Source organism: Strix aluco, chromosome 17, assembly GCF_031877795.1.
Source record: "Strix aluco isolate bStrAlu1 chromosome 17, bStrAlu1.hap1, whole genome shotgun sequence".
Taxonomy (NCBI): domain Eukaryota; kingdom Metazoa; phylum Chordata; class Aves; order Strigiformes; family Strigidae; genus Strix; species Strix aluco.
The window spans coordinates 11,737,933-12,022,779 of NC_133947.1; the positions used below are offsets into that span (position 1 = coordinate 11,737,933).

The following is a 284,847-nucleotide window of genomic DNA, read 5'->3' on the forward strand; positions in this document are numbered from 1 at the left end:
CGGTGCCTGCAGAGCCCCTCTCTCCCATGATGTCTGCAGTCAGCCCTGAGCCCGCAGGCTTCAGTCACAGCCTGGACTCACACACAGACAGTTTATCCCGCTCTGAGGCCATGGGCAGAGCTCGGTGAGTGAGCAGAGGCAGAAATAGGATTCTTGGCATTTCAGGTTGAATTACTGGAGCTGTCTATGACCGGCCCCACTGGTCAAATAGGAAAAAATAACTTGAGGGAGCTGGCTTTGCTCTCAATATGGCTGGAGGAGACTGAAGGGCGTCTGCTCCTGCGTGCTGGCCTGGGAACGTCCTTCAGATGCTTTGGTTTTGCAGAGGCAGGACTGGCTGCTCTGCAGTTTGTTCAGGACATCCCACCTGGGGTGCTGCTGCACCCCATTCCGCACCCTGCTGAGCATGGCAGGGTGGCAGCTCCTCTGGCTATGGATGCAAGAGCGGGCTGAGGCAGGCTGCTGGGAAGGACATGGGGAAAAGGTCTGGCCTCCGTGCCCATCTCTTGTGCACACCTTCCTGCCACTTGAGAAAAGCCTTCTGAGCATCGTTATTGCTAAAATCTGCTCATGATCCAGGGGAGCGGGGCACTATGGGGATGTGGGTCAGGCCAGCACTGAGACAGCAGATGCTAGAAATGCAACAGCAGCCCTTGGGCTACCATGGGAGGCCTCCAACCATATAGAAACCATTTTGCGATGGTGATACACAAGCTCCTCCAAGAAACAGGAACAATGGCAGCTGAGCTGCACCCTCCCAGCTCCCGTGCACAGCCCTGGGTTTGACTCTCCTGGGACCCTGGGGACTGTCACAGGGTGCAGCGGCTCCGGGACTGAAAATGCTCAGCAAGTCAAAGCAGTGGCTACTGCCTATGCTGTGAGACACTGCCTACCCCATGCAGTTAAACCCCAGCTTGTTCCCAACGGGGCAGCCAGAAAAATCCTGGCAAGAGTCTCTGATGGGAAAAGGACCCACCCCTCAGCTGGTCCTGTGTCTGGGAGGTATAAATCATCCCAGAAGACAGCATTTCTGTTTCAGGGAGAAGTTAACTTTCCACTGAATGCACTGAGCTGACAAGCAGTGAAGCCTTAGCTGTTTACCCCAGAGCCCAGGCGTCATGGTCTGCATGGCTGGAAAGCTCAGTGGGGCTCTATTCACTTTGATTTTACACCAGGGTTAACTAGACCCCGGTAATTATTCCCTTTTAACAAGGCAGTGTTTACACCTATGAGAAAGGGTCAGCTCCTGACTTGCTCACTGTGGCTGGAAGGAGAGTATTGCTCATGGCAGCTGGAGAGGTGAAGTGACCATAGGGGGGAAGGAAAAGATGGGAAGGAAGAAAGAAAGAAATGGAAATAAGAAAGGTGATCTTAAAGCTCAGATGAAAAACATCCCCCATGATCCTTGACTACACAGCTTGCTCCCTCCCCATCACTTCTTCCACCCAACATGCTGTGATGCAGCCTCAGGGTGCACACAGAGATAGTTGGAAGCTGGGATAGGTTGATGGATGTCTTAGCTCCTGGGCTATTAAATGTCTGGACCAGCTAATTTTAAAGCAAACAAGCAAAGGCCAAGTGACAAATTGTTTGGGAGGCCCTTCAGCAAGAGGATGGAGTTTTACGACCGCCAAGGGCACTGTTGCTGACATTAAAGCTGTGGACATGGGGGAAAAATAAGATCTGATTTATTTGGTGATGGTGAAAAATATTATCCAAGCTATAATTTATTGATCATTGCATCCTCCCGGTCTTCAAGGCCTCCTTCTTGTGCATATGGAACATATACATATTTTTCCTTGTATATGAGGCTGAACACATCATTGCTCCTGCCTGTGAGGAATTTTTGCATGCTCTGATGGCCACGGCAATGCCCGCAGCGCCCACGGGGCAGCACTGGGGAACAGCTGTCTGCAGCGAGGGACAGGCCACCACAGGGCCGGGGCTGCTCTTCCGCAGTGGGGATGGCAAGGAGCTGTGTGCTTATGGGGAATAATTTGACACTGGCAGGAGCTGCCGGTCCTGTGGGGCTCATCCAGGTCCAACGTCTATTAGGATGTCCACCTCCTCCTTCCCACTGGACACCAATCACCAGATTACTGCCAGAGGCTCCTTCCTCTCCCATCCTGCTCCACTCATCCTTGTGCCTGCCCTTCCTCCTGGACCCCAAGGCATCATGGAGACACTTGGAGCAATGCTGTCCCTGGGGAAGGAGAAATTGGCCCAAACTTCCTTCCACAGGCATGGCGAGGAGAAAGAAGACCTTGGGGAAGTTTATTATTTGTAAATGAGAGCAGGAACACGCTGCTCTCCCGGTACATCAGTGCCACGGCCATGTTGTACCCCTAAGCCATCGCCTCGCAGCAGCCCCAGCGCTCACCCCAAACTGCCTGCAGCAACATTTCCCAACTGCTTTCAGCCACAGGCTGAACATGGTTTTCATTTCCCAAAGCAAACAAGGGCTTGTTGCCTCCCCAAGCAGGGGCCCGTGGAGCCCAGCTGCCTCCGTTACCTGGCTCAGGGAGCGAGATTGCTTCCTGCTGCAAGCCCGGGTGATGGGAGCAAAATTCAAGATGGCAAATGAAAAGAGGGCAGCCTCGGACCCCCAGGAGCCTCGCTGGAGCTGCAGGCTCTCTAAGCCAGTCCATCTGGTGAGGAGAGAGCTGGGCTCTGCAGGGATAGCCGGAAATAACAGCAATTTATGCAGTTATGTTTCCAGATTTTTTTTCTCTAACCATCAAATAATACCACGAGAAAAAAAAAAAAAGGAGAAAGGAAATAGAAAAAGCAATATAGGGACCAGAGTTTTTAATCCTCCTTGCGTTCCCAGAGAAATCCAGGGCCTCTTTCCACCCTTTAACTCACTCCTGCTCTCTGTTAGAGCCTCCTCCAGCCGACCCGGCAAGAGGAGCCCAACTGCTCTGCAAGCAGTCTGGGGCATCTTTTGCCTGTGCAAAGCTATCAAAGGCAAAACCTGATCCCTGCAGCTTTTGGAGGTGACTTTGGTGGCCTTTCTGTGGCAAATGCCCTTTGCAGAGCATCACAACCCTTCCAGCCCGGCAGCCCAGGGAAAGTGGGAGCCGGTGCTGAGTAATCCCAGCGAGCTGAGGGCTGCTCCTGGAGCAGCACGGAGATCTTGGCCTCCCGCTCCGCCAGGATGATGCTCGCTCCCAGTCAGATGCTGCATTCCCCAGGGTGTCTCCAGGACTGACTCACTAGCAGTTATCACCGTGGCCCTGGTGTGCTGTTGATCCGACGGTAGCTGCAGCTCCACATCACTGGGGAATTATGAGAAGAACAATTTCTGGGGGGAGGAAAAGCCTCCCAGCCTCCATGCTGGAGCTGCTCTCCTCTGAGCCCTGCACAGCCTGTGAATATTACAGTCCCTCCCACAGCTCAGCCCTGCTCTCTCTGCAATCACCCATCACCCGCCAGCTGTGAGCACCCAAGGTGCTGGACCAATGGGTGCAGTCCAAGTGCCAGGTGTGATGGCACGGAGACTCTCCGAGCTCCCAGGCCAGCCTCCTGCTTTGAAGGAGAGCGCAGAAGAAAAGCAACCAGGAGGTCAGCAAGGCAGAGAGCCCGGGGAGCACAGTGTGGTTTGCAATGTGGCTGCTGCTCATTTGTTTTCCTTGATTTGGGGAGCAAAGGCCAGGGGCAAAGGTGGGTCACTCAGACCACCCACAGCCCTTGGTGGTGACAGGGAGTGACGGGGCCAAGAGGGACCTGCCATCCCCTTCACACCAGAGCTGCAGCCAGGCAGGGAGATGCAAAGCTGATGAGCACAAGCTGTGGCGTGGATGCCCGCGGCGGTGCCCGGCTGCGCAGCTGCTGCTCCCAACAGCCCAAGGATGGGCGAGGGCCAGGATTATCCCAGACAGCAGGACTAAATCTGGCTGTGTGACATTACACTGCACAGCCTATTTTTCCTCTAGCATCTGGAAACAAGGTGAATAAAACATTTTTGGGTGGACTGAAGGTTCCGATCACACCTATCCAGTTGGGAAATCAGGGAGAAGATTGACAGCTGCACCCTCCCACTTATCAGGTAGAAAATGAACAATGCCCAGAGAGCTGCTGGGTCTCCTACCTGAGACACAGATGAACCACAGTACAGGTGCCCATGCCCAAGTCTCCTCTTAGGAGACCCGTGTGGGAATTTGACTGAACGAACATCCCAATGAATGTCTCTTCCTAAGGCTCCTTTCTTGCTGGGGGAAGAGGATGTGGTACCCAACCAGGCTGTCATGCATCAGCGGGGAGAGGGGGCCCTGGAAACAATGATTTCCTCCCTCAGCCCTGAATTAAAACAGCAAATATTTTCTCCTTTTTTTTGGAACAAAGTGGGAAGAGGGTCATGCTGCTTCTAGGAGAGAGCAGTGCCTTTCAGCATGATCATGCATCAGTTGGACTTGATGCCCAAAGTGCAGTGTGGAGTTTCTTGCATCGCCCAGGCCCGCTGGATGGGGGTCCCGGGGGACAGACCAGGCTCAGGGTGAGCCAGCCCCTGTCAGCGCAGATCCCCCTTGGTGGGAGCAGACAGAGGACATGCAGCCCTCACACTGTGCAAACAGAAGAGGATCTCTCTTGGCACTGGAGCTGTTTTCCCTTCCCAGAGTAAAATGCCCAAGTACTTGCTATATTTAGACACTAGAGTTTTTCAGGAAACAGAAAGAGGCTTGTACGAAACTCTGTGCTCACCTCCAGAGATGGCTTCTAGCATCCTGACCAGGGCTGGCCCCAAAGCCCATCACTGCATCGGTGTCAACCCTACGCATCCTCCCTGCCCTGCCAGCCCTTCCCGCAGGCATCAGGGGACCCCAAAATGCCCTTGGCCTATGGCAGGCTCTGTGGGCCCCATCCAGCCCCCCTTTCATGTGGGGAAAGGCTTAGAAAAGCTGGCAGAGGGCCAGTGCTGCAATGGGAAAGAGCAGTGGTGCTTGACTCCAGCTGCCATCGAGCCCTGGGAGAGAGGGCTGCTGGCACTGGACGGCAGAGGGCACTGAAGATGGTGAAGCCATCCCATAATAAGACCTTCTCCAGCTTTCCTGATATTTTTTCCCTGACAGCGAGAAAAAGAAAAAGGTTGCCTTTTTTACTGATCTATTGTTAAAGGCTTGCACTGCTCCTTGTGATGCCCAGGCTGAGGTCCCTGTCCTGCCACCCGCCTGCGGCTGTGGGGCAGCCCTGCCTCCAGCGCTCCCCTTTTCCAACTGGATGGCTTCCCAGCAAGGAGCAGCAGGAGAAATCTTGGCTTCTGGTGGTGAAACGCAGCCAGCTCTGGGGAAGGGTGGGGAGGGAAAGCGATGCATTTCCAACGCTCGAGCACACCATCCTCGCAAGCATCCCCATAATTGCAGCCACATGCTGGCTCTCACAGCCCTCGCCTCGCTCGAGCCCCACATCCCCTTCTCCACTCCTGGGGCTGCTGAACAGCCCCCCCCCCCAACCCAGACATGCCTTTCATCTCCTGCTTTAGGCCAAGAGAGAGCTGCACCCGTTCTGCATCATGGACTTGCAAACCCAGTGGGGCTGGCGGGGAATTTCCAACACACCCTTAAGCTGCAGAGAAAAATGATGGACCCTGGACTATACTGGTCCCCAGACCCTTCTCTCTCTTTCTTTCCTCCCTCTCTCCTCCAGCATGAATATTTATCCCCTTGCCTGGGCTGAATATTTATCCCCTCGCCTGGGCTGCCTTCACGCTGGCCGTCGCCATCAGCATTCCTGCAGGAATTCCTCCTTCTCCCGCTGCTGAGTGCAGCCCGGGGCCGGGGCGAGGGGGAGGCAGCCCTTTTCATTTCCAATCCCCCCATCCTCGATGGAGAGTAAACATTGTTCCTCTCACAAAGGCGAGTATTGTAGCAGGACTGGGGAAAGGCAGGCGGGAGGAGGCGCGGGGGAGATGAAGTGCGAGCGGGAGGGAGGGAGGGCACGGGAGAGCCCCCTGAGAAGAGGGTGAACGGGATGTGAATATAAATTCTGTAAATATTTTCTTTAAGGTGCTGCATGTAATCCCAGGAAATAGATCCAGTTTCATGGGAGAGCGGAGGGAGTGGGACTGACTTTGCCACGGGTTTCTCTACGTTGATTAAAACCCTGATGGAGAGGTGGGGGAAGCATCCCAGGCAGCTCAGGAGAGCACCAGAACTTCCCCCTGCCACCTTCCTGCCTCCCCCCAGGTCCAGACACCAGCCAGGCAGCACCTGGTCCCCTGTGCTGTCCCCACTTGCTTTCTCCAGGCCCTTCTCCTCCTGGATAATGCATGGCCAGGCTGGTAAAGCAAAGAAAAATGGAGTTTGAGTCCTGCAGTGAAGGGTTTACTGCCCATCAGCCACATCACCCTGAGCAGGAAAAAGATCCTGTGTTGAGATGGGAGCACGTGGCACCCAAGGGAGGGTGCAGGGACACCTCAGGCTGGCCATCACCTGATAAAAGTCAAGCAAAAGGCTTGAGATTTGTCTAAAAGGGACATCCCTGGTGATAAATATGGGCACTGCTGGTACAGCCAGCAGCAGCAGTGGCTGTGGGACAGCCCCAGTGGCTCCACTCCTGCCCAGGAGCTGCTGCGTCCATCCTTCGCCCAGCCCTGGACCAGCTCCCCTTTGCCCAGGGAGAAGACAGGAGGTGGGATGCCCTGGACCGGCACTGCTGGCCGTGCCGTTGGGGAGAGCAGCTGCCTGTCTCCTGCTCGATGGGGCAGGGGCTCTCCCCACCCTCCCACAGAGCAGCCCGGAGCAGATGAGCTATTACCCCATTTCAGTCGGAGGAGCCGTTGTGTCTCCTTCAGGAAAGGATTACCAAAACATCCAATTATGCTTTCCTTTCTGCCTCTCTTGCCTCCTTTTTGATGCTTTTTGGCACTGTATGAAATGACTGTGTCCAGAAGCCAGGATTTCCATGGACACTTGCCTTAATGGTGATTCTTCACCTGCCCAGCTCCATCCCAGGAGTCCCATTTACCCTCCTGCAAGCACAGCTGCTCTCCCCGCCCCACAGCCTGCTTGCCTTTGGGCATCGAGCAAAGCACCAGCCACCAGGCAGTAGCTGGGGTCCCGGCATGGCTGGGGACCATGGCTGCATCCCATTGCTCGTGTGGGAGCTCAGCCCGCATCCCTGATTGAGGCCTCTGGAGCAGGGGACCTCCCGATACCTTTGACACCCATGGCTATCCCGCAGCATCCCCAGATGAAGGGAAGAGGCTGGCAGGCCACCATGCCCCTACCTGGTCCCCAAGCCACATGCAAGCCCAGAAATGCCTAATTCTAAGTCACTTCTAGGAATTCAACAGTTACTCTCTCTATTTATTATTTTTTAGCCCACATATATTTTCTATTATTATTATTTTTTAGCTCACAGGGGATCCCTGCCACCACCAGTCAGCCCCCCTACAGTCCTAGGGGAACAGATGCCATGGTCATGGTCCCCTTTCACCCAGGGCACCATGAAATGTGACATTCACTGCTCGGGGTGATGGGGAGGTCAGAAGTATAACCACATTGCAAAAGAGATTAGAGCCATTCAGGGAGGTCCCAGGGGGCTGCGCAGCAGGCTGACCCGGAGGTGTGCCTCACCCTTTCACTGCCAGGAGGATCACTGCACACTTGCTTCATCCCTCCTTCCCCAGTGCCCGTCACTGGCTAATATCTGAGAGGGGACGTGGGGCTCCACAGACCTTTGATCTGCTCCAGCACAGCTGTTCCCAGACCTTTATGTCAGGGACAAGAAATGTGACTGAAATAACTGACAGAGTGAACAGAAGCAAGTGTGAAAGCCTATAAATAAATATGACCAATAACTGTGATCACTGCTAAATAAGTTTAAAATTGAATTGATGGTATAAATAGAGTTGAAAGCAAAGATGCCACCAGCAGGTGACATGGATTTGAGGTGAGAAATGACCAGTGTGATGCAGGTGCAAACACGGCGAGTCCCCGTGCATGTTCTAATTGTTCTGCTCCATCCCTGCTGTCTGTCAGCCATGGAAGTGATTATTTTGCCTGCTCCCGCTTTGGAGGGGGAGATGAACTACAGCCGGTATTTGGGAGTGGGTCCTCCCAAGGGTGACAGTGCTCATGAAAGGGGAGCTGGGTGCAGTGGGATGGGGAAAAGCCCGCGGGACCCAGAGGCTCCCCCATCCTTCCAGCTCCCAAGTGCTCTCCCATCCTTACCTCCCCTCTGCCCCGCCGGACCCAGAGGAACCAGACAGGGTGGGATGTGCAAGCCCATCCCTCGAGGGGCATGAAGAAGGTCGAGTCCCAGCGGTGGCCTGGGCCCCTCTTGCCACCCTCCCAGAGCCCACCTGGGCAGCTGGCAGCCTCACGTGTGGCCTCCAAGCAGCCATAAAATGGGCTTCAAATTTCTCTTTCAATGTTTAAAATATTTTCCCCCTTTCCTTTCTCTCCCCAGCAGATGTGTTAACCCTGGCTCCAGCAGATCTTGGCCCTTCGCAGTGCTGTTTACGACCCTGTTTGCAGCAGGAACTGGGCACACATTGACTCCCTTGCTGGCTGATGCAGAAGCTGTGTGAGCTCCTTAAGCCAGTTACTTTGCACCTATCCCTCATGTTGCAGATACCCAAATGCTCTAGACACCTCAATCCTGAACCCACACAAGCATTAAAGAGCTGCATCTAGTATAAGCCCTGCAGCTCCCATGTAACTAGGACACCACCCCATGTCCTTGGCCCCGGAACACAGATCAAGGAGCAGAGCCCAGGAACCTGTCCCTCCCGGCATCCCAAACTGCAGCTGCAGCATCACCTTGGCCGATTTGCTATTCTGGGCTCAGCCATTCAGCAACACTTCAGAGATGCTCAGCAAACATGGAGTACTGAGATCAGCCACAGGAGAACCCCGTGGGGATGGTGACGGTGCTGCTGTCTGAGCTGTGCCACGGCGGGGCTCACACCGTCAGAGCCCCTCGGTGCCAGCGCAGGATGCTGCCAGCACCATAATGCTCAGCAGCACGTGGGAGAGGACATCCCACCCACCGCTGGTGGGGTAGAGACCTCTTCTGATTTTATCCACAGAGGATTTGCCCAGCTTGGATTCACAGCAATCCTGCCAGGGTGGAGAACTTCCCACCCTCTTCTCCCTCTTTTCCACCTTCCTCACTCTAGGTCCAAACCCAACCTACCTGCAGCAGTCTCCCTCACGATTAATATTTGGGAAAACACCCCCTTGGTATGAGAGAATCCAAGCTGGGTTCAGCTTGACGCAGAGGGCTGGAGCCAGGGGGAGAAGGGGGGAGCGTGTGGGAAGGGGCGAGGGGCTGCAGATCAGGGCTGATATGGCCTGGCATTTTGGCAGAATTTTCTAGGACAGTTTGTACAGTGTCTTCCCTATACAATGGTTATGTCTAGCCGCCGCGCTGCAGCTCTCATTTCCATGAGCAAGGAATTCAACCGAAAAGTAAACAGGAAAAAACGTTACATCTCACAGTTTATAAATATATACGGAATTATTTAGGCAGTCAGGCCAATTTGCACAGATGCCGCATATATGCTGTGACAGATCTCGATGTTGTTTTGGAGCCACCCCTTGTGAATGGGAAACAGGGCTGGTTTCTCGCCATGTCTGCATGAAATATCGGTATCATCCTGCAAGCTGGCTGCCAGCAGTGAGTGCTACAGCTCTTGGGAACAGTGCTATGAGCTGATGTGAGCTATTTGCACGTAGTGCTGAGAGACTCGAGACCCCACGTTTCCAGCTTGGGCTGCATGAGGTCTTTGAAAGAGGCAGGGGAGCTTTTCCTGGGGACTGCATGGGGATTTCAGCCTGGGATCTGCTGGGGTGATGGTGGGGTGGGGGCAGGACCTGCCCTGGCGCACACACCTCCATGAGGGCAAGGTGGCATTTTGGAGCCCCTGTTCCCTGTGTCCAATGGGCTGAAACTGCTGCTTCCCAGTGCTTGGGGGCAGAGAGAGGTGCAGGCAGGGCAGACCTGCCTCCAACTCCACACAGGGCACGGAAAAATTGCTGCCTGTGCGAATGAGGGACCCGAGCCCCCATCCCATCAACCTCCTCTACAGTGAGCATCCCAAGGCACCCCAAGCCCAGAGCCACAATTCAGATCAAAATGATGGGACTGGGCTTTTCCCAACAACGCCCCTTCCTCCCCCTCTCACACCCGGCCTGAGCCCAGAGGTTTATTCAATCCGACAGCCGAGTGACTTGATCATTCGAAGTGACGTCTTAATTACAGGACGTCCTCCATGGTGTTTTCTGGCTGTGGCTGGTAAAAGAAACTTCTCTTCCCCGTCTCCCTCTGCCCCCCCAGCTCCGCCGAGCTCCGCCGAGCTGCGAGAGCTGCTCAGACAGTGGGGATATTGTTTTGGCCATTGCCTGAATGGTCCGGCCTCCTCAGCTGTAAAATTACCTAGAGGATAACTAAACAAACCCCAGACAAACACTTCTTTAAAGGCACTGCTTACTTTGCAGCAGCCATTTCCCCCTGCCCACCACATGTGCTCATGCTGGGTTTTCTTTTCCTCCCTCTCAAGGGCGACACAGTTGCAATGCCCTTGCAAAGCATTGCATGGGGAAGGGGGGACGGCGAAGCGTGAGGGGATATGGGGGATGTCGTGGGCTCTTCTGGACCAGGCTCTGCTCAGCTCCAGCCCCGGCTCAGGGCTGGAGACTTCACGAGGCAGAGACATCAGGAGAAAACTGGGAGGCAGAGACAGCAACTCTTTGGGCTGGTCCATGTCAGAGCTGGGAGGGGGAATAGTGTTTCAAAGGGTTCAGCCCTGACCCATTGCCTGAGTGGACTGAGGATTTCCCCAAAAGAGCACTGCTCGTCCACAGGGAAACTCATCCCACCAGCCTGGTCCAAAATCCACTGAAACCAATGGAAAAACTGTCCCGGTTTCCAGCATCGTGCACAACCCAATGGGACTGCTGAGCTCCAGGGGATGAAATCAAGTGTTAAGGGACAATAAAGCCCCTCTGGACTGGGCTGGATGAGCGGGGAGGTCAGGACAAGTCCCCTCCAGGAGGTTTTGCTCTTTCCAACTATCCCTCATAAATAGGAGAAAAGTTCTGGCCAAATCCTCATTCAGAGTCAATCTAAGCATTTCCTGACTCGGTGTTGATTTCACAGATTAAAGCTGGTCAAAAACAACCTGGTCGAAATCCAGCCAGCATTAATTTTTGGAAAAAGACCTTGAGGAATTTCATTCGAGTTTGTTCTGAGGGGAGGGGCTGTGCTTTTCCCACCCAGAAGCTTGTTTTCTTTTGAAATACGTGCAATAAACACATGAATGCCGAGCCCCAGCTACAAGCAAAGAGGCTGCCTTCTGCTGGAAAGGCATTATTTTTTGTAAGAATATGGGATATTAGTCAATCTGGGGTTATGTCTTTAATTCCAGGTCTGCCAGTGAGCCACTAACCTGAAGTATTACAACTGCACCCAAGTTTCCATGTTCACACGAGGGCTGCAGTAATAACCTGGGGTTTGGCCCAGGGAAGCAAGACAGGACTTTAGGATCAAAAATCTCATTGATCCCCCAAAAAAGGGGGGGAGGATATTAAATAGAACCCTGTGTATTCCTGCCCCTCCTGTCAGAGGGAGGCTTTCCCTTCTGGTCTTGTTGACCCATTCAGATAGAGTGTGCTCTCGCAAAGACAGGGGTGGAAGCCCAAAACACAACACCACAGTGTATGCTCTGAAAATATGTGCAGTCCAACTGAGGCAGATCCCAAATTTTGGCAGATTCCTAAGATCAGGAAATTCCTTGAGAGTTCGGGAAATTCTCCAAGACTGAACCCAAGCTATTTCACTTGCAGAAGATATCAAGTTCTCCTCCTCTTCTTTTTTTTTTTTTTTTTTGGTGATGGGTCAGTGGGACCTTGGCGAGCACACGTTGCTGTACAGTGAGAAAGAGGATTAGCAAAACACTGCAGAAGGCCAAACACAGATGCAGGGCCCGCAGGAACAGCTGCTTGCAAAGGGAAGCCGGCGAAGCCAAATATCAGCCATGAGGTCCCAGCTCCAAGCAGGTCTGGAAGGAGCCCAAGCTGGTATCAGTTACACTTTCTTCCCTGCTCCTTTGCCTGTGCATAAATAACCATCCGTTATTTATGGCTGGTCACATCACACATCCTACATGTGTGCCTGCAGGGTCACCTCGGAGGACAGGGAAGAGCTGGCTGCAGCGGGAAGGGCATGAAGGGCCCTTTTTAGGACCCAAAAATAACTCCCCCTCATCCCCTTGCCTCAAGCGACATGGATAATGGCAGGGTTTCAGCCCAGCTGTTCCCACATTTAGTATATTGAGAAGTCACCCGGTGCTTGGGGACATGTGGGAGCCACGCTGCCCATGGCTTGGAGCAAGCAGCTCTTGACTACAGCCAAGGAAAAGCAGCCCTGAGGTGTGGGAAACCCTCCTACTGCCCCAGGACCCCATCTCTGGGCAAAATGTCCACAACTAGGCAAAAATAGGCACAAAATAGAGAATCAAGTGTGTAGGATAAGCTTATCCCAGGTGGGCTCATAGGGTTGCTCTCCATCATCCACCCCAGAAACACACATTTGCTACTGAGACAACCCTCATCCAAGCAGGCTGTTGGACCAGCCAGGAAAGCTCCTTGTGGCTCCTGCCTCCAGAATGCAGGAGATGGGGGAAGACAGAGGACAACCCTCAGGCCGTTTCTTTGCAGAGCCCTGTAGCATCCTCCACGCTTGGCCATCGCCTCCTCGGGCCCACCACGTGCAGGGAAACCTGTATCTGCAGCTGCCTCTCAGGTCCATCTCTTCTGCTGAAGTCACCCCAGCAGACCTGACTCCCTGCCTTCACCTTGCCTGCAGGAACCGGGCACCCGGCTGCAATCAGCCCTCCCGAGCTTCTACAGCTCCAGCACTTCAATGCTGGGCAAACTCTTTGCCTTAAAGGAGTGCTGAAGACGGGGCGCAGAGATCTCAAAGGTTACAATTAGCTCAACTGTGCCGTGGTGCTGGGTGACTTTTAAAAAAAATATCAGCAAAGAGGTCAGTTTGTACTAACGTCCTTCAATATTCCCCAGGTCCCAAAAGAAAAGTATTTTCTTTCCGCTCTTGTGGTATTTTTCTTCCACTGTGTGCAGCAATGAGGTCACCGTGCAGAGGTTTTGTGGCTAAATCACTGGGTTGCTGCCATCATCCTGTTCCCAGGAAAGGCAGAAGTTGACCCAGCTGGACGTGCAGCCAAGGAAGAACATGGATCTTCCTGAAAGCTGGAGGCACAGCTCTGCAAGGACCTGGCCAAGCCCTGGAGAGGCAGTCAAACATACCCACTTTAGGGGCATTTCTTTAAACCAAAATGCCAGGCTGCTGTTCTTTCCACTTCCAGTAAAACTGTTTCTTGCACCAAGGACAGTCCCTAGAGAAAGCATTCATGCAGGAGAGATGGGAAGGACCATCTGAAGTGTAAGTGCTGAACTACTGCAACAGTGTGGAAATGATTGAGTCATTTCAGTAGCACATGACGTCATCTTCTCCTGCTGAAGACAACCTCCCCGTGGCCCTGGGGCATGCACCGGCTGGGGTGCAGCACAGAGCTGCTTTGGGAGAGCCTTCCCCAAGCACGTCTGGCTGCAGGTCAGGCTGGCAGGTAGCCCTGAAAGCCACTCAATTCCCCCAAAGCCAGGGCTCCTCAGGCACTGCAGACAGCAGGGTCTGTAGGAGAACATGGTGGCATTGGGGGATGAGCTGGCACCAAACCCCTCTCCTGGAGCTGTGGGATGGGCAGCTCAGACACCTGACTTTGTAGCTGACCCCACTTCGAACAGGTTGAACCAGGGACCCCCTGTGCTCTCAGCCAGGCTGAACAAGCCCATGATCTGCTGCCAGAACCCTCTCCAGCAAAGCCAGGAGGGACATGTACCTCCTTGCAAGGGGTCACGCTGGAAGGACCCCTCCTGCAAAAACTTCCCAGCTGCACTAGTATCTTCCCTCACAGCTCCTGCCAGCACAGCTCTGTGCCTGACCCAGCCTCAAGCCACCACCTGAAGGCATTTTCCCCCTCTACCACCTTCCCTTGGCTTCAGAGATATCCTTGCAGGTAGGCAGGAGCTGACAAACTCTTTTTCTTGCAACAGATCCTTCTGTTCACCCCAGATCTTCACCCACCTGCAGAGCAGCCCTTTCTCCCGTGCCCTGGTTAGGGAAACACACATCCCCTGCCCTAGACACCACCTGCTCCTCACCCCCAGCCTCTCCAGCCCCAGCCACCCAGCCTTTTATAGCCTTCCCAGGCTCCTGCTCAGATGAGCCTGAGCTGACAGGGACCAACTGAGATCAGGGCTGCTCCTCCCTGGGTTTTACAGGGCCAGCCCAGCCCAGTGCAAAGCCTGGGTCCAGCAAGATTCCCAGTGCCCCACCGTCAACATGCTGGGGTTTACTGGGCTGGTCACCTCCTCCCTTGCTCGGTCTTCATCCTCTTCACCCTGCATCCATGTGCTGCTGAATCCAGCTGGGACTCCCCTGGAGACTGCTCCTGCTCCATCTCCACGCCTGTTGCCTGTTAATGCTCTCTCATTCCTGGGGTCCTGACATGTCTGGGAAAGGTTTTTTTTAAGCACATCACGTCCTGCCTGCTCCTTGCCCTTGCTAAATCTCCTCTGCCAGCCTCCCTGCACATTTTCCTGGAGGAAGGACACTAACGGATATATAAATAAAGCAACCTGTGTATTCTTCTCCCCCCTCAGAGCTTGTGTAACCTGCGGTTGACCCCTCCTAGTCCTTCCCAAACCACAGCCCCAGTATGTGCTGCCTGCCGCCACCGTCGCTGCTGCTCTGGCATTTTTATGAATGGCCTTGAGCCCAGGGAAGAGATGTGAGTGTGGATTTGGAACAGCTCCATCCCTTCTACCGCACGCGCTAATCTTGACAAATGATCAGCGTGTGGCTTTCGAAACCAGAGATAAGGCTGTCTGACCACTTCAAGTCACTACACTTTCCCACGAAGAAAGGGATTTTGTTCTCAGCCCCTGGCCACAGCTTCCTTCGGAGCCTGGGCAAACCCAGGTGCCCCCCACTCACAGTTTGAGGGGGACACACACTGCAATCACACCCCTTGGGAGTGGGGCCAGAGTCTGATTCAGGACAACACCTTGGCAACCTCCAAACAAGGCAGATGTCGCGACATTGCCTGAGTTTCTGACGCCACTGGCTGGACCAGGGCTGCCTTCTGCCTGCACACCTGCATCTCCTTCCCATTGAGGCCAACGGCAGAAGTGGTCCATGCCCAGCGTGGAGCTGGGATGGGGCAGAAGCATGTGCTGGGAGCCAGCAAGAGCTTCCAGTCCTGCAGCTGAGCCGTGACCATGGTGGGCTTCCCTGAGCTCAGTTTTAGCTGAGAACTGGAGCATCTGGAGGACTCCTGGCCCTACCAGGGTCACTGATCTTGGACTGGTTTCCCACTGCACTGTTACAGCATTTGGGACATGCATCTTGCCCGTCAGTTTGGGCAACACAGCGTCCCTGTTCCTCCCTGGAGCTGGGGAAGCAGCCGTGAGGTAGCTGCAGTGTCTTCACAGGGACTCTGAAACGGCAGAGTGAGCCCTGGGTGGATCCTGTTGGATGTGCACCTGGGAAAGCTGGGCTTTCCAGAAGGCTCCCTCTCTCACAGACACAGACCCGCTGCCAAGGGAAAAGGCCTCTGCGAGTGCCAATTCAAGGAATGCCTTTGATCCAGTGGGAATCGTTAGGGAGAAACTCTGCCTCTAAATTGAGCTGCTCTCTTGCCTTGCCACTTTGGGAAATGAATTTGTACTCGGAAAAACTCAGGCTGGGAGAGATCTTGGGAAGACATCCAATCCATTTCCCTACCCCAAATTGGTCCTGACAGATTTTTTTTTATCTAACCTTTCCTTTAAAATCTCCAGATGGCTCAATACAGTCTCCTCCAGGGCTATATTCATTTCACTACCAGGTATTTTTTTATTATTAATATCCAACTTAAATTTCCCTTGGTGCAATCTGCTCCTATCCCATGGCAACACAGAGAGCAACTGTCCTCTTACCACTGTACGCGGTGCACCCCACCCTGCCCAGCATGGTGGGTGCCTTTCCAGCAGTGGTACCTATTTAAAGCTCAGGATTAGGGTGGACAAGGCTGGTCCTGGCCAAGAGCAGGCAGAGCTGAATAGCCCCTGGACTATTCTGTCCTATCACTTTTCCTATTGCTATGCTGGCCCGCGGGAGGGTTTGGTGGTGCGAGAGCGCACACCCACTGTGCCCTGTGCAGGCACCAAACATCGCACCCAGGTGGGAATGGGAGGTCAGAGGCTGTTGGCTTGTTGACCCATGAAGGGAGGCAATTATTCGGCTGATGAGGCCATGCAGATGTTAATTAAAAAGCATGCGAAGCAGAACAGGTCACTGTTTGGTGTCATCCGCTCGTGAAATTAGCCTCGTGGTGGTTCACCGAGCCCTCCCCGGGAGACAGAGTAGGGGAAGAGCTGCCTGTAGTACCTCTGCTCTTACTCTCATCTCCTCCAGCATGAGCTCCTATTTCTGGGTGCATCCTGGGTCCTGCACAATGCCCCTGCTTTTCAACCAACTCTCTGCTGGATCCTTAGTAGAGAAAAACTTCTACTTGTTCATTCCCGGACTGGCCTGGAGCATAGCTGTGCAGAGGTGAGAGGTGTAACCTAAATAATCAACTCCTGGCAGTCCAGGTGGAGAAACATGCTGAGCTGCTGCAGGAGGTGCTCACACGGAGACACTGATGGACACAGTCTCCTAGGCCAGGCACCCCTGTGATGTCCCTTAGTAGGGTCCCAGGTTTCCCCAGCATCCGGATTTGATCAGCAGCAGCAGCCAAGGCCAGGAGGGAAGGCAGAGCTTTCCTCTGGGAAGCACCAAGGGCCGGTGCTCCCTCACCCAAAGGTTACCAGGGAGCAGGTCTGCAGAGCCCTTCGGCAGCAGTTCAGGGTGGTGAAGCCCTTCCATTCTACTGGAGAGCTTGGCACTCACCATGCACTTCACATCTCTGAGGGATGGGGCTTGGCATCTTCTGTTAACCCCTGGGACGTGCCCATGTCAGGAGAATGCTCTGGTAGGAAGGAGTCTCCTGTTTCTTCTCCACATGAGCACTTCTCCAAAGCCAGGATGCCGTGCCAGGCTCCGCATGGGCACTCTCCTGTGCCCGGCTAGAGCTCGCGCTGCTGTGGGGACCAGCAGCAGCACAGCTGAGCATCAAAGAGTCAAACCCGAGCTGCTCCCTGAGAAGTGCAACTTAACAAATCCCAGTTTCCTGCCTCTCTGTCTCATGGTTGGATTAGCTCATGGCTAATAAGGCACATGAGAGTTTTTCCCATGGTTTGGGGCACTCATAATGGCTCTCTCCCGTGTGGATTCTTTGATGTCTTATAATAGAGTTGATGATGAATCCATTTCCTCAGTGGGGACCCAAGTTTGGCGCTCTCTTGTCTACCCAGATGCCTTTTTTCATAAAACAGTTAGACAATAGAACAACAAAATGGAATTCGGCCTCTCTGAGGATCCTGCCTTGCTATGAAATCTGGCAGAAAGTGACCCGGAGCCTCAAAAGTGGGGTTGGACAGCAGGGATGGGCAGGCACATAGACACACGCACCCACACAAGCGCGATGGCTCCCACCTCCTTCCCTTCCACAGCCAGGCTAGCGAGAATGAATGAGCGCGCTCTTAACTCTGCCCTGCCGTGCCCGTTCATCACAGCGCAGGCTTGAAGGCCAGGACCAAGAGCTTTTTCTGAAACCATGCAACACCAGATGTTTTTTTCCTGAGGCCTCAGACACACACGTGCAGCACGCTGTTATTAAAACTGGCTCATACTCCCTGCGCACAGGGAAAAAGAAATTAAGGCTGTGCACAAGGTTAGTTCTCAACTTTGGCATCCAGCATTAAACCATGCAGGCTCGGTTGACTTTTGTTTGTTTTTATAGAGTTGCTTATAGACCATCCCTCCTGCAGCATCCCAGCAGAGTGGAACAATTCGATGCACCAGCTGGACAAGAAGTGCTTCATGTGCTGCCAAATATACCATGTAAAAACCATAATGCAGCCACCTCTGGGGTGCAGCCTGACAAGCGCATGGCAATCGCAGCAACACCCTGCAGCAGCTTGAACCGAGAGGAGGGAGCCGCTTGAGAGGATGCACTGGTTCATTACACAGACTTCCTCCTCTTGGTTTTCCGCCTGGTCTTTCCAGCCTGCCTCCCCCAGCACGGCTCTCCTGTGGATTTTTCTTCTCCTGCTAATGTTTCTGTATTCACCTCAGACCGAGCCAAAGGCTCATTTTAGCTGAAAAAGGCTGTTTGTCTCGGTATCTTACCATCTCTGTCTCAGTGTCAGCCCAAGCCTTGATGCCTCCTTCCCCCAGCAGCAGGTTTCACTCCCGCATTTGGGATTCCACCCAGCCACCCTTTCTCAGCCGCTTCTTGTTTTCCTTCAAGAGTTTTGGAAAAGGTTTGCACACCTCGCTGTGGTGTTTCCCTGCCTGGGCTGGTTGGGGCTGGCCTCTGTCAGCCAAGAGGGGAGCCTCATCAAACCCCTGGTGTGTTCTCGGTGGGATGCCCAAGGGTGCAAGTGTCCTGCGGACAGAGGGCTGCTCAGCCCAGGCTCTGCTTATATGATAAAATCTCCTGCTCCCTGGCATGGCCTCGCCTCTGCAGGGCTGCGAGCTGACTTCCACTGGGTAGCACCAGGGATGTCACCTCCCCTCCCAAATTGCCCAGTGCCCTGGTGGGGGTCCACTCCCCCTCACCCAACAGCAAAGGCTCTTGTGGCTCACACAAAGCTTCTTACACCGCTGTGGTGAATGGTGCGGTGCCTGGAGCTGCTGTCGGGGCAGAGTAGGGTGCTCAGCGCCCAGCTGTGGGTGGGGACATTGGGGTGCAGGTTAGCAGGGATCTCTGCAGTGCAAGAGGTGTAGAAGACCCGGACCTGCCTTCCAAAACCACCTGGGAGGAAATGTCCCTGGCTGTGGGAGATCCACGGGTCTGCGGGGAAAGGCAAGGGGTTCCCCCTCTGCCCTGGAGCCTGGAGCCGAAGCCCAGATCTACAATGGAGGGCTGAAATCAGCTCCAAAATGGCCCTTCTTGCAAAGCCCCGGCCCTGGGTTCACCGGGCGCTTGCTGGTGCTGGATGCATCAGGCTGGTGCCAGCCAAATGACTGACAGCTGCCAATCTCCAGCAGCAAAGACCGCCTCGAGCCGATGCCCAAGGGAGGGAGCGAAGGTCCCTCCAGCCTTTCCCTTCGCCTGCGCTCGGGGTGGGGCCGAGGCGGGCTGGGGGGGCCCCAGGAGCCGTGCGGGTACCCCGCGGCTCCAGACCCCGCTGCACCTGCTACCCCCGCCCGGTGCCCGGGGAGGGGACAGAGGGAGACGGGGCGGCTTTGGGCCCGAGGCCGAGGAGGGTGTCCCTGCCCCTGCCACCCCCCCCTCCCCGCCCGGCCCGGCAGCGCTCCCCGCCCGGGCTCCGCCGGGGGCTGCGCGGGACGAGCTGCAGCACCGCGGGGGCTACGCGGGGTAGGGGGGGGATGTTGGAAGGGGGGGGTGGGAGGGGGAGGTCGGGTGGAGGGGGGGGTGCGCTTTGTCTCCCCGCCCGCGGGGCCGGGGTCGACGGCTGTGGGAGGGCGGGAGGAGGAGCGCGGCCCGCCCCCGCCGCCGCCGTACAAAAGGGGTCGGGCGGGCGGCGGAGCAGCGTGTGCCGCCGGGCAGGGCAGGGCAGGGCAGGGCAGGGCAGGGCAGGGCAGGGCAGGGCAGGGCAGGGCAGGGCAGGGCAGGGCGCGGCGCAGCGGGCGGCGCTCCGGTCCCCTCCGCAGCGCTGTCCCGGCGGGGCCCGCGGCCGCCCCGTCCCGCCCCGTCCCGTCCCGCTCCGCCGCCGCCGCCGCCGGGCCCGGGACCATGCGGCGGGCGCGGGCGCTGCGCCGCCGCGGAGCTCTGCTCGCCTGCCTCTCCCTGGGGACGCTGCTGGCCCTCGCCGACGCCAAGGGTGCCTTCTACCCCGCGGCCGCCCCCCTGCCCTACGGCGGCAGGTACAGCCTCTACACGGCCGGCTCCAGCCCGCAGCTCGGCCCCGGCAAGCCCGTGGGCAAGCACAAGTAAGCGACCCTCTGCGCGCCCCCGTCCGCGCCCGCGCAACCCATCCGGCGGGCACCGGGAGCCGGCGCCGCCCCCGGGCGTCGACCCCCGGGTACCGGCAGCGCGCCGGGGCTTTCCGGGCACCGCCTCCCGTCGGACATCCCTTACCGGGCACAGACCGCGGGCACCGGGCACCGGCCGCGCGTCTGGGCTCAGCAGACAGCAGCCCCGGGGGACCGGCTGCGGTGGGCACCCCTTGGGGTGTACCCAACCCCCGGTACCGATCATGGGTGCCATCCCCCAGGGCTCGGCCGCGGGCATCCCTTGGTGGAGAGTGGTCCCTGGCTGGTGGCCAGCGGTCCCTGGGTACCGGCCGTGGGCATCCCTTAGTGGCCAGCAGTCCCTGGGTACCAGCTGTGGGCATCCCTAAGTGGCCAGCGGTCCCTGGGCACTGGCCACGGGCTGGCGTGCAGGGCTGGGGGGGCCCTGTGCAGGGCAGGGGTGTCCCTCTGTCTCAGTGCACCCCGTCCGTGTGGAGCGAGGCTGGGGGGCTGCTCCGCGCAGCGGGGCGCAGGGGTTGTGTTTCCAGGAGGGAGCGGGCTGGGTGAGGGGGGACACGTGTGTGCTGCAGTCCCGTGTGGGACAGGGCTGGGTGGTGGGGACGGGGTGCCCGTGTGTGTTTGTGGGGTGGGTGCATGTACCTGTTCTGCAGGACACGGGTGCGGGGCCGTGATGTGCAGGAGAGGAGGATGGCAGTGCGCAGACCTACGTATGGAAGCATAGATTGGTTTGGAGGGAATTTGCTCGTGTGCTTGTAAAGCACAGACTTACTAGAGTTTAAATATGTTTTCAAGTAACCTGGAAAGCTCAAGCAGAGGAGGAATGTGGGCTTTACACATACTATAGACTTTTTCCGTTCAACTGCAAGAAGGCTGTTACATTGGTGGGGGGGCTCCCTTCCCTCCCTTGTTTGCTAAGAACCGTTTCAGTCGGGCTTCTTTGAAAAGAGGAGGATGTGGTGTTATGAACAAGCTGAAATGAATAAAGTAACATTCGAGACGAACAATACTGGCAGTGCCAGTGAGCGCTTTCCAAAACCCGTAACATTTTCCAGCTGCTCACTCTTAAAACATCAGGCTGGAGCTATAAAACTGCTAGCCACAGGTGGGTGCGAGGGAAAGGGGTTTCTGAGAAGGAGAGCGAGCCAAAACCACCCTAACCCAAGTAGTCACAGGTAGGTAGTGTTTATTAGTAGTGGCTAGTAGATCTGCCCGTGTTGGCTACTAGCTTACTTACAGAGGGGGTTTGCAGTGTGTTTGTAAGCGAATCCTGGATTTATGGATAGACAGTGATTCTAAATTTCCACATGCACACACACACATGATCTCCCTTCCCTCCAGCTAAGCAAAGTGGCTGGCCTTCGCTCTCGCGTGGCCCTGTGCACGGATAAATGACTCACTTTTGGAGGAGCACAGACTCCTGCACACTGTGCCTGGCAGCCTCTCGCCAGGGCAGAGCTGCTTGCGTCTGGGCAGGCTGGAAATGCTGGTCACTGCCGGCAGTTGTGGTGCCCATCCCAGGGGAGCAAAGAGAGCCCTCGGGGGGGGCTGGGGTAGAGGTGCTGGTGTTGCTCCTGGGGGGAGCGAGGGGGATGCACTGGGGTCAGGGGCTCCCTGCTGGGAGGGAGCAGGGAGAGCCGGGGTGTCGGGGGAGGATGAGCCTGCTCGCACCTTGCTGCTTCACCGAGGGAGCTCCTGCCCCACATGGGCTGTTGGAGGTGGAGAAGCCTGCTCGGGGCCTCTGACCAGGGGCACTGGGGGTTTATGGTGGTCCTTGGCATGGGTAGGGGATGTATTTTGTCTTCATGTGTTTGCCATCAGTGCTTGTTCCTTCTTCACCTATCTTTCCCCACTCAGGGAGAGCCAGAGCCCTGCTGCTCTGTTCCCAGAGGGTGACAGTGGCGGGGCTGGGGAGGACTGCGCACACCCACCCCCATGTGCATGCACGCTCACACTTGTGCATGCTCACTCCCTCAAACAGGAGACACCACAGTCCTCCCCAAACCCTTCTGCTCCATTGTGACTGTCCCAATCCCTTCCCTTGCCTCCACCTGCCAGAGATGTCTCAATGCCATCCAGACCATCATCATGCCGAGCCCGTGGAGCTGGGCTGAGGCTCTGCAGCTCGTTTCTCTGGTCAGCCCCGAGGCTGCTCTCTGCAGGCCATGCAATGGTGACCACGGGGCTGTGGCTGCTTCCCAGCCTGCGACCAGGCAGCTGAGCCGCAGCGACCACAGCTCACCGGGAGAGCCGTGTCCTCCCGCCTCACTGAACACCTCCCTGCACCTGCAGCTTGCGCCGGCCCATCTGCTCCGTCCTGCTGACCCTCCGTCTCCGGCTCAGCTCTGCACTGTCTGCCTGTGCCCTCCTCTCCTCCCGCTCTGCCGTCTGCTGCATCCCTGTGCCCTTAATCCCTGTCTCGCCGCACATCCCTGCTGTCTCTGCCCCTGTGGACCTAGTCCATCTGCTCCTGCCAGCAGTCCTGCCTTCAGCTGGAACAGCCTTGGCCTCCATCTGTCCCACCAGTGCTCCCACATCCGTCCCATGCAGCCTTCCTCCCGGCCACCTCATCCTCAGTGCCTGGGTTTGCTGCTCAGCTCAGGAGAGGTCCTGTGCCTGGAGCTGGCTGGTATCCTGTGGCACCAAGCTGCAGGCACGATGGCAGAAGGGAAGAGGCTCTGCTCCTTGCACCACCCATCCAAGGGATCTGAAGAGGTTTCTGGCCTCCGTCTGGCTTGGGAGCTGGATCGTGTCCCTGCCTCCATGGTAGAGAGAGCTGTGATGCTGCAGCCCCGCAGAGTGGCCAGCCTGCATCTCTGTAGCATCACACTTGGTCCGAGTGTGACAGTAGCCACAGCAAGGTCTGAAGGCTTTTGGGCTGGCCCTGGCACTGGCAGCACTCCAGGAACTGCAGGAGGACAGACCACCCCTGCCAGACACTGCTGAGGCTATTTCTGGGATGCTATTCCCATAACTGCTGTTGCTGCTGGGGTTCTGCTTGTCCTCCCAGCCTGTCTCGCCACCCAGACCATGCTGTGCCAAGCACAGCCCAGCTCTGGGGCTGAGGCTCCAAGTGACCACAGCACTGATGACGATGTGGCCACGACAGCATCAACTGTGCTCAGCACCCAGCCTCCTGCAGCATGAGGGGGCTTTGGGTTTCTTGCAGACAGTGAAATTGCCAGTGAAAAATCAGAAGGCGAAGGTGCTCAGCCTGTTCCCAGCACCAAGACTGATTTCTCAGGCAGGGCTCAACTGTGGAGTGACCACAGCTGGGGGAGGACGGGGCAGCCACCAGCTCGGAGGGACATTGTGGGCCAGGCACTGCCCGAGGCTGAGTGGACAGCCCAGCACAGCCGAGGTGAGCAGAGCTGTGTTGAGGGTGCAGGGGTTTAGCTGCACCCCCTTAACGCAGAGGAGAGATGCCAGCACCCACCCGGACCAAGGAAAAGCCTCCTCGTTGCTGGGGGGTGGCACCCTGGCACCCAGAGGGCAGGTAGCCGGGCTGGGCAGCGCTGGCTCCCGTGGAGGCTCTCGGAGCCGGTTGGGCGAAGGCAGGTGAAAGCCAAGGTGCCCACCAGGAGCAGGAGCCAACTCGCCCAGCCCGGCTGGACCGGGAGCCCCTGCCTGCCCCTTGCCTGTGCACCCAGCAGCAGGCTGGGCACTGGGAGACTTTGCTCCCTCCCCACTCCCTGCACTCCCCCGGGCCCCACGGCTGTCCCTGTCCCCAGTGGGTGGGGTGGGCTATGCCCCCTCCCCAGCAGCTGCACAAGCTGGGGGGTCCCCCCAGCTCCTGCCTCTCCCCGAGACCTTGCCAGCAGTGTCAGGCAGGGCAGGCAGACCTGCATGGGGACTGGTTGTATAGCTGGGTGCTGCTGTCTGCCGGAGCAGGGGGTGACGGTGTCTCGCTGTGCTTCCCCCTAGGAGCTACTGTGCCTACGTGGTGCAGCGCAATGTGACGTGCACGCTGCAGGACGGGGCTGAGAGCTACGTCAAGGCCGAGTACCACAAGTGCAGCTGGGGACCCAAGTGCCCAGGGAAAGTGCTGTGAGTACGGGGGACGCCGGGGCATGGCTCCCTTCCCCTCCCAGCTTCAGGTTGCAGCTCTCCTCGGGCTCCTGAGCCCCCGTGCTACCCTTCTGACCATGAACCCCTGCTTTCCAGAGGGCAGTGAAGGGGGCTGAAGGGCTTTTGCTGGACAAGGCAGTCAATGGCAAGGGAGTCAATGGCAAGGGATCTGTCAGGAGGGAGAGGGAGCTCTATCCCCCATCAGAAATAAATCAGGAAGACATGAGAAGCTGGGGGGGTGCATGTGTGCAGGGAAGCGTTTTGTCACAGACCTGCAGTTTGGCAGAAAGATGTCCGTTAGGTGAGAGCCTGCCTGAGAGGAGGAGAAAACTGAGTTCGTGGCCGGGGATGGCTTAGGGTTTCCTGCCCCAGGAAAATATTTGCAAAACTCTCTGCCACCTTGTCAGTGGTGGAGGGAAAGCCCCCACCATGCTGCAGCCCGAGATGCAGCCGGGGCAGGGCGGCCAGCTGGGGCTTTGTGCTTCACCACCCTCCACAGCCTGCAGCCGGGGATGCTGCTCTGTGCAGAAACGCTGCTCTCCTACATCCTCCCCGGGCCCACTGAGAGCGACAGAGCTGAGCACCGAGGAGAACCGGGCTGAGAGGGGCTTTTGTCAGAGCCTGGCAGCGGCACACGGCGCTGCAGCCGGCTGGGACTCACCAGGTGCTGGCAGTGCTACGGGCTCCACACGCAGCCTCTCCCAGCAGAGACAGGCCATTGGACCCACTCGCTGACTTGTTCTTTCCTTTCTCCCATCACAAGTGCTTTAGCAGCATTTGGGGACTTCAGGATATCCTGCAGCTGCTGGTACCCGTGGAGGAGATCCCCAAAGCCTCTCCCATCTCCGTGGTGTCCTCTGCTTGGCCCCTCCAGCCCTTCAAACAAAACCAGGGCAAAACCAGGGTGTTTTCTGAAAGCAGCTGGAGCTGCACAGCCTCAGATGCTGCATCCACACATGAGAGGGAAACATGGTTTTTCCACATGCTGGGGCTATCATCTAATGTTTGTGCAACTGCAAAAAGTACTTCCCCTCGTCACCATTTGGAGCAGGGGGAGAAGGGTTCGGAGGTGCTGAAGGGCTGCAGGCTCCTGTGCAGAGGCTGGCATGACACAGAGAAGGTGCCCTGCCTTCTGGATGCTATCCTCATCCTCACTTCACCCCTGACAGTGGCTGCGTGCAGCATTCTCCTGCTGCAGTATGTCCAGGCAGGTTTCTACACACTTAAGACAGAAGGAAAGACCATAGAAACTCAGCAGCATCTGTGAAGAGGAATAACAAAAAGAAGATCTTGTTTTGAAGCTGTTCCATGCCTTTGGGAAATTGTTGATGTTGAGAAATTTTGAAGTGATTCAAAGAACAGAGGATGTGGGTTTGCTTTCTCCTCCTGCCCTGCGGTACATACGGAGGTGGCTGTATTGCACTGGGAGTCGTGTGGAAGTGGCATTGCCTGGGGGCTGCAGCCTGGGCCGGGGGCACTGAGGACCGAGGCAGGGACACAGACAATGGGGGCTCAGCCCCATGTGCTGCCCTGAGTGATGGGATACGTGTGAGTGCCTTATGCAGCCCCTCCGTGCGGCACGGACGGTTGTGCTGCCTCCTCCGAGACCTGCTAAATATGCTGGAGAAGAACAAGGGCCCGATTGTGCGTGTTGTTGCAGAACAGCAAACTTCAGGATTTTCATGCCGCGGTAAATTCAGATTGGAAATTTCCAAAAGGCAGATTCAAAGCATTGGTGTTTCGGAGGTGGTGACTGTCTTCAGCCCTGCGCAGCTCGGCTGGTGGGGGGAGCACGGGTGGTGGCAGGGTCCTGCCCCCCCCACCCCCGCCACCTCACGGGAAGGTGCCACAGAAGAGCTGGGAGCAGCTGAGTCCTCCCCGCTGGGCTGGTGGGGACCCCAGGTAGAGCGAGAACAGAGAGGGAGGGTGTTAGTGTCCCCCTGGGCAAGGCAGTGGGCTCGCACCCTTATTTGCTGTGTATGGGGGGAATCAATGTTGTTGTGCCCGAATTGGTGATGGAGAAACTCCCAAGGCATCCCAGCTAGAGGCAGGAGGATGTGTAAGGAGCCATTGCTCTGTGCACACCGCACAGCATCGCCCTGGTAAACCTCTCCAGGGCTCTGCTGCCCCACTGCCAAAGCTCTCCCTTGCAAGGCCAGCCCAAGCCACTTAGGCTTCCCATCAAACTGATGCCTTCCACACATAGAGAAAATACCTTTCCAAAGGTATTTCAACCCTCCTGGAGGCCTCAGAACAGGATTACAGTTGAGAAGAGGTTTTTTTTACCCCACTAGGTCAATTCAAAGTGCAAAAACACCCACAAGCAGCCCAGACCCCTCTTGGAAATGATCCGAGTTTGCAGGGGTTTTGGAATCACTTCCGTAAGTTCATCTTGTGCTCTCATGGGCCAAAAGTTGCCAGACTGTGTGGCATCTGTCACAGTGGTTATCTATCGGGCCAGAGACCAAAGCAATACACTTATAGCTGCTCTTCTAAACTAACAATAGGAGTCTCAGGTTAAAAAAATATCCAGCAAAAAAACCTCTCCAGAAACCACAAATACATAAATAATGGCTCTGCTCAGATAGTCCGTCCTCACCCCTGGGCTGTTTCTCAGGGTTGTCTAGTTGTGTTACCACCTTGTTGGGTTGAACTGTTCTGTCACCATGTGCTGTCCCACCTGCACCTCGTGGTCCAGTCCTGGTCAGGATGGACACGTATTTTTGGAGTGCTGGTTAATGAGCTGTGCCCCTGGACAGGCACTGTAATGCTACATTGAGCTCTGGTGTAGCAAGAGCTCTTGGAGGAGGTGGGTCATGGTCTGTAGGTGCAGCATATGGGTCTCAGCCAGGCTTTCCCATGAGCCCGAATTTCCCACACCCAGCAGGACCCATGATCCCACTCTTCTCTATTGCTTGACGTTGAGGTTGCTTCTCTAAACTGTCTTCTCTCTTCCTCCTCTCTCCTGGAAAGGTACCGCACCTTCTTCAGACCCAGATACAAGATTGGATACAAGACAGTGACCGAGCTGGCCTGGAGGTGCTGCCCAGGCTTCATGGGAGAAGGGTGCCACGACAGCCCGACCGACCAACCCGGCCTTCTGCCCCAACATCCCAGCCCTAAAATGCCTCCTGGACAAAAGATGTTTCCAATCCCCAGACTTCCTCCCTATCCAAAAAGCCACCCTGACCTGTTTCCAGGACCAAAGAAGAATCAGTATGGTGAGATCTCGCTCCTGCTTCACATCCCCAGGTTACCACACTACCAGCATGCTCTCAAACTTTCTGGTTCTTTTTGCTCCAGCACAAGGCATGAATTTGACAAACCAATATGGGTTTTTGAATTTGGGTGATGTGCTTTCTGATTGGAGACCTGATATTTGACTGCTTTGAGGATCACTTGGTTTTTCAATTTAGTTTCTTTCAAAACATGCTGCTTCAGAATTGCCTTTCCTCATTGCTTTAAAGAATTTTTCCATTAATTTTGGGGTTGATAGATTGTGTCTCAAGACAAAGCTCCCCTGGGCTGTGCTCATCACCTGCTGTTGAACTTGGGAGCAGAGGGCTTCATCCCAAGAAGAAAGAGGGTTTCCTGATCAGCTTAAGAAGAGATGTAGAGGAAAGGAGGAAGGTGGGCTGATATTTCGCTGAAATGGCAATAAGAAGGCGTCAGGAGCTAATGTTAGTTAGTATGGAAAAGGACTCAAATCTAGAAGATAGCCAAGGAGGGAAATTAAAGGAGCACCAGCCCTGACTGTGCCCTCTCTATTTCTTTCCCTACAGGCAGGAAGCTACCTGGCCTCTTTGGGGACCGCCTGGATCGGCTGGAGGAGGAGGTGAGGCGCCTTTCCCAGTCCTATGACAGCCTGCACACCATGGTGAGTGGCCTGGGGGACCGCCTGCGGCTGGCCATCCAGGAGGACACCACCAAGATGATCGGCTCCCTGATGAACAGCCCAGGCACGCCTGACTCGACGGTGGGCTTCGGCATCATTCCTGATGGCCTGGTGGATGTGGCAGACAAAGCTGACATCGCCACGTACCCTCCTGTGGGGGAGATCCTGACCAAAGTGACAGAGGTGAGCGACGTGCTGAAAACCAAGGCAGATTTGCTGCACGAGGTTCGTGGCATGGTCCTGGACCACGACGGGCAGATTAAGCACCTGCTGGAGTCAACCCGGCCCTCTCCCCTCACCTCCATTGACCTCCTGGAGGAGTATGTGGACACGCGGCTGAGCAACCTGCGTGGAGAGCTGCTTGATGGCTTCGAGAAGAAGCTGGGGAAGATCCAGACCACATGTGATTTCCGGATCCAAGAGGTGCGGCAGCAGTGCGAGGAGGAGAAAGCTGCCAACCTGCGGCTGCAGCAGACGCTGGATGGGAAGGAGCTAGAGATCAAGAAAGAGATCTCCCAGCTGGAGACCCAGATCCAAGGGCTGACGGTGGTGGAAAGCTGCTGCAGCAACCTGGACTACCTCACCGATCGCATGAATATCCTTGAGAAAGGCCTTCACAGCATCTCTGAGTCCCAGAAGAACTTGCATTCACGGCTGGATGGAGAAATCTCCACTGTCACCCTAGGGAACCTTTTTGAAGGGCGCTTTGAGGACCTAGAAGCCAGACTCAATGCTACAGAGAGAGAAACGGGGAGCTGCTGCTCTGGTATAGAGGACAGCATGAGAGGCACAGTGGTAGCAGAGGTGGACGGCATGAGGACTGCCTTTGAAGATAAAATGCAGACCCTGGAGGACAGGTTCATGACCATCGTGGGAGAGCTGAACAATGTCAGTTCTCCTGTGGGCATGGATGGAGCAGTGGTGCCTGTGCTGGAGGGGGAGCTCGCCAGCATGAGGAAACGGACGGACGAGACACTGGAGGTGTTGCAGAATCGCCTCATTACGCTGGAGAGCACTTGTTCCCTGGGCTGCACCTCTGCCTCCAAAGATGTGGAGACCTTCCGGACAGAGATCGAAGACTGCCAGAACAAGAACCAGGACCTGCTCCTCCGGATGGACAGCAACTATGACCTCCTGCGCAAGCTGAATGCCACCATCCTGGAGATCCAGCGGCGAATCGAGGAGGAAGCATCGGGGGCTTTGCAAGGGGAGATCACCTTGCTAAAGATCAACCTGAACACCGTGAGCAAGTCTCTGACAGGGCTGAAGGACTCCGTCTCCCAGTACTCGGACACCATGACACACATCAACTCCTCGCTGGATGAGCACGAGCGGAAGATCGAGGATGAGGTCCACTCCATCCAGGAGAAAGTCAACGACCAAGGCTCCCAGCTCTTCTTCAGCAACCGGCGTGTCCTGAACCTCAAGGGAGACTTGGAGCGACTCAAAGCCAGGATCGTCAGTGACCTGAGCTCCTGCAAGAGCGTGGCCCATGATCTGCAGCAGGAGATTGCTCACTTTGATGACCGGGTGGCCCGGGTGGAGAGCGTCTGTGGCAGGTTGGGTGTAGTCACGGGGAGCCTGGACGGCATCAGGGACGAACTGGAGAAACACACGGGCAGTCTCTGGGACTACATGGACCACATGAACGGGACCCTGGCTGCCCACTCTCAGGAAATAACGGGACTGAAGGACAACCTGCTTGACTGCCAAGCCAAGGTCTCTGAGCTGGCGGAGCAGGTCGGCCACTTGGAAGAGCAGGCGGAGGGGAAGCAGCATTAGCCACGGCGCCACGCGCTTCTTCCTTCTCCTCCCCATGAAGGACAGGATTAATTTATATCACACAGACTTGCTCCAATGTGACAACAGTTCTTGGGATAATTTTTTTAATGAAAAGATAAATTAAAAGCTGCTACAAACCCTTCTTTTTTAAAAAAAAAAATCTTTTTGGCCCCACTTTTCCATAACTCTGCCATTACAGTACTTGCTTCCTGATGCTCAGCAGCTGTCCCAACCCTGGTGAAGCAGGGTTGCTGCCTCCTGACTGGGGGCGTTGCTCTGGCTCCTGGGCTGATGACCCCAGAAGGACAATTCAGAAGGAAGCTGGAGGCGGGAACATTTTTTTTTTTAATTTTATTTTTGTGGATTTATCACTTCTTGAAGAATAAAACCCTGTAGTTGTCAGTTGAGGAATAGAGTTTCCCTGACCTAAAGACCACTTGTGTCTTAATCCAGGGACTGAGCAGAGCCAGGGCTCCTTACAGGGAAAAAAACTCCCCACAGGAATTGCAGATTTCGAAGAACACATGTATTCACACATCCCCCTGGGAACTGCCTTCCCCTCTCCGAGATGGCAGCCCTCCTCATGTATGGTAAATCCATTTATACTGCACACTCCTTCATGCAAACGCACATGCCTTACAGAGCGTATGAGGATATGCATTAGGAAAACACACATATGCATATATATATATGGTATGTGTATGTATGTTTTTGAACAATCCACTGTCACGGTGCTCATCTGATTGCAGAGTTTTCTCTTGTGCCCCCCACGTCCCTTGCTATATTTTGGAGAACCACACTGAGCAGCTACAAACCGCCACGGCAGCATTAGGAGGGGGGGCCCTGTGGCCTCTCAGGGCTGTTGTGCTTTGCAATCCCACTTCGCTGTGCTCTCTGGTTACACCTGGGACTGACATGAAGGGTTATGGAAAACTTGTGTCTTCCCCAAAGAGATGTGTGTCCATAGGTCTCTGCAGAGACCAAGCGCGGCATGGAGCAGTCCTGTCTTCCAGCTCTGGTTCTCTCCTGTTTTATTGCTTAAACTGTGAACGTGGTTTCCCTCATCTCATTCTGGGGCAGGAAAGCTGCAGCTGCTCCAGGGTATGAGCATGAGACTTTCCCTGTCCGTCAGCATGGGAGCAGGAGTCTGCGTCCTCCTCACGTTCCTCTGAGCCCGCTGAGATGCCAACAGTCCTGGGGACCCGCACCAACATGGAGCACCAGGAAGGGGGAAGAAGGGCACCTTTGAGAAGACCTCTTGAGATCTCTCCTCAGCTCAGCCTGGGAATGAAAAAACAATTTACCGAACTTGACTCTAGTTTCTCACAAACAGGCAGGCTGGAAAAGGTTGTACATGTTCCTCAGCATCTCCAGCCTTGCCCTACGGAGCAGGTGCCTGGACCGTGTGGCTGTTGCACAAAAAACCTGCCTCTCCCCAGGGAGCCCGGCATGGGTGTCCTCCACTGCTCAGCCAACAGGGACTTCATTACCAGAAAGGATGAAGAGCACATTAAAGAGCCTCCGTCTGACCAGCTCTGGCACTTTATAGCAGAGGAACATATTTTTCTATCAGCTCAGCGTTGCAGCTCATGCACCCTTCCACACCGGCTAGCCTTCAGCTCCCACCCAGTGCCCATCACCCTCACCAGGGCACCCCTGCTCTTCTGCACCACAGTTCCCCTCCCTGCTCCCCTCCACCCCACAAAGGAGCAGCTCTGTGCTCTGACCAGCACAAAGCAGCAGCAACTCCCAGCAGAGATGCATCTGTGTACCTTTTCTCCTCTATTCCCTTCCACAAAAACTGGACAAGCTCCCTGGAACAGATGCTTCCATGCTGGGGAGGACCACAGGGATCACCAAGTCCAGTTGACTGCATCATGTTACCCTGATGCAGTAGAAGCTCTTTTCCCTGACAGAGGAGCACGGGCCATTAGCTGTACACGCAGGGAGAGGGGACCTGGCCTCCCCACCTTGCTTAGCCCCTGCTGCTGCTGCTGCCAAGACACTTCTCCAGCAGAGGAGCAACCTCCAGCTGCCTTTGGCCATCCTGCAAAACCTGCTCTTAGACAGCAAAACCTATTTTTTTTCTCCCAGCCCCTGGAAAGAGTCTCAAGCTAGTCCTTGGCACTTTGTGAGGGGCCGGGGGAGCCCTCGCCCCAGCCCACTCCCCATCCTCCCACATCAGGGAGAAAAAGGGCTGCAGCAACCAAAGAGAAAATTAAGCCAAGGGCCAGGCTCACCCCTTCCCAGGCCAGGGCTGTGTTAGAGAGCAGCTGAACAGCAACAGCTTCTTGCAGCACAGAGGGAGCTGGGACTGGCCATAACAAACCTAGGACAAGGAAGAAGTCTGACCTTCCAGAAAATGGTGCTATGTTTGGACTATTCCTGGCTCGTCACTTGAAGCTACAGAGATGTTGTATTTCAGTTCTCAGCTATTCATGTTTAAAAAGTGAAAGGAACTTTGTACAAAAGAGGGCATTTTAATTTTTTTTTTTTTTTTTTTTTTTTTTTGCTTGCAGAGAGGGAAGGAGATGGTGCCCGTGTGGTCGTCCTTGCACAGGCAGCTTTCCAAGGCAGTTGATAACTGATCCTGTTAAAAGGCTGTGTTTTATTGTTTTTAAAACCTTGTACATTTGTTCAGATTTTAAAAGCTGAAACAGTGTTTGTACTGGAAAGGAAAAAAAATAAAGTATTTCTTGCTGAGGTTTCCAGGATCAGAATGACGTGTGTGACTTTCAGACAAGCAGAGCTAGAGTTAAAGCATGGAGGCAGGCAGACGAGGAAGAGATGATTTACACTTGCACACAGCAGTCAGGGCAGAAGGCGGCGGATGCCAGACTGGAGGAAGGAGCATGCAGTGCTCCTGCCTGTTTTATTTTGTGTAGTTACAGCTGAGAGCTCCCAGCACAGGGCACAAGGCTGGCTGAGCACACAGCAGTGTTAGGAGAGCTGAGCTTTACTTGAATGCTCCAGCACAGGGGCACAGGAATAAGCTCCTGCCCTGACACAGGATTGTGGCAGGCTACTGGTACAGGAGTGATTCACCCCCATACACACACACACAAAACCAGGCTTTGCTTCCTGTGTTAAATCAATTTTGCAACATTACCTGAAGTTAGTGGGGAAAAAAAAAAAAATCAGAATTAAAAAAAAAGTCCTTTTTTAGTGCAACTGCTCCACAGGCTGAGGAAGCTGTAGGTCCTGCCTCCATCTCCACCAAAACCAGAGCCCCTTGGCAGGGCACTTCAGCAGGATAAACCCAACCATGTTTGTAAATGGATATGGAACCTGGCTCCCACTTCCATGCGCAGGGCTACAGCAGACAAGAGGCAGCCTTTTATCAATTATTAAGGCACTATTTATTAATTATTCCTATTACTGAAGAACACTCAAAACCCCAACAGCTTCCATCCACTTTAACAAGTTGTTAAGCCATAGGACAGCTTCACTCCATCAGCTACCAAACTGCAGGTAGCTGGACTGTCTGGGAACACTGGTCATACTGGAGGTAGCAATAGCTATGCCAGAGGCTCATCATAAATACAGTGACCCACTGCCACCTTTAAAAAAGAGCCAGGCTTTCAAGGTGTTAAGAACATTAAGAAGAGACCCAGCTTACAGGAATTTTAGTTTAGTAAACGGAGTTTTTGTAGACCCACTTTGGCCCTCGGAGAAGGGGTGTTTCTAGTGCAGAACATGACCCGTATTAGAAGTGCAAAATGCCCGAGCAGCAAACAGGGAGGAGGAGATGCATCTAGAGCATCCAGTCCTGGCAGAGAATGCACAGGAGAGCTCTGGGTCAGGTCTTTACAAGTAATGGGGTCAGGAGAAGGCATCCAAGTCAACAGCAGGCAGTGGAGGTCTCCAGTAGGCAAAGTGGCTGTACTCTGGACACACCAGAGCGATGCTCCCACTCTGTCCCAGAGGAGGGAAGATCAACTCCACCAGCTCTGACAGCCGCTCATACCTATGTGGGTAAGAAAGAAGTTGCATTGGGGTCACTGGGGTTTTGTTTGCTTTTCTACCCCATGAGACGCTTCTTGGTTAATGCTAGGTTAACCCAAAGGTGCTGAGGAACAAGCACATCACTTACGTTGACTTGTGGTTCTTCGTGAGCTCCTGGATCAGCTCTCCCTTGGGGTTGACCGTGAATATGCGGCTCTCTGGCAGGCCCACTTGCTTGTAAGCATAGACATCCTGCCCAAGGAAGACCAGCAAGGCATGAGCTGCAGGAAGGCACCACCACCACTCCAGCCTGAGCCCTTCCTCCCTCCTCCCCAGGACACCCACTCACACTGGCTCTGTTCCCGAAGGCTGCATAGAAGGGCAGCTTCATGGCAAACAGGTTTTGGATGTCCATCAAGCAGGCTATCTTGAACACCTCTGGCTTCTTCTCAATCACCTCCCTGCAGCACAAGACACAGGCACAGAGCAGAGGTCAGAGTGGCATCAGCTGGCCAGGACTGTGGGCAGCCAGGCTGTGTGGGGCTCAGAGAAGTGATTTGAAGGGCACTTGTGCATCCGGAGCTTCATCATGAAGCTCCAGGGAGGGCAGGCAGGCAGTTCCTCTGCTGCCTCCCACAAAAGCCATCCTGCACCAAGGAGGCCAGAAGCAGTTTCAGGTTGTGGCGTCCCTCAGCATTGAGCTGGGGAAGGGGGGTGCTGTCCCCAGGGACAAAGGAGGCGCAGGGCTGGGGAGGAGGAGAGGACACAGTACCTGTGGAAGGCAGAGAAGAGACTGCTGGGGGCGAGCAGGATGGGGCCCTTGGGGAGGGCACAGCCTTGCTCGTTGACCCATTTGAGGTAGCCTTTGGTGATGTGTGCCATGCCGATTGCCCTGGCTGAGCAGTAGAGGAACCTGTAGCCATTCCTAGAGAGAGCACAGGGAAGCCCTCTGAGCTGTGCCCTGGACAAGGCATCCTCCCACTCCTGCTCTGAGGTGGAGGAGGAAGAAGAGGGAGGGTGAGGCTGAATACCTGGCTTAAGCCCAAACCCTGTTCACCCCTTCAGCAAGCAAGGTGGCTTCACAAACAGCGTGACTCTCTCACCCTGAGACTCAGGCTAAAATGTATCCCCATCTGCCCCACTGCTGGGAAGCAGCACTGGAGGGGGACACTCTCTCACCCTCCAGGCCTGCCCAGCAGCTGCACGCCCATCCCAGTTGCAAAGCACCCTTCGCTGCTTGGTACCCGCGCACCCAGACGGGACCCCCAGGCCAGCACCTTTATGACACTGGGCTGGCTGCCTGCGGCTTGCAGGGAGCTGGACACAGCCTCTGCAGACCCCCAGGCAGCCAGCACGGCTGGACGGGCAGCTCGGGCATCGAAGGTGGCAGGAGGCAGCCGAGGTGTCAGCGAGGGCAGCCCCAGCCCTGCACCCGCAGCCCCCCGGGGAGTGGGAGCCCCCTGGGGCTGGGACAAGCCATCCGCGGGCCCACAGTGCCTCTTAGTGGCCACAGGTGCCAGGGACGGAGCTGAAGGCCGGGCTCCAGGGGGACCCACTGCCAGCTGCCGCCGGGTGCGGGGACAGCATCGCACCCCGAGGGTATGGGAAGCTGTAGTTGGGTGCCCAGAGAGGCACCCGGCACCCAAATTCTGGGTGGTCCCCTGCGCCACTGCTGCACAGCAACCCAAAGGCGTTCGGCTGTGCCTGTGGCCTCTCAGGTGTGACCCTGTGTGATCTCATCCCGTTAGGTGCTCAGCTACATCTCCCCAGCAAAGCCTCCACTGACACACACTCCTCCCAGGGAAGGCAATGCCAGCATCTTCTCCCAGTGCCCAGGGGAAGCCCCCTGCTTTCACCCCCCCAGTGTCATCCAGACAGCACAGCAAGCATCAACCATCACTGACAGCAGAAAGTCAGGCTGTTTTGGCCAGCACCAGCGAGTAAGGAGCCCTGACTGACTTCCACTCAGTCTCTCCATCATCTTCCCACTTCCCCTTGGCCTCAGTTGATCCGGTACCTACAGGTGGATTTTGTGGAAGAGTTTAGCAATCCCATGATGAGTCCAGTCTTTTCCCAGATGTGGCAAGATATGCCCAAGTGCATCGGACCTAGAAGGAAAGGAGACCAGGTGAGACTGATCCAACATGGTGGGTATCCACCCCTGCCATGATGGGGTTTGTGGTCCCTCCTGGCTGCTTACACGAGCCTTGAAAGGACACTTTCCCCTAAGGTGGGGGTGCAGGGATGTGGGGTGGGAGAAAGGCCCTTTACTTGGTGATGGTGCCGTCAATGTCCGAGATCACCACCTTGTCGTCCCAGTTCCACAGGTAGATGGTGGCCTCACAGCGGCACGTGCCCTGGTACTGAGTTGTCACACTGAACGCCACCTCGTTGGGGCCATCCTGCAGATTCAGCCTTCCCTGTGGCAGAGGGGAACAAAAGTGTTACACTAGCACTAATTCAGACCAGTCCAAGGCTTGCCAGAGGCCAGACTGCTACCTGGCCAGACCAGAGACTCCACCACAGGGTGGCCACTCAGAGCAAAATACTTGGATGCCCTATAAAAACATGAGGTCAGGAGTAGAAAAATCCCTGTTTCAGGGTTGTCTCAGCCCTACACACACAAGGAGGCAGTGAAGGAGGAGGAGTAAAGTACATACAATTTGTTCGGAGGAGAGCCGCAGGGATTTCTTGTAGGTTGGCAGGGATTTCTGTGCAGGGGCACCCATTGCCAACGTGTCCCCGGGGTGCAGGGCGTCATCATCACTGGATGACCCCTCTTCCTCCTGCCTATACAGAGAAGGGCAGAGCATGTTGGCTTTACTCTGCAGACCACAGATTTCCACATGAGCACCAGGGCAGATCTGAAGGGGACCCAGGACAACCCACCCACCAGGAAGCAGCCATGGAGAAGCTTGGCTGGGTCAGCCAGAGCCTCAACAGAGCTTTCTGCCCTCATACATTAGGTAGACTTGGGAATAACTGGTCATTTAGAAGGAGAAGAGATCAGGAGCATGTACAGATTCCTAAAGGCAACCTGGGGGGGAGGTACTCACCTCTGCTGAGCAGAGTCAGGCTGCAGCATCCCCACATTGGCTTTCCCTGGCCTTTGCTGCTGCAGGCAGAGAGTGGTGTTATTAGCATCTCAGTGACAAGGGCAGGAGCAGAGGCTGCTTTGCTTTACTGCCACTTGTAGCAGCAATACCGGAAAAGAGGTGGCAACGCATCCCCCGCCTTCATGAGGACACTGCCCCATGGAAGGGGAACCACAAGCTGGTGCTGTGGCAGGGTAGGGAGACCAGCAAGCACACGTGGTGCCTGGGCTGTGGCATGAGGGGCACGTGGCAAGAGGTCTCACCATTACAATGTCCATGTTACCAAGCACTGTTCTGCTGCTCAGGCATTAACAGACCCAAGGGGACAGCAGCAACCTTCAGAAGTCACCTTGCCAACAGGTCCCTCTGGCTGTCCTCATCCTCAGGCCACCCCCAGAACCCTGCTGCTCTTCTACCCCCACCCTGCCAGCCACCAGAATGGCACCTGTCCCCTGGGGACACGGTTGTCACAGCCACTGCTGCAAACACACCTCCTCTGCCGGGAATTCTCTCCTCCTCCAGGAGAACCACCACCTTCTGCCTTTCTTGGGCATCTTCTCCTTCACCAGTTGGTCGATGGTGCTCTGTGAACATGGTAGAATGCGGGATGAAGTCAGTCCTCAGCCCAGGGAGGCTCAGCTGCCAACAGGCTAAGGAGACCCTTGTCCAAGTTGCCTTTGCAAAATTATTCACAGGATAAGATGTGGGACCCCTGCCACATTGTGAGCTGAGATGGTTTTGCGGTGAAGGGTACAATGACTTGTTCCCTTCACTCAGCTTAGAGGCGGTGGGGGGGTGGGAATCTGAATGCCTCATGCAGACCAAATCCTCCAGACTGCCAGGGTCCCTGGCTCTGGCCAGCCTTGCACAGATACAACCATCAGAACAGGAGATTTTTTGACAAGGAAATCTCTACTCTCCAGGTATCAGTGGTACCCAGGTATCAAAAAGCCACCCTGAGGTCCTTTCTGGGGAAAGAACAGACCTCAGGGTTTTTGGGCTGGAGTGATGTTCAGCTCTGCACCAGGCAGCCTGCAAGGCCCCAGATGGGCAGCTTGGCCTCTTGCAGCCCCACTGCCCTCTTCAAGCCCTGCTGAGAAGCATGGCCAGTAAGTGTGTTGTGCCACTGACCTCAGGAATGTTCCTCTGGAAAGCCTGCAGGGACAGGATCATGGGAGCAGCCACTGCCCAGTTGTAATACCTGAAAGAAGCAAGAGGGATGGGAACATCACCATCCTGCAGCATGGCCAGAAGGTCCCCTCCCACAACTACTGTGGTATAATCATTGTCTGGGATGGAGTCACACTCCTACAGGAGTGTTTCTGTGGGGACAAAGGGGCCACAGTGGTCATCTTGGGATGAAGCAGCAGGAAGAGCAGGCCACTCACTTCTTGTTGATCAGTATCACCAGGTTTGGGTCATCAATAAGTCCTGGATTCTCAGCAAACTGCTGGTAGGAGACCATGTGCTCCATGAACTTTTCTGGTGGGATAGAGGTTGTGTCATGTCACTGGTATATATAATGGATTTTGGAAGAGCAGAATCCACCCCCCCTCCCCTCCCACCTACCACGAGAGATCTGCCTGCTGCCCCCCAGGCCTCCACACAGCGACAGGGCAATTGTGGGCATCAAATCAGAGTCTGAGGGACTGTCAGCGGGCAAGTCAGATGGCAGCTGGACACACAGAGGGTTGCTGGGGTCTGCAACAGGCTTTGAACTCTGCTCTGTGTCACTACCAGCAAGAGAAGAAACAATGGCAACATCAGGCAATAGCTTTATACATACCTCCATTCTTTGCTGCAAGAGAATTGCTCAAGAAGGTCTGAGCTTGGCCGGCTGGGGCAACCCATACCTCCTGGGGAAATAGAGAGCCACCTGCTCCTCATCCAGGTTGGAGAGGTCTTCCAGGTAAACGTCACTGGGACCCAAGTGAGAACTTCTTTTGATGGATCCTCAATGTACAGACAGAAAGGAGAGAGCTTAGCTGAATCACCTTTCCAACCATCTCAGCATCTATCAAGAAAGCTAACAGCATTTTCCTCTATCATATTTGCATATCATATAAAGAGGGCATCTATTTTCCTACTTAAAAAGATGCCTTAAATCAACAGAAGTACCTCAAGATACCTGAGCTGGCATGAGACCACTTGCCAAGAGGACACAAAGGACAGGCCAAAGTCTTGCCTATGTTCTGCTATGACAATCTGAAGGTGCCATTTGAAGTTAGAACCATGCAGGACAATGCTTTGTGATCTCCCTCTTTGTACAGTGGGGAATCCTAAGCATCTCTTCTTCAGGGAGACAATTTTGTTCTGAATTTATGCTGACGGGAGGAGTAAGGTTGGTTAGGACAGGTAACAACATAAAAGTCCATAAATACACTGTCAGGGGAGACATATGCATGCTTTGCTCTGTGTGATTTTTTTCCACCTGACTTGTCATGCTTGGGATGAAGACACAAGTCAGGCCAGGTGTTGCCAAGCACTTCAAGTTAAGGTATGGTCTACACTGCTGAGAAGTCTTCTAAGCATGCAAAAGCAGGGACATCCAAGGATGGACTTCAGGAAACATAAGGCAAGAAAGCCTTCCTGGGGACCTGGGTGGTCACTGAAAGGAGGGAAACCTGAGAAATGTCTCTTCAAAACAACGGAGCTGTCCAAGTCAGACACATCTGCAGGCTCAAAGGCCGCTTCCAGCAGCACCAGTCACCCACTCACCTTGTCTCCTCTGGCTTTCCAGCTGGGGCTTGGGGCCCTCCAAGCCCACATGCCTTGGAGCAGCATCTCCCTCAAAGGGCTCCACATCTGGCTGAACCTCTGGTACAACACTCCAGCCTCTCTCCTGTTTCTCTTGCAAGGCTAAGGAGACCTCCAACAAGCTCTCTGCCCCCAGAGCACTAGGGACGTCCTTCAGCCTCGGTAGGCTGTTCTCACCCTGGGGTGTGGGTGTTGGCTCAACAACAGACACAGCGGAGGAACAAGATACACTCTGAGGTCCTGCTGGGCTTGGACCTTCTCCCAGACCTTTAGAGGTGGTAACAAGATGAGTTGCCTCATCCACTGGGACTGGTGTCACAGAGACAGTGGTTGCTGCAGTAGTAATGGTCTTTGTGGACTTGGCTAGTTCAACTCGTTCCAATTTATTCACCTCAAGAAAGCAGAACAACAGGTTTGAGGATGGGAAGTTGCCCATAGCATCAGGCAGAAGAGAACAACTCCTCTGAGGCTGCCTGGCCACAGCTGCCCCTACTTTCTGCAGACCTTTCAGACATCCCTCTCCCACCAGCTGCTAGAGGAGAACAAGAGCAGGGACTCACCTGAGGGAGCCTTCCCCAGCTCCACTGCATGTGGGATTCGGCCCCTAGAGCAAAACTCTCCTGCGGTCTGATCTCCAGCTCAGAGTCACTTTTGGGAGAAGATGGATGGCCCAGGGTGGGGCTACAAGAAGAGAAAGGAATGCAGACCTCATCTACCCTATATCCCTATGCTTTCCTATTACTGCAAGAACATTTAAGGCTAAGAACCCTGTAAGGTTGGTTTCCCATAGAGTCAGTTCTGGCCCATAAGACTATCACTTACAAATGAGCAAGTCCTATGGGAAGCTGAGGCCCAAGGAAGCAAAGTGCTATGCCACCACCTATCCAGAGGCAGCTCAGCAGCTGAGGCAGGAGAGCCCTGCACACTCAGGCTTCTTGCATCTGTGACCACAGCCAGAAATGTCCCTCACAGGCTCCGAGATTTCCTCCAGCAACACTACATCAGGCCAGGACAATCCTCCTCTCCCGACACCCCCAAATCCCTTTTCCTTACCACCTTCCCAGCCACAAGGCACATCCCCTGCTCTCAGCAAAGCTGAGCAGATCACCTTGGCTCTGCCTGTTACCTGTCCACAGAGGCCAGCTCCCCATCAGAGTAAGGGTGCATCTCTGGGGACTGCAACAACTCAGTTTCTTCTTCAGGGAGATCAGTGAAGGAGAAATACACTGAATCACTGCAAAGGAGGAAAGAGGTCAGTTATGCCACTCTCAAGCACCAGCCTCCTCACCTAGAAAGCTGCCGATACTCAACTTCACCATTTCCACTGGCTTTCTACTCTACAGGAGGCTGGGGCCCAACTCAAAACACTATCTCCATTTTTCAGTGCTGCTGGGCATCACCAAGCAGACCTACAGCCTTGACTCACTGCATCACCCTGCCCAGACCAAACAGCTCACCTGGGGGCTGGAAGCTTGCACGGCTCCTCCACAGACATCTCACTTTTGGTCTCCTCGCAGCCTTCTAACTCGGAGTCCGACACCTCCTTACGCTTGGGCTTCCTCCTGCGTCTCCTTCTCTTGCGTGGGGTTGCTTCAGCACTGGAGGCCTCCTGCCCGTGAGAGGGCTGAGCAACATTCTGCAGGCTCTCCTCCCTGGGGATGGGGGATGTGCAGAGGCAAGAGGGGATGCTGCCCTACAACAGGGATGGGAAGTGCCCATCAGCTCCAGCACCCTCCTTTCCAGCCTGGCAGCTCATGGCTCTCATCTATGCAACGTACACCACCAGGCCCTCAACGTGGGGGTGGTTTTGTGGCTAGGCCCAAAGGAAAGGTTTTGTTCATACAACATGTGAATAAGAAAAGAAGCAGGGCTATCCAGCCACAAGCTAGAGACATCTTTAACGCAGTCAAGGAGAGGCAGGCAGGAGATGGCACCATGAGACCAGAATTACAAAGGCTGCAGACTGGATTCGGATCTAGAGCCCTCTCCCTGCTCTCAAACCCAGCAGCAACCACAAGTCAGCCTGGGAGAGAGCTGCCAAGATTTCTGGAAGCCACAACTAGTCCCATCCTGCTTCCCAGTAGAGCGGGCAGCCTGCCACAGCATCTGGCTCACTCTCATCCCTGTCACAAGGTTCCCCCAAGAGGCCAAGCTCCGAGATATCTGCCTAGCTGGCCAGCAGCCATGCCCATTGATGGAGGCCAGTCTGGGATGCAGATATTTGGTCTAATGCTTCCTCAGGGTGCTCCAATACTCAGATCCTCCACACTGGTTGCAAGATCCTTCAAGTGGGAACCTTTCTGGACACATAAAACATCAGAGGGAATAATGGAGTCACCCTGGGGAAGAAGGCCAGTCCAAACCTGATCCTTCCACCTCAAGTCTGCACTTCCAAGCAGTCACAGGACCAAGACCAACAGTACTTCTTCATCACCAACCTCATTCTCCTCTGACTCCTGGACAAAGAAGGCCTCTCCATTGTCACCCAGCTTCATGTGCAGGTCCACAGGCTCCCCATTGATTTCAATGTCCACCTGGCAAGGGGCAGAAGAAGCCTGTCCATCTGAACTCACTCACTCATCAGCATACTGCAAGGCACTTCCCCAGGGATGGAACAGGTTGGGGTTGCTCAGAGGGCTGACAGCCACCCCACCTTTGAGGCAAGGGACCCCTCCCAATTTTCCTAGGAAGCGCAGTCTTCTTTGGAAGAGTATGGGTTTCATTCAGGGGCATCCCTCAAAAATTTGGCAAGTACCCCTTTCAGCAGGGCTCCCAGTCCCTCAAACAAAGTTTTTCCATAAGCTGTAGGTTATGGAAGTTCCTAGGTCTGGAGACACCAGAAAGGAAGCATAGTCCCAGGGCAGGCACCACTTACCACCTTCTCCTTGGAGCGCAGCACACCCAGCTTACCAAAGCGCACATGAAATGGGGAGCACTGGAAGGAGTTATCGGGCTGCCTCACCACGACCACATCGATGCAGCCCGTCAGGGTGGCAGGGTTCAGACCCCGGTACAGCTCCTTCACCGTGACAAAGACTGTCTCAGCAAGCTGCCCCACGTAGTTCATTGTTTGAGACTGCAAGTGAGAAACAGGAATAAACTCAGGTGGGGGAAGAGAGCTCCAGCAGCTAAACACAATGTGAGTTTAGGAGAATTATTTCACAGCTGCAAACACAGCCCCATCATGGGGACAACTAAGCTTCTAGGGAAACTGAGGCAAACACACGAAGGGCCTTGATGAAGATGAGCCAGGTCCTCTGTGAGCACCAGAAAACAGGACAGAAGCCAGAGCACTAGTTATTGCATCCAGCTTGGAGGAAAGACCTTTGCCATTGAGATGCACCATCACTTTTGCCCCTTGGGAGGGCAAATACTACCTCACAACAACACCTTGCAATCAAGCTGTCAACATCCCATTCAATCAAGAATTTAATTGACAGGAGACCTCCTGCCCTGCACTGTCCTTAAAAAAAGTGGAAAGGCCAAGGAGCTGCTGCATACACCATGTGCTCACGTTGAACGGAATCCAAACCTAACATTTTCCACTTGGAGAGGAAGGCATCCCACCTAGGCATTGCCAAATCAGCCAGACATGGCCCTTGTTAAAGCCAGAACTCCCTGGTCTCCACGCCTTGGCCTCTGCTGCCGTCATCCATCTTCCCAGGGAATCCCAGCACAGGGGCTGTGCTGCCCGGAGGACACCCGGACAGCTCTGCAATGCCGTTTTCACAAGGCACTGCTGCACTATGAGGTTGCAGAGCTCCTGGTTTTCATTAGCAAGAAGGAAAGCCGTGCCTGCTTCCTGCTCATCCTCTCGCCCGCTCACGTCCTCCAGCTGCTCGCTCCCCAGGTGGGGACAACTCCCCTCCGCTGTGCTGGAGGAGAGGCACGGCTGCAAAGGCAGAGATTTGCGTGGTCCATGCTGGGGTTCGCAGCACAGCCGTGCCTCCAGCCCCACGGGGTGGCACGCGGGCTCCAAACGGTTCTCAGGCAGCCCCCCTTCCTGCAGCCCACCACGGGCACTGCCTCCTGGTCAACACATTGAAATTCCTGGAGTATTTTCTTGCAGATCTCTGTTGGGTTGCTGTGTGGTGGTCCCAGTCCCTGGACCAGAGGAGCCCCTTGCTCCATGTGCTCAGCACTCGGTGTCAGCAGCACAGCAGCATCAGCAGGACAACGGTCTTGGTGTCAGCACATCACACCAGAGGCTGAGCCCGGCTTCCCCAGCTGTGAGCTCTGCACCCCACCTTGCCCCAAGGAGAGGACAAGGACACAGGATGACCACTTCAGAATGGCCATGGATGAACTAAAGGAAACCTCTTGTGCCAGCAGCACCATCAGCCGATGGCACGGTGTCCCCAGGGGCTCTCAGGACAGCCCCCAGCACACACCCAACCCAAGGGGTGGCTGGTCAGAGTTGGTTCCTTACCCAAAGGGACGAGGACAAGCAGGTGCCACCCGATGAGCCCTCTGCCCCCGCAGGCACCCAGCCTCTTCGATCCGTTTTGCTCAGCCCCATCCCGTTCCCAGACATCCCTCCTGGAAGGCGGTCTGCATGGGGAGACACCGTCCCCACTCCATGTCCTGTCCCCCCACCTCTCCCTGACAGCCAGGAACAAGCCCAAAGTCCAGATCCTCCCTGGGAGGGGGATGGCAGGGAAGCGCTAGCCGGCTCCCGAAGCTTCGGTGCCTCCATCAGCTCTGCTGCGAGCGGGGCCAGGGTCACGGGGCCACCCACCAACTTGCTGAGCCCAGCTTTCCTGGGCATCACTGCCATTGCAGGCAGCCCTCCAGCTGCCTTCCCTGCTGCGCTGCAGGGCCTGGCAGCAAACAGGAGAGAGCTCCTCACTGCAGAGGATGGGATTTTCAGAAAGGAGAAACAACCGGGCTGGCCCTGGTGCTCCCAGGGCAGCGCTGGGGAATTGAGACAGACCTGAAAAGTGCACAGGGAAAATCCTGGGCAGATAAACCTGCACAGCCCATGGGGTTTGGGAAGAGTCCCCAGAAACAGCCCCACACTGACTGGCACCTCCACAGTAAACACGAGGTGGAAGGGCTTATCACAGCGCTGCAGCCACCCAGGGAAACAGGCTGCTGAGCATCTCGTGCCAGGGTTACATCCCCTCTGCAGAGCCAGCGCTCCTCCCACGGGACAGCATGCCCCGTTGCCAAAACAGGCATCTGCCTGCACGCTGCTGGGGACCCACTCAGCCCCAAAGCTTGAGGCAGCGGGAGGAGGATGGCTCTGGGACAGTTTTCAGCTCAGGGAGTTTAACTCCCTGTGGGTTTCACCCAGGACAGCTGGAGACAGGGAGGGAACAGAGAGAAGAGGGTCAGACTTCTCACAGCTCTCAGCCCCACCGTGGGTGGAACAAGTCCATTAGGGAGATGAAGAGTAAACTACATTCTGAAGAGAAATTAATAAATTGACAGGGCAGGAGACAGGGTTTTCAAGCCACCCCAAGAACACCAAGCCATATTCAACAAATAAGCCCTACATAGGAATAGGGCATGCCCACCCCTCAACCCCAGAAACAGGAGGATCACAGCCCTTCACCATGTGTCTCTAGCAGACAGCAAAGGGGACAATCTTCCCCCGTGGAAGCAACGCAGCTCATACCCACCTCTCCAGCTAAAAAGCCTCACAAAATAAGCCAGATATTTTGCTAACAGCAGCCTGCTCTGCTCCTAGGTGGCAGCGAGCTGGGCCATCCCCAGCAGCACAGCCTTCCCACCCTGCACATCCACACGCCCCATCCATCACACTGCCCAGGACCTTCCCCTTTACCTGGGCAGCAGCTGAACCTCAGCACCTCCTCAACTTTGGGGCAACCAGCCCAGAAACCCCAGGAGCTGCTCTCTGCCAGCAGTAACACTCGGTCACCCTCAGCTCCTCCTCTCCCTACCGCTTCCTTCCTCTCACCTGAGCAAGGGGAGGGCCCGTCGCCCAAACAGCACCCAGTCCCCGGGCCGTGCCTCCCACTGCGCCTATGTGGGCTCCTGGGAGGCCGGTGGATCTGGGGGTGGATCTGAGGAGGCAGCTGACACCTGCACGGAGCAGCTGGGTCTCATTACAACCGGCTCGTTTGCTCCAGCAGCTGCATTGCACTGATGGAGACCCTTTCTCCCTCCTTCTTCACCATCCCACCAGGCCACTGCAGCCTGACCCACCAGGCAGGAATTTCCGAAAACAGTCCTTCTTTCATTTTTCAGATCAGATCTCCCCACGCTTAACCCTTCAGGGCACAAACTATTCAAAGCCCCAGCTCTCAGGACCCCAGGGGAGCCTGAACCCTCTGGAAAAGGAGCTCGCAGAGGCTGAATGCTCAGCTCTGGGAGAGATCTGCCCTTTAAAAGCTGCTTTGCAATGGCTGGAGAACATCCTCACGGAGTCGTGGCCGGGCTGAGGACAGTCCAGAGTGGGAAGTATCTTGCTAGGGAGCCTATGCCAGATGCTAATTTCTTCCTCCTCCATACGGCTATAGGGATTGCTATAGGGTCATATGGACTAGGGCCATGGAGGCTGGGTAGGGTGATAATTGCTGTGCTGCTCACTTAATACTCCTGGATGTAAGACTGGGTGCACCTTGGCCAGGTTTGGACTGGGAAGAATGTGGAAGGTGCTGGTGTGTGGTGTTTGTAGGGGGGAACAAGGCTTCACACACATCACTTGTGGAGCTGACATTGCTCCATAAGAGCAGGGACATGCCAAAGCTGGAGGGTGGCTGCTTAGGCCCTCTTTAGTCCCTGAGAAGGGTCCAAACCATTCAGGTTAGTCACAGCTGGTGGGCTGATCTGCAGAAATGCCACAGCTCATTCTCAGGCAAGCCCTGTTACCTCCCTGTGTCTCGGTTTGCTCAGCTGTGCCGTACTGGTAAGGTTGATGGCAGCAGGAGGCACGGAGATCCCCCCTGTGCCTGTGCAGCGCCGAGCACAGCCTAGACACGAGGTCCCAGACCCAATATGGGACCCTTCCTAAGGGCTGTGACAAACCAACTAAGGAAGGAAGCCTGTTTTCCAGCAGTTTAGTATTTCTGAGAGCTCTACCCCTCGGTGAAATTGGACTGAAAGCAGCTATTGTGGGTGGCCAGGCACGGCTGCGGTCCCTGAGGAAGGCGGCTGGCACCGGGCAGCACCGGCTGCTGACCCAGCGGGGCTCACAGGGAGCCTGGGGCGGGCAGCTGCCACCAAACCCCGCAGCCCACAGCCGGGTCACCAGGCACTCACGCCCAGCGGGGAAGGAGCCCACTGCAACCTCAGTCTAGACATCTCGGGATGTGACACCTCAAGTGCTTTGTCCTTGTCACGACATCTTAGACTAGTGCTCAGTGATGCCAGTGGAGTGGGTCTCACCCAGGGCAGTGGTTTACACCCTGCAAACCCTGGGGCTGGAACACAAGAGCAAGGATAAATCTGGGCTGCAGATGCCTGGTATCTGGTCAAAAATGCTGCAGAGGACATTTTAGCAGAGGACACTCTTTCTCCCTCAACCAGCTGAATGCATCCTCATGTGAGCACGGAGAAGGTAGGCAAAGCCAGCATGAGGACGTGGGCAGCTCAGCCTTGCCGTGGCTCTGATCCCCCATCCCCAGGACATAGGGGTGAGCACTTGGCGCTTGAGCACCCTGCAGATGTAGCTTCCCTCATCACTTCTCTCCAAGGCTCCTTGCTCAGCTGGTTTTCCCTGCTGGCCCTTACACCTGACTCCCAACACACCCGGCTTTGCTCATCCCCCAGCATCCCTGCAGCAGGTCCCTGGCTGTGCCATGGCTGCACTTGGTGATATCGGTACCTCCCTCTGTGCTACCCTGCAATCCAGCCCCGGGCTGTTTTACTTCCCTCTTCTTTCCTCCTTTCTCCTCCAAAAAGCTTAAAACACTTTTAATTGCCATGGTAATCTTTTGCAAAGCCATACAATTATTCCTGGTTCCTGACAGCTGCTTTTCATACCCCCTCTTGCTTCCCCATCCTTTTTTTTTTTTTTTTTTTGGAAGGTGAGCCCTGCAGATCCATCACTCCTAGGGCTTGCAATGCTGAACACCCCAATTTCTCTGTGCATCTTCCCCCCAGGAGCTGCTCCAACAGGGAGAGGTTTCTTCCCCCTTTTGGGAACTCCACAACCCGCAGATGTTTGCAATGAGCCTTTGCAAAACAAGATGACTTTTTTATTAGTCAACTGAGATGCAATATTTTCAGCTCCTCGCATTCCACAAAGCTCACACCCGCATCCATCTTGGTGGCTTTCATCCTGCATCCCTGTCGCTCCCCACCCATCTCGGATCGCAGCCTTCACCCTGCACGGGGCAGCGGCACGGTCGGCCGCACTCTGGCCCCTCGCCGCTGCCTTGCAGCCTGTGCCATGCCTCTGCCAGCCAGCAGTGCTGGAAACCACGATCCTGCCGTTTCCAGCGCCTCGCCAGAAAAACTCCATCCATCCACTTGGCAGTTGGGAGCACCCCAGGCACTCGCTGCCTGGGAGACTCCTAAATTTTACTCTGTCCCAGAACAACAAATCGTGTCTTCAGTTGCAGGGTGGGAAAGGGGACAAGCCCTGTCAAAGACGGGCTTGTTTTTCCCCCTTTGTATTTCAACAGCTGCTGCAGATGAGCCAGGCCACAGCCAATTCTTCGGCTGCCTCCAAGGTGGGGGTTGATGGGGGTTTTGCCTCCTCCCTTGGTCATCACATTATTTCTCTGCAATTTTCCCAGCTGCTTAAGCTCGTCTTTGAGCAGACCAGCAGTCCCTCAGGACACTTCTCCTTGGATCCCCCCCTTTGCTGCCTGCTTCTTCATGGGCCTGGGGTGAAACGTCTGGAAGGAGGACAGATGATCCAGCTGCAAGAGACTCGGGAAGCCGGCCGGCCTGCCTGCCTCTGTGCTGGCTGAGACCTGACACAGCTCAGCTCACCAGAGATGATGCAGAGGAGCAAGAAACTCTCCTGGACAGGAGGGGAACTGAGCTGACGGAAAAGGTCTGGCTTTGCCATGCAGACAAGCAAAGCTGGGGCTAGGACAGGAGCAATCCTTCCAGCCGCAGGGCTCACCGCGTAGCTGGGGACACCAGTACTGTTTGACGGCTGGAAGCCCACCTTGCCAAGCCACTTCCTGCAGCACCCAAATCCTCTGCCCACCCCTGAGCCAAGGAGCTGCGTTCTCCTGTCCCCTTCCCACACTGGAAGGATGCTCTGGGACCTCGCTGCTCTAGGGCATGATTTCCTGACAGCCTGGCTCCTTTCTCCCTGGCTCTGCTCAGACCTTTAATTTCACCAGTATCCCCCTTACACTGGGGTTTCCTAAGAGGCTGGCAAAATCCAGGCAGCAGCCAGCCAGGCTGAGGCACAGCTGCAAAGATGCCTTTTCCCGAATGCTGTGCACTGCGCAGGATGCTGCAAGTACCAACTGTCAGGTGAGAGATGGCCAGAGCTGTTGAGTTTATTGGGCTGGGCAACCCAGACGTGGAGCTGGCAGCTGTCAATCATCCAAGGTCCCTGTGCCAGGCAGGTCCCTGGAGCAGCTCCCTGTGCTGGCAGGGCTGCCACCCCTAACTGCCATCCCTCCACCATCACCCTCCAGGGAATCCCCGCCAGGGGCTGGCATGTGAAAGGGCTTCCCCATTATCAGGGCCCCTTCTCCCAGCAGAGAGAAGCAGCCTTTTAAGAGCAGGAAGAGCAAAGGGAAGGCTGGCAGAGCTCCCTGCCCCTCTCAGCTGGCCGGGAAAGGGCTCCCATTTCCTTCTCAGGATCAACAAAGAGCACCAGAGGCTTGTGAAAGGCGTGATTCAGCAAAAGAGGATGAGAGGAGAGGCAGAAACAGCAAGTCAGCACAGCTGGATGGGGTGAAAGTCCCATCCCGTGAAAGCCATGGGGAGCAAGGCTCAGGTGTCCTGCTCCCTCGGGGATGGGGGCAATTCCTGGAGGTCCAGCTGTTCCCAGGAACCCGGAATACAACAGCAAAACAGTGGTGGTGGTTGTTTTTTTTTTCTTTCCCATTCCCAGAACCATCAGGTCAGACTGGCCTGGCATGTGATGGAGTGGGTGGGAAAACCATTTTGCCTGAAGAGGAGGAAATGCCATCCTCGGTTGCCAATCACAAGCATTGAAAAAGCTGAATTACAGCCACAGGGCTGGTTGAAAACCATCCATTCTGGCTTATAAACATGCTCTGCTGATTTGGCTCCTAGTTTCTGACCTGTTAAAAGTTCACATTTCTTCCATAAACACAAAGGGTTCGAGATTACTTAAAAAGAAAAACCAGAAAGCTGCAATTCCCACACAGTCGCGTGGCTCCAAGAGAAGGTTTGCAGAGAAATCCAGCCACGCTCTGAAACCAGAAGAGCCGAGAACCCTGAGCACTAAACAGTCCTGAAAAATGAAGTCTCTGAATGCACTGAGAGCCCTTAACTTTTTTGTCCCAACTGCCGATAATTCAGCCAGGACCCAGGCTTTAAAGCCAACAACTTTAGATAAGCGACATCGTATTTACATCAACGTAACTGTGAGCAGAGTTACCGTCAGCTCTGAATCCAGGAAAAGCGGGATGACGTGCACATTTAGGCAGCTGGAAAATCTTTTATCTTTTGTCCAAAGCTGGTGTCTTGTTTCAAGACAATGTTTCCAAGCCACACTTTTTTAAAAAAATAGTTGGTGCTCTGTTCGATCCCCAACCTGCTCACAGCATGCTATTATCGAATGCTGCCAAAGCCCTTGGGGTGCAGCTTTTTGGCCACCCCAAGAGCCCCTCTCCAGCCCGGGGAGCGCAGCGGTGCCCACAGCCGCTGGGGCTGCAGCTGGACCCCCCCCGAGAGCCCCCGGCCCGCAGCAGCCTCCGTCCTGCACCGGGTGGCACAAACTCAGGCCCCGGGGGGCCAAAGGCCGGGAGCGGGAAGGGACAGGGCGCTCCCAGCCACCCCACCGCCCGGGCCAGGCTCCACCGGCGCAAGGCGGGGAGCTGCCCCCCGAGGAGCTGCCCGCGGCCGGGCGGGTTTGCCCTGGCGGCACCGCCTGTGCTCACGGCAGCCTGCACGGCCCCTCCCGCAGCCCCACGGGCGAGCCCAGCACGCCGGCAGCAGGGACACGGCCCCTCCGGACCCCGCCCAGGCGGGAGCCACCGGCCTCGCTGCGGGGTGGCAGCGGGGTCCCCGCACGCTCCTCGCGCCCCTCCCGCCCTCGGCGCGTTCCCGCCGCCGCCGCGCGCACCCGCCGCCAACCTGAGCCGCGCGCAAGCGCGCGCGCGCCGCCCCGGTCCGGCTCCGGTGACGTCACCCCCCCCCCGCCCCGCGTTCTCCCCGCCCGGCGATGGAGCCTGGCTAATGCCGGTGTGTGTCGCGCCCGCCCGCCCCGCGCTCCCCCCGCCCCCCGCCGATGCCTGGGCTCGGCGGCGCCCGCCCGGCCGCCCCGCTGCGCCGCCCGCCCCGCCCGCCCCGCGCTCGCCGCCGGGGCCGGGGCCTCCGCCGGACCGCGCCGAGCCGCGCCGCGCCGAGCCGCCACGGCGGCCCGGGGACCTGCCGCGGGTGAGTGCCGAGCGCCCGGTGCGGCGGGGAGGGTCCCTCGCCTGGCGGCCGCCGTCCCGCCCGCACCCGCGGGACCTGCCCCCGGGGACCGCAGACCCCGGGCAGGTGTAGGGGGGGGGACGGGCCCCACCCGGGGGTCGCAACACGCGTGTCCTTCCCCCCCCGCCCCCGCCACCGCCCCGGTGCGTCCAGCCCTGCCGCGGGCCGGGGAGCCGGCGGGCTGCGCTGCCCTTGGCTGCGATCGGCTCGCCAGCAATTAAAATTTAAATTAAAATTCAGTTAAAAATCTGCCGCCCGGCCGCTGTGGGAGCTCTGCGTGAGCGCCCGGCTGCTTGGGGCTGCCCCGGACCCGGCTGCCTCTCCCCCGGCGCGGTCTGTGGTTTTGTTTTTTTTTCCTTTAGTCTGGGTCTTTAGAGGAAGAAAAGTCCTTTTTTTCCAGCGCTCGCTGGCACCTCGCTTCGGGGACTGAGGGGCGGCAGACCCCACTCGTGTCGCGGTTGGGGGTTAGGAGGGTTTGGTCACGGGTGGGGTTTTTTTTTGTGGCTCCTGGTGTTGCGACGCAGCCGGGTTTAACGTGCCCGGCCTTGGGACAAACCGGGATGCGAGCAGACGGCATCTGCCTCCTCACGCAGGTAGGAAAACGGAGCTGCTGCTAAGTGATGTGCCCGAGGCTGCGCAGGAAATCTGTGGCAGAGCTGAGACTAAACCCCAGATCGCTCCGTCCTAATTTCCCGCTTGGTGCTTTCCTTGCCTGGCTGGGGACGGTGGTTTAACCTCACACCCTCGGGCTGCCGGGGTAAAGTCCTGCCTGGGCTATGCCGGCTCCTAATCAGGGCTCCTGCGGTGGCAGCCGGTGCGTGGCCAGGTGCCAGCGGACTGAGGCCTCTCCGCTCCGAGCGGCGGATTTGGGGAGCAGCGAAGGCGTTTCGGTCAGGGGGATGCGGGTCCAAGGCGGGGGGCGGGTGTCGTGTTTGCTTGGACGGCTGGTGTGTCTGAGGAGCGACTGCACAGCTTACGCTTGGGGCTTTAGACTCTGTCCCCTGGTTCAGGGCATGCTTAGTCTGTGCCCTCAAAACTCAAGCAATAAGGTTTTTCCAAGGGGTCCTCTTCTGGTTACGAGATGGGAAACTTTTTGGGGAGAGGTAGGTGATGGGGGAGAGGTAGGTGATGTGTCTCGTTAGGCCGACTGACGTACCCGGAAAAAACCCATACACAAGCCCTTCTTGAGCCATGTTTTCCCATTCCTGCTCCCCTCAGGGAGTGGGCTCTGCCCAGCCATGGGCTCTCCCCTCGCCCAGCACAGGAGGGTGGCTCCAGCCATGCAGGGAGGGTTTTTGCTGCTCTTCTCCCTGACCACCTCCTCTGGCTGCTGTCCCCAACTGAGGATCACGGTGTCCTGAGGAACGATTCTCCATGGTTAGGAAGCCAGAAGTTTACTTCATTATCTTGAACAGCTTATTCTAAACTAATTTCTCTTTAAGAGATGAGAAAGAGGAAAAAAGAAAAACCCCAGAAGATCAAAAGCATTTTGTTTACCTTAGAAGAAAACAGCCATTTAATGATAACTTCTATTAACTAGGTTGGGTCCGTGACCTTGATGTATTTTACAACTTGGGATGCATAGCTGAGAAGCGGGAGCAGACTGTTCCAGTCTGTTTATTGTTTCCTCTTAGTTTATCCCAGAAACTCACAGAACGCAAATGCCCACACAGTTTTGGAGCCCTGACCCACCTTTGGGGGTGGGAAAGAGGAGGCTGTTGGGTTATGTTTTGCTTCAGATACAGCCTAATCTGTAGCTTGTGTTAATTATATTATAGATGGGTTGGGGTTTAGCACAGGTTTTTCTGACAGGGCTCAGCCTCCGCAATTTTTGCTACCGTAAGAAAGCCGTAGTAACTTGAAGCCTCAAAGTCACTCGCGGGAGCACATCTCTATCAATAAAACCCTTGTTGCAAAGCCAAGCAAAACCAGCCCCGTGGGGGCTGCCGGCTTTGTCGGGGAGGTGCAGGGCCCGATACAGGCAGAGCGGGATGCCTGGAGCAGGTGAGCCGGGCTGGTAGTGGGATCCCTCTGGGCTGTCAGTGGGGGCAGATTTGAACAGCGGTGTGGCTCCGGTTCGCCTTTATATAAATGTGTCCCCTTGCTCCGCAGGAAGGTTTTCCTTCTATTGAAACCTCCTCTTCCTCCCCTCCAAAAATGTGGTGCCCTTGTGTATGTAAGCTTTATCATCTGCCTCGGTTACTATGGTGTTACTATGTAAAAGCAGCTCATCTCGTAGCTCCTGGAATTATCTACAACTTGGATTTACAGTCCAACCCGGGGATGCGGGTCTGTGTCCATCCCTTGTCGAGCCTTTCCCTGTTTGTGCGGTGGGATGGGTCTGGAGCATCGTCTGCAGGGCCCGGCGGTGGCTCGGTCCCTCTGGAGCCTTCTGAGGGTTACGGGGTGCGAGGAGCCCGCAGCTCCGTGCGAGGCTGTCGCGTAGGTGCGTCGCTTGCCGCGTCTGACCGTGGGGCCGTGTCCTGGGCAGTGATGAGCGCTGGAAGACCCACTCGTGTTCATCCCCTCCAGGCACTGGGCTGCCTGCTCCCCGCTGAATGCAGGTGGGGTGTTAGCTCCCCCAGAAAACTTGGGAGTGGAAACAAATAATTGAGGGTCTGTGGAAATCTGTGTAAGCAAAAGGTGGGAGCAGACGCCCCCCCGTGCCACCATCCTGCTCAGCCGCCCCAGCTTGTGCAAGAGAACCCACTTTGCTGCAGCAGGTCCCTTGCTTCCCATCTCTTGATATTTTTTTTTTTTTCCTTTCTGTCTTTTCCACCTGATTTGCATGTAAAAAAGCACGAGGGAGATTCATCCCCTGGAGAGGTCCTTGGTTTGCTCACATTCAGTGTAAGTTATTGTCACCCTTGTTCTTGCAGACACTTGGCACGGCCCTGAAATAGAGGGATGTGCTTGGGAGAGCAGGAGCCCAGAGCCAGGTCCAGGTTCCCCCCACCCTGCTTGTCCTAAGGATAATTCTCCCTGTGCGGACTCTGAGGTGGCTCTCTTTGCACTAACTAAATAGGAGCCCAGGATGATTATGTTTGCAACTTAGGCACCTGTTCCAGGTGGAATGAGTCTAGTCCTGCTACCGAGGCTGATCTGGAGAAGATCCTGCTTGTTGGTGCTTGATGGTTTTTGTGGTGAAGGTCTGCAGCGTCTCTCCCTCTTGCAGCTGTGATGGCTTTTCTGCTTTGTTGAGTAGGAGAGGGGTGATGTTTCTAATTAAAAAGAAAAAAAGTCTTGTATTTCTCCCCTTCTTTGTTTTTTTTTCTTTTTTCTGGACAAATGTTCTAAATAACAATGCTTAAAATGCAAATGGAGTGAGTTTGCGTGAAGTCACTGGAGAAGCTCTGCTTGGATGAGGATTGCGGTGGAGTTAGAGGAGCTGGTGATGACACATGGCACAAGAGCAGAGCCGAAGTGGTTGGGTTGTCACCAGATGCAGCCACAGCCATTGCAGCCGTGGCTCATCTCTGCGTGGAGGATGTTCTCATGTGTTTTAAAGACTCTGGTTTCTCTTTCCTCTCCCCTTTCAGAGGGACACTGTGTGAGGGTACCTTCTCTTTTTTTCTATGTGCATGATAGGGTGATGTTTAACTGAACTCCCCTTTTATCTGCATGCACTTCACTCCTTATTCCTACTTTATTTTTATAAATAGAAGAATTGGAGAATGAGCCTTCTAAACTGTGTGTTCGATTGCAGTGATGACTTCTGTAATGTTCCTCCTACTTGAAGGCGAGAGCTGCCCTTGCCGCTCCAGACAGGCCCCCCATGTGTTCTAGCACTTGCTTGGGGAAAAAAATGAAATAAAATAGCATAGTGTTAGGGTTGCAAAAGTTTCCACTATAGCTCCACCCAAACGCTCCTGCCCAGTAATGCTCAGAAAATTCAGTCTGGGTGATGGGGCTTCCCTGGCTGCTGGTGCTGCTGGGCTGCTCAAGGGGAAGGGGAAGAGGTTTTTTCTTTTAATACAGAGATGCTCGAGAGGGCCATGTCTGAAATAGGGTGGGGAGTAAGCCCTGGAATTTGACTGGCAGAGTGTCCTTAATAAAGAGCCTGGGTAGGACAGGTTTAAATAACGAGCACTTAAAAATTCACTGAGACAGGAGGCAGATAAATCAGTTGAAAGGAGCTTCCAGGAGGTGAGGTGACTCTGCTATTTGTGTCGGTGTCTTTTAACTCTTCTTCTCCTGAATAGTTGTCTTGAGGTTGTTTTCAGGCTGACTTTTTTGTCCCACAGGTAGAAAGGGGATCAGTTTGCTCCTGTGAGGATAAGGTGCGAGCTAGTCACTCCTGGAGCCCGACTAGGCACGCAGGATGCTCGCGCGTGCTCTGCTGTTGTGCTTCGATGATAAGTTTTTCATAAAACTCATAAAAACTTCTCTTTTAGAAATAGGACAAGGAAATATTTATCTCTCCAAAGTGTCATGCCAGTATTGCACAAATACTTGAATGGGTAGTCATTTTATTTTTCTCTGCTTTGTTTCTTTTTAAGCATGTTCAGTCCTTTTTCCAGTGGTATAGAGACACACACATTAATAATTGTATGTAATCCGTCCTGTCCGTCTCTCTTTCCGTCTGGAAGTCTGTGCATCCCCTATGGACTCATGCTCTAAAACTGCAGTGCTGTAAATCAGAAGCCGTGACACTTTTTTCTTTATATCCAGGTGCTTATCAGAAAGCTGGGGAGATATATTTTGATCTCCAGAGGAGTTCAGGTCAGCAGTGTGGTCAACTGCCTAAATCAATTTAAAAGCAAAACTCCTAGAGTACAGCAAATCTTAACAAAATGGTCATACTGATGGTTCACTTTCCTGTCCTGCAGCCCCAGCTGTGATGTTGCTGGTGTCCCTCTGGAAAGTAAGTTGGTTGTCCCACAGAGAGTGCAGTTACTGCTGAAGGCTTGTGCCCTGCTGTCTGATGGAGCTCGTTCTTCTGCCTTCCCCAAATAATCAGGTATCTGTGTGTCTTCAAAGAGGGATTGAAAGTTCTTGTCTGCTCTTAAAATGGTAAGAGTTTAGTTTAAGGTGACAAAAATTAGGCCAGAGGTCTTGGACACTTGATCCTGTAGCTCTTCAGATCTCCTCAGCGTAGGAATAGCAAGGGTCTGCAGTAGCACGCCAGAATGCTTGGAGTATACCTTGTGCAAGAGGACGTTCAAGATGAGGTTGTCTTGGGTGCTTTTTGATGTGTAGCATATTTAATGAGCTGAGGTCTTGGGTCTTTGTGTTAAGGATCCAACCATATTGCTGACTCCTCGTGCTTGGGCTCAGGGCAGGCTTCAATGGCTGGAGACCTTCCTGGTGGCTCCAGGTCCTGCCTGGACAAGGACCATTTATCCTTCGATGCTAGCTGATGTGCCAGGCTTTCTCTTGCAGCCTGCATCGTGCCTTTTGGCTTTGATGAACATTGTAGAGGTGGTCGCCTCTAAACCAGCACCTCGAGCATAGTGCTCAGTGGCTTTAGAGACCATGATGGGTTGGATGTGGCACCAATGGGGCTTCTTGACATGTTGTTTTTTTGCAGCCCTGGCAAGACAGGTGTGTTTATTCTTTGCATTAAGGTTAATTGACTCTTACATGTGTTCCTAGTTGTAGGGTGGACGTTAGAGACAAGCCATCCTGAAACACGTGCAGGAGGTTATTTGAGCCTGTTGTGTTGTGCTTTGGTTTGTTAAGCAGGATGTAAATGCAGACTCCACTTCTGAAATGTATCCTGCTCTTTCTTTGCTAGGAATTATTTCCATGTCGGAAAATATTTAAGACAAGGGGAGTGTCTCTGTTTTATAGAGGCAGAACTAATTTAAAAACAAAAATCCAGGCAAAAACCTGCTCAGCTGTGCTAGCAGAGGGGAAGCAGACTTGTGGTCTGGACTCTGAACAAGCAGATGAATGTGAATATTTCATTAAGGCCATAATCCACCTGTTAGCCTCTGCTCCTTCGGTTGTGCGCGTACCGTGAAGTGCAGTGGATGTTTTAAACAGCAGCCTGCACTCTCTGCTCCTGTGTCTGTGGCATTTTCATGTTGCTTTACAGGCAGGAAACACGGAGACCAAGGGTGATGTAGCAACCAGTGCAGGTTTGCAGGTTCTTTGCTTTTAGCTTTTTTTTCCCTTCACAGTCCACGTCTGTCTCGGTGGTGTGGTGTTGTCCTGCTCACCCAGCCTGGGCTGGTGGTGCTGAGACGTGTTTGCTCTGTCATGTACTGACACCATTTCTGGAGGCTGGAGAGTTGGCCCTGGCATTGCTTATAAAAGCACTAGAAATTAAGATGCTTTGGACAAGACACCTTTGGAGCCAGTGTACTGGGGGTTGATCGTGCAGAACCCCTCTCCAGTGAATAGTCATTGCCGTGTCCACCTGGACCTAACCCTTTCCCAAGCTTCTTTTACTACTCCACGCTCTCCAGATTTTGCCAGCATCCTCTTCTTGCCGATCTGCATGTCTGGATCACAGCAAGCCCCCGATCCTGCTCGGCCTTAGTTTAGGAGTGTGCTGGCTCCACCACCCCCCAGCCCTTAGGAGGTCGCTGGTTTCCCCAGGCAGATGCCCACACCTCTGCATGTCACCCACGGGGACTCTGCTTCTCGGGCGATGCCCTCCCCAGCATCCCGCCTGGAGCTGGTCTCCTCCAGCCTCCCCGCCCAAGGGGGTCCTGGGCACCAGCCACAGCAGCAGCCATGTCCCCCCGGGACCGGGGCTGCCTGCGCCCCGTTCTGCCTGCCTGAGCTGAAGCTCCTGCCTGTGCCCGGGGAAGCTGAAGGCAGGGGCTATTCTGCCCGCCCACTGGGGTCACTGGGCTGAGCTGGGGGCTCTGGGGGTGCCCTCAATGCGAGGGTGTACCTCTGACTGCAAAATAAGCCTCCCCATGAGCGACCCTGGTGCCCTGCCTGGCCTTGCTGCCAGTCCATGCCACTGCTTCATCATGGCTATTCTTTAGATGTGATTTTTTTTTTTTTATTGCAGTTTTTAACAGGATGGTTGCAGTTAAAGAGGGTGGGGGTGGGAAGGATTTTTACCCCTTGATTTCAGGGGTAACCACCAAATAACCAGTGCTGCAAGGCAGACATGGAGTCCCTTTTGTACTCAAAGCCCTGCTGTTGACAATACTGGCATACATGCTTGCCCAGGTGAAATGAAGTGGTAAATAGTATTTGAGATTCACGTAGAAAAATCAGGGATCTCTCTGCTGGGTACCTTCAAAAGAGGATCTCAATCAGGGACCTGCACTTAGCTGGTAGACCTGATAGCTGGAGAACCCAGTCCTTGCTGGTGGTTGTCGTGGACACGTGTTGTTCTGTCCCTCTCACTCTTCTGGGGTGAGGACGAAGCCATCCAAGTCCATCAGAGCTGCTGATGGGGCAGGGACCACGATGGGTCGTGTCTGCTCTCCGCTCAGGCAAGCCCCAATTCCTACCTCAGCAATGGGCCTTTTGGCATTGTGGGAGTCCAGGGCTTGGAAATGGGGGCTTATTTCCCACCCATGGGGAGGTTTTCCTTCTTAATTACAGATGTCGGCCAAGTGGAAAAGGGTATGGTTGGTGTGAGGCTGTGGAGGATGGGATGAACAACAGAGGGATTGATGAACATGGCAGGGTTGCGTTGCCCTCCCGAGATGTCATTGCTGCTCTGCCCTTAATGCTCGGAAACGCTGCCTTGAGCATCTGTTCTGCTGGGGTTGAGTTTGTCAGGTCCTTGTAGGCATGAGACTTGGAAGAAAATTTTTTAAAAATTATGTTGAATTTAAAATGTCATTGATTTCTTTCTTTATTTTTTGGTATTTTTCTTCTAATTTAATCAATTCCCTACTGTGCTGTAAATTCCAAATGTGAATGGGAAATAATCCCACCAGTACAATAATTAGCATGTAACCAGCAGATGAAGAAAACCCAAACTGCTGAGCTGATTGGTGAATGCTGACTATTTTCCAAATTAATTTCAATAATCACATCTCCCATTAAAAAGAAGACAGGGCGGGGAGGAAGTCTTAAATTTTCCTCAAGCTCAGTGTAGCGAAAAAATGGTATGTGCAGTGTAGCTGTTCTCAATGTGATTATAAAAAAGAAATGAGGGAGGTTCTTGAAACAGAATTGCAAACACAAAGTATTGCTAGTTTTGCAACCAAGAAGCTCAATTTCAGTTGCTTTGGGGGGAAGGGGGGAACAGAAATTCTAAGTCAGATGTCCATAATTTCATGTAGGTGTGTGACAGTAAATAGTCTACTGGAAGAAGACATTCCCTTGCAGTGGTGCTTTGCTGCAGGATGCAAAAATACGTCCACTGGAGGCCATTAATAGTGAAATTTGTTTCTGTATTTACTGTGCATCCTGAATATTTTGTTGTTGTGCTTTGAAGGGATGGATTGAAATCAGCATTTGGGAAGGGGCGATTTCAGAGCATCCAGCAACTGGGCACCCGCTTACCACAGGGATCTGCAGCTGTTTTCTGTCTTGCCTTCCTCCATTGCTTTTTTTGTCCAGTTCTGCCCCGAAGGTGGGTGGTCAGAGAAATCCTTTCTCTGCCTTGATACCTCCATGGCATCATGTCCAGACAGCACCAGGAAAGGGCACCTCTGCAGAGCTGTACCTGGTAGCTGGTGTAGTTCTGCACCCGAATTCACATTCAGTATTAGCAGAGATGATTTTATCTCCTGATGATGTTTTTCCCCTCCTAGAGCAGCCCCGGTCATCTCCTGGCTGTGGCCACCTTACCCTCAGGACTTTAATTTCCAACAGCAAAGCACAGGCGATGCTACCAGGTGTTGAACCAGAGCATCACTTTAGAGATGCTTTTTTATTCCAGTTTAAATTTAATTTTAGCAACATTTGCTAGGTTGTGATATAGCTTGGTGCTTGTAGGCCTAAAAATACTTTATTTAGAAATGCAGAGGATGGTCTGTTGAAACCCTGGCCTTACAAGTACTGCAGTGAGCATACCACACTGCGCCGCAAAGGCGAGAAATCCCAGTGCGTTTGATTGAGCAACCTTTTTATAAAGGTGTTTGCAGGATTAGGGCAATTGGAGGCGCCTGTGATGCAAAATGCTTACTCTGGCATCAAGCCAGTGATCCGATGTTCCCCCAATTTTTGATATGGGGAATGAGAGCTGCCCAGGATTACCCTGTGGTGTGACAGCCAGGAGGGAGACCAGGTCCCAGCAAGCATCCCTGGTGTGTGGCTCTCAGGTCCTCTCCCTCCCAAAGGCTCAGGATATGGTGACGTTGTCAGATGTTATTTTAAAAAAAATTTTAAAAAAAGTCAGGCCAGTCCAAATGCTTTGAAACAGTATTTATTATTTTATAAATTCAAGCCTGGCGCTCTGTGGGAAGGTATGCAAGCGGATCACTACGGTATTCTCTTTGCATATTTTCCTAATGTTAGAGACGGTCTCAAAGAAGTATTGCATTGTTTCATTTCCCCTCCACACTTCATGTTTTTCTAAAAATAAAATCTAATGTCAACAATCCTACAATAACGAATGAGTGAACATGCACGTCCTGCACCCGATTAGTGTTTTTTTTTTTTTTCCTGGTGAAAAGCAAGATTTAGCTGGTAATCACATTACGAGCGTTGGATAAAAATGTATCTTTTAAATCACCTCACTGATGGCTTTTTCTTTTTGCCTTTTTAAAATGCCATTAATCAAGTTAGAGGCTGAAAATACTCTCGCAAACCGGAGACCAAGAAAAGTCACTTGAGGTGAGTAAACAAGTTGGCTTTTTTTTTTATGAAAGCCAAAAAAACGGCCTGCTGCTGCTATGTGTGTTAAGGGTACCTTAAATACAAGTCTTCTTCAGTGCTGACAGGCATCCCAAACACCTTTTATAATAAACCCCTAATTATAGCTTAGTGACTCCATAGGTTCGCCAAATCAACTTGGGAATATTGCACCAAAAACCAGGGAGAATATTTTTATTTTCTGTGACTGATGGGTGAACCAGATTTAGAGCTGGACCTGGTGAGTGTGGTACACAGTGATGTATTTATAGAGTATTATAGAGTTGTGCTTGCTGCTGCATGATACAGTTTTGGGGTTAAACTCTGCATTTTGGGAAATACTTCCCGAGTGCACCGGTGTGGATTTCTGAATCCAGACCCCAGCTGAGCTGGTTGGAAAAGGGTTCGGCTGGTGGCCAGCTCCTGCAGCCCATCACTATCTCCTGCTGTCTGACACTTGGATTAAAGCCCAGCACTCAGAACCAGGGACTACAGTGAAAATCTTGGATTTTTAAAGAGAAAAAGACCTCCAGAGCTTCGTGGTTATGAAGAAAAGCTGGAAAACAGGAATTCTTGGGCAGAGATGGGTAGGGAAATGCCCTCCTCTCACCACCCTGCGTTAGCCTGGTTATTTCCCAGTATCCCAGACTGGGAGCTGGTGCCGTGGCGTTCGGGGCTTGACTTAGGTTTTAGAAGTTGGCATGGCTGATAGTGGCAAGTTGATTCTTTTCTCCTCCGTTTATTTATTTCTTCCCCCCTTCATTTTAATACTGTCTCCTGGGAGATTCCAGCTGAAATCTATTCATTGCTGAGATGTTTCTTTTCCCTTGCGCTGTGGATGCCGGGTCCTGTTTGACTGTGGTTTGTTTCTGGCACGGAAGGGAAGAGCAGCGGGACAGAAGAGCTGTGCTTGCCGTTGGGTGTGCGTGCATAAGTCCCTGCAAAGATACCCTATAGGTGTTTCACACTTGTGGGCTCAGCCCCTCTTCTACAGAAACAGCAAAGATCTCCGTCCATGCCACCGGGGCTTGTCCTCCTCTGTCGGACCTGGACATCCCTTGGGCTTAGATGGACCTACCTTGCTGTGCTACTGAGTCAGCGTGGGGTCTTATTTCCATTTATATTTCCCTTGCAAGCTGAAATTAGAGGTTTGTGGGACAGCTGATCTGATCTGATGGTTAGGGATAACAGCACACAGCTTTCTGCTGGTGCAGAAGCTCCTGGAGAGGTCTGGCACGTGCTAAGGGATAGGGAGAGACCACAGGGACAAGGATAGGGAGATGTGGGGTGTAAGGGAGAGCAGAGCAAGACCTGCTGCTTCTTTTTGTCAGGGTTAAGTGGCTAGGTCATGGACTCATACCGTGTTTAGGCAAGCAAAACACCCCTGTTCAGCTGAGCTCCAAAGCCCGTGCTTCCAGCCACGCGGGACCTCTGTGGCTCCACTCTCACGCGTGTAATTGAGCACTGGCTGAAGAGCACAGCGGCACTGGGGACGGCCGCTCTCCCCTGTGTTTGCAAAGCATTTGTTCTGGTGGTGCTTCCAGGGCTGAAGTTCACGGTGTGGTTCCCCCTAAAATATTCAGAAGTCACCAGCGCGACACTGCAAAATCCTGAAGCTGGATCAAATCAAGTGATAATCCATCAAAGGTTCCTTCTGCTTGGCCAGCAGTCCTTGAAATTCTGCATCATGTTACACTCCTGCTTGAGAGTTTTTCTTCAGAATTGTATCTAGACACTTACCTTTTTTTTTTTTCCTTTTTCCTTCTGATGAAATCTGAGGTTCTCATGACCCCAAGAGCTGAAGTTTCTCCTAGCTGATGCTCCCAGCAAGAGCATCTTTTCTTTCTCCAAATATTTTGAAGCTCGTGATAAAATAGCGTGGCTTTGGCAATGCCAGTTTGGGTGCTATTTATGTGCCAAACCCTGCTGAATACGTCTTTTATCGCAGATTTGTAACAGTAGCTGTTGGAGGGGGAGCTTCATGGGAGAAGTGCTTTCAGAAGAATGCTTTTATAAAGGAACACTGTCCTAAAAAAAAAAAAAAAAAGTGCCTTGCAGGGGGAAAAAAAATCCCAAGCCCAACATTTTTCTTGTGTTCATGTTGTAAAATTTGCCCATTAATTTGGGCGAATAAGGTTTTGCTTCCATTTCTAGACAATTTTGTTTGTCCTCTTTGTACAAACAAGCACTGCTGTGCTCCAGGCATTTTTTGGGGGGGAAAAAAAAGACATTTGGATTCTGACTAAGAAAGGCCGAAATCCTTGTTTTGTGTAACTCTCCCCAGGCTGAGCCCCAGCCAGGTCCCTGCAAGAGCTGGGACTGGGACCCAGCTGGCAGTTTGCTCAGACAGAGCTCGTTCATAGTGGGAAGAGCAAACCAGGAGGACCAAAGATGGGTCCGTTCATCTGTTCCACCTCAAGTAGAAGGAGAGTTTAGGGAGAAGACAAGGCGATAGGGTTTCTGAGCAGCAAATAGTAGTAAGGGAGGATGTATAGTCTCTGGGAGGGGGCTTGGCATGCTCAGCTCTTACCTGCTCTGGGTCCCACTGACCTTCCCTTTGTGTCCACTGTTGTGCTGAGCTGTTTCTGGTCTCTACAAGAGCCAGGTATTTCTCACTGGCAGAAACATAAAGCTTGTTCTCCCAATTGCTTCACAATTAAAAATGCTTTTTCCTTTAAAATAATGATTTTTTTTCCTGGGAAAACCTGCTTTAAATTTTGGCTGCTGCATTACAGCCAACTTACAAGGATGCTCTTGCTGAGCGTCCACCCCGAGGAGGAGTAGCACAGCACTTTGCTCCATTTTCAGTTTTGGTTTGGATCATCATACCCTGTTCTTATGTAGCCGTTTACTCTCTTTCCCGTCTCTGGCAAAGGAGCAAAAGAATAAAACATTAAGAGAGGAATGTGATTATAATCCTGTAAAAATTGACAGAGGAATTTGGCAGTGGTTGCAGCCTGCGAATGTAATACATAATATTTTATTCATTTTAAAAAATGATTAGATTTCAAGATGACAGTTTAAATGACAAATCACCTTAAAAAGATATTGTGGACAGTTTAAAAACTGTCAGTGCGGTTTTTCTTTGCTAACTGTGGAGTTTGCAAGGTCCATGCACTAAAAAAAAAAAAAAGAAGGATCCTTTGACTATAGCCAAGCTGTGTGCAGAAACTGAGAGCGATGAGGTCCCTCGTATTAATAATTTGTATTATAATAGTATTGTTACTGCTGGCTCCCAGGCTTTTTTATACCTGAGCTAATAGCAGTGCTGCCTGTCCCAGCGTGCTCAGGGGAAACTTACTTTTGATTTTGTTGTCCCCTTACTCCCACAAACTGTGAATGGGACCAGTAATTGCAACTGGAAGAGGCTGGAGTTAAGGGCAGAGGAACTGTTCATGTGTTATTGAACGTATTGACTGTTTAGATATGTTATTCAGCATGGAAAGCAGATCCCAGGGGACTGACAGAGTTCCCTATCCCAGAATATCCCAGCTCACAGCAGGAGCTGGAGCTAACGATGCAAAACTCTCCAGGCAGTGCAGGAACGGAGCCGCAGCTTCCCACGTCCTGCAGGATGCTGTAGGCTTGAGATTTTTGGATGAAAGTGAAACCCGTGCTCTTCTGTTTCAGCCAAACTGGATAATCACACAGATGATCAGAACCCTGTTAGGCCTTGTATAAAATATGTAACAAAGTGATGATTTCTGCTCTCAAGTATTAGATAGTAAAATTTAGGTATTTGTGTTCCCTGTGGTCCTCAAAGCATCCTTGTGGGCAGTGAAATGAAAATGAGAGGAGTGGGAGTCTGCTCTCTTGTTTCTTTTTCTTGGAGCAAGAAGCTGACTATCGTTTGCTGAGCTTTAATGCGTGATGCTGTGTATACCTCTTCTAAATTCTTGGAGATTGGGCATAAAACTCATCTCTCCTTAGCTGAAAATAAACATCATGGAGTGGATAGGTGTGTAATGCAGAAGTCTGGGGGAAGGTGTCCTCTTCTGCCTCTGGCAGGAGAGAAGGGAGAAGGTCCAGAGAGTTGTAACAAGATTGACTGGAGGTCTAGAAACTGCTGGTCTGAACAAACCTCTGTTGTTTGGCACTAGATAAGAGGGAGGAAAGAAATATATCTTCAGGTGCCTAAAAGGGAAGGTAGTGTTTGCTTTCTGCGTTCACAGTGGATGGGGTAAGATGTCATGGTCCTAAAATTGTAGAGAAAAAAGTTCAGATTCAGATTGGGCAATGCTTTCCCTAAAAATAAGATTTGATGGTCTGAAGAGCTTGTGGAGCATGGGTTGTTGGAAGATGAAAATGGCTTGGAAATACCTTTCTAATATTTCTTGATGGTCATTCTTGCATAATGAAGGTGCAGTTTGTTGTCCTGCAAGTGGGAGTTGTCTCGATGCTTTCCTGTGCTCCCTTCCTACAGCGCTGGAGTGGTGAGGCCACAAAGGGTTGTTTTCAGTCTAAAATAAGCAAGAGATGACAAATGATGTTCTGGGGCTTACATTTTCAGGCACTTAAAAAGATTGAAGTGACTAAAGATAATATAAGTTTGCATGCCTCTCTACAAAAGCAGATGTTAGCTGGAAATACTTTATGCTCTTTGATTCTAAAATTGAATGTTATGGATGTTAAATTGTATGACTTGGCTCTCTCGATGATACAGCCTTTTCAGGACACTGCTTCACTTGAGTTGGTAGAGACAGAGGGGGCATGAGTGATGTTGCCTTTAGTATAGCTATTTCTCTGTAAAGAAGTATCACTAAAGGCAGGTTCCTAGCTCTGTGTAAATACTGGAGAAATACAAACAGCCACTTTAGAGATCCTAAATGGTAACTTGTCAGTCCTTTAATTGTACCTTGGGAATAGGAACCTTTTTAAAATGGTGTCCCACACGCAGTGGAGCCTGTGGGACTGGATGGTCTCTGCTGGGCTGACTCAGGAGGTCCCACGTGGTTGAGAAGTGTCTCTTCCACGTGCAATCCTTTGCAGGTCAGGACTGTGCTCTGCAGCATCCCCTGCACACTCTTTCCTCCAAGAGTCTTATTAAAGATGCCAGTCTGACACCAACTTCCCTTTTTTTTTTTTTTTCTCTGTAGGGAACAACCGTTTTATAGTCAAGAGCAGGGAGCAGATCTGTGCTATTGATTCACAAACAAGGTGCAAAGCCTTAGGCCGGGTAGGAGAGTTAGTTCTTCCTTGGCCACAACTGTGCATCACTGCACATCACCTTTTTTGTTAGATCCATGCAAATCATCTCAGGTCTCAAGGTATAAATGAGCTTTTTGCTCCTTTGCTAGATAGGAGTATTTTTAATCAACTTCAAGAAAATCCATGAGAACTGCTAAATCATAACTGTTGTAAACTGGACTGCAACACTCATTGGAGGGAACCAAAAGACTTGTTGTGGCTGTTGGGCCATGGAGTGGCACAGTGACGAAACCTTGCCATGTTCTTGGCTTTTGGGGCAGAAGGTCCCACGGACCACAGGAAGGTCCACGTGGGCACCACAGGAGAGCGCCCATCTCTGCCAGAGCTGGGGTCTTGCAAAGTGCCTGCACAGCTGGGCTATTTCCCAGTCCTGGGAACAGCAAGAAAAGGTGAAACATCCCCCAAAACATCCCCTTGGGGGACCGACAGGCAGGGAAATTGTTTTTGTCTTTTTCTGTATCATTTTGCTCTTTCTCAGCCTGACTTCCGACGGGGCAGAGTGCCGAGAGCCAGGCTTGGGGCTGCCTTGTCTGCTTGTGCAAGTATCAGGTTGAACCAGGCTTTGCTCTGCAAGGAGGCTTTGTTCTGGGACAGCCTTGGTCCCTTTCCAGCCCCCCAAAAAAACACCGAAGGAGAGCTAACAGCTGTTAAATAAATAAATAAATCTGAGATGGGCTTGCCAGGTGAAAGGAAAACAGAATAAACTCTATTTTTGAGGCTTTGTAGCAGCTTTGACTTTTAAATGTGCAGACCCTCAGTGGTTCCCTGCACAGGGATGCTGCTGGGAGGCTGGCATTTCCCCCTCCCTTTTCACGAATCTGCTGTCCCAGCTGTTTCAGGCGTTACGGTTTTAAAGCCCCAAATATATGAGCGTGATTTATTCTCCGTGTCAAGTCTGATATTTGGGGAATATATTCTCCATTCTTGAACTGCTGCGGATTTTGAGCCGCTCAGTCAAGCCTGAGGAAACCGTAGGACTTGGAAAGGATGGCAGTGGGATGGCAAATATGATCAGTGGCTCTGGCAGCCAGTGAAAATCCCCAAGACTGAAGGACCCGAGTGAATCGTGGCTGTCAGATGCTGGGATTTTAACATCTGAAAGAAGTTAGGGAAAAAAGCGTGCCTTGGTCGTCCTTGTTGCTGTTCCAGTTTCAGTGATAAGCAGCTGAACTGTTTGCGAGTGCTGCTTGGAGGAAACCCCAACCCCTGCCCCCTCGCCCTAGCGCTCTGCTATATCATTTTACTTGAAACAGCAACTTCAGGCAATTCAAGGAGGAGCTGCCAGGCTAATAGTGGCTCACGGTGCCAAATTTGCAGGGTTTTTGCTCCATATTTCAGAATAAGGTTTTGGGAAACTCAGCTTTTTCTCTGCCTCCAGCTTAAGTTTCTATTTAAACCACCTTTAATTTCAGGAAGCACGAAGCTGCTCAGACTGCTGTGATCAAGGTCACTCTTCTTAATTTAGGTACTCCAAGGATCACGAAATCTTGTCTGTTAAAGTCTTAGGCATGTGTTGAATCCCTAAAGGAGTGTGTGAATGATATTAAATCTACTGTAGCAGAGAGAGCTTGTATAATAAAGCAAGAGGAGCAGTAATGTTATTGAAGGAGGAATGGCAGATAAGCAGTCAGGGCTGTGCTGTTATCACTTCATTTGGGAGACTGTAGTGTTGTGCAAGTTGTTACAGGACATTTACACAAATTACTGGAATAAAAATCCACTCCATCAGCAGTCTAATATTTGTTTCTTATTATATGTTAAACTTTTTCTGGCATAGGAAAGATTGTCACCTGCTTTGTCAAGGTCCCGGCATTCAACACTGGAATCTTTCCAAGTGTGTTGAAACCTAATTGGTTCAGAATAAGCCTTCCCTTCATTTTAGGGAGGAAAAAAAAAAGCAAGGAAAAAAGAAAAAGCTGTGGCATCTAGCAGGCATTTAAAGCTTTTTTTTTTTTTTTTGTCTCTGGACTCTTGTGATTTGCCAGACTTTGCTGAATTTTCCCCCAGTTTTGTGTTTCCTGTGAATTAAATTGGAAAAATAATATACATCAAATAACATATAGCAAATAACATACAGCACCCAGCATTGCAGGTCTGGGGGGAGCCTTGTCCAAGCGTGGCTTTGCAGCAGGGAGTGCTGGGACACCTGAGTGCTTAGCAAGGGAAAATCTTTGTACATCCTTCAACACTTGTCCAACTCCTTTGCCTGTTTGGTTTTGTTTGTTTTTTTTTTTTTTTCTTTTTTAACTCCTGCTGGGGTTCGGTCTGTGCTGTTACAGCCCGAGTGGATGCTTCTTGTCTGCAGGATTTTGGATCAGGTCGGGGAGCACCTTCCCAAGTTGTTACACATCTGTGCTAGTTATTTGTCTCTCCATCCCGCTTATTTACTTATTTATTTTAATCAAGGAAACTCACTGGTTGTGTGCAAAGGGTATGGTCAGCAGGATCCAACCTGAGAAGCAGATCAGCAGGGCTTTGGCAGAGGACTTTAGCCTGAGCACACACGCTGGCTGAGGCACAGGGACACTTGGGACGTGTTGCTGGGGGAGGAGAACCTGTCACTGGCCATGCTCAGGCAGGAGCAGCAAACAAGTGTAAATTTTCCTTTACTCTGAAATCACAACATAATTTTCTTATTTTTCATCCTTATTACAAGCTCTGGCTCACCTTTTTCCAGGGTGACTCTTTGTTTTTCAGTGTGCTGTTTTCTCCCCCGGTCTGAACTTAATCCCAGAAATCCACTTGGCTGGTTATCCCTTTAGATGGTTAAGTTTAGAAATTATGAAATACATCAGGCTGGCTCTGCTGCTTCTCCGGGGATGAGGGAACAGGGACTGGACGGCAGCAGAGGAAAATGGAGGGGAGAGAGGAAGCCCACAGCTACAAGCAGAGCTGGAGGTTATATATAGCTGCAGGCTGCGGCGGTGTCAGAGTGCTGTGATTGCTTCTTTAAATATGTTCTCAGCCATTGAGGTTTCCAGTCCTGGTAACGAACTGAGCCCCTGAGCAGTGGCTGAGAGCTGGGGAGCAGCGTCCCTGGTTTCCAGTGTGCCGCAGCTGGGAGGTTTTTACTTTTACTGGGTTGAGAGCAGCGCAGTTGAGTGCTTGGTGATTAATTCAGCAAACTTGGTTAACTTCTGGTAAATGATGTCTTTGCTCATTGAGGGGGAAAAAAATCAAGGATGTGTGTTTCGAGATGCTTCAGTGAGGATGTGCCGTGGGAGCACGGCGGGGTGGATACATGAGCTAGGAGGCACCTTGGACCGATCAGTGTTTTATTTTTACTTTTAGCCTTTACTAACCAAGGGTTGTCTTCTCCTTCAGAGGTGCAGCAGTAATTTTTGGTGTAACGTCTTCTCTTCCAGCCCCGAATCCCGGTGCAGCTGAAGCGACTGCAGGCACTTTAAAGATGCGTGCGAGCGTGGAAGAGGAACTGGAGAACGACAGGCCAAGGTCATGGTCCCTCACACAAGTAGGTTGCCGCTGCCACCTCGGGCTCCGCGTGCAATGCGCAGCACGCACCTCTCTGTCGTATGTTGCTTGGGTGGAGAAATTTGGCGTGTTTCAGGGTATTGCAGGATTCTCCTGTGAAGGCTGTTCTAGCCCAAGGGTTGAAATAAGCGATCGTGCAACGGTTTGTTCCGGTAACCTTTGAGCCCTGCTGTGCTCTATGGTCGGTACAGGTCTCGGGTTGTGCTCCCAGGACTCTCTGAGAAGGGGGCAATTTTTTTTTGCTTCTGAACATCATGCCTTGGACAGGACAGAGTTCAGATGTCCTGTGCATTTGTACTCTTCTCCTGGCTGGTTCTCCTCTATTTCTGTGCTAGACCACTGATTTATTTTTTTTCCCCACCTCTAAGAAGCCATATAACTTAATTATGTTCATCTGTCCCATCTTGTGGATGAGGGGTCAGGAGAGTAATGCATTTACCCCTTGGCTTCTATGGATGGAAGAAGTGTGCTTGGGAATAAGACTCCAGTTTGCCATTATGCCGTTACAGGTTTTGAAGAAGAAATTGGGTCTCATACCAGAGCAAAGCCATTTTATTTGTAAGAAGCGAAGCTCTATGGTTAAGCATTAGCGAGCAGACTGGTGGGGAATTCATTCACCCAGCTCTTGACTGTGTGATAAATGACAGTGTCCCCATGGAAATGGGGATATTCAAACCCTAGAGTGATTTCTACCCAGCTTGTGGCATGCCTGGAGACTGCTTGTTTCTAGACTTTATTAAATAATCAGCGTTGCGAGTACAACTGGACTGATGCTGTTTGCTGTAGCTTTCCTGACACACTTCTAGTTCTGCAGGCTGAATCCAGTCTGTTAAACTGGTAAGAATAAACTAACAGACCCTGCTGTAGCACATGATGTTCTGGGATCCACATGCACCCTCAGCCTTCTGAGAGCTGTCCTCCTTGAAGCTGCCTCAATTCACTGCACACTAGGTGGGTTCTCAAAAAGAATTTATGGCAGTAATCTTGCAAATGCAGTGAGTGTTGTTGCTCTCTGGGTTGTCTTACCATTATAGATGGAGAATTTGGCAGGAGGAAGAGGATAAAGCTTTTGTAGCTTCACTCTGACTTGGTAAACAGAGTTAGGGCCTCTTGGGAGGGAGAGTAGGGAGAAGGGAATTAAATTTTATATCCCTTGGTATTTGCCACTGGAAGATAGTACTAATGTATTTGGATGCTTGGTGTGGAAGGTCACTGGGTAAGTGGGAAGGATTCCTTTGTGTTACATCTGCAGAAAATAATGTCGTTTATTACTCAAGGGCTTGCACCCAGAGACAGATCATGGCGTTGTAGCAACATGTGTCATCCTCCCTGCGTGCTCACGGTCCTGCGCTGGCACACGGAGGCTTTCCAATATTTTCTTAGGGAGCTTTAAGAACCAAACTCAGGATCTCTGCTCTAGGACTTGGCCCCTTTCCCTCCACTCCTCCTTTCCCCCAACCCTCCTCTGGTGTCCTCTCCCTCCCAATTCATTTGTTTTTAAAATGATTGTGCTATTGTGTGCATCAATATGCACATAGCCTGTCTTGTTTTTCTTTTGGACTGAAAGTGCAAAGCAAATCTGTTTATGGTTTTGGTGAGCTAATTCTTCCCCACCCTAGATTTTTAAATAGACTCTTTCTTTACCAAGCTTGCAGAGTTTGCAGGATGTATTGAAGTAATGGGAAAAATATGTTGTGTGTTAACCTTCCTTTTTTGTAAAACTTTGTTTACAACACCCTATTCCTAGCAGTGCATTTGGGAAGTGTATATCTGGATGCTGAAGCAAGCAGAAGACTTTGAAATAAGAAAATGGGAATTTGATGCATTCAGGGAGGAAATGTTTTGAGTTTTCAACTTTCAGCGCTTGGATTGTGGAGCAAAATCTAGCGAGCTGTGTTTAGCTGTCCCTTCAATTATTTAATTTCCCCTCCTGCAAATCCCAGTTCTCAGGCTTGGCTGTTCCTTGGGCTGCCTGTTGCCTTCAGACAGGCTCCTCCAAAGCCATTGTCGACTCGGACCTTACAGATGAAGGTAAGAGCAGCGAGGAATGCTCTCGGCCTGTAAATAGTCTGTTGGAGTAAGGGCTCGTTCTGTCACTGGTGTGTTGGAAATGTTATTTTTACCCCCTGATTTCATCCTTCCTATGAATCAATCTTAGACCTGTCTGTTTAGGTTAACAACATTTTCTACATCCTTGTGAGGGTTTGCAGAGTGCAGTCCTGCTCCGTGCACAGCATTTTCACCAGGGTGTTTCAGCTGCTGGGGAGCAGAGCTTATGTCCCCTGTGGGAGCACTAGAAAAGCCCCAGGGACACCAGTGACCATGACGTCCGGCTGGTGGTTTTGCTGCCTGCACTTGTGCCTGCCCACCCCGCTGCTGCATCTCCTCTCCTCAAAACCTGGCTATTATTTATTTCTACTGTAAAACTATGAGCTGCTTGTGACTGGCCATGGGGCGGGAGCTCTACATGGAGGTGGCCATTACATGTGCAAATGTGCTTCTCCAGCCCAGGCTTTGTAGGGCAAATGTTGGCTTGGCTGAGGCTTCTGGGTACTCCCGTAACATAAATAAGCAGGAGTAGGATTTCAAAGCAAGCAAATTTTTGACATAGTTGATGTCACGCCTCTTCAGCCCTGTGTTTAGGGCCCATGGATCTGGAGGCCCACGGCTGCTAGTTTGGTCTTGTTGCTAATAACCTACTGGAGGTGCTTCTGCTGAGCTGGTTCTTGCAGAACTGAGGGGTTCGTCCTGGTCAGATGGCGTGGTTGTACTGAAGACAGGACCCATGGTGTGAAAAGCGTGTGGTGCTTTCACAAAACCGGGTACTCTGCAGCCTACAGCATTGAATGTGCTCCTCACTGATGTTTATGGTCAGGCATTGTGGACTGACAGGAAGGTCTTCTGGTGAGTAGCTTTAAAGCAAAAAAGGGCTGGGGCAGGGTTATCATGCTCATATGACTGTGATTGGCTGTTCCACTGAACAGCTGCCTCTGCTCTGCCAGTAAAGAAGAGATGGGGAAAAGATATACTTAATTTCCCCACCCGGAGAGAGAAATTCTTCCTGAGAGCAAGTGTTCGCCTGCAAATCTGCAGCAGAGTGCAAAGTAAAGAATTCCCCACTCAAAGACTTTGCAAAGCAGAATTGTCCTTTATCCTTTTAATTTGGTAGTGCTTGGTTGCTTTTTTTTTTTCTTTTCTGTAACAGTCTTAAAGGATTCAGAGTTCTCTCTCTTTTTCTTCTCTCTTCCTGTTGAGCTGATGGAGTTTGGTGGAAAGTGGTGGTTGGGGGTTGTCACCGAATAACACTCATCATTCCCCAAGCAGGTGGCTCTAGCCCTGAGCATGGAGCTGTGAAGCTGTTCTGGGGTTTGACCACAGTGGTCTACCTCTGCTTTCATTTTCATATCTCCCCAGTCAATATGTGTAACTGTAAAGTTTTCCCAACTGGCAGCTCAGACATTGTTCTCCTGATGCCCTTGCATCCCCTTCCCTCATCCTCCCCTTCCTACTCTTATTTCTTATTGACCGATCTGCTTGGGACATGTATACAATACCAGAGTGACAAATTAAATTACTTGTATACAGAAAGATGAGGCCACTGGGTACTTAAACACTGCATAAACTTCTTGGCTAGACCTGTACTAACTGTTTTGACTGCCCCCCCCGCATCCTGCGTTGTATTGTGTGAAAGGCAAATTCCATCCTGCATGACCCTCTCCAGGCCTTTCGCCCAACACTTTCACTATTTGTCATTGGCTGAGAATTATCTGAGCACTGTAGATACCCATGGATGCAGTTTGATTGTCTGTTGCATTAAAAATCACATCTCTTTATCAGAAGGATTTGGGTTTTGCTGTTCCTCTTTGCATGTGCGTGGGCTTCTCCCCATGCTGGAGGTCAGAGGGGTTTAAGGACGTGGAGCAGTGCTGCCACCTGGGCTCTGCTGTTGCTCTGGCTCTGTGAGCGAGGCCAGCTGCCCCCCAGGAAGGCATTGGGGTGCGTGGGGAGGTGGTACTGCTGGGGCTGCCACAGCAGCTGTCCCCACCCTGCAGACTCACAGGAGCCACTGGCCTGGATGCCACCGAGATGCCTTCAACCAGCCCTGCCTGGTGAGGGTACCCCAAGGGTATGGAAGGCTCCAGCAAAGGCCATTTCTAGTTTCTGTGAATGGACTGGGGTATGCTGAGAGATGCTGTAGGCAGATTTCCTTTAGTAAGGCAAAGAACTGTGCCATGGCCCATGAAAGCATGGGTGAAGTGTAGCAACACAAACTGATGACACACCAGGTTCAAGGAGAGGCCTCGTGTGAAGCAAAAGACTTTTTGATGTTTGGCTCAGTGCTAAGTCTGCAATATTCTGTTTCATCAGAGGTATTTATGAATGAAGATGCAAATCCAAGGTGAAACTTGGGAACCGGTAAGCTCTTACTCACTGGAGGCCACCCTTCAAAACAAGCGATTAACTGTGGAGGAAAAACACCTCCTTATCTCCCAGCTTGATCTGGAGCCTTACAAGCGCTTTGGTGGTTCAGCTGTCTGCAGCGCTCGGGGAGTTGTCTGTTCCAACACACCAAACATGCTGCAAGTTTTATTTTATTTCCAAAACAATCCTTTGAGCATGTTGAGTTGGAAGGGAAACTCATAATAGTTCTCTGTGCTGATATAATTCAGCATAATCTCTTGGCAGTGCTTTTGTATGCAAACTGAGAGGGTTTTTGACTAAAGGTGACCCATTAAAAGAACGACCTCTGATAACTAGAGTGGGGACTTGCAAGTCCTGGGTTCAATTACTTGCTTTGCTATAAGCTTCCTGTGACCTTGGACAAGTTATTTAAAATTGCTCTGTACCTCATTTCCCTTTCTGTAACATGCCGCTGACAGCATTTCCCTTCCAGCCAGGAGCTGTGGCAGGGGGAAAGGTGGTCCGTACTCTTTTCCATAGGCAGTGCGTGAAGAACCTTGATGGACTAGAAAGCATGACCATCTCATGGACCTTTCTTCTGTTCTCCTGCGGAAAACAGAACAGGATGATCTGTTTAAGTGGTTTTAAGCCCAGAGAATATGCTCTGTGAGATCCTGGGGCTCCCTGCATAACTGCAGACATGCACTAGTAAGGTGGTTGCTCCTTGGGCTGAGAAGCCTTCCTTAGCATTGCTTTCAGTATTTCCTTCAGCGTTAAATCAATGGCCAGTTTGGGTAGGGCAGGTTTCTGGTGCTCCTTTGTCCTTGGCATGAAGTTTTCCTTTAATGTATTCTTCTGTGTTTGCTCCTGTGCCGCCTTTCTGCTTTAAACCCGGGTGGATGCTAGGGAGAGGTGATGGCTTTGTGAATAAAGATGCTGGCACACGGCGCTGCTCCCCACTGCAGTGTGCGGACGTACCTCAGACAGGTTGTTTCATCTCTTCCTGCTCTGACGTCCTCCTTCCCCAGGGTGGGTAAAGTGCTGACCACCCCTTTTACCACTTCCTAAATGTCAAGAGAGGCTTTCCAGCATCCCTGAAACACGCTAAAACCTCCCGGTTGGAAAGACAGACAACTGCAAGGGGCAGGGGGCTTGCTGTCTCCTGTGTTGTGCTGTGAAGACTCCTTGCCATTCCCATGGGATAAGTGCATGGGAAGCCTCCACATGACAGCCTCATCCAGGCACTGGCAGGCGCTGCCTCCAGCTGCCTGCGTTTCAGGTGCAGCAGAGCTGCAGGTGTGATGCTGAACCTCCTTTGTCCTGATGGCATGCAGCCCCTCTTCCCTCTGCCAGAGCCTGATGGTCCAGGGGTGGATCTGGGAGAGCTGCTGGCCCAAGACCCCTGCCCCGTGTCAGCGGCCGAGCTCTAGCCTGTGTGGGATGCTGTAGTTGCGTAGGTGGAAATGAGCATCTTTGAGACATGGCAGAAAATCAGACCTCGTGATGTTTGTGGGTGGGTAAAAATGCTCCTGGGGTATATCTGACTCTCCAGAAATAATGAAAATAGCGGTATCTATATTTCCCTCTGGTCATATAGTTGGGTTCAATGGCTTGTGCAGGCTGTTGAGAAACACACCAAAGCAGCTTAGCAGCAGAGTGTAAATTGGGGCCAGCTCTTTCATCTTTGGTGTGAATATCTGTCATATGAAATTTTTATCACCTGTGCAAGAGGCATGGCCCAGCAGTTGGGAAAATCTATCTCTTTTGGACAGCAGCTTTGCTTTCATCTCTGTTCTGCCCTTCCCAAAAACCAAAACTCCAAATGCTTTCCTCTTCAAGGTATCTTGAGTTATTTAATGATGTGCTGGTTGGGATGCTGCAAGGCTGGGCAGCTGGCAGCGTGTGCCATCCGGGGCAGGATAACAGCTTGGGGCTGCTTCTAGACTGGGGGTTGTAAACCTCAGATTTCAGGTGGGTCGGCCAGCTATTCCCTTAGACTCTGCCTCTAGACTTGGTAGCTGGAAACCCTCCCGCAGTAAAACTGTGCCCTGAACAGCAGGCCTGGCACTGGTAAAAGGGAAGAAATCAAATTGTCAGTATAGGGGATATGGTATCTTCAGGCACTTATCCTGTATAACCTCCTTCTTTTCCCCCTTGTGTGGTTTGTGTGATACTCATGCTGGGACAATGCACATTTAAGGCTGTAGGCTTTTCCCTAAGTTGTGGGTCTTTTAATCATTCAAGCCACTTTGTGCATTGAGGAGAGTGAGCTCCAGACTGGTGTGCATGTGTATGGAAGTTCACATGGACGTGTGGCTTCTGAGAGCCTTCAGAGTTGGCTCTTGGAGGATCCTTAAAGGAGATGCTCTGGAGAGAGGCTCAGCAAGCATCTCTTGGGGAGAATCTAAAATGGCATGGAAAAAACTGCTGACAGAGGAAGGGAGGGATGAGAAGATGCCAGGCGACGAGGAGGAGGCTAGCAGCAGTTTCCTAATGTAGATGATCCCTGGTGAACGATTTCAGAACACCTGTATGCTCTGGGGGACTTAAATATCCTCCTGCAAGCAAAGCTTGGCTCGTGGGGAGCTGCAGTCCCATGGGACCTTGCCCAAGATGGCAACTTGTGTAACCTAAAAGGTGAGGGTATCTTCTTCGCTAGCAGTTTTTCACCACTCACCAGCACTTGCCAGATGATGAGATTTGTGCCTGATTTTAGAAGGGGGGAGAGGATGAAGGGTACAGTTAGGAGCAGCTGGCCCTGAATTTTGGGTGCTGCCCCTATCAGTTACTCAGTCCTTTTGATGTGAAAGCAGATGGTCTAGAAGAACCTCAAAAAGAGTGGCAGTGTAGCTCTTGGTGCTTTGGACAGTGCTACAAACCGCTTTCCCAGCCGTCACTGGAAGGTATGTACAGTTTTACAGCATTAATCCAGGGAGAGTTCACGTAACGCACCCTCTTGCTTGGTTGCTCTGCCTGATCCTGGCCACTTGAGTAAGCAGCTTGATGCAAGGATTCGTGTGATTGATCTTAAGAGCATTGCCCTTGCAGGGTTTCACTGCCTTGCTTTCAGCTACCTTGTCTGCTTCTGACTTGACCAGGGCCGCGTCCTGCAGACTGTGAACACTTCTTCCCCTTGCTCCTCTGACACTGTAGACATCTATTTACTTAATCTTTTGTCGGCAGGTGATTATGGGCTTGTGTATGGGGGGAGTTCCTGCTGTCCTGAGCTTTATCCAGCGTGACACACTGTCATTTTAGTGCAATATCATTGAGGTGCTTCCAAGTCCAAGGAAGAAAGCAGGTGCCTGGAGGATAACGTTCTGCTAACGTGGCTATAATTTGGACTGCTGCCCTGGAAGTAAAAGGCTCCATCATGCCATTTCCAAGCCCCCAAGCCAGCCGGTCATCCCCATTCCTGTATTTGCAGACTGCCTGCTGACACAGCATAAACGTTATTTTTACATTATTGTCCCCTGCGCTGACTCCTCCTGCAGTTTAGTTTATCCTGCTGTTCTCTTAGTTATGTTAAACAGAGCTAATAGTGTATACTGTGCCATTTACTCTAATGATGATGATGATGAATGTTTCAGACTGGTGTTTAATGAGACCACCCTTCATTTCTTTATGAAAAAGGAGGAGGAAGTCTTGATTTCTCTTTCTCTGAGATTATAACATAGGTCGTGATGCTTTTGGAGGTGTAAATCAGGAATATTTCTGTTAGACATGGTGCAATTTGCAATGAGAACTTTTCCATGTTCAGTTAAAGGGCTGGGAAATTCTAGATTCCTGAAAGACAGCTTTTCTGCAAAGGTTTCAAGTTAAATCAGCTCTAATGAAATGAGAGCCTTCAAATAGGCAAACTGTTTTGTTTTTTTTTTTATTGACTCTTATTTCATTTCATTCCTTGGTTATTCCCTTATTCTCATGGAGGGATGTTGTTTCCATCCTGCTAGTCCTGCATCCAGTCTTGTCTAACTCACACAATTGCTTGTGAAGGGTGGGATGATTTCAAGAGGGCAAAATGCATCAGTCGGCTCTCCTTTAAGCAGCGTAATGATAGAAAACAGGCACAAATCCTTTCCCCGTTTTCTCCCATTGCTCCCCTTTACGTCACCTGTCTGCATGTCTGATTTGGGCAAATAAAGCAGCTATTAGTAAACTCTCTTTGCTGTTAGCACAAGAAGGGCCAAAAAGTCCTGGGACCTGTCTACATTTATTTTGGGGTTTTTTTCTTTCTTTTTTTTGAGCAATTCATCTGGATTTTTGAAAGAAATGTTACTTAACAGTCTGTGTAAATTACACAAGTGGCCAGAAAGCTGTTCTGTACCCATGCAGCAGAAGGTTATAGGAAAGAGGGGCTCCATACTGATACGCAGCTTTGCCCACCTGGTGAAGAATTGATGGAAACTCTTTGCTGGAAGAGGGGGATTGGCCCGATGTCCTCCATCAGTCCCTCCCAGCTTGGGTTGTTACATGTTTCTGTGGCACCCACAAAGACCTAAATAGGCCACAGAGGAGCCGAGCCAGCAATGCAGCTTAGCAGCGGCCTTAATTCTGCAAAGGGGGCTGCACAGAGCTCTTTGGAAAAGCAAGTGGTGTCATTCTTTCAAGCTGAGCCAGCACCTGCCTGTGGCGACAGAACTGAGGTTTCTACCACGTGGGCTGAGAACATGGGAGCAAGACCCAAACACACGTGGCAGGAGCCTTTGGGGTTGGCACATTGCTGTCAAAACCCAGAGCTGCTGCTCTCCTCCGCAGGTCTGTCCTAAGCAGTCAGTGAGCTGGGGCGGTGAGGTGGTAGCAAGCCCCTTTGCACTTGTATGAACATACAAAATATTTAGAACACTCGTCTAATACAGCTGTTGGAGATGTACTAGTGACTTCACACCTGGCTGCACACACAGAAAGCAGGGATTTCCTCGGGTTGTAATTTCTATGGGTGTATTTTTGAAGCCTATGGCCAAGACCTGAAGATAGATTCGGTATGGCTTGGCAGTTAATTGGGCAGTATGTGCATAATGATAGTAATTTCCTTGTTCTTATTTCCTAAATTTGGTTTACAAGACCATGCTGCAATGTGACTTAAAGCTGTAAGTATTTGTCTCTGTTGACAGTTGGAAATGTAGTATTCGCTGTGACTCTTTACAGAAGTAATTGTTCAGTGTTGGAGCTAAATTGAATAATATGGTGGTGTTCGTATCTTAATCTTCCAAATGGCTCTCTTAAGTTTGCTACATTGATGTCTGAAAGGCTTAAAAATAATAAACTCCATTGTATAGAGCTTTGAATACAGAGTGGAGGCTTAGTAATTGCTGGCAGTTCATGGGTAGACTCGATAACACATGGCAAGGAAGCAATTCTCCCAGCATGCCTGAATTTTTTTAAAATAATCGCCTCATATCAAGGCCTTGTGATCCACAAATTAATGAGTACAACAATATTGTGAATAAAGGCTTGCAGGAGACCTCAGTCCAAAACCCCAAACCCTTTACTTGGGCCATCATACGGTTTTAAAGCACCTCTTGTCTTCCTTATCCATCTGCCAAAAGCTCTTTGCATCTCTCAGCTATTGAGCAGGGTAGGTGGGGTGGGCTGGTGAGCTCATCTTCCAGCCACCAAGAGACTCTACGGGCTGGTTGTTGTCAGAGAGCTGAAGTCCTGAGCCCCTGTCCCCTGTAGGAAGGTAACAACCCAAGTCCCAACCTTCCACTCTTCACAGGAAGGGGAAAAAAAGCCAAATAACTTGGTGTTTTGTTGTTGTGTTTTTTTTTTTTTTTTAATGGTGTTCAAAAAAAATGTCAAAGGGAGAGCTTTGCTGATTTTTCTCAGAAGATGTCTGTAGTTCCCCCGCATCCTTGTGAATGAATTTTTAAATGAGAAATTGCAGAGGGCAGCTAAGGAAAAGGCTGGTTAGACCATGATTTAAAAAACAAACGAACAAAAAAACAGGAGAGGGAAAGGAGGAGAACATGATTTGTTTATCACAACTGTACTTGAAACTAATTTTAAATGTCTGTCTTCTGAGAGTAAGGAAATTCCTTTAGCTTCCAGCAGTAAATAACTTGGATGCTTTCAGCTCACAGCTGACCTACAGAGTGAGTTTTCAACTAAAAAAAAAATTGACTCTCCAGTAAGGACAATCCATTCCAAGTGTCACTGGAGGAAGTGAACAGCTGGAGGAAGAGAAGAGTCCTGAAAGGCACGGTTCATATCACAAATAACCCTTGAACTTTGTTCTGTATCTCTGCGTACTGTCTGGAGTGGCCTGACAAATGGCTTTGAACAAATACAGTTTTCAAACCAGAGAGCAGATGACAAGGGTTGCGTTTGGCTGGCAGGTGCACAATTTGGACGCCTGGACCTTGCCCATGGAGAACTCAAATGAAATCCCAGATCCGTTTTCGTCTTACTATCAATCCTAAAAGAAATGGTAAGTATTTTGGAGAACGGGAGAAGGTTGTCTGTCCCGTGTGAGCTCTTGGTGGTCAGTGGATAAGGGTTTGGTGGTAGAGGCGCTGTAGTTCTGCATGCCTGCTCTTCTTGGCAGCTGAGTGCTGGAGCACCTCATGTTAACTGCAGTGAGGAGGACTTCTGAAGCTGGCTTCTCATCAGGTGTATCTCAGCAAAAGGTTTGGTCACTAGGATGCCGAGCTCTCTTAATGGTCTGCCTTGCTCTATGCCAGCAGGACCTATTGGGAAGTGGGGACTTCTGGAAGTCTGTCACTTATGTAGGTACTAAAAAGGAGCTGGACTTTTTTGGAAAATGATGTTCCAGCTGAAGGAGCTGAAACTTGCCAGTCTGACCATATGCTTCTGAAGTTCTTGTGGTTCAGTGCTTTAGGCCAGGGTGTTGTCCATTTAAGGCAATGGAAGAAAACCCCGTGCCACTCTTGCAGAGTAGGTATGTTGAACTGTAAGCATGAGGACCAAATGGTAGTTCTAGAATTAGATGGTGTCCCTAATTTCCCTCTTCAGTTTTAAGTGGATGCAGCATTCTTCACTTACAGTCTGAACTGTTGTGTTGCATTGTTGTATGGGATTGAACATCTGCCCCTTCTAGCCACAAAAGTGGCTGTGTTCCAGTGGTGGGTGGCTTCTTTCTATTCAGGGATCCTCTGAGGCCTGGAAAAGCTTCAATATTAGGCATGACATACTGTCAACTGTTGCAGATCCCCTTTGCTCCCCTCATTTCAACATCTGCAAAGCCAGAGTTGGCCATCTTGGTGTGCCCATGCACCATGCGCAAAGACCCTGACCCTACCAGCTGCTGCTGCTGCTGAACAGGGAGTGGGGCCTCACCAGGAGAACCTGTCCATGCAACGCCAAAAACTTGTGGTGCCAGCCTCTGGAAGAGGAGAAGGAAGATCCATCATCAGCTCCCTAGGGAGGGCTGTGTTGCTGGGACCACAGTGCCGGGGTCCTTCCTCACCCACAGCACCCTCACTGGTGGCTTCGCATCCTCTACGCAGCAGCTCCGCTCCAGTGGTGTTGTCCTGCGGCATGGCAGGGAAAGGAGCAGGCAGAGCAGCTGGCACCCAGCACACCCTGTGCCGCATTAAAAATGGTTGGGATGCTAGAGCAGGGCCAGTGACAAGGTGCCAGTCTCACGCAGGGGTCTCAGCCCAGTATTTCTTTCCCCCAGCATTGTTCTGGTGACTGACTGGTGTTCGCTTGGCAAAAGCTTTTTGAATATTCATTTGGCTGATGGGAGATTAGCTCCTTGAAATCAGCTTGGGTAGGGCAAGAAAATAAGTCTGCCTTTTTCTTGCTACTAGTGCTACTTGAACTCTCTCAAATGCGTACTTCACATGGATAAATGATTGTGGAGACCTCAGCCTACCTAACAAGCCTGCTCTTGTAAAGCAAAAATTATAGTACTTGCCATCCTCATTCGAAAGCCCGTTCCTCATTAATATCACTTTATACATATTATTGCAGTTCGAAATGCCATTCCTCTTCTCCCCACCCATTTCCTTGACTGGCTGTGACATACAGGAACTACACCCAGTGCTTGACTCGCCTCTCCTGACCTTTTGTAACTTGGCTCCAAACTCCTTTTTTTGGGTCTTTTGCAAAACACTGTCAGAAGGGAAAAATCCTTTGTTAAAACACAGCCAACTCCTGCCTCAACGTGGAACAGTTTGTTCTGCTAAAAGAATGAGCCAGTTCAGTGAGCAGAAAAACATTGCCATAAACCAGCGGACTCAATAAGCTGCAAAAGCCATCGGCTGCGCACAAGGTCTGAAAGGACGACTCTGAAGCAGGATCCACGGGGGAGAAAAAAAAATCCACGATCCCAACCTGCCAAACCCTGTTTCCTCGCTTTCAGCTGAAGTATTTTGCAGTTGTCTTTTTGGTTATAGCAACTGTAAGTGGGGGAATGGGAGCTGATGCTGAGCCAGAACGTAACACAGCTCTTGAAGCTAGCATATTGCAAAAGGGCACAGTGGATGAAGTAATCCAACAATGCTCAGCTGGGAAGGGGCTGCAGCACTCTAATAGTCTTCAGTCTGTGCTGCAGATGATCAGCTCCAGCGCCCTACGCTTGCTGTCTGGTACTACTTAGTAGCTTGGTTTAATCCTTCCCACCCACATCTTGGTTTAAAGCTCTGGACACTCTTTATTTCCCTGGAATTGCTGCGGGTCCATCCCTTACATGGCTGCTCGGTAACTGGTGATAAGCCTGTCTTCAGCAAGCGTTTCTTCGTTGCACAAGGGACTTGGATGCTCGGTGAGAAAACCGTGTGAGCCTCTAGCAGGCTTTTGGGTTTGTGGCTCTGCAGTGGGATTGTTTCGGTGCTGGTATAAAAGCTGATGCTGGTTTTCCTCTAACAATAAATGTTGTGCTAGCATCTAGAGCTGTGGTTCCCTAATTTGGGGTGATGGCCCCCAAAGAGGGTCACCCATATGGAGGTGGATGTCCAAACCTGGAATTGGGGTTGTGAGCAGAAGTGCTTCAGAAATACGGGCTAGGAGGCTTCCCCCAGAATGACTCCCTGGGACTGGGCAGGCTGCAGCAGCACTGAGAGCACGGTGGGCTTCTGTGCTTCGTGTGCTCTGTTGTCATCGGGTGCTTGTACCTGTGAACTCCTCACCAGCTTGGCCAAGTGTTTCCTGCTGATTTAAAAGACTCAAGTGCCCTTATCAGAAATTTAACATGCACCAAGATCTACCTCTGGTTCTCATGTTTCTCTGGGAACTGGGACTCTTTACTCCAAGCTCCCTGATAGTTTTTTGGCTTGGAGCCAGTTTAGGAATTTCAGAGAATAAAAATATGAAGAAATATATTTTAGGTGTAACCTACCCCTTTTCACATGCATTCCAAAGGGCTGCATCTGCCAAAGCTGGCCTTGCCCTACCTATATGATGGTGCTTTTTAATAAGCTCTAAGAGTGGGATTGCAAGGCGGGTAGCAAGTCTGAACGTGGTGTGGCAGAATATTACTGTCCTATGTGGGGCTGTTTGAGGTGCCTGTGATGAAGCTGCAGTCACAAACAGATCCCTGACAATATAAATAAAAAGAAAACCTCCTAGAGAAAGCACAAGGGGCTGAAATCAGAGCTCCTGGGCATTTGTAAACGTGACCGATGTTCTTGTACTGTCCTGTTCAGGCACAAACCAACCCACTGGTATTCACCAGCTGAGCATGAGGTGATGGGAGACCCAGATACTGATGAGCTGAGGGACTTCTTGAAGCTCCACTAATGCTATCTGGTGTCCTCTGCTGGTAGTGTTAACCTCGGAGCTGGCTCTGTCAAGAGATGATTATCTGTCTGCTGGACCTTTTCCTTTGGGGGAGTGCCAGGAATGTTTTGCAACATGGACAAAATGTGAGGATTGAAGCTATGGAGGTGGGTCCCTGGGATGCTGGGACTGTGAACCCTGCTAAGGTAGTGTAACTTGGAGCAAATCTGTAATGAAGCCTCTATGCCAAAAGAGATTATTATTTTTTTGGAAGATGTTAATGGTATGATTGCATAACATTTATTTTATGCTCGATCAAATGGATGAGGGCAGAGGAAAAGGAGTGAGTGAATTAATGTTAGTGATGTTCAAACAGAAGCATGCAAAGCTCCGAGGGATGATCAGTGGTTTTGTTTTGATGTGTGTTGTGTTTTTTTTTATTCCTGACATTCTCCTGAAATATAGCACACAGGCTTGTCTCTAAGGGGGGCACATTGCCAATAGTCTAAAGGTTATATTATCCTAGTGACCTATTTTTATACTCTAATCGCGTTCTGTTTCAGCTGCCTCTTTCTAGCCCTCCATCTTGCTCAGTTTTGTGCTCATCTGAAAAAAAGCGGAGATAATTACCATTAGTCGCCGAGTGCTAAGGCAGCAAGCCAGTCTCTACCCAGGTAACGACGACAAAGGAGAGTTGCTGCTGTTATGGAAGCGCGAGAGCAATCCGAAAACACAGCTCGTAAATGGGTGACGGCTTGAAACAGGATGATGAGGAGTGTTGTGGGGCAGAGGAGAGAGGTCTTCTCTTAAAGGCAAATTTTAAATGGAGAAGTACAGCAGTTTGTAGAAGGGTGAAATTTTAATGAATAGCTCTGTTTAACTAGCCTAAATGGAAAAGACGCTTTTCTACTCTAGGCCTGCCAAGTAATGGAGAATGAATACGATTGTTCGGTCAACCGGCTTCTACTGCCTTTAGACTGTACCCGTGTTTTCAAAGCCAGTCTTAAGCTACAAAGCACCCTGACCAGTTGACATAAAGACAAATTGTTCCTTAGTACAAACGTTGACTATGTGATGCTGCTTGAAGCTCAAAACTGCTGAAATTTGTGCGTGTGTTTGTACATTTGTGCGGTGCAAAATAATAAGATGCGAAGAGGCTTTTCTTGCCTGTGTGGCTTCTCTTGGGTTGCAGTTATTTTATTGCTGGTTGCTTTCCCTGTTCTTGTGGAGAGCACCTGAATTTTGAGTGCCTGCAGTGTTAGTGCGGTTACAATCTGCTTTGGAGGGGAAAATCTCATTAACTGTTTGCTCATGGGAACTTGCAGCCCTGCATGGGGTTAAACCCCAAAAGAATTCTGTCACGACCTTGGTCTGGGTTATGGACCAGGGTCTGGGTGGCAGATGCTACCTATAGGTGCCAGTGCTAGGCAAGGGCATGGTGTGGAGATGTGCACCGCTTGCCAGGAGCTGGGTGATGCTCTGCTGCTGGCGATGGTCCCATCCTGTGACTTCCCTTCCAGCTCCAGGCTTTGCAGAGTTACTCAGGGAGGATGCTGGGCCCCAGCTAGTCGGGATGCACAGCCACAGACCAGGAACAGAGGATCTCAGCCCTGCCAAATCTTGCATTTTCTTCGCTGTTAGAGAGCCATGCTGGCACAGCTAAAAGAGAGGTCCCGTCCACACCCGGGAAGTTGGGATTTGCTCTGAAGAGTTGGGCTGTTCACTCTGTTTGTATTGAACCACAGGGATGTAGCCTGAAGAGGTCTTTGCCGAGTTGCCGGAGCGTGCCCATCCACACAGTGTGTCCCTGGAATGGATTAGCAATAGCTGCCCTGTTCCTGGCAGCGGGCTGTGTCCTTGAGGCCCGTTGGTGATGCTGCTGCATGGCCTCTCCCCGTGCTTTGTTATGCTTTTGTTGTAACCAAAGCTTGTGATTCCAAGTCCATGGTGATGAAACCCAGGTGAGAGCTGGCATGGGTCAGCGTCTGGCCAGGGAAACAAGCCTTTGCTCCTTCTACCTTATTCTGGAAAGTGCAGGAGTCTCCAGCCTTCCTCTCTCCTGCCAGCCCACACTGAGCACGTTTTGGCAAGAAGTTAATAAAACTGGTGAAGCTCCTACATGACTTCCCATGAATGGACTCCAAATGCAGAACAAATGTTAATGCCCAACCAAACGGAAAGAGTCCCAGGACTGCCATGGCTGGCGACGGGGGCGGCCTGTGCTCGCTGCTGCATGGGCCTGTTTTTGCTCCCCTCCCCAGCACCCAGGTAAATGTACCCAGTCCCAGGCCGCTAAGCTGGCACCCAGCACCGCCCAGAGCAAACGGGGTGTCTGCTGTGCTGGGGGGGACCCACTGTGAAACATGATGGGATTTCCCTCTCGGGTCATGGTGGTGGGAAGGAGAAGGTGGATCAGCTCTTGGATCTAGGTGCTGCAGAGAACACCTGCTCGTTGGTGCTGGCCACAAGGACCTTTTATTTACTGGCCTTTATTTGCTCATTACCAGTGGGGAGTTGGGAAGTCATCTGTGGACTTCCCACAGACAGATGTGCATTGAATGGGCCTGGCTGGAGGTAGAGCCTAAAGGGGAAATACAAAAACTCTCAAACTTCAACTTTTTTTTTCTTTGATATTTTTTTCTTTTTTTTTTTTTCCCCCATATTATGCTATCAGCCGGGGCCTGCAGAGTTTTAGCTTAACAACAAACCACTATTATTTAAAGTGCCAATATTGTGCTTGGCTTCATATGAGACAGAAACATCAACTTTGTCCCTGACCTGGGGAGTGTGTCTGCCTGCCTAGCAGGCACCGGAAGTGTTGAGAAAACTGTTATTTTACTTCTATTTTGGTGTTGATTTAAAAAAAAAAAAAATTCTTTTAATTTTTTTTTTTTAACTGAGCATTCACTCTTCAGCAGAGCTGCATCAAACACCAGAGCCCCCAGTAGAGTACGTAGCCATCCTACATGTCTGCATGGACCCTTGTCCCCAGTGGGAGTGCTGGGCACCCAGGAGTTGGCTGGGCTGGGGCAGAGAAGGTGACTGTCCTGTCGTCCCCATGCCCGGGTGGTGAGACCGGAGCTGCTGTGCCCAGCTGCACGCTGGCTGGCCAGTGATGCTGCCTGGTGGGTTTTCTGGTTGTTGTTTCTAGGCGAGGTTTGCAAAAGGTCACAAAAATTAATCTTCTAACTTGGGACCTTGGCACTGCGCGGAATGAATGTTTTGCATTAACAACCTAACTCATTAATTCACTGAAACATTTAAAACCAAACCAGTTATATCCAGCCAAGCTGGAAAAAGCTGAAAGTTCATACTCAGCAGTGCAGATTTCGAAACCTCCCTTTGTTAATCTCTGCAGAAGTAAATTTTCTGAAATTTCTAAGCTTACTTTGACCAGTCTCGGCATTGTTTTCCTCAGTGGAGGCAAAGCTGCTCTGCGGAGGGTTAGCAGTGTGCACCTGGACCTGCTGATGGGGACGGGCAGGCTTCTGTGCTGGGGGGAAAGAGGGTTGGTACAGGAGGTGTTGCAGGAGGGGAATGCTCAAAGGACCATTGTAGGTTTTGGTCTGTCTCCAGCAGAAATGCTGCATTGTTTCCATAGATTGGGATCCCGGATTTCACAGCTTGCATCTTCCTCCTCTGTTATTATTTTCTGAATTGCTAGGGGTAGCACGTCTCATGGTGCTCCTTGTACTTGTTTGTGAGCTGGAGATGGGTTGCTGGTGTGTGGCCTTCGTGGGCCTCTTACACGGAGGAGAAATGGGCAGACCTGGGCAGTGCAGGAGCGAGCTCAGCCTGCGGCTCCCCTTGCCCTTGCTGCTGGCTCGGAGTACAGGGCTTGCCTCCTCTAGGCCACGGCCCTTGAGAAGCTGATGAGTGGCCACCAACCTGGCTGTCCCTATAGCCACAACATGGTGACAACAGCGTAAAACTGCATCTACCAGTGGAGCAGAGCTTCCCCGTGATGATTTTTTTAAACTGTTTTAAGCTGGGAGCTGTGCAGACAAGCAATCACGGACATACATGAAGGATGGGGAACCACAACCCATCCTAAGCCGTTCACCTGGGTTCGTGCCTGCCTTGTGCAAAGGCCGGGCTGCTCGTCCCTGTCACAGGAGTGGGGCATGCATGGTTGTCTTGCTGTTGTGTGAGCCCTAGAATCAGTTCCTGGTGCTTTAGGTATGAGAAACGTACCCCCAGCCACGTGCTGAGCTGGGATCCGACCTGGCCAAAGGAGCCTTTGGGCTGCCTTTCCTTCCAGCATCAGTAGTATCAGGAGTATCACTGGGACTGAATCACTTTGATGCTGCTTTAAGTCAGTTTTCCCTCAAATTTCCAACAGCAGTGGCAGGTTAGGTGCACAGGTCATTTGACCTGCTTACTCTGCTACCTCACTATTAAATTAGCAGTATAAATTAAATAGGAACCATGAATTTAAGTACAACCTCTTTGTCTTTCTGGCTGCCAGGTAGCTATTTCATTCAGCTAATGTCTCTTTCCTCCAGTTAATCATAAAATAATACATAGGAAATAAAGTTCTTCACACACGGCTGTACGGATTGGTCTGAAGGGTTTGCAGTGATGCTATACTGAGCTCTGTTGTAAGGCTGTTTTTTAATTGATTAATTTTTCTGCCATTAATTTACCCTGACCATTAAAACAGCCTCACTTTAATGACAGAGAAATCAGTGAATTATCCATTCTGTTATATATTAGTGGTATATTAAAGTATTAGTGCATTCCAGAAGGTGAGCAGTGAATAAAACATGTTCCGAACATGTGGTTATGCAACTGTTCCATGGAAATGAAACGGACAAACAGTACACTTGATTAATTTTTTTTTCCCAGTAAATTGGCACTGTGATTCACTTCCAGCTAAATTTGCAATCTGTGTTCTCAGGTGGCCTTAATATTGGAGCCCCAGCAGGAGAGCTGTGGTGGCTGGGGCTGCTTTGATTGCATTTTTAACAAAAGTTGTTGGAGAGAGCACGGAGCTTGATGCAAATGTGCTGGTAAATGAAATGCAGAGCTTTTAGGTTCTCTGTAGGTGGGTCAGGCCATTCACATTTACCCAAAATAATAGTGACAGCGTGCTCAGGAGAGGCACTCCGTCAGCATGGCACAATGGGGGTCTTTGTGTATCTCCATTGCTCTGTATCAAATTTACTCTGTTGACAGATAAAAATCATCTTTTTGATATCTGTCGACTCCATAAACACTGGGTAAGAGCTGCCTGGGACTCGAGCTGTCTCAGTAATGGAGACTCTGGAACTGGATCTCTAGCAGGAGTTTGCTGGAAACTAAAAAGCTTGCAAAGGACCCAGCAGTTTCTCCCTGGCCTGTGCTAGAGCTGCAGAATAAAATTAAATAAGAATTCCCTTTTACCGTTGCTTCCCTGACACGAAACTCCTTTCAGCCTTTAAAGCTCTATTTTGTAGGCTTCAGGCTGGTCTTATTGTTTTTTTCCTAATTGACTGGACTTGGAAAGGTCATCGTACCCTGCTAGATTGTGTAATATTTAACTTAGCATCAAAAATGAGGATCTTGGGATTGGTGTCAAATGGATGCTGTTCCCTTCTGAATAGCAAAGCCCATTCATAGTCATCCAAGTATTCGACTTGCTAATACTAATGAATAACTTTCTGGCCCTCTGCAGAGGGAAGGACTAACCATAAAAAGGTGGGATGAGAGTGGCATAAAGCAGGTATTGAGAACATGCAATTCGCACTGACTAAATCCAGATCACAGCTTTAATACTTTTTTTATTTATAGATTTTTTTTTTTTAAGTTGTAATTTCTAGCTTTTCATGAAGCTTTAGCATAGCAAACAGTCTTTTCTGATGCCAAGTTCAGTGATGACTAACACTATTTACAGGACTGTTTTGTAATCTCAGATCAGCCCACATTAACGGGAAGTTACGTTTTCCCATCAGTCTTTTAAACGGTGCCTGAGAGTTGCTGAGGCCAGAGTTGGCCATCCAGGCTCTCCTGTTTGGAAAAAATGATGTCAGCTTTCAGAACAATTTTTAAAAAAATTTCTAATGAAGTTAGGGAGGTCAAATGGTACTTCCTCCGTTTGATTTTTTGCATTAGGACCTTTCATTCCTCTGTTCTAAAAGCTACCGGCAAAAATAAGCAGAGGAGGTATTGCATAAGCACCACGAAGTCATTTGCCCGATCTGCATTTCTCAGTGCATGAGATCAGCTCAGAATATCTGATATGAGAAAGCTACTGGTGCACAACTGCTGTAACTGATAGGAGTTACCTCTGTGAGTCATCTGGTAGGATGGTAAGTTGGTCTTTTTTTTTTTTTTTTTTCAGTTCAAGTTTTATGAGTGTTTTTATAAAGCTCTGTCGCTGTTACTGTAAATCCCGGGAAAATCTGGCACAGAGTGTTTGTAATATGAATCAGTGCATCCATATGCTTCCAAGTGACCTTGCAATCTGGAAAAAATCCATTTTATCCCTGTGTTTAAAGGGAAAAGAAAAGCAGAGTTGCTGTAAAAAAGGTTGGCAGGGGTGTTAAGGCAGAGGTGTTCCTCCCTCAGATGTGCTGTGTTTCCTGTTATGGGGACTGTCACCAGGCAAGTGACTCCTGGTGCCAGCTACAGCAGACAGCTTTACTGCCCTCGGGTCGTGATCTCAGGCACGGACCATCCGCTGTGCAGATGGTGAAGCTACATCAGGCCAGGAATAAGGTTGTGGCTGATGCCCAGGCCAGCCCTGGCCTTCCACAGGCTGGAGCAGCTTGGGAACTGTTTTAGCTTCAGAAAAAGAAAAAAATTTTCTTTTTTTTTTTTTTTTTTTTTAAGTGACAGATCTCTGGTCACCCCAAGCCCAGAAAAATGGGCTTGTGTTGCAGAGAAATAGCACTTTCTTAGGAAATACCCACAGTGCACCGAGTTGTGTGAATGCCAAAAGCTGCAAAGGTGGTGGGAGGGAAGGCTGGGAGCCAGGAGGAGCCAGGAACATGTGTGTGATGCTGCCTTTGAGTTTTGAGGCTTTGCCTTCTCTTGCAGCTCCAGACAAAGACTCAACAGATGCTGTTGAAATAGCAATGAAGTGTGCACAGGGTGGGGAGAGAATCTCACAAATGCTTTGTGGTCTTGCTGAGCGAGGAGGGCTAAAATACGTAGTCCTGGCTAAAGCCTTCCTGCTCCCTACAGCGGAGCTCCAGGCATCTCTGCAGGCAGAGGCCCTTGGCACGGGCACGGTGCTTTGAGCTGGCGAGAAACTTCCCGACAGGATGGCTGGAAAATGCCGATTTTGAAGAAATCAAAATGTTCTGTGGGGGACGCATTGATTTTTCATCAGGTTTTTCTGATGGAAAGCAGGCGGGTTTTCCAGGGTGACCCTGCCTGGTATCGGAGCTGGGAGCCCGGGCGCACAGGGAGCCCAGGCACTGATCTCCCCGCCAAAACACTGGTGACGGCTCTTGGCAGGGCAGGGTGAGGGGAAATTTCAGTGTTTTTCCTCCTCAAATGAGAACTTGATGCAGGCTGTAAAAGGGGCATGTTTGTGTGTTTGTTTTTAAACAGGTTGTATGTGTGAAAATACATTAAATCCAAGGTCAAGTTAAATTTTTCCAGTGAAAGAGGCTGAAAATAATTTATCTAGTGAAAAAGTTAAATACCAGGACAGTTGTGCTTTGTCTAATGCCAAGGGAACTAACCCCTCCTCCCTCTCCTTGTCCTCAGGTTCAGTGGCAAATATGAACATTTGTCAACATTTGACAACAATTCCTTGGGACATCATGAATTTGCTGGAATCTAGACCACTGAGCACTTACAAGAGCGCTTTTTAAATCTGAATTTAATTTAAATGAAAGAAAAATAATAATCTGGATCAATTGTAGTGATGGCTAGCAAAAGAAAATCCACAACTCCCTGCATGATACCAGTAAAGACACTGGTGCTTCAGGAGACTGAACTGGATGCTGTAGAAGATGATCGTGAAGGAACGCAGCAAGATGCTCCTGCGGAAGGGCCAGCAGCTAGTGATGCTGGTGCCAGTAACAGTAATAATGGAGCTTTGTCTAATGGGCACCGTGGTATTGCTGATGGTGACACTTATATCTGCAAGTCTTGTGACTTTGGATCTCAAGACGTTCATCACTTCTTTGGGCACTTGGACTCTGAGCACTTAGACTTTAGCAAAGACCCTGCGTTTGCATGTGTTGCTTGCAACTTTCTGGCAAATAGCCATGAAGGGCTCTCGCACCACAATGCAGAGTCACACGCTGGTGAAACAAGCTTCATCTGGAGAGTGGCTAAGCAGGACAATCATACAACTGTGGAGCAAAGTCTCTGTGAGGCTGCCAGCAGCCACGACCTTCCGGGAGAGGTCCCTGAAGAAGGGGTGGACGGCCAGTCTGAAATTATCATTACCAAAACCCCCATCATGAAGATAATGAAAGGTAAACCAGAGGCCAAAAAAATCCACACGCTGAAGGAGAATGTGTCAAGTCAGTTGGGCAGTGAGCCGGAGGTGAAAGATGGAGAGCATTCATTCCCAAACGGGTCCGTGCCAGTCAGCCAGCCCACTGCGAGTTCGACAAAATCATCTCATATAGTGAATGGCTCCATCATAGGAAATGTGCCTGTTCTACAGGCGGGTGTTGCACAACTTGTGTCACTGCAGCAGCAACCCCCGTTGCATCAGCAGCTACCTACGTCCAAGTCCCTTCCCAAGGTGATGATCCCCCTGAGCAGCATTCCAACATACAACGCCGCCATGGACTCCAACAGCTTCCTCAAAAACTCTTTCCACAAGTTCCCCTACCCCACCAAAGCTGAGCTCTGCTACTTGACCGTGGTGACAAAGTACCCAGAAGAGCAGCTGAAGATCTGGTTCACTGCCCAGAGGTTGAAGCAGGGCATCAGCTGGTCACCAGAGGAGATCGAAGATGCCAGGAAGAAGATGTTCAACACTGTTATTCAGTCCGTGCCACAACCCACCATTACAGTTTTGAACACGCCGCTGGTTGCGAATCCCGGGACCGTCCCCCATCTTATTCAGGCGACTTTACCGGGCCATGTGGTGGGGCAGCCGGAGGGGACGGGGGGTCTGCTGGTCACGCAGCCCATCATGGCAAATGGGTTGAAGGGCACCAGCTCCTCCTTCACCTTGGCAGTGACTTCCGTCCCCAAGCCGCAGCCGGCAGCGCAGCACGGCACAGTGAGCTCCAGCAACGCGTCGGGGGTGAAGGTGGTCAACAGCGGCCAGTCACTGCTCACCGCCTGCCCAGCGATCTCCTCGCAGACCTTCCTGGATCCCAACATGTACAAAAACAAGAAGTCCCACGAGCAGCTCTTGGCCTTGAAAGGCAGCTTCTGCAGAAACCAGTTCCCTGGCCAGGCCGAAGTCGAGCGACTGACAAAAATCACAGGACTTTCCACCAAGGAGATTCGAAAATGGTTCAGTGATAGGAGGTACCACTACAGGAATGTGAGAGGCGGCCGGGCCGTCTTCCCTGGAGACAGCGCTCTTGATTCCCTGCCCGAAATAACCTTCGACGTCTCGGCCAAAGGAGCTGAGCTGAGCCCCGCGGCAGCAGCGGCCACGCCGGCCCCTCACCACCCGCCGCGGCGGCAGTCATGGCACCAGGCGCCCGACTTCACACCGACCAAGTACAAAGAGCGGGCGCCAGAGCAGCTGAAGGCCCTGGAGAGCAGTTTTGCCCAAAATCCCCTTCCTGCGGAGGAAGAGGTGAACCGCCTGAGGGGAGAAACAAAGATGACGCGGAGGGAGATTGATAGCTGGTTCTCGGAGAGAAGGAAGAAGAAGGTGGCAGAGGAAAATAAGAAAGTGGAGGAGGCGGCTCGGCAGGATGAGGACGAGGCGGAAAATGGCGGTGGGGAAGGGGAGGACTCCTCGGATGAGCTGAGGGCCGCGAGTGAAAACGGCTCAGTCGACGCCTCCGGCAACAACCCAAACTCAATGGAGCGGAAAGTGAGTCCCATCAAAATCAACCTGAAAAACCTGCGAGTGACCGAGTCCAATGGCAAAAGTGAGTTACCAGGGGCTGGTGCAAACGAGAAAGGGGATGTCAGCTCCAGCCGGCCACCCACCCCTCCAAAAACCAAACTGAACTTTAAAAAAACAGCCCAGCAGCGGCATCTGCTGAAGCAAATGTTCGTGCAGACCCAGCGGCCCACGAACCAGGAGTACGACGCCATCGTTTCCCAGACAGGTCTGCCGCGGGCTGAGGTCATTCGCTGGTTTGGGGACAGCCGGTATGGCTACAAGAACGGGCAGCTGAAGTGGTATGAGAACTACAGGCGGGGGGTTTTCCCCCCGGGGCTGGTGGAGGTCAGCCCCACCAGCCGGGAGGTGCTGGAGGACTACTACGAGAAGCACAAGGGGCTGCGGGAGGAGGATGTGCCCAGCCTCTGCGAGCGCTCCCACCTCAGCGCCCAGCAGCTCAAGGTGTGGTTTGCGGTGAAGGTGGAGGAGGAGAGCCGGGGCGCCGTCCCTGAGGAGGCCAGCGCTGGGGAGACGGCGGGAAGCCGGAAAGGGCCGTGCGAGGCTGGCTCGGAGGTGTCGGAGAGCAGCGAGCCGTGGGAGACAGGTGGCCAGGAAGGCAGCGCCGGGACCCCCGACACCCCCGGCCCGCCGCCCGCCGCCCGGCTCGGTAAGGCCCCCGCCACAGGCAGGGCTGGCTCTGTGGGAGGGTTTGGGCGAGCACAGGTCACTGAGCATTTCCCATTTGGGAAACTGAGGCTTTAGGGAAGGGTTTAGTGTCCGGTCCTGCTGTTTGGGATTTAACTGAGGAAGCAGTGAGGAAACCCCTGGGAAAGAGTGGGGCCAGGGAAGGCGGATGAGGAGGGTCTGGCAAGATGCTGTGAGTGCTGCTGCCTGCCCACCCCTGCCTGCCTTGGTCACTGGATGCTGGCTCCATTCTGAAGCCAAATCCTGGCTTTATTTTTAGCTTAAGTAAAACCAGTGGGAGTGTCTGGTCCCTTTACCTACCCCAGGGAAAGGTGGCCCTTGGGTTTATTTATGAAGAAGATGGGTTTTTGGGAAGAAAGGGACCTGACTGCTGTCCCCCATGCCACTGGCTGCTTCCATGCCTCCCCCTGGCCTCAGGCAGCAGACATAACCTGTGCCTGCCTGTGCAGGCAAGAGCCTCCTCCCCTCTCCTGCCGCCAGCTCTCCAGATGTGAACAGCCTTCTTTGGCGCAGGGCAAGGCTTGGGTGTTGAAGATGGAGGCTGCAAGGAGCGAGAGAACACGGAGGGGTGGTGTTTACAGCTGCTGGCCCTACCCCTCCTCCAGGACTCACTTCTGAGAGGCGCATGCGTGTGTGTGTGTGCAGGCATGTGTAGAGGAGAGGAGAGGTGGTTTCCAAGCCCTCTGTGGGCTCTTCAGAAGTGCAGCTGGGGGCTGTTTCCTCCCTGGCAGGGTTCCCACCAGATGGGGATGGCCGAGCGCTTGCCCTGTCCCACCACAGGCTGCAGAGCCCCTTGCTGGCGTGCTGGGCAGCTGGGATCTTCTCCAGCCCCACTGCCTTGCTTCAGAGCCTCCCACACACTTCTGCCATGGCTGCAGGCCTTAAAAAAAAAAAAAAAAAATCCACTGAAATTCATTGCTTCCCTCCCCTGTGTAACACAGAGGAGATGGAGCGTGGGTTTGAATGGGCCCTTCTTGCAGCTGAGAGGTCTGGATGTGCGCTGCCTCCTGCGCTTTGCTGGGGAGCGGCCGCAGGAGCGGGCTGAGGAGGCGTGGCAGCGGCAGCGGTTTGAAGAAGGGTGGTGGGCCAGCTTGTGTGCCTATGACAGGGTGATGGCCATGCCCCTGCTAGCACCCTCTGAGTGTCGCTTTATGCCACCCAGAGCGGGACGGTCCCGTCACCCCTTGTGGCACAGAGGCAGGAGGTGCTCAGCAAAGGTGTACAGCTTCAGGGTCTGCGTCCCGCCTTAGCCTTGCTGCTGGCCAAAGCCTAGCTCTGCTCCCATGAAGATTTTGGGTTTCCTGGCCCCTCTCAATGGGGCTGGCCTTCCTCTGCAGCTGACTGCATCAGTGCTCCCAATTTTGCTTATCCCGAGGCACTCCTGCACCCCTTCCTCCCCATCCAGCACCCTGCCTGGGTTGCAGGCCCCTGCGGTGAGCTGGAGCATCCCTGACACCTCTGTTCTTTTTCAGAAACAGACTGAACTCAAACCACCAGCCCCGGAGGATCTGCTCTTACCCTTGAGAAGAAATTTTTGGTCTTTAAGAAACCCATGGGCCGGCCTGATCCAAACCTCAGGAGCAGAACGTGGTGATAAAGCACTGCCATAAATAAGACCTTTGAGCACAGCACACAAGAGAGCGCGCGTGCAAAAACTGGGCACTTAGTGCAGAGCTCTCGGTGGCCCAGCCGAGGAGATGGCTGAGAGCTGGCAGAGGCGGGGGCTTAGCTCGCACCCAGGAAATAGGATGCTCTTGTTTGCTTTCCAGTGGACAGACTTTCAGATTTCATATTCATATACCAATGCCTACAGCTGCCTATACAAGCATAACAAATCTCAGACATTGTGTAAACAAGGTCATTGCTTAGATATGGACTATCATGGCACACTACTTTTTTCTTTTTTTTTTTTTTTCTCTGCTGTCCGTTAAGGTGTTTGTTCTCTAAAGGTTGGCATGGCTGCATATATCCTCTCCGACCTTTCTGGTCCTTGAGCCCTGGCAACGAAGGGCTTTGCGGGCACACAAGTGTGTATGTGTGTGTTAGGAGAAGTATCCGAGAAGAAAACTGCCAGTCTTGCATTAAAGTCCAGTGGGAGCTGAGTGAGATTTTCATCCCTACGGCTGAGGTTAGATATTTAGCATTGCATGCTCTCCAATAAGTAGCAGGTTCCCAGACCCATACAACCCAGGAGATGGAGTTTGGTGTCATTTGTCCCTTGCTGGCTAGAATATTTTCCCCTGTGCTCCTGGAGGCTGACTGAAGCAGGCTATTAAATCTCCAAGTCTCCCTTTAATCACTGAGAACTAGCACATAATAATTTTTCCATCCTGACCTGGAATGCTTTTCATTGTTCAGAGAGAACAAGCTGTTCTTCAGAGAACAAACGCAGAGAATACGCAGCGTTGCTGTGAGTGGTTCAAGTCATTGTTGTCTCCAAGGGATCGGTGAGGCAGCAGCTCTTCTGCAATCAGGAAGTTTCCCTCTCGCAGCCCTACATGACAGATCCTCCTTCAGCAGCGCTGGTAACTTCAAGTGTTTGCTCCAGTCTTTTTTTTCCTTGCCTTTCCCCCCTCCTCACCCCAGTCTATCTGCAATAGTTCTGGCAAAATAGCAAAATAAATTTCCCAGTTAACCTTCCTGTTTCCCAGTACCTGTACATTTTTAATGTGCCCATGTTGTCTTAGGTGGTTGCTGTGTGATGCAGCTACTTAAAAGATTTTTTTTTTTACTGTTCTAATAGAAAACAAGATCTAGAAGGGAAACTCTTGAGCTGAATAGCCTAGCCAAATGCTGTGTCAGACCATTCTGTCACAAACTAAACAAATTCCAGCTCAAAATTGGTTCCATGTCTTGCCTTCACTTTTGCTCTTGGAAGGCTATTCCAGAACTTCACTGCCTTTGAATGGTTAGAAACTTTGTTTAAATTTCTAGTTTGAATTAATTCATGGCTGGTTCATTCCTGGTTTGTTTTGGAGCCAACATTGTCCTTTAACTTAAATAGTTTTTGGTGTTTATCCGCTGATGTATTTATGGAGAGTAGTCATAGCTCCTTATTTTTGCCAAGCTAACTCAGCCAAGCTTTTTCAGTAGAAGGTTTTTATTTAGTGAGAGCTTTTTAATGTGGGAGACTTTATTGTTGGTGGTAAATGATATTTATTAGAAGGGTGGGTAGCAAGCCCCAAAGGATTGGATCCAGAGATTTACAAAAAAATCTGGTTTAAAAACAAAAAAGCTCTTTCAGAACTTCTTCCAAAGATGGTGTCTGATTTCTACCTTCAATTGCTCTTGCTTTTCCAATTCTTTCTTCGTTCCCTCTAAGAGGCCACCTTGCTCAACTACTAGGAGGGGCTTTCTCTGCTCAGTGCTTTGCAGAAGAGAGGGCTTCCTCTCGCCTGGCGGTACGTGCCTACGTGGTAGGTGCCTGTGCCTGAGCTCTCGTAGCTCCCCTGGCACACGGTGTAACCCCCGTGGCCAAGCGTGAGCATCTGCTCCAGGAGGAGGTGACCTGCACCCTGGAGAGAGCCGGGGCAACGCGCTCAGATGCAGACACCCGCACTGCACCATCCCTTAGCAGTCAGACGAACCCTCCCCAAAACGCTGCAAGCAGGGGTGGTGTTGACCTGGAGCACGCTGCAGTGACACCAGGCTCCCTAAATTTCTTTCTCTTTAGAAGCACTGTTTCTGGTCATGCCGTGGTTGGAAGCATAACCAGCAGCCGTCCCACCTGGGCCTGGTGTCGGCTCAGCCGGGCAGCATCCCCATGGCTCTCCTCCGGGACAGCACGGGCAGCTGCGCTGCGAGGACAGCCAGAGCCCCAGGGGTTCACCCTCGCGGGTGCAGTCCTGCATCCCCCGAAATGTCACAGGTGACGGGAGAATCTGGGTGGGCCTAGAGCTGGAGGTAGCCGATCTGGGAGTCGTGTGGCCCGAGAGTATGAGTGTATGTATGGTGTTACCTTCAGAGAACAAATACAGGTAGGTCAATTTACTCTCTAGTGTCTATGTACATGCAGGTTTATTTAAGTACACATATATACAGTTCAGATACGCCATTGATTCTTTATTGCATTAAGATGTACATTAAAAATGTACACTTTTACTAACTACTTGCTATATAAATATGTTGGAAGTGTAGTTTGCCCATTCAAGGTGATTTTCTGTGGGATTTTTGGTGTACACTTAAAGGCCTATGGCTAATTGGAAGAGTGATCCCCGCTCCATCTGCTGAAATGCTTAAGGGTATGAACTGGTCCCTTCAAACCATTTTTCCATGCACTCGCTGAAATTTTTTGCACTTGGATTGTACTCGGCCAGTTTTCCAGAAAAATTGAGAAGTCTTGTGAGCTAGAGGGAGAATTTCCCGGTGTACACAGAAAAACCAGCCTTGAGGGTTGGAAGCTGCTGAGGTTTTTGAGCTTTGTCTCCGTGCATTCATACAAGCACAGCAGGAGTTTTCTTTCTTTTGGGTTGGAGGAATTTTAAAAAGTGGTTCCATGCAGGCTCCCCTTGGACACGGCGACGAGGCTGGCAAGCCCTGTTGCGTGGGGAGGGTAAGATTTAGAGACAAAAAAATCAAAAAGCAATCGAGTTCTCTTTCTAACTCCTACATTCCTTGTTATCTGCATTTTTTTAGTTGACTTGAAATCTCCATGAAAGTATAAGCTGAAAATTTTTGAGCGTTTAGCTCTGTGGTCCTCTGTTTCCCTATTGCATCGTTTTTGAAGCTGAGGAGAAGCAGGTGTCATCTCCAAATAGGCTCAGGTTTTGATGCAGAGTGTTAGAAATATGTTTGCATCTGAAACTGAAAGGAAAAATTGAGAGGTGACTCCACAGTCCCAGCAGCTCTTCTGGTGTTAAGAGAAAGTGTCACCATGATTCTACACAGTGTGTGAATATTTATCATCATCTAATCAAAGATGACTATCTTGACTTGAAAGGAGGGGTGTAAGATAGAGGTCGTGTAGCCAGCATCAGTAAGGAAGGGAAATCTCCATCTGCTGTGTACGAGCCTCGGCTTGACAGGAACAGCAGTAACCATCATTTTTAATCCATGTGAATTTTGTTACTTACGTCTCTGAGGCTGCTTAGATTAAGGGCAGAATCCAATTGCTTAACAACCCAAACCCCTGATTTGTGCCACACCTGGCTCGCTCATGTAAAGGGCTGCTGGTTTTCCTGATGCAGGGAACAGAGTTACTTTATTCATTATCAGTAGGCCCTGCCGTGACATCTCTAGACATGGCTCTGTGTTTCATTTGGGGAGTTTATTTTTCAGCTCCTTAATTAGCATCCTGGAAATAATTCTTCTTTTTTTTCTTTTTTAGCGGAACACTAAACAAACAATGATTTATAGGCTCCTATTTCCACTTGCCTGAGAGCTGAGTGCCGCTGCACATCAGGCCCGCAGCCACGGTGAGAGGGGTGTGCACAGGGGCTTGCTTCGATGCGTGGCATGCAGCGGTCAGCGGGTGCCCGCAGAGCTCCAGCCGCAGGTATTTAGTGCAGCCGCATGTCCCCTCCCTGCCAGGGGCTTGTGTTGGTCACCATAAGAAGCCACCAGCAAAAGTAGTAACTGCTGGCAGCTGTGATGAGAAACCCCGTAGCCAGCCCACAGCTGAACGCAGAACCCGGTGACGCTTGCACAGAACCTGGAGCTGCAAGATACCTGCTTGGTTAATTTTTGCTACGTGTCCTGTCTGTTCAGAGGTGAAGGAGGATGTGAAAGGCTGGTTTTCCATTTAGGGTTTTGTTTTGTTTTTTTGTTTGTTTGTTTTTTTAATTAAAAGCAACAATTTTTGGTCACAGGTAGAACTGTTTGTATTTTGTCTTCCCTGCAGCCCCTCTCTTAGAGACATTACAGAGGCAACCTGATCAGGAGGTGATGTTTGGAAGCTGTGTCACTGGGAATTAGAAAGATGATTTTCAGCACTTAGGCACAAATTAGAAAGTGAATATGATGCTGCACCTTCCTGTCAAGTTGATAGTATTTAAAATGCTTGTAAACTTCTCTCTCCCATTGCCCAGTTAATTTTGGCTGTGCTCTTTTCAAATCAGTCGGTGGCCTGATGTGATTCAGCTCACTGCAGTAACCTCTGTTGTAATTTCTCAGTTGATCATAAAACCAGCAGGGTAAGATTAGGCAACACTACAAATGGAGGGAGGGATGAGACACTTGCGAGCTGTACCTTTTTTTTTTTTTTTTTTTAAGTTTAGTTTCTGCTGTATGTTTCACTGGCAGTGGTCCCTGCCAGGAATGCTGGATTGGCATCGCAAAACTTCAGAGCAAGGGAGCTCTGTTACCTAAGCAGTGGTTTATTTTTTTGTTTTCTTGTTATTGCCTGTTCCAGTAAAGAGTGCTGTTGGCCGACATTGGCCATGTTTTGATGGCACAGTTAAAGCCACTTCTTCCCTGTACTGATGGAGGGTGGCATTGGGAGGCCTTTTGCTTACTGGTGCTAGTGAAGGTTGGGCTAGGAATCCATGGCATAGAAAAATTCTTGCTAAGATTGCACTTTCTCTCTGCCCCATCTGGCTCCTGGTGGTGTTATGGGTACGTGGCTGTGATTCCCCTTGCACATACTAACATTGCACTAAAAGAGAGACTTTGGAAACAGCGTGTTGATCACTTTGTTTCTCAGCAGACCACAAAGTCAGCCTAATGGGGTCTCTTTTTTTTTTTTTTTTTTTTTTAATTATTGTTATTTAGAAATCATGCTGGTGCTGAATGACCTGGAATTTTTGCTTGGATTTATCCAAAGGAAAATGTAATTGTAGCTGCAACGGGACCTTTCATAAGGGTGGCCGTGCAGCTAGGGAGCAGAGCAAGGGCTCTGCTCTGTAAACCGTCTTTGTACCGGGGAGGTGTGGGGGGTTCCAGTGGGGTTATTATTGTGTTTTTTTTAAGACCACAATTTTAGATGGTCACCTTGGCAATCGTGTGAGACAGGAAATAGTTTTTACTTTTGGTAAAGGTTTTAAAGAGAAAAAAAGTGAAGCTGCCTGTGATTGTGGGCTGTGGCTATTACTAGGGCTAGGGTAGCTTGTACCTGCTATGGACTTTACCTGCTCTTATTCTGAGGGCAAGAACTCCCTGTAGCAACAATGCCACTTCTGAGAAGTGAATGGCAAGTTTCCCTTCCTTTTGTATATGTGGATGTGAGGGTGGGCGAGGGGAAGAGCTTGCTTGTACAGTTTGTTGAAATGAAACCAGACATTTTTGGTTGTTCCTAAATAAAGAGCGTAAAAGACGAACACGAGTCGACTGGTGATTGCGCTCGGGACTGGGCAAGCCCGTGGGGTGCTGAAGTGCCCAGGGCTGCCCTGTGCCCCATGCCAGTGCTGGGTGATGGCGAAAGCTGCCCCGTGCAGGGGGATGATTGCTTGTCCAGGAGCAGGGAATGCTCAGTCACAACGCCCACGTTCATTTTAAAAGCATGACAGCCTACCCGCAGGGTAAGGCCTGGCAGCAGTAATGCCCAGCTACCTCCATCCTAGGAGCCCTCCTGCAGCCTGGAGTCACTGCTCCTCCTCAGTCCGTTTCAGAAAAGCATGTAATACCCTTGTTTTACCCTTTTGAGTGAACATTAAAACTGGGGCTGCTCCTGTTTTGTTTCCCCCCCCCCCCCCCCAGCAGCTGCAAACTCCCTAAAGCCAGGAGGAAGGAGGGAGCAGTGCAGCCCCCCTATGCCCCAGCTCCCCCCCCAGCACCAGCTGGCTCTGCAGGGGGGCACACCGCCAGACACCTGAGCCACCACGCATGTAATACTGACGCTTTTATTGTCATTTAAAGCTAGAGCGGCCTTGTAAATGTAGAGTTTCACTACTGGACCCATAGGCAGTGGCTATACAGGTAGGTAGATGCGATGCCGCCAGGACAGAGATAGGTGCTGCCTTGGTCGCTGGAGTCCCCCCTTGCCCGGAGCGCTGGGAGCGGGTACAGCAAAGGATGGCTGCAACGGGCCTCCGGCAGCTGCGCAGGAGCGGCATCTCCGGGAACACAGGCAGAGCAGCGACGGCAGAGGGCTGGTTGGGGGTTTTTTTTGGGTCTCTTTTCTTGCAATTATAGACAGTTTTGTCTCTCACCTCGGCGGCTGGCAGGCTGTACGCACCGATGCACTTCGTTAAGGGCTTGGTGGTGAAGGGTGGTGGGTGTTTGGGGTTGGTTAGGGTTTTTTTTTTTTTCCAATTTTTTTTTTTTTTTTTTTTTAGTTCTCCACTGGAACACACTTCAGCAGAGAAACTGGAAAAGCTGCCTGAAAGTAGGCCATAGCAGTGCCGTTTCCATAGAAACCAGTTCACAGCGTGCCGTGAGATTCACAAGCACTGGAGGTGCTTTCGCCCGCCAAGATGGGCTACAGCCGGTTGTCCCCGTTGACCCGGGTCCTCCGCAGTACCCTGCAGGGGGGCATAGAGGGAACAGATGATCAAGGGCAATGCTCCCGTCTCAAAAGCCACCCCACAGGAGGAAAGCAGGGGCCCAGCACGTCCCCCACGCCAGGGGAAAGTGCCACCAGCTGCAGGGTGACAGCTCCTTGTCCCACCCTACTCCCACAGACCCCAGAGCAGCGACTCCCCCAAGGACTGGCACAACTTTCATGCTGAAATTTAGGGTTTCCATGCAGCAAACAAGGCTGCAGCTCTTCTCTGGGTTACTGGGAGGCTGTGTTTATCTGCCTCCACCGAGGAAACTTAAATGCTGGGGTGGGGGGGTGTCTCACACTGGGAAGAGCTCAACAAGCCCTGGCATACCTTCGCTCCCGGCTCTCAAAGTGGTCAGCTAGCTGCTCCTGTGACACACGGAAGTCCTCAAAGGGCTGCTGGTACCGCGACTCAAAGGACCCTTCTCTGCCTCTGCTCGCCAGCAGCTGATTGGAAGCATCCCCCGCTCGTTCCCGTAGGGCTGAAGCACTGAAGAGGTTTATTTCGCCATTCTCCTGCTTGGATCAGAGAAAAAATACAGTAGTAAAGGGCTTGGGATTTCAGTCTTGTACTAAAGGCAGTCCTGGTGCAGGGCCCTGGCTGCCCTGCGAGCTGCCACTCAGGGTGTCCAGGGCTCATGGGGGTTTGCAACATGCAGCTGCTCTGTCTTTAACAACCATCACCGGCTGCCACCACCATCGCTTTAAATGAAGAAATAAAAGAAACATCTGTCTCTGAAGCAGCCCTGCCCTCTGCTTATGCCAACACCGAGCCCGATGCTTCCCATCCTGCCAGTCCTCTGTGCGCTACAGCGCAGTGCTGGAAACTCGTCCATCCTGCACACGCTGCAGCCAGGCACCGCTGAGCTCTGCTGCACCGACCCACCGGCAGCGCAGAGCCGTGCTGCCGCAGGGGCGAGCACAGCAGCCTTTGCGGTGCAGCCACCTTCTCAGGCGTGACCCAGCCTCACCTTGCTGGGGAAAATGTCTATCTTGACGAGTAGGGAAGCCAGCTCCAGGTTCTCGCTGTAGTTGTTCTTCAGGGGTACAGCTCGGAAACCTACAGCAGAGACAGCCCCAGCGTCACTGGCAGCAGAGGCAGGGACGTGTCAGTCTCCCGCCACAGACCTCAAGGGGGTCTTCTCCACCCCCCCAGCTCTCCCCAAGTGGCAGTCAGCCCTGAGGGATGTTAGCAAATGGCTTCTTGCTTCCTCTGCCTGGTTGGGGATGTGACCTGGCATGGGGACAGGAGGAACGAAGCCAGCCTGGGGCCTGACAGCGTCCTCCCATGAAACTCAGCATCTCCTTGGCTAATGATGCAATTAGCAAACTGGTGAGGACCACCATGACATATACCCCCCACCCCCACTTCCCCAACCGCTTTACCCGTCTTCAAGCCTTTCACCAGGAAGGTGGCCTGAGCCAGGAAGTTCTCATCGCTGAACATGTCCTCCTCATACACCACGAAGCGGAGGAAGGCAAAATCGGGGTTGCTGACCTGAAAGTGGAACTGCTTCGGGGTCCAGAGAGGGTTCAGGCCGTTGTCCGCTAGTCAGAAGACACTGCTGTCAGTCGGGAGCCCTGTGCCCCCCACTGCCCACCACAGCTGATGCTGAGCTCAGGGGCAGCCCCACCCCAGGGCCAGGCTTTGCTGCAGTGCCTACGGCTCACACCACGGTCAGGAGCAGTGGTGGGTCCCTCTCCCTTCCCTTCACTAACCCACGATCTCCGTTTTCTGCTTGGCGTTGTCGTACTCAGCCCCAGACACCTCCACCTCCACGAAAGGACAAACGATTCCCCTTCCATTTTTGGGAAGGTGCCGGGCCCCCAAGACCTGGGCAGAGAGCAGGAGAGACTTGGTAAGAGACGGGACCAAAGGAAAAATAACGTGTTTGCATACCAAGACATTTTCTTTCCAAATAAATCACCCTGGCTCTGCTAATTGGACAGAGAAGAGACACTTACAGCCAAGCCCAGCTCAGCCTGCCTCTTGGAGAAAAACAGCTCCCACCCCTGGAAGCTGCTATGGTGTTACCAATCACCAATTTGCCTTGTAAGCGGTAAAAAAAGGCAGCTGAACTGCCCCAGGTTCCTGTCTGCTGCCTGCACAGCCAGGCTTGGGCCCACAGCATCCCTCCTCCAGCCTGCCAAGCTGGAGCTGGGCTGCCGAGCCGAGCCGCCTTCCCCTGCTTGGAGAGGTACACTGGACACCCCCTTCTTTGCCGAAACTTCTCAGCTCTTCTGCTTGAGGATGAAAAGGAGCTGCTCTCCGCTGCTGCTCTGCCTCCTGTTTGTAGCACAGTCTGTGCTCGATTCAAATGAAAACCTGCTTCCTTGCAGGAGAAAGAAATCCCAGCTCCCTCTTGCCAGTGGCCATATGTCACTCCAGCGTGCTGTCGGCACGCTGCTGTTGCAGGGGAAGGACGCGCTGCCAACGCTGGATCATGTGCTTTGAGTCATGCTGGGCTCGAGACGGCTTCTCCATCCGTGAAAGCTGGCTTATGGTGGGGACATCGGGCAGTTTTGCCAGAGGACAAAAAGCTGAGCCCATCTCTTAAAGGAGCCAGTGACAGGCTATGGCACAGTGATTCTTGACACCTGCTGGCTGCAGCTGCATCCCAGGATGCAGGAAGAGTTTGGAAAACAGAGATTTTTAGGGAGACAGTGGCTATGGGGTGGATGGTGCAGATGGGATATGATGGGGTGTCCTCCCTGAGCAGGGCAGTGGCTCTCTGAGGCGGGATTGTTCTGGTGAGAGGTGGCCTCAGAGGAGCTGCAGTTGGCATGTGCTGTCAGACCTCTGTGAGCACCTGAAGGCTGGATCTCCCCAAGGTCTGCTTGAGATGAAGGGACTTGCAGAGGACACTGCCAACCCACAGATAAATGCTGAGCTCGGCTCCAAGACCTCTAGGGATGCCTGCAGAGGCTAGTGGGACAGCCACCGGTCCAAACATGAGAGCCACCTGGTTTGGCACAGCCACGGTCTCCCCATCCCTCCAGGAGCTTTGTCTGGTGAACTATCCCTTACCCCTTCTGCTGTGCAGCTCCCTGAGCTGACACGGGAACGGTCCAGCCATCTTCCCGCCATCCAGGAAGAAAAAGAGTCAACAAGCATCTGCAGTCCATTCTCCAGTACCCCCCACCAGCAGCCCCCCCACCCCCTGTCCTCTTATCACCAGCAGCCTAACACAGAAATGGGCTGAATAGTCTGCTCTGACCTCGAGCATCTTCCCGAGCAGGAAGGGGACACAGCAAGGTCGGTAATGTTGAGCCCAGAGCAACTCAGTGACAAGGTGGGGACAGGGCACAGCCCGTTACCCGGCCGGGAGCCATCCTGTGCTCGGGCAGTCCCGGCCAAGCTCCGGGGACAGGGATGCCACCTCGGCGGCTCGTGGATGCCACCTGCCGGCACTGGGCCCTGGGCGGGAGGGATCCCGGGGGGAGCACCCAGGGATGCTCCTGCTACTCCTCTCTTGGCACCCAGGGAGGTCGGTGGTGCTTCCCTCAGCAGCACCCATGGGTCTCCCCCTTCAGTGAGGGCTCTCCAAGGACAGCTCTTAAGCAGGGGCTGAGGGGTTTGCTGAGGAGCAGCTGCAGACAGAAGCCAGGAACCCAGAAAAACCATAATACCACCCCAAGCTCAGTAGAACCGCCTGAATCTGACCCCAGGCTGGGATGAGGTACTGACCTCAATGGAGATGGAGAGCGGCTCAACCCCCCGCAGCGTGCTCTTGTCGAAGGGGTCGAAGATGTCATCCCGCATGTTGGTTGGCTGCAAGACGTACCCACACTGGCCGCTGGACATGAACAAGGCCTGGTTCATCTGCATGGGCTTGTCTGGAGAGCACAGGCAGGAGATGGAGGGAGGAGACCCTGTGCCCTTTCCACAAGCCAGATCACCCACGTTATTGGTGCCTTGTGCGAACCCTTTGCAAGTGGACGTGGCCCATCCCATGGAAATGCCTCGTGCACCATGGCCTCACTGCAGCCTGTGAATGTGCTGGGGCCATGGGGGCACTTTCTCATGCACGATCTGCAAAACTACCCAGTGCTCCATGGGTCACCCCCTTCCTTTCTTCCCTCTCCTTTCGGCTTTCTTTCTGCTGGCTCTAGTGTTTGCCAAACCACCCTGTGAGATGCTTGAATTCACAAAAGGAATGAAAAAGACAGCAGGAGAAAAAGAGGCAGGTAGTTTTCTGGTGGGTTGGTGAGCTGAACAGGCTCACAGCAGGGTCTGGCAAGGGCCAGGGAAGGTGGGGGGGGGGGGGCTGGACTGGAAGCTAGGAGCAGGAATGGAAGCTGGAGAAAGGTGAGGAGAGCAGCGAGCTTGACTCAGGCCCTGCAACCAGCCAATGTCCTAGGGCTGGTGCTGCACCATCTCCTTTGGTACACCCCCTGCCCGCTGCCAGGGACCTTGGAGGAACTCCTGCTTCCTTTCCATTTTAGCTTTTTGTCATGGCAGCACAACCTCCTGGCTCAGCCCAGGTCAATCCAGCCCTCCGGAGCGCATCCCCCCTGCGGCAACGTGCCTGGACCTGCTGGGTGCTGGGTCCTGCTCCCTGCACCCAGCACAGAGACTGTGGACCCTCTCCTGGACCTCCTGGTTGCCAGGATGGAGTTAGCAGGGGTGCAGGCAGGTGACTGGGAGGAGCTGCAGGGTACCCCTGCCCACCTTCCCTGCCTGCTGCCCTCACCTGGGGTCTGGAAGTTGAGTGCTACCAGCTGGCTGCCGCAGATCCACATGGGCAAGGGGTCGTAGTTGGAGGAGTCGAGGCGCTGGCCCTTGGGGTAGATGCGGGAAAGCTGCAGGCGGTTGTACTGCAGGAACTTCTTGCCTTTGATCTTGTTGACATACTTTTCCGCCTTGGTCTCGGGGAAGGAGGACATATCTCGGTAGCAGGCCCTCTCTGTGCCAATCTCTGGGAAGAGACAGCACAGTGTAAGCCAGGAGCACACTCCCTTTCCAGACACTTCAACCGCCCCAGGCCCCTTCCTAACATCATCCTCTCCTCCCTTGATTCAGTCACCATCAGGTAGTGCAGACCCTGCTCTGCCCTGGTGGGCGTTTGCCGGGTGCCCAACACCAATGGCTGAAATCATCAAAACCGCTCTCGGTGATGGGGCACGATGCTCCCCATCCCCACTCCCTCAGCAGCTGCTCTGGATGGTGACAGATCCCAGCAACAGAGGGATGGGCAGGGGAACTTCCACCCTCTGGACAAGGACATTTCCAGAGCTCCAATGTAAACCGGTTCAAACTTGCTTTGGACACCTGCCCTCTGCTGAGATCTAGCCAAAGCAGCACCTCGGGGCACACCGCAGGGTCTGTAACGCCACGGTGACTGCCTGCGGAGGCCACCGGACCGGCAGATGCTCACTCTCTTCATCAAAGGGCACAGGTCGGCAATAGACCACCAGCTCTGAAAGCTCCAGGGCAATCTTCTTCCTCCTCTCCATCATCTTCCCTTCGGAGAGCTGCCAAGAGAGGGAGAGAGGTGTCAGGCCCAGGAGGGAGCAGCGGCGTTGGATAACCCAGCTCACCAACTGTGGTCAGTGGCAGCGCTGGCCTGGTGCGGCCGCTCCTGCCCACACTGTGGGAACCACTAGCAGGTCTGCGTGGTCTGCATGGGGGGGACACCACAAAAGCACCCGTGGGAAGGGCCCTTGGTGGGTCCTACCTCCTGTCTGGAGCACCAGTACCAGCGCAGGGCAGCTGTGGCCTTGTAGCTGAGCCTTGCCACCCTCCACAGATGGAAATCCCCCACCTTCCAGGGCTGCAACACCCTCCTGATAGACCTATCTTCCCAGATGTCCAGTCTGAACCTCTCAAGCCACAATGCGTGGCCACCACCCCTTGCTATAGTGTCCAAGATGACTCTGGCTCTATCATCTGCGTAACTGCTCTGCCAGTTGTCGCAGGCTGCCATCTCACCACCCCCCACCCAGCCTCCACCCGCTCCTCGGCACCTGGACATTCCAGGCCTTGGCAAGGAGATGAATCCCTTGCCAAGGGCTCTCCAGACTCACCCGTGCGTCAGCCGTCTGGGCTGCCTCCCGGATCTTCTTCACCCAGTCCTGCAAGTCCTCGTGCGTATCGGCTGCCACATCAAGGGACAAGCGCGACACCGAGGCCATGCTAATGGAGAAGACGAAGAGGCGGTTGTTCTTCCCCTCAGGGCGGATGGCTGCGTGGGGAGAGGGAGCAGAGGGCAAGGTCACAGCAGTTGCTGAGCCCAGTCCTTCACACCACAGAGAAGGAAGGGAGAGGACAGACACTGAGGGACTCTCATGGCTGCCCCAGGACTCCTCAGCTGAGAGGAGAAGCTCCCATTTCTGGTCACTGGGAGGCGACAGATGGAGTAGGCTGCCCAGGGAGGTGGTGAGTCACCATCCCTGGATGTGTTTAAGAGTCATTTAGATGAGATGTTGGGAGATATGGTGTAGGGGAGAACTTTAGAGTAGGGCTGATGGTTGGACTCGATGATCCCAAGGGTCTTTTCCAACCTGAATGATTCTGTGATTCTGAGCCCAGGAAGAGACAGGTGAGGGTGCAGAGTGTATCCTGAGGGGGATGAGAAGCTCTCTTTTATTCCTGCATCTTCCTCCCATTCCTGCATCTTCTTTACTCTGTCCCCTGAAGTGCCCAGGTGAGAGCAGCCACCTGGAGCACAACGTCATCTGGGCAGAGCGCTGCAGACTGGACCCAGCTTGGCCAGCGCCCAGGAGCCCCAGAGCCTGTGGCAGCCTGGCAGGGAGGCTGGACCACATCTATGCAAGGGAGGACAAATCCTTGCAGAGAAGAAGGAGCCTACAAAATCAGTCTGAACTCCCTTGCCCATGGGGTAGCTGCTCCCTGAGATCAGGTTCAAGGCGTGCTGGAGCGGCTCCTGGGCATGACCCCAGGTACTCCTCGGCTGTACTCAGGCTGCAGGGACATGTCTGAGCCCCAAACCCCGAGTCACTCTCTGTGCTGGGAGCAGCAGAACGTGTCGCTGCACGGCAAGCACACACTGTAGACATGCATTCACTCACAGCAGGCACAGGGGTGCCTAGAGACAGAGACCAAAGCCCTTCGGCCCAGAAGAGCTGCACACAGCTCTAACACGCCCCACTCCTCCATCCCTCCCTGGCACTCACCAATCTGGCAGGAGGGCACATCCAGGACGCCTCCGAGCAGGTCTCCCAGGGGGCTGTTCTCATCCAGCTGCTGCTGGGAATGAAGCGCAGGCAGGATGGCGTTGGGCACGGTGCTGGGCAGCATGGCTGGGCACTGGGGGCTGCGCACACGCGCCCCTCCCCACCACCCCTCCTTGCTCTGCTCAGGCACAGGCTCACCTCCCGCTCTGGCTCCAGGCTGCTGGGACCAGTAATCTCCTCTACGTAGTTGGAAGGGAACCACAGCTGCTTCTTGCCGCCATAATCTCCTCTCCACCTGGAAGAGGGGGAAGGGGCAGCGTCACCACCCACTGCGAGATCCCAGAGCATCCTGACTGGGGTCATGGGTGACAGGCAGCTCCTCCATCATCTGCTTTTAGGGTCTGTGAGGCTTTGGGGCTGTGCAGCTTGTGGGCAATCCCCAAAGGGACCTGACCCTAGAAGGGACACACCTTTGTACGGGTGGTGACACCAAGGCTTGACTGTGTCCCCGAGGGAAAAAGGAGGCTCAGGACCAACTCACCAGCCTCCTTCCTGTTTTTCCACATTCTGGATGATGGCATTTTTGGTGAAGGTGAGCTCGTCCTCCCGCTGTGCCTTGTAGTCGAACAGGGCTTTGACTGCGCACTGCAATGAGGAGGGGTCCCGTGAGGCTGGCAGCGGATGGTCACACAGACAACAAGCCCAAGGCTGAGAGCTCACCTCCCACTGCAGACATGTTTGCTGGGGGGTTTGTGCGGCACATGGTGTGCAGGCAGCATCCAACCCTGCTGCCAGAGGCTCCCAGACCCTAAAGACCCTTCCAGAAGAAATAAAGGCCCCCATTTATGCCAAACAAGTCTGGCATGGCCCCACATAGGCACCTTCCTTTGGGCTGGAGCCACTGATGGGTTTAGTTTGGACAGTTCAGAACAAGAGGCAGCCCAGCCTGGGAACCTGCAGGCTCAGCCTAGAGCATGTCTTCCTACATAGTCTAGAAATGAGTGTGCAAAATAATACAGCTCTTGGAAAATAGAGAGACACTTGCTAAACCCTCAGGTCCTGTGGGTTGTTTCACGCCGAGGATTGAGAGCGTACCTTGAAGGTGGGCATGGGGTTGGCTTCCACATAGAACCCAGGGTGGCGTCCCTCGTAAAGGGCTCCGTAGTCCGGCTCCTGTTGAAGCAAAGGGCCAGTGGTGACAACTGTGGCTCTGCAGAAGAACAGGTCCCCTACCATGGGGGAGGTAGGGAGAACGCCCCAGGGAAGGCACAAGACCAAAGATGATGCTGCACACAGCAAACAGATGCCCAAGCCCACACTCCCTGCTGCCCTGGGTCAGAGGGGCAGCAATAAATCTCACTCAAGCCAGTAAGTGCCTTCCAACAGGGCACGAAACCCCAAGAGGTGTGCATTGTGAGGGACAGAGGTGGCTCACACACCACCACTTCAAGGCACCAGTTCAAAACAGACCTGTCCATCACCCTTTGGCTTAGGTCCTCCAGCAGCTGCCTACACTCACCGCTGTCCCTATCTTCTCCAGCGTCTCCTCGTTGATGGGGTACCTCAGCTTCATCTTGCGGTACAGTGGGTGCTTTTCATAGTAGCTGATCAAGTCCACCAGGCTCTCGAACTCGGAGTTGCCGAGCAGCACGGTCTGGCCCTCCTGCTGCACTCGGCAGTGTTTGATCTTCCCTTCCGCCCTGGCAGGTGGAAAGACAGAGAGAAGCCACTTGGCACCTGGCAAGAGAGGGTCTCTGCCAAAATAAAGACACCCAAGCAAAAGGTGCCTCCAGGCTGGCTGCTGAGCACAGCCATCTCCCATCAGGAGATGGAGGAGGAGTGGGGTCCTAAAGGCTCTCAGGGGGCTGTAAGGTTTATCCAGGGCCATCCAGGAGCAAGGAGAGCTCTGGGAGGGCTCACGTCAGGCTCAAGGCCCCTCTCCTGCTCTCTCACACACTGCAGCATCCCAGCCCACCACCCTGCTCCCAGGGACGCACCGGAAGGAGATGGCGTAGGAGCTGGGCTCACTCCTCTTGCGCACCAGGAAGGCTCCGTCGCGTGGCACCCGCATCAGCATGTGCTCGGCTTGGGCCCGGGTGAGGTTGGCGTGGTACCACCTTTCAGGAAAGACACGTCACTGTGCACAGGTCTCTGTACATCCAGCTCATCCCACACCTCTGCCATGCCGCATGGATTCCCTGCCAGCCCACAAAAGGCTGCCTGAATCCTCAAAATAGGACAGGGAGAAGAGATCATCATATATGTAACACTGCAACAGGGCTGTCTTCTTTCTGTGGGACAGGCAGCGACAGAGCCATCTGGTGACATGCGGCAGGGGCGAGGGCATCTCAACCAAGCCCAGTACCTCCTTTCTTTGCACTGAGCTTCCAAGACAACCAGCTCCATCAACAACGAAGCTGGCCAGCATGGCTGCTGTGACAGAGAGCCCCATGGGGAGCAAGTGGGGACCAGAGAGTCCCAGCAGGGCAGGAATGACTGCAGAGACCTGGGAGGTTTTCCCATGGGATCTCAGCTGCCCAGTGGACACGACCCACCCTCCCCAAACACGCACTCACTCTTTGCTCTCATGGGCATTGGTCTGCGGCACTGGCTCCGTCAGCCTCATCTCAAACTCGTTGCACCTCAGCGGGACCTCCTGGTAGTGGGTGATGAGGTCGTAGAGGCTGTCGAACACCAGGTTGTCCGTCAGGAAGAACTTGGGGCTGCCAGCGTCCTGCCGCGAGTGGATCCGGCAGTGCTGCACCTTCCCATTGCGCCTGCGAAAGAGGGAGGGGGTAAATCAGGGTCATCTGTGGAGATATTGCACTTGCCTCAGGCAGAGCTCCAGCCTGGACACAGCACTCCTGCCCCACAGGAGACCCCTCATACAAGGGTCCCAAGGGACTTGACCCTTCTGCACTGGGACAGTGAGTTGACATGATGCTGGGGCACAGAAAAAGGGGAGAAACCTGCTCGTGGACCACTGGGGAATGGGACCCCCCCACTGAAGATGGTGTCAAGATGAAAACCACCCCAGGAGCGACAGCGAGCAGTGGGCTGGTGTCTGTGGCCCTCACCAGAAGGAGAGGGTGTAGTCTCCAACAAAGGTCTCGCTCTCTCTGACGAGGAAGGAGCCGTCGGGGGCCCCCGTCTCGATGCAGTACTCCGTCAGCAGCCGCTCCGCGATGTGCCGCCCGTCGCGGCCCGCTCCCAGCTTGCCATGAAACCACTTCTCCGTGGAGTGAAGCTCAGTGCTGTTGCTCACCTGGCAGGGGGAAAACCCACCGTCTTGGGTTACTGAGGGCAGGCTTGAGATGCCGAAGTCTGCTCTGCTCAGGGATCTCCCAACCAGCACCAGGGATTTCCTGAAGCAGCTCCCACCCTTCCCACCACAGGATCTTCCCCTGAAGCCAGCTGGCAGTGGAGATGCTCAGCCCCTTGGACAGTCAAGTCCTTTCTCCAGGGGAAAAACTCCCTGTCATGCAAGGAGGCCCTCACCTCCTTTTGCTCTTCCTCATCCTCATTTCCTTGATCACTGGTTGTCTCCCCAGAGTAATAGATCTTGCTGCTGGTCAGGACAAAATAATGTGGGTTCCACTCCTGCAAGGAAACAAACTCTGGGCAAAGAGACCCCCTGAGAAAGCACCAAGCTGGCCCACCACCCATCCGTGGCATCTTCCCTTCTTGATCAGCACAAGCAGTGAGGGGTGATCAGGTCTGTGAAGGATAGTCACTGATAACACTGACTTCAGTGGAGTCGCTTCCAAGACATCTCCCAGATCCGAAGCATGGGTTTATCAGTAGTAAAAAACCAGCATGCGATAGGTCTTTACATACAAAGTGACTGCAGATCACAGTGCAAACACCCCAGCATGTACTAAAAGAAAATGACCAAATGAAAAGCAAATCAATGCAAAAAGAAAACACTCTGCATGGATTCAGCATGGGGTCTAGCAGAGATGAGGACATGGGAAATGGTTATGCAGCTTTACCATTGCACTTTCCTATTTTCCAAAAACCTGTTTCATTCACATGTGACTGCCTGACAGATCCTCAGCAAAGCAAAGCAGCTGAAGAAGTGAACTGTGTATAAGTAAACGCACACAGTAACATGAATGCTCAGTGCTTCACAAAGCAGAATGCTCGTTTAGGTGTGTTAAGTGTGTAGGCACTTGGTAGGAGGCAGGCAGGTCTAGAAATGCAGGCCATCACTAGAACTTACTGCAGCAACAGATAACAGCCTATACGGATTACACAAGAGCAGCTGCAGTGCATCAGCCCAGAGCTCCCTCTAGCTCAGCCTTCTGCCTCTAACAAGGGCCAACAGGAGACGCCTAGGGAAGAGCACAGGAGAGAGCCAGCATAAAAACTCCTCCAGCCTTCACAGACTCCTGAGAAACAGGATAGACCTCTTCGATCATTTGCACCACAGCCCTTCCTTCCAGCACCACACTGCCTCACGGAGTCACCATGTTGTTTATGGAGCTCAGAGAGGGGCCAGAGAGACATACGTGATTGATGGGGTCTTCCAGGTAGAGGATCCCATTCTTGATGGAGTTGCTGATGTCATTCTCTGAATACATTACAGACGTGGGTAGCTCCTCGTAAGCACTGCCCTCTGCCAGCTTCTTGTGCTGTGGGACGAGAGAGTATGTCAGGCACCTTGAGGGGAGCAGGCACCCAAAAAGCAGCATCGATTTCTTGGTGAACAACCCCAAAACTCCAGATCTGCTGCACTGGGTTTCTCTGGACTAAAAGGACCCAGGCAAGACCCATGCCACAGAGATCATCAAATGGCACTAAAGACCCACCATTTCTTCCCAGAGGTTATTTCTGCAGCAGAAACACCAACATTGCCCAAGCTGCCAAGGCAGCACCCAGCTGCTAAGTTCATTTCCCAGCAGCTCCTCTCAACCAAGAGAGCTCTTTGTCTCCACTTACACCTCATGCACTGTCAACCAACCCCTTCCAGAAGTAAGGGGCTCTCCTTGGTCCCATACCCTCACCCCATCTGCCCCCATTCTCTCTGCTTAGAAGTTTCGCTGGGGAAGAGAGTTCACCTTGATGAGAATCTTCCTCTTGAGCTGATTTGGAGAGGGAAGACCGTCAGCAGAAATATCTACTGGTTTGGTCAAGAGCATGTCCCCAAAGACCTTCTTGAAATTCTGAGCCATGTTCCTCTGCTGAGCAATGCTGCAGTGGTCCTCAATGGACAGAATGACAGGGAAACTGGGAGAAGGAGAAGAGCTGTCAGAACCACCATGGTGTCTGGATGGAACCAACACCTTCTGAGCTCTGTTTCAAAACCTGGCCTCTGTGCCCTCAAAGAGCAGTGTGCATGAACAGCGATCTGTGCTGTCTTGAGCATTCAACATAAACCCCCTACAGTGAGTTGTCCCCACTCCTGGTGGCAATGCACAGTCTGGAGAAGGAGTGGCTTTAAACTTTGGGTTTACCCAAAGCCCTCCCCCCAGCAACTTCTGTCTGGGAGAAATCTCCTTTTGGCTGGGAGACACAGCGACATGCTTTCTTCTCACTGAATCCCAGCTGTGCGGTCTTATGTGGATCTCTGGATAAAGGTGGGCTTCACTCTGCTACAGCCTTGGCTCTACCCACTCTCTGCCTTCCTGGCAGCTCTGCTAGCTGAAGTCCAGGTCCCTGCTGTACTCACTCGGAGGTGACAAAGGCATGTTCCTTGATAGTGACCAAGACGTCAGAGAACTTGATCTTTGTGGTTAAGGTATGTCCATGGTAGATGACTGGCATGCCATCGGGACCGTCCCAGCAATCCACTGAAAGAGACCCACAGGGGAAACTTAGCCCAAAGGCTGGAATATAGACAGGACATGGACCTAAGATGGACTGAGCTAAGCACTACTGGGAACTGCATTGGATGGCCATGAAGGAGCGAAGTGAAAGTCAAGATCTTTCTGGAGGACCAAAAGCTCAGGCACATACCACCCAAATCTACAAAGCAAATGACCCCAGCCCTTTCAGCACATCATGGTGACAATGCTGCCACTGGCATGTCAACCTTCAGCCTGCCTTCCACGCAAAGCCTTCCCCAACCCCTGCAAGCTATCGTGACAACAGAGACGTAAGTGATGGCTCCAGGTACTCACACTCGATACAGCGGCATCCCATGCGCAAGCAGCGGGCGTACGCCTCCAGCGAGGACTCACTTGAGAACTGATCCCCCGTCAGGTACCTTTCATGTGAGAGAAGACATCAGCAAAGCAACACGTTCACCACAGGCGCAGATGTCTGCTGGGACATCACGGACCTGCCTCTGCGATGTGAGGAATGGTGAGAGCGACTTTTCCCCAGACCTGCCATCTTCCCCAGGTGAGGGGCTCAACTCTGCCCCTACTGCAAGGGGCTGCAGGCACTACTCTGAGGTCCAGCCTTCCTGCTGGCTCTTAAGATAAGCCTCAAAGAGTGATACCAGCATTGGTGCCACAAAGAGTCCCCTATAGCAGGCAGAAGCAGCCCAAGAGCAGCGTCAGACCAGCTCTTGCAGGCAGACAGGAGCTCGCTGCCTGCCCTCCAGGCTGCTCAGCTGGCTTAGGCTCTCAGACCTTTAAATCTGGGCTAAGGTGTTGCCACTGCATCCCATGATCGGGGAGCAGAGACAGAGCCTGTCTGCCTGCAAAGAAAGCAGTTCCTGCAAGATTCTTCTAGCAGCAGAGAAGGAAAATGGCCAATTTCAGTCTGACAGATTTTTATCACATCTGTCCTTAGAGGCTTGGAAGATGATGTTGCTAATGGTAAGAAATTACCAGAGTGACAGCCCGGGACCTGAAGGCACAGTCTGTGCAGATGTGTGCTGCTGACAACGTCTGAGCAAAACACAGATCGTTCAACGACGGAGGAAGGACTGGGGCACCAAGAGGAAGGTCTCTGATGTATTGACCCCGGTTTGGAAAAGCCTACTTGACCCATCACTGGGATCGGGCAAAAGGAGAATGTCACCCTGGCACAGGGGAAGAGGACGCTGGGAGTGGCTGGGTGGAGAGAGCCACCCCTTAGTCCTTACGTGTTGTGTGAGGAGGAGATCCAGTAATGGGAGAGGGGGTTGTTCATGTTCTCCAGACACACCATGTCCAGTTGCGAGTTCCAGATGCTGTTCTCTTTGGAAAACAGGAAGGTGAGAAACTGCTCAGGAAGAAACAGAAGCGTGTTAATGATGCAGAGGAGCCAGGTGCTGTGGTTTAGCTTCACACACATCTCGTCCTTCCTGTCAGAAGCTACCGAGCAGATAGCTATTTTCTAAGCTCAGCACAGGCTGACCAGAGGCAACCAATACAGCACACAAGCTACCTGACCCAGCGTGCTTGAGTGACCACAGCTTAGACATTGCCACCTATCCTCTGAGCTGTGCCAGATATCTGTGTACAAATCCTCTGACCCAGCTGGAGACAAATGAATTGCTCTGTATTTTATTTTGCAGCTCACATGGCAGGCAATAGCTCACTAAGGTCATGTGGATCAAGGGACCTTTGCATGGGAGTCAGTCCAGAGTGCCAGTGACATGGTCATCTCCAGTTGTTTTTATTCCTTTGTTTTCAGCTCTTGCTTTGAAAAGATCCTTACATGCCCCAAAGGGGCATTAAGCCAAATGCAGTCCTTTCCTCCTCCAAATGAACTGCCTGATGAGCACTCCCAGCTGCACACATTCAGCACAAGAAGACAGCCCAGAAGTCATCCCCTTCACCATCCAGCTCTTGTGCAACATGGTGACCCACCACAGGTTCATCTCGTATAGCAATGCAGCTACAGGAGCTGTGATCCTTTAAACACCACCACTCCGCAGTGAAGACACAGACAGAAGAGCTGTCACACACAGCACACATCGCTCTGTGGATGTCACGCCCTACTCCACCCCACTCCATACATGCTGGCATTCAAGGTGTCTTACTTCATCCAGGGAGAAATAAGGCTCGTCAATCTCCCTCAAAGGGTCTCTCAGAAAGTTGAACATGAATTCCTGTACCTGAAGGGTATCTGCAGCCCAGAGCTCCTGCAAACCCCAAGAGAGACATAAAAAAAAGAAACCATTTCAGAAAGTATTATCCAAAAGCACGTGCAGCTCATCCAGCTAGAAGCTTTAACCATTAAGGAGGCAGTTTTTAATGCAAGACCGTCTCTGCCAGGAACTCAACTGTCAGCACAAACGCCGGATAGCATGCAACTGCAGAAATCTGTCCTGTTTCTAAGTGGTCTTAATTTTTCCAATGCCATGCATTTTTCTCTCTGATAGCTCCTTTGCACACATCTGCCATCCCTCCTCCTTCGGCAGCAGAAGCCAACTCAGCTTCCTTTTGCTTCTCTCCCTGGGTGTCTTTCATTAGGCCATCAAAACGCCTGCGTCTCTTCGCTGGTTAACTCTCCACTTGCTGCAGACCATGGGCAGGGAGGCAGCAGTGGGAGATGGGAAGGACAGTGCAAAGCAGGAGGCCCCAGGCTCCTGCGCCAGACATGGCAGTGCTTTCATAAGCCACCCCTGTCCTCTTGGAGAAGGAGCCCAGCAATGAGACAGGAGCCCAGCAAGGGTCAAAATAAAGGGTCTGCACAGCCCGCAAACACGCTGCTTGAGCCTGTGTGCGTGTCCGAGCGTGCATGCTGTGCTTACTGAACGACCCAAGATTGCTTTAAATGGGAAGGCCAGCGATCAAATTCATCAGCTGCTCCTCAGAACTTGCTGAGCCCTCCTGAGGCCCCTGCTGCAAACCTTCAGTACCAGCTGAGGTCACAGGGACTGGGTAAATCTCCACTGACCAGTTCCTCCCTCCTGGGAGCTCCACTCCTCTCAGATCTTCTCCTTGGCCCCTTTTCTGACCAGGTGCCTGGCTGAGGCCAGGTTTACCCTCAGCAGCGCTTCCCCTGCATCATCTCCTGCTCCGGGAAGGATGCGCTCAGGCTGTGGCTGTGCCAGGCTGAGCACCCCACGACCAAATCATCCCACCTCCGTGGCAAGGCTCCCCTTGGAGTACCAGATCCCCACTGACACTGGTGCCTAACCCCTTGTCCCTCCCCTGGGCCTGTGTTGAGCTCACCCTCTGGTACTCCAGCAAGAACTTCTGCAACTCCAGCAGTGACACCCTGAAGTGCTCAGACCTTTCTCCACCCCTGAAAAGCAGAGAGAGAGAAGCTTCAGTCACTCATGCAGCACGTCACAACCAACTGTTACAGCATCACGCAAGATGCCATCTGCAACCACCACGGCGCATGCAAGTAAGATGTGCCCTGAGCAAGAGCAGAGAGCCAAGGAGGGCACGACAGTAAACACACAGTAGCTGAGATTTTATGTCCACACCTCAGAGCCAGGGACTGCTCCAGGAGCAGTCCAGGATGCACACTGCCAAGGGTACAATGTGGAACTCTGACGAAGGGAGTGATTTGTAAAAAAACAGAGGCTGGCTTGTACAAGAGTGAAAAGAAATAAATAGGTGTAGGGCAGTCAAGGGGTGACTGTAGACAGGACAGAGCTACAGGTATCCAGAGGACATGGACTCAAGGAGGCAGGGCAAGAAATGAAGGAGGGAATCATTTGTAGGTGATTCTCAAAAGACTTGTCCATGAACACACCAAGCCACAAGGGCCAAGGGCCCTGCTGGGGACTAACACCAAAAACCCCAGAAATGGACTGGGCAGTGCTGGCTGCCCTGGGCAGAGGGATGAACCAGATGGTCTGCTGAGGTCCCTGACAACTCTCTTTTCTATGGTTATAAGAAAAAAGAGAGGAAACCATGGGGAATTACCTGGACGAGTTAACAAGTCTTTCACTCTTTAGCTTCCCTGTCTAAATTCAAGCTCTTTTTACCATGGCCGAGATGCACACATCTGGCAGGGAAGGGCACGGTTGGCAACAGCACCACGGGCACTGCCTGCACAGTCCCTGGCATTGTGGCCAACCAGCACCAACCAGGAGGACAAGCTCTGGGAGATGGCTCAAGGTCTGATTACTTCACATAAACCAACAGACTATTTTTGGAGGTGGCTGACCTGAGGTGGATCTCAGTGGGATGACTGGGAGGAAGAGAGCCCTTACTGAGCTGAGCTGAGCTGAAGCGTCTACAGCAAAGATGCTTATTCAGAGTGCAAAAACACAAGCAGTGTGGTGGCAAGAGGTACACAGCATGCCTCATCCCCAACATGCTGCTGCAGGCACCAAAGCATGTTATGGAACAAAACAAAACAGCCCCTTCCCCAGCAAATACAGAGAATTATCCACCTTTCTAGGAACGGGACATCCATCTGCAAAAGAAGAAGCAGAAGCATTAGCTTTGCCCTCAATCCCACCAAAGTATGTGAAAGCACAAACTGATCAAGAAGGTAACGGGGACAGCAAACCAGCACTGTGCAGCTCGGCTTTCCTTTACAGCCATTGCTCAGCCACTGCCTCCCCCGTCCCCAGCAGCCCAAGCAGCTCCATGCTAACCAGCCTAAAGCAGTAACTTCTTTACTCCCTGTCATCCCTGGCCCAGAGGTAGGAGATAAGAGCTATTAGCTGAGGGCAGCAGGGTTACAAAGGCAATTAAGAGGAAATGACCAGTAACAAATATGGTGTCTCCCTTCCCTTCCCAGCCCTGGAGAATTCAGCTCTTACCATTTTCTGGGCACTGAACATCAGGCTGCGGTAGAGCTGTGCAAACTGCCCGTACGTGATATCCCCATTCCTCTGCTCCACGTCCTGTGGCAAAAAAAACCCCAGAGATTTTACAGGGGCCACAGACAACTCTGCAGGGCCCGAGGAGTGTCTCCTCCCACCAGGATTCTCAGGGGAAAAGGAGGAGGGAAAAGCCAAAACCTGGCCAGACTTTGTCTCCTACCTTTGCCCATCTCTGCTAGTGCCAGTGGGGCCCCGTAGTGCCCAGGACACAGGCACATCCTCAACCAAGTTACACGATTCCCCAACCTCACCCACATAAAGGCATCACAGTTCTGATAAAAGCGTTACCGCTTACTTGAATAGATACAAAAGGATCATTTTGATTTTTTGTTTGCAGAGAGCACCTGAGGTGCCTGGGAACTGTAAGACCCAAAGCGTACGCTCTGCTTTGGCCTTGGAGTTCAGTGTTGGTGGAAGTGGCTGCTCATGCCGAGACGACCCTTCGTTCCTGGGTCTGCAGTGATGCCCGCAGAGCCCGCCGCCTGTCACTCAGTGGCAGTGGGTTGCAGGACCCAGGATGCAGGACCCGCTGACCTCACTGCTTGTCCTCCTGCACTCCACCCCACCAGGGCAAAGCCCACGACGGAGCCAGGAGCAATGCGGGGAGCGGGGGAGGCAGGGTGGGGCGAAGAGAGGGTGCTGGCCACAAATGGGCCAGGGTGCGGCACCCAGTGGGAGCTGGCACCTCTTCAGTCGCCACCGTGGGTGGGGGCCCTCCCGGGAAAGGCTGGGAGCCTCTGCAATATGCAAACGCGCTGTGGGAGTTTAACCACCGCCGGGTTTTGCTCAAAGGCAGGCAACAGGCTGCTGAGGGTCCCCGGTGTGAATGAGGAGAGCAGAGGGGCCACACACTCACCGTGAGTCTCTCCCGCAAGAACCTCATGTTGGGGACCCGGTAGTTGACCTGAGAGAGCATGTTCTTGAGATCCTTGGCGGAGATCCTGGCTCGGCAGGGGAAAGAGGGAAAACAGGTTCAGGAGGTCTGGGATGGAGGGGTCTCATCCTGGGACCGGGGCACCACATGCACAGAGTGGCCGTGCCCAAAGGGGATCAGCCTGACACACAAGGATGGATGCACAGCCCCTGGGGCTGGGACCAAAGGCAGAACAGAAGAACATTTTCCACCCCAATGAACTCTGCATCTACGCTGCACGTGGGGAGCAGAGAGAGGTACCTGCATCCCAGTAGGAACTGCAAGCACCTCTCCTGCAAGCTCCTAATACTGCAGGGCAAGGTCCAGCACCCTCAGCCCACTCGCGCTGATGCGCAGTGGGCACACAGCACCTACTGCTTTACAGGAACGACCAGGCAGAAGCATTTTTCAAGTATCTGTGCCCTAACATGGATGCTGGGTGACCAAGTCCCTTCCAACACCCACTCCCTGGCCTGGGGAGGGAGCTGGAGGAGGGCAGGCTTTGCAAGTGGTTTGGACCTGGCTGATTTTATCCTAAAGAGAGGAAAAAAAAGCCGTTTTCAGTGTCTAGCCACAGGCACAGCGCTGCTCTGTCGTGCCCAGCTGCGCTCCCCCAGCCACTGCCACACACACTGCTGGCACGGGGCAGCCAGCGTGGCTGCCCTCCCCCCAAGGCCCTTCACACCAAACATGCCGGTTCCAGGACCGGCGACGGCTCCGGTGCCAACCCCGAGTGGGATCCCGCACCCAGGCGGGCAGAGACAGGCAGCAAAGAGCCCTGGGCTGCCCCTGCCTGCTCCCGCATAGTTCCCCCATGGGGCAGCAGCAGCCTTGCAGTGAGAAAAAACGTGGATGTCTCCCATCTGCAGGATTTAAGAAGCCGAGAGGTCTGCGTTCCATCATTTCCTGGCAGCTCCTGCCTCAAAAGCAAGTCCTCTGAGTCCGCCCCAGCAATCGCAAATGCTGCTTTTGCCTCCCACTGGGCAAGTGGGAGCTCAGGACCCTACAGGATGCTCCCCCGTCCCACAAAGCCTAGGGTAGGTCTGACCCTGGGAACGCCCACGCCTTTGGGGCGCAAATATGAATATGCCAGGGAAGATGTCCTGTGCAGGGGTCACGCTGTCATCTGCAGCAATGTGGAGAGGCAGTGTGAACCATGTCTCTGTTATGCTTTGCCCTGGAAACGGGGTGATCTCAAATGACACAGAAAAGAGGAGAGATGGAGGGAGCCCCAAGGAGAGGGAGAAACCGGCTTGTGTCAGGCGCTGCGGAGACGAGGGCTGCCGCTGCCGGTGGGACACAGAGAGCCCTTGTTTCTGGGCTCAGAGCCACGGGGGACTGGGATGCACGCACAGCCAGAGCAGGACCTGGCCCGGCTCCCGTGCCGTGCCCAAGGCCAGCACCTGGCTGGCCAAGAACCGTGCAGGCAGCGTCCTGCCACTTGCTGGCAGGACAGGAAAAAAAAAAAAAAAAAAGAGCTGACAAATGGCACCAGCCCCTCCCAGCTCTATGAGCTATAGAGCCAGCAACATGCTCTCGGCAGGAGCAGCAGCTTTGGTATCTCCCCCCTGCACCTCCACCTTCTCCAGCCACAGAATTCACCCCTGGAGCTCAGGGGGAGTGTTTTGGGGAGGGGAGCCTGCTCTTTCCCTCTGCAATGCACCAGCATCCAAGGCCACATGCAGGGTGCTGTGCAACCCCCAGGGCAGGGGTGTCCCAGTATGGGGTCCTTGGGTGACAGGGAAATGGGGTGATGTGGAGGGGGAGCAAGCCAGGAGCACAGTGGTGACTCATGAGAGATGCCCTCATGCATCAAGGGCCACAGCAGGCAGCAGCTCTCGGGGGACCCCTGATGGGACACCCAGAGTCCCCAGGGCAACCCAGTAGCAATCCCCCCTTGGTGAGAGGCTGAGACTGCAAAAAAGCTCTTGGAAAAAGACCAGGAGGGGCTGAGCAGCAGGACCAGCAGTAGTCATTGGGCTGGAGACCTGCTGGAACCAGTGCCTGGCTCTGGTGATGCTGGACTGTTTCACAGGGAGGTGTTGGACCACGGCACTGCTCCTCAATGTGGCAGCACCAGGAGAGGCGAGAGCAAACCCTGTAAAAGCTGTGACTAGCATTTCCTTCTCTGCTTCAGTAGGAGGATAGGGTATGAAAGGATTTTATTTACTGTGTGTTATTAAAGTGTTGGAGAGCTTGGATAAACAGCTTGGTACTATTTTGAGACTAGAAAGTAAAAACCAAATAAACAAACTAATTTCTTCTACGGAAGTTTTTTAAGGGCTTATGACAAACAGGCCAAAGGAGAGATCCAGCCATCTCACAGGGGATCAAAACGTTCCCCAGTGCTGTAACTCTGCTCCCAGCCACGGGCAGCTCTCCTAGCCAGAGGTGAAACAGTCTCCTCCGCAGCAGTTAGGAAAAAAACCCCAGCATCCTGTTATCCTCCTCTTTCCACCTAACCTCCCTTGGAAAAACAAATACCCAAAGGCCCAGCAGCCAGTGAAAACAGCCAACATTTGCCGGCATGCTGGAAGGTATGCACAGGCACCCAGCCGGGAGACGGCGGAAAGGAAAGGGCTCCAGCGCAGGAGGCTGGGGCGCAGGGCGAGCATGGGGTACACGAACACTGGGAATGATTTCTTCAGCTGCCAGAAGAATGCCCGTTCTGGAAAGAACCAAAGATGGTTTGCAAAAGAAGTGGTTTTAAAAAAACCACAATGCACTGTTCCCTTTTCAAGCCCTTTTCCAGGCTGAGAAGCAAAAGCAAAGAGCCCAGCGACACCAAAGTTAACGGTAAAAACACCTCATAAGGGCAAAGATTTCATCCAAGAGATGTATATGCCCCATAACTGCTGTCTCTACTTTGCGGAAAACACATGGACGCTTGTAAAATGGGGTGACCCAAAATCTTTCCACATTCCCCCTCTATTTCCATTTTGCTCCTTTCGCTACCTGGGCTGGAGCAGCAGCTCTTCCAGTTAAGCAGTTTGCATTGAACCCCCTTCCCTGGATTGACAGGGAAGGAACATACTGCATTTTTCTGGCTTAATTCTAAATGCTAACAGAAAGATGATGAAATGGCAAACAACAGGAGAGATGAAACAGGCTGGCTTTCAGCTCTGCTGAACATACCTCGGGCAGACAAATCTATATATTCAATCTCTTTTGTCCTGTTGGGATGCCATTTCATCAGTTTTACTGTACAACCAGATGAGAAAAAGGACCACTTTTTTCCATTTCTGCTGCATTCATGCTCCAAAACCCCCACACAGCCACCCCTGCACCTGCCTCAGTGCTCTCCACTGCTGAACTAGGAAATACTACGCCAAGACACCACTGAAAACCAGTACACTGTGTATAAACCCCAAGCTTGGATTTGAAAGGTGTGTGGCATATGCAGAGCAGCTGCAACAGATTAAAGGCACCTCTCCTTCCCTTTCTGCCTCTGCGAGGGTTTATCCTTCCTCCGCAAAAATCCCTGTGCACCCAACGGCGCTCTCACCACGCCACAATATAAATCATTGCAAAGGCAAAAATGTGCCATGCAGCGGGATTTCCCCCAAGCAACACGCTCCTGCTCCGCTCTGAGATGCGGACAGGTTGAATTTAACCCCTGGCTGCCTGACAGCGGGGCCGTCTGCCTGTCCTGGCTGTCACGGGCCGCACGCTGCGGCTGGCGGGGAGGGACACAGCAGTGGGGACCAAATCAGGATGAGAGGACCCGCTCGCTTCTCCTGATGAATATGGAGCAATGATTTTCGCCTGCCGATCCACAGGACTGACCTGTCTGACTGTGGTCACCCACGGCTCCCCAGCAGCACGCTCCTGGCACAGCCAGCCAGCTTTACGGGGAGAGTTTCTTGGCAGGAGCTTGCTGCAGGGATGAGGAGGACTCCAGGGCTCAGCGTGAAGCATGGAAATCGGTAGCAGTGTGAGATCAATGGTGTTGGCAGGGACCAAGCAGAGGATGCTCTGGAGTCCACAGGTCTGCCCGGTGCTCTGCAGTGAGCCCTGCCAGGACACCCAGGCACATAAAGGGGGCAGGTGGGGTCTGGGTGCTCCACCGCAGCCGGGAGGCACAAGCCAATGTGTGAGTGATGGTCCCAGCACTACCCTCTCCAGAGCAGGACTGGAGGAATCCCCCTACTCCAGGGGAGCACAGTAATGTGGAAATCAGTGCAGAAAGATTAATGGGTTCAGATAACATCACGGGGGAAAAGTGTCCCAGGGATGGAAGGAAGCACGTAACAGCACCTTGGGAGGAGGAGACTGGCAGCAGCATGTGGCCAGGGAAAGCAGGTGACAGCAGCAAACAGAACATGGTGGAACTTGCCTCCTCAACAGGGAAACATCCCTTCCCTTATCTCCTCATGATGGGTCATGACTCAATTCCCTTGCCCTGTCTTCTCAAGATGGGTTCAAGCGTGACATTTCACCTGCTAGGACGTCACTAAGCATTCACCCAGGAACCCCACAAGTAGTGGCCCTGCTGCAGCCCATCAGCCTAGAAGCCAAGCAGTGGGATGATCCATGGCCTCACGGATCTCAGAGGAGAACAATAAAGCAAACAGGGTGCAGAGTGACAAACACAACCAAGTTCAGCCCTGATGGGGTGGCCACAGCCGTTTATTGGCTCTTTGGTGTCTGCCTTCTCGGGTGATGCCAGCTGGGGATGAAGGTGTTTCACAGCTATGGGCTCTCAAGGCTCTAACTAGCTGGGAAATCAGTCAGGGAAACAAGACAATTTTTTGAAGCTTTTTTAATTTGGTGAAGATCAGTCAGGGAAGTATTTGGACTTGAATTAAGGTTCGTTGTAAATGAAAATTAAAAACCTAAAGAACCCAACAAAAAGTCTAAAGCAAAGGCTGGGATTTCAAGTCAAAGGTAAACATTTCCAGTTCAAAGCCTTCTATGAGTGTGCACGTCTGTGCAAGTGAGGGTTTTCTCTCACCCTACCTGTCTTCCCGGTTGCGATCCAGCGAGTAGAACTGCTTCCGGAGCCACCTAAATGGAAAGGCACAAACACACACACACTTAGCCCCAGCTCCTCAACAACAAGCCCGTTTGGTTTGCTGCTGTCTCTGGAAGATGCTCGATGTCACGCCGTCCACTCCCACAGCCCTCCTGCCCACCAGAGAACTTGGCTCTGCTCCCCTTCCAGAGGCAGCCTACCCTATTTTCATGCAGGCAACCTGTCCCCCCTTTAAAACTGTCTCTGCCTGAAAGTGAGTCTACAGATTAGACAAAAACCAAAGGTATGCTCTTCTACATGCCTCTACACTGAATTGCTACAGATAATACAGGCCGGGCACACATAAAAACATCTGTTTTGTGGTAAAGCTCCTTTTCCCTGCATGCAAGATCAAACTCTGACCATAGATGATGTAGCACAGTGGGTCAAGGGGATGAAGCCTCTTGAGTGCAGAGGCAGGAGTGCCAGGTCAGCACAGCTCAGAGGGAATGAGATGTTGTCACTGTGCTCGCCTTTTTCTGTCAAAAAAGGACAGAAGAGAGGGGAAAAAAAAAGAAAACAAGTGCAGGACAAGGACAAGTTCCTCACCTTTCAATCTGCAGGGGGGTGGCAGCCCTTAGAGTGTCTGCCACCAGCCAGTTCAGCCCCTTGATCCACATATTGACCTCGTCCTCGGAAGTGGCTGCGGAAAGTGCACAGGAGAAATGGGAGGAAGGGATGTAGAAGCTGATCACCACCCCAAACACCTTCCCCAGCATCTTATATCCCCTATTCCCTCCTTCACCCCCTTTCTGATAACAGCCCTCTCCTGTGCAGATGCTCTGGCTGGCTCCTCTCCCTGCCAGGCTCCTGCTCCCCTCCCATGGGATGTCCTCGGCTGGCTGGACCCCTTGCCCCTGCATCTCACACTCTCTCCTCCCTTCAGTTCCCAAGAGCTGGGGGTTATCTTTGTCCCCAAGCAGTAATGCTCTGGCTGGTCTGGGTGACAGGCCAGCACCTTCTTGGGAACGTGTGCCAGCTCCTCCATAACCTCCCTGCCAGCAGCTCCATCCTTCCCAAGGGCAGAAGTGCTGTCCCTGTCCCCGTGTCCCACAGCACTAGCCAGAAGGCAGGTTTGCCATGGACATTAAGGAGTCAGCATGACTGCCTCCATCAGTGCTCGTCTACGAGACACAAGATTGAGTACTGTTTCCAGAAAAAGGTATCATCCATCAGCTGAACTGCAGCCAGTGATTATGACCCTGTCCTCTGTCTGAACAGGAGGAGACTCAACAGCATAAACCCCCCCTCTTTCAATAGCAAAACATAAGGTTGGGTGCCTGAAGTCCAGCTTAAGTCAACACACAATGCGTTGAGGAAAGCTGAGACTCACACCTCAGAGTTACTGAGGCTTTGTGAGTTACCGTTTGCCACTGGGAGCGTTTTCTCAGAATTGCAAAGCAGAAGTGAGTGAGATTTTACCACTTCATGCATGGGGCCGGTTACCACAACGCAGCTGATGAACACCAACATGCCAAGCTGAGATAAAACACTTGATTTCGAGCACACATTTGAACTACGGGCTTCAGTTCACCCAACTTTTGGGTTTACTGGGCAAATGAACTGATTTAACTAGGGGTTGAATGTGTACCCTTCAGGGAACTGGTGTCACCTTCTTCCAAACACACTTCCTCAGTGTGGTGAAAAAAAGCATCTGCCCAGGGATGTGTTCCAGCTCACTCATGGAAGGCTGCATCAGAAGTTTGGGTCCTGCACAACCCTGCCCCGGCCAGCCCTGGGGCCACAAGTGCTTTACCTTGCAAGCTGAGAGTCTTCAGCCGGAATTCTGTGCCATACAGGACCACGAAACAGTGAGAGTGGTCCGGTCGGAAACATGGATCCTCCTGGTACCGGTCAAAATCACGTGAGTTTTTTCCTGGACGAATCTCTTTGATTTCACGAATATCCACTAAGAGAAAGGGAAAACAAAAGGGGAGTTCAGTGAATAGCTTGAAATTCCCATGAAGATGGAGAAGGAAGGGCATGGGTAAAGCCGTTTCAGTCATCTGAAGAGCTGGATTGCCACCCATTACATGTTGGCAGACCCAGGCATGCCTACGGCACTGCGGTACGAGGCTCTGAAGAGTAAACTGTGTTTCCCTGGATATGCTGGCAAGACAGGATGAGACGGCTGCCCTGGCCCAGGCAGAGAGCTGCCAGACATCCAAGGACAGTGGGCTGGGTGCTGGGGACGGTGCCTTGTAGAGGGACTCACTGCATTCAAGCAAAAAGTGACCACAGCAGCCTCCCAGTCCCCTCCTGCCACCGCTAATGGCACGGGCTGAAGAGGCACCAGAGGTCTAGCACAGCACCGCCAGTCTGGTCCTCAGCACAGCCACAGGTGCTCAGGTCCTCCCAGAGAAGCTGCCCACACTTCTCACCTTTGACAAGCCCCTCAAGAGCCCCAGATTGCTCCTCAACCTTTCAAAGCAGCACAGAGATCTCACCACTTATCTCGCACATCTCTCTTGCCACGCACACGTGGTTGTGCATGCACACCAGCCTGTAAGCACGGCCCCTTCTTGCCGGTTCCCTAGGAAGCCTCCCCAGCCACCACCCCCCTATTCACCTCTGTGTCCCCCAAGAACGTTGGGTGTCTCACCTGCAGCAACCCCCAGGCACAATGAGCAGAGGGCAGTGCTACCGCTACTGCAAGCTCCTTCGCCCTTTAGCTTCACACCTCACGCTTTCCTCTTCCTCTACCCAACATACATCTGCAAACTTCACTATTTTTGTCTTTCAAGACAGCAACTTTTTTTTTTTTTAAGAGAAAGCTTTTCTAGAGGTGAACCCTCTGAGAGCGCAACCTCCCGCCCAGCTGGATGAAATCCTGCTTGCAGATACCGTGTCCTACAAACACCATAGATTTAAGATCCACTCCTCTCCAAATTCAAGTTAGATACTGAAACTTGAGTTGATTCTTGCTTTAAACAATGTGATGATGCCCCTGCCCCCCACCTCCCCACTTTCACCCTATGTCTGCATTTTCTGGCATTTCCCCCCTGCCCCATTGCATCCTCCCAGCTCCTCTGAGCACTACCAGGATGCCCAGGGCAGACCCTGTCTTCATACACACACTATCTTCACCAAGAAAACTCTGTCCTTCCCTAGACGAAGAGGGATGAAATGTTTATCGTGGTGTTCAGAAGGCCACAGATGAAAGCACAGTGCAAGGATCAACCAAGCCCAATCTCTGGAGATCCAGTTATGATGGATCTGGCACAGCTCTGGAGCAGAATCAACTGCAGCAACCCCCCCGTGCTTTCAGGCAGAATCCCCCTCCCCATCTCACCGCCAAACACCTTCCAGAGAGAAAAGATTAGAAAAAGCATGAAAACTGCCAAATCTCTGCAGATCATTTGAATTACAGACACCACCAGGGAGGTGTGCTATCAACAGCCGAAACATATGCAAGGTGCTGGTCAGAACTAGAACCGAGGGAGGTGGGATAACAGCTCAGGGCTCCCACCTCTCACAGTTTTGTACAGAACATGTAAAACAGGTCCCATAGACTTTATTTAAAAAACCCAACTGGTTTCTTTTTGAACCTGTGGCAGCGGCAGATGGACGGTATTGTCAGGGAGCAAGTCCACGTTGCAGAGGAAAGCTCAGAAAGTTTTATCTCTTGCCAGATGGGAGACGCCAGGGTCCTGGGTCACAAAGCTGGTAATTCAGTTGGACAGCATAATACCCTGGCCAGGGCTGGGGCTGGTGACTCCAGGGAGCTGTGCTTATGCTTATTATCCTCGTGCACATCCATAATGTCAACATGCTTCCTCCAGGGAATGGCTGAAGAGGGCAAGATGAACTGCAACCAAGCCATGGTCAAATGAAACCCCCAGACGGTGCCCACCGGGCTAGGGCAGGGCAGGCAGCACCACCATCACATCAGGCTTCTGGGACATGGGGACAGCATCGTTCTGAGGATATTCCTTAGGTTATAGGGCTGGAGTCACACCTCAGCAGCCGTCCCCGGTGGCCCAAAGGCCAAGCATAGGGCAGCAGTGTGACCATAAGGGACAGCCCGGGGTGACAAGTGCTGACCCAGGTGGGTCCTGGCAGCGAATGGCAGCGGAAATCCAGGCGTGGGGCTGGCGAGGAGGCAGACCTGCCTGGCTACACGTGTGGGTGGTGAATCTGATGGTGCAGCTACAACATCATCCTGGCAGCTTCAGCTGTGGCTCGTGGAGAAGAGGAGCAGATAACTCTCACCAGCTACCCTGGGGCTGTGCTCCTCTGCGAAGGGCAGCTGTGAGCATGCCAGAGCATTGAACGCCAAGTGAGGAGAAGGAGCTGAAGAGATGCTGGTAAAGGAGCATCTCGCAGCCTCCCTCCCCAGAGGAAATTCTGGGAAAGGACTCTCATTGCCATAAAACAAAGAGAAAACAACAACAGCAACAAGAAAAAAAAAACCCCAAACCCAAGAATCTTTGCTTCCTGGAAAAATAGTTTCTTAAATGCTCAGGGGAATCAAATAACATTTCTGAGTCACGTTTCCAAAGCAGATGATGCTTCTGAGCAATGCGGGATGGAGATTACTGCAAACCTGGCGTGTAATTCATCCCAATTAAACTCCACTTACTGCACTCACTGTGGATCGACTCGCCTTTCATTTCAATTTACTGCAGTTTAAAACTAGACAGAAATGCGATCCGCTCATCACCCGCAGCAGCAGCCGACAGCACTGAACTGCATCACGAGAGATGACGCTCGCTCCAAACGAACACCACGGCAAGCCAGACACGGGGCTTGACTTTGGGGAGACTTGTAAACTCTACACGAGGAACGTGGGATCCTCTCTCGGCAGGATACACCGTGCAGCACCCTGGGTGTGCGTCTGGAGATGACGGCAGCCTGCTCGCTGCCTGACACAGGACATATCCAGACTGACCACTGCAATAACCCTCCAAAGCTCATCAGCTCAGGACAAGAGCACAGAAGGACTCAGTTCCTTGGGGCTGCAAAGGGAGGACAGACAAGCTCCCTAAAATAAGCAAGGGTGTGACTTTTTAAGGCATCACCTACCCTTTGGAAATGAGCTGGCTGGAAGTTCAAACGTTAGCGTGCCCTGCCGTAACCTGCCCATATGCTCACATCCTTAGTGACACAGCATGTTATTTCAGCCCTTAAAAAACCGTATCACAGTTAAGTTCTTTGCATCCAGGACATGCACAGCAGGGCTGAAGACTAATCCTGTCTTTGAAGGATGCAGAGCTTGACCAACGCAGTGGGGAAGAACTGGCAGATGGGTTTTCATGGTAGTTTACCAAGCAATAACTACTTAAGGGAGGTGCCAAAATATTAATGGCTTTCCTTTGCATCACGCTGCAAGCGTCTTGTCTGCGCTTTGGGAGGCTGCAGTGTGCTAACTGTGCCCTGCACTCACCTCTCACTGCATGGAGCACCGGCGGGGGTTAGTAGAAGTAAGTAGTAAGGCAGAGCTATTGTAACAAACTGCATACCTAAAATCCACGCAATGGAGAGAGCCCCGGAGCAAGTGAGGTGCTTATCAAAGGCAGAAGCACGCAGGGAATTCCTAGGGCGAAGGGCAGCCTCTGCGAGGACCGCGCACCTGGAGGCAGCGGGGCAAAAACCTCCAGCCCACGCACGCTTGCAGCTGCTTGCTCGTCTCTCTCATCCTCCCAAACATGCCTGCGTGTGCCGGGGAGAAGGCGGTTTAGGGTTTGGTTTGCGCAGCCCTCTTCTTGCCGCAGAGCAGCGGATCGGCCTCTTGAACCCTGCTGTCTCTACTGACTCAAACACCTTCCCGACCCCCTTGCAGCATGGAAGGAAATGACTCTTAGCAGGAAGCACAGCAAGCACAAATGCCACCATCCCGACCAAGCAAACGCTGAAACGCTGCTTCCCTGCACCGGCCCCTGCCTCCATCCCACCCCAGGCACCCCTCCAGCACAGAACCGGGAGCCACTGTGCATGGGGGAAAGAGAGAATAAGACATCTGCTATAGGCCAGGTCTCGCTGGGGTTTTCTCTTGCTGATTTGGCTTGTGTCAGCTCCGCGACTTGCTGCAGCTCGTGGGGGTAACCCCAGCTTTGCACAGCGCCAGCCAGGGCCCGCTGCTGCAGGAGCGCACAGCTGAGCGGTGCAAAACCTGCTCCGGGTGGGTTCTGCAGCCTGGGCTGAGCACTGCTCAGCCTCAGCTTTCCTACCAGCAGAAAGGCTGCAGGCAAGCTTGCTCTGCAATGGAGGCAGAGCCTACAAGCCCCATCTTCCCTTGCCCTCCCCTGGCTCACACTAACCCCTCTCTCCCACACCTGGGTGACACTCTCCCAATCTTTCCACCTGTCCCCACCACCACCAGGCACATTATTCCAGACAATAAACCAAACTCCAGCCTGTAACTATTTCCACTGCAGCATGCAAGAGCCCCAAGTCAAACACCACCATCTCCGCACACCCCAGCCACCCTCTTGCTGGTAAACAGGAAACCCAGTGCCCGTGGCAGCCTCCCTGCCCTCCCAGGCTTGGGCCACCTTTGTCTTTTAATGCCCCCCTGGCTGCTCCCACCGCGGTTGCTGCAGCAAGTGCTGTTGGCTGCTGATCCCACACACTTGGATCTGCTCGCCAGCGTCTGTGTTTACTCAGGCAGAGCTCTGAGGCTTTGCAAACCTGCAGGGAGGGTTGTGGGGGGAGCTCGGACCCCCCAGGGCTGGCAGCCAGCCTTGAGCAGGGAGTGAAAGCTGAAAAGGAGAGGGCAGATGAGTGGAGGTGAGCTAGAAGCACAGCAGAGGTTCCTCATGAGTGTGATGAACGGAGGATGGCAGAGCGCACGCTGGAAATGACAGCTAACCACTGCTCCACCACCCTCCGCACCAGCAAGTGCCCCAGGTGGGTGGTGGTGTGGGCTCAGTGACAATGGCCCACGTGTCCCACCATGGGTCTGCACCTTGGGTCCTTGCTGGGAAAGACCTACCAGAGACGTGGCCAAAGACTAGGGGATGGGCGTCTGATATGGCCCCAGCACCGTGGGTCATGCGCATGCCTGCGCAGAGGAACAAGTGGGTCACCAAGGTGAGCCACATCTCCTCCTCCTCCCCAAGCCACCCTCTCCCAGAGCATGCTGTGGAAGGCAGCAGTCACTGCAGAAGGTAGAAACTGGTCTTCATCCCATGCGAACAGCGGCAAGAGGAGGAAGAACTTGGTGCCACAGCGATGGCAGAGGTAGAGGGAAGCTCTCTATATAAACTCCGACGCAGTCTGGCAGGGCTGAGATGTCTCAGAGCAGGGACCAGCAGCAAGCAGGGACAGATGAGCAGTGGATGAGACAGGAGGCCTGGAGCAAGCTGGAGCCTGGAGGACACTCCAGCCCTCCCAGGCGGGCGTGCTGGCAGCAGCCAGGAGAGGCTCTGAGAAGGAGGCAGCGAAGCCCATCCAGCCCAGAGATGCTCTAAGCCCCTCACAGGGTTCCACGCTGCACACTGTGCTGTGCCACAGCCGTGCAGACAGGTTGTGCCCTTCACAGCCTCCCAAACTTTCCCCAGCCTACCATCAGCAGAAAGGCCTGGCCATTCACCACTTATAAAAAAGAACATGGTCACATTTCTGGGCAAAGAGCCTTCCCTTCAGCAGGAGTGGGTTGCATCAGAAAGAAAAAGCTGACCCCAGATCCACCCCCCACACCATTTAGGAAAAAAAAAACCAACCAAATTACCCTCTGGTTACACGAAAACCAGATCCACCCTTAAAGTCATTTAAAACTGAAACTTCGTCCAAGCCTCATTTAACCACTGATGGATAGGGTGTTGTAACACGTAAGGATAAGGACACCCTGGAACGGGCTCCAAGGGTTGCAAAACCTCCACCTCCAGAGGATTTTTGGAAAGATCTAAAACTGATTAAATAAAAAAAAAAAAACTGAAAAAAAGAGTGTTTAGCTCAGATTACCTTCCAGGATGGATTTATCAGGGACAGCCTCCAAGAGAACTCCCACCCCTTCAACAAGCATTGCTCGGTGCAGTGTGTCTCCTCGGGGACAAAGGGTGCAGTGACAGCCACATGGTCACTCCCAGCCCTGCCTGACCTCAACTGGCTGACATGGACTGATCCTGCCCCGGGGCAGCAGAAAAGCCTCCACACTACTCACTCTGGCAAAGAGTTTTTAAAAGAAAGTCTTCCTGCTATTTAACACTGTGGATCCCACTGAGCACAACCCTGTGGTCATCCCTAGGCTTCCCATCACTGGAAGGGCGCTGGGCGGTCAGGCCCGCAGGGAAAAGCTGCCAAGGGAGAAAGAGGAATAAAAGAAATGACTTGTGTGTGGGGGGGGGTTAAAATAAGAGAAATCTATTATGCAACAGCATGGAGAATAAAGTAGTGCCATTCCCTCTTCATATTTCAGCGGAAGCCCCCTGAAATGGGTATTCAGGCCAGCGCTAGATATCAGAAGCTGCAGGAGCCTGGAGGAGGACTGCAGCCCACCTTCTCGTGCTGGCATTCACCAGCTGGTTTATCACCCCATGAGCAACCCTGCCCAGCCTGGGGCTGCTCTTCACCCGCTCAGCGCTTCAGATTTGCTGACTGCAACCCAACACCGCTCAGCAAAATAAAAAACCCAACCAAAAATCCCCCATGACTTCAAGGGGAACCATCGAGTGTGTGCTAAGTGCTTTGCTGGACGGGGGCCAGAGCCTTCAGCACCTTGCAGTCTGGAGCCCCATCGCCTGCCCTTCGCTATTTATCAGGCCCCTTCCACCTGCAAAGCTCTGGGCGAGCCCCGTTTTTGTCCCTGCACGGACCCATCCCCGCATGCACCAGGGCTGCTGGAGGAATTGGACAGTCAGTAACTATGCGAGCTTGAATTTGGTTGGACTGCAAAAATTAAGGTAGCTCTTACAAAACGCATGTTGCACCAAGAACGAAGGCAAAAAGCAGGATTTGCACTTTACATCCCCTCCACAAGAAGCAAAGCAGCAACCCCAACCGATCAGAACCATGTTTCAGTGGGAAGAGTTGTGCATCTCTCAATAGTATAGGTTTTCAGAGTGACAATAGCTCAACCTCTCAACCCCCACAAGCTTCCCTTAATCGATGAGACTAAAGCAGACAGCGTAATGGTGAATTAAATGTCTCTGCACAGAGACGCGGCGAAGAGGTTACTGCATCCTCCTCCCCGCCGTGCTTGCTGCCGTGCCTGCCATCAGCATTGCTGTGCATCAGCTATCAGGTTTCTGAAGGACAACCTCATGCCATTAACAGATGGCTTATCCAGACAGGACAACAAGAAACCAGCTGAGGCCTCTAATTTGACCTTACTAATTTTTCAGAGGGCAGGAGGCTGAGGCATCTGTGGAGGCCAACATAAACACCAAAGCAGCAGTACCCTGTGCCCCAGCAAATCCCTCATCCTCTATGAACGAAAAACAGCCATGCTGCCCTTTTAGTGAGGCTCCAACACCCCCGTCAAAAGCTCTCTCACCCCCACTACTGTCCCAGGGACGCAGCCACCCTGGTGCTCAGGGACCCTTTGGGTCCTGCTGCTCTTGTTGCTGCAACATGCAGGTACTTCTCCTGACTCAGGAGAAGATGCAGGCAAAGCTGTTTTCCCCTCCAGACTCGGCTCAGTTGTGTCTCCAGTTGCTCCAGCAAGTTGCTTCATCTCACCTGCTACCTGCATCTGCAAACAGCAATTTTTTGCTCCAAGACACTGCATTTTGCTATATGAAGCAACTGTTGCATTAGCTCTACCCCAGAAGCACCAACATTCATGCAGAGAGCACTTCGGGAGAGAAGATGCTGGGAAAAAAAATAGCTCAGTGGGCTGGAGGTGGGACAACAGGGAGCTCCCAGTTAGCCAGGATGACTGGGACTAGCCTGGATCCCGCCTCAGATCCTGGCTCTCCTCTCAGCGATCTCAGTCAATCAGCGTGGAGCAGGAGGATTTGGCAGAGAGCTTAAATGCTGCCCTGGGAACCGGCACCCCTGCCCAGGCGCCGGCAGCGCACAGCAGCAGCCCACGCGGGGCACGCAGGGACGCGCCGCCTGCTCTGTGGGCACCGGTGTTTCCTGCCCAGGCCTCCGGCTGCCGCTGCCTCCGCTGCGCTCCTGGGCCACGTGTCCTGTGGCTTCTGAGCTCCAGTTCCTCCCTCCCCTGTGCCCCCCTCAAAATCCTTATCAACTGCAGAGGAAACTAGAGGAGATGCGCAGGGAGATTAGGAGATGCTACACAGCTGCATCGCTCTGCGGGTCAGAGGAGAGGACGCGAGGGACCGCCCTTCACTCCTCCATCCCACGCACCCACATTATGGGCTGGAGCAGGGAGGCAAAGGTCCTGCCCAGACATCCCCCTGCTCCTACAGGGCACTATGGACCTCTCCCCAGGCTGACCCAGACCCTGCTGCTCCACCAGCTTTAGCCTCATGCAGCTTTCGAGAGCTCACAAACATCCTTCCGACGCTAGAAGCAGAGGTAGCTGTGGGCTGGCAGCGCCTATCCTGTATCGCCAGCACATCTCTCCCACTTACTCTCAGTTACAAGAAAAGACGAGTTAAAAAACCAAAGCTGATCCCCCACATGAGCAAAGCAGCCTCTGCCCACAGCCCAGCACAGACCGGAGACATAAAGACTGGCAGTTTCCACTCTGCTGGTTTCAGCCTCCCAGGGACAACCTCACGCTCAGGCCCACCTGGCCTGAGCCACCCCCCTGCCAGCGCTGCCACCGTGTCCATCACCACCGCGTGGCCTCAGCACCGCTGAGAAGGTGGCACCGGACCCATCTCTACCTCTGGTGGGCTGCACAGCCATGGGCAAAGCACTCCAGCTCCTTCCCCAGCCTCGGCTGCACAGCCCCTGGTTGTACCCCTGGGGCTGTGGGGACAGGGAGAGAGTGTCACCAGGGGAGCGCATCAGCCCAGAGCACCTGCTACAATCGCCACACAGGTATGTCCATCCCAAAGGCAGATAAGAAACCACAACAGCAAATAAAGCAAAGGAGCAGAGGTGGGACACTGATCCGGAGATATGGTCACTTGTTGCAGTCACAGCCCAAGCCCCTGAAGAAGCACCAGGAGCTCCCCCCCCCAGTCCTGAAATCCTTCCATGACCCAGGAGCAGCCCTGCCTCTGGGCACCTGCAGCCAACACCTTTCCAACGGGGAGAGGGAGGAAGGGAGGCTTGGGAGAAATGGGGCAGGATGCATTGGTCTCTTACCCAATGTCAGCTAATGGCCAGCAGTTAATTAGCAGGGTTATTACAGGGAACACCTCCACACACCCCCAGAAGGACCAGCTCTCCCGGTTGCTCTCTGCCCTCAGGCTGTTCTGCTGCTGTCACAGCCTTTGGCAGGGGGTGTTTGCAGGGCACATGGGGGGGCTTGCTGGATGCGAAAAGCAAGCACTGGCCCAGTCCCACAGCCAGGCTTTCCTCTCTGAGCAGATGAACAACTTGTACGGGATGCTACGGCGCTCCCAGTCTCCCCCAAGCCCTCTCCCATGTCACTGGAAACGGAATATCCCATGCAAGCTGGTCACTGTGGCTCCCTTTGCAGTCCAAGGAGCAACAGGCACTTCAGCCCAACCCTACACAGGCGTAGAAGGTAGAGACTTCTCAGGAGACACATCTCTTCCACGACTACTGGAGAGCGCACATCTGGCCCACACCCCGCCTCTGGGGTGGCCAGCAGGGAACATTGTGGAGAGAGCAAAGGACAGGGCAAGCTCATTTGACGTCTCCCTCCAGATACCCTCCCACCAGCCAACACTCTGCAGTTTGGGGTCTCTCTTAGAGGTTATCTGCCTACAGCAGGATGCAGGTGCCCAATTTTAGGACAGCCACTATGCTGAGACGTGAACCCCAAGCAACACAAATAGTCTGCAAAATATGAAAGCAGAGTCACACTTCATGGTGCAGAATTCACCCAGCTCAGTGCTGGGTCTGGGAAGCACACACTTGCCCCTTGCTGGACACCAGCAACCCCGTCCCTCCAGCACAGCCCTGCGAGGGCAGCGGTGGGGAGCTCAAGGAGACAGGCAGCTAGATGGCAAACACCAGGCGAGGGCCGCAGAAATCCCCCCTCCTGGGATGCTTCGGGGCTCCCTCTTGTCCTCCACAGACATTTTGTCTGCATGAAATTATGGGCTTTTGTACCAGGATTTTGTGCTGGGCATCCCGGGCTGCCGGCTGTATTCACTCCCATGTGAAAAGCTGGCACTTGTTGCACCTTCACCACGCAGGACACAGGAGAACATTTTCACCCCAAATACAAGCAGAGCTGATGCAGGTAGGGTAAGCCCCAGTTTTCCCTTGCACAGACACTGCTCTGAAGAAGTCCATGTCCCTTCCCAGATGAAATAAGGCCGGTGGCGGCCTGCAGAGCCACCCTTCAGTCATCAGCCTGGTCTGTTTGAGAGGCACAAGCTTCCACTGACTCAGATGGAAAGGGGAAGCTTGGCACCGGTGCTTCTGGACAGACAGTCTGTCTAGGCATGGCTCCGAAAGCCACCCCCAAGGTGACCTTTTTCCTATGTGGCATTGAGGGTTCCATCCCCCTCAGCCCTGCCTAGGCAAGAAACGTTGTGACCTTACAGGAGCATAATAAAACGGTGAGAGGATGGGGGAAGCTGAAGATCTTGAGCACAGCTCCTCCAGCCTGCCTTGCCCGCTCTCCCTCCCTCCCGGGCGGACGCGCAGCAGTAAGGAGATCTGGGAGGTACCGCAGAGGGCAGGGATGGATCGATGGGGCACCCGACACAGTGCTGTGTCTCGGAACGGTAACGGGTGAGATGCTCAAGAAAGCTGCTCCCTGTGCAAGTGTCTCCTATCAAAGGGCCCAATGGGGAGCATTTCTGTGCAATATTCCCTCTTCCCTCTCCTTGAGCTTACAGGGTCACTGATGTCCCCAGACTCACAGCCAGCTGGAGGACTCCTACCCACTGCCAGCGCTGCCTGGGAGGCGAAGGGACCAAGCAGACTGGCAAAAACCAAGCAGGAGAGAAGGGCAGACAAGGCAATCCAGCTCACAGCATGACAGCCAGGAGCTTCACAGGGCCAGCAAGGAAACCGTGGCAGAGGTGGATCTGGGGACCTGGGTGTCCAACAGCAGCAAGCTCACCTTGGAGCTCTTTGGGGATTTTTGCACCCAACATAGGTGCCTTCTTGACTCTTTCATGCCCAGGGAGTCATGCCCCACCACAAAGCAAATGGAGACAAGAGTGACCACATACTGTCCCCAGGACAGGGCACAAAAGCAAGGAGTGAAAACGAAGGGACAGATAATATTTGTCACACTGGCAGAAAATGCCAGTGATGTTCAGATGCCATGACTCAGTTTTCATCCATCCCCCCAGACAACGCAATCAAGTTTCCGTGACAGTGATTTAACAGCAAAGATGACTGCTGGCCAGGACATTCAATGGTAGCAGGGAGATGGCTCATTCCTGTCCCTACCAGGGCTTGAGCTCTTCAGTGTCAGGGTAAAGTTGGGAAGAGAAGGATCCCATCTGCTTCTGAGCCGTTCGAGGTCACCACAACAGCCTGACCTCTTCCCCCACCATGCTTAACTCAGAAGCTGTCAAGAACTGAGTATTCACTAAAGCACAGATGTGATTTCCAGATGTATGCCCTCCCCTACATCTCCCTGTGTGCCAGTATCTGCAGGAGAGGCCCCAGAGGGCTGTACCATCTCCACCAACAGCACAGGGAGTAGCTGAGGCACCTCCTCCTCCTCCTCAGGCTCTCCATGCGAGTCCCTTCCATGCCATGAACCAGAGAATGAGGCAGACAGAGTTACCAGAGCAGCTGCTGGTGAAATCAAACCTGCTCTGTCCCAAAGTGGTTAAAAAAGGAAACAATTAATCTCCTCTTCCCTATTCACCAGTTTTGTTCTATCTGCACTAACCATGATGGGAGCACTGATGGTGGGGGCTTCACCTTCCATTGCCAAGGCAGGAGAATGGTTGATAACCAGTCCATGGCTTCTCGTTACAGCACCATCCAACTGAAGATCTCCAGGCACTGAGCAGATACTACCTAAGCCACACACTGCCCTAGCAGGAGACGTTATCTTCAGTTTATGTGGGAGAAGCATGTAATGGTGATGGTCTTCACACCACTTGGTAGAGGGTCCTCTACCACTTGGGCTTGGTTTTTTCTTCATGACCTCACCTGGGATTTACAGAATCATCTAGGTTGGAAAAGACCTTGAAGATCATCTAGTCCATACATTAACCTCACACTGACTGTTCTCAACTCCACCAGATCCCTCAGCACTGTGTCAACCTGACTCTTAAACACCTCCAGGGATGGGGACTCCACCACTGCCCTGGGCAGCCCATTCCAAGGTCTAACAACCTGTTCTGGAAAGAAATGCTTCCTAATGTCCAGTCTAAACCTTCCCTGGTGCAACTTGAGGCCATTCCCTCTTGTCCTATCGCTTATTACTTGGTTAAAGAGACTCATCCCCAGTTCACTGCAACCTCCTTTCAGGTAGTTGTAGAGGGCGATGAGGTCTCCCCTCAGCCTCCTCCAGACTAAACAACCCCAGTTCCCTCAGCCGCTCCTTGTAAGACATGTTCTCCAGACCCAGGATTTATTTGGTCCCCAGAACTGGAGACCTCCTCCTGCTTGCACACTGACTTGTTCCATGGTTCATACCAGACCTGATGTGCCAATGCTCCAAAATTTCATGCCCTCATCTCTAAGTCTTTTCATAATATGCCCCAGAGCCTAAGCTGCTGGGGATTACGGGGACCATACTCCAATCAGCAGCAAGACCTTGAGAACAGGCTGACACAAGGCATTAAGTGACATATGAGACACTGAAGAGGGAGGAAAAAAAAAAAACCCACAAACAATTTCTGCTGCTTTTCTGGGATGTAGAGCCAAGTCATGTCCCAGCAGAGCCAACTCCCCGCTGCCCAGCAAGCCTGGGGAGCCTGGCACTGCTCGGGCTCTACTCTGGGATCTGGGACAGCTTTTTGGTCCTCTGAAGTTGAGGAGGGCTGCAAGATGGCAAGGATTAGCAGAACAAGAACTGCAGGATCGAAGGGGAGCGGCACTATTCAAAATACCCCGGGATCCTGACCAGAAGAACCAGAGGTGGATGAATGACGCCTGGCAGAGGTACCTGAGCGCAGCAGCTCGGAGAGAGGAGGCAGCAGGCACTCGCTTCTGCTCTCATGCAGCCCAGGAGCACGAGAGCCTTGCCCTCTGCTCACGCCAAGAAGGGCCACTTCAGGCAGCACCCAAACGCTCAGTAAACCGAGCCACCCCCCATTCCACCTCTCCGCCAGCTGGAAAGCAGATTTATGGGGTGCAGATTTACAGGGCAGGGTACCAAGGGGGTTAAAGTCCTCTTGGACTGCCAAGCCCCCACCTGCAGCCACCCCTGTTCTCTGACCTGGCTTATGGGCTGGGAACCAATGTGCAGAGACACCTCCCAGAGAGGGTGAGGACGAGGGATGAAGGATGCACAGGCACACACAGGAGGGATGTCCTTTAATCACCACACCACCCAGCACTTCTGGGAGCAAGTAAACAGGAAAAAGACTCTCAAGCAGCTGCTCTATTCAGCGTCCCTGTGGCGCACAGCCTGCCACAACAGCCTTCCCTGACGTCCCCTCTCAGTGACGATTTCCAACCCTGTCCAGCCCAACCCTAGTGCAGATAGATGCTCACATGGAGCAGGATGGGGCCCTGCACAGCGCAAGCCAGGCCGAGAGCAAGGTGCAAGCTGGGGAAGCTCCAGCAGCGACAGAGCAGCTCACAGTGTCAGGAGGCAGCAGAGCAGCCACAGCATCGCTGCGTGCCACAAGCGTGCTGCGGTCCTCCCGCACCCATCCCTCCAGGCACCGTGGTCCTGGCAGGGAGGGACCGCAGCACAGTGATCGCACACCCAGCTCCTGGGTGATGGGCTTTGAACTTACACGGAAAAGCCAACTGGAGGCAACCTCAGTCCCTGAGGACAAGTCACCCACGGGTCGCTCCCCCAAGGGCCACAGGCGGGAAGGCAGCAGCGACCACATCTGTGGGAAGGCAGCAGTCCTGCACACACCCCTGTATGGGTAAAGGCTGGGGGTGAGCAGAGAGGCAGAGCTGCAAACACGAGGCAGCACAGCTCTGGGCGTGACAATTTCATGTGTCAAGGCAGAAGCAAAAAGGTCATATTCCAAGAAAAAGAAAATAAATGCATCTGTAATGGGCTGGGGAGAAAAAACAACCCATAAGCCACAGCCCTGCCCCTTCTGCCATGGCTGTTAGCCATTTCAACCTCAAGGCCAGCAGGCAAAGTCAGCTCAGCAAAGCATCCCGTCCATGGAATCTTACGTGCTGGACCACAACCTTCACCGGGACAATTTTAAAACAACGATGTGGGTTTGCCTGCCTGCAGGCAGCCAGGCACGCACTGGGGCACTGTATTAACAGCACAAGATGACACAATTGACCAAACCCTCAGAACCACAAGTGTTTGCAAACAGAAGGTAGGAGCTGCAGAGGAAAGCAAGGGAGAGGTCCGTTCCAGACTCTGGGAGACTTTCCACAGCTCTCCAGCCAGCCCAGTTCAGGACCACCAGCTCCAAAGAGAGCTGAAGAGCCACCAGACCACACAGGCAGCAGAGATGGAGCTGAAAAGCAGTCTGAAAATCACAGAATCACAGAATGGTTTGGGTTGGAGGGGACCTTAGAGATCACCTAGTTTTGACCTCCCTGCCATGGGCAGGGACACCTTCCACTAGCCCAGGTTGCCCAAAGCCCCGTCCAACCTGGCCTTGAACCCTTCCAGGGAGGGGGCAGCCACAGCTGCTCTGGGCAACCTGTGCCAGTGTCTCACCACCCTCACGGTAAAGAATTTCTTTCATATATCTAATCTAAATCTACCCTCTTTCAGTTTAAAGCCATTGCCCCTTGTCCTATCGCAACAGGCCCTATAAAAAGTCTGTCCCCATCTTTCTTATAAGCCCCCTTTAAGTATTTAAAGGCCACAACAACGTCTCCCTGAGCCTTCTCTTTTCTGGACTGAACCACCCCAACTCTCAGCCTGTCCTCCCAGGGGAGGTGCTCCAGCAGAGACTTTCAGAGTATGGGCTGTCAGTGTTGTAAAGCTCTTCTGACTTCTACAGATCTAGAGTTGCCAGCTTCTGCTAGAGATGCCAGCCCTTGGCCTTTTGGGTGCTCAGGGTGCTCCACGATTATGTGTCCTCCCACCGCCTGATGTATCAAGGTGTTTGCTATGTGACGGGGATATATCAAGAGACAGCAGGGTGCCCAGAGATAAGGAGAGCTGGGACAGGAGGGATGAGCCTGGCACAGCCGTCAGGCAGAAGCAGACAGCCCTGCCTGCAGCTCCAAGTGCTGGGGGATCTCCAGAAAGGCAGAAAATTCTCAGAAACAAGGAAGTTTCTCATTTGAATCAATGTCAAAAAGCTTTTTCCATGTAAAACAGCTCTTTGTGCAGCATAAAAATCCTCAAAACTGAAAGATTAAAACCATTTTGAAGGAAAACCTTCTCCAGCACTGCAGAGTCCCTTTGGGAATGGCTGTTGTCACCTGAGGGCTCTCCCCGGTCTGGGAGACACCCTCCTGCCGCTGCCTGATGTAACACCTCTGGTAGAGAAACCACGCTCAGCGGAACAGATGAGCAGGGACGTCGGAGCTGAGGAAAAGCCATGAGATCACCCACCCACCCCTGTGCATGGCAGGATACAGTCACCACGCAGAGGATGTGCTAGATATTAAAGTGATCTCATACGTGATACTGGCAGGAGAGAGCCAGCAGCAGCAAACGCCACGACCAAGTGAGCCCACAATCTGCACGGGTACGTGTTTGCTGGGACAGTCGCAGGGTTCTGTGAGCATCCCTGGCTGTCAGATACCAAATCATGTTCTCCATACAGCTGCAGGTATCTGCTGAACACACAAACCTTTCTTCTTTTATCCTTCTCTAGATAGGTATTCTTCCAGTTGTTCTACTTCAGCATCACCTTCCACTACCCACTCTCCAAGCTTGTTTGGCCAAGGGGAAGAAGGGAGGATGTGGGGGGTAACTTTTCAAAAGCATTCTAAGGACTTTAAAATTTACTGATTTCCCATTTCTACTGCCCTTAAAACTCAGAGCACACAAGAAAAGAAAAAAAAGTCTTCTCCACTGACTTATTTCCTCTTATTGTATAACAAGGTTGAGCTGATGGTTTAAACTCAGAGCTGCATGGGGTTTTTGTGATGGAAGCCCCACACCTCCTCACCACATGCTGCAAGTTCTTCCTGGACTCCCCACACCCCTCATTCATCACGTGCTTTACACCAGGTCCTACCAACCCAGCCGCAGCCAGGCCACCCGGCTCCGAGAAGCAGTCACACGCCTCCAAACCACCAGCCCAGCTTTTGGTTGACCTGTCATTAAGCAGAGACTATCGCTGTTGGCCCTTTCACCTAATGAACTATGGCCCACCAACGGCATGGTCCTGCTGTATTTCTACAGCCTCAGAGGAGTGGCAATCACCGTGCTCGAGGGCAGGATGATCTGAAGAAGTCTCACAGCTCCTGCCAGCCAGTTTCATGGCCTGGATGAGATGCTCAGCACAAACCGTTTGCAACAACCACCCCAGCAGGATCCCACTTTGGCAGGCACAGAGGAGATGGACACACAGCCAAACATGCTCCACTTCCAGCAGCTTCAGGAGTTACCATCCATGCACTGAGCTGTGCAGCTGGCCAGGGCAGGACAGAGGCAGAAGCTGGTGTGATGTAGCCAAAACCATAAGGCAGTGTCAACTGAGCACTTGTACTCACAGAGCTCCTGCTCCATCCCACGAGTTGGCAAGTTTTACATCCCAGCTAGACTGCCCATCACAGTGCAGCAGTGTCACTTGGGCCACTTCCCAAGGGATACAACAGTCCCAGTGCTCTCTGGAACGGAAGGTCCCAGCCAAAGAGCAGTGCCCAAGTTCCCAGGATCACAAAAACTAAAATGAAGGCTGCACCCGTGGGACAACTCAGTGGTCAAGCCTGCTCTACCACACACAACACTTGGGGACGGGGACCTTGGCCCTGCTCAGGGACGGGGACTTTAGCATCGACTCGCCCCCCCAGACTCCTGCTGAGACTGCAGGCAAGACTCCTCCATCTGCAATCTGAAAGATATGCAGAAGGTCACACGCCTGCTGGCACAGGGACAGGCAATGGGCATCGCTAACAGCCGGCGTGTCTTCAGGATGTTCACAGTGCACACCACTGAGATTAGATAACAGAGCTGAGCAAACGCTTTGCTGATAAGGACGACCACCCCCGCTGTGCAGGCAAGGGAGCTAAAACAAAGAGCAGTAAAAAGATCACAGATTGGGCTGGGCAACTGCTGGCTCAGCTCGGAGATGGAGCACGTTAAAAGTCCTGTACGAAATCCCACGACAAAACTGCCCCCGGAGATGGGAGGTGATGGCACCGAGCACACGAGGTGCCCCTCTGCAAAGCCAGATGTTCAGATCCAGCTTACTCAGACGCTCCTCTCACCACACACGGTGCCCAGCCAACACAGCTGCCTGCAGGCAGGGAGAAAGCCAAACCGCATTGCTTCTGCCCTGAAAAACCTGGAGTGCTCAGGCCCTTGGCGTAGGTGAGAAGTAATCAGTCCGACACTGTGCAAAACTTCTCCAGCACGTTTTAATTAGTGGGCTTAAAACCCATAAGCCAATACCTTCCACGTGGCTGACTGGCAAATGAAGGAAGCAGACGGATGGACAACGTGGGTGCAGGTCTCGCAGCTGGCTAACCTCCAGCTGCTCTCTAGGGTGCAGAGAAGCGTTTGAGATGCCAAGGGAGGAGGTAATTTGTGATGTGTCTTACTACAGCCTGAGTAGGGGCCTTCTAATCCGTTCCTCCCAGAAGATGGTACCAAGAAGAGAAAGGGGATGACAAAGGGATGTAAAGCAAGGGGAAGAGGCTGCTTCAGTTTGGAGGTGAAGGCAGAGTAGAGCTCGTTCGCTTTCCCCAGTTTAACACAAATATCCTAGTAAGCAGGAAGGGGACTGGTAACGACACAAAAAACCCTTCACTCAAGAAATTCCCACAGCAGAGCTTCAGCAGGGGAAGCTTTAACCATTACAACGGTCACAAGCCATGCTCTCAGCTTCCCACACCAGCAATTTCAGCACCTCCCTTCCCAAGGTACCTCGGGAGCGAGCTCCCCTCCTGCCAGCCCCTGCCCACCAGAGGGGCCACGTCCTGCAGCTGTGAGGTGTAGGAGCAGGAGGGGGACCCGCTGGTGCAGGAGCCATCCTGCACCCCAAGAGCATCCAACTCCAACGTTTGTTTATGCTTGAAAGCCATTCTGGTGTGCTCAACTTCTCAAGAGCTCCAAACACCTCGGCTTACTCAAAAAAATAAAACTAGTTTAGAAAAAGCTGTGCCTCAGTGGACTAACAAAAGAGGCAGGTAGTTGGAAAGGCTGAGGTGAGTACAAGCCACCCTTCAGAGTCACTTTGTATTAACATTTGCCAGTTCCTGCCTTTTCTTTTACACAGGCGACAGCTTTTCTCCACCTCCACAGGACTGAGCTCATTTCACTGAAAGCAAGAATGCAACCAGGGTTTTTTCGAGGTGGTTCTCCCCCCGCCCCTATAAAACAAACATCTGCTCCAGATTTTCAGCTCACTCTCTGAGCAAACTCTCTAAATTTTCTGATGTGTTTCAAGGCAAACAGACCAATTAGAAGCTGGCCTATAACCCCCCAGCGTGTGAAGTTATGAATGCAAGACCCTTTTATATTAAAAAAAGAATTACGTAACACAGGAAGTTTAAAAAAAAAAATGCATAAAAGACAACTGACTCGAGGGATTAGCTCTACTTTGCTTTGGGTGATTAACAAAAAGAATAGAAAATTATTAGAGCTCTTCCCATCGCAGCAGCCAGGCCCTCTGCAGAGATGATTAGCAATAAAGCAATCCATTGGTAATTAGAGCTGGCTGAAACCCTTTTGGATAAAAACAAATATTAATTGAAAAACATTACTTTTTCTTGCACAAACCAGGACTGCGTTTTGCACAGTTTCAGCTTTGAAAAAGTACAAGAGAAGGAGGTGACTGCTTTTCAAAGCAAAAGGCTTCCCGCACAGACAAGTTTGCCCCCTCCTCCCCGCTCCTCAGCTGATTCTGCTCATTAAGAGCCTCAGAGCTCTGGAGCGAGCTGAAGAGTTTAACAAGGAGCAGGAGATGGGTCCTTTCCAACAGAAGGGGTTCTTCAGCTGGGAGCCCAGCTGGCCCGAGCCCCTGCTCTGCCCACTGCTGAGTCAGAGCGGCTCACGGAGAGGAGGAGCAGGGGACACACACGCTGACAATTAACACACAAGGTCACTCTTTATGCAACGCTCACAAAGCGCTACACAAGGGTCACAAAGCAAGGGGACGAAGAAGGCGGCTGTCACTCCACCAAGGGCTCCCCCTTCCTCTCAGCACCAATGTGCCACGACCCCAACACCTCCCTGGGCAGTTTGATGGTGGCCAACGAGGCCTGTACAGCAACAGCATGTGTGGTGGTGCCACCAACCCGTCACACACAGGCTGCTCCCCAGTCAGCACCCCCCTGGTCCAGTCTCACCGCTGTGAAGAGATGTTGCTCAATACTAAGGGCTTGTCCTTATGTGCCAAAAGCTCCTTCCAGAGGCCAGCTCAGATCCCGCTCACTTCGGTAAGTAACTTGAAATAAAATATGTCCCATCGCCTCCAAGCACAAGCAGGGTGGCCAGTGGAGCTGGCAGCCACACACCCGTTCGGTCAGGGAGAAGCCGTCAGGCCGACAGCACACCGCTGCCGAGACATCGAAGGCACGAGGGATGGGGGCTCCCCTGGACCTTCCCGCAGGCATGCTCCTCCCCAGCAGCGGGGTGACCCCGGACCTGCTCAGGCTCTGCTCCCCTGTAAGCTCCAGGGCAGCAAGCACCAGCAAGCCAAGCACCACCAAAACGTAGCTCTTCATGAAGGTGAAGGCAAACAATTGGGTGACTACTGCACCCACCCAGAGTTCAGAAGAGATCAGAAGTACTGACAGACAAGCACCCACAGATCCTGGGAAGGCAGCAGCTCCACGACACCACCCACAGTGATGTCGAAGCTCTGAAACGAGTGGCACCATGCCAAGTAACGATGACTGTGACTGTGCCCAGAAGCCCTCTCCTCCCGGCACACCGCAGCTTCAGCCTATGTGCCTGAGGCCATCTGGACATGAGCCATCTGCCCCTGTGTCCCCTCAAGCACTGCCCACCACATCACAGGAGGCTTCCCGAGCTGCAGCCGCGGGGGCTGTGCTCTTCTCAACAGGGTCAGTAATAGAGCCAGGTTCCCCAGGACTGCCCACCCCTCCTTGGGACAAATACACTCCTCGTTTCTGCAAAACCCACCAGGTGCAGAGAAAGGAGCACAGGTCCTCCATGCTGGGGTGTTCATGGAGACAGCTACCTCTCCAAGACACAGACATCTACACAGACATGCTCTGAGTCCAAGATCTCAGTATGTCATATACTGTGGATACTCACCTGTTACAAAATGGTTAAAAACCCAGGATCATTCCTACTTAGACAACTAACTTGTGTCCAGGGAGGTCTGAAGTTCCTTTCTGGTCTCCGTATCTCAAGAAACACAAGAATATTCATTACCAACCCATGAACACATCAGTCTTTGACCTGTAGACCCCCAGGCATTGTCTGGTGGAGATGCTGTTCCACGTGAAGAACATCTCACCCCCTGACAGCCGGCTGCTCTTCTCTGCTCACGGCCTCACTCATATTGCAAGTTAGGGCCAAACCAGTCCCACCACGAAAAGCAAACCCTAACCTTCCTGCCAGCCCCAATCCCCTGCTCCCCACATCAGCACGGCTTGTCTTCATGGGGAGAACTGGGCCAGTCACTGCTCATGGTTAAAACCACCCTGCACCGAAAGTGATTAGCCTGACTCCCGATCACTTCCCCTCTGGTTCCCATGCAGACGCTGTGCCAGTAAAGGCTGGTCTTCAACGAGGGGAATTCATCAGTGTATTTGCCACATGAGGTGGAGCTGTCACACACCTGGGTTTTCCTAGGCACCCTTTTTCCGCCCAGAAAGCACATCCAGATAAAAATAGGGAAGTTGGCCAACAATCTAGTATTGCTGGCCATTGATCGCGTGGCTTTGCCTCGCCTCCCTAGATACACAGTCACTATTTGTGTACACAAGCCGATACTTCCACCTGGAGCTCCCACGTTTCTGTCCAGGAAGCGTTAAAGCAAAGCTCTACTTCTCATCCCTGCGAAGGAAGAGGGGTGAGAGGATGGGTGCTGCTCAGGGTGCTGGGTGACACCAGAGGAGGGGACTGAGGATGGGGTGAGATGCTCAGGTGCAGCGAGGAGGCCACGGGAAAGTATCCGGCATCAGAGAGATGAGGCTGAAGATATGGCAACTCTTCAGGCTAATGTTCTCTCTCTCCAGCACAGCCCATCTTGCCTCTCGGGAGGGTCGCATGTACTGCGGGAACACCACGTGCGTTGGGAGGCACATGTCAGGGAGCCCAGAGCCCGTGGCCACCAGCCGGCCAACTCGCCTGTGGCATAGCAGAGGAGCCCCAAGTAATTTTCCACTGTGATATTTAAAGGAACACGAGGGAACTGGCTGTCCTGTGTTCCCCAACTCTTGCTTTTCTCGCACTAGAAACCTGTGTATTTTATTATTTTTTAAATCTGATCATCTCGGTCCCTGGGACACACTCTCTGCTTTTACTGATCGGCTCTTGGCTGCCTGCACAGCACAAGAAGTCCTCGCAGCCACAACATTATCATCCCTGTTACCACCAGTTTTGGTACAGAAGTTGAAGTTCTCTTACATTTCCCTGAAGCTGAGGTCCCAGCCTCCCAAGGACTGCAGCACGTGCTTAGGTCTGCCCACGGGAACAATCACCCATGCAGACATCAGTGGGGACCTCTGTCCCACCACGGGCCATGGACCCACGTGGGCTGTAGACACCTGCCAGAAACCAGCACCTCACCAGCAAAACAAACGGGTGCTCTGCCTTAGTTTGAGAACAACTGAAACCCAGGGCCAACGGCACACTGCACTCTCCTCCCACTCCCACTGCCTCAGAGCTCCTAGAGGCCACTCTGGGAGAGGTACGGGGGAGCTTCACATCCTAACAGAGCCCGAGGCTCCTTCCAGACCTGCCTGGGCAGAAGTTAGAGTACTCCAAGGGTCTTACGGCAAACCAAAGCCCCAGGTTGGAAGCACCAGCATTTCATGGGCCTGCTACAGAGACATGACCATCACCTCCACCTCCTTTCTTCACCTGAGCCCTCTGGCAACACTAACAGCATCCAACCCTTCCATCCGGGGCCAGCAGCACTACCAGGAGAGGCGACCACCCCTCCACGGCCTCGCCGTGTCCCAGTCGCATCCCTCAACGCGGGGAAGGCCAGCGCTAACGCGCCGCCGCGCCAAGGCCAGCGCCAGGACTTACGTCCCATCGCCTTCGTGCGCGTCCCCTCTTCCTCGCCTCCAGCGTGGAACAGAGACACTGTCCTCGCGCGTGGGGGCGGGAAAGGTAATTTAAGAGAAACAGCAGTAACCTAGGAAACCAACGCCGAGGTTAAAAGTTTCCCAGTGCGGGGCCTCCCTACCCTCTCCCCCTTCCCACTCATCTTTGTGGTTTTACACTCACATTTCTTACGTGGCTTTTCCCCTGCCCTCCTTCCACCAGAGGCCCGTGTCCCGCGCAGGAAGCCGAAGCCAGCTCTGCCCGTGCCCTACCCTGACCCTGCTCCACCTGACCCCGTGCCACCGCCCTTGGGCAGATGCGCAAAGGGGAGACGGGAAGAGGAGGGAACTACATTACAACATTTTGGGTTGTTTTTCCTACTTTTGGCCTCTTCCCTTTCATCTCATCTGTTGCTCCGAGATGCAACCCCAAGAGGGCTCGAACTAACCCTGCCTCCTTTTGAGGCTCCTTGCGGCTTTTAGGTGCTGGCTGTTAGCCAAGGTACCACCCGCGAAAAGGCTCCTAGTGTACCCCGGGGGGGGTCTGATGCCGAAGGGGGATGCAGAAAGTCGGGAGGCGGCGCCGGGGGCGGCCGTGGCGGTACCGGCCCGCGCATCCCCCGCCGCAGCCGGTCACCGTGCGGCCCCGGGCAGGGAAACCGGCACCTCCCGCGCCACCCCGAGCTGCTGCGCGGGGAGATGCCGGGCACGGAGAAGCTGGCCTTCATTATTTATTCGGTTATTTACTTATTTTCCCTTCCTCCTCCCCACCGAGCCCCACGCCGCTTTCCCAGCCGGCGAACGGCGGCTCCCGGGACGGCTCCGGCCGGGCCCACCCCGCACCCATCGCCCCGAGGGATCCGGAGCCCTTTTCCTCCCCTTCCCGCTCGGGTTTCCCGGCCGTCCCCGTGTGAGTGTGAGTGCGAGTGTGTGTGTCCCCGCACTCACCGGCTCCCTCGATCTTCTCGGAGCCGCGGCTCCAGGTGACCTGCCGCGTCTCCAGCTTCACCTGGAAAGTTTTCCGTTCGGGTCGCTGCGACTTTTTAGAGTAAAAGAGGGTCATGACGGTGCCCACCTCCAGGCTGCGGCAGAGGTGCGCTGCCTCCGCCTCGCTGGGCGCCCCGGGGCCGCTGCCCGGCCCGGCCGCCATCAGCGCCGCGAACAAAGGGGAGCGGGAGCGCCCGGAGCGCCCCCGCCGCCACCGCCGCGCTCCGCGCCCGCCCGCGGGGGGGGAGGAGGAGGAGGAGGAGCGAGGAAGGAGGAGGGAAGGCAGGGAGGGAGGGAAGGGAAGGGGCGGGGCACGGCCCCTCGCCGTGGGGCGGGCACGGGGCGCAGCACACGCAGCCGCCCCACGCCTGGGGCCCACGGGGGTGCGCACCCCCCCGGGGTGACCGGGAAGGCCACGCACTGCCCATCTGTGGGGTCCCGGGGTGCCAGCGCGCACCCCCGCGGCGTGACACGCGTGGGGGGGGGTGTGTGGAGTGCGCCCAGGGGCCCGGCGCTCCGTACCCCACAGCGCGCCCGGGGTACCGGGGTACCCTGCACCCCACCGCATGGCACACGTAGGGCCCCGCTGCGCCACGCACCCCACAGCACAGGCCGCCGTGGGGCCCTGGCACCCCACAGCGCAGTCTGCGTGGGGTCCCGGGTGAGCAGCACACCCCACGGCGTGACACGTGTGGGGTGCCAGGGGCGCCGCATCCCCCAGCACCGCATCCCACGGGCCGTCACCCCGGTGCGTGGCCGTGGGGCCGAGGGGCTCAGCCCCCCACGAGCCTCCCGCCACTACCACCCCCTCCCCTCGTGTCCACCGTTGGGGGTGAGCGGGCACACGCAGGGACGTGGAGGTGAGCAGGGCACGGGCAGGGCCGCAGCTGCCCCCGGGAGCCGCTCTCCTCTCCCTGCCCTCCCGGGGACACCCCCAGCCCCGCTGCGCTGGCACAGGCCAAGCAGGGTGGCTTTTCCTGGGGACAGTCCCCTCCATCTGGCTGGCACCGTGGCACGCGTGGCCTGTCACCAGAGCCAGGCCTGTGGCTGCCGCAGCTTCCTCCCCGTAAATCCCGGTCGGACCTGCACGGACAGCGGGACAGGGTTTGCGGGGCGGCCGGTGGCATCCCGTCCCCGGGGCTGTGTCGGGAGCCGGGGGTCGCGGGAGGCCCTGGCGGGAGACCACACAAAAGCGGGGTTAGCGAGGGGATAAGGGTTGAATTGGGAAGCGTTTCAGGGCGGTTTGCTCCATTCATGCGGTTAAAGCCTGCAATTTCCCTTTCTGCACCGCCGGCCTTCCTCCCTGTGCCCTCCTCCCCATCAGGGTGCCCCGGGGCGGGCAGGGCGCTGGGCTGCCCTGGATGGGGATGGTGTCCCGGGCCCGGTGCTGACACCGAGGTGCGGTGGCAAGTCCATCACCCATCCCGGCAGGCGATGGCCAGGAGCCGGCCTGCCCAAGGGCGAGCGTGGCCCTGCCGCAGGAGAGCATGAAAGGGAGAGGTTGGAGGGGATGTACCCCTATATATGAATGCACAGATGTATGTATAGATGCGTATGTATACCATATATACATACACATACACACACACCTGTGTGTTTGCAGGCCTGTGGCAAGGCAGCATGCAGCTGAGCTTCCTTATCTCACCCTCCAGCTCATGGGTGGGTCTGGAAGGGGCATCCTTTGCTAATTGAGGTGCTCATCACTGAGTGCACCCCAAATGCGAGCAGCTCCCTCTGTCCTACTGCTTAACCTGCCTTCAGAGGGACACCCATGAGCACAAGCGTGCACACACATGTGCAAACACACTAGGAGCCCTATAAGGTTCATGGGATGTTTAGGATCCTACCCAATGGCCGGGCATCAAAAAGGCAAGGACAAACGCACTGGGATAAGAACCTAAACCTGCCCTTATAAAAAGGACACTGGGGACATGCTCAGCTAAGGCAGAGCTGCTGGGAGCCCCTGGGGCAGGGGCAGCACAGGACCCACAGGACCCTCTGCCCCGCTCCCCTGGGGTGAGCGGCTGATGGGGAAGTTGCTCCTTGCTTGTGTGACAGCCTCGCTCAGGAACGGCAGGAAGCAGCCGGCTCCCAGTGGTCTTAAAATAGCTGAGCATTACAGGCACACCCTTGTTTTTGAGGGCAAAACCTGAGAAGGGAGTGTGGCCATCGAAGAAACAAAAAAGGTAACTCCCTCACTCCCAAACGCTGTCTGGTCATGGTGATGGAGAGCACCCGTCACAGCCTCTCCCCAGCCCCGGAGCCCTGAGTGGCTGGGGCTGGCACATGGAGGTGGTTGTTTGCGGTGAGGTGTCTGTGATGGCTATTTTTTCCCCCCTGAGTTTGACTACTCACTTTTTAGCCCTTCATTAACTCTCCATGTCCACAATGCTGCACGCCGAGGAATTTCACAGTTTAATTTGACAGCGCGCAAACCCACTTTTGTCTGTCTGCTGCCTGCCGGCCTCGTTCTGCGGTTCCAGCTCCTTCACCTGCCAGGCTGCGGGCAGCCGCCCCCCCAGCCCCTCAGGGCAGCGGGAACTTCCATCACACCCCTGTTACTCTGTCCTGCACTACCTGCCCGGGCTTTGGTCCGCAGTGGGTCAGATGTGTTTTGCTTTTGAAGAAATTCCCCAGATCGTGTTTGTCACACAGCTGTGGAGGGTGGGGGGCGCTGCAAGTCTCCCCTTGCAAACACCTCTGGAAAAAGGGGTTTTTCCCCTCTGAGTGGCCCCAGCACGCAGTCCCGAAGCGTGGGGTACTGACCGCCCCGTATCCTGTGGGATTCATGGAGCAGCTGCATCCTCCGGCCGGGAACAGGCAGCAGGCTAACGGCCAGGTGACCTCCGGCTTAAGGACAGCTCCCGGCCTTGCTCAAGGGCTGGGGAGCAAAATCCAGGGAGCTAAAAGCCTGAGGCCACCCCACAGCTGAGTGCGGGAGGGTCCCCACAGCCCAGCATCCCTCTGGGAATGGATGCATCCCTCACCCACCCTGGGACTGCGCGTTGAGAGGAGGTGCCTGATCCTCATCCGAGCGAGTGGTACTCAGCATCTTGCAGTCCCCAGGAGAGATGCACCACTCCAGGTTATTTATTTATCCCTGTCTGTTCTGTGCTGCCTGGGGTGGGTAAACAAGAAACCAGCCCACGGGCTGAGAAAATCACCGTCAGGGGAAGAGCTTCCCCTGATCCTGCAGCGAGCAGGATCTGGAAAACCTGGAACATGGTGCCCAGCCACCTCCTGCCCCGGAGTGGTGTTAGCAGACACAGTGCAGTGCAAAGTGGTTTTTTGCTGGGGATGAAAAGCAGACCAACCCGGGGCCACAGAGCTGCTGCGGCTGCTGGCGAGGCGCCTGAGCGAGGAGCTGGGGCAAAGCTGTGCCTGCAGGCAGGGCTGCCACCCCCCCACCCCATCGGCATCCTCTTGCCCCTTCCAGGCATTGCAAGATCCCTCTGGATTACAAACCTGGCACCTGATGGGAAACCTGCTGCAGCTCCAGGTTCCCTGTCCCCGCTCCCTGCTGTCCCGAGGGGAGCACAGGCTTTTTTAATATCCTGAATTCACCTGGTTTCCATTTCCAACCCCTGAATCCTGTAAGACTGCAAGGGGGATGGGGCTGCATCCAGCGAGGTTTGCAGCCTCTTCTTTGGCTGTCGGGCCCTGTTCATTGGCTTGTGATGCACAAGATCCAGTTTCAACCTAAATTTTGCCCCCTCCACTGGTCACATCACCACTGCCTCAGTTTTCCTCCCTGCCAAACACAAGCTCTATTGTGGGGCAGGAAAGCTGTACCGGGGTGGTGGCACTGGGGCAGGCGAGGACCAGGTGCTGCCGTGGTGGGATGCAAAACGGGATGCGGCACATTTTGTGGGTATTTCTCTGTTTACACGGTGAGTCAACAGGATTTGGGAATTCTCCATTTAAAGTGTGGGATGTGTGGTCCCAACCCTGCTGTGCCACAGGCAAAAATACAGATTAAATCCTCCTCAGCTCCCTGCCCGGGACAGCGCCGGTGGCCCGTGCTCCCCAGCGTTCAGAGGGAGCCAAGTGCCTTTTCAAGGGCTGGTTTCACACCAACATACTTCTCCCTTCCACTGGCAGGGAGAGGCACAGCACACTCCAGCCTGGGACATCAGCCCGGCCTCGCACCTCCACGCAGAGCACGGCCCAAGGGCCACAACCCCCAGCCTGGCCCGGGCACCCCGCCATGCCCGGGGAGAAGGTGGATCTGCTGTCAGCGATGCTGGGGTGGGGGATCCCCCTCTGAGGGAGCACATCCCTCCCCACTGCGGTCAGCAGGGCAGGGAGAGAAGCACATTTTCCTGCTCAAGCTTAGGGTATGGGAATTTAATTCAACCAGGTCTGAACGTGGGGATGGAGGACTGTATAAATAGAAAGGATATTTTTACAGGCTGCATTGTTCCAGGCACGGGCAGGTCAGGAGCACAATGAGCCCCTTTCCCTCTCTGCTGGCATTTTCTCCACTGCACCTTGGAAAGGCACCAGAGAGTAAATGGTAACTCCTGCCAAACTGCGAGTTTTTGCAGCCACAACAAAGCGTCTGAAAATATCGCAGCGGGCAGCAGGAAGCCCTGCTCAGGGCTGGCTGCTGAGAGACTCCTGTGGCTGGTTGAGCCCAACCCCGCAGCCACCCTTGTGGGGTTTGGGAGCCCAGCAAGTGCTGCCCCAGCACTGGGGTACCTGGGAGGTGCTTGTGGAGGAGGCAGGGCATGTGTCTGCTCCAGGCTCCCCAAGGACACCAGGCCCTGGGCTGCTCTCCAGCGCCAGGGAGATGGATGCATCAATCAGCCTCATCGCCCGCGTGCCTGCCCAGCCTCCTGATCCTTCCCAGCCAGGAGGGGAAGGGAAGGTGCTGCTCTCACTCCGTCCTCCTCCCTGTGGAGGGCTGCAGGCTAATAAAAGGCAGCAGAGAAACCCTGCCAGGAAGAGCAGCTCAGGTCTCACCACATCCTGCCGCTCTTGCTCTCTGCTGCACCGGGCAGGGGTTTTCCCGGGACCAGGTGAGAAGATGGCCCGTGGGTGGCAAAGCAAACCGCTGCGGAGGTGCGCTTGCACGGAAACCCACGGTGAGCACTGGTCAGGTAGGGGTGAAGCAGGAAGGACCAGTGAGGCAGTGACAGACCACGCCCTTCCCAGCTAGGAGGAACACAGGACTCCCCTCTGCCAGCTCCTGGTCCACCATCTCCCCAGGAGGAGCCGAGGATCCCAAGCTTGTACCGCACAGGGGAAACCACCCCCTGCCCTCAACCCTGCTCCCTGCAGCTCCTTGTGCCAAGCAGCGCTTGGGCACCCGAGAGCAGCCCCACTTCCCCACAGCACCCTCCACCCCAGCAGCCCAGAGCACCCTCCACATGCAGCTCCAGCCCCAGCTCCTCTCTCCTCCACCACGGCCACCCCTGCTGAGAGCTCGAGCACTGGGCTGAATCAACCTGCTTTCAGCCAGAGCTCCCAGGCTCCTGAGCACATGCTACAGCCTGAGCACAAAGATCAAATGCTATGCAAAAAATTTGTGGACAGGCTGGACAGGGTCCAAAGCAGGGCCACTAAGATGATCAAAGGACTGGGCAGCCTGCCATGTAAGGAAAGGCTGAGAGAATTGGGTTTGTTCAGCCTTGAGAAGAGGCAGCTTAGGGGAGACCTTATCACCGTGTTCCAGTATTTAAAGGGTGGCTACAAAGGAGCTGGAGACTCCCTTTTTACAAGGAGCCACATGGAAAAGACAAGGGGTAACGGGTACAAGTGACTCCTGGGGAGATTCTGAGTGGACGCAAGAGGAAAATTTTTCACAATGAGGTCAGCCACTGGAATAATCTCCCCAGGGAAGTGGTGGATTCCCCAACCTTGGACACTGTTAAGGTTCAGCTGGACAGGGTGCTGGGCCATCTTGTCTAGACGGTGCTTTTGCCAAGAACGGTTGGACCAGATGATCCAACCTGGTATTCTCCAGCTACCTGGAGTAAAGCCCACACACTCCCTACACCCTTCCTCATGCTTCCTGGTGCACCCGGCTGCAGCATGTCCTGGCTCTCCTTGAGAACAGCCTCTTTGAAGGCACAGGAGCTGAAACCCACCTTGCCACAGGGGCCCCCTGGCCCAAACAAGCACCGTTGCACCCCTTCTCCCTGCCAGAGGTCAGCCTGGCTGTGCCCCTCGTTCCTGCTGCCTCGGGTCACTTCCCATTGCACTAAAGCGATGGCCTCCACTTCCAAGGATGCTTGAAGGGCCCCAAATACAGACGCTAAGCCACATTCCTGACGCTCACACTAACTCACAAATGCAGCCGCTGAGTCCCAGGAAGCCGCATTACCCAGCCCCTGCAGCTGGGGGGGGTGTGGGCAGGCTCCCAGGCTGCCCCTGGACAGGGCTCCAGCAGGGACCAAGCAGCTTCTTACTAAAAGGGAATAAAATCCTTCAGGCAATTCCTGCTGGGGTTGGGAACAGGAACAGGGCAGTCCTGTGCCTGAAGAGCTTGGAGGGTTGGGCTGCTGGTATTTAAGTGCAGTTCCAAGGCAGTTTCCCCACACAAACCAACCCTGACAAGCACACACTGCCCTGCGGGGAGCACAGATGAGGGATCTGGGAACCAGGTGAGCTGATGGACCAGCTCAAGCCCCAGCACTGACACAAGCTCGTGAGCAAGCAGCAGGATCGCAGGCTGGTGGGACAGCCTGGTCAGCTCTTTGTGCCCCTACCAGGGCTCCAAAACACCCCCTTCTTCACCCACTGCGGGTCTGGCTCCGTGACCATACAGCCCTACTGCAGAGCCACCATGCCTCGACACAAGCAAGCAGCAGGGACTGTTACTCAAAACATTAGGGCAACGTTAGCAGCTGTGGGAAGCATCATCTCTTCCGAAAAACAGCCACAGCCAGGTGCTTCACTTCAGATCCCCGGCAGCATTATGAACCAGCTCACTCCTGACGAAGACACAACTGCTGGGTCAATCCCAACCCTCCTGGACCTTGGCATGGCCTCAACGTCCTCTATGCAGCCCCATCCAAGTGAGAAAGGTTCGAGCACCTTGCTCTGGAGGCAGTGCTGCAGTACGGGGGCTGCAGAGACAACGTGGTGCCAGGCCCACCAACCCCCCAACCCAGGGACCATGGGGACCTCATGGCCCAGGGCCCGAGGTGAAAGAACACACAGACACCAACACTCAGTTAAGTTGTAGGAATTTATTTTAAATAACCTACAGTTGATTAAAAGGGAATTCATGATAAAAATAGAAGATACTTGTTGAGGAAAGGCTGCAGGAAATGGTCTTCGCACACACACTACGCTAACAATGCCTCTAAGACTAATGATTATAGCAAAAAAAGGTTTCACATTAAAATTCTGCTTTTTAATTTTTTAAAATTTTTTTACACAATTACAAAAGAAAAAATAAAAGCCCTAAAATCTTGATTTTTTTCCTTTTTTGGACCAATGCTCATTTCCCTCGAAATTTATTGACCTGTGAAACTTCTTTTTACACAATAAAATCTTTCAAGTAAAAGAGGGGAGTGGGGCTTAGAAAAAAAGGGGGGAAAGGTAAAACAGTCTGACAAACCTAAAAAGTAGATATTCTTGACGTGTACAGAGCATGTTCAGAACAAAGGGTGATGGGAATGTCATTTGTTGCCAATTTCACTTGTCCTCAAATTCCACACGCATCTCCCCAACACACGGCCCCCTCCCCCCACCCACTCCCCAAATCTACACGATCTTTAAGATCAAGAAGAAAAAAACCTGTTTAAATATTTTAAAATAATTAAAAGAAATAAAAATTCACATTTAAAAAAGGAACACTCAAGTCAGGAGGCCGATTTCCCATCATGCTTTGCTCTGAACAAATGTGGTGAATATTGGTAATTCATGTTCCAATGCCACGACTGTTTCAAGTGACAAATTGAAAAAGATTTGGGTATATCCATGACTATAGTGACAGCTGTAACAGGTGCGTTGGGTTTCTTAAATTTTGTTTATTTGTTAAATTCTGAAATGGGGTGGGAGGGGGAGGGGAAGGGCAGGGGTTAAGGAGTCCATTTTCTATTAAAATATAGAAGTTATTGCAAAACCCTAACTGTAAAAACGCACCAATATAATTGGATTTTGTATACAGTAGCTAAAGATTCCCACGCTCTCAGTGTGATGGTGAATTTGCCTGGCGGAAGGTTGACAAATCCCCCATCCACTTGCCCTGCCTCAAGAGAAAAACCACACAAACCAGACAGCTAGAATTTGGATCTCTGAAACATTTTTAAATAAGTTGTCCATAGGACAACTGGCTCAGCTCCTTTAGGATATTTCCAGGTTATGCTTTCTGCAAGATGTTGGCTGTTATATCTGATGCTCACTTGCCCCTTTCCTCCCCCTTCCCCAGCATCCAAGGACAAGTAAGGCTCACAGTTTATCAATCTCCCTAAAAACCAGGCTACTCCCCCTTTTTTTCCCATAAAATTCAGCTCATTAAAAACAGGTTAAAACTCATAGTCTTCCTCTGCCATGTCGATAGCCCAGGCAAATTTCTCTCGTTGGGTTTTGTTATAAATCTTCTCTATAGGAATTCCCCACTTCTTACACCTGCAGAAGAGGAGACGCTGTTAGAGTCAACACAGCACAGGCACTCGAGCCCTCGCTGTGCAGCAGAGCTGCCCTGCTCTCCCCCGCCACTGTCCTAAGCCCTGCTCCACTACAGGACACACCACCCAGCTGAGCACCACCTGCTGTCAGATCCTGCAGGTTCTCTGACCCATCACCTCCCAGCATGGTGCTGGCCTTGGCTGGAATGTTACACTTGCCTCAAGAGACTCTTATAACTTCCTGAAACCATTTGAAGATATAAGGGAAGGCCACAGAGACAGACGTCTCTGGCAGCACTGGGGCACTGCTCTCAGCCACAGCCCTTGTCTGCTAACTGGGGGGGGCAAGACAGAAGTGATGGGGCGGTTCCTTCCAGCACACCCCAGCAGATGCTTACCAAGCAACAGAGATCCTGGGATCCAGATAGTTGAGTTTGGAGGTGCCCAAAGCGATCTGCTTGTTCTCCTCCCTATCTGTAGCCTGAACCTCCAGCTTCATCAGTTGCTCCTCAATCCTCTGCACTGCTTTCTTCTTGCTCTCCACTGTCCTGGGGTGGGAAAGAATCAAAAGATGTAATTCCTAACGCCCTGCTAGGCTTGAGATGGCAGCGCTGTGGGAACCCAAAGGGACTCTGCTCAAGGTAAGCAATGCCACCAGCCACAAAGGGCAGCTGTGTCAGCACAAACGGTGACACAAAACACTCAGCACATGCAATTAAGAACTGACATTTTCAAAGAGGCAGAACAGAAATCTGAAGCAGCAGTTTTGTTTTAAAGGATTGGAGGCAACAGCCTGAACTGTACTGATGCTACACCCACTTTAAAACCAGCCCATCTATCCCTCTGTAATAGTCATGCTGTGATTCTGCTTTCAGAGCTCTCGTAACTCAGCACCCCTGTGGCTATTCTGCAGAGCCCACACAGAGCCCAAGTACATTGTCTGCACCGCGGGCTTCCAATGGAGCAGAGCAGAACCCAGAAAAGTGCCTGTGCAATTGTGTAACTCCTGGCTCCCCATTAAGATGGCAATGCTGCACACTGGATCCATTGCTCTGCTTGGTCCTGGGCAGCAGGGCGGTTGAGCGCTGGCTGGTGCTCAGCTCGGAGGGCTAAGAGACACTGTGGAGACTAATCAGGAACTGCAGCGTCAGACCACCCTACAGTCCCTCAACTGGAAGGCCATTTCTTCATGCACAAAATAAAGAGGGGACAGGAAAGCCTGAGGAAGTCTTCCCAGATCTGGGGAAAACAGAATACAGGGTGAAGGACCTATTTGGAGTAGAGAGTACTGGGAGCATTGCACAGCCTAGTAACACCAGCCTTACTTTTTAGACTTCTCATCCCTCCGGACCTTGGCATCAGCTTTGGCGCTTTTCAGTTCTCTCCTGGCATCAGCTAACTGCTCCTTCTTGGCATCAATCTAGGAGAGGCAAAACCAGACGGCAGCACTGTGAACAAGCTGCTGACAACTGTGGCAGTCACCCCTGGGCAGCATGACCCAGGGAGTGACCACGTTCAGAATCTACCAGTGGTCAGACCCACTTCTGCAGAACAGTTAGGCCACTGGCCTTTCAGTTCGCTGCAAAGCCTGGTATGGTGAAATAGTCCCCTCAGAAAATATGGCCCCACTCATTTCCGAAGACAAGGTGGCGCTGGGAGCTTTCTCACACAGCTACAACCAAGCAGGTGAAGGAATTGGCTTGGCCTGGGCCTGGCCAACAGCCCCTCCAGGCAGCTTGTCTGCCTCCACTACCAACTCTCTGATAACATGGAAGGACAATCCCTGTTCCCTCAGCAGAAACCAGTTTTTGCCCCAAATCCTACAGGCTGAAAGTTGTTAAGGCTTCAGGCAGTTCTTCTCCAGTAAGTTTAGGATTCAGGGAGATTTAGCGTTTTGCAGCCCCTGTTCAACGCCCTTAAACACCCCCCCAAGCTCTAAGATCTAGGGTGAAGGCAGCCATGTTAGGTGTTACAGAAGCAGGGGACACTGCAGTGCCAAACCAGAAGTCCTTATTGTGAAGGTTATTCTAAAGCCAGACCAGGAACAGACCTAACCCCTTTGGACCTCATGGCCTTCACCAGAAACAATCTGCAAAGGAAGAGGTCAAGTCAGAGGGGCATAATGTACCACGTACACAGCCTGCACTGACAGTGGCCTGGGATTCATGCAACAGGAGTGGGGGCTCACTCTGGGTTCTTTAGGGGACACAAATCAGAGCTAGAGACTGATGCTCTGAAGTTTCAATGGCAGCAGATCACATAGCTATGGGATGAAGGACAGATGAAAAAGGTCCGGTCTTGGTCTTTACAAGTAAAAGACGACTCAGGTAAAGGTGTTCCTTTCCGCTCACTACTCTCCAAGCAGGCCCATTTCTGATGCAGCACTAACCAACTCCTGACAGGGAAAAGCAGGCTCTGCTTCTGCTTCACCCCAAGTGAAGGGAAACGTGTCTCCTGAGATGCAGCACTGGGAGCCCTGCCCCAACCCAAGAGCTGGGCGAGGGGGGGTACCTTGCTCTGCAGGTTCATCATGGACTTCTCGAAGGTCTTCGGCGGAGCCCTCTGGTGGTTACACAAAATGGCAACCGCTCTGTTGGCACGATTATAGGAAAGGATCTTCGCTGGGATGTTGTCGTCCGCTGCAAAGTACAAGCAAGCAGTGAACAAGTGGGTTCTCCAGGGCTGTGCAGCCCCAGCCATTGTCCCACCGACTCCGCAAGCTCACAGACACTGCAGAACTGACCTTCCCCTCTGAAGGGGCAGTCTCAACACTGCACTCTGATTACAGTTGTAAGAGCCTGACCACTTCCATCCTGGGCCCCAACTCTTTCTGCAATGGTTTCTTTGTAGCAACAAAGACAGGAAGCACATCCATGCTCAGAGCAGAGAACAGCAGGACCATACTGCTCAAGATACCTGGACTTCACAGATCCAATGTTCCCACTTTTACAGGCTAGCAGTTAGAGAAAGGTTATGAACAAGCAGCCAAGAAACACAGGGCTGTTACATCTGCCTTGCCTGCTACCTACAGCACTTTATAATTAACAGAAAGCAAATAAGAGATTTGGTAAAGGACAGGCATAAACTAGCAGGCACACTTCAGTGTGTTCACAAGTCAGCTCTGCCCTGCCCCAGTGCTGGGCTGCTCCACTACCCCAAAAGATTGTCTGGCAGCAGATATTTCGTCATACCTCAGCTGTCTGATATTTGTACCAGGAGAATTACAACAAGGAAGTGGTGTGCACATATAGGGCTTGTGGCTGAGCCAAGGAAGCCAGGTCTATATTGTGGGGTAAGTTCTGTTCCCGTCAGTGTCAAGCACAAGACTTACGATTAGTGAGCTCCTTGAGCTGCTGCTGTAGCGTGATGGAGGCATTGTAAGTACGGAATACCTTGGCTGTCAGTCCCTCCATAAGGTCTTGAAGGTGTTTATTTAAGATACTGGTCTAAGGAAGCAGAAAGGAGATGACAGTTAGCACCAGAATTGACCACAGCATTTGTGAAATCTCTGGACACACGGCTGATGAAGACGGCTGAAGCCTAGCGTATTCAGACCTAACCACAACAGAGTGGCCACATCACTGAAACCATAGGAAAAGTGAACAAAGAACCAACAAGTATTAGATTAGTATCAAGTACCACAAGTGGCCAAAAAAATTTTCTTCAGTGTGGAGGTTTTGGTTCCCAACAGGTAGAAATGTGCCTGTCCCATCCCAGGGAAGGTGCCCGAACCACCACAGTGCTCCCATAGAGCCAAATGTGAAGATAGGGATGGCATCTGAAAATCTGTCACCTCACACAATCATCATCTCTGAACTCTGAAAAAACCTCCCCAAGTCAGAGCCAGCCAGGCTCACCAGGACCAAAGCCCATTGCTTCAGGAACCTGTGGGCACAGTGGACAATACAGACACCAGATTGAGACAGACTCTCACTGCTTTTAGGCTGCTCAGGACAGCTCTGGAAGAAAATCTGCCACTGAAACCATTTCTGGAACAGAGCAGCTGCTATTGTCTGGTGCACAGTGAGCCTGTTCATGGTGCTCTACCACCATCTCTCACCATTAACTACGTGCTTACATTGAGGCGGTCAAAGAGGTCATCCTCAGGCTGCTTGTTCTCCATGAACAGCTGGAGATTCTTAAACACCTGCAGGAAAAGGAAACCGGCAACTTCAGGCACACAGACCAGACAGCACTTGGTAGCAGTAATACATAAGCAAGCAACACTGCCAGGGAGCCACTTAAGCTGTTTTCAGGCAACAGTGACAATGCTGGATGTTGCTTCCCTGCAGACAAAGACCCACTTTTGTTGAAGGTTTCTTCCCAGCAACAGAAGTCCTGAGCATTCAATGCCCTTTATCCTCATCATTTAGATCAAAACTGGAGGAGACCCAATTCTGCTCTGGCTTAGATGCCTAACAGAGAAATAAACCCCAAAACTACCACCTTTCCCCTACTCTCCATCACTACTCCAGCCAAAGAGACCCCTGAGACATTTCACATGGAGTGAAGCTACCAAAACCCAACCCTTCTCATTGCTGCATTAAAGGTTTCATACAGTTTCATCCCAAACAAGTCTCACTGAGGTAGGGAGAATAATAAAAGCATCTTTGATTATAGAGAGACCACAAAATCCCAGACTCTGCATGCTTCAAATCCCCAGTTCCCTGCTTCTCAACAACACACATTCTTCTTCTGTAGACACCTAATATACAAAGATTTCTAATTCCACAATAATCAATTCCCCATTGTAAACACTGAAGAAGAGACACCAAGAGATACCAACACCAAGAAATTTAAAAAGGCAAAATATTTTCTTCTTTAAACAAGGAAGTAAGAATTCCAGCACATGTTCATTTCTATAGCAGCCATAGTTTGTTTTTTTCCATTGTTTTGCTCCCCAAGAGGCCAACATTTACTGCTGATTGTCATTATGACTGCCACAGTATTATACACGTGGTATCTAACACACTATGCTGACTGCAGAGCTGTGGGCTAGATGCAAAGCTGTTACACCCACAAAAACAAAAGTCTTTTTGGATAGTGCCCTCCAGGTTCACACTGCTAGATGGGGACTTATTCTGGAATGAGGTCAAGATCACAGCAGATTTGAAATTGGTGGATGACAAAGAAATAGAAGAATTAACATTGCCTGCCTAAGAAAGAAGTCTTGGTTGGCAGATACCCAGGTTTATAGGCCAGAAGTATTAGCGCACCTACTCTTATGCTCTGGAGCACCCAAGATCGAGACTTACCTCAGTGAGTGCTTAGCTCTGTCATGAACAAAACCACCGTGACAGAGAAGGTAGTATCATGAAAGCCCAAGTCCAACGGCTACTCTAACAGTGCCATCCAGCACTATTTCAGAACCTTTTATGCTATTACTTGTCATATGGGCCTAGAACTCTCCTAGAACTCACCTAGAACCATCTACAGGTGACAAAACCAGCTCTGCTGACCACAACGAGACCCAAGAAACTCATCTAACATAGCTGTTGCAGTTATGTTATGCCAACTCTTGACACTGAGACCACAGGGAAGAGCAGTAAGATGTTTAAATATCTCATCTGCTGCGTTATGTCACACCACCAGCAGGCTTATCTTCCACAGCACTGCCAATAAAAAGGGAAGAACATTAACTGACTTATTTTCTGCTAGCTATCTGACCAGTGATGAAGCACCCTGTTACTGCCATCAAAACTGTGTTGACCACATTCTTCTGCAATTCAGTCTGCATATATGTTTGTGGAGATGCCTTACCCTCTTCTCAACGGGGACTTTGTTGTAGTATCGGATGGAGTCTTTTCCGAGGAAGTCGAACTCAACCACGTATTCCTGGCCATCCAGTTCTGGATGCAGCTTGATGTGTTCTACTCTCAGAGAGCAGCAGCCCACGGTGTCAGCTGTCTCTCCTTCTTCTTTTTCATTACCAGCTCTCAGCGCAAGCTACATTTATATCAAGACAAGAAAGGTAAGCATTTCAAACCATCTCAGTACTGTATAGATGCTGGAAACTTTCAGACACTGGCCTAGAATGAGCACTGTCCGTAGGAGAAGAGAAAGGGAGAAAATGCATTTGAGTGAATAAAGCTGACACTTACAAAATTCTAATAAAAACCACCTTAAGGTATCTTTAAATCTGTTTCAAATAACCCTACACTAAAGCCACAAATCTACCAATCCACCAGAATACCTAACTTTTTTTAAAGAGAAGTTTAAAGGAAGATGTTTTATCAACTTTTGCTCATTAAGTAACTCAAACTGTAAGACAGAACTAAGAAATCCATTTCAAAATGTTTGGTATTTTTTAAAAAATTCAAACTGACTTCCACGTGAACTCAACCTGATACAAAATCATAAAGTTCAGCTGTCCATCTTCTATGATCCTACCTCTCCACTGCATGCTAAATAAATACACTTTAAATAGCATATAAGACACTGGGTTATATAAGTTATCTAAAGGCTACATTTGGCTGCATTAATAAATGTGTTTTGACAGCACTGGCTAAACCAATTTCAAATTTTTGAAGAAAAACTTTCAGTGTTTATATGAAACCACAATTATTCAAATCAAAGTTCCCTGGTTTACAACGATTTTGAACAAAACCTGTTAATTTAGCTGGTAAAGACACCATACACTACCAGGGCAAGAGCTCTCTGGGAACTGGTTTTAAATAGCTTTAAATGCATCAACACAACTGCAGTTTTCTTTATGCTGTGGTGAAAAAAATTAACATAATTATGAAACCTCATAACTGTGACCTCAAACTAAAGAGGTGACAAACCAGCAGAAATTCCCAGCATGAAAACTGAAACAGCTGGAGACAAAAGGGCCCACACAAACTTCCCAGTAATCCAACTGGGAGATTCTGGAACCAGGCTGTGAATTTTGCCTGTACTAAAACAATGCTGCCTGAAATAGCCATGTTCAGTACAATAGTTTGTTGCTCTGGATTTCAGGTAATGGGAAGGAAAAGGAGATGGGAGCCTGCCCACCAGGAAGTCTCAGGATACCTTCTTAGTAACTGGGCTCAATTCTGCTGTAGGAACAGACACACAGCATTCCCAGCAGGAGGGGAAAGGTAAGAGGAGTGTGCTGGGGAACGAGCCTTACTTTATCAATGAAGTACAGTGCCACAGCTCTCTGCCGTACTTTCATCTCTTTGGATTTCCAGTCTTCTCGATATTGATTTCGGATTTTATCTACGCACTTCTTCAACCTTCGAGCTGTCTCATACTTCTGCCAGTCCTTCTCACCCTGCAGAGAAAGTTGGAATAGAGTCAGCATTAGAAAGCAGGCAGAGGACCAGTTCCAATCTGCATCTCAAGGCTTTGCAAATCTGTGTGTGGCAATGGTCTCACTGTACAAAAGCACCGAGATTTTGCTGCTGAACAGCTCAGCTTCAAACTATGCTGCCATGCAGCTGTAGGTAATTCAGATTTCCATGATATTAAACGCTTCCATGGAAGTGACTATAAAGACACAAAAGACATTATGTCTTCCATGCTTCTCAACATATAAATGGTTTCCTCTGCTTTATTCAGATGACACTTATGTTCTTTCAGCTGTGTAATTAAACACCCATAAAATGTAAAAGCAACATCAACAGTTCATCATCATTATTATATATTCAAGCCGTGGCAAAATGAGGGCATGAATTCACAAGGAACAGAGATTTTTCTCTATACTTGTAGGACAAACCCCTTGTTTCCAATCCAGGAAAAAAAATCTCTTAAAAAAAGACTTCATGAGAAGAACTGAAATCCCACCCCCAAATCTGAAGGCTACTTGTCTTTCAACAGGTTTATCATTGCTTTTATGGAACTGATCTGTTGACTGGTTACTTGCTCCCACAGCAGGGTTTGTTTTCCTTCAGTCATGAGCTCCTTCTCAGCCCTCTCAGCCAGCAGCCTGGCCACATTTTTAATTCTACAATTGAGTAATTAGCAACCCATGGTTAGAACTTCACTACACAGTCAGGCAGGGGAAGTTAGGGCCAGAAGTAGGTAAAATATCCACCAGAGCAAGTCTCTTCTTGGATAAATGGCTTCCTTTTAGGTTTACATAGGGTAAAGGATTCCTACTAGCAATAACACAATGATGCTTTTCAACAGACATTTTCCAGATTTCATCTGCTCTCCTGTGCAGTAATTGTATTCTTTCTTTTCAATGGGGAACAGAAGCACAGAAACTTTCCTATATTTTGCAATCAGTGTAGGATGAAATAGCAGGACAGCTTTACTTCCTACCTCTCTCCTAGCCAACAGCTATATTTGCTTCTTGGACACATGACCAGTAAGATTTGTATTTTTTTTTTAAACTAGATCTTTACCTTAATTCTTGAGCTAGGGTTCAACATGATGTATTTGATAGAGCCTTGGATGTTCTCGGTCCATGACACCAGCCAGGTAACCTTGTTATCATGCCGGACCTCCTTCCATTTGTGTCCTGGTGGAGGGGGAGGGATCTTGGAATCCCTGCAGAGAATTACACAACAGCAAATAAAAACTATTTAAAGAGACTTCCACAGAATCAAAATAAAGTAACAAATACCATCACACAGAGAATGCACAGGGAAAGAAACGGAGGCAATGTAACCAGGTTATTTCCACAAGCAGGAAATCAAGTGAATCGAAGCAAAGAGTCAAATATCAGAAATTTAACTGCTACCAATATGTAACTGCTGAAGAATTATACACAGGTGGGAACACACATTGCTATGATCAGCTTTGATTTGTGGACACTTATCAGGACGAGACTGAAGAGAAGCCCACCAAACCTTTGCCTTCAACATCAAGGAAGACAAAGTAGGACAACCTACATAAAAGAAGAAAATTAATTTCTGGAAATACTAGCAGGAAAGACTGTTTAAGCAGATGTAGGCTGTAGGCATAAGGAAGAAAGTAAGTTGACAAAGTTCTGCATGAAACCCACGATAGCCTTGTTCAGTCTTTGCTTGTGGACTCAGTTTCTTATTCATATAAGTAGCATGCGTATTTCTACGTGCTTGAATATCAACCTCTACAGGACTTTAAAAAAGAAGCTATCCTATCTAGAAAGCAAAGCCAAGGTGTGAAGCATCCAGTGCTCACTTGCTGCAGTTAATGATGATGTCTTCTGGCATGATGCGTCTCTTCAACATGCCCATTTTGGGATGGTTGCCACGACCTCGAAAGAGACCTGGGGGTTCAATCTTAAAGTTGGCAATCCTCTCCTTGTGGTTGTCCATCACGCAGTAACCATATTCCTTCAATAGCCGCTCATTCTCCTCTTTGATTTTCTGGAAAAAGCCAAAAGCAAAGATGATATGGTATACTCGGCACCGCACACATCTCAATGCCAAGACTTAAAAAATTTGCATCACGCTGATACTGAAGACATAGCTCAAAAGATCCTCATCATGCCAAGTGCTGTATCAACACACAGAGCAGCAAACTGTCCAGAAAAGCATTCATAAAATGCAAGCAGCACAAACTGGAAAAAGGGAAAGATTGTGCAAAACTCTCTTAAAACTTGTATTTGAGAGAAACAGATCAGGGCTGGTGAAGACAGCTACAATTTTGCCACAACAGAGGCATTTACCTCTATCCACATATCACAGCTACAAGGGCAGCCCCAGCACAGTACAGCTGCTTTACAGTCTATATTCAGCATTTGACTTCCACTGACTTTACATCTTGTTTATGCATAAAAACTCAAACTTCTGTGTTTGAACTCAGCGTTGGAAAGTGGGCAGAGGAATGTCTCCAGTCTGCTGCATGTCAAGCCTGTGTCAGCAAATGGTATCATAAGCAGAACACAGTCTCCTAAGTAAAAATGTGCTGAGATTTCACTGCATACTTCTGTGCTTGAACTCTAATTATACAGAAGGAAAAATAAAAACATCGCAGCTCAAAATAAAACATCCGACCCATTGACAGCACTGGTGTGCCAGCTAAGAATCCAACTGAAAAAGCCACTTCTGCTCCATTGTAATAGCTACCACGGATGGGAACTGCGAAGGGCTCACCCACATGTTTATCAAGTGGAAACAGCAGTAAGACATGGGCTCTCTATTTTGGTGGGACCCCTCTGACCCCAAAGGCCATACTTCCAAATTACCAGGCCCCTCACTCAAAGGACAATTACCATAGGGTTGGCAAAAGATCAACTGAGAACTTGGGGCAAGTTTCCAACTTCCCTTGCAGTAAATCTCAGTCATCTAAAAACTATTTAATTCTCTCCCCACAAGCCACTGTAGCCATGCTACTGGAAAATAAAGTTAGTTTTTTATTCAGAAAACTGCATTACCTGATATTTAAGATTTGTTCTCTCATTTTATTCACTAATGTCATTGCTGCATCCCTTCCACCATCCCAAATTTTGCTCTCCAAACCCAAGGAGCTTCTAAAAAAAAAAATAATCTATCCTTAACTGAGTATCCACTGCTCATTACTGGGCAGGGACCAAGGCTCCCATGGAAGTAGCACTTCTTATTCTCTTTATTTACTTAAGCACGATCAGGAGCCTTAGCCCTATCAAAATCATTTTAAGTCAGGATGAAGATTCAGCCGTAAACACAGTGTTTTGCTCTACCTGCGCTGCACAGTAGACTCCTACAGTTAGCATGAAAGTAGTAATTTGAAGGCTAGTAAACACTGACTTATAAGCAGAAAGGCAGGCAGAGGAATGATTACACAGAGATATTTACAAGCCAGCTAAGAATCAAGAATTCTCCTAGAATTCCCTCTGGTACCTGTTTCTCTTCCTTGGACATCTGTTTCCTAGCTTCCGACTGAGCTTTGAAATACTGGCTCATGTGGGTGAAGTCACACTTGCTGAGGTTGGTGATAGTGCTCTTCTCTTCAGAGGTCATTTCCTTGCAGAAAGAAAGCAGCGCTTTAAGTTTTCACGCATAGTAGAACTTACCCTACTCCAGGTAGTTTAAACAGAAACAACAGACAGGTTCTCACAATAAACCCCCAAGAATCCCCAAATTCTTGCACATGCTCACTCCAGCTAAGGTCAAAGAGAAAATGAGAGGAAGCCGAGCATACAGAGTGCTGGCCTGCCAGCTGCCTGATCTCTGTGAGCACTGGGCAACGCTGTACCACCTCCCAAAGTGCTCTCACGCTGAGCAGCAGCTGGGACTGTTAAAGTATAGGGAGAAAAACCCAGTAACCCATCTAGGAAAACTGCATCAACTGATCTAAACGACTGATCTCATGGCTGATAACTGAGGTGAAGTTCTGAATTTTAGATCTTTGGAAGGCGTTTCCTTCTAATATAAAGCTGGCTCTTCAACAAGGCATTAACAGTCAGATCAGCTATACCCCATCATGTGTAACAGGCAAATTTGGGTAGAAGTCTGACTTTGCTAGTTTGGAAAGGCAATTACCACAGGGTCTTTCCTGGTGAAACTACAGGATAAATGAATCCACAACTACGATCTGAGGCAGCTTCTAGTTGCCTCAAGCTAACTTTCCTGTGCATAGCACTTTTTACTGCGCAGTGCTGAGGAGACACTGGCCATGCCTGCAGTCACTGCAGCTCAGGACTACACACATACCTTTCTCCAGTCTTTGAAAAAGTTTTTCCTAAAGATCTCCTTTGTAGTGTACTCATGATCAAGCATTTTTGCAAAGAATGTGGCAACTTCTTCTGCTTTGGTACTCAGCTTCATGACTTTACCTACAAAGAAAGATTTTCTTTTTAAAGAAAATGGTAAACAGGAATTGAAGCCAGTAAGAGGCCATAGTAACTACCTTAAAGGACACTGTATTTTTACCACAGTGAAGTTTTTCTTAAAAATGTTACACAATACAGCAAATTGGCTGGACAAAGGAAACAGAGGAGCACAATTGCTTGACTTTCATCATAAACATTTTCAAAAAGTTTCCTCTGGAATCTAAACATTAAAAAAAAGCAACAGCAATCTGATGTGAGACAGGTCTGACAGATGCAGGGCAGGAAGGGGAAAAGGCCTCCTGCAGGAAACCCTATGCTGAGACACCCCAGTGGTGTGTACGCTCCTGGGGAGATACTGCTGTTTGAAGTGAAAGAAGCAAGCGATTTTATTACATTTCATATTCCGGCACTCAGACATATGGGAAATACAGTCTCTGTATTCCTCTTCTACCCACAGAGGGACTCCACTTTGGAACACCCCTTCCAGCCTTTAGCTATTTCTAGCCAGGAAGAGCCCTTCCTATGGACACACCACAAATAGGCTAGAAAGCGATGCCAAATATTTAACTCCCCTTCATTGCAGGGAAATGTGTCAGGATTCTGCTAATCATCCCCTTTGCTGTGGGAATGCACTCCTGCGCCTCCAAATCAGGCTCAGAAGGTGGTCATTTTTAAGGAAGACTGAGCTTTCAGTGCATGGAGAGGTCACATTTCAGCTTATCTGCAAGACTGCAGTACAAAGTGAAATTTCTGCAAGGGAAGACTTTAAAACACAAGGGAAAAGAGGCTGCTGCAACGCTGAAGCTGTGGATTCAACATCTAACATTCCCATCGAGTGTCTTTTTGGTCCAGATTGCATTCCTGATGACACATGAGGTGCCAGTGATTCCTGTGAAGGATTTTGCATGCAGCTCACATCTCCAGCTAGTTGCAAGAAATATTTAAAGTCCCAATGGGCTGGCAGTCAGTCAACACCTGTGGATTTTTTAACGACCATTTTACTGCACAAAAGTGAATATAAGAAATACTACTGTTGATTCTATGCTCTTGGAACAAAATACAACACTTTTGATTTACTACATGTTTTAAAAAGTTGCATCATCTCCAAAATTAAAGCATGAGAGTCAGCTATAAAGTCTTAAGATCTATAAACCCTCGTAAAACAGGACTTTGCAAAAGGGCCTCCCAATGATCTGAGAATATTCCACAATTAAATTAAACCAACAGTAACTTTGCCAATTTTTAAGCTGCAACCTAAAATACAGCATTTGTTTGCTTGTAACAGGAAATGGGGGAAGGGAGAGACAGCAAGGGAAACGTTTTTTCCAGGCTACGCGTCTAGCTTGAAAGAGGCTATCAAGTTAGTGACATGTTAAGGGGCTAAAATGACTGGTATTTTCTCCAAATAGCTGAAAGCTCAGTCACCTTTATCTCATCAGTTTAGAACATATTTCATTGGACTAACTTTCCTCCTTTTTACAAAGGTTTGAAAAGGCTCTCAGTGACAGGACTGGACATTTAAAGAAAAAAGATTCACTCCAGAGGCATGAATATTGGTTACCTGACTTAAAAACTGGAAACCAGAGAGCAATCGGGGTACACAATGAGCAGAGAGACCACATGGCCATGACTGAAATGCAGCTGCCACCATGAACGCTCTTACCTTGCCCCATCTACAGAAAAACATGCAAGTCCAAGCCACCTCTGGGGTATGAGCAGTAGCTTGTTAACCTACAGCCGCTCAAATGTATAGTCAAGCCCTAAAAGATGGCTCTGGCTCCTTCTCCGGGTCTGGTATTGTAGACACTAACAATAGCTTCAGCAGTCATTATGTTAGATGAAAACAGGCAGTCTCACCGCAGTGCAATCACTAGGCAAGGGACAGATTCCTCCAGTGAGAGCCTGCAGCCTGGCAGCTGGCTGGCCAGCCATAGCATGATTATTGGACTCTACAAATCATCCTAGGATAATCTTGAAATTAGACAATGCCTTGTGAGCACAGACAGCGGCTCCCAGCAGCTGCTGTGTAAATCAGACATCTGATTTTTTGCCTAGTTTCTTAAGGAAGACTTATGTGATTGCTTTGTTTGCCAGACTCCCCCTGCCCACCCCATAATTGTTGAGCCTATTGATGGATTTCTGTCATGACAGAGACAGAGATTGCAAAAACCCCTCCACTTCCTAGAGGTTTCATGAAATAGATGGCTAGATAGAAGAGGAGCTTATTGCTGCCTGCACCAAAGGGATAACTACAGTGCAATCTGCCCCTCCCTTTCTCTAGACAGCAGGAGAAATATCACACATCCTTCAATAGAAGACAAAAATTTCCAACTTTGTATCAAGTTCTTATCAAACCCTAAGAAAGAAGTCTGTAGACATCCCTGATCACTGTGCTACTTGCTTACAGATAGCCTTTGATAAGATGCAATGTTTATTTCACTATATTGTTGCTGAAAATGAATGGCACCTATTTCTCAGTATTTAAAAAGACTATGTCATGTCACATGAAAACAGCACATTGCTCCTGGAAAAGTTCCACGTCCAGATGTCCACTTCACCAAAAATTACATTTTCATCCATTCAAATACCTCCCACTTAATTCAATCCTGGGTTAATTTGATCCTTCATTTAACATGATCACAGGACTAAAAGGAAACGCACGGGTCATCAAGTCCAGTCTCCAGCAGGCATCACATCATATAATCCCTTCCACATGAGCCTCTAACAACCAGTCAGCCCAGCATATTAGAATCCCACATCAATTAGTTCTACCACACTCAATGGTTACTGAGTGGGACCATGACTTACACCAGAGGGCTGTGTCCTTGAGGTCAGACTCATCCCATGCATTCCTACAAGATCCTAATCATCTCTTAACAAAATTCAGTGGTCTTTTATTCTGCACATGCCACCAAATGATCATGAATTTCATCACAGATGATGGAAGCCGCAATTCTAAGCAAGTCTAAAGGTGACCAGTGATGAAGCAGCTACAATTATGTACTCTACTGGTTATACACTGCTACTCTCAGGCATAGACATGCTCACACTGTTAAGTAACCTGAGAGATTCACCACCGTAACAGAGTGAGAACAAGTTCATCTCCGTATCAACTCGGTTTGCAGAATTCAGCAGGCTGTTCCTTTACTTCCATAGATCCTTCCTTCACTTAGCTGTTGAGGAACTTCTTTTAAGCTAACCACTAAAACAAAACCACCTCCTCATCTCTTCAGTCCCCGGAAGAACACCACAGTACCCTGAGAATGTTTATTTCTCTTCCCAGCAAGTGGAAACACAGATTAACTCACCATCATAATAAAACTTGACATTTTCAGGCAGAGGTTCATATGGTGGAGCAAATACAGGACCTTTGTGCTCTAGGAACTTCCATTTAATGCCTTCAGGGTAGCGCTCTTCTTCCCACCTTCAAGAGAGAAATATGAATCAATACAATTTTAAGTTCCTAACCTTATTTTATTACTATGTGGGTATAAGAGTATGCTAAAGAAAATCAGCAATCAATCCCTGCTTTGCCAGGCACCGACCAAGTACAAATATTCAATGCACTGTCACCATTTATTTTCTTTCCCCCGCTCCTTTTCTTTTTTTTTTTTTTCCTCATTTTTAAGAAAAAGTACAGCCATGTCCATGAACAGAACACCTTGGGTCACAGGTTATCTGATGACACCATAGTCCTCACCTCCCACTTGCTGCTCTTTTCACAAAAGTCGCACAGATGAAAAAGCTTAAAACTTAAGAAAATGAGGAATTCAGTCTTGTAAAGCAGCTAGGATCACACCAAATTAGAGTCAGCTGTGATCTAACATCAGGTCCAGGATGCCTGCTCAGCAAAGCCAAACAATTGTAGTATATTATGCAGCTGCTTTCAGATGTGGACAAGTATGCCATTAAGGGCAGAGATAAAGAAACAGATGTTCATTTACGACCTAAATGAGAACAAACCTGCTCAGACAAGAAAGACTGAAACCTGCTCTGTCATTTTAAATTCATTCCAATTCTTTTGAGTAAGAAAAGCATACTTGGAAGAAAAACAGAGTAGCACAGGAAAATTGCAAACCTGCCTTAAAGCACCTCTATAAAAATGTTTTGCAGTTGATGCATTAGGTATCACAACACAGCAAGGTAGGCGCCACCAATCCCACATTCCAACTGAACAAACTCACAGGGTCAGCAATTCATCTACAGAGAAAAGGGGTCCCACCAGGCCAGTATCCTCCCCCCAGTCCCCAGTAGGCCCCCCAGTGTCCAAGCCACTGATTCCACACTCCTCCCCTCCCCTCTACACTTCTTTCATCATTACCAGAACATTACTGCTACATGCTGCTGGCACAGGATTCCCTGCTGAGAAAGGCTATTTTACCTTAGTGATTAATCAACTGGAAGACCATTAACCTGTCACACCACTCAGTCTTTGAATTGCCCAGACAACTTTGTTGAGCAGCCATGACAATAAAAAAAAGTTCAAGCTTCCTTCTAGCGTCAGCCCTATGGAGCAGTCCCATTCTGGGTGCAACAGCGGCTGAGAAAAGACATGCAGGTACTGCACACATCTCAGGAATTGTGATGCACAAATACAGATCACTTCATCCCTAATGAGGTAACAGGATCACTGTACAGAAGGTAAGCACTGTATAAAGAAAAAAGCAGCTTCTGCTAGAAGACACTCAAAATACCTTACTGGTGCCTGTACATGAAAAATTTAGAAACAACAATAATTCTATGCAACACAGCACCTTGCTATAGTTAGAAAGGCACCATCTTTGACCACAGCACTAGACCTGACTTGTTCGTATAAGCAGCACAGTAACATTTTTAACGGCAAAGCCACAATACCAGCTATCAGTACAAAACCTGCATGTCAGATTTCAGTACCTGGCTGGGAAGAAGACTTGAGTAAACTATGTTGATACAAGAAACTAATACTGACATTTAAAGGCTAGACCCCAAATATTTACATTCCTAATGATTGTTTCTTAAATTAATTATAAGCTAGAAATCTAAATATTTTGTCAAATATAGGCCTAGGTTTTTCTACCCAGAAGCTCCTTCCAGGAAAATAAATCTAAACCATTCGCCTCTTCTCCCAGCCAGAAAAAGGTTATCCTCTCTGACAATGAGTATTTTTATTCCAGTCAGAAAAACTGAGGGGATCATTCACAGTAGGTACTACTTTATAGGACAGGTTTGTAATTCTTGCTTTTCAGCCGTGGCTTTTTAAGATTTATCAACTCTAGTATTTATTTGCTGAGAAATTCTGTTCTTCTACCCATTCCTGTTCTTCTGTAAAGGACACATGTAAAAGGAGTACTAGAAAGGCAGTAGTTTAAATAGATAGCTAAAGCATGTGGTGCCTTTTGGGAGGGATACAAGGAAACATGGGATCCATGAGGTGATTTCTAAGCCTAAAGCTACCAGAAAGTTTGCCACAAAAAGATCACAAACCATTCCCAATCCCACCTCCACCTTCTAAACCTCATACATAAGTATTAAGATAAAGTAAAGGTGAGCCTCCCGAGTTCAACCAATTTTTCATCCTCGTTCAGTTTTAAACAAAAACAGCATTACAGCAACACTGCTCAAAGTAGCTCCTGGTCCTAAAGCAACGTTCTACAAATGATTCTGTGGGAGCAAGGAGAATGCTGCCTATAAGGAGAGCTGCCTTACTGAAATTGTGCTAATCAGTCATACAAGTTCCTCAATTAAATCCCATAACAAACCTGTCTAAGAATGACAGGGTGGCTCAGGAAGGTAGAGTTGGGGAGGGTTTTTCAAGTGGAATGAAAATAGAGAAGATTCTTCCAAAAAAAAAACCCAGAATACCTCAGGGATATGTTATTTCAAGAAAATGAACTTGCTATAACACAAGGTGGGAGAAGTGCTCGTAAGGTGTACTTCTGGATCACATATTTTCACACACTGACAGGGTGTGAAAATGACCTCTAAAAGAGCTCCACATGGTGATGAATGAGGCCAATGCCTTGGGAATGTCTAGCATCAAGTATTCACATAAGTGAGGATGAAAATGCTCAAGGCAGCAAGTACTTGAGGAAGCAGCCAAAAAAAGATATCAGACATTCAGAGAATTGACTCAGATGGAACATAAAATGCCCTTAAGAGACACAATTGAAGTGCAGATGAAACCCTGTCCAGCAAAGACACGCTATACAAAGCTGCAGATGGACGACAGGAACATCAGCAGAAGGATGCAGTTACCCACTGCCAAATTTTGCAAAACATGCTTTCAAAGACAGTTTTCCTCAGCAGTAAGCACAAATCGCAGAGCTTACCACAGCTACCTGGGACTGTGCTGCCAAGGCAGGTGAGGGGAGAACAGTACAGCTTTCCAGTAAAGCTTTGCTGTTGAAGGATACAGACTACAAGGGAACTGTGTAACAGAATATTAAGTTAGACAGAACCAGCAAGAGCAGCTGAGACAAAGCCAAAAAGACAACAGATTGTTAAGGCTTAAAGAGACCTTCTGTAGCTTCCTATTGCTTCATGTCCCTGTAGTTTGTTAATATCAAAGCACATTAAAAATACGCTGTCACAGGCATCGAGAAAAAAGTGGACTGTTCAAAATAAAAAAAAAAAAATCAGGATAGTTGGAGAGGGGTCTCAAAACCAAATCTCTAAGACAGTACACAAGTATGGAAAAAAATATGCAAGTGCTGATGTTCTGAGGAAGCTGTGACAATCAGAGAAATATGCAAAGACTGTAAACACTACAAAAGAATTCTTTTTAAAGGTGAATCAGTAAGAGTGACAAAGGGGTAAAAGACTGAACCTGAAAGGAGTGAAGATTGCAAAGGCATTCCCCAACACTACAGATCTATAATTAGCCAAATGATCTGAGGAAAAAAAACCACTCAGAGATATCATCCCCAAAAGGTCATAAAAATACATTACAGGAGGTAACAGGAGTGCAGAAAACACATACACTTTTGAAAACCACATATGCATTAAACTGAGGGAAGTATTAAGGCCCAGACTTCAAAACACACAAGTAATAGCTCCTCAAATCCAGCAATAACAATAGCTTAAATTACTGTGAATAGTTAAAAAAGATCCAGCAGGTTTCTTAGAGAGCACTACTGGTGCAGCATAGGCCTGTCTTCCAAATGAACCACAAAGTTCAGATTTATTTTAGAAAGATTCTAATAAAACTGAAGAGTGAAAGCACAACTTCAGTTGCTCAGTGATGTTACTTTAGGATCCTGGGCAAGACAAAGTGCTTTCCATTCAAAACTTATTTTCAAAATTCATTTTCCAAACAGCCCAAGCTTAACTGGTCACTTGAACAACTTCCATTTTTGTGTTAGAGGCAGGAGCAGTTTTCAGCAGCATGCAGTTGACATTCAGCTTGTATAAAAAGGTAGACACCCTCTCATGCTGTACCCTTTATATAACACAGATAAGACCTACTAGAATACTAGTTAACAGTCCTGCCCATATTTATACATTCCTGCTGACACCCCAAGCCCACAAGTTGTCATATTGCTCTGAAGAGTGTCAGCAAGAAGCAGGTTCCAGGCATAAGAACACCAGCAGCTGACCATTATGGGTAGCCTCTACAATCTATAAAGTAAAAAAAAAAACCACCAAAACACAACAAAACCAAACCAAACCCACAAAAAACTTATTTCTTGCTTTAGGTATACCTTTTCTGGTACACCACTTCTACTTCAGAGGATGAACATAGTGAATGAGATATTTATTTAGAGCTTACCAGAACGTAAGCCAATTATTCAGAACAAATCCTCATGAATCAATGAAAGAGAAAGCCAGATGTGCTTGTTCAGTCAGCACAGGAGGTAACAGGGAAAGTCCAGGTGCAGAGAGCAGCCTACATCATTGATATATAGTTACCATTTCCATTTCTGTTCCTCCTCTTTTTTCGGCTTCTTTCTCTTGTCTGCTTCAGGGACTTTTTTATCTTTGCTCTTAGCTTTCTTTGCTTTGCTGTCCTGCAAAATCAGTAAGAATCTGTTAGAACAAGCTACTATATTTCCCTTCTCCTCGAAAAAATGTTTTAAAACTAAAAGACTGTCTCTTGGGGTATATAAGTTTGACCACAAACAACTGAATTCCTGTGGCCTCACTACATAAATGCACTCTTAGATCATTCTATTAAGTCAAAGATGGCTGATGGTCCCACTTATATTTTAAGCTGAATTCTTTTATTTTGCACTTGGGACATGCTAAGTGCACACACAGTTATTCTGCTTCACCTGGTAAGTGACAAGTCTGGGCTATCGTAATGTGATTGTTTAGTTATAGAAACACCCTCCTTGACCTGCACTAGTGTATCTTAGTCTGGCAGGTGCTACAGAGCACACTTACAGCACTGTGAGGTGGCTTCTGGGAAGGTACTGGTATATGCTCACTATAGAGACACTTTCAGTGAAGAGAAGAATTAACCATGTTGCCAGGAGGTGCTTGCAATGTGTGCCTCACAAGGGTATCTTTGCTAGATGTGGAGTGTAGTTCATTAGTCTCAAATTGTGGCTAGCTTCTCTTTGCCGAGTCCCTCTCTAAAGAAATTTCCACCCTAGACTCCATCTAAAATCTTTAAGTGTCCTTCTAGCAGCTAATCTTGGTTTCATCTCCTCTGCTTCTGAACTGTGCTACATCATCTGTGCAATTACCAGATGTTGTTAGTATGGCTCCTCTACCCTCTGTGAGCTACTAAACAGAAGGACTGAGAATTGCCTGGAACAGGCTGAAAGTTCATGTCCTGGAGGCATCTTCACCCGTTGTTCTAAGAGTAGGAGAGAAAGTTTTCCTGACTTTTTATATATTATGGCTCAGATAAGTTAGCCTGCACCATAGGTGGGGATCTACCACATGCAGCTTTGTCCCAGACTGGCCCCTGCTTCCTTACCCTTGAATCAGACTCCCCCCGCTCTACTTAATTCAACACCAAATTGTCAGCCTTGCTTTTCCTGATCACAGAAGTAAACTTGTCTTTTACATTACCTCTTCTTCCTCTTGTTTCCTTTTCTTTGCTTTCTTGATGTCTTCTGTTTTGATTTTCTTGGGTTTGTACTCAGCACTGTAAGAGCAAAAAGACTAGCTGACGAAAATAATCAATTTTCCAGTACAAAAAATAAAGAGAAGTCACATGTATACAAAGTTTGTGTTCACAATATTTCTGGCACGTTTAGTTTCTAAAGAATATAATTTTATGCCCCAATGTCTGAAGACTAAATAATTCCTATCCAGAAAACAGCCCCTACAAGTTTCAGATTGCTGAAGCAAAAATCTTCCCCAATGAAGAATCAATTCAAAAGCATTAGTAGTCACCCAGTAATTACATGGGATGGGATAAACAAGCAAAAGCTTAGTGGCATGTTCTATCCCCAACTCCTTTTCCAGTCATCAGTCTGGGATCTGCCCACAAGGCTTACTTTTTGCATCCCCCACTAGTTCAAACAATAGCAAAATTGACTACTGGCAAATTCTTAATCTTTCCATTGCAGACATGAGATGGGAGGCCACAAAACCTTAACAGAAGGCAGCAAACGATTACACAAAAAGATGTCACACCCATCTCTCGGAAACTGAGCGATACCACGTAAGAACAGAATGCCACTATGGTGGAACCCTTCCAACCCTTTAACTCCAGCCTGCTAATAAGGTCACACTATCTATAAAGAGCTGGATGTACACAAATGGTGACAGACCACAGTGTGATGTAACTGGGCTTTTTACTTTACTGGGTAGGCTACTATATCAAGCAAACATCATGTGTATTTTTCTTTTGATTTAGAGACAAAAATCCTCAGCATAACCCACAACGTACTTCGACTCTAGACAAATCATGCTAAGCAGTGCAGGCAAACCTCCTCTCCACCCCCAAACAGGCTGACAATGCATTTTCTTCCTCCTGTGCAGTCATTTCCTCACCCAACAGAAACCACTGCAGCCACTCAGCTAGCGTGAATACCTCACTTGCTCAGATTTATGTTTTACAATCTTCACCAGTGTCTTTACCTACCCTCTGGGCTTTTTCTTTTTTATTTACTAGCTCTGCAACGTTTCACAGCACCATCTGCAAAAGCAGGTAATGGTATTTTGCCTTGGACAGCACAAATACTATTCTTGCCCTGCTCAGAGAACTTGTAACAGCATAAGGAGTTTGGTCTCAGACCTCCAGTGACCCATGTGAACAAGTTTGTGCTGATGACCTGAAATCCCACCTGCTCCCTCAATGTTATCTTTTTAAAACTAAGGGCAAGCATCCAAGTCACCAACACCCACACCACTTACTCATCATCTTCTCGAGGTCTCTTCAGGGGTTTAGAGTCCTCTTTAGGAGACGCATAAAACCCATCATCATCTGGTTCATCTTTAATACGTGGTGGACTACAAAAAGAAGCAAAGAAAGGTGGTTCTAACTTCAAAGAGGAAGTTTCTTGTAAACCAGCAACAACTCAGTTTTAAGCAATGATCATCTGCAAAATGTCCTCCAGTCCTGGAATGTGTTGTCATCTTAAGACCCCAAAAACCTGAGGTGTGTCATTCTCTATCCACAGACAGCATAAGGAGAGTCATTCAGTGTCTATGTATTTGCCATTTCCCAAGCAACTTCAATTTCAACTGCTTATATTTCACTGTGCTTCTTTCAGGTTTTGAGTAAAAACAACTGTAGCTTCCAGCACTTTTAAATATACTTAAAACAAAACTGAAATGCACACATGTGTGCAGTCAGAGGACATTATTTAGTTTCAACTCAATATCCTTACTGAGCCTGATAAGAGAGAAAAAGATTATCAACTAAACAAAGATTTTAAAGCTATTCCCCTGAATCTTTTGCCAGCTAAATATTGAGGCATGTGAAAACCAGAAAAGGAAACAAAGATTTGGCAAAGTTAAACTGATCAGTCTGTTTTCACTATCCAAACTGTGGGAAGTAAACAATCCTGTCCCTTTCAACAGACCACAAATATTAAGTTAGGCTCAATGTTTTCAGCCATAATGTCCCAAGACATCAGTAATAAGAGAAAAAAAATAGAGTACGAGTGCAAGAGAGACTATCCCTTTAAAACACCTCATTATTCTTAGATTTCACAGAAGCATTTCACTTATCTTCATAAAGAAAAAGATGTCTCAAGGAGTCAAAAATTACATTTTGAAGCACTTAGCTCGGGTAGAAAAAGTAACAGTGTCATCTTGGGCTTTCCTATTCATATTCAATCAGCAATTTCTGTATCAAATTGACTCAGTTTCCAAGTCAACATACGGATTTTACAATTGGATGGAGTGAGAGGAAAAAAAAAGCAGCATTCTGCTTTGTAGATCACAGTCAGCAAGAGACATTCTGGAGTCTTATTTTAGCTGGTAATGTGTCCATGAAGCAGAACAAGGCAGTTTGCTCTTTCACAGCTGTAAAGCCACTGCAGCGCTGGCAGATGCAACTCAGGGGGAAGATACGTGCTGCTATAAGAAGCCATTTCTGTGGCACTGCTTATGATTAACTAAGACACAAGTCTGCAGCACGTAGACGGTTGCAAAACGTCTATGGTAAAAGGAGTATTCGTCCCATTTAATTTATTCTCCCTTCCAGGCAGAAATTGAGAACTACTGTTTATTAAGTTGCCAGGAATTTTATCTATTCTATTTTAACACTGAAATATTTCGCAACATTTTGTAATAGTGGGAAATAAAGTGTGATTATATTAAAAGCAAGGAGCCGTATGACCAAGCTGAACCTTGACTTGCATTGTTTCCAAGACTGTAACACTGCTCATCGTACCAAGTCTTAAGGAAGAAAATCAAAACCATCTGAGTGAGGACATTATTCTCTGGTGAACTTGTAAAAGAACATTTCAGCAGGAAAAAAAGAAAATAATTACTTTACTCTTAGCCAGCTTTTGGCCCTGAAGAAGGCACAATTGTGATGGCTCCTCCAGGCTTTCCTCAAACACACAAAAAGATGCTCTTGGACAGTAAGAGGACCCAGTTACCTTGATATGAGAACACCCAACGTCCCGGGTGAGATTAGCACATGTATGCAATTCTGCTGAACAGTAGAGGCTAGAAAGAGTTATTATTAACTATTTCCTGTACCATGAAACACCTAAATGTCATTGCTTTCTATTTCCAGAGTATCCCCAAAAGGGCCTGGAGAGGGCGCCTCTTCCCTGTATCAAGCATAACTACTTACTTTGCATTTTTAAATAGGAGTAAGAAAATAAAACAGATGAAAAAATTCATGTCAAGAGGACACATTCAAAGTATGCAAAGAATAACTAACAGGCATGGACTAGAGAGGTGTCTTCTCCCAACCTCTCTGTGTCCACAGAACATGGTGAGACTAGAAGGATTTTTTTTTAAAGTGGATTCATAAAACTGGACACATGAATGAAAGATTTTCTTGACTAATAGATATGAACACGTGTATCCACCATACCACAGACCTCCAATAAGTCAATAGACTGGATTTACCACCTTAAAAATAACCAACAGCTGGATTTAAACAAGTTACAAGAGATCCTGGTTGGTCAACTAGTAAGAAAAAGTACTCTTTTAACAATTGCTCACTTCAGGTTTTTAATAAGACTATTTCATGATGACTGATACAACACGTAAGTCCAGGAGGCTCTATTATTAGCAGAGATTTAGTAGAGTAGGACATCTAGGCATTTTCTGAATGTACTTCTGATTTTACACAATCACCCTCCTTACTTGTCACTCCTCTGCAAATGCTTTAGGCTGTAGCCACTTACAGAGAAGAGACACGCAGAGGCAATCTGGATTGTCTTTACAAGGCCCTGTCTCTAGAAGAAGCCCGCAGGATTCAAGCACCAATTTTACAACAGAGGTTCTTTCAACTCCAGCTACCAAAGTTTCCATAGTTCAACCTGTCCTTGGCAGAATTCAACTATTTAATACTTGGACAAACCCAGCATGTGCAGGCAGATACCAGGTATTCAACAGCTCCCATCTCCAGTTACTAGGTAAGTAGATCAATTACCAATTCCCGTAATTGAGAAGAATATATCATCTGAAGGGGTCAAAAGTGTTCCCATTTTTTCCCAAGACCGAGTGAGAGGAGTCAAACACTGAGCACCTAAGAAAAGTCAAACTGCTACTTTTTTCACATCATAGGCCTGATTTCTTACCTGGAGAAACCATTTTCCTTTTCCTTCTTTATTTTTACATCACCAGATGATTTCATCTGAAAAACATAAAAAGTAGGAGCTGATTAGCACTGCCCAGAACACCTTATGCTTTTCCAACATGCAACACAGTCAGGACATTTAACTTGCAGAAGGAACCAAAGGGCACTGTGACTGTATCTTCATCCCTTGTAGCCCTTAGTGACCTACACGACACACCAAAAAGGCAACATTTTCTGTAAGTCTTAGTCAATTCAGTGTTTTCTGACCTTCTGATTTCTTCAACAGATTGGAGTTAAGTGTCTAGTTTGTCCTTGCACAGAACAAACGTGATCTAACAGATTTTTCTCCCTTGTCTCTGAATCTAAGCTTGGCAAAGTAAAGGGAAAAAATGTGGAGCCAGTGGACAGAGCTCCATTGTGTAACTGTTTCCACTCACAATACCTGCAGATAAAGCCCTTACAAGTTCATATTTAGCACTCCACAAACCAAGTCTCTGGGTCAGCATTGGGATAATTCTCTCCAGGCTGATAAAAACTTGGAAGTATAAGCTACATCTAACCCACTGGGTTTGTACCATTCAGTAGTATAAACCAGAACCATCCTCGTGTCTCTCCCGCAGGAAACACCTACCTTCTCTTCCTTTCTCTTCTCCTTGTCTTTATCTTTGTGTTTGTCTTTGTGTTTCTCTGAGCTGCCATCTTTGTGTTTGGTTTTCTCCTTGTCTTTGTGTTTCTTTTCTGAGGAATCTTTGTGCTCACTGCAAGACAGAACAGTATGTTTGCAGAGGGGAACACGAGGAGGTTTGACTAATACAGACAACTTCCATCGGTAAAGAGTCATAGGTTTTGATGATTACAAACCCTACAAAATAAGGGATCACCTTAACAGGAAGATCCACCACAGTCTCCTGTCACATGTCATCGATTCTCCTGGAGAGGAAGAGGAACAGGAGGGGAACATAACACAAAACCACAGCTGCCAAGCGCTCCACTTCAGGAAAACCCCCACCAGCCTGGATTGCTGAGGAAATCCACAGCTGCTACACTTAAAGCTCAACACTTTAAGTTGAATTCCCACTGTCTCTGCTTTGCCTCTTTTTCCTAGTCCACGTAAAAGGTCACTGGAATAGAGCTGCCAGACCCGTCAATGCCCATGTCAGCTTTTGCTCAGACAACAGTTTGTCATTGTAGCAGCTCTCATCTCTGGAACTTAAAGAGAAAACCGCTGATCTCTATTATTCCCAAACAGATGGGAAAACCAGAGCAAACAGGATATGCGATGTCCTTGTGTTTATGCAAAGTCAAACAGAAAAGGCAGGAATAATGCTGCAGTCCTCAGTCAGAGCTGTTTCATCAACTGTGCCTCACCACCATGGTCAGCCCAGCTCTGCTCTGTCGAGACGACGCTGCCATGCAGGATGGGAACTCACAAAGGTGTTTCCAAGTGAAAATCTGGTCTGCTACTACTCAGTCTGGTACTACGGGTAACAGTATTTAAACACCCAAAATTCTTTAGTCAGAACAGAGGGAAAAAATGCTCCCAAGGAGAAGAAAATTAACCTTTTTTAATTCCATCTCTGCCCCCTTCTGATTTCTGAGACATTTGGGTAAATTTGGATCACATTTTCAACTTTTTCTTATCAACCTGAAAGACACATGGCTGTTTTAAAATAAAAGTTAGTTTTCTCATGGAATGACTTGACCCTTTGAGCCAGAAAGAGGGGAAACGCTCTCAGGACATTCATGATAGATACTGCAAGAACTGGCCACAAGGATTAGCAGCACCGTTGTGGAAGTCAAGCAGCAAACCTGTCAATTCAACAGGGCTTCAATACACATTTATAAGGTGGAAATCAGGTTCTCTTCCATCGGGCACACTTAGACACCAAGCAAGCTGCCTTCCTCGTGCTGGTAGTTCATGTGCCTCCTTCCTCAGCACCTGACTCCCATCAGCTGGGACACACTCTGCTTCTCCTTAGGACTATGCAATGCAGTGCAAAGCTTTACTAGAAACAGGCAGCTTCCTCATTTCAGTGATTTCAACACTCAAGTGCAAGCCCAAACTGATCTGGGGGAACACAGCCCTGAAAAACAGCAAGCCTGAACTCCAGGTAAGAGCATGATTTTTAAAAACCATATATGCTTCAAGTCTTCTTTCTATCATAAAAACAGACTGCAAAAGGGTTGGATGTTTGATGGCTACAGAAAGCAAGCAGCACATTAACCAGCTCCCATGAAGTTTGCGTGTGATTAAGAGGAAAGCAACCACAGTCACAAACACGCCAACCCACACCCAGCTGCAGAACTGCAGAGTAAAGTCCAACGTCGAGAGTTTCAGAGCCTCACATAACACTAGCACGAATGGACCTGAACCTGCAAAAGGTCTAAATTATTCAAGCTCAGAGTAGCACACACTCCAATAAATACACACCAGCCTTCCGAGCCCAAGCAGCTAAAGCATGAAAATCCACGTCTAAAGGAAAACAGTACGTTCACGTACTGTGTCGCATTAGATCAGTAGGAAGATACACCAGTTTCATTTTAACTCTCTAGCAACCTCTTTATACTACATATGAAACTGTAAAGGAGTATCTAAACATTAAAAGGCAACTGGCACTCTAGAAATTCTTGTAGATAGACACACAGCACCACATGTTGCCTGTGAGTAAAGATTCAACAACTGCAGACTATTCTTACCCAGCAGATCATGTTATGTACACTGTGTGATCAGGACATGCAAGTACATACACAGAACATCCTGACACTGGATCTCGGAAATCCACGAGATGCCCGCTCCTCTGGCTCAGATTTGACATCCCAGTTTCTGTACCCTGATTATTCATCAGTATGTCAAACTCACGACACCTATTTAATTTTCCTTTGCTACAACTAGATTCATTGACTGTCTGAAAGCACAAACCCCACATATGTTACTAATAATTTTTAAACTCAGGAAGGTCTGGAAATTCCAACTTGATACCTTGTACTGTTATCTGTATAGTACCTCATCTGCCAAAGATTTAAGTTTTACAATTACAAAGGGATATCATCATCAAGGAAAAAACATAATGAACAAATACACAAGGCTTAGACCCATGTTGCTCTCTGCAGATCTGCTTGTTTCTCTTTCCTGACTCTTTCTTGTTCTTATTTGGTATTTAAATTCTACCTGAGATAACATGTTTTACCCAGACAACAATTCTTATTTTCAAAGCCATCGATGGAGGTAAAGCTCATGGCTGTGTCTGTTGCTTTTGAGTTTAGAATAGCAAAAAAAAAGAGAAAAAAGTTTAAGTTTTCAAAAGCACCGTGCTCCTTTTCACTAGCAGCCAAAAGCACTAGCTTTCAGTATGTGACGGGTAGAGCCCTGGGATGTACACAAAACGTGACTAAAAGCAAATTAATAGATGACAATCTACATCTGCAAAGCTAATACTGAAAAAGGCAGAAAATCTCATTGGCCTAGAGAAGCACTGACAATTTTTGTGTGTTAAATGCTTACGGACTACAGCTGGAATAAAGAGTGCTAAAAACTTAGGCTTGCATAAGCAGAAGCTCAAACGACATCCCCCTTGAAAGAGAGTAAGCGGCCACTGTTGAAAAACTGTTATGCAATCTAATCTAAAGCTAAGATTTTTCAGCACCGGAGTCAAAATCAAGAAGTCTGGATTCCCAATTCAGTCGTAGTTGTTGGCTTTTTTTATTTTTATTTTTTAATCACATGATTATCCTTCCCTTTTGCTCTACAGGGAGCAGTAAGATTTCTTACCAAAGCAATGTGGGCTCAGATAACCCAAGGAAACTCTGTCTCCAGTTTCACTCTGCAGTTTCATTTTCAAAACAACAGTATTGGTGGCTAGGCCCTGAGGTCCTGCTCGCTGCTGCTCCTGGTATTTGACTGGAAGAAATTCCCCAGATAAAAATCTGATTTCATGTGCTACTCGCTCCAATGTAAAAAAAAAAAGCACGTATATTTCTTTCCCTCATTTGTAAGTAAGACTGCTTGTCAGACCTACATGTTTCTAGACACTGGACCACAGCTCTGACTTCAACAACTCAGTCCAAAATTTTATAACATGTGCAACAATGAAGGCATGTGCCCCTCTTCCCTAAGAGGGCCTGAAATCTGCATCTCCCAGAAAACCTCATTTGGAAACACACTGATAACAAAGGCCTCAAGCAACAATCCTGAGAAGAGTAAATTTTTTTTCTCCAAAAGCAAAGCAAGTTGCTCAGATATTAACTTCAGTCAGCATGCTGAGCTGCTTTGGTCTTTCATTTGGCTAAGATACTTATGTGAGCCTCCAGGGGAACACAATTTAACCACCACACTAATCTCAAAAGAAAAGAGAAGCCAACAGGACGCCATCCTTACCCTGAAAAAGGAGTTTCAGCCTTCTATCAGAAAGCTATTTTGAGACAACCCCAAAGGGATGGGGAACAATTTAAAGATCAGAAGTCTCTCTTCCTGGCCAATTTAAGAATGGGGAAAAAAAAAAAAAAATCTCTTTTCCTTAAAGAAACCAAACACAACCAAAGAAAAGGTCTCAAGACTGCATGCACCCAGATAATTTTATCCTGAATTCATTTCTCAGAGCACTGTGGATCCTTCGTTACCCTTCCTGCACATACCCCTTTGCCAAGAAACCAGCTTGAAGTCACTTAAGTAGGACAGCAAAACCCCCCTAAGATAGAGGAAAGCTTCAGTGCAAGTTAGCCTGAAAAGAGGACAATTGGATCATAAAAACGTTGTTCACAATCTGTTTTAGAAATACCCAGCTTTGCTAAGAAAGTAAGATCTTCTTTTTTCACCCAGACCATTACAGTTGAACCAATGCAATGACACGAATTTTACACCTCTGAAGGTGCTTAATGCTGACAACCTGCACTGTTTTTTTTGTTCTTTGTTGGTTTTGGGTTTGGTTTTATTTTTTTAAGGTAACAAAGTACAGTAGGACACCATATTAATACAGGCAGAACCAAGGATTACATCATCTAGAGACATATCATGGTACTGGCTTAGTTCAGACAAAGGCCAGATGAGTACAAACGCATCTCCTAAAGCACTACAGCCTGTTTGCTAGCTTGCTTACTGTCTTTCTTTTAGAGTTTTAGTGTGAACAAGGCCTTGGAGAGCTCAGGCTGAAGCACACAAAGCAGTAAACGTAACAGAAGCAGCCATTGCCCTTGAAAGCGTGGCTGTATTTCCCAGTGAGGATGCCTGCAGGAGGACAGGAGGGAGGAGAGGGAGAGGAAGGGAGAACAGACACCTGGCAGCAGCTGCTCAGGCTACGATCACATGGGAAAGTCACAAGTGGAAAGTGTTTCCAAAGAATGGCAGATGTGCAGATCACAGCTTCCTTCTTCAAACTACACAGCTTTGCAGTAATTTAACACCGCATTCTTCAGGTGCCATTTATGTATGTTAATAATCCCTTCCCAGGCCCTTTCCATTCCAGCTTCAAAATCACAAGCTGGGAAGGATGCTTTATCTAAAGTGTCTCTTATTTCCTCTCTCTCATATTCTCAGCTCTAATTAGGTCGTGACTGGGAATCTGCTACTAGCAAGCACCAGAGCCTGCTGCAAGCGGAGCTTTGCTAGCCTACTCAGGAGCTGCTACAACGCAACTGAAGCGTAAAATAAGAGGGAGCTGTGATTTTAGTGAAATGTAAAAACACAATAGGGACAGAGCATAGGTTACGCAGCCCGTGTCCCGTCTGACGTAATACAGTATTACTGGAAAACTGTGATCATATTCAGACTAACGCATACCAAGGAATGGCTGACTGTGCAGGGAGCATTTCAGAAACAGAAGGCACACCAGCAAAGGACAAGTTTTCAGCTGGCTTGCAGTATTTTATGCTCACAGTTAGAGGGTTATCATATGGTGTTACAGGGAATGAACACGTGAGCCCTAATGGTTCTGCAGGGATTTCAGCAATACAATAAAAAAACCCCTGAAACCGCTTTTCCCAGAGTTGAAAGGAGTCTTTTCACCAGTTTTCACAGATAATAGATCAAGCCTTCAGCAAGAAAAGCAAGATAAAAAGCTGGACTAATCAACAGCTGACAAAAATATTAGAAAGCAGAACAATATTCACACATTGAGACAAGGATCAGGCTTAGCATGCACCTTCTATGGATGTGCAAGAACCAGGTTTATTACTAAATGAAAAGCAAAAATTTTTGCTACTGGAAGGCAGTGTCACATTAGAACACTGATCAAGGTGAACTGTGCACTCAAAGGGGGAATAAAAAGAAAACCGCCCATGCTAGAGAACAGGGGGTGCTGAAATTTTTTTTAAAAATTGCTTCTTCCCCTGTGTCAGGTATCCTGCCTCTTCCTGACCCCAATGCACACAGTTCTTAGCAGTCTGGGATCACATAATAAATCAGAGGTGTGCAAGAAGTCTAAACTCAAATTTATCTTTATTCACAACTAGCAAACGCCTGGAATCTGTGTTTTTCCTAGCAAAACCATAAAACTTAGAAGATGCCAGTGAAGATCAGGTCTATAAATCCCTCATGTGTTCCACGCTTCTGTTCATTTCAAGTTGTGATCACAAGAGATTTAGTAAACGGAGGAAATATGCAATCTGACAGAAGATTTTTCTTCCTGCGGCTCAGATGCTTGTCACATTGACAACACAGATCAGTGCTGCAAGAGCAGCCTCTTTACTCCCATTCCCTGTCACAGCCATTTCTGCACTCTTCAGTCTACTGGCAGCCCACACTCCATGCACAAAGCCCAAGACACCTGGCAGAAAGACACTTGTTACTGTGAACACTTCCAAACCAATCTCTAACAAGTCATGGCTTCAAAGGACGCATTATTTCATTTTTTTGCAGGGTCTACTTGTTTGAAATGCTCATGTCCCACAGATCAGAAACCTATTGCCACATCACATTTGTTTCACTTTATTTAACTACTGACATTTATATTTAATGGGTGTGTATTAGATTTTCATTTGGGGATTGGGAAGTACAGGGCTGACAAAAGGAGCAAAGGAAAATACTTCGCTTGATAGAGATTGCTTGATAGTGATGTGGATTCATTCTTTTATACGAATTTTTCTTAAGTGGGCTTTGCATTTTCTTTCCTTGAGGGGTGACGGAGAAGATCTGAGGCACACAAATGTTCTCTCCCAGTTTACTACAGCTGTAAATGAGTGGTTAAGATACAGAAGTGTCATCTTGTGAGTGGGAGAGGAGGAAAGCAAGAAGCAAAATTAAGAAGTTCTACATGCCACTCCACACACTTCTGCCATATGAAATCAAAATTATCTATTTTAGGTATTTCTGAGACTTATCTTGGCAGTTTAAATCCTTCAAAGTCTGGATACAGGAAACATTTATTCTCCTGCATTGGAGTTATTCTGCCTTCTTGATGCAGATTTTATTTTAAAAGCCTTTTTAAAGTACAGGGCAGGAAATGAAATTGTCAAACTATTACAGACAGATACAAAAATGATCTGCTTCAAACACAACCAGACAATGCTCTTAACGATGTACAATGTCCGATGCAGTCCTGTACTTCTCAGAATGCAACTGGGGACTCTTCACACACTCTATAAAATTCCACAGAGGTACAAACTCAAGTTTCACCAACAAGAATGGCCTGGATTTCTGCTAAAGCACCATTCAACCTCTTTGAGAATTATCAAAGATACAGCACAGCTTTTGCAATAACACAGCAGCTTTTCTGAAATACAGAGTGGATTTTCTGAAGATTTACATGCAATTCTATTAATCCAAGATAAACTTTTCTAAAGGATTCATTTTCAATTTTAGCAACAGGTGACAGGCTTTTATTAAGTGCTTTAAAAATTCCCCATACAGACAAAAAATATTGGAAAATCCCACATTCTTGTTACCTTGGAAATTTTTTGTTTAATTTCTAATGAAGTAATGGCTATATTTTACTTGTTTTTCATTGGCAAAGGAGAAACTTCAGTACAAACAGGCAGATTTTTTTCCTTCAACGTTCTTCTGTTAAGAACTATCCCCTATCAAAATGTTGTCACAATTCTCAGCAGGGCAGAGGCTCTCAGAGGTCTGCTGTGGTCCCCCGCAGTTGGGTTCAGCTAATATTTTTGCTGCAGACAGGAGGTGCTGGATGGTTACAGCAGAGGAACAGTAACACGGTGGCAGTGCTGTGAGGCTGGGTTTTGGAAGGGGCACTCCTCACCTTTGTTTATAGAAACAAGACCTTTGACCCAGTAAAGTCTTTACAGCAAGTTGCAATGAGATGGGGAGCAACCATGAAAATCTCTTGTACCACGTACCCACTTATATCACTGCAAAGAGCTTGAAAGAGCTGTTGTACTTAAAGAGGAGCTTTTTTTTACAAAAGGACAAGCATTGCAAACTTGCTGATGACCAGTTGCTATCAGCAGTATGCTACGTAGCAGATATTATCCAAAAAATAAACACATTTAACGGTGCCCCTTCACGCTGAAGGTGCCATTTGAACAATGTGTGAGAAAGTAGCTGCTTTTTAAAAGAAACTCATGCTACGGAGACAGCATCATGAAAACAGATCCATCAGTATGTGATTTTGTTGCCAAAACTGATGCAAAGTGTGTCACTGAGAAAAACTCTCCTAGCTGCATGCTTGAAAAACTTGGAAACAGAAAGCCCTTTGCCTGAGCAGTGGCTGGGCTGAAAAATGAGTATCCCTGTTCAATAAGCACAGCCAACAATGCACTTCTTCCACTTGCATCTATACTTTTCTTTGTGAAGACTCTTTTTCAGCACTGATGGCCATTATAACCAAGGATCAAAATAAACTGGACCTAGAACCAGCCCTTTGAATGGTTCTGCGAAGGGCTAAGCCAAGATTTTCAAAACTAACCAAGTATAGGCAATCACAGAGCCCTCACTCTTCTCCCAAGAACAATTTTGCTTTTGGTCTTGTTATATCACAGCTAAGAGTCCTTCTGAAAGAGGATAATTCTTCAGTATTTCCCACACAGCAATTTCCTCCCTTCCCACGGCTGGCAAAATTAAAAGCTATTAAAAATGGCAAAGTGATCAAATGCCCCCTGCTCAGTGCAACCCATCTGCTTAGCAGAATGATAGTGATGGACACTGGACAGTCACGCAGGCCATCCTAAAATTTGGACTTCTCTGTTCATCCTGGCTCTGTCCAGGAAAGTACAGGGACTGTAGCAGTAGAACCCAAACTGAAACTCAGCTTGCTTCACCCTTCCCCGTCCTGTCCCGTAACTCACCAGTCTGGCCTCTGCCATCCCTGGATTCACACCTCCCATGTGAACACTTGGCAGCCTTCTGGCCTCAAGCACATGCTCCATTCAGGTCCTTCCAGCAGCTCCCCCTCCAGCAATTCCCTGCTCACCACAGATCTTCCTCCACCTCCAACCCCATGTTGTGAGCTGCTGGGTTATCTCCTTCACAAGACAATAGTTACCTAAACCTAATCCTCACAGACACAACTTACATTTATGGAATTATGTGGCTGACAACTGAATCAAAGGATGTGGGGAACTTACATTATGAGGTCAGTGATTTCTAAAAAGTTTGTCTCAGAAGTCAGCAAGCAGCCACGGGTACCCTGAGTGTGACTGAGCATGAACAGGGCAGTGAAGATTTTGGAGCCCTCCTGAAGGAGTGATCCAACCGGAGTATCACACATGTGTCCACGTATGTTATCCTTCCTGAACACCACCTTCAAGATCGGATCGCATGATTCAGCACTTGAATACATTCATTTTTAAGGTGGCAGTTTTGAAAGACAGAAAACACAACTGTGCACTCAGCCTGCGGAAGTGAAGTCCCACCTTGCATAGGGGCCTGAGGGGCAAAGCAACATTATGTAATCTCTCCCCAAAACAGGCCTTGAACAAAACCTGTGCACACACATGCACTCAGTCATGCCAACCACATGGGTGTACCCTATTATGGGACTCAAGGATGCAGTATATTGTGCTCACAGGACAAATGAACACTTAACAGATAAATGAAAGTGACTGGAAGCTTTAGGCACTGTGCCTAGAAAACATGATGCCTTTCTCATAAGGATTTCAAGGCAACACTGTAGGAAGGAAGGAATTACTTCAAGATAAAGCATGATTACGTATCGTCTCATGAGCTACACCTCACAAACATATTAGCCATTCTTATCTCCTTTCCACTGTTTTGGTATTTATTGTTTACACAATCAGTAGTGTGCAGCTTCAAGTTATATGCTGTAATTAGTTCTTACAGTTAAAAATACGCTGACCATTTCCAACTCCTACACAAATAAGGTCAAATCTTTAATGAATTCTGGAAATTTAAAGATAGTGCTTATGTTCCTCCTTACAAAAGGATGTACTCTGCTAAGACTGTAGGAGAATGGTTTTTCAAGTGAAGCAATGGACATTTGGAAATGTGACACTGTCAATTTTGGGGTGAATGCTTGAACATCAGAAAAACGAAAATCAGAAATCAAGGCAATATAGATACGTGAGCAAAGAAGAGTGCAAACAATGTGTCCAAAGCATTTAATCTTTCTTGTGGAAGCTAGTAAATGCTGCAAGTTATTTGGCCTAGATTTCTTTTCCCCTGTCAACCATTTACTTTCAAAAAAAAAAAAAAAAAAGAAATGTATTATGGAACAGTAAGGTTGTGTAACTTCTCAAAAGGTCATAGAAAACTCAAATAAAGTGCGACCCCAATAAAACAGACCTACTGCTTAGCACAGACTCTCTCCTCTTTTCCATGTTTCTTTTTAATAGAAATCATTGTATACACAAGATTTTTTATTTGTTTTTAGATTGTGTTATCACAATTGCACAGAAATTAGTAACACTTGCTTGGCCATAGTATAAACACTATCTGTCATTCACCAAGTGTCACAACAAAACTTACCCTCCAGGGACTGGTTTTAGCAAGTTTCATTGTCAATATAGGCTCTGCAGCACTTGCACCTCAGGAGTTACAACTAGGAAAGCTTTTCTGAGTAACATCCTCTGTGTGACATACTTGCCCCACACTCCCATCACACCAAATCACCACGGACAGACCTGCACATCTGGTTTTTGCAGTTCACAGCCTAGGCTAGGGTATCAGCTGGACCACGGAATTCACCACCACCTCAAGAGCTACAGGTCATCACAGAGCACATAAGCATTCAAGTTCAGTGTGGATGATATGGCAGGTGACTGGCATGGAACACCTTTCCCATACAGTGGCAGTGTACTATATCAATCACATCAGACAAAACGGCATGCAATCCTTTCAAATTCATCTCATCATCTAACCCACCAGAAGTCCATAACACTGTCTCACAGTGTTCAGATATTCAGCCACCGCGGTAGCAGACCAAGGACATCACCATTGTTCTGGGGGAGCGCCTTTCCAGGTACTTCTCATTATTAGGAGGCTTAGTAGTCACATCAGGTTCACCCATGCTAGAACAGTGGGGTTTGTACCAACACGCAAGAGAGCTCACGTTTCTGACAAACAATTGGAACCCCATACAAAAAAGATTATGATCAAAATTGATCAATCGTCATGAAGGTGGGGTTAAACTAGTTTTTAATGCCTTTAATAACACTAAGCTACAATAACCTTTCATATGTTAGTATTGGTTCACATTCACAAGATACACTGTTTCAGCTGCCCATATGGAAATGCATGCAATGACAGAAGTTAGGCTTAAAGCAACTAATAAACCACACTCAAAATGTAGCAATTCCATCCTCAGATATTATCAAAATAATTCTTGTAAGACTGCATGTGCAATGGTGTTTTAGCCTATGAGCACTTCATTGATTTTTTTCCTCACCTATTACTGTGCTTGGACTTTTCCCGGTCTTTTTCCTTGTCCTTCTTGTGCTCTTTGTGCCGGTGTTCTCGGTCTTTGTGTTTATCTTTGTGTTTGTGAGAATCTGCAAGCAGAGAGGCAAAAAAAATTAAGAAATGAAGTGGGGAGAAAACTCCATGCCTCCCTCATGGACCTCTGCATTTTTCCCCACCCCATACCAGTATTTTCTGTGATTCAAAATTTGTAACAAAAAAAAAAAATCTCAGTTTCAGAGGTCCTAAATAGATTCATTGTTCCTGCAGCACAAGTTAATTAATCTTGGCAACAGCTGCATTTATATGGTCTTTAGTTCAATGACCTTTAAATGCTTTACAGATCCTGAAGAAATGCAACCCTTCTTATTAAATAGGTAAGTATGGCTATAGCAAGTTCAATCTTACTTGGCAGATGGGAAACCTAGCTTCCTGTGCCTGTAAGTATCTCATGTCAAATAGATTATAAGGATACAGAACAGAGCTGAAATGTTAGGCCTACTGGATCATAGAATTTAGACTGCTATTTCCACAACCATCTAGTCTAGATAAACCAGCCCCCCCCCCCCCCCCCAATTATAATCATCTTATTTTTATCCCCAACAGTGCATGACAGGCACTCAGCAAGGGAAAGGGGGAGTCATGAGGGAAGAGGAAAAGAAAGGGTGAAAAGAAAAGAGGAATAGGAATTCTCTCCTCATGCTTCTCTCCTGCAGGAGACACTTACCTCCCTCCAACAACAGCCCCACCAAGAAAATCCAACATGACAGCTGTAATGAGTATGTACCGCTGGTAACCCACCCACACAGGTTAGGACTGGTCCAAATTAAGCGACAGGTCAGAAATAGGAGATGGTAACTCAAGTAAATCTACATGAACACAGTAATTTTATTGTTACCAATTTCTATTCCAGGTGACATTTCCCATCCTCAGTGACAACCATACTGTGTAATAATTTAAAGCACCAAGGAAATAGATCCAGCACAGAAAAAGAGCAACATAGTTGAATTGTAAATAAACTCATTTACAAGCATCTTTAGGATCCTTAAGTGTTCTTTATAAGTAGATCAAAAAGGAGCTGAGGCTGAACTAGCACCTCAAACCCACCTTAAAAGGCACTATCATTTAAAGTAAGGTCACTGTAATGTTGGGAAGAATGTGTGCATGCCCAAAGACACCCCCCCAGGGTTTTTTGGGTGTTTGCTGTTGGTTTGTTTTGTTTGTTTTCTTTTTTAACGTGCTTCTCAAAGCGACTAAAATTCAGTAAGCTCCTCAGGATACCTAAAAGGCTGTGCTGACTTTGGCAACTGTTTTTCAGATCATAGCGCCAGAATTTCCACCAGCAATCTTGGCTGTAAGGTATTAATGCTTAATTGTAAAGATGTTACCGTGCCTCTAAAAAGGCTACTATCCCCACGCTAAGAATAGGAAACTGCAACACAAGGATTTTGTGACTTTCAGTCACATGGGAAATGTATTACAGAGCCAGGAACAAGCCTCATCCTCCTGACTCCAAGTCTTCCACCACAAATTCATTTTTCTCCTTAACTGACACCAGCTCTTCTAACCTCAAAACATTCAGCTGGTTTTAGTGGAAACGTATCCACAGTCACATTTCTACAGAATATGATTTTAATCTATTGCTTTCTATAACTTCAGGTATTGTTTTCAGACACCTGCAGTAAGACAACATAAAACAACATATGAATGCTGACATTCAAGCCTCCAACTTGCCTTCTGCATCTTTCCTCAATCCTCCTGAACTTGGCAGCACTTGCTAGTGCTTTGGGGTATACAGCAAGATTTAGTTTTCTATATTTTGATATACAGGCACGTGGCAGGTTATGTGGAACATTTGGTGCTAGAGCATAAAACACCTAAGAGTTTTCAAATACCTAAACAGCAAAATCTATTTCACAGCAGGCAGAGCTTTGCAGGCATCTCTGGCAAACTGTGTGGGGACCGGACACCTACACTCTCTGAACTGCCAAGAAGCAATTTCTCAGTACCCTTCTTCCCACCAGGACAACACACATTTCACTGGCAAAAATGTTTTCGCAGTGCATTTCACACTTAAGATTCTTCAGTTCAGCCAGTAGCTGGAAGCTCAGGCTGTTTGCAAACTGCCAGGGTTTTATTCCACAGAGAGTTTACTCACTGATTCCTAAAGCACCGGCTGAAGTGAACAGCCATCTATTTACACTTGATGAATAGGTAAATTGCTAGAAAAACCATCATGATGCTATACATAGAACTATGTACGCTCATTTTATAACATCCTCGCTTTTTAAGGAGGTACATACCAACGCAGAGTCAAATTTTTTCTACCAACCAATCGATGGAAAACGTGTGCAACTGAGCTCAATGCTATTCTCTTTAGAGCTTAGAACCACAAGACTATTTTTCACCAAAAAAACAGAAAGCGGAACAGTCTTTACCTTCATCACCAGATTCCCTTCCAGCTGACTCGTGCTTTCCAGCTGAAATTAATATTTACTCTTGAAAAGTAGTTCCAGGGCTATACCCTGGAAACACTGGAGTCAGACATCTATTTCCTCGATCCTCTGCACTGCTTACAATCATTTGGTATTTTCAGACAATTAAAGCCCGGTACAGCAGCAAAAAAAGTGCCTGACCAGTTAAACTAGCTCTGCTCGCTAGTGTTTGTCACCACTCAGCTTTCCTTTCAGAGGTATTCTGGCTAAAAGGCAGGCCAAAGCTGCTGGGGAACGGGAGGTTGTGTATATGGTCTTGAAAGGAGAAGGGAAAAACTGGCAGGAGAGCTTTCACCCAAGTGCAGTCAAGGCTGGATAGGTACTTGGTCTCTCACACTGGACAACACTTTAAATTCAGTACCTCCAATGGAGGTAAGTGTAATACCTCCCAGACATGGCTCCTAACAATTAAATTATTCTGGAATATTTGCCTAGTATTCAGACTCAAATGGTGCTGCTTTCTGGCATAATGCCATGAGGTAGGTTAAGAATGAAGACTTCAAAAGACTTTATTAAATAGTCTTGAGCTGACATATGTATGTCTTCAGAAGGCATTAAAGCTCTCGGTCTCTTTTTTTTTTTTTTGAGGGTGGAGCTGGATGAAGTTCAGGAGACTGGGTCATTAAAAAGACAGAATTGGTTTTTTTGGCATATCACACAAAAATGCTTTGTTCCAGACTGGCTTTATGTAGGAGTCCAAGTTGATGTTTATTTGGTGGCTGACATGAAACAAGTTTAGCCATTTCACTCCAGTTTGTGTACCCACTTCACAGAAACCAATACAGCAACACCTCCAACTGAATTACACAGGCAACAGATGACAGAACTGGGAACAAAACTTTAAGACAGTGAGCCACCTCGCACCAAACCTCATCGACACAGAAGCAATCAATGAAAGTGTTCCTGTCTGTAATATATCTTCTTTGATGTATCCAGCATATTAATTCCTAGAAGAATCTTCCAGCCTCCAGTAACTCTCTCCCAGCTTGCAGCTGATTAGCAGTTGACTAGGTTCAGCCTCACCAGCTACAGAATGAAGTCAGACATTATCACACATTCAGATTTGTTTCCTGCCTTTTATGTCTTCCATTAAGTATGTCTGCTTCCTCTAACACTAAACAAGGAGATAAATACTATTCCTTCTCCAAGAGCATTAGCAAAATCCACTGTCTACTGTGAGCAAATTTCAACCCCCCAAAAGCTTGTGTGATATTTAAAGATTCAGAAATTGAAAAGTCTCTCTCCAGCGTCAAGGTTACAGTGGGGACCGGGGTTATGCTAACTGGGCAAGGATCCATTAGCCCTTAGGCTCTCCCTTCAGTATCCTCTAACCCAAACAGAGCTTTTGGCATCTCTTCTGTTCTAGAAAGCTTGATGTCTCTGGCACTGGATCTCTGTCTGTTAATGCTGAGCCTGGTGTATCTCCAAAAGATTACCGCAGTCCCCGTACTATTCCTGCCATTCCCCCTGTACCTCCAACAATCACGAGCAGCTCTGCATTTTTGTACGTTGATTCATCTTTCAACTCTGTTTAATTACAAGGACGCCTGATTTAAGGATGGGAAATTCTAAGCACTTTTGGTCTGTGGCTCTGTTTTGTTCCCCCCACCCCCCCCCCCCGCCTTCGCTCCACCGCTAAGTCTCTGGGGAAAGGCTGAGTCATAACCCTATTTGCAATACTTGTATATACGTATTACTGGAACAGTGCAGTTTTACTCTTTATCCAGGAACAGAGCTGTAAAAGGTTAGGCATCTCTAACTACAGCATGACGAGAACAGCGATGAAGTAAAGAAAGGCCTCCTCCAGCAGGCAGTTGCCACCTGCAGAGGAAGAGCACCAACAGACAGCAAAGGCGAGCTTCCCTTTCCTAAGGAGAATGACCACTGGCTTCTTTGTTTAGTCTGGTGACAAAACAATTATGTGGGACTATACTGTTTTAATTCATGAGACAAATTAATTTGCTTTTAAAACACCCTTTTTGAACACCCTTCTCCCCACCCCACCCCCCACAAAAGATTACTTACATATCACAATCAAGGGAAGTAGGCCTACTTCCTATATTAATATTTCAGTTTTGACAACAACTTCTCTAATAAAATACTAAAATCAGAGAGATGCGTAAGTTCTTGTATGCCCCATCAGTACGTCTATCAATATTATTTGGGACAGTACCACTAGCACATGATGCAGGATGCTATAGATGCCATTTATCCCACTCCCACCACCCACTTTTATCCCACTCATTTTATCCCAGTTTCATAATTTTGCATTAGAATCTTTTTTTTTTTTTTTTTTAAGAACTGAGAAAAAAAGATCTGAGCAACAGTCTGGTCCTTCTCACTTCTCCTAAATTAAGGGAGATAGCTGGCAAATTAACACCTGGTAACCCCAATTTCTGGGCCACAGTAGCTTCTCCAGATAAACCTATTAGCCTTCAGTATTTGCTGTCTTTTGGTTCACTATCCTGTAAGTTCTTGTGAGCATAATCTGAACACCTCATTAACCTGCTTACAGAAAGGTTTCTGCCAGCAGCCTTGTTCTTTTGAAATGTTTTACTAGGTTCTGGGGATAAGGAGTTTTTGTATTTTCCTTCTGGTTACAGCAACACCCCGATTGTTTTTCCTCTCATTAGACAGCCTAGAACACCTCAAGTGGTACGCCTGCTGGTATTTTATTCATTCGAAGACCCATCTCAATGCTTCTCTACACTGATGTCCAGAAAGGCTATTGAAGCTTACTTGATTCTTGGAACTGGTATCTGTGCCCAAATCTGAAGACACAGCATGAAAAATTCATCACGTTACCAACTAATAAAGACATTATTAACTTCTTGTTACTCCAATAACACTTCTGTTTCAGATGAGCAGCTGAAATTTCTGCCCCAATTTAAGTCCAATGCCTTGATATTAGTTATTTGTTAGAAGAGAAGCATATAAACTCTCAGGATGTTTTTCAGGATCATTGATCTGTACAAGTACAGTGCTCTCTCTATTACCAGTACATTCAGCCATCCTGAACCTGAAGCATGAGCAAGAAGCCCTTTACTATCGGCGCAGGGGACATGTATGATGAAACTACCAGGGTCTTTTCAGCCTCTCCTGTGGAAAGGGGAAGAAAGTCTTAAAAAAGACTTCTCCAGTTCCACTGCTAAATTATGCAGCTGAAAGGGAGGTAATTCAGTAACACTGGATTAGGTTCAAAAGCTGGTCAAGTTCAAAAACCTCTCATGAGCCTTCCTGTCACTTGAGAAATGGTTAGTCCCTTCTCAGCTGAAACACTATTTCCATATTAGACCATCTACTCCACAACTGCAGCCTTTTTACTATTTAGGCTGATTTCCTTCTCACCTGTTAGACAGGTTATGACTTTGAACTAGTCATCTGACTTACATGTTTTAATTTAACAATTTTAAGGACATGTACAATAATCCCACCTAACCAGTGTGGAAGAGGTATAAACTTTTAGAATGGATTTGCATTCCAGGTGGAAGAAGTCACATTATGATCATGGTGTTCCAGTAATTGATTACACAGTGCTTCCAGAGTTTGTTTAAACAGATTGCCATTGCTGTAGCCCAAAAAAGCAGGAGGAAAAGCTACTGGACAGAAAACAGAACTGCATCCAGGTATCAGAGACAACACCTTTCCCAGTAAAGCAGGGCAGACTGAAAGAAAACAGAACCGTAGGTATGAAAGATACAGAAACTGGAGAACATCTATATGCAGCTGGAAGTGTCAAAAGCAGAAAAACACACCCAGAAGACATTGTTCAAGAGAGATGATGGTATTGTGGATGACACACTGGAGCAGAAAACCATAATCTAAAATAAACTCCCCATGTGAAACTGGGTATGTCACTTACTGGCCTAATGGCCCTATTTACACAACTACAGAATACGCATAAGACATTTACCCTGGAAAGGTACTGCAGGTCTGTTTGCTGTGCTGTTTTATTTCTCCAACAGCTGACTGCAAAATATTTGGAATCCTGAAATGAGAGTGACTGAAACATTAAGACCACAATTTGAGTCCCCCATTACCTAAGCATGAAATTCAATAAAGGAAGCAGGACCTGGGTTTTCAGTAGGTGTCAAGAAAGGAAAGGAACTACAATGATACTGAAACAATACTGCTGGGCTTCTGCTTCCTCAGAGTGCCATTCTTAACGCCACAGATATACCTTTCAAAAGCACACAATCCTTTACTGGTGTCGAAAGACATCTCCACAATCAACACTGCTACAGAAAGCTATTTCTAAATCCCTAAAATCCTTCTTGAAGTCAAATTCAAATGGAGTACAATTACTGTGCTATCACAAACTTATTTCACTTTAGGTGCATCACTGGTGTACCAGTTCAGGGAGGCTGACACTTCAATAGTGCTCAACATTTCTTTCCATAAATCACAATAAAATCTGAGTTTTATATTTTACTGCAAAACCAACTAAATTAGTTTTGACTAAGCACAAAGAGAACACACAAAGCAGCTCTTGGTTGTGAAGCTTGGATCCTCAGTCACTCATTTTCCAATCATACAAGGGGAGAAATAGGAAAACTAAAAAAAAAAAAAGCATGAAAGCTTAATGAAGAGGGACCATGGAAAAGTACCGCAGAATAACTAAACAGTTTATCCTTCCTAAGGCAGGAACTTTATTACTAAAAGTAAGACTCCAGAGTGCATTCTTCCTTTTTTTAAGGGTTCAAATGAAGAAATATATAGTGACTGAATAGATTGGAGTCAACCTATTTTCCAGGCTATAGTTACCCCAAAACAAAACTCCTTCTGGGCTGAGCCAGAACTGACCACACCAATTCTACCAAAGCTTGAAAACTTAGTACTTTTGATAGAAACAGAGTAAAATCAATGATCTTACAATCCATCTCCACACTTCAGCAGTTACTTGTGGCAAAAGATACTACAGGGACAGACAGATATTATGTCTCTTTCCTTAAAAGGACTGTGCTGGGAAACTTGGCTTCAGAACAAGACAGACCCCTTAGTTACTGCATTCTTCATTAATCTTGTAATTTGAAGGTCCTGTATTCCTTGCTGTTGAACAGAGGGAAAGGAAGAAACGTGTGGAATGACTTGGTGATGAATCTTGATGGGGGGAACTGTCTCCAGCTATTCTCTGTCCTTTAGAATAGCTCCTACCAACTTTTTGAGAAATTCCACTTACTCTCCAGCAAAGTTTTTATTATGCAATCAAGGATCTTACACAGCTTTTTAAAAACACAAAGTTTGCAAAACAAGATCAACGCACCTTCTGCTCCACCGAAACCCCGGGGCAACTTCAATCTAAGGAAGAGAGGTAAACAATGTGACAGAACTGCTAACAGTGAGAGAGCATGGCAGGCACAAGGACCAAGTCTGCAGGCTAAGCAGTACACTCATTTATCCACCCCAAACTTTAAAATCTTATCATGGATAGGTTAAGGAGGCCAGAGAAAACCCACAGACTGATCACTCCTATCTTGTGTGACTGAAACCTCTGGGACATAAAGTTAACCTGAAGCAAATGTTATTGCTGGCATTTCATCAATCTAACCCAACCAGCAGAAGCTGGGTAGGTAAGCAAGACGATGCTGCAAGAGCCTATTCAGAAAGGGAAGGACAGATACTCTTTAGTGCACATGTTTTGAGCCCTTCTTCAAATTTTCTTGAGCCACACTGGATTAATTGCTTATTTTCTGTGCACCTCATTTTTTCACCTGCTGGGGAAGTACCTAATATTCTGTGGGTAATTAATGATTAAGTAATTGAGATAGCTATGTGGTATAAAGGGATGCTGACCTTAAGAAACTGCTACACTGCAAGCATTCTGCAGGCAAAACTAATGGTGTAGACAGCAGCAGCAAGTTTAATGACCCGTCAGTGCCTTTTACATGGTCTCTTCTGAAAGAGGTATCACGTTCAACATACGCCTATTCTACAGCAGATCTTAGCTGGTGTGTAAGAAATGCATAAAATCACTGCAAGCAGAATTGCAGTAGACGATATTAGACAAAGGACAAGACTGAGGAAGCCTTATAAAGCATGAAAATACATGTTTGATCAGTACAGAAAGGCTAAATTAATAGCTGCTTCTTACACATGCCAAAGGGCTCCCAACCGAGAGGCAACAATGAAGTTTCAATCCATTATTTGCATTCAAAAGAAAAAAAAAGTTCAATGTGAACAGAAACATGTGTTTCCAGGGATTCCCAAGATGTAAAACATTTTCCTGTAATTGCATAAATAAGAGTCAGAGACTGAAACCCATTAGTATGTTTCCACTAACAAAGCAGAATAAAACAGAACAGCAAGTTAAAACTTCAGGGAAATGACCATCGTCAGTGTACAGCTTAAAATGCTGCTGTGCTGGCACGGAAGAAATAAAAGTCCAGAGTAGTCTCTTAATGCAACACGATAAGAGCAATCCCATTCTTCTCCCTAGTGATATTTAGTCTTATAAGGCTACACTCTTTTATGAGTAGAAGTATTTAACTTTCCATAGCCTCCTTCATTCAGAATTTGAGTACCTCACATACTGACACTCTTCCCTTCCCTTACTGGGGTAGAAATAGTTTCAGCAATTTTTTCCTGTTGCTTTATGAGTCTACACCCAAATGAATAAACTAAGTTATGCACTGCATAGACAGCTTTAAAGAAGCAACAAAACTGAAGGTACACTTTTGCCTCAAGTTTCAAAAGCCGTATCTCCTCACATCTCTGCACATCAGGAGGCCAGGGTGAGGCTGAGATCAGGATCTAGAGAAAAATCCACACAGTGAGCGCTGTGGGACTCAGGAAAGCTCCAGGACACTCTAGAAATAAAGCCATGATGGAAGCATGTGCAAGTTTATATGGTATATTATGCCCACTTCACTCCTAGCTGCTGTCATGTGCAACAACTTTCAGTAAGCACTTATTCCTCTCCTCACCTCAAACTAGCCCAGAATTACTTTCCACAGCCAGTGAAGTGGTCCAAACAGAGAGAAAAGTGGAAAGCTAGGCAACTGTAGCAGCTGATGACCCTTTCCAAAGCCAACTCTGCCAGGAATCTCTGAATATTACTCATCAGAATAACCTCTAAATATCACAAACCAGATCCAAAATGCAAAAGGTAAGAGCAAACAAAGGACAGACACAACAAACTTGAGCTTTGTTACCTCACGTTTCAAAAGCCTTACATTCATTGCAACTAAATACGCATTCCAATTTGCATATATATACAGGACTGAGACCCTGGAGGACTTACGGGTATATAAAGTGAACATAGCTGAGGGAAAACAGCTGTTACTAATCGGCTCAGGGAAAAATTTCTGCATTAAAAAGTAGTTACAGGTAGGTTACCTGTGGATTTGTTTTAGCTCCACTAACACCAATTTTTACTACAGCATCTAATCTCCGGCTTTTCCAAATTCACACCTGTTTCCTCCTCATTGTGCAAAATGCAGTTAACATAACTGGCACCGCAGGAAGGACAGACTTGCTGAGAAAGCCTGGACAATTGTTCACAAACCAGTCTAGCATCCAGGAGCGTAAAACTAGTTTGAAATCATGAAAGAAGGTAAAATTTATGGGCGTTCACATAGATAATGCAAGGGGGACTAATCCTATTTTCAGAGTTAGAAAGCAACCAACCTTTAGCACAGATCCAAGGCTTAGCACAGAAACCGTCACACAGTGCTGTCACACACAATCTTTTCTCGGGAAGAGACAAAGGGCTGGACGTAGGCGCTGCACCGAGGGCTGGATGTACACTCCACACCCGAGACAAAGACAGAACAAACTGCCCAGGGCCACTCACAAGTCGCTCAGGAACGAGGACCAGAGGCTCCACGCCTCTGCTTGCCTTCTGCCCTGGTTCTCCGAAGTGTTTGCCACAGCGGGGCAATTGCAACATTTACAGTCCTGTTTAGACTTTGGAGCTATCAGGGACAGCAGAAGATAACCCATCCCTTACTTCAACACCATCTAAAGCGAAACGGTTCACTTAACCCTTATTTTTCTTGTTTGCAGGAATCCTTTGCGTTAAGTAGTTCTTGGCTGGCAATTTTGGGCTCCAGAATTTTTGGGACAACACATTGCTCTTTGTCAATCCCCTCATGAAGGATGTGCAAGTCAGGGTGGATTGAAACACTCACTTTTCCTCAGCCACCAAGCGCACTTACACCAGAGACACTTTTGCTCTTTGGTTGCTTCATAGCTCAGAGAGCCCCAGAGCTTACGCTCAACTGTAACATAAGAACGAAGCCTAGACCTTAAGCAAGGAGTGCAGTGACTGTGCTCCTGCCTGCATCGCCATCACAGGTAGGTGGGCTGAATCATCTTCCGAAGATTTTTGAGAAAGAATTGTCCCAGGAACAGCTTTGAGAGTTACTTCAGTAGACTGGGTCAAGAGCAAAGAAAATCTTTTGGTGCAATCTGTGACAAATTCACACTGCAGACAAAGAACTTCATGTACTGTACTCCATCGTAGACTGAGTCAGTGCCCCTAGCAGAAGGTTCTTCTGCCTCCAACTGCTCTTTATACCATCATTAGAAAGGTGCAAACAACACAATTTCTGATGCAAAGTCAACAGCTGCTTACTGCATGCAAACTCTCAAGCCTGTGAATCAGGAGAAAACAGGGGCAAACAACTATAATTCCTAGTCCTTAGAAAGAATAATAATAGAAACTTCAGCTATATTAAAAAATAGATTGATATTACTTTGAGGCATAAGAAAAGTTTCAGTTCTAAAAACTGTGCTAGCCAACAGGAAAACTGCTGTGTTGTCAGGAATAATTACACTGCAATGATGTCAACTAAAAAAATATTTTCACTTGCTGGCTGTGTAAATCACTAGCGTTTTTGGATTCACTAAAAAGAAGTTTGTAAAGACTCCCTGAAATCCTGACACTTCCTCAGCACAAGAGTGATGTCTCAACAGTAGCTCACACAGAGCCTGTATTCGCACCAACACCACACAAGGATGAGGTTGGCATGTTTGACTATCCTGGGTTTGACCCAGAACAAGGGCTCCCCCCCCAGCAAAAAATTTTAAGAGGAGATCAAAAAAAAAGCAGTTGCATTGAAATGCTTCTCTTGCAGCAGTCAATGACTAGCCTCCTGTCAGCAGTCAGGATCACACACAGTTTATACACATGGGAGTGGTACAAGCTGTGCTCAGCGTCCTCAGAGGAGAGGCTCTAATGGCATTTGTTCAAAGCCTTTTATTAACCATCCCTTGACCACACGATGCAGCTTTGGCCAGCACTGGTCTCTGCTTGCTGTAGGGAGGAAAGACTTGAAGAGGCAGCACCCTTGGGAACAACATAAGGCCTCTGCAATCCTCAGTATCACAGTATAAATCGAGTCTGCAAGACAGAAAAGTGGTCGGTACAAGCTTTAAATCACCTCTGCCAAGCAGTACCAGTGTTTTATGCACTGGAGTCAGATGATCCTCCTACTACTTGTTTAATATCATGCCTACTAAGCTGAACTGATGGAGGCCAAAGTCTTACAAAAAGTTTGGTTCAGAAGACCAGGCACTTATTTTTATCACGCTCAAGCTGATTCCTCACTATAGGAGGAACTCCCACACTGATTCCAGCTGGTGGTCTGTTTTGTTTCTATCTACAATCATTACTTTCAAGTATAGGGCTGCATTGGATGGATACAGCCCGAGTTCACCCCTGTTCCCATTGTGGGTGAGTTAAATGATCACTCACCCACGCCAGGCTAATTCCAACAGTTGTCTGCAAGCACCTTATCACCAGAGTCTGCTTTGCCACAAGTCCCACTCTCAAGACAAGGGAGGGAATGCAATTCTCTGCCTTAAGGGGACATTACCGCAATTAGCATACAAGAAGAAACCTGATGCGATCTAAAACACACAAGAAAGTAAACAAAAGGTAAATGTTTAATGACAGTTGAGATTTCTGCACTTCCAACTGTACTCCCGAGTCTTCTGAAAGGAGGGGATAGAGGACATAGAAAAAAGCATCACCACAGCAGCATATGTGAGTTTTAAAATAAGGCTATGATTGCAATACTTAAATGACTAGTAAGTACAACTCCTAGATATGGTGCACCAAATTTCACTGGAAGTCTTCAATTCATATCAGTAGACATGAAATGCTACTTTAAGTCACCGATTTTAACCTCATTACGCACCTGTAATCTGTTTATTTTGTTAAATCCAGGTCAAGTCTCACTAGTTGGCAACTGTTAAATCACACTGATACAGATACCTGAATATAAAATGTAACCTGTTAACACAGTATAACCTGCTGTGGTTACTTTATTATGCATAATAAACTCCTAATGTTTTCTATTTAAAAAGCTCCACACAATGTATTATCAGTTTGGTGCGGTTTTCTGTTGAGGTTTTGTTGTTTGTTTGTGGTTTGGTGTTTTTTTTAACTAATGGCTTGCATCTTTGGATGGAAATCAGAATTTTATTAATGCACAGCCAACATTTTCAGATTCCACCTTATGCAAAATTCCCATCTGCCTTGACTGAGGCTTATGAAGGGGACAAAAACATTTACTTAATTTGTTTCACGTCTAAAGTCTATTAGAAGAATGCAAGCATAATCCTTGGAAATGGAACTGAACCAATTGCTTCTGGTTACCTCTTCCTCAATTTTAAGAGTAGTCCTTTCTTTACCTATGCAGAAATAACTAGGTGTGAAAAGTTAGCTTTCTTTTTTCAGCTTTTAAATGGCTTCCACCACAGTCACTAAACGAGCTGTTTAAACTGAAGGAAATATGCTGCAGGTGCAGAGTCATCAAAAGTTTGTTTATCACTGTACTTCAAACTCCAAGTGCTTAACTAATGACTTCCATCATATCTGAGGTTCTGCTCTACAACTAACTGCAACGTGATTACATTCTCTACTTTTCAAGTTTTCTGAACATGAAAACTAACGTTATTAAATATTTTAAGAGGTTAGAAACATGCTCGAAGAGCTGTGAGTGCTACAGAAGCAACCATAGGGATTCAAGACTTTTGTTATTTCTCCTTAAGATAACCCAAAGTGAGAAAAACAAGTTATATAGCTTATTTTCAGGTGTATTCCAAATGAAAAACGAAGAAATTATTTTCTTCCACCTGATTATTTGACAGCAGAAATAGTCAAAGGAAACAAGACGAACATCTAAGACTATTTACAATCTGATAATTTATTCCTGAATGATTCAACTCTAAGGCTAGGAAAAACTATTTTTAAAAGTTACTTGGCTGCCAGTTTTATATAGGCTGAGACAAATTTTTAAAAGGTTATTACGATTGTTACTAGAGTCAAGATTAAATCAATACAACTGTTAAAATTTATTAGGAATTTTACATGAAGGACTAATACCACCTTGAAAGCTGTAGCCACTCCAGCTGACTTGGTAGTTTGCTCCCATGCAAACAGCCCAGAGCAGCAGCTGTACTGTTCCCTCCTATCCTCCTCTTCCAAGTATTTCAAGCTTGTGCTAGACAAAATCACTTCTGGGAGCCAAAGTGCCAGCCAGGTACCCAGGAGCAGAAAGCAACGCTCAGACTCTTCAGAGTAAGTTCTGCTTTACCCAAAAGAGCACAGCAGCCCCTGCAGTTTCTGTAACTGCAGTCCCTGAATACATTGAACCTGGCTGAGTTTGCATGCATTTCAGCAACACTAGTTTGCAAGTTTTAAAGTGTACTAATGTATTTTTGAAGTTGCATCTGTTTTACAGTTAGCAATTACCTTACTTCCTGTACTCCAGTCCCTAGTGGACCAAAAAAAAAATCCCTCTTTTTCCTGTGATCACAACTGCAACCTGTGATTAGTTTCACCTGATACTATCAGCTGTAAAAAGGCACTGATACTGAAACACTGGAGCCTTAAGCTTCCACTAATGCATGGTAGTAGTACTAAGTAAAGCTGTAAATGGGAAAACTACATGATTAGTAGCCCTAATGCCGTAAGAAAGCATTAATATGAATAACCTATTCTGAAAATCAGCAAATGACACAAGATAATAAACTTCACATGCCATTCCCAAAACTAAGAAGCTGCATGCTCAAAGGAAGATACTTCTGGAGAAAGAGGTATAATAAAATTTAAAGTTAAGCAGCAGCTCGTAACAGTAGCATTTCTTTTCTGGTGATGGTGTACTAGATACCCCAAATTTGTTGGGGACAATAAAAGCTCAACCTGGCTTCCTAAGGACATTTGTTTGCATCTCGAAGAGGTGAAACAGTTCAGTGGTCTCTGCTTAAGGAAGGATCTATGACCAGAACAGTTCAATGTAAGTTTTCACAACAAGAGACTTTAAAGTACCAGCTGCCTTGAGATTAAAATACAAAACAAGATACTTTCTGCCACTACAGTCTCTATGACAAGTACTGGAATCTTGTCTCCTAGCACTTTACAGCAAGACAGCTACCCTGATACAGAAGCTGCAATTTTTAAGTAAAACAAGGAGACAATTTGCTAATACCAAGCATCACATTCTCAGAAAAATCTAACATCTCTACAGTGAAAAGTGTGCAGTTAATGTCAAGTCCAGCATTTGTTCCATCAAAGAGTGCATCAGAAGTTGTTTTATGAACTACATGCACATCTGACATACAAGAGTAATTCTGTTTTGATTAAGTGCAAGGGAAAACTGTAGTCACCAACAGGCAGGAAACATCATTTGATGCAGTGTACGACAACACTTGACAACCTATTTCTGTACTGATGCCTTTTTGTAGTACCAATCTCCTCAAGCCATTTGATTTGAATTTAGTTCTATATGTAAATAAACCCATTCAGATCACAGGATTTGGAAAAATCACATACCTGTAGTTAGCAAAGCACTAACCACACTGACTAATAATATACTATTTGGATACCTGGCAGTCACAGGGAAGAGACAGTTAAGATTTAAGAAGTAGCTTATGAGATGAAGAACTGAGCAAGTGTCACTGACACTTCCTGACCAAATGACACTGACTTCAGAACATGGAAATAAGAGACCTATGAGAAACCTAGAAATGACACAAATTTGCATTCATTTTTAAGCTTTCAAACACTTCATGCTTAGAAGAAAGCCTTTCTGAATACCAGATCTTGTCTGAACTGAAAACGAGTGGAAAACTTACCTTTCCAGTCTCTGAAGCAACTATAATAAAAATCACCATTATACGTGTTTGTAGTCCATGTACTACAATTCTTTTTAAATACTTTTCTCAGTATTGGGGAAAAACAACTGAAGTGAGGGCTTCTTTGACTCTTGTTCTCCTACAGAGCTAACTGCCAAAGACTAATTCCAGAGCTCTGCTGAGATGAAACTGTTAATACACACAAAAAGACACTATAAAAACCGAGCTTCATAAAAAAAAAAAAAATCAAATAGCATATTTATTTCAACTCCATTCAAAAAGTAAGTATTTGCCATGTGCAAGTCGGTAGACTTCTTCCCTAGGACCTCGCTATAAAAATGAAACTGAGAAGTGTTCCCTTCCCCAGCTCAATGGCCCTCCCAAAACACAAACACACTGATGTTATGCAAAGAGGACCCCTTAAACTACACACTAGAGAGTTCCATTTGGATTTAAGGTTTCTTAGTCTGGATTAGAGTCCGAGCATGATGCTCCCGTGCCTGTGTGGATGGGTGGGGTATTTACAAAAAGGGAGAAAAAACACAAGAACTTAAATTAAAAACAAAATAATTCTGACATTAATAATGAGGCTCACATCTGTTTTGAACACTATTTCATGTTCTTGTGAAATACAGCTACAGGGGACTTATTTCACAAAACAATGTTCCACAGCTTCATTCTCTATAAAGAAATCCCTTTAAAAAATGCACACAACTTCAATACACAGACTTTGTAAACTTCCCAATCCTTCAGAAAGGTGGCCAGAGCCTCAGTATTGTTTCTCATTCTAGCCAAGGACACTGACGAGTGATAGACAAAGCCTGAGCACAGATCAGCTCCTAGGAGATCTAATCCCCCTTCTGAACTAGCTATCAACACCAAATGTAACCTGCTCGCTAAACTCCATGCAGACCAGATTCAGTTGGGTGTGCAAAGACAGCACAGCACCAGCAGCTTTGAAGAAAAAAAAACCAAAACCAAACTGTCAGATTCCTGAAAGAGGCAAATATCATACCGGATGAGCGCTGTAAGAGAGGCCTACTCATGAACACAGAGAAAGACAGAATGTTTTAACTCAGGCTGTGGTTCAACAAGAAATTAACTTCTTCCTCCACGCAGATGAGCTCACACTTCAACAGTGACGGACAGTGAAACCATAAACTGAAGATTATGCATCACTGGACAAGAGTCTCAACAACAGGGCTGGGCAGGAGGGAAGGGGCAGACATGTTAGATCCAGGAAGCAACGCCTAAAAAGGCTGAAGAAGGACAGCTTTACACCTTCATTTATGAAATAAGAAACTGATGGACTCATCAAGTGCTTCTGCCTTTTACCTAGAATTCAATTTAAGAATTAAATGACTGGGATAGCCAGCTTACTGCTAGCTGCAGTCTCCATCCACTGCAAGGCAAGCTACGGACTGGGGCAAACAAAACTACACTATGCTGTGCTCTCCCAAGACCACGTGCTGACAGCTAAAGAAGCCAAGCATAGAGCATCAAGTGCCAAGCTGTACTTTCCTCTTTGTATCTATATGATTAGAACAGTCTAAAATCTAGAAAAAAGTTTTCTTCAGATACAAGTGATGCTGAATAAGCCTATTCGATGACAAAAGAAAAGCATTGTTTATGACAGCTACTAAACTCCAGAGAGCAGCATATCTTAAATTGGAAGACTGTATCTACTCATAAAAACAGGTATTTCAAGGACAGCTTGCTTATGCTTCCCTAATGAAGTGCAGGTGACATACACAGCTATGATATTATGACTCAGACAAGATGCTAGCTCCTCTGAGAGGCTTCCTGGCTTTGGAGTAGGAAGAACACAGGAGGATAAAAGAAAGCAAAAGTGAAAAAGGCTCTTGAAAAATGCACGTTACCCACATCCACGTCCAAAGGTATCTGGACAGCTGGAGAGATGTCCCAGTCTGCTGGAGCAAGACAAAGTAACCCAAACACCTACAGAGCTCCAGTATGACCACTTGCAAATACCAGACTTAACAGCACTGATATCCTGACTCTGATTTGTGTCAGTGTTTGTTTACTAAAAAGATGGATCAAGATGACACCTACTACTGGGCAACACTGCAGAAGTTAATTAAGGTCACTGTTGTTAAGCATTGATCTCTTGCATCGTATTTGTGTTTACATGAACCTACTGCCCCTGGATCTGGCAATTTACACTTGTGTACTGAAACACAGCTTGCACCTTACTTTTTGTACTGTCAGAAGGCACTCAAGACATTTCACTCTTTATGTCTGAGGTGCACTGATACCAAACCGAAGGAGCCTAATCTTCAGGCAAAACCAATGCTAAAAACTAAGCGTTGAGAGGAAATACCAGTAAGGAAAGCTTACTCTGATCCACACACAAAGGGGTTTCCTGTGCACAAGAAGCATACAGCACATTTTAACAGCCTCAATGACATGCTCGGTCCTCCAAAGAAGAGCAGGCAGCCTTTTATTCCCCATCTGGTGGTCATTAACTCTAGAATACAAACCTCAGAGTACGTCACTAGTACTACTCCATCCCTCCATTTTGTACATGCTGGTTGTGTTGCAATGAATCATACCCTCACATGGATCTCCAAAGAGCTCCTGCTTCCAGCTTCCCAAAAGGCTAGATTAAAATGGAGAGTGCTTGTCTAACTTGTAAGTGTACCTTCTTAGGCAAGTTAAAACTGGTACCTGCCCATCCCAGCTGTTTTATCTCTCCAATAATTGATCTTACTCACACATTTGCTAGCATTCACAAACTGGCAGAAGACATAATACGCTCTTCCTATTGCTCAAGGCACAGTTAGGAGACACTCACACCAAGGTGGCATGTATGGTGCAAGATTCTAACCTGTAAAATACTTGATCCTAGAACCCTGTACACAGACCAGGAAGCCACTGATCTCCCTACTGTAAATCCACTGATTTCACTAATTGCAAAACCCAGCACGCAAAATTTAGTATTTGTGAAATAATTTAGTAGCACAGAAAAAAATTCATGCTTTAGCTCCTGAGACAAGTTCTGTGTTTAAGAAAAAAATTACAACATATGCTAAAACTGCAGAAGCTCCTTTTTTTTTTTTTTTGTACTGCCCTTTGCTAACCACCTCAGACTTCAGCTAGAGAGAAAATTAAAAATCGAAACCAAATGTCCAAGTTGGAATTGAATCTCAGTCATAGCCAGATAGCTTTATATCTATTTCTCTGCTAGAAGAAATCACTCTCACTCTGTTCTTGTTTCTCCACCTCGGAGAAAAGCATAGTAGTCCCTCTTCTTCCACTGTGCTGCCTATTTAAACAATACGGCCTTAGGACAGGTTAACAAGGTGTAGCACAAACGACCTTAATCCCAGCCACAGTGTCCATGTGTAACAATGTCCCCCCCAGTGGTTCCTGCCTTCAGCTTCAAAAGAGTCTCTCTCCATATTTAACCCTTCAGCTTCACACAGCCTACCCAGAGCACCAAACAATACAGACCCTGCTAATAGCTGGCAAGACAGTATCACACAAAACCAAAAGATGGAGTAAGAATTGCCAAGGTGCTCATCTCCCCAAGGACAGAAAAAACTCCATCCACTTGCATCCACTGCAGAGCAGATGAAGACAGACAGCCCTCCTTCCCTGCTTATCAGGTCTTCAAACCATCTCACGTCACAAGCTATGTAACAGCATGTCCCCTGACACCACCTGTACTTTTCTCCTCCTAAAACTCTGCTTACAGACCACAAAAAGAGAAACCTCTTTGTTGTGCTATCCTAACTCCAGAAATCTCTGCATTTCAGTTAGATCACTACACGTTTCTCAATTCTACCTCCAGATACTTAAAAATCTGCTACAGACACTTACCATATTTCATAGGGGGGAAAAAAAACACAGAAGGTGAGAGTCTACATTTCATTTACCCTCTCCCCTAAAAGGTCTTTTTAGGCCAAAACAAGAAACTGCAACCTCCAAGGAAGATGAGCAGCTGTTTTGACAAGTCTGGCCCTTGTTCAAATACTAGAATACAAGCCTTAAGCAGTTATACTTTGCCATCAATAAAAAGTTCAACTGAAGTACACTGCCCTGGCCTTAAAACACAGGTCATCTATTCCACGTTACATACAAAGGAAAAACTACCACACTGTTGTTCAAATTGAAAAGGTGCACAGAATAAAAGTCACAAGCAAAAGAAAAACAGTTCTGGATAACACTCTGCAAGTTCATATTCTCATGTGTCAGAAGCAGTGTTAGGCAATAGAACAGAGTAAATGACAAATGCCAGGAAAAATTAAAAAGCTATCTGTACTCGGGTATTGCTCCATTCTTATTAATTATTTTCTTGACTTTTTACCATGAAGCCACATCTCTGGTCAGTGTCTAAAAAAAAAATCTTAAGAATTCTTAAAATTATTCCATTTAGACACTGCCACATCATCATGTAGCTGCACCAAACTGACAAGACATTTGTATGGCAACAAGACAACTTCCAAGTCCATGCAATACACACTTAGTGGACTGAGCTCAACACTTCAAAAATTAAAAAGCATTTGGTAAAACTCATTCCAGAGCAGCCAAACAGTGCTCATGCATTAGCCCTCTGGGTTTCAGACAGGACAAACTGTATGCAGGCTTATCCACATAGAACATGAGACCTTGTCTTTCATTTGTTCCCATCATTTATTCCTTAACACAGCAAAATGCTCTACTACCAAGGTCCCAGATTTTTGCTGCAAAAATTAGTAAGACTGTGCAAATCAATGACTGGTATTTCAAAACGATCAGTAAGTAGTAAAAGTCACTAGGATCTTATTTTTAGAAAATAATTGACAAATAGCATTATGGGAGAAAAAGGAACATTTTGAAGAATCAGGACTATGCCTGAATGTAAGAGTATTTCTCCCCCAAATAAAGTTTTACTATCTCTAAATACTGTGCGTCTGTAAGAGACTATGTCAGCTGTATGCTGCAGCTGATGAGACGTAACAGGCACTTAGCTAGTACATCCTCACCATGGAGCACGTCTTTAATGGACACAGATATGACCTAGCTGAAGATGAGTTACACAGACCGATCAAAGTATTTTAGTGAAGCTACAAGTACACTCCAAGCTTTCCTAAGGCAGAAATCAATCTCTCTTCAGCCAGGGAAAGATACAGCCAGCTGCAGAATCACTCTGCTGCAGCACTGAATTCCATGAATGTCCATCTGTCTTTAACATGCAACCACCTATGTTGGGCAGAATGATGAAGGAGCAAATCTTCGTCTTTTGGTGGGCACCACGAGGCTCAGCACTCTGCAATACTGCTAGAGAAGGAAGTCATTGTCTTTATAACACTCCCTAAAAAACCCCTCCTCTGACGAAGGTATAAGATAAAAATACATACATGCACACCCACACAGCTCACAACTGCACAAAGCATATGGCAAGCTTGTGAGCATGAACAAATACATTCATGTCAAAAATATCGATAAGGAATCCAAAAAGATCTACTGATCAGAAGCTTTGTGGGAAGCAACTTTTGGCTCCAAGACTGACAGAAGCCTTCTAAACAGAATTTCCCAGTGGCCTGATGGTCCCTCTTTACCCTGCAATCATCCCAGTTTCAGAAGTTAGTGTCTTCAAACTTAAGAAAGGATTCAAAGTACGTTAGGTGCAGACACAAGTTGTTTTTCTTGATGAGGTATTGTCTGCTAAGGCTGAATGACAAGCACCTACACTAACTTTCCTGCTATGCCTCCTGTATCTGAGCCTGCACTGCCCCCATCCCATCAAGATACGCATTTCAGACATTTTCCAGCCCCCGTCTCCAAAGCTTTCCAAGACAGGAGTAAAGCATGCTCAATGCTGTCCGCCCTTGTGACTCCTTCATGTTGGGAACTGCCAGTTTCAAACACACAGCAGCTGTCAGTACAAGTTAATTGTCAAAACTGAACTACTACTGCGACCATCTTCAAGTGAAGCTACTGAGATACAAGTAACAGCAATGAACAAAGGAAACTTCCCCAGGGTGAAACAACAGTATCAAACAGACTATTCATGAGAGCTGTCTGGCATCATCTCTTTTGCGCAGAGTACACTCTTCTAGCAAACAGGCTGTGAGATGATGGAAAACATCACTAGAACTTTGTGATAGCACTAGCAAATTTGTGAGGCAATTCTTATTTGAACCACTGTCCCACTTCTACACATCTTTCCTCATTACAGGACTTTATCACTAGCTATTAATAGGGAACTAATTGCCAAGGTCCCCCACTTCCCCAAAAAGTCTGAGCTCCACCACTTGTGCTGGAGGATCTCACAGAGTATTGTTTGTTGTAAGGACTGGCACAAAACTGTATTTCATATCACCACTCCTGCTGACACAGACTGAGGTTTAACAAAGTCCAAGAATTGTTGATGTTAAGTAGGTGTTACAAAAGAACAAGTTCCACGAAAACTGATTGCAGCTCCACACTCTGCACTTTCATTCTCAGCGAGTTTGAAGCTCTCACTTGTTCATCTGCTGAGTAGCTACAGAAGTCAAATTTAGAAACCAAATTTCAACTTGAAAATATGCATGTATGTTCACATTTCTAAAGCTAACAGAAATTTTCTACTGCTTTTTATACCTTGCAGGTCACAAGAATACAAAATTAACTTCACCTTTCTTTTCATGTCACCTCCCAAATGTCCTCTCAATGTGACACCAGAAGATATTACTGCAGTTCACTTTCTAGGATCATTAGTTTAAAAAGCAGGCATTCAAGATGAAAATACTTCTAACTATAAATCTGATTAAATCCACTGGAACCATTTAGTACTTATGTCAGCCAGGACACTTTGAACAAATGCTGTACTAAAAATACTGTAGTCTCATACACGCCAGGAAACCACTACTACAACTTGTTCAGCTGAACGACTAAATAACAGAAGCCTGCAGTAGAAAAGGCGCTCTCTGCTCTGCCCAGAACAGCACCTCAACACTATATTAATTCCAGTGTTCAACCAGTGACAGACAGTGGAAGCCACCAGAGGCACATGCAGTGGGAGCTCCCCAGAGCAGACAGTCAATAGCAGAGCAAGGACAGCAGTAACTGAGAATACTGTTTAAAAGGAATAATCCTAATGTAGCCGAGAACTGGGTTTTAAACTGATTTTCCAGCTGTTCTTTCAGAAGAGCAGGTCAGCAGCAAACTCACTGCTGAAACAACAGTAAGTCCATACCCTTCTCCTGTTCTCTTAACGGGAGGAAGCATTTTGAAATCTAATGATGATACATATTTAAACGCTGACAGTGCTAAACAGCTCAGAACGGACAGTCATGCAGGGAGAAGGTACGGCTGGGCATATTTGTCATACGCTGCTGTCTCAGTCAAATGAAACAGCCCCAGCAAGGTGAGTTGATAAACACCTATTTCTACAACGAATATCCTCTCTCAGATTTGGAAACCTAAGACAGTCCTTCAAAACTGCAGGCAGGAGTGAAATATATAATGCTAAATAGCGTTTTGCTTCCATGTTTTGGAGTGTGAGGTTTTCTATAAAACTTGGGGCAGTTTCTATAAAACTAGCAGCCACAAAGGCAATTCAATTTAATAAGCCAATAAATATTTCTGAATGACTGCATGTCTTACAAGGATATGAGAAATTATATTAGCACAACCAGCTCAAGCAGACTTGAAAGAGAAACTATCCCATCTTGAAAAGCCACAGGAAAAAAAAAAAGTGCACTGATTTCTTATGTTAAATCGTCCTTTTCTTAAATAGTCACTGTATCATTAAAGCCCATCCCTGCAGTCCAGTAACAAAAAAGCAGATACACCGTCAGAGCTCCGCTGATTTTAGCGGAACTACAGCAATTTACAACACCAGTAAGAATCTGACCTGGAGCCTCTCTCTAACAGGGCAGTGGCTTGTGCTATTTCAGCAGGTATTACTTTAACAGGAATCCAGTGAAATCATTAACAGAGGAATTTGAGTCAATGAGATGTTAAGTACTTGCTATAATTACATATTATTGCAGTTTCTGCTGACAGCGCAGCTCAGGAGGTTGGAATTCAATGAACTATCCAACAAATATCTGAAGTCACAGTTGTAAATGAAATTAAATCTGAATTTGTGTTCCATCATGTTTATGAGCTGTGTGCGTAATTTATGTGAAGTCATGTAAAAAAACCCCACTTTTACACCGGTCCCCCCGTTAAAAAATTTTCATGTTTTATAAAGTAAACAAAGCAGCCCTGATAGCATGTTAATAACAGATACCACTTAACACCATAGTAAAAGGAAAAACATCTTATGAAAATCTGCTAGAAGTAGGAAGCACACAGGCCATTAACCCCCGAAACACATCTTCCAGCACATTTAGGTAATTCTGCTGAGTTTTAACAAAACCAAAAGTTGGCCGCAGCTAACAGAAATGCAGTCAACTCCCCACTCCCACAAGACACCCATTAAGTTTTAACCTGAATGCTGAATGTGTCAGAACAATTAACACAACAGACCTCAAGGTCTTTAGCAAAGCCTGTCTGAGGCTACTGCTGGGAAAAGAGATGCAAGCAACTTATGTAGCACATGATATATAAGAGCAGTTTACCAACCATACATTTATTTACATTTCTGAGAAGTGTCATAAATGATCGATTTACTTCAGAGCACCCTCACTTGCAACAATCTGAAGATTCCCTCCAGTAAAGCTACACTTATATTCTACAAGCCCTGCAACAAACTGCTGTGAACATATTTGAAAATCAATGTGAAAACAAAATTAAGAAATTTTGCAGAGATTGATGGCTGATGTTCAATGCTTCTAAAATAAAAAAGCAAAGTGTTTTCAGACTTAAAACTACCCCAAGTACTGTTCTGAGGCTGTGGGCAGCGCTTCTTACAGTGCGGGCTCATCACCCAGCACCGCAGTCTGGAAGTGAAGGCAGCGAGTGACTCAAGGCTTCAGTTGGAAGGAACAAATTACATTCTTCAGGATTTATGTCTCCATGTATCACAAAAAAGGGAAAGGAAATTTTCTGTGGAGATATCAATCTGCACCTAAATACCATTAACTACCTTTTGTATTTTGGATCCCTTGCCAAACATTTGACATTTAAACACACTGGTGACGACATGCTCCCAGGGAACTTAAAAGACAATTTTGCCCTGATGTGCACAAGACACAGACAGAGTACAAGAGTTTACTTTCAGGCTTCCTAACTTCATGAAGTTTATTTAGTACAGTGGCTTTAACAGCAGCGCTAAGGTACACAGAGCCCTATGTCACAAGTGGCCCTGCTCTCACCCATCCAGAAGGTGCCAACAAAGCAGCAGCAAGGAAGAACAAATCTGGTCTCCAACAGACTGTTTCACAACCATTGAAAAATCTTAAGGATCTCTGTTACGTTGCTTTTCAGTTTGTTAGCATTTAAATCACCCCCACCTTTTACGTGCGCAGCTCTATCACACTTGAAACATGAATTTAATGCAAAACACAAAAACTGCCGTAATTCCTCAACTTGTAAGGCATTTGTTCAGCACTCTTGCTATTTAATTTACATTTCCCTCTTGTTCATTCCCCTTCATATCTTCACCCTGATATATACAGAGGTGCCATATGAGCGTTCAGACCAACATAAAAAGCCTGCGAGTTTTTGATAAGATGCTGCAGCAGCAAGGGCTTCTTTTCCCCCCCAAAAAAAAATTCACTGTTAAAGCAAGCCCCTCCTTCAAGCATGTTTGACTTCAAGAAGCCACCACTATGACGCTGGACAATCAAATTCACACTTGACTCCTGTTACTGTAATCATTACTACAGTGATACTGGCCCCAAACTGCATCTTAGCATAACTGGTCAAATCAACCGGATGAAAAAAAACACTGCTTAGGGTAATGTCTTACTTTCTACATAAAACAGTTCTGGATTTTACACAAGTTCTGATCACAGGCTGATGAACAGCCAAGACACTAACAGCAGTTAGTGGAATTTAGTAGCTTTGGAACACAACTTGATTATTTTGCAAACAAAAGTAATTTTTATCTACTGCACTCTGCAAACACAATGGGAGAACTGAAAGTCAAGATAAATTGCTTTTAGTCTCAACATTGTCCTTCGTAGTAAGAGGTTGTTATGTTCAACCTTAATAACAAAGCTCTTAAAGGCAAAACTCAATAGAATCCAAATAGATCTTGCAACTGAAGTGATCTTCAATTTTACCAAGTGAGGATGATTCCCTCCCTGAATACATAGTTGTGACTCAACATTCACATCTGTGAAGGGGTCATTTTCAGTGACCAAGCTGTACTTGGAAATGACAGTTTTAGACTATGATTTCCCTCCTACAATGCTTAAGACTGCGAGGACGTTACTTGCAAAAAAGGCTCACTGTTCCAGCACAATATTGTTCTCGGGATGGTCTGCAAACAGGCACTGCTAGGACTGAACATGGAAAATTCTTTGCAGCGCGTACCGATACTAAAAATACAGTTAAGGTGAAAAAAATACACACTATGGCCAAATTAAACAGGAGGGAGAATCTGGATATTGAGATGGAATGCAATTACCCAAGTTGGAATTTGCCCAGGACACTCTTTCTTAAGAGTGATCTGTCTATTTAATGACAAGAAATAGAAAGGAACACATATTTACTGCTGGCATCCTCTCTCATACCTAACACTGCCCTGCCATCAATGAAACTGGTGTGTAATCAGATCCAAGTTCTCAGCTACAACCAGGGTGCTCCTTGGTGACCTGCAATGGGCTAGCAGATCCACCTCCACCCACCTTCAGCTGCAACAACTTGTGTGATCACCACCTGAGGTAGTACGTCCATTGACCCAGATATGAACATTAGTAACAACAGGAAGCTTCAAAGTGCTTAAGCTGCTCTATTTACTGATACACTATCCAGAAGCCACCCAAAACATTCTTTATTAACAAAAATGTTTACTGCTGGTACATCCAACATTTAGAATGAGTCAGTACCAGCCCCCAGAAAAACTTCCCTTCTCCCAGATGTAAAGAGGAAAGGCAGCTTAAAAAGACTTTGGTTCTACTGTTAAGCGCTGCCTAACAATAATCAAAGTACAAACCAATTCTAAACATCTGGAAAAAAGAAGTACTTGAGATTCCTACCACCCACTCGTAATCTTTGCCACTAAATAGGATCAAAACAAGAATATAAGAGCTAGAGCCTCACTGCTATGTCTAAATGAGACTCACTGATCTCAGATCCGTGTGTGACAATTCCCGACATAGAAGCGCAAAGAACTCCTGTGTAGAGGAAACAAGACTCGGAGCAAGCAGAGGTGACAGGTTTTGAGGAAGATCAGTCGTGGTCACAAGGTCAGAGAGGACAGTGTCTATTCAGCATTATTCCCTTAACAAGACTAACAGGGTTACACACACCTTTCAACGCTGAAAAGGATTTTGGATTTTAGGGGCCTCTGATCAGTCACAACGATGCTACGTGACTGCCATAAAATAATTACAATAGAAGGAAAAGGATGCCAGTATCCACACTGGCATGAATTTGTTGGGTATGCCTGATTTACCAGGAATTTTTCCATCAAGGTGTCTTAGTTTGAAGTTCTGTATTGAATTCCTCCAACACATGGTAGAAATAAAAACTGGAGGAGTTTTAAGTGCTGTATGCCTAAAAATCTTAAAAGAATAAAACAGCACATGGTCACAATAGAGGAGAAAAATCCCTCTAAGAGGTTCACGGGAAGCTGGGAGTGGAAAGGTCAAATATGCATCATTTCCCCTATGTAAAGCAGTACAGAACTAAAGCTTACCAGGGAGTACTTTTCCCTAAATAAAGATGATCCTTAAGCAAATATTTCCCAGCATAAGAAAGCTACAAGTATTCAAATACATGCTCACATTTAAGTTGCTTCAAGAGTTACTCCTGCACTTCTTGGGAAATTCACTGCCTCTTTTTTTTCTGTTAAGAATTATTCACAGAGCCTTACTACAGATTCAGAATGGAAATAAAAGTTCAAAAAACTGCATATTCACTATTGCCTGCTCCTATGGCACACACACAATCACATTCTAATGAATTGACAGAAAGAAGGGTGCACGCAAATTAAGATTTGTAAATATTTACACACAGTAGCCTACAAAGCAACCAGGCACATGGACATCATCCAGAAAAGCATGCTAAAAATCAGTACAACTACAGGTCAAGCAGGTAATGTTTTGTCCTCTACCACCTCACCAGTCAGAGGACAGCTCAGAGTTCCTTACACATTCCATACAGTGACAATAACACATAGACACAAAGGTAGGTTGCATGTCCTCAACTCCCCTCCACCCTGCTTGAGCCCTTCAATTTGACACCTACCAACCTGGGGGGGGATTGCAATTAGCTTGCTTCCTAGAAAAATGAACAAACGACCAGAAAAAGTTAGCAGCCATCAGGCTGATTAGAAAAGGTAGTATTATACGTGTGTATATATGAATATAAATATATATGTGTATATTCATATATAAATATATACATATATATAAAATTACAGGACTCCTATAATGTTTCTTAACGAAATGAACAGTTAACTTGAAAACTTTCTGAAGTGATGCTCTCTACCTTTCTGGAATTGTCTACACTGTCAGGATTTTTTGTTGTTTGTTTTTTTTTTTTTTTAATGTGGGCTTTTATTTTAATTAAAAAGCCCCACCCAACAAGGTAAAGTTACATCAATTAAATAGCAAGGAATGAAATAAGACGGATCTTAAAATGGATGCAGCAGATTCTTTTAAAGAGCAACATGTTGCAATCACCTTTCATTTTAGGGGAAGGGAGGGATTCCCTGAAAGGAACAGAGACAGGGAGCAGTGGGGGGAGGGAGGCTGCGATAAAAAACGGCTTGGGGATTTATTTTAGTTAAAAACTTTGCTTTCCCCTCCGTTAAGAAGGGGCTGGGGGCCGGGGATCGCCACCCGGTGCCTCTGTAGAAGGCTCCTCACCAGCAGCTCGGGGAGGAGGAGAAGGAGAGAAAGCCACACAGAAGAGAGGAGAAAAAGAAAATGGCGCAGAGACTAAGTCCCGACCGTCGACAAGGCGACTTTCCAGGGAGGAATCGGGGCCCAAAGGGGACCCCGGGAGAGCCGACGGGCTCGGATCGGGGGCCTCCGGTGCCCCCACTACGGGAAGCGGGGGTCGGGGGTGGGCGAGGCCGCCGGGAAAGGGGCGCTTTTGGCAGCTCGATGGGAACAATGGGGCCGGTGAGCGAGGAGCCGGGACTTAGTCTCTGGGACGCCATGTCTGTGCGCGGTCGGCGCGGCGAGGCGAGGGGCGCGCCGGGGCCACACTCACCGTTCGCTCGGAAATCCGCCTCGATCTGCGGGGAGAGCAGACAGGGAGAGACCGTGAAAAACGCCGTCCCGCCGGGGGATTTATTTTTTGGGGGCGGGGGGGAGCGCGCTGGATTTCCCCCCCCTCTTCCTTCATTCTCATTTTTAGGGAAATTAAATATCAAATGAGAAATGACCAGCGCGATGCAGAAGGTGCCCTCCGTGGCGGCTGGGGGAGGGTGAACCGTCCCCCGGCAGCCGCACGGCTCCTGGGGTGACCCCCCCAGAGGGGAGCGAGCTAGGGGAAGGTGGCCAGCCGCCCCCCTCCCCTTCTCGCAGGCAGGGGGTCCCACACGAGTCCCCTCTCCCCCACCGCCCCCCATCTGGGCAGAAACGGGTCCCGGGGCGGGGGGCGCTCGGTGGATGGGGGCTCCCCAGCACGGCGCGGGCGGACAGGCCGAGTTGACAGGGCTCTCCCCAGACGCGTGGGCTACCCCGAGCGGGGGCAGCGGCAGGGCACGTCTCCCCTCACCGAGGTTAAAGGGGGGTGTGGGGTGTGTCAGCCGGGCCCCCAGGGCCGACCCTGACGGGAAGTAAGGACCCCGCAGCCTCGGTGGCGAGGGGCCGGGGTCCCCCGGGAGCGGGCCCCCGCGGGCGGTGAAGGGTCGCTCACCTGGGAATCGTTGTGCAGCTGGTCCCCGCTCATGCCGGAGGTGCGGGAGGCCCGACGGAGCGGAGCAGGAGCAGAGGAGAGCCGAGGAGAGCCGCGCCGAGCCTGGACGCGAGGGAGAGCGCAGCCCCTGGCTCCGCCGCGGTTGTGTAACAGACTAAGTCCTCATTTCGGCGCACTGCGCAGGCGCAATGGCTTTTACCGGCGGGGCGGGGCCAGGGCGACGTTGGGCAGAATGTTGGGGCGGGACCTGGGAAACGGCAGCTCCTAAATTTGCATCAGAGCCACGCCCCCCCCGCGCGAGCCGGCGAGATTTGCATACGGGCCACGCCCCGCCCGCGTGCCCCCTCCGAGCGCAACCCTCCCGCTCGGCCCCTCCCGCGCGCCCGCGCCGGCTCGATTTTTACATATCCGGTCCCGCCTCTTCCTCCCCTTTGTCCAATCGCGCAGCCAGAACCGTCCCTCATTTACATGCTCGGCCCCGCCCCTCCGCTCCCCTCCCCACCGCTGAAGTAACCCGGCGCATTGTGTAAGAACCCGTGCCCCACTGTGCGCGCACTGCGCATGCGCCCCATCCCACCCTGCGGGCCGCCGGCTATATTTGCCTATCAATCCCCGCCCCTCGCCCCGCAGGCCCCGCCCCCGCGCTGCCGGGGGAGCATGGCGGCGCCCTGGCGGTGGGGTGGGCAGCCGTGTGGGGGGTGCGTCCCCCCTGCATCGCCGTGATAACCGGCACCGCTACATCGTGAGCACCCTGCGGGGCACCGCAGCCGCTGCTAAAGGAACAACGGCCTGCTGGATCGCCTTAGGGGCTCTCGGTGCATGCCCGGGGCCTGGCAGGCCTGCCCCCCACCCCCGGGCAGGGTTTAACCGTGAAGGGCAGCTGTGCTGCTCCGGCGCCCGGGTAATGCCAATGCTTACGCATCCAGGTCAATGCCAGGCAGGGCTGCGGTGTGTGGAAGCACGGACGGTGTTGTCTGGGCTGGGCAACTCCACCTGGGTTGTGCCATCCCTCCAGATGGGCTGCTGGTGGGCTTGGGCCTGACGGGCCTTTCTCCTACACCCGCTCTCCACGGGAGGAACTCTGCGAGCTCGGCTGAGTCACGCTCTTACAGAACCCGTGTAAGCACAAATGGCCTGATGTGCAGGTTGATTTTGAGCATTTCGAGCATTTCAAAAAGATGCAGCTGTCAGTTCCCTTTGGCAGGAAAGGAGCCGAGTGTGGTGTGTGTACCTGTCCTGCAGAGAGCCCCAGCGGGTGCCTGACCTCTTGTTACTAGTCTGTCAACCCGACTGCACTGGGCTGAAACGCAGAGGCCGCAGTGACCATGCAGAGAGTACGTTGTGCTAAGCACTGTACCGCTGCCCCAAATCCAGATAAGAGTGATGCTAAGAGAGATGCAGATTGGGCAGGTTTGGGCTGACTTGGCTTGCTAAAAGTCAAGGACAGCAACCGTGCATTGCAAATAAGAGCTTTCTGCTTTAAAAAGGGATCAGCCAGCACGATTTTTCTTCCAGCATAAATAGACCCTTTAATTTTTTTCTCTCATGAGGAAATGGAGGGTAAAAAGGAAACAAAAGCTTTATTTTCTTTTAGCTAATGTGAGCATGAATCACGTACCTCCCTAGAAAAACACCCTCCTGCCCCAACCCAAATCTGAAGACATTTATTTCTGTTCTGCAGCAGCTTTACTAAAGGGGTTTTCTTTTCGATGTACTAAATGGCAGGTTTAGTATGCATGGCTGGTACATGTCTCACAGGACTGCCTCCAGTCTTCTTCTTGGAGCTTCCATCCTGTGCTGCAACACAGACTGTACCTTTCCTCAGCTTCTTTACACAACCAGAGCTTTGATTTGACACTAAAATAATCTGGCGCTGCCAGGCTATCTGAAGATATACATCAAAATGTAAGCAGCGACAGCAGCCACCTATTTGCACTGCATATTTATATCCTGTAAAGGGAAAACTCTGTCACTTTCTTACAGTCTTCAGAAGAGGATCTGAGGACTTCCTTTTTTTACTGAGAGCAGGCAAATATTTCTGGCTCTAGAGCTGTTTATTATGCAAACTGCTTTAGTCACTGTTAGATTTTTAAATATAAACATAATGAAAGGCTGTTTCAGACACCTCTCCTGTTGGAAGCGGTGTTTGCCCCTAGCTCACAAGAATGAGATGAAAGGGGGCTTTGCTCTGGGTTTGAGCCTCTCCTCGCTGCCAGCCGGGGGTGTAGAGGCTGTGTCCCCTGATGTGGGACAGCCTGGAAGCGGTCTGGCACCTCCAGCTTTCAGCATTAGAAATTCCTAAAAGCTCTTTCTTTGAAGCAGCAATTTCACTTTAAATCTTGCATCTCTCTGTCTCCCCCAGAAGCCTTGCTCAGGTGGCTGTGGGCTGCCGCAAGAGAGGGGCCTGCTGCAACCCCCGCCGTGCTGCAGCCGCCGCCAGCCCCCTTCAGAGGAAAGGATCACTACCTCTTCTAGCAGCTGCCATCTTCACAGGCATTTGCAGGCGCACGTCTGGTTGCAAAACAGAGCCTCCGAACTGGCACATGAGAGGCTCAGCACTGCGCTGTCTGCAGGTCTGCCGACAGCCAGCTAGGAGAGCTCTGAATGTCACCAGAGCTGCCGGGTTTGTTAGCTCAGGCCCTAATAACGACCACTCCCATGGCAGTGGTGCCGGATCCATTACTGACAAGCAAAACCTTGGGCCACAGCTGTGAAATACCACTCATATGGTGAAGGAAACCTCCAGCTGAGACATCCATACCCGAACCAGGCAGAAGTGGCTCCCAAGGATCACTTCCCATCAGCTGCATTTCATGTCCAGTCTCCCATAGGGTTAGCTTGGGGCCTGAGTGGAGCCTGTGAGGAGCCTCTGCTCCGCTGTTAGATCCCAAGAGACAGGGAGATATACAACTTGTTCAAAAGTGTATTGAACTGTAACACCTGTGGGGCCACATCTGTTGCAACAAGCTGTATGATAAAAAACCCATCTGATTTCACAGAACCCCCTCCAAACCTATAACCTGCACCATCACACTCCAGGAGTCTGCATCTCCCTCATTCCCTTCCAAGCTTGCATCCTATGTTGCTGGGGAGGCTCTGCCAAAGGAAGGGAAAGGCCCATACAGGACACGCTGCTGTACAACCAGCCCTTTCATCGGCAGAGGCTGGCAGTGAAATGGTTAACACGGCTGGACTTGCTTCCCTGGCAAGGCTGTGCACACCCCATCAAGATAAATGGAGGAAGTTCACACCTCTGAGTGCTGTTGTCTCTTCAGGGCTCCCTGGGACTGCAGTACATCACTATCAGGTTAATGTAGCCTAGGTGATTGCTTGCAAAAAGAAACGGCTGGAAACTACGTGTTTAAATTAAATCATAAATCGTCCTGGATATAAAACCTGTAGGAAACCCTCCAATTCCTGATCCTGGTGAATTGTGAGATTTGATTTATTTAGCGTACTCAGGGCTTCTTGCTGTGCTCAGGGTGCCTGTCTTGGGGAAGGGAGGTGGGTGCCTTTTTCCTGACCAGCTTTGCTGTCCTGTATCAGGACGGGATCGTACACCTAGCTCCAGCCTGACGCTGCTCTTGCGCATGGATGAGACCTGTAAACGTGGGAAATCCCTTTGCCAGACCAGGCTGCCGCTGTGCTGTGCCTGCAGGGTGGCTTCGGCCTCCACTTCTGCGCTGCTTCTCTCTGAATGCTGGAGCAGAGAGTTCAGGAGGGCAACAGCTTCCACAGACGCACCTCCCTCTTGCAGCAGTTGGACCAACGGCTCTCGGTCTCTGCAAAGGCTTTGTCAAAAGTGACCCCAAAGTTTGGACAGTGCTCCGTGCAGCAAAAGCAGAACTCCTGCCTTCCCCAAGCATTGCAGCCAGCGTGGACTCCATGGGGTCATGGTGCCCAGGCCAAAACAAGATTGTACTGTCCCAGGCCTAGGAAGCTGAAGATAAATACAAAAGTGAGGCTCTAGGACCAGCACAGGAGATGAAACATATACATCCAAACCCCTACACCCTCCGTAGCCCTCTTTCCAAGCCATTGCCTTGCTTTTAGCCTCAAGTGAAGCTATCTACATTGTGTTCCTTCAGTTAATTCTCTTTTATATTCAACTTTATTGTATGATGCATTTCGAGTTTGAAAGTGAAACAGATTTGGTAATTAAATAAATCCATAACTTAATATTTTTGATTACAATATAAAAGTTGAGGTCTTTGACCCTCTTTCAGAGTGCAGGAAGAACACAGCATTGTCAACTTGTACAATTTTATTAGCAGTCCCACATATCCAAGTTCACTTGTTTTTCCCTGATGTTATTTCATAAGAATCTCTACTGTTAGAGGCAGCAGCAAGTTTCTAGTACTTACATTTTAGGAAAAAAATACATTTAAAAAAAAAGACTTTAGAATATGAAACAAGTGCATTCTGCTAACGAAGAGGTAACAAAAAACCAGTTACAAAACAGATTTAAATGCCAAAATCTCATTTTTAAAAGCTTGTCATGATTTTTGTGTCTCAGCGCATTTGTGAAAGCTGTGGTTTGGATACTTATATTGCTAGTCTACAATTTTTCACATCCAGAGAGACCTGCCTGATGTGCAGGATTCCCGATCAGTATAATACTGTAAACCTGCTGTCACTAGAACAAAGTGACACTTGTAAAAAATAGGAACAGTCAGATAAATGACTCCCCTCTCATTTTTCATTAGTATAACCTGCTCAAAACACTCATACCTATTACGTACTGTCGAATGTATTGAAACTAAATTATCTTAGTGCTTTGAAAGCTCTTTATTTTCCACTTTAATAAACTACAGCAATTATTCACAGTTTTATATGTAAGATGGGAGCAAATTAAGCGGAACGAACAGATACCATTGTAAGTGGGAGCTTTCAAAGGTCAGTCTTAATTACCAAGTTTCACTTGGGATGGGAGAAGCTTGCAGAAGTCCTGGGAAATGATTAGTTTGAAAACAATAGCTGATATGACTTGAACTTTATTATGTCCTCATTTGCCATGGTTAAGGAGCCAGGAGTGGTAGAAAGGTTGGTATAATGGAAAGAAGAATATTTGGATCATAATCTAAAGAGTATTTTCTCGTGGAGCCAGCTAACATACACAAACCCATATACATCTGCTGTGATGGTTTGTGGCTGCTGTATGACCATTGCCTAACACTGAATGCAGTCGGGCATATATATTCCACTATGCCACATTGCCTTCCTGCTCCTAGCAAATAAAAGAAACTCTCCTGCTTGAGAAAGCAACAAGAAACTCATAAGCAGCACCTTGCTTCAGCCTGTCCTAGTTTTAGTGTGTAGAGCAGTGCCTTCCTCGTATTTGGAGATTACCCCACCGCCCAGGCTCCCAGCTGCAGAGCGTGGGTGCTTTGGGAGCCCCAGAGCACATGAGAAAAGCCACCCTTGCATAATGTGGCAAGTGTAGGAGGCAATAGGATGGCTCTTTTTGAGCATTAACATGTTACAAATATAACTGCGATAAGGAGTCATTCAATATAATCCGTGCCCCTGGGATGAATTCCTCTGAATTTAGGCTAGCCGGTTTCACTTCGTTTTTCTCTCGTAGCTGATTTCAGTTGCTATTTCTCACATAGTGGCATAGTTCTGTGATGCAGATTCCTGACATTGCAAGGAAAGGGTCCAAACACTTCTATTCATATCAGAAATGCTATTAAAAAAATACCCAGAGTTAAACTTGGTACCCACAGCTAATAAATGGTTCTTCACAGTACAATGAGATAATATTTCCCCTGTCTGTAGTGTTTTCCATCCGAAGGAAAGAAGTATCCCCATTTTGGGAAAGAAACTGCTCACTTGGAGTGCTTCCATTTCTGGAGTTGTGCCACGTGAAGAATGCTGGGCCCAACTCCAGGAGATCTGAGCAGCCTAAACCCATCCAAAATCCATGGGAGCTCTGATACTCATCACTCCAAGTGCCAGGCCAGACATATCCCAGAGACCACCCCTGCTAAACCCGAGAGCACTTCTGAAACAGAGCCTTTAAAAACTTTGCTCAAGTTAGTGGCAAGAGCTGAAAATTCAGCAGAGGTTCTTGGTACACCTTCCCATCTGACATGCCAGCATGCCATTGCCCTCCTACCCGGAGACTCATGCCAAAGACCTTCTTTAGCCTGAGGGCTTTAAGATAACCTAAGTTTAGCCTAGCCTAGAAAACTCAGTGCAAGAGACCCCCCAGGCCTTTCAGACTGGAGGGGAGCCTGACCAAATGTGGGTGCACTCAGACTTTAAAGCCTGAGTGAGGTATGAATTTCTCATGCCTTAATCGGGAGATGACGTGTGGCCCTATTAATGGCTTTATTAGCGTCAGTGGTCCCATGCAGTTGGGCGGTGCTTTCCAGGGAGGAAGGAAAGTCCTGTGCTCACAGGGCTTCAAGGGCTGCTTGGTTCCTGCTCTGGCACGGACTTATTCTTGGCTGATGCTTTCAGCCGTGGCTGTGCTCACCAAATTGCTGCTTTCCTATGGTGGATGGGCTAGCAGGGACTGCCACAAAAGCACTGCACCCTGCTTGGTGCACCAGGCTGTTTGGGGGTCCCATCCTGCACCCCCTGCAGCACAGGCTGCTGTCCTTGGACAACCACGCTGGCAGCTTTTACAGGGTGCCTCAGCTCTCAGCAGTGGCTCTAAGGGTTTCTGCCACGTGGGATCTCAGCAGGCAGATGCAGCTTCTGTCCTCTTCTGTGGCTTTTTCTAGGCTCTGGGTAGACCTGGTCCCCTGTCAGTACAAAAGGAAAAGAAGCCAGAAGGTCTTTTGCAAGCTGACACTTGGTAAATTGAGATAGAGACAGGCCCTGATTTTGGGGTTGCAAACCCCCTACACAGAGGAGAGTCTACTACAGGTTACCCTGCTTTAGTCTCTCTGTGCTTCAACTCATCATCTGACAAATGAGGCTCATGGATCCTCCCTACCAGCACAGGTGATGGGGTGAGAAAGATTCAAAGGAGTCAGGGCATTTTCAGGTCTAAACTCACCACCCTGATTGGTAGAGCCATCACTGAGCAGAGGTGGCTCAAGGCTGAGTTTGCTAAGGGCCACCCTCTCCCTGGAGGTGGGTTAGACCTAAGCACCCCCTCACAGTCCGGGAGCAGCCCATCAGACCATGTGCAGGTCCATCCTGGGTGCAAATCCTTGGCTTAATATCAAAATGCAGCTAACCACAGGCAGAGGCAAGTGCAGAGTGTGCTGGGGTTGTTCATTTAGGGCAGGACTGCCATGGTTCACCCCACAGAACAAACCCATGAGCCAGCAGCACTTGCACCCATGGGTGCCCATCATGAATGCAATGTTGCACTGGGATGCAATGTCAACAGGCAGCGTCTTGTCAGGCTGGAGGGGTTTTTGGGAGATGCTTGTGTCTAAACCTTGTACTGTCCTGCTATCAGGCTAAGGCTGCTGGCTCTGAAAATCCAATGAGCTGCTATTTCAGCTTATTAATTGACTCTGTAAATCAGCGTTTAAAGGGCCACTGCTGGAGTGAATCTGACCAAATTTGTACATTTTATCAAATTAGATAGCTCTGTATAAAAATGTCTGTATCACTGGTTTTAAATTTATTTATCATGGTTTTAGCTGGAACATAAATCTTTCCTAAAATAACTTGTAATGTTAGTATTGTAACAGAGCTACAAAAGCCTAAGCATGAACCTCTCTGATCAGGAAATCCACCAAAACCTCAAGTGGAAATAACCACTTTAAAGTAATTCTGTCAGGAGGAAGTGATGAAGATATGTTATAAGGAAACAATAGTCAATCTCAAATAGTGAATAAAAATAATTAGAGGAGTTTTAATAAATATTTGCATGTCCTATAGAGGTCTTCATAAAATGTGAGATGAATATTGCTACTGCCAAGGATTTCATAGCCCCTTTCGAAAATCCACATCCCAGAAATAATGAGACTGGATTTAAAATAAGAAATATAACTTCCTGTTTGAATTCTTAGCACTGAAGTCTTGAAGGTGCTTTTTATTGTCATTTTTTTATGATGAGGTGGAATAGGAACTTAGACCTGATCTGCTCGATATAGCTGCACTGATTTAACACAGTAGCAAATCAATTTAATTAGATCAGTGATTAGACCTTATGTGAGCACACATCCATGCAAAGGGAGGCTTAAACTACTGGGGAATTACATCTTCAGGTCAGAGAAACAAACTGCTGACTTAAAAATAATAATAATGAAAAAAAGGTTTTTTCTTTAACACAGATCTTTTTCTGGACCAAACTAGAGAATAGGGCAGGTAAGCTGTGAGGAGGGAAGGTGCAGTCACCCCCTGTGTCAGGATGGCCAAGAAGAGCTGGTGGGAGAAACTTCATAGAGTGGTAACTTCTGGACCCCAATCACTGACATATCCACATCTGGATGTGCAAGATGGAGCAAGGCAGAACAGCACAGACCATAACTAGTAAAAGGTTTCTCCAACAGAGCTAGTCCTGGGTCAGTAGCATCTACATCAGCATCAATGTCTGTATGTAGAGAGATAAACAGGCAAAATTCAACATGGCTTTAGAGAGCTCAGATGGTGTGGAGATAGCAGAGAAATGTGCTTACCAGCTATCTAAATTGGTGTTTAACTTAATCTAAGGCCGCTGCCCAATGTTGATGAGGATGCTTATTTTTGCTACTGTTCCCATCGTCTGCAAGAAGCTCTGTGCAAGCAGACCCCGGTGCCTGCTTGGGAAGCTGGGGGTGCAGCAGGTCTGGGCACAGACTCAGGCAGCCGGGTGCAGGATCGGTGCTTCTGCTCTCAAATCAGGAAGCCTCTCTTGGTGTATCTGAGGGTTTCTTCCATGTAGCCCCAAGATCACCTGGCAGCAGGCTGTGACACACAGAGCAGATGACTTCCTAAGGCTTTCATCAGGACTGTGTACCCCTGAATTCATCATGGAGATGTGTTAACATTAATTCTAGGTAATAAAGTAAGGGCGTGCAGAGCAGTTATGAAGAAGGCTTAGCCAGCCCTAAGAAGGTGTGAGATATAGGTTTAAACATCTTTTCACAGGGCTAGTGTAGCCAGTGTGTTTATATGAAAGCAGACTGGGAGCAAAGCATAGCTCATATCACAGCCCATCTGCATGGATGTGAAGCAGTCTTAAAAAATAAACAGAAGTAACAAGGAACTCATGGGAAAGTGTCTCTTTGGAGGCTGGAGCTGGTGTGACAAGACAGCAATAGTGTTTTTGTCCAGCTCTTAGTCTCCCTGAGTTTCTGCTGCCATGGGCTGGGGCACATATCCTCCTCCAGGCACATGCGAGAGGTCCTGTGAGCCCACGGGCCCCTTGCAGCCGCTGCTGTGGGCAGCTGTGGGGCTGTGGCTCCAAGAGGAGTAGCCGGTGGTGACAGCAGGGAGATCATGGGGGAGATACGAGGAAGAAAAAAGCTTCAGGAGAGAATAGAGATGCATGGCAACTGCGGTCTGCTTCCAGGCACCAAGGCAAGTGAGAATCCAACCTGCTGGGACCAACTCTTTCCTCACCCCTGAGCTGAGCCCCATCTCTGGTTGCTACCTGCCCCCCTTTCCTTTTCCAAGACCTCCTGGATGCAGCAGGAAGGAGCAGAGCAGAGATAAGGCTGCACAGCCACCGAATGCCAAGGAGCAGTGATTTCCATTCACACTACCCACAAAGACCTCAGCCCCTGCAGCCCTGGGGACTGATTTTTGATGATCACACTTAGAGCAATCTAGATGCAGAAAAAATAAACGCAAATACCCTGGCCAGCTACTGGCACAATGCTCGATCCAAAGTTACTCGGAAGCAGCAAGAAAGGTTCATTACGGTTCACAGGGCTGCAGGACAGGGTCCCAAGCCAGGCATGCAGAGGGAAGGGGACAGATGAGACCAGAGCAGCTGCTCAGCTGAAGGAAACAGTGTGGCCTGGAAGCACCAGGTGAAATCCTGGCTCCTGGGAGGCTGTGGGTGCTGGGCATCAACTCCAGAAGAAAATGTTTGAAGCATAAGATGCATCCAGTGCCTGGATGACTGGATGCTGATGAGCCCTGACCTGGCTCAGAGAGGTGCTGGAAGGGTTTTCCCAGGAGTACGGGCCGAGCTCTGGGCACACAAGGTGTTGGGCAAGTAAACAGGCTGTCACTGGTGGTTTTATATGATGTGCCTTGAGCATGTGATGCTGCTGAATGCTTTGCCAGCTCTGTATCTTCATTTTGCATGAAGCATGTTGAAATCAGCCATTCTTCATCTCCCTTGTGTTAATTAGTAGTAAAAACGCAGATTGAATGCGGGCTGTTTGCATTGCCAGCCTGCCCAAGGTCCCAGTGCCGCAGCAGGGATGCCTCTCTCCCAGGAAAGCCCTCCGACAGCCAGAGTTTCCAGCCCAGCATAGCAGAGGGAAGTGGCACCAACGTGGGCTTTGCTGCTGTGCCGGGACCAGAGGACTCAGGAGCTGTTTCCTGTGCAGCCGTGCCAGCTGGCAACCTGGCACAGGCAGCTCATGAGTTATAATCTGAAATAGTCCCTGACAAGTGGACACGGGGCCAGGCTGGGGCTGGGAGGGAGCACAGCACCATGCCCTCCGTGGGGTGCAGGCTGTGCACCCCAAAGCTCTGCCTTCCCACCATGTGCTGCTCCTGACGGTGGCAGAATCCCGCTGCGCCTCCATCCCTGGAGAGAGCCACCCCGGGCTGGCAGGGCCCGCTGTCACCAGAGCAGGGGACTCATTCATAAATTCAGCGCTGGCTGGGACAAGGCTTGGGGAGGAGCTGGGGATGGAGTGGGATACAGGGGCTGCTTTGTTGCGGTGGAGCTGGCATGGAGAGCACGTGTGCGTGAAGGGAGCTGGGGGAAGAGGATCGGCAGCTCTGTGGTTGAAAGCTCCCAGTCGGCTGCTCATGCACAGCTCGTGGCATGGCTCAGCCCACCCAGGGCTCCCAGCAGCACCCAGAACTCCCACCTGCTCGCCCAGCCCTTGCCTTAGGTCACACAGCACACCCCTCCCCTGTTCCCCTCCGGAGCAGGCCTTGCAGAAGGGCTCCCAGCAGGGAATGGGGTTGGGAAAACCCCCTTACACCAGCACACACGACAAGTCCCCAGAGACTGCAGGCTCTCTTGGCCTCTTGCTTGCTTGAGGTTGCTCCTCTGGGCCTCAGTTTCCCCATCTGCAATATGGAAGGGGGTGATGCTGGTCTTCTTGAAGTGCTTCAGAGGCAAAAGCCCTAGTGCTGGTAGAGGACAGGAGCTTGCCACCAGCATCGCTGGCCCTGGGGCAGGGTGGGGATGGGTGCTGAGGAAGGCGAGAGGGTCCTGGCTGGTGCTGCAAGCATCAGGTAGACAGGCAGCCCTGAACTTGGCAGCTGGCTTGTGGCTGCTTATGGGAGCAGGGCAGGCAGTGGGGCAAGCGCTGCGGTGCCCACAGCCATCATGCAGTGCCCTTAGTGCCTCAGTGGACCTATTCAAGCATCCCACAATGGTGGCATGACACCCACAACAGGTTAATGGAGTGACTGGGGCAGGTACCACTCCCGGGGGCACCTGGAAGCAGCACCTGGGCCAGGCATTTCAGCATCATCATCTTCCTCACCGAGATGGGCCACGTAACTGTGAGTCTGCATCAAGGACAGACTCTGGGACCCTTCCCAAACCCCACCACATTGCTAGGACTCATTGCGCTGCTGCTCCAGCTCCCCTTGCTCTGCTCAAACCGCACCAGCAGCTCTGGAGTTACTCCTGATTTACACCTCATCTGGCCTCATTTTTTTGCTCCTTTGTACCAAATTGCTGGCGTGTGTCTAAGATCCAATTATTTTCATGACCGTTATAAAAGCTAATAAACTTTAGCAAAGCCTCTAAAAACCCCAGCCGCTCTGTTTGTGCGTCTGTCTAGTCACCAGGGCAGAAAGCATTAGTGCTGTCAGCACAGACAGGCCGATACAGGCACCCCCGGGGCAGTCAGATATGGTCATATTGCTTAAGACCATGCACTGCAGTTGCTTGACAGGTAATTTAAATATAGTGCAGCTGAATAGCACCAATCCAAATTGCTATGAGCAAGAGACCAGAGGGGCAGGGCTCTGGGAGGTGTTTTCTTCTTCAGTCAGAAAAGCATCTCTGCTGGCCCCTGAGCGTGAGCCCAAATCCGTGGGTGAAAAGGTGCTTTTGCCCTTTTTTGTTCAGTCTATTCCTGTTTTGACTAGGATAATTCCACCAGAATGAATTGCGCTAGTCCCAGCAGGGGAGCATCAAGCAGAGAGGATGGGTGCTGCATTTTTACAGTGCCAGTGTCCCAAGTGTCCCATCACACCCCTACCCTTAGGCAGGGACAGGGGATGCCCATGGCCAGGCATGGGCTGGGACCTGGCTCTGGGAGCAGCTGACGGTCACAGTCACCAACAAAGACAGGAGATGCCCCAAATACAAGTGCAGCCAGTTGGAAATCTCTTCAGCCCTCGATTCTGTGACCTTTGGGGCCTCCAGTCCCCTATTAGCATGGGCTTTGTGCTGGAAGGGGCTTTTCTGGGTCCTAGTGCTGCTGCCTGATGGAGGGATCAGCCTGCCATCAGGTTTTGGGTGCGAGGAGGGTTATAGAGCAGCCCCATGCAAACATCTGGATCACATAAATCCCAGCAGCCGTGCTCGGAATCATGGTGTGGAGAGTGGCTCTGCAGTGAGAGGCCTCTGCCTGGGCTTGCAGGGCTGAGCAGCAGGCGCTCAGCGCTGAGTCCTTGGGACCTGGCTTGCCACCACCCATCTGCCCGCATCTGGGCAGGCAGTGCAGGGACTTCAGTGCAGAGCCAGCTCAGTTCTCACCAACTTCATCTTTCTGAAGGTTTTTCTGCTCTCTCTCTGAAACCAAGCTGGCCCTTGGCGCAGCAGAGCTGCCTTCACTTCCCCTTTGGCACCCAGCAGATGATTAACCTGCCATCGCATGAACCATCCGGGGAAAGGCAAGAGACACATGTGGGTTTGCTTGTGGTCAGGTGTTGCAGCATAGGTCCAACACTGAGTCTGCTGCTGGGCTGCAGCCTCATGTCTCCCAGCTGAGGACACAACCCATCCTCGGCTCCCTGGGACCAGCTCATCACTTGCCAGGACTTGCTGAAGGGCAGGTGGGGTGGAAATGGAGGCCCCTGAGCCTGGCTGTCTCCTGCTGCCATCGGGTAAGTGCTGCTCTTCCACCGCTGCTGCTGGAGCAGCTCCTTCTTGCCATGGATGCCACCAAGAGCTGGGTCAGCCGAGAGCAATGTGCACCGAGGCCGGAGCTTTTGGCACTCAGCAGGTCCTGCCCTCCCAGTCCTCCACCCACCCTCGCATGTCCCACAGTGGCACAACATGGTGGAAAGTGAATTTTCAGGGCAACACCTTGAATGGGCAGCTCAGATTTGTTTCCAAATTACTGTGTGTAGCTTTCTCTCTGGAACTGGTGTGGGGGGCTATGGGAGGGGGCAGCAGTTCTGGAAAGTAGAAGTCTCGAGGTTTTATTACACTGGTGAGGCTGTCTTTCCTCATAGCCCCGATTGCCCCTTGCCCAGGTCATCTTTCCCTGCTTCATGCGGAGGTAAATGATAGCAAAAGTCACAAGGACTAGCGAGAGGCTGGAAGACTGTGACAATGGTGATGTGCATGGGGGCACAGGGCTGAGCTGCAGATTGCCTTCTCCTACTTGATGCATTAACTCCTTTTCTGCCAGTTCCTGCTGCAGCCTTTTGTAGTGGGGTTGCAGATCTGATCTGCCCTTATAGCAGCTCCATCAGCAGCCTCCAGCTTTAGGAGTCAGCAATAAGGAGCAACAGCAAAGAAGTTAATGTGTCGCAGGTCTCCACTGATAATTAAAGAGCCCTGCAGATGAGCAGATTTGTGTTGTCCCATGTGTGCATCTGCTGAAATCTTCCACTATCTGCCAGCAGAAAAGCCTGCCTTGTCAGTGCTTGGAGCTGACAGCACCTGCTTGGATTTTCATGCTTTCAGACTGATCTTTTTAGAATTCAAAACTTGCAACCTATTTTATTTTTTTACGTTTCATTCATCTTGGTGGCTGAAAATAGCCTACACAGTTTCAATTCCTTTTTCTTTCCTCTTTGTTTTTTAAATAATCAGTTTCATTCTCAGACAATCTCTCTGCTGCAAAAAAATAAACGTGTCTTCAGATGAAGAACTCTGTCTTGGTTTAAAAGCTACTGCGAGCATGGCCCAAATAAGTGCTACCTCCATGTGCCCTGCAGCCATAAATCCTGCCTATGCTCCCTGGCTGCCAATTTCTCCCACAGCTAGCCAAACTCTGATCCCGAGTGATGAATATCAAAGGGCTTATTTCTGCAATTAATAAACTGATTAACAGATGTGCTTCTGAATTTCCAGAAAACTCACTGTGTGACCAAGGAGTGAGACTGTGTGTGTGGGAGCTGCCCGTGTGCAGAATGAAGGCAGCCCCACGGTTCTGGGCTCAAAACAGCCCAAATCACTGCGCCTTAGTTCCTCTCTCTTCCAAGGACACACACAAACCGTGCGCAAAGTTTCTGACTAAAAATTTAAAACTATTTACTGATATTGTAATTTCAGATGAAAAGATGCCCTCAGTAGTTATATACATCTATGTGCATTTCTGCAAAGGCAACAAAACACACCAGCAAACACCCAACACCGTCGCATCTCAAGGGATGGGTAAGGAAGACGTGTCTATTAACACAGGGAGAGAGAAGGGATGCAATTGGATATTGCAGGCGAACAACAGCTGTTAAGACTGACTGAAATCAAAACTGCAAGAAATCTTTCCTGCCGGGTCCATGCCACAAGTGTTTCCCATCCCAGTGCTGGCAGCAGGAGGAGGGGAGGGAGCGCGTTACCCCTGGCAGAGCCCTGAGAGCTGAAGCCCTGGGAGTGGAGCAGGTCCCTGGCCAGGGCAGGTGCACGGGCTCATTACAGGGCTCTACTGAGCCCTCAGGGTGGGGGGTTAATTATTAGTCACACCACACATAGCTGCTGTCACCCTTCGCTTTGCATGCCTGATACTAGATTGACATCTGGTAAGTGCCACCATGAGACTGTCCCTTCAGTCCCAGCTCCTTGCCTTGTTTCTCAGCTTGTGGCTGAGTCCTCGTCTGCTCAGACTAGAAATGAAAATAAACAGAGAATCACAGCTCTGCTGCCAGGCAGGCAGAGGGAACAGCTTCAGGTCTTAACTTGGATTCGGTTACAGCAGTGACAAAGTTATAACAGGAACTGATATTTTTATTCTTTTCATTTGCATGTGAAATGTCACTATGGGGACATTATTATTATTATTATTGCAAATGCGCACCTTGATCTTTTCCAATCGCGATTGTGCTGCACACACACAGATACTGAGACTGATCTCCTGCCCTGCAGAGACTGGTCATCCAAATTTCATTGCCCAACAGAAATTAATTGGGGTGGGAGGGAAGCAGACACCCTCCACCTGAGGAGGGTGTTACGGATCCACTTCTGCACTCAGGTCCACTTAGACAAGCTCTTAAAAATCAGCTTTGCAACATTAAAGTTCCTCCTGAGTGTTATGATTTATTAATGATTAATTACTACATAGCCCAGAGCAGAGGTTTCTATTTTAAAAATATTCTTGTTGCTAGTAATTTTGGAGTAACGCCCATGGGAGGACCGTCATGGCTGGGACTCTTTCTTGTTAGGTGCTCTACAAACATGGGACGGGAGGATAATTGCAGCCATGCCCCGGAGGAGCTGAATGCTGAGATAAAGCCTGGTTTTCTAAGAGACTTCACTAGCCCCCCTGCACCCCAAAACCTTATTGGAGTGGCAAGAGGGCCTCATGTGAGCAATGCGTGTGGCCAGAGTAGGTGCAGTTGTTATTACACATGAAAAGAGTCTGGGTCCTGGAAACGAACCCTTGGATTTTTCCCAGAGCAATGTGCTTGCAGGAGAATAACAAACAGAAGATCACAGGGGGCTTTGTCAGGTCATGCACCATCTGGTCTCTCATTCTTGGCTCCAGCTAGACTGAAGGGCTTTTCTTCAGCCCACCATCACTCTTGAAAATGGTTAGCATATGTGAAGGCTCTTGGCAGTCCCCAGTGCTGCCCAGGGAGAACAGGCCTTTGGGAGGAAACTGAGGCATGCAGAGATGAGCTGACCTCCTCTAACCCTTGGGGTTAATGCTGCACCAGAAAGATTTGGGTGCTCAGATCTGTGCTCAGCTCACCAAACTGAGCTGGAGTTCATCTCACTGTCTTGGATGATGCTGTGATGTGGAAAGACATGGGCTTGTGGGGCAGCGAGCAGAGGAGAAGACATCTGTTGCACCAAGTGGTCATGACCACCAACGAGCTACTCCAGCCTCTCTCCTTCCCCATGCCTTGCCAAGCCCTGTCGCTCTGCGCCCAGCCAGCGATGGCTGGTACCATCTTACCAGTAATGGTAATGTCCCTCTGATTAGCAGTCACATCATCACTGCAGGAGTGGGCTCCTGTGCGCAGGGAGGTGAGCCGAGAGCTGAGGGTGTGCAAGGCAGGCAGGGGCCCTCACTGACAAGTGATGCAGTCCCACAGCACCTGAACCAGGATCACCCAAAAGCCCAGTGATGGTCAAAAAAAGTCTGCAGCGACATGACATGTCCATGGTCAACAGAGGAACTCAAGTCAGCAGGGCAAGGTCAGGATCAGTGAGCACAGGCATGCCTACAACAGCTTCAGCACAGCTCCGGATCCAAAGAGGGCAGGCCACCGACAAGGATTCTCCCAGGTCTCATCCCAGATTGCACCAAGTCAGAGCTGACTTTCAGCAGGAGCAGCTGAGCCCCCAGGGAGGGGACAAAGTGGCTGCAGAGCCCATTGGTGCACTCAGGACCCTGGTAGTAATTCTGCTGAGGTGAAAGGAGCTTCCAGCTCAGAGGATAGCTCCAATCTTCACAACTCCATCAAGGGCCTGTTCAGAAAGGTGATTATATAAAATTGATTCCTTGCCAACATCAAACCTTTAAGTATCAAGATATTACAGAGAATGCACTTTATCTGGCCAGTTGCAAGCAGGTGGCCTCCACCAGCCTCTGGGCTGCCTTGTTACACCGTACAGGGTATGAAACCCTGACTATACTGGTTAATCTCAAATTAGTTTTTATCTTGTCATTTGGTGACAGATACAGGGAACTACATTCTAAGCTTATCTTTAAGGATTTGATCTTCCCATACCCTTAGGTGTACCCTAAATACTTGGTCACAGCACTCTGACTCTTAAGCAGGTTAGCAAGTAAAACAATCATCCAAATAGTCAACACCTTGGAAGTGCCTGAGATGATACAGACCACAGTGTCTTCAAGAAATGCAGCCTTGCAGCCTTAAACCTTATATCTTGTTCATTCATATGCCTTTAAAAGATTGTCAGGTTTCAAGAGAAGACCCAAAATTGTTGTAAGCCGTGGGGTGTGTCAAAGACACTTGCCCTGGGTATGCAAGAGCAACTCTTCCAAGCAGTACTTCCAGGTTTTAGGAAAATATCATGATCCCTCTGATGAGTTGTCTACAGTTGAAAAAGCACCTGCAAACTTTTAATGAGCTTCTTAGAACAACCAGCAGGGTTGTCCTTTCCTGGGCAGAGTGACCCGACTCCCTCTGGTTTTGATGGCTGCTGGAGCTCTCGGCAGCTCTGCTGTGACAAATGCTTGCTCGTGGCAGGTAATGGAGACCCACTGCTGGAAAGGGCTGAGATCTGTGGCGGTGCTTTTATTTCAGATATTCACATTCTTTCCTCCTTGAAAACACTCTTTCTTCCCCCTTGGCAGAGAAAGAAAAAAATAAAGGCTGCAGGAAAGGATCTGGAACATGCTAATAACTGCACCCGCCTCACGGGGCACATATCAATCTTCCCACGACGTTCCCATGGAGATGACCCAATACGCCGTTCTCCCCTCCTTCCCTTTCAGAGCTCTTTAACCTGCCGCACAGACAGGAAAGTTTATAAAAACAAACCTTGGCAAATCCAGCTTGCAAAAGTTCTTTTGGGAAGGGAGATGTAGAGCCGTTGGGACTTGGGCTGCAGTGGGGCAGCCCTCTGCTCTGCTGGAGAGAGGCAAAGCAGCGCTCGGGAGGGGAGGTTCAGCCCTCTGGGAGGAAGGGAAAGGCCAAAGGAGAGGGGGACACCCATCTGCTGCCTAGGGTGTCCCAGGGAAGCTGCGGGGTGATCTGCACCCACGCTTACACCGGCACTATGTTGCTGCCTGTTCCAGCTGCTTCCCTGCAGACTCTGGAGTGAAAGGCAACAATCTCAGGGAGCTTGTTACCCTGGTGTCGGGAGAAGACATCATGCAAAAGTCATGGCACATCTGTTGAGGGACTGGTAAGCAGCGACCAACCCCCTTCATGGTTAGAATAAGCCACGTACTAGCTCATAAGGACAAAACCTGAGAAGAATGGGAGAAAAATATAGCTGTTAAGTGAATACATGTTTACTCAACGAATTCCTCACTTTTTCAAGTCATCCTGGAAGCTTTGAGGAAGAAAAGGCTTGGACTGCATTGGTACAGATTCCCAGTGATTGTCATGAGGGTAGCATTGCGGCGTAAGAGAGCACTCTTGATTTTAAACATGCCTGGCCTATTGCTTCCCAATTTCTGAACCACTAAGATGCACCCTGTCACTGATAAAAGGTTTAAGAATCAGCCCTAAACCCACAGAATTTGCAGTTCTTACACAACCTGGTGACCCAAGACATGGAGAGCTCAAATAGCTGCTGCAGAGATGGACCAGAGTCCTGGATGACCCATGGTCAGATTTAGGCAATTCACGGTGGCAAATTTAATGACCATATCCTGCATCAAGTCAGAACCTGTCGGTGCCAACATGACAATCCCATGGAGATACAGCCATGGGAACCCAAACATGGCTTGAACCCTGGAGCTTTTTCCAACTATAGCTGGGTGAGGGGCTGGGCAAGGAGAAGAGGGAAGTATAGACACCATGGAAAGGGCTCTTCGGAGCTACAGGTGGGCCCTGACACCTCCAGGGGCCAGATCTGCCATGGCTTTCCCATGGGAGCCTCTTCCTCCACATGCATGATCTCTGTGCACCATGCCCCTCCCTCTGATCTCTGCCTCCTCCCCTAAATCTGTCAGCGGGTGACTCTGCTGTAACTCCCCTCTCCTGACTTCACAGGCTGAAACTCTTCTGGGTATAAAAAAAAAAAATTAAAAAAAAATATCCTTCTTATCACCTGAAGCCCCTGACAACACCATCATTCTCCTTAAGTGTGTGTTAAAGATGCTATATAAAAATAAAATGTATCTTTTCTGATGACACAGAATCCTGGTCTTAAAATGTAATTTATGAGGGAGGCATAAATCTTGAATAGCTAGCATTGCTTTTGCTAACTCATGAGAAAAAGCCTTTGTTCTGAAATCTTGCCTATAGTGTTATTGGCGGCAATCATTCTTCCGAAAACCTCACCAAGTTTTATCTGAACTCCCTTGCAGACATCGCTTGAGTTATCATTTCACAGCAGGCACCGCCTGCTTCCAGGTAGCATTTAATTAATCTGGGTTTGGGCCACAAGTGGACTGAATTTGGTAGATGCTCTTTCCTCTTTTCTCCAGCACAGATTGGACAGGGACTCTGGTTTCACTCTAAACACACCTGAAGTTCAGCTGTTGTTTGGATCAAAAGTCAGCAGGAATACAGGCGCATTTAGCAGGATTTTTTTCATGTGATTCTCCCTCTGCCCCAAGCAAAGAGGTAAGCACTGAGTGTTAAGGAGGGGTGTGAGATTTAGTTTTAAAAATCATGAATTTTCATCACATAAGAGGATAGTTGCAGAGTTTAATGAAATCAGATATTGAAAACTGCTATGAGAGGCTTTGAACCTAACAGTTGCTATTTCCTTTGAAAATCATTGCCCTAGGATCCACTCAAGCCATCCCTGCTCTGTTCCAGTGTTAACTGAATCCCCCAGCCCCATCCCCTGTCGCCATGACCTGCCCCATCATTATGCATATGTCTGTCAAAAATACCCCACAGTTCAGTCTGAAATGCCGTGTTTGCAGAGCAGAGCCGCTCGGCTCTGACTACGCACGCTTTGTTTTTTCAAACAGGGCTTAAATCAGCTGCTCAGGAAGCCAGCAAGATGAGCTGAGCTCGAGTTTTCTACCTCCAGTACTTTTCAGTACCAGAGCCCAATACTGACTGACTCTCTGCCAAGGGAAACTCTCTAACTTTCTACTTGAGAAAAACAAAGCAAAACAAGCAAACCAAAAACTTGGCTACAACTTCCCACATTTTCTTTTGCGCTGCTGTGGTGGATGGGTGCTCCTGGACACGCTTAATGTGGGGCTCCACCACTCCCCATCTCCACCTTTCACTATTCAGCTGCCTGCCTCTCGTACTCCAACACTGAGATCCGATGGATCCACACAGTCCAAAGATTTATCCTACTGATAAAGCCAGTGAAGTGCCAGAACTGATGCCGAGGAAGGCTGGGGAATAGCACTGCTGCGGGGGGCTTCGCTATCAGGTTAGATAATGAGTTGGCCTGTAATCCTGACAGAGAGCTGATCCTGCTCCAGGGGAGGATGAGTGACACAACCTCCAGAGAGCAGCTCCAGCCTTCTTTTCACTCAGATTCCTTTGGATTCACTGTGTTCTTGCTTGTAGCAAGGTGGTGAATAGGTTTCTAACCCCATTATAGCCACAGAACGAAAGGATTCAGCTGCCGCATGAAGGTGTGGAGATACCCCCAAGCTTGTAGCAAAGCAGCTGGCAATAGAAGAGTCCCAAACTAGACATATCGGCAGTGTGATTGCACAGGGGCTGTGCCAGTCTGCAGAGGTCACATCCATGGGTCTGCATCTCCCCAGACACCGCAGGGCACCTGACACAAAGGGTGGCAGAGCTGGGATGTACCAGGATGGGTGCCATTACCTTGTGGGGTGCAGCAGAGGCCCTTGCTGAGGCACTATCACCCTACAGACCAGCACTCTCCCTTGCCATGGGCATTGCCACATGGCAGGTTTCACCTTCCCCGGGCCCTGGCAGGAACCACCAACAGGGAGAACCAGACAGACAGAGTGCAAGGGAAGTCATGCCATGTCTGAGACTCTCCCCCCATCTCTCTGCTGGCCCAGGAGGGACACGGGAGAAATTTCTGAGCAGGGTTAGAAAGCGCCGGCAGCTGGCCTGTGGGGAAAGTAGGAGGGAGAGCTCTGAGCACCATCGTGTGGCCCCGACCGTGAGGGTGTGCGGTCTGTACATGCTGCACATTCTGTACATGCTGCACTGTGCACTGCTGGACAGACTGGACTGTGTCCTGCCCTAAGGATTGCAGGGTGCTGTAGAGAGCGCGCACAGCTCTGTACGTACTGCGGTACAGTCTGCGTGCTGCTCTGCAGGCTGAGCCGGGCACCGCGGCAGGGGCTGCAATAGCGAGGGGCAGTAGTTTTTGACATCCCATCCACTCTTCCCACACAGACTCAGTAGCACCAGGGAAGCGTTTGCCCCACCTTTAACCATGGAAATCACGGTACAATATTCAAATAAATTTACCTTCACTGAAAAAGCCAGTTCTCTGGCTTCTCACAAGCACAGTTACTCTAGGCCAGCCTGGCAGCACCCTCTGCGCCAGCACAGGCAGACCTGCTCCCTCCCCTTCCATTACCATAAATCAAATCTCAACAAAAACCTTTGAGTTTTACAGAAAAAGAAACTAAAGCCTTTGTAAGCCTCTGCGAGAGAGGCACTGTCCCCACGTTCTCACCTCCATCTCCTTTTCCAGGACACTTTGACCACCCTCCAGCTGCAGCTTCACAGGCCTGTGCTCCAGCTCAGGCAATTCCTTTGTTTTAAGCAAACATTTTAATTCCCTTGGGATTTGGCTAGGAGTTTGTGATGCTCCAGAGGTATCTCAAAATGCACAATTCTGGCGTTAAATCTTTGTACAAAAAAAAAAAAATAATCTTTCCTTAACAGAAAATTAACAGAGAAAAGAGAAGAAAGTTTCTGTTGATGCCTCAATGCTAGAAAAGAGCTCCAAATTGAGAGCAAGCCTAGGGCACAACTGCACCTCCCGATCCTTCTGGGTATTTAAGAGGCCACATAATATCCCACACCTCCCCATGCATCTGAGGGAGAAGAGAGGCTGCTTTATTTCATGTCTCTGCCTCAGTTTCCCCCCGGGAAGGCGAGGAGCATCGTGCTGCCCCTGCAGCTGGTGACGCTTTGGTACACAGCGGTGGGGAACCCAAGCGCGAGGGGCAGGAGGTTGCAGAGAACTGGGGATGAGTCTCTTTAACCAAGTAATAAGTGGTAGGACAAGAAGTAATGGCCTCAAATTGCACCAGGGAAGGTTTAGACTAGATATTAGGAAGAATTTCTTTACAGAACGGGTGGTTAGGCGTTGGAATGGGCTGCCCAGGGAGGTGGTGGAGTCCCCATCCCTAGAGGGGTTTAAGAGTCGGGTCGACATAGCACTTAGGGATGTGGTGGAGTTGAGCACTGTCAATGTTAGGTTAATGGTTGGACTAGATGATCTTCAAGGTCTTTTCCAACCTAGATGATTCTGTGATTCTGTGAAACTTTTTCCTCTGGAGTCGAAATTTATGGCACAACCACGGGAGGCCGCAGGGAAGGAGAGGGCAGTACGGCTGCAGACTCCCAGAAGATGGCACTCGTGGTCTTCAGATCAAGCCCCGGCTCGCTGAAGATGGCTCCCTGCGAGGGAGCCAATAAATAGCCCTGGACAGGCTGTCAGCCTGCGTGATTTAGGGACCAGAAAGAGTGAAACTGTGGAGGTTTCTCAAAAATTAATTTTTCTAAAATGGGAGAAAGATGAAGCTAAGTAATTTTTTTTCTGCCTCCCTTGCAAGCCTCTTCCCTATGAGGAAATCAAATTTAACTCCTTTGCTGTTGCTGCCCCAGCAGGGTCAAGGTGGGGAACGATCCTGCCTGTCCTGTCACCACGCATTAGTGGCCGTCACCCTGCTGTGGGCTGCTGGCCCGAGCGACACAGGGTACTCAGCCTGGGGCATCCCACACCTTCACTCCTGTGGTCCACAGGGCAGAGCTGGCTGACACGTTGCAGCAATGTTGCTCCACAGGATGGGGCAGGCAGCAAAGCTTTTATCCAGTGTCACGAGGACAGGGCTAATTTAGGAGGGAAGAGGTAATTACCAGAGCTACATTTTGGCTGAGGTCCTGAGGATCCCCCTCCCTCAATTTTAGATCTGCAGGTCCTATTAGTCTGGTTTATCAGCAATAAAGACATACTTTAGTTTTAAGTTTAAGCATAAGGTGTTGCAAATAAGATGCTGCACAAATACTGGCCTCCCGTTCTTCCTCACAGTGACAGCTTGGGCACAGATTTACTGAGAAGTCTACAGGGTGATCCCCCTCCTCATACACATCAGGGAGGCACCTACCTTGAAACTCAGGATTTCTTTAGCTCCTGTTGCATTACATTAAGATGTTTTCTCTTGAATCTCTCCTACAGAGCCTGACAAGCTGGGTCCCTGGGTGGAAATGGGTTTAGCTTGGCTCTGCACCCAGAGCACAGCCATGTCCTGTCTGTGAAAGGTGGCCCTGAGGGCCAGATAGATGTGCCTGTAAATAGGAAAAGTAAAGGTGGCTCATACTAAACCCTGCAAGCTCAGGCAGGGCAGGGGACAAGGGCAGGAGAGCTGCAGCTTGGTTGCAAGGCAGCTCCGTGGCTAAAGGGCAGAACAAGCATTGCATTGTTTTTACTAGTGCCCCAGGCCTTGAGGATGGTGATGGGCATGAGGTACCAAGTCCCTTGCAAGGGCACAGAAGTGCCCAAGCCACTGAGATGGGCTGTTACGATGCACGAGATGAGTTGCGGTGAGGTCTTGTGGGAATGCTCGGAGCCTCTGGTGTGGGAGAGATGATGTGGATTAATCATCAAAAGAGGAAGAGCTGTGCCAAGGATCAGAGCAGAAAAATCTGACCTCTCCATCTGACAAACCTGCAAAGTAGTCATTATGGGCTCATGGCCTTGAGGGAGAGCGGGGGGATGTACCGAGCCCTGCCACGCTGGCTCAGGCCAGGTCTGCCTGCAAGAGCATCCTCTTCCCTCCCAGCTCCGGGACAGACGCCCGGGGAAGAAGCAGGAGAACAAACAAAACTGCCTCTCTCCTCCCACCACCAAAACCCGCTCAGTGTAAATTATGCCCTAATTATTGAGCGCCGACTGCCCCCTATAAATTATGGATCTGTCACTGTTTGTTCCCCCAGGAGGTGCTGGGTAATTTTTGCGGTGTCTCTGCAGCTGCACTCCTACTCACACAGCAGCGCCTGTGCTGCTCAGCCCTGTGAAAGCATTTTCAAACAGGGATTTTTTTTTTTTTTTCCATCATTCCTGCTTTGCCTTTAAACAACTATTAATTGTGTAATAATTTAACAATTATTTGGTGCTGGTTTGACTGTTCCCTCTTGGTTATGGATCCTGTTGTCAATGTGCTGATCACACATACATCACCTCACTTCCCTCTGCACTTGTAACCCAGGATAGTGTATTTGTGTTATTGTTTGGCCTCCTCTAATACAGTGTGGTGTGGCTGCATGTTGCTCAGCCACTGCTACTCTGTGCCAGAAGTGGCTGCATTTCACTGAGCAAGCAAGCTGTAATCACAAAGCAGACAGACATTATTGGGATGGAAAAAGAGGCTTAGTCCGAGATCTCACAGGCGTTGTCCAAACACAGAATAAGAGACTCTGTCCCAAAGAACATCTGTGCTACACCTAGTATTTTCATAGTAGTAGAGCAATGAGAGTCTTGGACAAGTCAGCAGAGTAAGTTAGTGGCAAGGCTGGGAGCAGGGTACCAAGGTGATGGGAAAATAGCTATTATATGCTACATTTACACAAGTTTCTTAATTACAGAGATTGATCAATACCAAAAAGAATCTCATATGATCTGCACCTATGTAAAACTGAAAGAGAAGGGAGTCCAGACTCAGGATATTTACCATGGACCTAGTCCAGTGATGGATAAAGAAGAGAAAAAAGCTTCTTTAAGGTAATGGAATATTGGTCTTACTAAGAGAGGTTGTATTTTTAGTAAAAGATCAGGACTTTATAAATGCATTTGTAGGCAGACACCAAGGTGAAAAAGTTAAGAGGGTGGTTCTGGTCTAAGCTCAGAAGGTTGGAAACTGGATTATGAGTAGATTTGGTGTACTGCACAGTGACAGCTGGCAGGGTGGGGGACTCCCCTGCACCCAGAGGCACCCCCAGCTTTGCCTGGGTTATCCTCTCTGGTGCCCTCAGGCCTTCTGCTGCAGGAAGCCACTGGCTTTTCACCCAATCCTCACAGATACTAAAGGAAAAAAAATTGGACCACCTCTCCCTCGGTTGGCAAGATGGTTTGAGACTGGGGAGAGCTGCAGTCTGTCAGAGCGGATCTAATGCCCCAGTAGCTCAGCAGGAGAATAATGATGTGCAAGAGAATAAGGGGAAACCAAGAAGTCCTGCTGCACCACTACGATCAAGCACAGGAAGCATCAGGCTTGGCCAGTGATTTGGAGAGTGTTGGAGCCACAGAAACACCTGCTGCCCTTTTTATAGTTGCTTTCCAAGCAGAACCACAATGAGTTTAAGGTTGGGATTTGCAAAGAGTACTTCCCGATTATTTTTAGGAAGATAAAAATTACCTTAAAGCTGAGCAGCCCTGAACACTTGTATTAAATGCAAGTGGGCTCTGCAGGATTTCTAGGGAAAGACGCCAAAATACACAACCAGTCCAGTCACTGCACAGCTACTCCGGCAATGCCATCACCTCAGTGATACGCTTCATAACGTCTCTTCTCTGGAGGGAGAGGGGATCATACAGACCTCTTCTCAGCTGCAGAGTCTGGAAAGACAGCACTGAGCTGCCCGATGTGTCATTTGAGAAGTTGCTTTCTCCTTGAGATTACATGATTACCAGGTCTAATTGTTTAATAGAGTCACATCATTGTCTTGTGTGAGGAGAGGGAACTGACCACATCTCTTTACCAAGACAGAAATCCTAGGAGTCTATATTAGCCAATTATGGTAACCTACAAGTGTTGTAGAGGTATTTTTGATGGATGAAACTGATTTAGGGGCTTGATAACTTGTCACTTAAAACCAACAGAAAATCCTTTTTTCCTTTTATGATGACTGGAGAATTTCTGATTTTTGTCAGCTCCCCACGTCTGTTTTAAAACCCACAGTGAAGTCCCTTTTTCTTGCATTTGTGGTGGCTTCTTGCTCCGTAGACCCTGATTCTGAAACACCATGCTGTTATTTAGTCTCAGGGTGCAATGTGGTCTGGTGAGGGTTTGCAAATGTATATGAAAAATGGCCAAGCTGGGAGCATTTCACCTGATCTGAATTACATGGTTGAGACATTTGTGCAATGTCCAGTGCTGGAAACATGAGAAATGGACTTGTTTCCTCGATGTGCAATTTCAGGACTGTTCCTGACAAACGAAGCCGTCTGCTTACCTTAATCAAGGCATCTTGTTATGGGCTGGTCCTAGGAGTAAGTATTAAACATACTGTACTGTGGCATTATTTATGACTTGCACTGACACTGCATCACTCTGTTATCCATACTTATAGAAAAAGACCCACTGTAAGTATAATTAGTTAATAAATCACCATGAGTGATAAACAGAATGATGGATGCAGGTTTCAGTTGATCACTTTTTTATTAAGGAGAGATAAATCAGCATCATATTGTTGCTGTAAACCTTTCAAATTGGTCAAAAATCTTGCCATGCTGAAATGCAGCAGGGAGGTGATTAACGTGTCAATTGCGCAGCAACAAATTGTACCTGATAATTGATATCAATCAATCCTTTTAATTTCTCTCCAATGTAATGGGTGTTATACATCATCCTGCTCTCCTGCCTCTTCAGCATGGCTTCTGCAACCTTTCCTCCACACCCAGACACCTCTCTAGGCATCTCCTGCAGCCTCAGCCCATCTCCCTGTGTCTGGCTGCTACAGCTCCTGCAGATCTTTCAGCCTCTTCCAGCTAACCTTGTGTTGCTCTTGGTTAGTGGTGCTCTGATCCAACCTGATATCAAGAAAGGACAATGCAGCCACCATACCACCTTTTGGTTTTATTTTTGCTAATATCATCACTGTCAGAGCTACAAGCCTTACTAAAGTTTGGCTAAAAACTTCAATCATGTTAGCAGATTAAGATGGGTCCTGCCATCCATCCAGGTATTCACCCCAGGTTGACTCAGTCTAGAAGTTTTGACCTGTTTTATCTAATAAGGTGAGAAAATGTCTATAAGGGAGCAACAACCTTTCCTCCCAAGGGACAGATGGGTCAGACATGGCGGAGGGGAAGCACTGCAGTTCACTTAGAGGAAGGAGCTGAATCAGAGATGCAGACACCCTTGGCTTTGCACAACAAGCTCTTTGGTCTCTTGGTGATAAGCTGCTACTCCAAAGTCAATTGCTATTTCCTTAAGGCAGGGCTCACAGCTCTGCTTGGTGTTTTCACGATACCAAGAGAAAAAGAAACTGAATTCAACCCCCATCCCTGCATGTCCAGGGAGGAATATCTGTGGAGATCTAGACCCCACTGCAATTGTGATTTACATGATGGCTGTACTGCAGGTGAGCCCATTGGCTAGATGCCCTGCTCTGCAGCCTCTGGATCCGGCTCTGTGAGGGACCCCAAGCCCAGTGCTAACCCAGACACTACTGCGCATCCAGCCACGTGTCCCTGGCGTCAGGGAAGAGTGCCTTTCCCTGCATCACTTACTGTAGTATTTGGCTGCACCAGTGACTCATGTGCCTTGCAACTGCCTGTGCTTATACGCAGTTAGGGGGGGATCAGGAGGCAGCCCAAAGTTCCCCCCAGGTGCCTGGCTTGGGACAACACAGGGTCAGGGCTTGCACCAAGGGCACTACTTTAATTCACACCCCCAATTAGATAACTGATCTCCGTTACCAAGTCAAACAGTTTCTAGTGCAAAAATTTGCCTGCAGCTAAATGCAGGGGAGAAAAAATGCTTAGGAATTACTTTCAGCTACAATTTTGCCAGTCTAAAACAGGGAGCAGCCTGAGTTTGGCCTGTGCTGCACATTCAGAGGAGTCAGATGTGCGACAGACAGGAGAGAAAAGCTACTCGGTTTGCCAGCTGGAGCAAGCTCTGCGAGTACCCAGCTATATTTAGCTAACAGTGATATACGTGCACTTCTGCCACGTTCCCAAGGGAGTCTGCTACTTCCTCCATAAGAGCACGCAACCTTTTTCAGCCTTGTACTTCCATGGCAAAGTCCAGTCATTAGGTGGAATATTATCAGAAGTAATAATTTTTCTCTTTATATCATGCCTATACATTCATAGTGGGCCAAGCCCTTGTTGCCATGTGTGCAATGAACTGCTAGAATTAGCAGGTGCATTACATGCCCTGGATTCCTTGTCCACTGAACCACAGAAAGCTGAGCAGCTCTTACAAAGAGTGAGTGGGGCTTGACCTTCAGTGGATCTTCAGGGCTGTGATGACTGGATCATGTCCTCTGCTGGTGTGTGTGTATCCATGTGACTCCATGGAAGTGGTGGAGCAACTTCAGCTTCCACAGATGAAGGACATGGGTGGCATCTCCCATTCTCACAGTAGCCTGTTCTCCTGCCCCATCCCCATTCAGCCTATGGCTCTGGCTCTTCCTGTCTTTTCCTGTTTCATCATGGTCTCCCTGTGTACATCGTATCTGTCAGGTCTCGTATCCCCATGACATAGCATCCTCTCATATTATACTTGCCATAATACAGAGAAGATGAATATTACCCCATAAATGCCTCTTAAGTTAATGTAAAACTACATCTCGCTACATCATGTATTCAACAAGCCGTCATTTTCCTCATAAATTTTGAAGAGCGTTTTAGCTTCTTGAAACGATTGGCTTGTGCGTCCGGCTGAGAAATAATCACAGCCCATGGCCTAGGCTGGATGCAGGGGCTGTAAATCATCCCAGGGCTGAGCAGCCGTTCTGCCCTCCCATCTCAAGCACCCGCATTTGCTGCTGACTGGCTTTATGGCATCAGCTCAGCCTGAATGACCCTATTCAACAGCCAGCCCTTTAAATCAGCACCAGACAGGTGTCACTCTGAAAGGAAAATAGCCTCACTTTTTTCTCAGGGTGGAAAAAGAGGTTTTCTGGTGCCATAGCATTGGTCTGCTGCAACAGTCATCACTCAGGGACACATTAGACACTACAGAGCTGTTATTTTTTATTTTACTGGGATATTTCTGATATTTCTATCACTGCTATGGTGAGCACACAGCACTGGAGCTATTCAACTTCTGAATATTCACCAGATTTTTCATTTTGGCATGGGGCCATCAGGCCCAGGAACCCTTCCTGCAGCCAAGAGTACACTCCAAGCTGCAAACTGTGCTACTCCTTTTCAGTGGGCATGGACAAAAAGGGAGGACCTCTCACTTGGGATGCTCAGCTTGAAGAAGGCTTTCAAGGTTTACTTGCAGAACAAGGACCACTGACCACCTTTGACTGCACTTGTTCCAAATTGCTCTGCTTAAAAAGCACCACAAGCTATAAAGATGCTCAACCACAGGAATGGACCCACAGTACTGGAAATAAGATAGTAGCTGCTCACTTCTGTATTCTTCAGGGGTGAATAGAGATCAGGGAAACAAAAGACAAGCCCTCCTCCCAACACACACTAGACCCTTTTTCTGGTAACCACCATGACATTTAAACTGCAATAGTAGGCTGAACTCTGCAGTGAATGAGTTCCCAGGCCTCCCTTCACATTCATTCCTTTTGACAAAATTCATCACACACTTTAACATGGATAGGTAGCTTCAGTGTCTGTGTTTTGGGGGAATTGTGTCAGGAATGACATGGGATAACGTACACTGTAAATTCCTGAAGTTCACTTGGATACATCTTGGAATTAGTCCCTTATTTTTCCATACACAGCTTTTGCTGCCAGAGGCAGAGGAAGCCCAGCTAAAGCCAAGTGATAGCAGATTAAATGCTCTTTTTATCACATTTTTTCCTACCTGACCAAAAATCCCCCTCTCCCAAAGCAGCGTCAGACTTGCTGCGGAGTTGAACATGCCCATGGGCTTTAAGCAGCACCTCCCAATGAAGCCCACCCAGCCCTGGCCACCGTGTTTATGCTGTGTTTTCCCCTGGACAGCTGAACTGCCTGGAGCCTGCCTTGGAAAAGGAAATGAATTTCCTCCCAACTGCTGCTTCTCTGCAGAATTGCCTTTTGGGAAGCTTCAATAACACCAATTCCCTCCTGCATTCAAGTACCCCTGAACGAATGACCCTGCTAGTGGTGCAGTTTTTCCCTTCACCCACCTCCCCCCTTCTCTCTCCCCCAACTTTGATTTGATCAGGCCAAATCTGAAATGATGTGTGAAAGTAATGATATTTTGTAATTAAATCTCTGGTGATGGCGCCTCTAATTTGTGGTACATGCATTGTTCATAAGGAAAAAGGCATCAATTCATTTTCTGACTGGCTACTCCAGGGACTCGTAATTAGACCCAGTTCATCTCTTGCTGCCTTGCATATTAAAGAGCTACTGAAACGCAAAGGGAATTTGGGAAAGGTTTTTTTTTTTTTTTTTAAACCTTCTAATAATGTTAGCTCAATTAGAAACACTCAGGAATTAAAAAAAGAAAGTTCTGGATCATCCAGAAAATAGAGGCAGAATTTTGAGCAAGCTGGCCAGTGCAGGGCATTCACTGACCTGCTGCCAGGACCAGGGACCAGTTTTACATATTCCCTTAGAAGTTGTGATGTTTTCAGGATGATTAGTAAAAGAAAAACATGCTACAATACATGAAGCAGAATCCTGTCTTATGCTGCCCTTTTGCTCTGCCTCCAAACTAAAAGGGAGAAAACTTTGACTTACTATGATTTGAACAAGAGTATCAAGGAAACACATGAAACAGCACAATGCTGTGGAAAGGGAAACAAGCCAGCAGACACCCAGGTTATTTTGTAGGGTCAATGCTATAAATGTATATTTACATATCACATTATTGTACATTCACAGAATTTGCTAGGAATGTTTTACAGAAAGTCTTGGACAGAATATACTCAATTCTGTCAGAGTTACCAAATAGCATAATAAAAGCAAATTCAGTAGGTGTTGGCAATAATAAGCAACAGCCCCCAAAGATTCCCTGAGCTTCCCACTTGCAGCAGCATGAGAAACTGCATTCCCATCCCACAAGGATTTAAAGAGAACAAATTCTCTCCCTCAAACTAGTATAAAGTTGAATTCTCAAAAGCACTTGTGTCCTGGTCATCCAGCAAAAAAGTCACTTGGGTCAGAAATATTTGGATTTGGTCTTTTTAACACTTAAAAGGAATTAACTTTGTCAGTGTTTGCTTCCCAGTGGGAAGTTGATTCAATATGAGAATCAAATAGTTTAATGCAAAGATGCTGAAACCAAATGCTGACATTTTCAAAACTTTTTTTTCCGCTTTCAGTCACTTTTCAAGGAAAAAAGATCCTGGAGAAAGATTAAAATCTGGGGAGTCTGTATTTCTTAGCAAAACCACCCAGCTGCAGGTTTAGAGTGCCCGGCCAGCTCCTCGTGCCCTATAGCTCTGTTGGCAACTCCTCACCCACTGTGTATGACCTCTAATTTGGCAGCACCAGCTATAGCAGGTCCCTTATGTCGGTGGCACCCAGCCATTCGATTCATGCAAATGAAGCACTGTAACAACTATTTTAGGCACTAGACACCCCTGCCACCCTGACAGCCACCCCTTTGGGTCTCCCAGAGCAGCCAGATACAGACTATTAATCAGAGAAGCATTCCTAACTCATCACAGGGAATGAAAAACAGACCTCCTGCTCAATGTGTGGGATTTGTGCTCATCCTCACCACGTCACAGGATGCACTTAATATGCTCCGACACCTGCAAGTAAATCCTTGAGTGGAGGGAGGGGAGGAGGCTCCTGGAGACATGGCCTGCTTTGAGGGAAGCAGGACAGCATGTAAGTGGGATTTTCACTATGCACCCAGCTTTGAAATGCTCCCTGCCAGAGTGAGCACGAGTGAAAGGAGAGAAACAAGTGATGGAGACACAGATGAGGAACATGAAAGAATTCAGATCCTCTCTGTCAAGATCAGCTGGGCTGGCACACACCTGCAGTACAAACGCCAGCCGGGAACTCTGTAAACCTGGATATTTATTGTGGGGCAGGTTGGAGTGCTGCACTTTTTGCTCATGGGAAAAGTAACAGAAAATAGTGAACAGGCTTCAGCTGGAAACGCACTCTGACACTTCAGCTAACTGAGGTGCTGCAGAGATGAGCAAATATCATAACAAAGTCCGTACACTTTTAAAAAAAGAGTTATTTTCAGTTAATTCCTCTGCTTTTATGGGGAGTCTCAGTATCTGGCAGAGCCTCCCAAACCCCTGCCATGCTGAGTTCAGCTCCTCTGGCTGGGCAGTCCTGCTTCTGCAAAAGAAGTTGCAAAGATCCTGCTTCACCTGCAGGGTGCAACAGCCTCGGGGTGGGGACCCTCCTCACCCACAGGCAGCTGCCCCTTCCTTATCTCCTCTGCCCACCCAGAGCCCCACACCTATCACCAACTAGGGCCGCACTGAGGATTTGCTGTGTTGGGCTATCATTTCTAACAGGGGAAGGTATCAACATTTCAAAACAGTTTAATTATTCTGAGAATGCTTAGCTATTAGCAAAGACAAGAGAGCTCAGGGCTATTTTTCAGCATTAATTTTCCATTTGAAATGAATTCCTTTTGGTTACACTTTTTAAATGTTTCTTTTAATTAGACGCAATTACTTCAGAAGAATTGCTTTTATTTCTAAGCCTGAGATCTCAATGATAAAGCTGTTAACTGGCCGAGCTGAATGCTGTGTATGGCTCATTTAGCTGGTACACTAAAGTATATTGAACTAGGAAATTATACAGTGAATCAGCTATTAATTCATTTTATGATCCTTTCACTCTAACATCGTGAATGAGATCTTCAGGGGGAAATTTAGTCACAATACATATAATTGTTCAACTATATATATGCCACTGGTTTACTACTCTAAGGTTACAGGCATTGCAGAGCTAATCGGAGTGCAACTGTGCAAACAGCATTGACTCCTGACTCCCAGTGCTGCAGGGAGCATCGCTGCAGCCTGCAAGGCAGGAGGGCCAGGGAGGTCCTGTGCCTGGGATAAGCAAAGGAACAAGCCATGGACACATCCTCTGTCCAGACCTGAGGAAAAGGAACCTGCAACTTTTCCATTTGACAGCGCTAGGAATCACTTTCCAGCTATGTGTCCACACATCAGTGCTGTTGAAGGAAAATCTGTGCTTTCCTTTCGGAGCCCAGTTGTATTACCACAACGTCTGGGGCAGGCAGGAGCTGCTGTGGAGAACCAAGGATGGTTCATATGGTGCTGACTATCAGACTGCTGCAAACCACCTGAGAACTGTGAATGAGGTTTTCTCCAAGGGGTCTGTCCAAATCAATACATTTCCTCAGACCAAGTAGTATTTGAATCACAACTTGTACCCTTCACACTAGTGGTTAATTAAGCAGCTTCTACAGCAGCAATCGATCCTGTGTAGGTAGGACCAGCCTTAATGTGGAGAAATACCAATGTGGCCAACACTACACCATGCAACACAGGATCCCCCTCTTTTGTCCAAGTTTGTGTCCATCACAGCACCTCATCCTGCAGCTCTGCCCCTCATTTGGGTGTTTGCAGGCCTGATCCTGCTACAGGGGTGTTGGGGCAAAAAAGGTGTTGCAACAGGAACATGTGTCACAGTAGGGAGTGGGAGATGGGCTCTGACCCTTCACTAGCTCCTTGGAGCCTGCCTGGGAAATCCATGCCTGGGCTGAGCCCTTTTGTCTTAATCTAAAATCCTATCCCATAATACTGCTGGTTTCTCAGACCATTGATGGGTTGTAATACTGATTTAAACTCATCCTCACAGCTCAAAAGGCTATTAAAAAAGTCTGGCAGCCCAAAAGGACACAAGGATTTGTGCTTCAACTCCAACACTCCTTTCCTGCAGGGAACACCTAGTTGCCATCCCCATCCCCAGGTGGGAACCCAGCAAGACCCCCATATCCAGAAAGGGATTTTCCAGCACATCACAACCCCTGCTAGCATTGCAGTAGGGCTTGGATCCACGTAAAGCAGTTGTACATACTGCAGAGTCACCATATGGATATCTTTGTAATTGAAAATGTAATGTAAACCTTGGCATCCAGGGCCTTCTTCTGGAGAAATCATTGTGGAAATGTCATATAATTAATGAATTGCATCAGCTAGCAGGGAAAAAGATGTTTTAACCATGGGATCATGGGACTTTATTACTGTAGATGGACTAAATCTGTATCTTCCAGCATAGATCAGTCCTGACAAAACTCTGAGGTTGCCAACTGGCCAGGTTTGTTTTTACTATCTTAGCTCTCTTATTATTTTAATGAAGTCCAACTGATGCTGCATAGAAGCCAATTTTTCTAAATGCTGCCAATAAATTAAAATAAAGATGTTGTGTATGAAGATTGGCAGGTGTCTCCCTGCAGATTTTATCAAGCTTCCAAGAAGAGTCTCCTGCTTCAGCAAAAGCCACATCCAAACATTGCCTATGGAAAGCACCAAGGCAGTGGAGCTTAGAGTAATTAGCAAAATTGTAATTAGTGCCAGCTCAGCACCTAGCAGTGGGGGTGTGCGCAGGGAGGATCCCTTTGGACCACTGAGATGTAGGTCTAGGGCTTGTAGGCTTTGGGCTGGTGGTACAGCCTCTGTGTGGATGTGGGACCAGTCCTCATGCCCTGGGACTTTAGTCACATCAGTCTGAATTTGACCACATTAACTTGCAGTGTGACTGTGACCAGATTTTGTACAAAAGGCAGAATTCAGCAAAACTGTACTCTCTGTGGGACTGATCCTGTTCTGACTATGTGCCCACAAGTGCCTGTGAGCCAGGGGAGCAGAGCTCCAGAGCTGAGGGGGAGCTGGGCTGCAGCCGGAAGCAATGCAGCTTGTGTTTCCTCTGGCAGGAGGGAAATCAGCTGAGATTTTCTTGGTCTGGGAATTTAATGGCAAACTGCCACTGCCACAGCCTATGTGGGAGGAAGTTGTTGGGCGAGCACTCACTCACTGCAATCTGGGCTTTCCCAAGCACAAAGCCCTTGTTCTTCAAAGCATCTGCAAGAGGCCAGCACACTCGTGTGTCCTCCGTTGGAGCAGGCTGCTGTATTCAGAGAAGAGTGGAGATCCACCCTGCCCTCAGCTCTCAGCGTGGGACAGCCCAGATCCTCAGGGTGTAAGCCATGTGCTCTGCTGTCCTCCCCACACAGCTATAACATCCAGATGTCCCCAGATCATCTTTACTGACACCTTTTGGGAATCTGCCTGGGCCAGCCTGTCACCTCTGTCCTCTGCTGGCCATAGCAAGGGAGGAGGAAGCATTGCATAATGCACATCCATCTTTATGCTGTCACAAATGACACTTGGCAGTCTGAAAACATCCACCTTTAAGAAATAACTGTGTATTACATTAGAGCAGAGATACTTGCACGCTCAGGCAGGTAAAGGGCTATAGGATGAAAACTACTTTGTGTGCAGGACAGGGCAGGATGAGGGTCCTGGATCTGAACACCCACCATGCTCATAAATGCACTATCTGACCTTGGGGGTTAATCTACTTTATCTGAACCTCTCCTAGAGGTATTTCAAACATATAACAGAGATGTTAAACCTCTGTGTTACAAAGGCTGTTCAGTGAAAATGAGAAGGGAATATAGTTAAAGTATTAGAGCTCCATCCATCATCAGTTCTGTCTTGCATCTATTCAGTTCCAAGAAACTTGGTACTTTGTTGTTCAAAAGTGTTTGCTTAATCCACAAAGTGATAGTATACAAAAATGTACTGTTCAGGAAGCAGAGCTACAGGGGGCTATAGCAAGATTATGCATTAGTATAAATTAATGACTTCAGTTAATTAGCCATATAAATTAATACTAATGTGGTACCCTTCTTAATTATATTTATCAATTAATGAAGCAGCTTTTTAGTATTGCCGTTTCACATGTTTCCATACATTTAGCTGGTGACAAGTTTCAGTAAAGTTTTTTGAAAATTCAGAAAGACAACTGTGCTCAAGCACTCCCACCACCTCCAGAAATCCATCCCAGGTTTGATAGCTGTTGCTGAGCTTTTTCCTTTGCACTTTTGTTTCACTTGCACTTATTATTCAAGCTTATTTTGGCAACTGTAGTCACCTGAAAAGTATTTTCCTATTTAAAAAAATTAAACTACCTGAATTTTGCACAACTTTGACTGAACAAGCCCTGTCCATCTCCAATGTGACAAAGTCTTTAGCTACTGAATCCAATACCTGTTACCATAGGCAGCTCCATGCTCATGAGCCCCTCTCATAAGACAGGAGAAATGGGGCAAGCTTCACAGATTCCGTTAGAAGCTCAGCCTGTCCCCTCCCTGCAGAATCTGCCCAACCCATGCCTGATCTGTACCTGCCAAGGACACATGCTCAAGGGGATGCTCAAGCCATTTAGACAAAATACCTTTGCTCCATGGACCACAGCTGCAAGTTGAGCCAGCCTGGACAAACTCTTTAGACACTGCTACAGCATCCCAGCTGGAGATGTGCACACACACACACACACGTGCTCTCACAGCTCACACGATTTGTTTGTGGTGCCCCACTTTCCCTTCACCACCTTCAGCAGTCCAGTCTTCATCTCCATTGATGCCTTTTCCCTGATCCATGGTGCTGCTTGACTTCATATCAAGCAGAGGATGGATATCTTTTTATAAAGAGAAATAAAATATCCCCTCTCTCTGAAGGGGAAGGTGAACAGCCTATTGAAACCTACAGACCTGTTCTCCTTTCTTGTATTCCTGCTACCCAGAAATGTACAGCAACAAAAGATATGATTCAGTAAAGTTATTGAGTACCAGGCCTTCACATTTGTCTTCCAGTGACTCTTAAGTCTTCCTTTTCTCTATTGAGTTCCATCTCATTGACTTCCTATAAACACTAATACAGAGCCACAGACCTGCGGACATGCCTGGAATACAACCCACACACCTTACAGACGCTGCCAGGGTCTGGGCTGGGCTCAGAAAGCCCAGACATCAATCTAATGCAACATAACTAGCAGAGTATTCAAAACCACAAGTCTCCTCTGTACTTCTCAAAAACACTCCAAGCTTATTTTCTATTTCTTTTCTGTTCATGAGTTCTACATTTGAACTTGTTCCACCTTTGAGGATTTTTCCCTTCCTTATTTTTTGCCTCAGGTGGGAGCTGAGATTTACACATGTTCACTCAGTTCCAGAAGTTTTGTGAGAAAACCCCTCCCTGCTCCACATAAGCCCAGACAATGAAACCACCGAGCAAGACGACTCACCACACGACACGGAAATGCTGTTAATGCTAAACTAGACATGGAATTCAAAGCGTGCCTCTAATTAATCACCAGTTAGCCAGCTTCGTCAGGTGGCATCTTCCATCTTGTTTCAGACACAATGGACTTCCTCCCCTTTTGTAGTCACACACGTTCCTCTTCCTCTTGGGCTTGACGACTGCCAACCTCCTCACCCACTCTCCTGCCATCCCACCCTCCCGTCCATCTACTCTGTTGAAATATTAACCCGGAGCAGTGAATGGCTTTGCTGACTGCTACATAAACAACTGCCATGTAGCTACCGGTCTGCCACAGCGTCTGCTCTGTTAACATCTGAATGTTATCACCGCTAAGCGATTGCCAGGACAACAGGAGAATGGACGGACAGAACTGCCAAGGAAGATGAGCAAAATTAAGAACAGGAGCTGAAATAAAGCTGAGGAAAGGAAATTGCTGTGGGTAGCCCGTCTCCAGCAGCACACCCTGCTACCACACTTACTGCTCTGTGATTTTTGCTGTATGAAATATCACTACTGGCTCATCTTCCTGGGCGCATCCTGCAAATCACCATCCTCCTGCCAGCTGTGCTCCCTTGAGCACATCAGGTAGGGGATATTATGTTTTAAGATTCATTCAAATGTGTATTGCTGCTGACGGACTCTGGTACCGATCCTTTACAGAAAGGACATTAAAAATCTGCCCTGTTGGACTGGATAGCTCTTTGGGCTTGTGCATGTTGAGAGTAAAAACTCTCCTCCTCCTTTGGACCTAAGACCTATTGCTTGTATAACTCACAAGGAGATTTCAAAACACTCAAATACTAGGCCAGAAAAATCAGAAGCCACTCAATGGGTTCAGAACTCTCACACAGTGAAATTGGACCCTTTAGCCAAGTTTAGCCACAGGTCTCAACCTTCTCTGGGATATGATTAGGAAGTGGTGTCTGGGCTGGTCATGCCAAAGGTGAATCTAGGAGTTTGCTTGTGACCCAGACAGCTCAGCTTAACCCACCTGGAGGTTTACTGTGAATCCTGATCCTTGGCCATGAGCAGGGACAGCCAGCTTGCTCTAAAGCCCTACACTTCCCAAATGCAGCACTGCAGTCTCAAGTGCAGGTGGCACAGACCTTCTCATAAGCACAAGTACTTTCTCAACCCAATGCTGAGCAAAACAGCAGCCTGGCAGGGAAGCAATGCTACTACCTGTGATTTTTCACACCTTCACAACCTACACCAGCTCCCACGCTCTCTTCTACTTTCCAGCTGCTTTTTGTGGGATAAAACAGAGAATGTGATAAAACATCTGATGATGCAGGTGGCACCATCTGGTCCCTCACCAGCTGCTGCTACCACTTAACCATCTTTTTCTATGAATTGTTAGAGAACCAAAGTGACCACACATGAAGCGGCTTTCAGGACAGTCCCAGCACAGGAGAGCAGTTCTCTTGTTAGCAACTCCTGAACCTACAGACACCGACTGTCATTCCATTCCTATAAGTCAAGTTCTGGCTGTGATATAAAACTTGACACCAATTAAATTTAACCAGTTCCCAGGGTTCCCAATGTGTCTCTACCCACAGATTTATTTCAGAGCTAAACACCACTCCCCAGTGCAAAGCATGGGACTGTGCAATCCAGGGCCTGGTTACCACACTGAGGAGCACTTCAGCCTCCATTCCATGAGTACCTTGAGGAGAGAGAATTGGGTCTATTCCACATGCATGATCTGTCAGATTGGTGCGTGGTCTCTGGGCATGCAGCCTGCTCAGACTGCAATATATGCACCAGCCAGTTTTGCTTCCTCTGCAGCTACCAGGTAACCTCTGCTATGAGTCTGTGTACAAGAGAAGTGCCTGCAGTGGTGGGGTTTTTTTGCAGAATATAGCTGTGACTAATTTGCTGGATAAGAAGGATCCAACTCCAGTATCTCAGCTGTGTTCTTTTCAGTCCTTGCTGTGTGTATCCAAGGAAGAGCTCAGACTAAACCCTGTAGCACCTAAGGGGAAATGCTGACACACTTAGCCTACAGTCTCCTTCAGGAGTGTTAAGACACCCTTTTATTTTCCTAAAGGTCACATCCAGCTAAAGTATATCCTTTACTCTTATATGAGAAATTGCTCTAGCCAACCCACTTCAAAAAGCACCCTTGGCTGTTTCAATGAGTTTGTTCTACATGAAGCTCTTGGTGACATTGTCCTTCTGCAGAAGCATGTGTGAAGCAAATTAGTCATACATTATCCATCACCTGAATTTGCCATTACCATGGAGTCTAGTTTTGATGTCAGATTCTACTGTGAAGGACCAAGAATTTGAAAACTGAAAGAAAGTAGCAAAAAAGCTGCTAAAATGAACAGTAAACCAGAATCTTAAGATTTAGGGGTCCAGTGACATCATTGCACAGTTTCTAAGCATAAAAAAGATGGTGGTACTGCAGTACCCTCAAGTGCACAAACTGAAATGGGTCTTAGGTTTTTCCTGCTCCCTGTATATCCAGAGTTTTTTTTGTATCAGGACAGAATGGGTGGGCTGGTGGTCAATTGTTATTCAGATAAGATACCAGTGACATCATGCATCATTTGGCGGTTATTTCAAATCAATCTGGTCTTAAGGGCAGATACAATAATTTCTCAATAGAACAGCAGTGGCTGGACCCTGACAGCCCATCAGTACACAGTAATAGGACAGTCATGTGCTTTGCTCTGTCAAGCAAAGGGAAGGAAGGTAGTGTGGAGCTTCCCCTCCCTATTTGCATTTTTGCCTTCCTTTAAAACAGCACAGCTTTCATCTCACCTCTGCCAGCATCTCTATTTTGCTGACTCCTCTCCAGGTGTGCTGGAAAGGGAGGCTGAGTTGCAGATAGCCCTTGCAATTAAGGTTGAGCAAGCTTGTCAGCCAGATTTCAACCACACAAGCATCCACCAAAACCAAATTATGCTCTGTTAATGCAGCTCACCCAAAAATGGAATGAAAGTATTTATTTGAGTCTATCAGAGTAAGGCTGGATGCCATTTATGATAATTTATGGAGACTTTCACCTTTTGGTTGTTGGTTCCAAACAGCAATGTTTGAAAGTCTGCTGTAAGAGGACATGAAAACAATTTAAACCAATTGCCATTTCACCAGTACCCCATTTCCAACAGTGGCAAACAGAAGTTGCTCAGAGAAGAATATAAAGCTAGCAGTCCTTCCAGACTCCAGCTCTGCTGTTCAGGGGCTTCTCCCTGAGACAGAAAGGATCATTTTGTTTAATAGAAATGGCTGAATTTTTCTCCTATGCATTTCTCTAATTGCATTTGAAAACCTCCTAACTTGCCACTGTGGTTAAGGAGCTGGTTGAGCTCATCCCAGCTCAGCATCAGCTTGGTCCTTGTAGGAGGCCTGTGTCCCACATGCCATCCCCCCACATGCAGTGTCTGGGGACATGACTGGCACTTTCAATTTAGTTACTGGAGGTTAAAGGGATGCCAGAACTGCCAGGTCTAGCTGAAATCTCACATGAATTGCTTTCCAAGAGCAGTGTGGTGCCTGGAAAAAAATTACACTTGCTGGGATAGGAAGCGTTGTTCTCCAACAGTTAATCCTGCCCTCCTCACTAACAGTGAAATTCAGGGTGAAGACAGATCAATGGACAGCATGTTTTATCTTTCTTTTAACAAACAACCCAACCAAAGGTAAAAGATCAGTTACATCTCTAGGCTAGAAAAAATTGCCTTCGTTTTAAAACAAAGCCAGAAAATTGTAAGTCAGTGCTGAATTTTATGTTCAAAGGCTTTTCTTTGAGAGATGAAGTGTAACTAGATAAAAGTGAATAACTAGACAAATGCCTTTCCCTCTCCCCTCACTGCCAGGCTGTCCCCTGGCAGACTGACTTATGGGAGGTCTGCCTGGCTGGGTACCACTTGACCAGTTTTTTGGGAGACAACTTGGAACAATCATTTTTAACAACTCCTATTCCTCTGCTCAAATGAGGGACAGAGGATGTCAGCTGAGCCTATGTGCTCAGGGAGACAAAGGTCCCAGCCCACCTCTTGTTATCATAGTGCCAAAAGCCCAAGCTCTGAGCCAGCATGTGCAGAACACTGAGACAAGCTGAGCTCTAGCACAGGTCTGAGCATGCCACAGCCTGCCAGCAAACACCCCATCCTGCTCCCCCAGCACCAGGGCAGGCTCAGAGCCCCACCACACCAGTCATCCATGCCCAGGACCACTGTTCCAGCCTCCTTTGCTTCTCAGGCACAACCTTATTGCCCTCCAATATCCAGCTGAGCCTTCCCAGAGCAGGGCTGATGAGGCACCACCAAACATCCCACATGCAAAGCTATTTGAGATTAGATAAGGATCTTTGTCTCCCTGATTCAAGATTAGAATGCATCTACCAGCAGACCAGCATGACCCGAAAGCTCAGTCACGTCTGAAAGATGCTCCTTTGGCACCAAAACACTTTTAGAGTCTTCCTAATAACCATTTTCCAAATGGAAGGAGACTTATTCCACAGGGGTGCTAGGGACCTCCTCAGGAAGAGAGCAGAGGAAGGATAGTACCTGGGTTTATCACCTTTTGCAAACAGCTGCCAAATTCATCACTCAGGAGTTTGCTTGTGATGTATTACAGATGCAGGGTCTTTTCCTTGCCAGTTGACTTTAATGTTATTGATTATTCTCCAAGTCACTTATTGTGATTTTGCTCCGAACCATTTAGTCTTTGGGCAAAGGTACCAAAAGCAGTTTCTCAATTTATAGCCACAATTTTTGCTTTAGCAGTTCATAGCCTGAACAAACTCTGACTTTTGTCTACACCAGTAAAAGCAATTTTTACATGCAAAAAAATCCAGGAAATTTGAAATCCTTTTAGAAATTGGCCCTTAACTGGATGTGGGTATGTACACAGACACCCAATTAACCCATGCCCTTTGATAGTGAACTGGAGCTTGATTATGAATTCTCCTTAGCTATGTGGGAAGATGATGGCGGAACCTTGTCAACACCGGGCTTCCTTCTCCTTTGAAACATTAGCAAGTTATTTAATGGCTTATTGTGTTTTCCTTTTTATTCACTAGAATGCTATTGAATTTTCTAATGCTAGCACCCAACTATTTAAAGAGTTGCACACAGAAAGAGGCTGTGTCCTAACCACCTCTCATTTCTTCTGGAAGACAGTTTTGGCAGGTTACCTTAAGGTATCAAGCTGCTTTCATCAAAGGGCCTAGTGACAAAGCAAATTAGTACCTCTGAAGAGCTAGGACAAAATAAATACTTATTAAAGCCAACATAAAAGCTCGATCTACAATGTACCTAGGCTGTGGAGCTGCCCATTACAAGACTGCAGAAGTGACTGACTAGTTTTGAAAAAGCAATGCCTCTCTTCACATCGTCCTGACTTTCTCAGTCTTTATGGTATTAGCAGTCTTTGAGGCTGTTCTGAAGAGTTTTGGCTCCACAAGGGCTGAAGGAAAAGGAGCTTTAACCTTACAAGTACTTCTAGATCATATTCCAAGTATGAGATCTGTGTTACGAGTGCCTCTGCATTTGCTTCCCATGCTGGAGAAGGCAGATATCCTCATACTGTGATACTGCAAGGGTAACCCAGAGTATCTTTGCTCTATACTGAAGTTTCTCTGAAACTATTTGGTGATCTGCACCCCAAAAACCAGCACTGAAAACACTACATCAACCAGACCACCAACCTTGGTGTGTCCACATCACAGCAACAGCTCAGGAGGCTCTGGCATTGGGAGCAGCCTCTCTCAGCTCCTTTACTGTGTCTGAAGCTGTCTCCCTTCCTCTCTCAGCAGGAGGTTCAGGAATCAGCCTGTGCAAAGGCTGCAGATTGCTGATGGCTGCCCTGGGAAGTCCCTCGGTTGCTGCTTTAGGCAGCTCTTAGCAGCAAAAGTTAACAACGCATGGCTGCTCCTCCAGCGAGCAGCCACCTGCCTCCGCAGCACACAGCTGCCTGCTTGGATGCCTTCCTCGCCCACCTCCATCTCAAAGTCTTGGAGCTGCCTGAGCAGACAACTTCAGGCTTCTTGCTCCTGCACACCTCTGTGGCACACCAGGTTCCTCATGCACAGATGCCCACAGTGAGCTGGCACCAACACAGGGGGTTTTGCAGCCATGGCAAGGGAAGGAAACAGACTGCAGAGATCTAAACAGAGGGAGGTGGAACCAACCCCTGATCTCTGCAGCTATAGCTCTTTAAGTACTAGGCTAATGAGCAGAAATTCTCCCTTCATGAAATGACCATCCTTGTTCTCTGCACTAAGTAGTGATGATACTGGGAGAAAGTGAGTTTCATTTGTGACCCACAGGCGGGAGTGCTTTTCCCCTACAATTTTTGCTATGTCAAGCTGAGCTGGCATAACCTAACCCAAGCAGGTAACATCACTGTACACCATGTACCATGACACATGTCTCAGGATGGTCTTTGCTAGACTGAGCCTTGATGATCTCTGCTGTGATACACCCTCCTAGCATCCTCTCCTGACTGAGCATAAAGCTTCATGGCTCATCTGTTTTGACTGGGGAGTCAAACTGCAAGGGCAGCACTGATGCAACAGTCCCACCATTGTCCAGACACCCTTTCTTTCTCTCCCCCTCTCCCCAAATAGCACCTCCTTCCCACTACCCTGCCCACACAGGGCCTCTGGCTCTGTTTTTTACATATGCACCCCAAGCATCTCCATCCTGCCTGTGCAATGATTAACTTCTGGAACTGCAGTTGTTAGAACTGGGAGTTACCACTGTTCTGTAGAAAATAATCATGAGGCAAGGGAAATACTTTTACCCATCAGCTTAAGAGAAACACTTATATCAAGACTGAACAAAATGTTGTGGATTTAAAAATGAAAAACCAAGGGACACTTCCCTAAGATTAAGAAGGTCCAGGAATCAAACTCAGCTCTGGAAAAGCCAAAAGCCCTGTTATGGGTCAGTCATTCAAAGCTCCAGTTCATCAGGGGCCAACACCACCTGCACTGAACATCATACCTTTGCTATATGCCCTCATGGCCTGAAAGTCCCATGAAAACTAGTTCTCAGCACAGAGAAGCTAAGTGACACTTTCTACAGGTGCTGCTTAGCCAAAGTTCTGGCAAGGGTAGGCTCTTGTCAGTGCCAACTATATTGCACTGTTAGCACAATTTATTCATAGTGGTGGGGCTGAACTGGGCCTTGAGAACACCTCGACCACCCCTTGTGCCATAGGCTCTGCTGTGGGGGACCCCCCCCGGCTCCCCCCATAGCAATAACCTCAACCTCCTGCTCAGGACTCAGCCAGCTTCTCCCAGGTACAAATGGTCCCCTGACATTTCATGCCCTTTCCCCAACCCCAGGATTTTGTTCCAGGCCTGGGAAACAGTGAAAAGCAATCAAACACAAATATTTCAGAGTCAGAAAAGGTGTCTGAGGTGGATGTGAATCTACAGAGTTCCTGGAGCTGGAGCTCTCTTGCTTCATAAGAACCAGCTCACCTATCTTGAGCTGATTCACTCTCCCACTCCTATACATGTCTCCTATCTCTGTAATCTAGGAGCTATTGCCTCTCATAAGCCTCCAGAGAAAAAGAGTTAGACAGGACTTTAGATTTGTCCTGAGAGATAGTCTACAGGAATGGTTTTTTAATCCCTAAAGCCCTTTGCAAAACAGCATGAGTATTATACTGCTATTACATTTGGAGGCACAGGAATGAAAGGGTGAAGAAGTTTGTGCACTTGGGAAGGTCCAAATATTATTTCAGTCTCATGCATGGGTTCTTAAACCAGCTCTGGTGAAGTTGACATATTCATGGGGCACAGAGCACCGCCACAACACCGTAATGCTTTCAGTCCCAGGGCAGTACAGCTCCTTCACTCTGCCCTAGTAAGTTCAGCATCTCTTCTGTCAGGGTAAGCAGACCTGCTGTGTACTACACATTGTTTCTGGAGATACCGCTGATCCCTTTCCACAGCACTGTCCAGCGGGGGCACATTCTCACAACAGCACAAGGACACAATCTCCCTGGCTTTTGTGCTAGAGGTTAAAACCACAGACCTGAGTGATGGGAAAGAACCCCCCTTCCCATAAAATCTTTGCCAGCTAAATTGTCATGTGCTCATCTCCTTTGTATCACGATGCCTGTGCCTGCCTCTGCAAACAGCAGCTGCCCTGGGAAGCCACCCAGAAATCAGGGCAGTGTAGACAGTTTCTTACATTTGCATGCCTGTGTACAGTCCAGGGCGCTGCTCAAATCACAGGTCAATGGGAGCTGCAGGGATTCTCTGCTTCTGGGGGAAATATATTCAGGCTAAAAGCAACTTCAAAAACACGTTTAACCTGAACTCTTATCTTTTATCCCTTTAAATATCCAAGCGGCCACTTTTGCAAGCCTGAAGCCTGGACTCCAGCTACATTTATTTTCCTCTTTCATCCCAGCTGCAGCTCCTCAGAATTTATCTCTATGGTTAACTTCCCCTTTCATAATATTAGCACAGTTGAAGCACTTGCTTTCCTGTTGCAGGCAGTGATTATATAGCAAATTAACCACAAGCTGTTCAGTCCAAGTCCGGCAGTTGGAAAGATGCTCCTCTGAGTAATGGTTTGTGTAGTTGATGCTTTCATCTGTAATTTGCATTTGTAATAAATGCAGAAATAAAAAATGGGGTCTATATTTTAAAAAATAGCCTGGTATGGCAGGGGCAGGCAGGCGAGCTAATGGGGAGGGAGACACCTCAGGGGTTTTGAGGGCTACATTCCAGGGCACCACACCATCTCCTGCACAGGGAAGGGGAATCCACACACATGCCTCTTCTGCCTCTCCCACACAAATCATGGGCTTCCTGCCCAGCCTGATTTTATATGAGAAGGGACACAAAAAATTAAAGCAGAAGTCCTTGCATGGCTTGTAGTAACAATTACATAGCAGCAGTTCCCACCGTTAAGAAGACGGGCTGTGTGCATGTACCCAGTGATGCAGGGACACACAGCGGGTAGCCTAGCTGAAGTTTTGTATGCCCTGTGGCATCCCTGATAGTGATGAGGGTACCACGTCACCTCTGCAAGACCCGCACAGGCTGTGCCAATGCTGCTGAATAACAGGGGAATACCTGAACCAGATTTGCCAAGCTCCAGCCTGTGGGAAGCGGGTCACCTCAGGGGTGTGAAGCTCAGCTGGGGCAAGCTGACCCCATTGAGGAGAAAAATCCCTAAGCTGCAAGTCAAGCATTGCATTGCCTTGACAAGACTGTCCCCAGAATTGCTGCTACCTTACCACACCCAGGCACATATAAGCATGGTGACATTAAATGACAGGCCGACAAGTTGAGCTGAAACACTGTGGACAAATGGTGATGTCTGGAACCAGGAGTGCTGCAGCAGTGTGCTGGCAAAGGGACAGTACTGGAATAAGCAGAGACAATCTCCAGAGTGTCTTGCTGACCCATCAAAGTGTCACATAAGCTTGTGGGGCCCTGGAAAGGCATTTGGAGGAGGAAGTCTCTTCTGCGACAGCACTGGTCCTTCTTTGCCTCTTACCTGCCTCTTCAGTGACTATGTTCATCACTCCTTTGAACTCAGTTTCCTCAAGTATAAAAGGGTTTATGGCTTTCAGCCAGCAATGAGAAGCACACCAAGACGTGAATAAATACCCATGCTAGTAATTACTGCTATCGCCACAGCCATGCAGGCTGGCAAAGCCTTAGGCAGCACCAGCTCCCTGTATCTCTCCCTCTTTTGCAGGTCTTTAGTGAGCAGCTGCCATCTCCCAGGTCACACCACACACCTGTGGCTCAGCCTGCACGCACTGGCCTGATGTTCCCTACCTGTATTTACCACTTAATGCAGAACATAGCCAGTAGATATTTATCTGTCCTAGGGCATTGTGCTCTGCCAGGTGGGGAAGGTGGTCCCTGTTCAGTGAATATGGTTACAGCATCACACGGATGCCTCTTGGTAGATTCTCCCCTTTACCCCACCCATAAATTGCAATTTTTGGGACACAGACCCACAGTCTCTCAGCTAAGGAGAGAAATGAGAGGAGCAGATGCCAGAGTACAACCCCCTCCCCACGGAGAGCAGCAGGCAGGCAGCCACAAGCAGCTTCCCATTCCCAGGCCGCAGGCGCTGTGCTCAGCCCACGCAGGTGTACACACTGTTCAGGACATGCAACTCCTGCTCGTTTGCTGAGGTGGCACAAGGGAAGTGGCTCCGCTTCCTAGAGAGGAGATACCACAGTGAAAGCAAGGTGGCTGCCTCTGACTTTTGTTCCACAAAAGAGCCCAGCTCTCTGTTTAATTAAATAAGAAGGGACAACCAGGAGAGCCAGTTTCTTAATCAGATTTGGTAACATAATTATTTGCTACAATTAGGAACCAGCTGAAAAGGTTCCTTTCTAACACTTTGGAGAAGCCCAGCATTTTAAAGTTGATTTATCTGACGTCAAGGACCAACTTTATCTTTGCTTCTGTGCAGCAGTGAGCACATTTTTCAGCACTATACCAAAGTTATTACTTATGAATCATCACATATCTACACGTTTTATGGAGCTACTGAAAACATATATTAGCCTTCCTAGATGGGCAACCCCAGACCGCACTGCACAGGGATTGAGCCTCCCTTGTAAAACAAAATCCTCTTCCTACAGCGATGCTGAAATATGGCCAACACTGGGACATGCTCTGCTGTCTCCCTTCACCCAGCTAGCTGCAACAGGGTAGTTTGCAATGCTGAAATAGATCATCTTTCTGGCCCCCTCCCTGGTCAAACAGACTTACCCCCAGGCTCAAAAGATCCTGCAGCTTTTAAGGACCTGCACCTGAGCTGACGCAAGCTGAGTCAGGACAGGCAAGTGGCTGAGCAGAGCCCTCCAGCTGCGGGGAATCCAGGCAGGGCAAAGCAGACATTTGTATGCAGGTAAGTGCCACAGCCTCTTGCACTGGGAAACAGTGGTTCTTCATCCAGATACTACTCTTTGTGGTTCCATGTTTCAGTTCTCCACCAAGCTATCACAGATAATACTCCTTCCTTCTGCTGTGCAGCTTTTAGAGGCCACGTATGGGCAAGCAGCATCTGGTGCCAGGGAACTCCTGCTTTGTCTGTGGCCTCTACAAGCCAGAGGGCAACAACTAGCAAGGAGGTACCTTTGCTGAGGGGACAGAAGGGACATGGGAAGGGAACTGTCCTAAGAGACCTCTGGGGGCACCCCTAAAAGAATAAAGGTAAGAGATGGATGAACAGCATATGCACAGGAGGGAAGTTACACACATTGCACAGAGGGGAGAGGGGGGAAAAAGAAGATTGAATCTTCCTGGAGACCAGTGAGATTCTATAAACATAATCAAAATGTAATAGAAACTTTTTGGAAATGCTGTTAGAAGGAGAAAGCATCAATCTTCATGGAACTCCACTCAACAGGCTTTCTCCAGCTAATCAATCACGGTCAAGACATGGGCCGTCCCATCTGTCTGTGCAAGGGACCAGGAGGAGATTGCTAAGTGCCTGGGCTGGAGCTACCATCTCAGTACCAGGCAATTCATCATGCAGGAAGAGAAGGGGGGAGAAGGGAGAGAAGGAAAATAATGTATAACACTAATAAAGTTTCTCCCCCCCCTTCATTCCCAACCAATTTTTAGTAAAGGAGCCCAGTCCAGAGGGGTTGTCAGTAAAAGGGTGGGAAGAGGGATATGCACTGGGGAGGAATCTGGTTACAAGATGCACTCCAGTAAACAGAGACAAAAGCCATCATCTGCATACCAGTCCCTCGGCAAAGCCCACGCTTGCCACCTCAGCTGTTGGCAGCTGCACAGGAGCGAGCCTGCGCCCAGCAGGGCTGGTGTCCCTCTGCTCCTGGAGCTGGGGAGGGCACTGGCAGGGGCAGCATTGCTGGGGAAACGCAAAGGAGAGCCCAAGGGAGCTTCACCAGCTAGCACTGGGTAGAGAGGCCAAGCCTCTGCTTGCAAACAGCATCATTTTTTTTCCCTAGATGCTGCCATAACCATTTTGGGAGGCCCTGAAAGTGGAATAAAGTGGAGTTTAAGGACTTGCAGCATGCAACCTGTTTCATCTGCAGCAGACGTGGGATTTTTCATGTCACATCCTACCAACTTGTACACATAGGGTGGGGACTACACTGCAGAGGGAGTTTCGCACTTCACTCAAATCCCCACTGTCTTTAAGCTGTTGTCTCAGTCCTCACTGTGCAGAAGTCTCTTCCTTCCCCAGCCACTCCCCAGTCCGGGCCCCAGCCTCCCTTGTGCTCAGCCGCCCTGTCTCGAGGCACCAGCAGCAAGGAGCCCAGCACATGCCTTACAGCCCAGGGCTCAGATCCACATTTGCATGAAAAGGTACCATTTCCCTGCTAAACCCATCCCAAAATGATGCAATGCAACATGAGTCTCTTTCTGTCCATCCTCCTTCTTTTAAACCTTGAGGATTTCTCCCTTTCACTGAATTTTTGAAGTGGAAGATGAAAAGCATCTGACAGCATTTGTTCGCCAGAGCCAGTGCTGGTGATTTTTAGGTCCTACTTGCCTGTGTACAACCCAGGTTTGACATTTTCCGTGCTGCTCTCGGCAGCAGACCTCAGGGACTTGACAGAATTCTCCTCCTGTTTACAAACACGCAATAGAATACCACAGGGTATTCTATCTTCAAGGACTCCTTTGGCCTCAGGAAGGGTGCAGTCCAGACTCAAGCCCAGCTCTGCCATTTCCAGTGTTTCCCATGACACCTAGAATAGCCCTAGCATGTATCTGAAGACAGTACCAAGTTCTGCATGAAGGATTTTTCTCTTCTTCATTTTAATTACACAGATATTTTTCCTAGTAGTGTTCTGGCCAACTTTTGTAGAGATTCTTGTGTGTTTAGCACTAAGTGAATGGGAAACCAGCACAAATATGCTCACATCATCTGCTTAAAAGGCCATTTAAAATAGGAAGCCAATGGAAATTTATGCCCTAAACATTTGTTTTTTTCCCTAAATTTAATCTAGTGGATCTACTGGACTCTACAGGTGAAGTTCAGGAAGTGAAATTAAGTAGGCTGGAGATTTATTCTTCCAGGATATTTATTATTCCATAGCTATGACAACCCCATACCTTCCAGTAAATGTCAAAAATCTTCCCTTTGTCCATAGATAAAAATAGACTCCACTTAAAAATGTAGTGACGCAGGATTTTAGCCTCTACTGTAAGTGTAAATATAGCAACAAATCAAGTAGAAACATCTAGTAAATAATGTTGACATCCCTGAAGGTGAAGTAACTCTTACAGGCTGGTCTGTGACCAGGTGGCAGGAAGACTTAGTTTAACCATTATAATGGATTTTCTTCAAGGTGTTAATCCCATTTTGTGACACAGTTTGTCCTCTTCTGTCAAAGTTGCTTCTCCTCTCCCTTCCAGCCCTGCTCCCCAATGAAAATGCCAGACTAAAACTTTTCTGGGGTTCATTACTATGAGAAGCCAGTGCAAAACTCTGATCAGGCTACAGACACATCAACAGAGAGTTTATGACCAGCTCAAAAACATGAAGTTGTTTAAAACTTATCAATCTATCAGTTGTCAGGAATTTAAAATATTAGCACATGGCTTGTAGCCACGTCATCTACTCCCAGATGTGCTTTTAAACATATAACCACCTGCCCCTTATGTCCTAATGTGCTTGTAACTGTAATTAATAACTTATTAACCCTTTACTATCAGAGTTTAGTATAAGGCACAGGTCTGCAAAAACACAGAGAGAATGGTTACCAGCCCATGCAAAAAATACACTATTCTTTACTGAATTCACTTGTGGCTCCCAGGTTATATTTCACCCCAACTCTCACAGTGAGATTTTAGAAGAGCCACCACCATCGAGTCCTGCATAAACACAAGGCAGGGATCATTTCTTGAGCCAGACCTCCTAGCTCTCCCCTAAAGCCCCAGCCCCAGCTCAGAGGGCACACAAGCCTGGAGACTTCCTTCTTTGACCCCAAAAGCCTAGCACAAGTCTCTGGGAAAGAAAGCAGCTAACATGACCATAGCTCTTACTCAGATGTCCTCACTTTTTTCTTTTTTCTCCTTCCAGGCAACAAGGAGAACCCAGCTCATCACAGAGAGAAACCAGACAGGATACCACAGCTCTCGCTCAAGTTCACCCTTTCAGAATGCCACATACCCCAAACACAGTACCTCTCCTGAAGATCTGTCCCTCCTCCAGCTCCTCTCCAAAACAAACCAGCCCCCTGAGCTCCCTTAACTCCTTTACATGTCATCCCACTCCTTCCTCCACCTGGAAGGGGCAGGGGCTGGCTCAGATGGTCCCTGAGCTCCTGCCATCCTGGGTGAGGTGAAGCAGCTGCTGAGGGGTGGGTGTCTGCAGGAGCTCTCGGAGTCCCAGGTGAGCACAACCTCAGCTTGCTTACCAGCCTGGCACAAACAATTTAAGTAGCAGTGTTAGGGACAAGTTTCCTGCAATAAAGTTATTCTCAAACCATAACCTTCCTCCCTAATTACCATGAATGTAAATGACCTCTGGTGTAAGGTTTATTATAACGATAATTGAGCTGTGGATTTTTAATAATAACATCCTGGATTTTCCACTTGATTTCCTGATTTACTTTATATTTCCAGGCACACATATAAGGGTCTGAGACTTCATCAGGCAGTTCATATAAAATCTGACCATGACCTTCACTGGTTCTCTAGGTCACAGTCTCTTAAATTGTTAGATGCATCCAAGCTTTTGAGTTTTCAAAGGATCTCAGGGAATTAGGCAGTGTGATACATCTCCTACTGACTTCTGTGATGGGGATAGCTGAATCCCACTGGCAAACTCAGGCATTTTACTTTTCATCTCAACATGGGCAGACAAAGCGCAGATCCCATCCTGGTGGAAGGAGGGAACGCATTCAGATAGCTCGGCATTGACAGTCAGTCAATTTATTGCCTCACAGAAAGCTGGGAGAAGAAAATACATTGTATAAACTGCTGGAGTTTATTTTATTTAAATACTCAAAATGTGCTCTCTGGAGTTGAAGTTTGCTCCAAGTATTGGAGAGTGGATCTCCAGGCAGTGTTGAACTTAGGTTCAGAAGGAGACTTCCAAGGTGAGAGAGGGAGATCCACTCTCCAGTCTACTCCAAGACATCCCCATGCACAGAGACATCTCAAGTGAAGACTTCTCCTGGTTTTTCAGGAAGCTAAACAGCCAACAAAATCTCATCTTCTTTAAAGATTATTCTGTTAAAATGGAACACTGTGTTTTTACATTATTGTTAATAGAGAAAAGTACATAAATAATTAATAAATGTTAACTTGTCTCTGGGGCTTTCCCTTTTTCACATGTTTATTTTTGTGTTATAAATGACATCCATTTTCCGCAACTCACTAAATTGGCGGATGAGGAAAGGAGTCCAAAAGAAGAGCCATAATCCTCAAGGGGAAGAGCAAGCTGTTGTTCCAATCAAGATGTATCCTGACAAGTCAAGTTGGTGAAACCCATTAATTAGCACTTTTGGAAACAGTTGCAAAGTTAATTATTCTTCTTTCAGATGAAAGAAAGCTAATTTCTGGCATTTGGTTTGACAGTGACATGCGCTAACATTTTTAGAGTTGACATCCCTCAAGATAAATGATACTCTGAAATGTGCGTGCAAACATTTTGACTGGGAGCTACTGTGGTGAGTAGACGGCACTGGCACCTCTTACTGCAAATATTTTGCATCTGCTGGGATCGTGATCAAAGTTTGGAGGCTAAGAGGAGGGTGGGGAAACTTCATTTTCAACTTCAGGGAGGGTGTGGGTGACTCTGGCTTTGGATGGGAGGCAATAATATTGCGCAGGCAATCCAATCTACTTTATCTAGATAATGTCAATAGGAAATATGAAGCTTTCTAGCTAACTGTGCTGGCAAAAAGAAATCCATTTTTATGCTGTCTGAATTGCTCTGCTCATGAATCATCTTTTGTTTGTGGGTTGGTAGTAGCAGATGAAACATAAGATCCCCAAAAGGAAGTTCTTTCTTGGTGCGATCAGGTGCCAGTTGGTATCAGCTCATGTGTGTTTGAAAAGGCAAGATTTGGGATGTGGAAACTCAGCAAAACTCTTATGCCAAACCCCAATGTTCTCAGTGGGAAGAACATCAGTGTGATTTGGAATTTAGCCCCAAAAGCCCTTTTGCAATTTTGGAAGCTTCCTTGATCACGTCTTGCATGTACAAGAGCAGTGACAGGAAGAGTTTATCTGTAAATGTAAGTTATTTAGGCCTCCTTTTAAGAATACATTTTGATCCAGGGTTGCACCAGAACATACACTTCAAATCCCACTCCAATAAAATTCAAGTATATGCCTAAAACCTGGGCTTCCCCTTGTAATTTTTAGGGAGCTACAGATCCTCCTTTTTTTTTACTCCAGCTCTTTACATTACTGGCATGACTCTATGACTGATCCAGGTTGAATTTTGGGACCCTATTTTTTCAGTTTCAATCCTCATCTCTTGAAGTCTAAAGGTTCAGCGTGAGATGAGCAAGGAAAGCATGACCTAAAACGCAGAAACTGCTTTATACAGGAGCTGCACTGCCAGGAGAACGCACTAAACGAGAGCTGCTATTTGGAGAATCCCAGGGTGACAAGCAAGAGAGCTAAATAACTAATCTAAGGTCAAAGTCTTCCTGGTAAATTACAGAAGACCTGATACCTTTAGCTGTCTCCTCTGAACCATGCCTGGTTTGGGTGCACCATGGGGCTGGGCTGGCAGGGGAGGATGCTCACCGTTGCATCCTCTCCAGTACGCTCAGCTCAAAGAACTTCAGAGCAATCTTCCTCTAACAGCCCAGCCCTTAATAAATTATCAGCCCAGTGTATCACCTAGGGGCCAAACCACCACTTTAGGAACCTGTTGCTTGTTTGATAAGATTCTTCAGAAATAGTAAGTGCAGGCAGGTACATGAAGAAAGGAAATTGGTGGTAGAAAAAGTATTTAATTTGCTTTTCAATCAGCATGTGGGGGAAAAAAATTGAACTAGGAAGGTGATCTAAAGGACTACTTAGTTGATATGCGATTCACACACAGCAGGGCAATCAAGAATGTGGAAACACCAGGTTCAGAGGGCTCAATCCAACGTGGGAGGCAAACACCACCTTTTCTTTCAGGGGAGCCAAAAAAATTACAAGTGCTAGCATGCAAATCCTTGCAGACAGGCTTGCTATGCTGAGACAGTTTAGTAAGGACAAGACACAAGAAAATAGAAAATAAATTAAAAAAAAAATTGCTTCAAGCAATTGTTTGAAATTGCTCCACTTTGCGAGGAGCAGGGAGGTGGCAGTCCTGAGCCGAGAGACTCGTCCTCCCGGCAGATCTGCCGTGCTCCTTTTTGCTTATTCCTCCATCGTACATAATACTTATTGCTGCACAAATTGCAGGGATTATTTTCTCTTAACTGCTAATGGTTTTAGAGACTGTAATTGGGGGTAGCACTTTGTAATTTAGTGCCAGAGGGGAAGGTACCTGTACAGAAGACTAACTTTTTTCTGCGGGCACACACAGTTATGACAGAAATACTGGCAAATAGGGAGCTCATTTACCAGTTCCCCACTTTTCTGTGCTGTACTGGAAGGTTTAAGAGGTTTGGAGCATTTTTAAGTCAATGTAACCAAGAAAAGATTTTTAAATTTATCAATAAATCAAGCATATTTCATCATCTTTTGCAGCATTTGTAATAATACTAGAGTTCGCCTAACAGCTGTAGTAGAAAAGATTTTACTCTATATAGTAAAGAAAAATCAAAGATTAAAACAATTTACTTATTATGACATGTGCTGTGTTGAGTTATGCCCTGAAATTATTACTTTTAAACCCACTGTCTGATAATTTGCCCCATTTATTTAAGTATGATTTTAATCAGAATATTTATCAGCCTTGGTTTAGTGTATTAATGTTTGGTTATTTAGCAATGCATATATTTATTTACATTTTAGCTTCCAAGTGAGTCATTCTTCTGACTTTGCAGTCAAAGGTTAAACAGTTTGATCCATCCTGGGGTGCACACAAATGTGGAATAAACAAGTACAGAGAAAGTAGAGGACATGAAATGCAAGATTAACTCTACATTTACACCCCTAACAGGCAACACTCATTCAGTGTTGCAAAACCAGTCTGTACAGTAATACAATTTTTGTACCCCCAGATAAGAAAATTACTTGTTGTAATTCTTGTGGTGTGGTGAGAAAAGAAAATATGTATGAAATTTGAGGGGAAAACCAAAGGTAGGAGAAGGAAATAGATGCTGCTGTGGTTGGAAACACTTGAAAATATAAAATTTGGTCCAGAATCTGAAAAGAAAAAAAAACAGCCTCTGATGTATTGTGATTATTTATTTTCTCAGGCCTCTTAAGTCCATGTCCCGACATGTGGAGAACATTCTCGGGATTTCTTCACATGTTTTGGGCTGTGAGGACATGTGTGCGGGCTGTTCGGACAGCAGCAGCGAGTGCTGACAGGCAGCATGTGTTTGGCTGCCTCTGTCCCCCGCCAGATGCAGTTGGCACCTAGAAATACATCAGCACAGAGATGTCTCCCGCTCGCACGAGCTCATTTCAACCCACGGTTCAGCTTCACACTGTCCTCTCCCCCTCCTCTTCCCGGGGTAAAATGCAGCAGGGATTTTGTTTAAAGAGACGACACAGCCCATTTAACATTCCCTGGTAAAATGTGTCAGCTGGAGGGGGTCAAACGTCCGAGAAGCTGCTCGACGCTGCGGTGCAGCCCTTCTCTGCTCACACCATGACAGGAGATCTTCCTTGCTGGTTAAATCCACTTTAAACGACAGAGCAGGGAGAGGGCAATGGGCATCAGAGGACCATGTTCCTGTCATTTTCTCCTCCATTTGGTGCCCTCCTGGGGAGCCTACCTGTGCCTGCGGTGCTCTGTGCAGGGGCATATCGGTGGGACGAAGGCATGGATCAGGGTGCTAAGGGTCAGCTCTGCTCAACAGCTTGAAGCCAGCCCACAGGAGGGCCCCTTCTGTCCCCAAATCTTAGCTTGGTGACAACCTGGCTCCTACAGCTTTTGGCTGCAAACTAGCAGTTTGGGAAGGAAGATGGGTGCTGTCCAGAACAGAAGGGGGGATCAAACTGGGGCTGTGTAGGCAGGAATGGAGATCGGGACTCCTGGACTCCTGCCTGGCACTGCTAAATGATGATGATAATGGTTCCCTTTGGGAATGCGTTGAGGTCTATTTATCAATGTTTGCTGAGTGCTTTGGGATCCTTGAACAAGGTGCTATGAGGCTTATGATAAATGGCCTTCTTCACACTTGGCTGTGGTGGCAAACAAATTTCTGTTCTGCAGTTCTAGAAATAAACCCCAATATTTTGTTAATTTGGAACAGATTTTACACTTCATATATACATGCATTTCTCAATATAGTTTCAGTAATTAACTTTTAGCTAATTTATATATCTTTTCTCTGTCTCTCTAATTTATTTCTAATTAACACAGATAAAGGATTGTATTCTTTATTAATGCAGATGGTTACTTATTTCTACTTGTAGAATTGGAGTCATGTCCTGGCCCTGATCAGGATCCTGCACTGTTGGGTAAAAGGTAAAGCACAGACCAACACAAGTCCCTCTCACAGATCTCCTGTGTACAGAAGTCAGTGCTATGAAGGGGTAGTTTTTCTGTTAAAATCACCTTATTGCTGTGTTCATGACTGCCACTGAGCAGAGCCTGCCCTTATTGCATACATGGTGACTCCAGACCATTCTCTCCGTCCCTCTTTATTGGGGATGTTGATTCCAGTCTATATTTGCCAAGAAAATGAGGGTTCTTTGGGGCTGGCCCCTCCAGGTGTGTATCAGCCCAGCTAGGCAGGTACAAGGATCAGAAGGGGTTGCAGATTATTTTCGTAGGAAGGCTGTTTCAATTGCTTTAGAAGCCCAGTCACTTCTCCATGCTGGGGCACCAGCCCACCTGTGGGGATGAGCACCAGTCGCTAATGGGGGGCAGCCAGCAGCTCCATGTCCTGCTCTGCTGCCTTCAGCCCTGCGGCCGGCCCGGCTGTGTGAGGGGGAGCAAGACACGATCAGTAGTGTGTGAAAAAGTCCGAAACGGGCAAAAAATCTGGAGGGGAGGGGGTGGCCACATGCAGGGTGCTGGTCTGGGAACCTGAGAGCGGTGTCAGTGAGGACTGATTTCATCAGACACAATGGATGCACCGAGGTGTAAATCAGGAATAATTGCAGCAGTATGAAAGGAAAATCAGTATCAGGCAACATCAGAACTGGGCTGCTGAGTGACAGACGTCCCTCTCTTTTGGTCCTCTGTTAAAAGATCATTTTGCATTATATTGCAACTCCCTTCACAGGGAAAAAAAGAAAAGGCCTCCCTGATTTTCTTGAAGGGACTCAGAGATAAAGACTGATCACATTTCACAGTAATTGGACCTTCATATCTATAATTGCATTGATTTCTCCTAAGTTTCAGGCATCGACTCTAGTGAGTGAGAGAGCATTGCAGCAGGATACGGCTGCCAAGAATCCTTCTGCATTTGGGAGGTGTCAGGCTGGGAGGCTCACTGTAGTTTGGTAACTGGCATTGCAAATCGCTTTATGAACAGTTTAATGCATTTAAGAGGGTAATAATTTCAGATCCTACCATACAATTTGTTGCAGTGGTGCAGAAGCGTATCTAAAAACTTCCAGGGTGAAGGGAGACAGGGGAAGGAGGGAGGGGAAGAAGGGAAATCGAAGGGAGGGAGGAATTGCAAGGGGGTGAAAAACCTAATTGTTTTAATCATGCTTGATATTACACTGTGAAATTATAATTAACTTAAGAAGTCAGTCAAAACCAGTTAATAACTGTGGTGCAACTTAGCTGATTTGAAGTG

The 284,847-nt window shown here is 49.2% G+C and overlaps 5 protein-coding genes across 19 annotated transcripts; 2 read left to right on the forward strand and 3 right to left on the reverse strand.

The window, feature by feature from the left end:
- Positions 1-19,859: 19,859 nt before the first annotated feature.
- On the forward strand, positions 19,860-29,854 carry EMILIN3 (elastin microfibril interfacer 3). The gene is made up of 4 exons (XM_074843420.1): positions 19,860-20,070; positions 24,034-24,156; positions 27,151-27,398; positions 27,960-29,854. The coding sequence occupies exons 1-4, from the start codon at positions 19,874-19,876 to the stop codon at positions 29,852-29,854; spliced, it is 2,463 nt and encodes an 820-aa protein (XP_074699521.1). The 5' UTR covers positions 19,860-19,873.
- A 2,811-nt stretch (positions 29,855-32,665) lies between these two features.
- On the reverse strand, positions 32,666-50,896 carry LPIN3 (lipin 3). 3 transcript variants are annotated; one of them, XM_074843334.1, is made up of 20 exons: positions 50,857-50,896; positions 42,527-42,727; positions 42,090-42,185; positions 41,109-41,344; positions 40,778-40,885; positions 40,212-40,332; positions 39,613-40,042; positions 38,748-38,847; positions 38,464-38,627; positions 38,283-38,376; positions 38,026-38,095; positions 37,386-37,478; positions 36,856-36,911; positions 36,460-36,589; positions 36,071-36,219; positions 35,821-35,907; positions 34,572-34,724; positions 34,149-34,260; positions 33,948-34,051; positions 32,666-33,821 (listed from the first exon to the last, which is right to left on the reverse strand). In XM_074843334.1, the coding sequence occupies exons 2-20, from the start codon at positions 42,716-42,718 to the stop codon at positions 33,677-33,679; spliced, it is 2,640 nt and encodes an 879-aa protein (XP_074699435.1). In that variant the 5' UTR covers positions 42,719-42,727; positions 50,857-50,896; the 3' UTR covers positions 32,666-33,676. The 3 variants fall into 3 exon arrangements, with proteins under 3 accessions (XP_074699435.1, XP_074699433.1, XP_074699434.1); XM_074843332.1 differs by having other exon boundaries at positions 36,856-36,914; XM_074843333.1 differs by lacking the exon at positions 50,857-50,896 and adding an exon at positions 45,440-45,504 and having other exon boundaries at positions 36,856-36,914.
- Positions 50,897-51,058: 162 nt separating this feature from the next.
- On the forward strand, positions 51,059-101,628 carry ZHX3 (zinc fingers and homeoboxes 3). Of its 10 annotated transcripts, none has more exons than XR_012625512.1 (5): positions 51,059-51,159; positions 69,492-69,598; positions 91,402-94,337; positions 95,848-96,900; positions 98,049-101,628. XR_012625512.1 is itself a non-coding variant. In XM_074842969.1 (5 exons), the coding sequence occupies exons 4-5, from the start codon at positions 91,562-91,564 to the stop codon at positions 95,856-95,858; spliced, it is 2,787 nt and encodes a 928-aa protein (XP_074699070.1). In that variant the 5' UTR covers positions 51,059-51,159; positions 69,492-69,598; positions 70,433-70,569; positions 91,402-91,561; the 3' UTR covers positions 95,859-101,628. The 10 variants fall into 10 exon arrangements, 9 of the variants coding, with proteins under 9 accessions (XP_074699070.1, XP_074699066.1, XP_074699067.1 ...); XM_074842969.1 differs by adding an exon at positions 70,433-70,569 and having other exon boundaries at positions 95,848-101,628; XM_074842965.1 differs by having other exon boundaries at positions 95,848-101,628.
- Positions 101,629-102,136: 508 nt separating this feature from the next.
- On the reverse strand, positions 102,137-152,179 carry PLCG1 (phospholipase C gamma 1). Of its 4 annotated transcripts, none has more exons than XM_074843044.1 (32): positions 151,917-152,179; positions 128,287-128,439; positions 127,080-127,173; positions 126,476-126,523; positions 121,460-121,544; positions 120,541-120,624; positions 120,166-120,188; positions 118,988-119,060; positions 117,850-117,951; positions 116,968-117,086; positions 116,054-116,139; positions 115,603-115,723; positions 114,992-115,160; positions 114,443-114,565; positions 113,430-113,531; positions 113,009-113,196; positions 112,508-112,708; positions 111,929-112,048; positions 111,451-111,631; positions 111,027-111,104; positions 110,473-110,576; positions 110,130-110,226; positions 109,932-110,001; positions 108,822-108,979; positions 108,173-108,269; positions 107,489-107,713; positions 106,483-106,631; positions 104,514-104,628; positions 104,181-104,342; positions 103,766-103,854; positions 103,126-103,310; positions 102,137-102,771 (listed from the first exon to the last, which is right to left on the reverse strand). In XM_074843044.1, exons 1-32 carry the CDS (start codon positions 152,116-152,118, stop codon positions 102,729-102,731), a joined length of 3,846 nt encoding a protein of 1,281 aa, XP_074699145.1. In that variant the 5' UTR covers positions 152,119-152,179; the 3' UTR covers positions 102,137-102,728. The 4 variants fall into 4 exon arrangements, with proteins under 4 accessions (XP_074699145.1, XP_074699143.1, XP_074699144.1 ...); XM_074843042.1 differs by having other exon boundaries at positions 103,126-103,313; XM_074843043.1 differs by having other exon boundaries at positions 109,932-110,004.
- A 6,957-nt stretch (positions 152,180-159,136) lies between these two features.
- Positions 159,137-226,848, reverse strand: TOP1 (DNA topoisomerase I). The gene is made up of 21 exons (XM_074842883.1): positions 226,648-226,848; positions 225,997-226,021; positions 197,142-197,244; positions 185,981-186,107; positions 185,351-185,406; positions 182,496-182,591; positions 181,203-181,278; positions 180,093-180,190; positions 175,514-175,629; positions 172,087-172,208; positions 171,274-171,396; positions 169,631-169,818; positions 168,871-169,015; positions 167,652-167,795; positions 166,298-166,483; positions 164,616-164,684; positions 163,869-163,983; positions 163,049-163,176; positions 161,863-161,957; positions 160,936-161,085; positions 159,137-160,538 (listed from the first exon to the last, which is right to left on the reverse strand). The coding sequence occupies exons 1-21, from the start codon at positions 226,678-226,680 to the stop codon at positions 160,436-160,438; spliced, it is 2,298 nt and encodes a 765-aa protein (XP_074698984.1). The 5' UTR covers positions 226,681-226,848; the 3' UTR covers positions 159,137-160,435.
- Positions 226,849-284,847: the final 57,999 nt, after the last annotated feature.

What these genes read in the sequence shown, in the direction of transcription:
- EMILIN3 (XM_074843420.1), top strand. Translation starts at nt 19,874, where the DNA reads ATGCGGCGGGCGCGGGCGCTGCGCCGCCGCGGAGCTCTGCTCGCCTGC. An exon ending in AAGCCCGTGGGCAAGCACAA is followed by an intron (nt 20,071 to 24,033) that starts GTAAGCGACCCT and finishes GCTTCCCCCTAG; the next exon opens with GAGCTACTGTGCCTACGTGG. An exon ending in AAGTGCCCAGGGAAAGTGCT is followed by an intron (nt 24,157 to 27,150) that starts GTGAGTACGGGG and finishes TCTCCTGGAAAG; the next exon opens with GTACCGCACCTTCTTCAGAC.
- ZHX3 (XM_074842969.1), top strand. Translation starts at nt 91,562, where the DNA reads ATGGCTAGCAAAAGAAAATCCACAACTCCCTGCATGATACCAGTAAAG.
- PLCG1 (XM_074843041.1), bottom strand. Translation starts at nt 152,118, where the DNA reads ATGGCGGCCGGGCCGGGCAGCGGCCCCGGGGCGCCCAGCGAGGCGGAG. An exon ending in GAAGACTCTCAGCTTGCAAG is followed by an intron (nt 127,174 to 128,286) that starts GTAAAGCACTTG and finishes CACTTTCCGCAG; the next exon opens with CCACTTCCGAGGACGAGGTC. An exon ending in GATCGCAACCGGGAAGACAG is followed by an intron (nt 121,545 to 126,475) that starts GTAGGGTGAGAG and finishes CTGCCGAGCCAG; the next exon opens with GATCTCCGCCAAGGATCTCA.
- LPIN3 (XM_074843332.1), bottom strand. Translation starts at nt 42,718, where the DNA reads ATGAACTACGTGGGGCAGCTTGCTGAGACAGTCTTTGTCACGGTGAAG. An exon ending in TGCAAGCTTCCAGCCCCCAG is followed by an intron (nt 40,886 to 41,108) that starts GTGAGCTGTTTG and finishes CCTCCTTTGCAG; the next exon opens with TGATTCAGTGTATTTCTCCT. An exon ending in GCTGGGGAAGGCTCCCTCAG is followed by an intron (nt 40,043 to 40,211) that starts GTGAGTCCCTGC and finishes TGCTTTCTTGAG; the next exon opens with GTGAATAAATTGGAACGAGT.
- TOP1 (XM_074842883.1), bottom strand. Translation starts at nt 226,680, where the DNA reads ATGAGCGGGGACCAGCTGCACAACGATTCCCAG. An exon ending in AAGGAAAATGGTTTCTCCAG is followed by an intron (nt 182,592 to 185,350) that starts GTAAGAAATCAG and finishes TTCTTTTTGTAG; the next exon opens with TCCACCACGTATTAAAGATG. An exon ending in GAGGAACAGAAATGGAAATG is followed by an intron (nt 175,630 to 180,092) that starts GTAACTATATAT and finishes TCTCTCTTGAAG; the next exon opens with GTGGGAAGAAGAGCGCTACC.